Below are 243793 nucleotides of genomic sequence, written 5' to 3' on the forward strand. Positions count from 1 at the left end.
CTCATCTGTTGTATTAAAATACTTCTCTATAGTCCAATTCGCCCTGTATAAGTATTATCTGGGGACCTTGTGTGATTAGAAATTACCCCCCCCCCCCCCCCCCCCCACATCTGAATTTAGTGTGGCGCATTCGCACGGGATAAGCGAAGCCTGTGATTTTACTGACTTATCTCCCGGATATGATGTCAATAGGCTATTGCTTGGAAATGTCTTGTCGTTATTATTGGTTTAGCTGTATGATATATAATAAACAGAAGAATGTTCCTTACCGTATGCTGTAATACATGTCATCCATCTCCATCTAATCATTCTTTTTTTGTTTTTGCTCTTCTGATGATTTTCAGCTTTCTCTTTCTGCAAATTGTATAGTTGTATTGTATGGTGTATAGCGATATGATCCTACACCCAAAATACTATCAAAACACTCCAACACAGCCTCCATTCTTCACGAAAGATGGATAAAAAAGTGCACAGGAAACAAAAACCTCGAAAAAATTATAAACGACCAATCCAAATCACAGAGATTGCAAATTCGCACGGGACTAATATTATCACAGGACCTCGGTGTTCGACGAAATATGGTAGGTCATTTGCGAGGGAATTTTTACTATAAAAATTACAGACACGGCCGATTCGCACGGGATTAAGATCACAGACAACCTCCGCAATTATTACAAATGACTAGAGGTCACCAGATAATACTTATCCCGTGCGAATAGGGCTTATTTTGAACTACAGCTACTCTCTTCATCTTTTTCTGTGACAAATACTACTGCTGCTACTACAACTACATCTAAAAATAATCAGTGCATTCGTATTGTAGGCTAATTCATTCTATACCTCAATTCAAATGTACTTAGAATTCAGGACATAAATTTGAACTTGAAAGGCATTCTCAATTCAGTTCAGAATGGAGCAGAACTCTGTTACAAATTAAAAAAAATTTAACGAAAGCCATTTTTTTTTAAGCTGAAGCTCTACAACAGCCTAATGTTATTCACTCAGAAACCAAAGGTAAGAGTATTGCAATTCACAAAAAAAAAAAGGAGCTCAAGATCGAAAAATGACATGTAACCGTATATCCGCCTTGTCCCAGAACCCTATCTTATGTCGGAGAGGAGGGTAAGGTAAGACGGTTGTTCGTTCAGAAGCTTCTGTGATGTTGGCGAGGATGAGGTTGCGTCTGAATGAGCTTTGAAGTGAAGCAGCATTAGAGGTGGTAGGGGAATGCTTGTGTGTGTGTGTGTGTGTGTGTGTGTGTGTGTGTGTGTGGGTTGAGGTTCTCATTAAGACGGATAGATTCACAGGAAGCTGCTGAGCCTTGATTATAGGATTGGAGGAGTCATGTCTTTTGGGTGCTTAGTACTTCCCTTGCATCTCCAGGCAGCCGCCACACTTCAAATACAAATTCATTTGTGTGTCATCACCCACGTACCAGGCTTTCTTAGGACTCTGTGTTGCTAATCAAGCCAGTAACACACTGGTTATATGATGAAATGCTGGGAAAAGAGATTTGATTGGTAGCCTACTGTATGACGACAGAGTGATATTATTCGTAGTACGGTACTTGTGCGTCAAAGGTACAAAGACAACACAATCTCATGGCATCTGTATTTTGTTTTGTTGAATTGGTGGCTAATTCATTTGAATTATCTATTTTTTCACATATCATATTTTTTTTTAAATACGCTTTGTACAAATCACATCATATGAAGATACATATACCAAATCGCTAAATATTTGTTTTTTCAAGAGATTCAAGAGAATATGTAAGTCCCTCTAATGCATTTAATTTATATGAAAATATAATTATGTTAAATCATATTATATAAAAATATACTTTATAAAAATTTACTTTTAGGATTTCAAGTACGGTTACTATTCCGTGCACTCCTTTTACAAGTAGTCAAAGTAGCAGCAAAAAGGATCCAAAAAGCAAACAAACTGTATACACATGAAACAGCACAAAACAATTCCCAATTATCATGACAAGCATATCCTATTTCTTGTTAAATTCAAAGCAAACCAAACTGGGAGTGGGATTCATCAGAAAAGTATCGTCTTACACAGGAAACAAAACATCTTTGGACTGGAGGTTTGTGTTTACATGTCATGCAAAAAAAATGGATACGGTAAAGCTAGACAGGTGTGGCTTTATTGTTGAGAAAAGGGAAGGTATAGGATGTGAAAGAAGCTTTGTTCCAGTACATGTGAGCTGCCTAAAATGACGCATATGATTTGTGATGTAATAGCCTACATTTGGTATCCAAGGTTTTGTTTTCCATTTGTTTTCTCATAATGCTTGATAGAAAAGCTCAGTGAAAAAATAAATAAATACATAAATAAAAAAATCAATGTGAGAATAATATGAGGCAAATTACTGACTATAAATACACCAGCACTGAAAAATATCCATAAAAATCCATACAAATCTGATTATTATTGTATACAAAATATTATTGCAGTATTCTGTGTTAATATAAGATGTTATTTATTCATACAACAGCAAAATTTCCAGCAGCCATTACTCCAGTCTTTTGTGCCACATGATCTGATCACACTTTAGTTTAGGGTCCAATTCTGACTATTAACTAACTATTAACTATGACTTTTGCCTCAAACTCCTATTTACTACTTATTAATAGTCAGTAAGGTAGTCGTTAAGTTTAGGTATTGGGTAGGATTAAGGTATGAAGAAAATGGCCATGCAGAATATGGCGTTAATATGTGCTTTATAAGTAGGCCTACTAATAAACAGCAAATATCCTAGTGATATGCATGCTAATAAGCAACTAGTTATAAGTGAGAATTGGTCCCTAAACTAAAGTGTTACCCATGATCCTTCAGAAATCATTCTAAAATGTTGATTTGGTAAAATGTTGAAAATGTCTTATTATTATCAATGTTAAAAAAAGGTGTGCTGTTTAATATTTTTGTGGAAACTATGATAATATTTTTCAGGATTCTTTGATGAAGTTCAAAAGAACAGCATTTATTTGAAATAGAAATTATTTGCAACATTATAAATGTCCTTATGGTCATTTTTGGTCAATTTAATACATCCTTGCTGGACAAAAATATAAATTTTTAGCAGGTGACAGCTGACCACATTGTAAACAAAACTGCTTGACTGAAGTGAGATGCAATGTTTTTGATTTTGGCTAATTTATTTTCATAACTTGCATATGTTGTAAAAATAAATGAATGATCACGAGGCTCTTCTAAGCTCTTGCTTGTTGGAGATCAGAGCTCAGAGACAGCCTCCAATCAATATTTCAAAATGTCTGTTTCTCATAGGACTTTTGACAGATGTCTGTGAACTCGTGACCACAATGGGGCAGCATTGACTCATCTATTTTACTTTGTTGGCTATAGACTCTGAGCTTGTATAAATCTGAGCTTCTCATGCAGATGGATATTAGTGCCACAAATTTATGAATGTGCGAGGACAGGGAAGAAGCTTTTATCTTAAATATTATTAATTCATATTCACACACACACACACACACACACACACACACACACACACACACACACACACACACACACACACACACACACACACACACATAATGTACACTTATATACACTTTCTTAAAGCTGCAGTCCGTAACTTTTTTGGGTTAAAAATGATCCAAAATAAATTTGAGCAGGTACATAACCAGCCAGTGCTCAAAACTATCTGCTTGCCTTAGCTCGATTCAAAACGGTAAGCTTGTAATAATGTTTTTAATTCCAGTGGTACTGGTGGATTTCCACGGGAAATTCAAGCATATCTTTGTGTCATTACGTCACATCTGTCTGTACCCATAAAGAAGGTGTCCCGGCTAGTAGGCTATATTGCGTGTGAGGATGTTGGAGGTGGAGATTTATAGCCTTTTCTCACAGCACTTATAAGATATAAACTTATCAATTTGATGGCGGATCCAGAAAGGTTCAAACGACAATCACCAGTGACAACTGGAGATTCACCCGTTGTAAAAATGCAAAAGACTTCGGACTTCAGAGTGGCTACAGAAAAAAGGAGACTGGAACCGGGCCCGTGCGAAAACAAGGATAAATATCGGAAGGGCATTAAATGTAGTCGCGCAATGCTGATGTTGTTAATATTAACAATTTGAGAACAAAGTATAATTTGCACGGTTTGACGTGATATGATAAGCGATTGTTAGATTTAATCAGCGTGATTTACTGCAATGCTTTTTTTCCCTTAGTTGGTCAGAACAAAAGTGTACGTTACTTACTTGTTCAGATTGCATTTTCCGGTGAAAATTCTTATGTTGGTCATACTTCCAAAAAGTAGAATCTGTGATTCCGAATGACAGTATCCACACCGGCGCGGTGACTTACAGCCGGCAGCCGCACATTCTCCTCAAAACATTGGATTCATCCGCGCTGTGCCGAGGCACAACCCACGTGAAGTTGATAATTTCGCGAATAACTGCAATTGCAGATTTCGAACAGAGATGGCAACAAAGAGGAAAAACTACGGACTGCAGCTTTAAGATATTGAGGTAACTATGATTATTTTATCTACCAGTAAGATGAAAAGATATTTGAGATATCTGAGAATTCATCATAGCGCTGAAGCATGATTGTTCCTCTGTTACAAGGAGCTTTGTCTCTGTCACATCCACCAGCTCCCTAGTCTATTGCTACCATTTCATGAACTACATTTCCCATAACACATGTGCCCCTGTGACAACAAGCTTGGACCCCCTTGTGGCCCCCCTAAATGTGGAGTGTGAAATAATTTTTACAAAACAATTTTTTGCTATCGTTGTTTTTCACATGATCTGTTATTAGACAGTGGCAACACGGAACACAAATGTAACCCTAGAGGGACTGCTTAAATCGGATCTGCAGGTTTTTTTCTATTCAGAAGTTAGTGGACGTTTTGCGCAAATATTATAGTTAAAGCAAAAAAGGGAATATAGAGTTGAGTAAAGTTGTTAATATGTTGTATTTGTATTAAATGCATTACAGAAGTGTAACGTCGTTAGATCAGCTAATCTTAACCTGGCCGTTTGTTAGTTTGTGGCAGTTTGAAAAAGGATCAAATTATGATCAACAAACTCATGGTGCTGAGTATTTTTACTTAAACAGGGATGCAACAGCGCGCTTTTCTGCGCCTCTTTTTCACGTCAGTTTGGGTGACTTGGGTCTGATTATAATTTCACAAAGTCATCTGAAGCCATTCCATAGCTTAATGTGAGGGACAGAAGTCTATTTACATCATTAAATTAAAGTTGATGGAAACTCGTTTTCCCTCATCTGTCAATCATTCTCCATTCAGTATTCAAACAGCGCGGGCGCCTCGTCCGGTTACAGCAGGATGCACGGTAAAACTCTCTCCAATATGACATATTCACATTATAATGCTTGATCTGTAGATAAAAGGCTGTGGATTTGCATAAAATGACTTTATTTTGTATATTTGTATTTTATGTTTGTTGCTGTTTTAAAACGACTCGCTACCGTGTGCCTGTTCACACCACAAGGATGAATCGGCATCAAACGCACAATAACTGGAATTTAAAACTTCACTATGTGAAGAAACAAATGATCAAAAAATTGTTGGACAGATATAGGCTACACTAGGATTTGTGCGCTCGACATTTCTTCGCTTTGTGCCGTGAACTTTTAAATGCGCACGTTGTGCAGCGCTGCACACTGTGACTCCATGTTGCTTTGAGCACATCATTCTGCACCCGCGATGCGCATACGCGCTTTGTGCGCTCTGTTTTGAAGCGTTTCATATTATCATGGTTTTTCCTATATTTTTTATACTTAGCCTGCACAATACATTTAAAATAAGCATAATTTAATTGTATATTATATTGTATGCACTAAAGCTAGTGAAAACCTATCTCAGGTCCACAATGTCAGATGACAGATTAAGCAATTTAGGTGTTCTAAGTATTGAGTCAAGGAGGGCAAAGGCCTTAAATCTAGATGAATTTGCTGATCTTTTTGCAAAAAAACACAAAAATCGTAGAATACAGTTAATGTGACTGATTCTGAATATGTAATGCAAATCTAAAAAATATAATGGAAATGCAAATACATTGTTGAATGATTGGTAATCATGGTATTTTGCCTGTTAATGCCTATAGTGCAGTGCAGAAAATGATATGACAACAATAAGGTCTAAATGTAACAGGCCCCTCTAACAGTACAACTGGCCCCAGCTTGGCCCCCCTAGTTGAAATGGTCTAGAACCGCCACTGCAAATACCATAATATGTTTGCAGATATTTTGGAAACATGCTGAGGTCACATACTCGTTACTCTGAAAAACATTTCTACAGCCAGTTATTTTACTTTGAAATGTGTGTTCCGTGTTGGAATGTCTGTTTTTGTTTTGGTCTGTGTGATCTCGCCCACTACCAGTTCACATAATAGTATTTCAACACCCCGGGATGCCAGTTGGCAGGAAATACAGCGTATTGCAACCATTGCAGACAGCAAACAAACGGGATCAGAGATTGCAGATTCTATCCAACCTAAAAAGCATCGATATCCATCTAAAAATCTCTATGAACGAGAGCATATTAAAACACAGATAAATCAACTCATCAACTTACATGATTACATAATGTAAGGCCCAATCCCAATTCTATTTTATACCCCTTCACTTACCCCAACCCTTCGCCTACCCCTTACCCTTGCCCCTTGAAACAGAGTGGCAAGGCGTAGGGGTGAAAATATTCCCCTAAGAAATGGCTACTACACCGTTACACGTCATTATACGTCGTTGCTAGCGCCTACGTCACAGGAGATGCGCCAATGTTTATCACAAACTTCCAAGATGCCGTCGTCAGCTGTAGTCTTGCGTGAGTTACAGCTTTTTTTGGGGCATTTTTCTTGTGAAGTTCGCAGAAAACAACGGAGATGACGATATCTTCGACGCCTAATGCTGCGTTCACACCAAACGCGAATAGAGCGTCTGGCGCGAGTGATTTCAATGTTAAGGCGCGTTTACGCGCGTCTGGAGGTCTTGCGGCGCGAATGAGGTGTTTAGCGCTGCGCGGTGGACGCGAATTCGCCTCATTTGCGCGTCCACTTCGCTTCAAATTTTTGCTTTTTACACGCGTCATATTGTTAACGAACTTTAGCAAAGTCTCCTCGGCTTTCAATGTCAGTTACACACGTTGCTGTTACGTGTCCTCAAACTGGCAACCTGCGTGAGCGTCGAGTCTGAGGAAGAAGGTGTGGTGTGGAGAGGGTGTGGAAACAACGATTTCCGATATTTTGAATTTGGACTGAAGTACCTATTTCGACCACTAGTTGTCATTCTTACAGACTGCAACTTTAAAGGAGACCAGAAGAAGGTATTTTGCTACTTGTGTTAAGATGAAACTGGAAACTTGGCACTGAAGACAGAACAATATAAAAAGTCCAAGTTGGGGAGTGTCAAAAGAGCAGGTGACCAGTGAAGGAAAACACCCTGATCGAGCCAGCGGAGAAGACCACAGCAGAGCCAGTGGAGAAAGGGACCAAGGCTTAGCTGGAGAGCCCAATGGAAGAGCCGGGAAAAGGAAAAGACCATAGTCGAATCAGCAGAGTGGATGACCATGAGCTGGAGGGATGGAAGCCCATGGGAGAGCTTGCAAGACTGCTGATCATGTCAGTGCCAGTGGATCAGAAGACTGAGGTAGAACCAGAGGAGGTGGAGACCAAGGTGGAGCCAGAGGAATGGAGGATCACAGCAACATTGCAGGCTCACCAGACCAAGGAGGAGCTGGAGGTTCTAAGGGAAGAGAAGGAGCCGGTGGGAGTGAGGACCAAGGTGGAGCTGAGGGACTGACGAGCCACATTGGAGCCACAGGATCGGAGGGCCAAGGCAGAGTCATGTGCTCAGAGAGCTGAGGTGGAGCGGTCAGATGTTTCTGGCAGAAGTCCCAAATTCAAAGACCATGATGGAGTGGGTTGGCCAGGAGGCATGCCAGTGGAGCACAAGGATGAGGAGAAGACAAAGTCTTTACCACCAATGCCAGTAAAGACTCTGGTGGAGAGTAATTTCTCATTGGTGGAAAAAGAAGAGCCAGGGCCCTGGACGGGACCAGTGGAGGAGGAACCTTGTACCACGTAAGCTAAATCTAAAAACTTGCGTGTATAATTCTTGGGTTGATCTAAAAACTTGCGTGTATAATTCTTTCCTTGCCTGCACGGTTTGGTGCAGGCAAGGAGAGATGTGGTGAGGATCTAGATGCAAGTGAAAAACACTCTGGAACTAGGAAACAAAGGAAACTTAAGGAGCACAGACAACCAAACTATAGGCCTACATAAACAAGATTGGTCAAATAACAACTGAAACTGAGGGCTAGATGTACACACTAAATGAGGAACTAAACAAGACACATGTGAACATAATCAGTTGATACAGAAACAAATCATGACAAATGCTGCGTTCACGCCATGTCATCATCGTAATTACGATATTACAACCCGTGATGTTGTACTTGGAGCTCTTCACATCCTTGGACTCAGAATTATTCTTTTCTATGGCAACACTAACAACAGCAAAACGGTACAGTGGTCATGTAATACAAGTCAGAGCTTTCAGAACATTTTGAGTTGCAAAAAGTTGCAAACAAGTTCCATGAGGACATGGATGCTTTTTACAAATTGTAATGTCATAATTACAGTAACCCTGACATGGTATGAAGATACCTATATTAAGAAACCAAAGCAAATGAAACAGGAACAAAACACAGGAAACGAGGAAACAGGAACAACAGAACTGAATGTCAAAATAAGTGGAACATAATTGTGGAATTCATATTTTTTGTGGAGAACATAATTACTCTGGAACATAACACAGGAAATAGGTGACAAAGGACACAAACACACTGCAACTTAATACAATTATCAGCCCTATTCCAGCCTATTAATAGGGGTAAAAAAAAAAAAAGAAAAAAGGTTTTAGATGCATCGCGCTGCAGATGTGGACGATTCTGAATCAAATCACAAATGTCAAAAATCTATTTTCTAAATGTTAATTGATAATGTAATGTTGATGGAACGCAAAAGGCGCCTGGACAGTCTGTGGCGTGCAGCTGTGCACATAACAGAGACGCATGATGGTTGAGTGAGAAATCCGACCGGCACCCCATTAAAATCTAGCATAACTTTGTCTTCTATAAAGTTGAAGGGAAAAAGGACCTGGACAAGAGCCACACTTTATGCAAGTAGGGCTCCAGACTGCGACCAAATGGGCGATAAGAGGTTGCACTGGTGCGACCACCACGTTGTCCTATTGATAAGAGCTGCAACTTCTGTTACATACGAGAAATATCAAACGGCAAACAAAATGAAACCACACTATTCGTTTGAGCTGCGCAGCTCAGAACAGGTTTACTCGTGGGCCGATCTCAATCACAAGCCACTGTTATTACAGCTCTGGGAGATCCAGTGAGAAAGCGTTTGAATTCACAGCAGAACTAATAACATCGCAGCGAGATCTAATTGGAAGCATTCAAATTCGGCGCAGAATTCTGTTATAAACCACACGTCAGATCAAACAGCGCTGACGTGGAAACCAGGACAACCTTAAAAGCTTCCACCCAACTCAGAAAAGGGTTGTGAATTACAAACTCTATCGCAATATTTATTGCCAAATCACTTCTATTTGTTTAATTAATGAAATATATTGGAAGTAAATTCATTATGGATCGTTACAAATACTTTGCTTAAAAAGTACCAAGTAGTCACACAGTGAGAAAAAAGAAAATCTATATAGAAAAAAAGAAGCATCGATAATCGTTTCATCATTATCTTACTTTATTACACAACTGTCTGTAAAACTTCATTCTGACTGGTTAGACTGGGTAGCATTCAGTGATTAAATACTGTATGTTAGAGATAATGCAAAGTCAGTTATTTGCATTTAATTATTTATTTGTTATTTGCAATTAAAAGAAAATGCATTATTCCGAGTCCAAGGATGTGAACACCTCCAAGTAGAACATCAAGGGTTGTAATCTCGTAATTATGATAATTATGATAATGATGACATGACGTTAACGCAGCATATGTCATGATTTGTTTCTGTATCAACTGATTATGTTCACCTGTGTCTTATTTAGTTCCTCATTTAGTAAACTTATAATTTAACATTATAAGTGAACTTTTTAAAAGTGTGTTAAGAAACATACTCATGAAAGTATATTCTCTTTAAGTACACTTAAGTTGCGTTTTAATTCAATTATTATATCATCTGCAAGAACAGGTTTTTTTTTTATATACTGATTTGAAGTAGGCTATACAATACAAGTGCACATTCAATACAATTAAGTGCACTTATTTTTTCCAAGGGTAGACAACTCTGAGATTATATATATGTCAAACCAGCAATTAAAAAAATAAGTCACAAGACCTTGATCATATTAAAAATGATAGTGTTAAGAAAATTATTGATTTAATCTGTTAATATGGGAAAATAACATAATTCAAAGTCTCACCATATGAAATATGATGGCCGATTGTTGTTTTCCTGATCTCTACTGTATTTCATGCTGAATCTTCCCATACCATTTATTTAAAGTCGACATGAAATCAAAATTGACCCTATTTACTTTGTTAGCGCATATTACTAGTCTTTAGGTGAACAATTAATCCGTGCAAGTTACAGTAATACCCAGAAATTTTTTTTTGCCGGGGTAATCTTTAGATCAAAGTCTGAAAAGTTACTTCCGGTCTGAAATGGCATTCCTTTTCTGATGACATAGGCTTGACGGCTTGGGTTGAAAAACGCTTAACCACTCCCCTCAAATGCTATGAGCAGAGATGGAGAGGAGGAGCGTTAAAGTAAAACTCTGCCCTCTGTTCAATATTCCGTTTCACTCAGTGGTGTAGTGGTAAAAAAAGAGGTGGGTAAACTATAAATTCTGGTGGACCACAACTTGATCACCCGGTAAGGTGGGCCACTGCCTACTGGTGTATGTGTATCCTGATGACATCGCTATAGGCTATCATTTGATGGTACTACCAAGGGTATCACTGGTTGTTCCCTCATCATAGGTCACACAATCACTATTCAATTCATACATTAATCTAAGTTCTTGTTAAAGAGACTCAAAAAGGAATAATATGGTTGAAATCTATAAAGTTTACTAAATGACAAAACAGAGAGAACAAAAATATTTAAGAGAGATCGAGAGGGAGGCTTATATCCAGGGCTTCCAATGCAATGCACTTGTGCATAATGATAGGGATTTGGGATTATTTTCATAGTTGATTAATCTGTTGAATATTTCCTCGATTAATTGATTAGTTGTTTGGTCTATCAGAAAAATGTGGATCAGTGTTTCCCTGTAGAGGGAAAAGTCTTTAACCTGGTGCAGGCTTGATTCCCTCTGAATCTCTTGTACAGTTGGGTTTTGACATGCTCCCTACATTAAACCAGCTGCCTGTAATGAATTTTAAAAAAGCACTTTTTTTTGCATCGTTTTAATGATTTCCAGTTGCGGCTGCGATCAAGTTTCATTCTCGCGCAGCTTGTTTAGTAACTTCACGAGCGTGTGTTTTCTGCTACGTGTGTGCGCCGTTCTCTTTGTTCCGTGTGTGTGTGTATGTGTATGTGTGTGTCGGCACGCTGCGCTCTTTGCTCCGTGTTTGCGCGCTGCGCGTTCTGCTCTGTAGTTAACGGCCCAAATGCTCGAATCATGTGCCGATCGGCGATCACGCACTGGAAAAGCAAAGTCTGCTCAAATAACGTGAAATTTAGAGGTGGATAAACGCAATGTGGAGGTGGATAAGCGCACTTTGGAGGTGGGCAAACGCTATTTCCAAATTTTGGGAGGTGCGTAAACGGCGTTTACGCACGTTTAGCCTCCACTACATCCCTGGTTTCACTTGGAAATACGTCACAACACTGGAGAAAAGTCATTTGCAACTTCCGGTTCACGCGGACTTTAAACAATACTTATACCATGGTCTGGGTGAATACTCGATTCTGATTGGCTGCAGGGTGTCCGTTAAAAAGTGATAATGTACACCTAGGAAAGGCGTCCCGTCAATTTGCCTGATGACAGTTCTAAATGATTGCGCTGGCTCAAACACTAAATGGTAACCATGGCAACGGAGACTTAACGTTATTTCAGTTGACTCATCGCAACAGCAAAACAGACAAAACATGAGTGATTTTATCATTTCTTTTAATATATTTGGTGAGTTTGACAACTTTGAAGACTGGGATGCAGCACAAGAAAAAGAGAGAATTGAATATGAAAAGAAAAAGGAGAAGCGACACAAGGAGGTGACACCGGAAGAATTGAACGAATTAGAGGATGACAAGGACGAGATGAACACAAAGAAAAGCACGAAATGGGCAGTTAAAACGTTAAGAGACTTCCTGGCTGACAAAAACATGGACATCAACTTTAAAAGCTACACTGCTGCTACTCTCAACGACGTTTTGCGACTGTTTTATGCGTCTGTCCAGTCAACCAAAGAAGGAGGAGAATAAGTGTTGCCAGTTTGAGGAGTCTGAGAGCTCCTCAAACCGCCATTTAAGTGATGTCAACATCATTAGTGACACTGTGTTCAAGACCAGTAATGCGCTTTTTAAGGCGATACTGAAGCGTTATAGAAAGAGTGGGAAGGACACCAGCTTCCACCATCCTCGCATCACTGAGTCGGATCTTCAGACAATCAGATGTTCATCTGCGCTGTCTCCCGATACGCCCCTCGGCCTCGTCAGAAAGGTGTGGTTTGACATCCAGCTGTGTTTTGCTCGGCGTGGCAGGGAGGGGAGCCGAGAGCTGACCATGACATCTTTTGTAATCCAAAGAGACGAGCATGGCGTTGAATACATCAGTTTAGCTCATAATCCTCAGACAAAAAACCATAAAGATCCGAACGACCCGCACAAGGAAAACCTACGAGGCTTCATGTTCGCCAGGTCCTCTGTGTCCAGTAAAAAGTTTTAAAAGTTACATCTCCAAGTGTCCACCAGATGCAAAATCGTTTTATCTCCACCCGAAGTGCTCCATCACAGTGGCATCTGATGTGTGGTACTCCAGGGAGCCAATGGGTGTCCACTACCTGGGGAACATGCTGAAAAAAATCAGCGAGGAGGTCTGTACACTAGCTACATTCTAATAATAATGTAGCCGTATAACCCCTCTTCTGTCCTCACTAATATAGCCTGTTTATTCTTGTTTCTTTCAGGTAGGTCTGTCGCGGGTTTACACCAACCACAGCCTCCGGAGCACAGCTGTCGGTCATCTTTCTGACACCGGGCTGGAAACTCGCCAGATCATGTCGGTGACGGGGCATCGTTGTGAGAGCAGCCTGCAGGCTTACTGGGCTCCGTCAGTACATGACAGACGATTCATCTCCCAATGTCCCAAGCAGTGGTGATAGCGAGCCACAAACTTTAAATCTCCGTCCATCAAATGCCACGACGATGGACATTCCAATATCGCTATCAAATTTTACAATTAATGGAAATGTAGCATTTAATTTTAAATAGTGTGTAAGTTACGTCTGGCATAGGCCTACTGCCATTGCCTGTCTTTCTGTCTTGCTTGCTTTCCTTTCAACACGTGAGTGAATGGTTGACAATATTTGCTGTAGGCCTAATAAAAACGATTTAGGAAACTATCTGTGAGTTTTGACTCTTTGAAACAAAGTTTCGCATCGCTGCGGTTGGGTCGCTGTGGCCACGTTGCTTGGCAACGCCTGTATACGGGAGATATTAAATAGTGCGCTCGACTTAATAAATAAAAACCCTCACGATTTTTACTAATTATTAATTGATTAAATATTTCTTTCTTTCGTAAGTGACCATGGTATAAGCGGGTTAATGCCCTTCGAGGTGTCCATTGTCAGGTATTAATGGACTTCGGCGGAGGCAACCGTCCGACGCCTCGCCGTCGTCCATTAATACCTGATAATGGACACCTCGTCGGGCATTAACCCTTACTTGTCACATGTCTGTCTATTGAAATCACTCCCATCCACCAGAGGGCACTGTCTACTGAACAGTGAACTCTGTCCACTTCCTGTGCCATGACTTTTAATTACTACATAAAGTCTAAATCAAAGTTTGTTATATTAAATAGAATAGCAGAACCAGTAGGGTGGCAGTATTCGGCCTGAATATAATATAAGGAGTGCTGCCCTGCACAGATCTATGCTCCATTTCTCTCATCTAAATATTCCATATTCTACAAACTTAAAAGCACCAAACATACTAATAAGACATGTGCATTTGAAGTATTTCTGATGAAAATGCATCTTATTTACCAACCACTCGCAGCCCGGTTTAACCAAGTGCTCTAAATAGCACTGTGCTAAATCATTATTATTCTTTTCACTAGTTTACTTTTGGCTCATAGTGTTTTCTTTAAGCAACATCAGTGACTGAAGCCAAAGTGTATTTTAAATGGTCATTGCCTGAGAGTGGACATAACTTAATCACAACTCAATATAGATAGAATTTGTCATGTCTAGTTAGATGCCATATTCTGCAAAAAGGCACTGCAAAAAGCATTTTTGGCCCCAAATCATAGCCTTTTGGATGGACAACTATGTAATTACTCTTTATGAGTCTGCAGCGGCGATCACATGATCAAACAGGCCTGGCTAGTCTTTCATTTGCTGGGTTTCAAGGTCGGTGAGCATCTATGATTCAACTCTTGCCATTATTTCTAGAGATCTGACATGAAAAACAAAACCAAGTGTTCTATTAAAAGAGGAAATTTCAAGGTATTCGTAAGTATTTGTATCGTTCCATAAAAGAGTATAAGGCACATTCAATGAATAGGGTAGGCTACCAAACAGGGCCTAAAATGAGGTGCTTAACCTTCAGAGAATGTTGATTATCCACTTCGGGAGATCAGTCTAAATATTATGAGCTGTTTTAGTGTCCTTGTGGTTTGCAATTTTTCTCAAATCCTGGTACCAAAATGTGGGACATTAAATGAACATCAATATCAAATAGACCATAAAAATATGTCAGATTTGGTAACAGGATTGAAAATATAGCCTAAATCAAGCTAGTACATAGTAAAGGCTATAGGTTGGGACCAGAGGTCTATTATTTGAAGGCTTTTAGAATTGGTAAGAAATTCAAAAATTCCGTCGTAAATAATCGATTTACGTTTTTCGACTTTGTTCACATTTTCATTTTTATTCATTAACTTACAAGACAAGTAAGCCTAGGCTAGATTATTCATTTATTTATTTATGAAGAGAAAGTTGAACAGAGACTTTGGATCACTTTTCAGGTTTCATCATGAATGTCTGTCAAATAAATCGCAATAAGCTTTGTGCTTTGTTATTTTCGATTTGAAACAAAGTCTCAGCTTTCAAATTATGTCCATTATATCATAAAATTCTAACAATAAGCACCGTTTTGGCTCTCTTTAAAGTGGCGCGAGAGATCACAGTAGCGCCTCAGTTCAAGTGAGGCAGATCGCGAGTAGTGAACGCGATTAATTCCTTCCTCTTTACTACATTACAGAACGGAATAAACATGAATGAAAGCCAGGAAATTTGTTGATACAGTCCAACTTACCGAAATCCGTATCATGTCTCTCATCTCTCATGCTCAGTCAGTGTTTCAACCACAGAAAGATGTCAATAAAACAGCTTGTAAACAATGTAAACTAACTCAGAAAAGCCCTTCTTTGACCATTGACTTGATAGTCTGCAAGAGTGCACTCTCCACCAAGTGGACGGGAGTGAGAATTACAGTTAAAAATTACCATACAGCCTCAGTGTAATCTGTCAAAATGATGGACGGCTTTCAGATGTTTCCGTCACTGCTAAAAAAAATTCTGTCAATGACGAAACAGTTTTGGTTAAAGCGACCTCTGGTCGGGACCAAATGCTAGTTTGCATCTACTAACTTCTATTTCTTATAAGTTGCAAATATGCTGAAACATACAACAGAACATAGGCCTATGTCTAATCTTTTTTTCTTCTTCTTACAATAACTCCGGTAAACAGGGCTGAATGGTTGAGTTTGACGATAATTTGTCAAATTTGGGAAAATTCTAATTATTTACAGTATTTATTTGTCCATCATGCAATCCTAATAATCTTAATTCTATTGGGTGTCATAAAAAGAATCTTACTTTTTTTTTAAATAAGATTGTCAGCCCAAATTGTTACTCTTTCACAAAGGCAATAAACAAACAAATATACATCTAATTGTATATTATTTTTAAAAATACATCTAAAAGGTTGTGCCTCATTTGTTGGACCATAACATTCTATTGCATGTTATACTGAATTGTGTTTATTGATAAAATAACTCAGTACTGATTTTTTCTTGCTCAGTATTGCCAGTTTGAGTTTCATGCACTGCAACAAAAAACTTGTTATTTTTTTACTTTATATGGCAAACATTACTAATTACCATTGTTAATATACTTTTAGTTGCAATTTTGAACTTGTAGCATTATCACACTTGATCACTTTAAATCCTCCAGCTTGTTGAGATAAACAATCTTATGATTTAAAAAAGTGTCATTACTATAGACCCAGGTCATATCTATGGACCAGAATATCATAGAGACACGTGGCCGTGGGCTCTTTTGACTTGTTCTATAAGCAACTGATGTTTTCATTTTGATTTAACTGGGGACTCTTGAGCTGCAAGCCATCTATCAAATTATAATATTAAAATGAATACTTTCTGTACAGCCAACTTCTACAGTAACTCTTCTTGTGTTGATATGAGAAGAAAAAGACTGTATATGTAATATACAGTATGTGTTATACAAGAGACATCAAGTGATTGGCACTGGTGAAATATCTAGCACTCATTATAAAAATAATCAACCACTCAATGCTGCAATTGGCCAATCAGAAGGATGTATTCAGAGCCATGTGATATAAGGGCATATGTTGCAGTAATAATGTGTGCAATGTCATTTACACTGATAATAAGATGGCTTATAATGCTGGACCTTATTATCAACAGCAGCTGGTAGAGTCAGTGACTCAGCTCTGGAAGAAAACAGAAATGTAGCAGACTGCCTGACTCATATATTTAAGCTGTTAACAAGGAGCGGGAAAATAAACATTTTGTTGGGTCCGAGCCCACCTTGTTGAGTCCGAGTTGAGTCCAAATCCTTAATAAGTGGGAGATGTTTCTTAATGTCATGTCATATTAATTTTATGTTGTTACTTACTGTCCGAGACCATGTCAATTTTGAGTACAAGTCCACCCAAGACTGAATCCAAGGACACCAATTAATAAATAGAAAAAAAACAATACATTTTTTTTTCAGGTTTTCATTTTAAATGAACTTGTATATATAAATGACCTAAAAGGCCACTTAAAGAGATTATTCACCCAAAAACACAAAAGAAGAACACAAAAGAAGATATGTTAAAGATTGTCAGTAAAAAACAGTTTATGGGCCACATTGACTTCCATATATATATATATATATATTTTTTTTTTTTTTAAGGTACGTTACAAAATTTTAATTTTTGGGGTGAACATTCCCTTTAATTGTGCTAGAGTTCACTTTCAAGACTACATTTCTTAATGTAATGTGATGGATTTTTTAATGAATAAAATAGTAAACTGAATATCAAGCTAATCATAATTCTAACCGCTAACATTACTTCTCCTTTTGTCCTAAAATTCTACCACTTGAGCAAAATGTACTCTGAAAATTGTGTGGAAACCAGTGGAAAATTCTGAGATGCTGGCTAAACAATATAAAAAATATAACAGTCTATAGCCTCATGACATATTGAGTAATCAACTGAACTTCTAACCTTTTCCATTTTTTTTTTTTTTATGATTTTAGATCTATGTTTGCTTCTACCTAGTAACAGAAGGTTTGCATATGAAGAACCAATCAAATTGTAGGGAAATTATGTAATGTATCATGTCATTTTTTGCCATGCTTCTATTCTATAAAAACTGTTGTATTCTTTTTGCTGGTGGGATTCTCTCTGAAATTTGTCTAAGATCCCCCAGCCATGATTAAAGCATGTTCAAAGGCATTGTCTGGGAGTCTGTCTAGTTAATGCTTCGCAGCAAGCTAGTTAGTGGAACAAGTTACAGGTTATTGAGACATTAAAGACCTTATTCCCGAGTGATAGTGTCGAAAGGGGGTGAGACGTCGTTCGACTCTTTGTGAGGCTGTTAGGCGGGGTTAGATTGCGGTCAGGTAACTATAATTCTTAGCTATTTTATTTTATGCGGTAAGAATAGCTATTAGGCGTCAACCCATGCGTTCAGAGGTGTCAGGGACACATGGTTCAACCTAAATCAGGTGCGTATAGGGAAAAATCCACCACAGTAATTACAGTACAAGTACATTAAAAATATTACACTTATTTTGATGTGTTGACTAACATAGGCCTAAATGGGGGTGAACTTTCACTTTTTGGGTGAACTATCCCTTTAAGTATATTATTTTATATTTTTTCCAAGTAGTCTTTAAAAAATACGTTACTTCTTTTTCACAAGGGTATATTAAGGTAATGGGGACATGAAAATGCACTGCCCAGGTATAAAACTTTTAATGTGGAAAAACTTTCTTAGTGCGCCTTTAAATTGATGTCACTATTGGACAATGTGTACTGCATGCAAACACGCATGTCTGTGATTGGCCACAGCGTTGCCTCATCATCCTCCGCAGCTCCTCCCCCAATCTCTCCTGCTTCAGCACCATCATCACTCGCATCCTTAGAGCTTCTCTCCACAGCACTTTCTCTTCATCCAGAAGACTCCAGCTCCATCCTGATCTAGCAGGCTTGAAGCTCTGAGATTACAGTAATGGAGAGCTTGCTGGATAACCCAATGAAAGCCGTGCTTTACCTCAAAGAACTGACCACTATCGTACAAAACCAGCAGAGTCTCATTCAAACCCAGCGGCAGCGGATCGACGATCTGGAGAGGAAGGTTGAGGATCTGATCGGCGAGAATCGCCAGCTGAGAGATCCGCATCAATACCACCACCATCATCCGCACCACCACCACCCACCCCCGCGGACCAGCAGCCCTCAGCCGGCCGCTCACCCGCACCAGCATTCGGCGACTCACGGTCAAGCCCAGCCGCAGCAACCGCAACCGCAACAGCAGCATCCGTCCAAACAACCGCAGCATCCTCCGGTAGCTCCCATCCATCACCCGCAGCATCTGCAGCTGGTACCTACATCCCCACCGACTCTCAAAGCGACCCAGTCCAGCCCCGAGTCCGCGGAGGAGGAGAAGAGAAGCCCGTCCTGCAAATCTCTGGTTCCGCAGACACCTTCGACACTTTGCCGGTCCGTTGGACTCGCCAGGAAACCGGAGTGAGTAAAAATCACACCGAGAAACGCTCAGTTCATCACACACTCTATTACTCTGTGATCATGCGGCATATGTATGCTTTCAGAAATCGGTACATTACAGTGTCTACGCCAAAAAATAAATAAAAAAGGGAATGAAACGACATCCCTTTTTAAGGTCTGTAGCCTATAGACTATAAATATTGAGTTTAATTAATATTAGCCCTATAACTATTATAACCGCAGCTTCATGGATACACGCTAGAAAATGATAATTATAATAAATAATAATAATTTAATTTAATTTGTATAGCACGTTTCAAACATCGAATGCAGCTCAAAAGGCTTCAAGTATTAGAAAATAAAAACTGTAAACATTAAGAATTAAAATGTTGTTTTAATAAAAAAAACGAATTACAAACCATTAAAGTGTTATATGCAGTAAAGTATTAAGAATGACATCATATATACCTTTATGAAGCACTATATGCAGACTTGAATTAAAAAATAAAATAAATAAAAATATCAGACATGCAGTTGTTAAAGGAGCTATTTTTACCTGATCTGTCTTTTTGTTAGTGTAACCTCAGATTCATTCGTACTAATTCAATAATCAATATATTTAGATATTACCATATGAAGCATAAACATCAGCTATAGACCTGTCTGTCAGGTCTATAGCTGTCAGGCAGGAACAAGTTTCAACGGAACAAGTTTCCGCATCACGCACGGCAAAAACTAGAATTTTTTGAACTAATATGACAATTATGATCTCCAACAGCATTAAATATTCCTGTAGAACATCAAATTACATTTTAATCTTAAATTATTTCATCTTAATTGTAAAACTTCCATCCAAAACATACCTGTGATTTCCAGTAGGAGGGCAGTTTCTTTGGGTGGGGATGTAGAAGGGTTTTAAAGATTACTCCTAAATTCCTACAGGATTTATGACATAACACTAACAATATTTCATTATAAACCCTTCTACAAAATAATCCAATATTAAGCACATTGTGCTCATTATTATTCAGTGCTTATGTGCAATTACACAGTCAGACGGACACTTTAATGTACCCTAGAACAAAGACTTAGAAATCTTTAAATTGATTTGATTGCTTTATACACAAGCTTCTGCAGAATGATGAATATTAATGATACACTGACAAACAACTGGACGTGAGTGTACTCTATATAGATTTTCTGGATCTTTTAACACACTGACTGGCTGTCGTCAACCCAGCTCACAGAAAACCAACTCATGCTGATTGCCTCAGCAAATCCTCTTTAATATCAAAGGCTTATTTTAGGGCTCTTTCTATGAAATCTGCTGAACAAATAATATCCGGCTTTATCCTGCTGTGGTGTTGTGGTGTAACTGGACTGATGACACTTACAATCTGAAAGTGAGACAGTAAAATAATTGTCTTTAGGTATTAACGCGCAACCTGATTAAGATAAAATCTAGGACGAATGTAAATACTGTAGAAAGTTATTAAACCAAATCAGTTGAGAAGATATTAAAGGGATATTCCGAGTTCAGTATAAGCTGACAGCACTTGTTGTGGCATAATATTTATTGCCACGATAATTAATTTTAACTTGTTGCTCCTTTTCTTCTTCTTCAAAAATGCCTTACTGTGAGGCACTTGTTGAATGAGACCAGTCTATAAACTGTTTCAATATAGCCAGAAGATGTAAACAAAAAGCATTGCAACATGCAACAAAATTACTTACTAATTTTACTGTGTGAAGTTACATCCAACTTTGTTGCCTTGAAAACATAATACTAAAACCTAAAAACGATTGTAAAAATAATGATGTTCAGCAGAGCCCAGCACATGACATACAGAAAAAAAAAACAAGTATATCGTGGTCACGAATTAACAATTCGTTCCCATGGCTTACTAACATGTCAGCACGTTTTACAAACTCGTTCCCTCGTTCTAAGTAATCGAGTGCACGAAAAAATTTGTTCCTTCGATTTACTACATCGTGGCCACGTTGTCCTAATTCATTCCCATGTTTTACAGTAGTTAAATCAAACCAAGCAAAAAGCTTAGTTTCAAATTAGTACAAATATTGGGAACAAATTCTTAATTTGTTGCCATGATATATTTTTGTCCGCATGTCAAGTGTGGGGCTTCTTAGTACGCAACAAGAGCTTTTATATAGCTTTTATATATATAGATAAGCTTCCCTTTTTTAAATTGTCCTCTTCACTTCCATTCAAAATAGGCTCATTGACCTTGAATATGCACACTACTGTAATGTATCTGTTTGTTGTCTTTGAGGATAGTGTATGATGTCTTTGAACTGTAAGCTATGTGTTCAAGTTGAGTCGCACGAGGGAAATGAGGGAGTATTGTAGGATGTTTGTTATAATGTCTCTTTTTGTTGCAATTGTCTTTTTTTTTGTTGCATATTTTGTTATAAAAATGGTTATAAATAAAGTACTCAAAATAGGCTCATTGAAATTTTATTTCTGTCATGAAACTCTAGATGGTGCAGGCTGATAGGTATCGATCTGGGGTGAGTTTCCCAAAAGCATCGTTAGCCAACTTCGCAAGTTCCGTCGTTATCAGCATAGTTCAACAAGTCAGTGTTTCCCGAAACCATCGTTCTAACGAACATTCGCAAACAGCATCGCAAAGTTGTGTAGTTGGAACGACAGATCTCGACCTGTGGTTAGAAGTATAGTTTCTAGTTTACATGACATGTGGACTTAATAAATCCTCATCTTGACCAAAATAAGCAAGCTGACATTCAGTACAACTTGTGTCTTTTATGTAGAATACATACAAATGTAATTTACGTCTTTTAGTTTGTCAAGAGATTTAAAGCACCGTTTTTGAAGAGTGCGCATGTGCGAACGTGCTCTACTATGTAAGAACGAGCCTATGATTGAATCTGGAAATAAAGCAAAATAACTGAGAAAAATGAGAAATAGTCCTTAGATGTCATGTCTGTAATTTATAGCAAAACATCTAGCGTTAATTCAATCTCAAACAGATTCATTAAAATAAGTTATTACTCCACCACGTGCGTGACATCATAAACCAACATGGTTGAACGACCACTTTGCGACAATACAGTTTCGGGAAACAGTCGTGACTAGCTAGTTGATTTCTTCAACGAAGCATCGTACTATGGTAGTTAAGCAGCGAACTACGTCGTTGTTCGGGAAACGCACCCCAGCTTGCAATCACATCATTCTCTATAGGGCACAGCTGATTGGTTTCTGCTGTATCAGTGGCCAATGAGCTCGCTGCTCAACCTTTAAATACGTGATTAGCATTTGCCTTAGCAGTTTAGCGCACTTTCAGAAACCCTCCCCCTTCCCCAGCTCCACCTGTATAGATCTGCTACGGGTAACTCATGTACGCTATATTGTACAGCAGCAGCATGTCTTACTTGCTCACAGCAGTGTGTCATGTATGTATTGACAGTAGCAAGTCCTGTACTTGCTCTGCAGCAGCAGCAAAAACAGCAGCGTAGCAGATCTATTCCGCCAGTACCAAACATATCAACATTGTCACACCATCACCATGCCAAACACTCAGAGAGTTGTCATGACAGAATTCCCAAAACTTCTTTCCACACAAATTATGTTTACAGGAACAGATTATCAATGAATACAGTCGCAACAAAAGAGTTCAAAGACTTGTAAAAGCAAGCTTAAATGGTATAGTTGCTTCAATCTAGCTCCTTCTGCGGCACTGGGAATGGAACATGTACTTGCATTGCATTATTATTTGCGCTCTGACTGACACATTTGAGTTTATTTGAGTTAGGCTCTATCTCTGATTTGAGGCTTTATCTCCTTAAAACCATCCACTTAAGAAGGATATGGAATAAATTTGCATATACCAGATGACACAGTGAGTCACCACAGCTGGGATCTGAAAGGGCACAGGTCAGATGAACCTGCGTGCTGTGGAATTAATGTGCAGGCTAAGATTAATGGCAGTCATAAATCACACTCGAAGGTTAAAATGGAAGGATTAAATAAATAAGTCACCAGAATGTTGGTTTCCAGGGAACTGAATTTTGCACAACCTGTTTATATATACATCTTAATTTTACAGTTTCACTAATGGAAAGTACTATTACATGGAATTGTTGATATTATGATGTCATAATAAAGTTTTTTTTTTTTTTTTATAATGACATGTTTGAAATTAATCCTTAAGTTAATTATTATATTTACAAAACTGTCAAGGTCAACAAGTCTCTTAAAATCAGATAATTTGACCTTTTTATGACACGCAAGACATAGTTAGTTCAGGTAATTTTGTGCAACTCCTCAAAAACATAATGACACTTATGAATTAATCATTTATGACATTTAAAAGGAAACTTTTTAACTTTTAACACTTTCCCCCCCTTTGAAAAAAGATTAAGATGTGTACCCTCACATTATCCTAACTCTCTTATACATCATTGAAACATATTGATGAACAAATCTTCAAAAAGTCTTCAAGAAACCTGATGCTTGTCAAGATTTACTTGCATTTTGGCATCCAACGTCGACATGAAATCATTTTTAATGAGATGGCCAAACTAGTTCTCAATTTCTACCATCATCTTTGGCATCATCTGCTCTTCCATGACAAGTTAGACCTATTGAAGGCCAAAACAGTTTAAGATCTCAGTGAGAGTCTGGCGTAACTGCTGGGCAGATGTGATTTCCATGCGCTACACAGTAAATGACAGATGGCATACTTCAGAAAGATGTGATATTTCTGAATACATATCCAAAAAAACGAATATCCATATGTTCTCTTACATCTCTTGGCCATATTACCTTTTTATACGGTTGTGCGGTACGGTAATAGAGGCGTTTATAGAGGACTTGGATTAGATGAATACTTAATTTGAATAATGCATATGCTAATTGTTGAAAAAACAATTCGAGGTCTACATATCTGTAGGCCAATATTTTCAGCTCAGCGGCTTAATATATTTCTCAGTTGATGTCACAGACCTCGAAGCACACACACGCTGAGGTTTGAACGCCATCTGTTGTATTTGGCATCTGTGCTCGCTGAAATATCCAGAAACACAGAACGATTAGAATGCTAAGAATGTGCTACTAAGATTTTTTGCCATTGAATACCATGAAACTGAATCTAAAATCAGTAACCGCTCTAAACCGACAACTTCTGTGGCTATAACGCATTTTATTGAAACTTCTGTTGTCCTAAATAAGCATCACAAATTCATAATTTATGCATCTGTCTTTTGCTATGCAACGAGAGAAGACACTGTAATTACCTGTTATTAAACTGGTGATGTGAGATTGTTGTTCCGAGCCCACATTACTTTTCTTCCTTCTGCGGAATAGAAAAGATGTTAACCTTGGAAAAAATATCACATTTGAGCATTTTTAAAGAGTACCTTTTAGGGAAATAATATATTTTAAAAGAATATACTTAAGTGTGAACTGAATGTAATGATTTTAGACACTTACTTGCATAAGTACTGTAATTTTATTTAAATGAATATGTATTAGCCTATAGTTTTAAATTGATATTAAATGCAATTAGCTGAACTAAAGTGTTTTTTGATCAGTAGGACCTACGCACATCTTCATATGTTATTTCATACAGTAATTACTTTTATTGTACTGCTGAATACTGACAAGCATTTACAGTAAACTGAAATTAATGTCATTTCTATTTAAACTTGTGTCATGTATTGAAATATTTTTTGTAATCACACATATAGTTGCAATTTAGTACATTTAATATATACAATATATTAACCTTAAAATTAATATCACACTACAGCTAAGATTATAATGTTGAATTTTACACGTGTCAAATAATGTATCAAAATAAGTGTTCTTTAAAGTGTGACAAAATATCATTAAAACAATGATTTAAATGTACTTTAGGTGAAACTTTTAAATACGACATTATTATAAAGTGCACTTTTCAAAAATTAAGAAACTTAGCCATGAAAGTACACTTAAAAATATACTTTTAAGATTTGAAGTACTCTAGAAGTGCACATTAATACAGTTAAGTGCACTTCTGTTTCACAAGGGTTATCAGAATGATAGACACTTTCTTTGTATGGAAAAACAGAGACTGACAGAGGCTGACAGCCAACATTCAGAATTGTTTTGTTTTTTTCATCATTCATCATTATACTTATAATCTCATACTTAGTCATTATGTTCGCCATTTTGTTTGGTGTCACTAGTGGTGCTGAAATTACACTCTTCCCTTAAAAGTTTATGCAGGTAAAAAAAAAAAAAAAAAAAAAAAGCACAGTCATTTCCTCACTGAATATTTAAAGATGTCCTCAAAGTTTGTTCTCGTCTCTTTACGAGTGGCATCAGAGGATACAAGCTTTGAAAGCTGCATTTGAATCAACTCCAGACATGTTCTTGCCTTCGCTTTCTGCCTGGGACACAGGGTCACAACACCACTTTTGAGTTTGTCTCAAAGAAGTACAAGTTGTTCGTCTAATTTGGTTGTACTGCTCAGAACACATGTCCCTGCAGGGAGGGAGGAAAGGTTTCTATTTGAAATGTGATTGATGTGATGAAAAGATATAAGGGCATGAGAGCCAGGAGATAGAAGTTTGTACTAATTTGACTTAATTCAATCATTGGTGTGGTAATTTGATTTTATGGGACTCATTTCATTTTTACCCCATTTTTTATTGGCACATACAATATAGCAAAGGATGGAATGTCAAATTATTGGGAAGAAATAATTGAATAAGAACATGGTATGGGTTGGGATCAAACCTTCATCGTCCATATGAACAGTCAATGTTTTTAAACAAATATTGGGAAGACTTTACAATAAGGTTTCATTTGTTAACATTAGTTAACAGTATTAACATGAGCTAACATTGAAAAAAAGAACTTCTACAGCATGCAAAACAGTTGCAAGTGGCTTTTAGACAGGACACTGAACAAGTTCAAACTAGACATTTAAGGGATAAAGTTCAGTCATACCACTTATTACAAGGCTTTCAAGGATTTCATTTTCAATTAAATTGATTGATATAACTGGATAGCCGGAATGCTAGTCAGCGTTGCAATTGACAACGGTTGTTAACGGGGAATAACAAACCTAGTAATCTAGCGTCTGACCAATCAGAATCAAGGATTCTAAGGAGCCGTGTAATAAAATGAGTAACTATTAACTACAAATTTTGCCTCATTAAACTCCTAATTACTGCTTATTAATAGTCAGTAAGGTAGTTGTTATGTTTAGGTATTGAGTAAGATTAAGGGATGTAGAATATGGTAATTCAGAATAAGGCATTAATATGTGCTTTATAAGTACTAATAAACAGCCAATATCCTAGTAATATGCATGCTAATAAGCAACTAGTTAATAGTGAGAATTGGACCATAAACTAAAGTGTTACCATATATTTTCTTTCTTTTTACAAAAATAATAATATCATTATTTTTGTGGTAAAATATCACCTTGCCACAGTTCTAGACAGTCTATGTGGAAATAGATTTGGCCTATCCCATTTTGTAGATATACTTTTGTAAATTTGTAAAGTTCAACCTAATTTGTGACTTTACCCTCCATTTCTGTCCCTGCTTCCCATTGTAATTACCATTTTAATGTGTGTGTGGGTGGGTGTGTGGAGCGGGCTCTTGAGGGACAGGTTGCTTTCAGGCGTCCCTCTGGCTCTGAGGTGAGAGTTGGCGATGTTGTGGGCCGCACCTGAGGCAGCACTTCAATTAGAACACACAGGTGTTCACCCAAGTGATCTGACATACACTTATGAGCACACACATTGACATCTACTGCAAACATGAACACAAACACTCACATATTCTGCCTGGCATACACAAACTCCCTGTCTGCTCCTTGGCTCCTATATGTGGCTCCTTGTTTCTCTCCATATTTGTCTCCATATATGTAGTTGAGCGATTCAGATTCAACTTAACATTTCCAGTAACGATTCTTTAAGTTCTTTTGAGGAAGCACCAGATTATTAATCCTAACTATATTATACCATGTACGATGTGCCATGTTTGAGTCACATATGGTCAGAAATAAGACTTGAGGTTCACTGAGTCACATGGTAATTCAGTAACTACTCAGACTGATTCAGTGAGTGAGCTAATTTGTGATTCATATTGACTGGTTTGTTTGCGACACATAGCAATAGGAAGATGCAATCTTTTTCATTGTTTCGTGACACCCAGTCTTTCTCTCTCATCATTTGCAATTCATCCTGCAAGTTCACTTAGCCAAAACATGATTTATTTTGCCGCGGTGATGAACGTAGATTCAGTAGTGGTGTAGAAAAGACAGAGTGTTTTAGTACAGTGTTGTGTTCACACCAGCGGAAAAAATACAGACGCTCAAGAACCAAACGTGATGAAAATCATTCGGTTTCAGTATTTTTACCTCAAAATGGAGCTCGTTCTGAATAAGAATCAATTCTCGATTCAAAAACCCTATAGCGCTGGTGCTAGAATTGTCTCAGTGTGGATGCTAGGCACGTCTGTGTGGTTATGACAGGGTGACTGGCTCTGGCTTTTTGCATGGCAGAAACCCAAATCATGAATATCACATTTTCTATTGAGTGCTTTTAGATTGCTTCATTTTTCTTTTTCCTTTTTTTCTGTGTCTGTGCAGTCAGCATCAGCAGCATCAGAAAAAGATTTGCACATCATTAGTCAGGGCCGTACGTGCGCAGAGACGGGAATGTGGGGGGAAGGGTGTGAAAAGGTGACTGTGCAAAGGTGACTTTCAAACATTCGCAGCACTCCCTGCTGCACCCAGTGGACAGCGAGAAAGAGAGAGAGAGAGAGAGAGATGGCGATTGGGAAAGGTGCGATTGGGAAAGGTCGCACAGCAGCCGAATTCTAAGAGGCAGTGCGGCCAAATATTTGTACATTGTGATCACACTTTTTTACTCACAAATAAGAAGGATCACGTGACAGTGTGTGCTATTTCCATTTGGGATTCAAATAATCCCACATTAAACCTACCATGCAATATTAGTAATTTATATTGAATTTACTATTGGCTGTTATTCTCTGTTGTCAGTGGTCTTACACAACATTAAAGCTAAATAAAAAACAGCAAAATCTCTGACAGTAATGCTACTGACAGCTAAACCACTGACACCAATGTTACTGACAGCCACGTCACTGAGAACAATGCAATTTATAGAAACGCAATTGACAGGAATGCTACTGACAGCAATGCTACTGACAGTAATGCCACTAACAATATCAAAGTAACGCCACTGAAAGCAATGACCCTGACAGATGAGAGTAATGGTACTGAAAGCATTGCCACTGGCAGATTGACAGTTATGCCGTTGCTACCAACACCACTGACAAGAATTAGGTCTGAGAGAAAAAAAATCGATTCACCTAGGTATTGCGATTTTCTTTTAAACGATTTTAAAATCGATTTTTTTTATTATTACAGAATTGATATTAATTCAAATTAAATTGCTTTATTTTTGTCCTTGCTTATAGACGAGGTTGACAGAAGTTGGCCACTTCTGTCCAACAGAGGATGAAATGTGTCGTTATCTGTGTTGAGTGACGTAATATCCCAAGTGGACGCGTGGAAGAGACGTGAGACTGAATGCACTGAAAAGCCCTCGCGCTACTCATATGCTGAGAGAGAGATAAGACGATAGAGCTGCACGATTCATCTTTAAAAGACTGATCTCGATTCAAACACCCACGCGATCTTCTTCCTTTTCGTCTGTCTATTAAACTTTATGACAAAATCATATCGCAACATTCAAATGATCTGTGTTGGCGCTGCCGTTGACCCAGAGAGAGTAGTCATGAAACAGCTTCACAAACAGTCTTTTCAACCTCATAGTATCATTATTTCAGTGATACAATTGTTCAAATGATCACAGAAGTACTGGGATAAAAGTTTAAAGTTCAAATATAAACACTGATGTCTACGATAGCGATCAAAATAGAGCACATGTAAATCAGTTTTTGATAGAAATTTGGTGCTTAAAGGTGAACTAAGTAACTTTTTTACCTTAACCGAACAGCTTCGGAGTCATTGGAATGGTTATCTGACTTTTTTTCGGGTTGAATGGTGGTCGTCTCGCACCCCCCAAGCGCCTGTGAGCCGAAAATCCACCCTTGCAACTTTGGGCCGGCGGGCTCGCTCCCTCACGCTGTTCGAACCTGAATGAAGAAGACGTATTAAAGAATGTCCCATCTGCTTTGATGTCGTTGATCTACTAGCCTCTGGTATCTGAGAGTCGCCAACGAGTTTTTCGACAGTGTTGTCAAATATCTATTCCGAAGCTGTAGGGGGAGCTCTATAGAGAAACCTGCGAGCAAAAAGCGAGAATACAGCGAAGAAATTCCCGAAACTGCATAGCCCTGCTTTAAAATAACGCATTTATCGATACATTGTTTCGCCACTAGATGGCGACAAGTGACTGTTAAAATTTTTATTTATTATTGAATCATTTATTAAAGAGTACTGTATGATGCTTCTGAAATAAGTCAGAAAGATGTGATGAATTGTTTTTTGTAAATATGACTCATCTTATAACCATACAGTCTGTATAAGTGTATGATTTAACTTTCCCCCATGGTCTAGTGTAAAAAACAAACAAACAAAAAAAACGCAATATATTGCAATATTGAATCGCAATACTTGTAGAATCGCAATTCTTAAAAAAATTGCAATACATATCGTATCGGCACCCAAGTATTGTGATAGTATCGGATCGGGAGATAGGTGTATTGTCCCAGCCCTACTTAGAATACTGACAGTAATACCATTACTGACAAACACATAGGGCCCTATCTTGCACCCAGCACAATTGACTTTGTACAGCGACGCATGTATCATTCCTATGTTGCACCCGCGAACAGCGAACTTTTCCCTCCACAGACGAACGTCGGTTGACTAAGAAATATACTTGCGCTCCCGGGGGCGGTTCAGCACAAACGTTCCCTCATGCTATTTTGCAGGTTTAGAAAAAAATTCCGCCACTGACCGAAAAAATCTAGTTTAAAGTCATAGGCGCGTTGCGCATGTTATTCATATGCTATTTTAAGGGCGTTTGCTTGGCCATAATCAATGTAGCGTGTGCACAACGCGCATACACTTTGATTCTCTCATCTACACTGAAGCAGCAGTTTTCATTTTTGCAAATCATAAATTATTACGATAGATAGATAGATAGATAGACAGATATACAGTTTATGATAAAAGCATACATCTAGCTTACACATTTACCCAAATTATCAAGCGCGCCTGCTCTTAAAGGGAAGGTGAGATGACGCTCTGATTGGTTTATTTCACGTTACGCCCAAACCACACCTATGAATAATGAAGCTACTTCAGACCAACCCATTTTAGATTTGCGTCGGGCGCAAGAGTCATTTATCCCGCCGGTATAATAGCAACAGCGCCGAGACCCGCCCACAAAGTTACTTGCGTTTCGCGCTTGATACTTGTGTTTCAGATCATTAAAATAGGGCCCATACTGTCTCTCCCACCTAAAATTCATCGGTGGCTCCCCTACACATTGATTAATCTTGATATAGTATGTTAGAAGATCTAGTATGTTGGATCCAAGGACAAATTTTTAGCTAATTCTTTAACGACATGCAGATGATTATCTATGTTTCATAGAAATTAATATTCCTTTTCAAATAATGCTTCAGTGAAAGAAGATGAAATATATTTGCATTTAGCCAATGTTTCATGGAGATCTGAGAGCTCTCCATAATCACTGCTATGCCGGCATGTTGACAGCGCAATCATTTCCCAGCATGGGCACCAGGAAGTTGGCAGCAGCTTTTCACTTGTGGAATGGCTAATTAGTAAAAAATTATAGTTGTTTTGTCCAAATGACTGATTTGGTATGCCATATTCTTTATTATCATCTGAAAGGTCAAAGTAAAAAAATAAAATAAAAAATAAAAAGGTATTTACAGCATTATGCTGGGTTCAGACTACACTATATCTTTGTCTGTTACGATAGTCACAGATTATGCGGTTTTGACTCCTAAATTCCTGTCATGTCATAGACAAGAAACATGTCAGACTACAGTTACAGTTGACAATCTTCACATGATGTGTTAATAACAAGATTGGAACGAACACATTCAAATGATCTATCTAATCAGCACAAGTGGAGGCCTATATTTACTGTATATACGACTTACCTATGTTCCTCAACAGTTTTCAGAATCCCTCCTGTATACGTCTGTATACACATACTCTTTCACTCTATCTGATTATTTGTAAGTGTGAACTCGTGAATTGCCTTCTTTCTCGATGTGTGTGATGTCATAGAGAAGGTGGAACTAGCGACTGACTTCCAGAAACAAGAACGTATACTGAAGTAGCATGTTAGCTTAATGCTAATTCCTGTTATAGCCTCTGCTATCATTCCCCAGCACTCTGTTGTGGTATTCACTCGAATAAACATCCTAAAGAAAGGAGTATTGTTGTCGTAGCTCCACGAACCTTTCCTCCATTGCATATTTCCACCTAGCAGCACCAATACCATCATCTTTTCTCGTTTTGCCATGTTTGAAAGCTGTGTACGCTCCTATTGTTTCGAGTCACAGAGGGAAAAAAAGAAACATGCTATTTTTTCTGTCGTGACATTGGTTGTCATCCACTATGAAACATTATACGAGATGAAATGAACGATTCTTGCATCTCGATGGGCTGCCAAAATCAGGCTGATATCGTGTAGTCTCGACATGGCGCAAGTTAACCAGACTGACTTGTGAATGGTTTTGTTGTGTTTAAGCAAAATTTAATTTCTTAACATTAACTCTTCTATTATCTTATGAGAATGGAAATTAGTTTCTTAATTAAAGCAAAACATTTCTGTTGATTTCTGAGAGCATCTGCAGCTGTGGACTGCATGCACATGTGGTCAGTGCTGCAGTGCAGTTGTGCAGTGCTAATCGCTCTCAGCGCACTGACCTACGGAACTCTTTTTTTGTTACATCATCAGTTCATGTGGCGATGACTCAGGACTTAAACTGCAATGGTGCATGTGTGAACCTGTCCTTGCTGTAAAAGCACAAATAGTTTGCTATATGCAGGCATTTGAAGAAATTAGCACAGTTCTGAGAATGACAAATTATTAGTAATATGAAGGTGCCTAGTGAATCTATTAGTTATATAGTTTGACACACTCATAGGGGAGAGGCTCAACTTATTTTAAATGTAATTTTGGGCTCTTTATTTCAAGCCCTAGTGCTACCTATAGTTCAAAATGATTTAGCTTATTACTTTTGAACTGTGTGGCATTGAAGCAAAATATTTCAAATAAAATTTCGGATTCCTTTTGTTTTTCTTTCCGGTATATTCCTATTTGATACTCCCTTTAAATTCTTACATAATACTAGTGTTGGAAACCATTTTCAAGCAGAAAGCAGTTCATCCGACGTGCTTTTTCAGACTTGTCCTACAGCGTTCATCAAACCTTCTCCAAATATGTTGCAGGTGTAACCCTGAGATCATGATGGTGAAAAAGTTATGAATTGTTTTTAGATAAAACAAATCATTTGCATTTAACTTATCAACTTGACAGTGTCGTTAAACTTGCTCTATCTCGAAAATGTATTCATTTCTTCAAATGAAACGTTGAAAATAACCTTGGGACCATGAGATCAATATCCATTATTTTATGATTAGATTATCTGAATCAATTCTTTCTACATTTTTCTTAAACATTGCTGGTGGAATTATTCAACTTAGTACGGGTTAATAAAAAAAACCTTAGTCAACATAACAATTTTCATTAGCGTTTATCTTGTTACCACAATGTTCCAACTCCAACCTCTCTTGGCTGAAAGTTGTTGTTGTTGTTGTTTTGCACCAGAAAAGGCTGAATGCTCATAATCAGCCTGAATTCTGTAGTCTCACAGCTGTTAGCAGGAAAAAATAGAAGCGACAGACAAACGTAATGAGCTGTGTGCATCCCGCATGCTTGACAGAAGGGTGAACCAGTGGCATCAATAGGAAACCCACGCATCCACAACCATAACATCATAATTTGTCGATATTGCATGTGGGTGTTCTGGTCTTTTGTGAATGTAGTGCTTAGGGCTTAGTGTTATTTCGCCAAGTAGGACATGTGCATGGATCAACATCTTTGTGGGTCCTGGCGCAACATTCCCATCACCCGATCAGCTTAGTTTTAGGGATTTTGTGTTATTTTTGCATTTTAAAGATGCCAGTAGTTTGTTTTCAAACTGATTCATATGTGAATCGCTTTTGACCACCAGAGTAGTTGTAGATCTCAAGTATGAAAGTGTTAAGACAGGGAAGGTTTCTGGTAAAACATTACTTGTTGAATTTCTTATTCTAATTTAGAATAAGATAAATACTAAAAGAGGATGATTAATAAGGAAAAGACTGATTCATTTTTGTGAATCAGTTCTTTTATTTTGTACACTTTAATTCTCATAATTATGGCTTTATATTTCACATTTGCCACTTTATTTATTACAATTATGGCTTTTTCCTCATAATTGTAGCTTCATATCTCACGATCACAACTTTATCTTTTCACATTTGAGACTTTTCTCATAATTGTGGATTTTATATGACACATTTGCATCATTTTTGTCACATTTGCATCTTTTTTACTCAAGATTGTGGCTTCATATCTCATGATTGTGTCTTTATTTTTTTGCATTTGCTACTCAGAATCGCACCATTATATTGCACTTTATAGATTACAGTGTCAAATATGTTACGGTTATGTTTAGTTCTATGGACTCTTATTTTGATATGCCTTTCTGTTTCCCTTAGTTCCTGTTTCCCCGCTCTGTTTAGTTTTGGTTTCCTTGGTTTTTGATCATGTCCCTGTTAGTTCCTTTTTCTTATTCTTATTATTACTTATTATTATCATCTAGGGCTGTCGCGGTGAAGGATTTTCCCTTGCGGTAATTTTGAGTGGCTCAATAGCGCGGTATGCGGTATTACCGCCATTTATTTATTTATTTTGATTTATTTGTTGCTATATAAATAAGTGTTATGATGTGGTCAGCATGCACAAAAACAAGTAAATTTTCAGTAACCAATGTAGCCGAAACTAAACAGTGTCTCTGCGAATTGAAAGGCTGTCACTCAGCGCGCAGTTACATTGTTATGGCAACGGACTGTCTTTGAGTGAGTCATTAAACCGTTCATTCAACGAACACGTTCAAAAATGCTGATTCATTAAAAGATAGATGTAATGAAACAAGGTGTTAATTATTTTTAACTTTGAGCTCCACTTTTCAGGGCTCAGCTGACCAGCAATGCGTCACATGGGTAACGGTGAAGCTTCACTTAATAGAGACCAATGGCATTGATTCAATGCATGACTTGCTTATTTTTGTTTGCCGCGGCTTCCTTGCTGATGCTGACCAGCGCTGACACTGACGCCATTCATGGTAAATACCCTTAAACGCTGAAAGTATGACAAGACAAATATTTATTGTTTTATTGTTGTTTTAATACTTTCTTTGTTTTGTTTCAAAATTGGTCTTACTCTTATACTTAATATGCAATTAAAAAGTCTCAAATTTCATCCCCTTAAACCTCTTATTTACCTGCTGATTTTATTGGTAGAGTTGGGTTTAGAATTAGGGCCTATGTTTAGTTGATGGGAATGCTGTTTTAAAAGCAACAAAATATGATCTAGAAACATACAGGAAGAGTTTATGTGTTCGCCTTAAGAAGATGGTTTCCAAACTGTGCTTAGAAAACCTACGTCACTGCACAGTGTTGTAAAGGCACAAACTTTTGGTTTGCTGCTTAAAACATCTCCTGAATTCTTAAAGTATTAACGTCCCAACTCTTTCCGTTCCTTTCTCACCCCATGCCCTGTTTTGCTTGTGTTGTGGGGAGAATGCAGAACCTTGCGAGACTGCTTTAGCCTTCCTGCTGATGCAAACCTTTCAAGGAGGCTTAGTGCTTTAATACTGAATGAGTGTATGTGTTTGTACGTTTGTGAATTTGAGAGATGGGGCTAAGTCTATTTTTAAAAGCTGATCCCCACAGGACTATCCAGATGCTATTCTTGCCTATTTTTAACGATTAATCCACCTTATGGACAGAGTAACATGATTTATGCATCATATTCTGTTCAACAGGACAAATTCAGCTGAGAATGTGAGCTGCGGCAGATGGTACTTCAAGAATGTTTTCATGCTAGAGTCTGACGTCTATTTTTCTGTTTGTTTGTTTGGGCTGTTTTTCATGTGAAATCCAGTGGGTCACAAGTAGTATCCCCGCTAAATATATGTTCTAAGAACATTTTACTAACGTTCCCATTAAAGTCACCATGGAATAAAAATGGACTATTCTTGTTACAGTGACAAAATGATCTTTATCTGTATCTGTATTTGGATTATCCAGATGCTCACTAAAACTAACTGATAATTATAACTCTATTCTATTTATAGGCTCCATATAACAAATATGTTTTGTATAATTCATTCTCAATTTTTACATTTTATATGTATAAAAAAAAAAAAAGTTTTCCTGGAAATTATAATGACAACAGCATGACTGTCACAGCAAGCTGTGCTTTTTCTTTGCAGGTTACTGTGTTTGCTCTGTTTGAGAAAGAACTTGAGAAGTGAGTGAGATCCTAAAGCTTATTATTGTGTATCTCACTGGCATAGACACTGTAATATCTTTGTTTAAGGTTACTCTTGACAAGTTCCGATTTCTGACAACCATTTTCATTTATAAAGTTCACACTTTAGTAATCTTGGCTTCAGAGATTTCTCTTTGAGTTGTGGTGTAATTTTTGGATAAGTTCATTAAACTTATTGCTTTATCCTTGTGCTTGTTAGTCTAATCTTTTTTTTTCTATTATTTGGCAGAATTTGTTCTGAAGTCATTATCCAAGCCTATAAGGTATTGGTTTTGAGTACATCCCTAGAACCAAAGCTTACATTGTGTCAGAAGTGATACAAGATTTCATAAGAGTTTCTGTCTTCAAAATCTCATTGGTTCAGAATACTCTGTATTAAATATCAAATATATTCTTATTGGATGTCAATGTGTCCCTGTTCATTGTGCCGAGACAAATTACTTGTCACCCTGTGTCTGGTTAGGACACAATGTAAATGTCATCTTGATAGGTCTCACTTCTTTGGTGATCTGAAGCAACTTATGGCATAGCTTAATAATTGGATTCTTATTATAGTCAATCAAAGTGATGCCAAAAAAGAGTATTTTTCCACAACAGTGGAGACTGATTTGAAACAAGAGGCCTTCACAAATTGACTCTGTGATTTTCCATACTTGCCCAACATATAAATAGGACAGACTCAAATATAATGATGTTTTATTATGTTGTACCAATTTTTGTAGGTCTCTAATGGCTAATGCATAGAGTTGTCAAGGTATTATGGACCTCTTTGTCTTGGACATGCAAAACAACAATGGTTGTTTACTAGTGTTGGAAACCTAAATCATTTCTGAAAATTGGTTCTTTTTGAAAATTGTGTTTTAACTAGCCTACCAACACAAAATTAGTAACACAATTGTGTTATTACGAGATTACAATTATGCTATTACAATGTCATTACAAGACATTTCTCATGCTGTTAAGATGCTTTAATAATCATTTACATTGACAAATAGCTCTCAATATAACATTGGATAAATCATTTAAATATTAGTGGATGTTTTTGGGATAATTTTGAGTCCACTTTTTACCCTAGTTCACCTGGTTCATTGAAAAGAACCCAAGAAATCAAAAGAATGATTCGTTAGCAAAGAATGAATACATGAAGACATGACATATGGAGCTGTGGGAAGATGAAGGTTTTGAAGAATTTGTACTAACCAGCTGGAGCTTTATACATTTATTCTGGGAGGAAATAGATGTTTAACCTTTTGAAGGTGGGGCACAACGTTTTCGAGATCAGATATTGTGCTCTATGTGTACAATCTTGGTTCAACCTGGAATACTAATGTTTGCCTTTATGGTCATTATGTCTGCTGTATTGTGATGAGCTCACAGGGCGATGACCTCATCACAGAGATGCGTATGTCGAAAATGAGCTTTTAGAGTGAAAGCCTTTCTTAAAAGAGATATAGGAGAATATTTTATAGAAGTAATTTGGATGCTTTTAGTGCCTGACATCACCAAACGACTCATAATAAGTTGTATATTAATGCACTTTTATATTTTGTAAAGAAAACGAGTGGTAAATGCTGGTGCAAAACTGGGTGGGTGTTGCCAATGCATTACAATATGGTTGCTAAGGTGATCTCAGTGGTTGTAGCATGCTGCTATTTGGTTGTTTGGGTGTTACTGTTGTTTTCTTGGGCATTGTTAAGCATTTCCCTAACAAAAAAAGTATTATACTTTATCATATTACAAGTTAATTTTATAAACTTAAGTCCATGTATATTTTCCAAGTATATAAGTATACTCAAATCAATGTACTAGAAGTAAAAAGTATTTCAGTAATTCTTGTGACTTAATTGTTCCACTTTTTAGTTTGATAAAAGGATACTATTTAACTGTACTTAAGTATATAGTTTATACACTCCAGTACATACACTCAGTAATAGACTACTTTACATGATTAGAGGATATAATATTGGACATCAACCTAAGAATGAATGCTACTGTATATCAGATGCAGGTAATACACTCATTTAGTCGATCTCTCGCGATCTTTTTAAAGACACTCTGTTGTTGTTTCTAATTTATTTACTCACGTGTGCCATCGAACTGTTGTATAAATGCAATATCACACTCGTAGCCATATGGCTGTATATGAACAGCCACAGTAATTACCTTAAGTAATTACCCACGACACTGCCATATCGCACTGCTACTCGTGTGATATTGCTCTATATATATATATATATATATATATAGCCTCAAAATTAATAAAAAAAATCACATTTATGTTTTGTATTGAATTTCTAGCATTAAATACTATAATGTAATACTTTTTTGTTGTTGTAAATTTTTAGACAAGTAATTTTTAGACAGTTTTTTGTATTTAGTCCCTCAGACCATCAATTTAACGGACACGATATCATCAAAACAATAATTTAATGGGTGCCTTGTTAAAGTAATAAACCAAATGATTTACCCAAATGAACACTATTTATGTATTTACTATAAATACAAATGGGGGAAAAATAAGATTGCCTGGGGCACTTGAGGGACATTCAATGTTTTTGAAACATGAAAACATATTGCATTTTGCTCAAACAAACACAATTCAAACTTTAAAGTGATAAAACTTTTCTAATGTTGTGTTTATGCATTTTAAAATGATGCATTTCTTCCTCTGCTGTCAGAAGCATGACTTTCATCTTTTCATAGCCCTTGGGCAACGAATGAGTAAAGAGTCCTTTGAAATATATGTAATTTTATTCTGAATCAGATTACAGCGCTCTTGATCAATTCAAGCATGTCTTTACGTTTTGAACAGAATCATCCTGTCGAAAGTTAATGTTTATTTCTTTCAAGCATACCTTGGGTATCCTTTTGAATTTTAACATTTACTTTGGATTGTTAAATAACAGCCAGGTGTGTTTTTCAAGGTCATTGATTTTAATACTTGCTTAAGTTCCATTTACACAGCTTTTAATTCACTGAGCCTATTGACCAAATCCACGCTTTATGTCACCTCTATTCAAAAAGTCATTATCCGTGTCAACAGCAGTAAGTCTGGCTCTAGTAATCTGCTCCCTTTTGAGGCCTATAGTCCATAACCTATTAACAATCCAGTGTCAAGTCACACTTGTTAACAAAAACACAATTAGTAGGATCATTAACAATAGTAATTAATTAGCAGACACACTTTCATCCCCCATGCCACTTGGTAGCCACTGTGCTATATTTATTGTAATAATCATGCTGAATTACCATTGGCAGCCTTATGTATCATTATGCTTTTTCTTTGTACCCATAACCTTATAATGTACCAACATGAAAGGGACTGTACGGGAAGGGTCCTCTGTAGAGGAAGGTTACTTCCCAAGCTAAAAACTCATAATTTAAATGTCGGATTTTGAAATGTGGTTGTTATAAACCCAGGTGGCTGGTTTTATCAATCTCAATCACCTGAGTTGCAAATGTCATGTGACTAATTACGTATAGAAAGATTATGTTCCAACAACTCTGATTGGATTTTTGTACACCAACAAATACAAAGATTATTCATTTTGTGACACCAACTGTCAAAAATGGTGGAGAAAAGCGGGATGGTCTCTAGCTTTTGTTGGATCCAGAGTCAGCAAATTGCACAGAGTGAGTGGCAGCATGAAACAAAATCACTAGCATAGCATTTTGCAGTGCCATTTCTGACATAGTTGGTCCGGAGTTCATCCTGCAGCAAGATAATGACCCAAAACATACCTCCAGGCTATGGCAGAACTACTTCAGAAGACATGAAGGCCTCAAATCATAGAATGGTCAGTAGTCTTCAGACTTAAACCCCACGGAGCTGGATGAACTGGATAGAAGGGTAAAAGCAAAGCAACTTACAAGAGCAAAACAAAAAAACAAAACAAAAATGCTCTGATTTCAAAGTACATTGAGATACATTTCAATAGAGTTGTTCCAAATATATCACCCTTTGGGATAATAAGGTAACACTTAATTTTACAGCGTGCTTGTTACGCGTTACATGTAGTTACTATAGTAATAACGTCTCGGTTACTAATGTAACCCTCGTTCCCTGAAGGAGGGAACGGGAGACGTAACGTCGACGTGAAGACGTAATTCGGATCCCAGTTACGTCGTCACGTCGACGTTACATTGAACGTGAGCGACTGAAAGGGAACTATAAATTATGCATAATTACATGTGGTTAACCCTAAACCAAAACCTAATCCTAACCCTAATCTTATAATAGTGTATGTACATGTAGTTGATTACTCAGTACTTATGTAATTACACTGTAAAACAGACACCTTAATATAAAGGGTTACACTTTATTTTAAAGTGTCTTTATTACACTGTAATTATACATCTAAGTACTGAGTAATATTAAGTAAGTTTTTTAGTAAATATTAACTACACTACATGTAATTACTATAGGGTTATGATTAGGGTTTGGTTTGGTTTAGGGTTAGTTGCATGTAATTATGCATAATTTATAGTAATTACTATAGTAACTACAATGCAGTAACAAACAAACTGAATTATTAATCCAGGACTGAATGTAGGCTAATTGTTAAATAACAATTTGACAGTGATAATAATGTAGCTATCATTAACCTAAAGTTTAGCTAAAACTTCAGCCGGTAGGGTTGGGAAATAGCCAATTGCCAAATAAATCTGAATTTTTGGGCTAAATGGCGATGTATGGTATAATCTGAGTATTTAATTATAATTTTTCTATAAAAAAAAATAAAAAAATAAAATAAAAGTATTTAATTTTATTTTTTTATATTTAATATCCTGATCAATATTGTCCTACAAACAATGTTCATATTGAAGGTTATAAAAACAAACATAGTGTAACCTTGCTGTCTATCTGCAGTCTATCCAAAAAAGGGGTCAAATCACATTACATTCTAACATTGCAACCTTACAATCTAAAAACAAAATAATGCTTTTTAAAGAAGTAGTTAAATTTACTAAACTTAAAATAAAAATAAATAAATAATAAAAACAAAGCTAATATCATAAAAATACACATGTAGGTTTGAAATTCTCTAGCACATTTATGTTGACCAACAACAACAAATATTCAACAACAAATATTTTAGCTAAATATATTTATAATTTAGTGCTAATGTATATTTTAGTCAGAATAATTGCGCTACTATTCTATTGTGCTCCGTCTGTTCGGCGCGCATGCACGCGGCGGCGCTCGTTCACGGAAGTTTAGCTTGCAGAAAGCTCGCCCACTCATGACAGCAAACTGGAAATATTGACTTTCTAACATTTACAGATGGAGAAAATGTCCGTGAAATGTAAGTTATGCACTGAGGAAATTATTGGATGTCACTTCAGCTTATGGCTAAATATTATTAGAGGTATATTTGTTTCCACCAATCGCTGCACAAGTGAAGTTTACGTATGATGACGAAAGCACGTCAGTGCGAGCCCTCCCGGAACCCATAGAGAATGCATTGCAGTGCCTGCAGTTTTCGAAAAAAATAAATAAATCTTTGAATGTAAGTCTATGGGAACACTCTGGGCGATTCTCGGCCATAGTGAAATCGCCCAAAAAGAGGCGGTACTCCACGGAACGTGACTTGGCGCTGATTGGACTATATCCAGAGGCAGTGAGTTCTAGAACAGTGAGTGACTGCTATAGCGTAACTCTGTGGTTGAATGAGATTGTGAATGAAAAAGTCCCTTTCACACTTTGGTGGTGCGTCGCCCGATCGCCCTAATGAAGAAACCGCCGCTGCTACAATGTGTAACAATGGCTGTAAAATAAAGTGTTACCTAAAACGGCACTTAATATCAGAATAGTTTCTGGCGTCTAGTCTATGGTTCCTTTCCCTGAAGTCCTCCTGCTGCTATATCCTTTAGTTGACATTAAATCCAGTAGTACTTCTCCAACAGGGACACGAATGAATCACTCTGAATCACTCTTCAAGTAATTGCAGAGAAGAGTTAAAGGGTTGAAATAGAGGTTGAAGGAGGAAGAGAGATGATCTGTCTTAGCAAATGGGATTTCTGCCCCCTGCATGTCTAAAGTCCGTGAGCTAAAATAACAGCATAACTTTTATTAACTTAGCCATATGACATCCTGAGTAATACTACGTACCCTCTTTGTGCCAAATCCTCTTTTATCTGCTCTGACGGACTAGAGGACCAGCTGCACTAAAAGGGAAAAAAGGAGGCAGAGGCTTTGGTGTGGATGAGGTGGTGTTCATGGGCATGTTGTTTATGATGGCACACTCATATCTTGAGATTAAAGCAGTAAGCAGTCAGAGTGGGCACACAATGACACACAACGATGGTGTGAGCAATCAAAATATTGATTTTGAAGACGTTAAATGAGAATATTGTTGAGATGTCAAATGAAAGCCAGATGTTGGATGTACTGGGGAAATGAGCTCTGGCGATGACAGCAATGATGGTAAAAAGCATCTACTCAAATTTAACCCATCCAAGTTCCAAAATGTAATGACATATGCTTTATATTACTCTCTTGTAATTGCTATTAAAAATCGAGTTTTATACTATTGTGGTGGGTAGCGATCCATTCGTGTTAGATTGATCCGGGTCACTAAAGACCCGCATTGTAATAATGATTGGCGAAACATTCATGCATTGAGGGGTTAAAAGTCAATTTTTGAGACATGACTGTGAAATGGGAGAAGGACATGACGCAAGCCAGAATCGAACACAATTCTTCAGCATAGGCACCAGGGCACAGATTTAGGCATGATAACGGCCAAGCCAAGCCACCAGCCCTTTTTTCTTTCTTTCTTTCTTACTTTTTTTTAAAGAAACCTTTCTAGGATGATCTCAGACACCATCATTATGCAATCAATAATCAAAATAATAATTGTAGAGTGAAAACAGTTAATCAAATATCCATATTCACCCACCGTCGAAACTGTAAACTCCTGTTTTAACTCCGGTACTATTGAATGTTATGGCTGCATAATGACATTGCAAAGAAAGTATTTCAAAACTGGCAAAGAATGTTGTTATAGACAGTTCATAGACAAGTTTAAATAGTAATGCATATCAGTCAGGTTTCCAAAAAAAAAAAAGAAAAAAAAAAGAAACACATCCAAAAAATCACCATTTGCTATTGTGTTTTATAGACCCTCTCCACTATTATTTCGCTGCATTATTGCATATGTGTTTGCTCATTAAACTTTATTGTTGCCCATGATGTTTTATTGTAAAGATTCTATTGTGTGCAGAATTCAGGAAAATGACTCAAACAAACAGCAGTTAGCTCAGCAGATGGTGTTTAATGTTCTGGGAAACTTGTCACGAAAACTGGGGAATCACAATCTCAGGCCTCTTTCAGTTTCCTGTCTGTATGAACTACCTTTGTGATAATGCAAATTTAACACTATTATCTATATTTCAGGATCAACGTTACAGGAGAATGTCTACATTTTAAAGATGAACCCAGTCCTTTTAATGCAGAATAGTTTACACAGATTTACAGATAGAAATAAGTACTTTTGAAAAATGTTTAAAACCATGTATGTTCATTCACATGAGAAAACATGAGAGGACAGTCAAATTTGACAGTGTGAAGACTGATGCACTACTATCCTTGTGTGGAAAGCTGTTCTAGGTCAGCTTCAAGTCTATTTGTGTCGCACTACACCACTAATATGGTCTGCAATCAGATGATTACATTGTGTTTAATGTTCTACTTTGGAATATGACAATTTTGTACAAATTTTAATACTTACAATTATTTTCAAATTAACTCGAGCCTCTGATCATGTGTATCAGCTATATGTAACTTAGAGACAAAGTGACACAAAATATACAATGATATTTTGATTGTTGCAAAGCCCTACCCTAAACCGAACCTATAGTGTCAAAGAGAGCAAACATGAGATCCAGTATCCATGCCATTTTAGCTTGCTTCTACAAGTCTTTTATCATTATTAATAATATCACGCTTACAAATCATGCACTATGATAAAAAAGTATTTTAAGGACAGAACATAGTATTGTGCAAGGAACAAATAAGCAAAAATAAGTCTTTTATAATCAATAATCTGCCTATGTCACCATAATTTGTGTGAAATGGAATAAAAGTCTGTGTTTTTCTGCCACTAGTGTTTAATCAAGCCGGAATTGTAGTTAATTGTATATATAGGTATGTTTTTGGAGTCTTGCAAAAACTGTAGACAGAGGAACAAGCCTATGTTGATTCAAACGATATGTAGACCCACTTGAATTAGCATAACTAGCGGCTAAAGTATGATATTTAATGCAAATGTGGTAGACTTTCCCCTACGCACCTGACTTGAGTTTACCTGGGACGTCTCCTAATCTCGTCCCCAATGAACACTATATATCATTTGGGAAATAAGGTGCTCCACTAACTTGCTGTGCTGCAAAAAAAAAAAAAAAACAGACAGACAGACTCCAGCCAATGCCATTGAATATGCTTTAATCGACCAGGAGTTCTCACAACAATCACAGACAATCTCACCAGCAAAGAAGAATACAGCAGTTTATATAGGATAGAGATGCATACAGGGCCGGAGTGGGGCCACTTTTCAGCCCGGGAGTTTCAGGCCCAAGACCGGCCCACTTTTTCCATGGTGGAATTCCAAATGAGCACTTTTTCTAAATTGGATAAATGAAGCAACAGTTCAGCTATTGTGTAGTTTGTATTAATACCATGGTTCAACAAATAATGTAAAGGTTAAATAATAATTCACTTAGACTTTATAAGAAGCAATTGCGACTTTATCACACAATTCTTACTTTATATTTCGCAATTCTGACTTTATAACGCGACTTTATATCACACAATTCTGACTCTATATCTTGCAATTCTGACTTTATAAGCAACTGCAACTTTATTTCACGCAGTTCTGACTTTATATCTTGCCATTCTGACTTTATAAGAAGCAATTGCGACTTTATTTCACACAATTCTGACTTTATATCTCGCAATTCTGACTTTATAACATACAATTGCGACTTTATATCACAATTCTGACTCTATATCTTGCTGACTTTATAAGCAATTGCGACTTTATTTCACGCAGTTCTGACTTTAGGAGGCTCTTGCAATTCTGACTTTATAAGAAGCAATTGCGACTATTTCACACAATTCTGAATTTATATCTCACAATTCTGACTTTATAACACACAATTGCGCCTTTATATCACGCAATTCTGACTCTATCTCGCAATTCTGACTTTATAACACGCAATTGCGACTTTATTTCAGGCAATTCTGACTTTATAACACGCAATTGCGACTTTATTTCACACAATTTTGACTTTATATCTCGCAATTCTGAGAAATAAAGTCAGAATTGCGAGCTGTAAACTCGCAATTGTGAGATAAAAAGTCGCAATTATCTTTTAAAATGTTTTATTCTGTGCAGAAACAAAGCTTCCATACCTCGTGGCCTCTTCCTCCCTGACGCGTACCGTTACGGTAGGGCCGGCCCAGCTATCGGTAGGCACTGGCGGTGCCGCGGTAGCCTACCTGAGAAAACGTTTTGGAAAAGACGTGTTATGGACCCAACCAACTCTATAGGAGGGGAGGGGAGAACTCCCTCACATGGTACAACCCATGCAGAGGCTGCGCGCTGCGGTGTCAGAAGAATGCGGAACGTGTGTAGCCTAATGTAACTAACGTGACATTGAAATGTGAAAAAAAAAAATATATATATATATCCTCGACCGGCCCAAAAGTGAAGCGGCTCACCGGGAATTCTCCCGATTCTCCCGATTACCCACTCCGGGCCTGGATGCATAGCACAGTCAAAACAATTACTCATGATCATTACATCATTTTCCTCTAATAGGATTGGCTCAATTTGTGGAAAACAGCATCCACCTACTCTGTTACTAGCAAGGGACATTTAGATATCAAAATCAACAGAATCATGAAAATCATGGGGTTATTTGTATGCTGATTACTCATTATGTAATGAGGATATTATATTTGGATTACTGTCTTAAGTTTTTCCCCTATTTCGACACACCAACCTTGATAAACAGTGTTGGTACATTTTGTTCTCAAGTGTTAAATGTTAGGCCTGCAAGGAAAAAGAAACGTTAGTTATGGTTAGTTCCATCACACTAACTTTCAGCACCTCAACAATATATCATACAGTTTCCAATACACAATTTCCTTGTTGGGGATTGAGGTATTGGCAAAAGGTCTGGTAGTTCAGTCCCTCGCTGCTTCTGTATTGACCCACTTTCATTCTACTTTATAATGAACAAGAGCTAGTTTGGGGAAAAGCCTTTACTCTTTAGCGTGACCATTTTCCTATCTCTTTTCTTACAGAAACCAGACCGTTCTACACCAGTTCTGCTGTCCTGCTCCGGAAGCCCCTGAGTCTGAGTCTCAGGCCTGTGTACCCAGGTAGGTTGGTTGGTTGGTTGGTGCTTGCCACAGTAAAGACTGTGTTTCTGATGGTGCTAGGCAACACAGCTGCCCTAGTTATACCCGTCCTGAAGTGGTTGTGAGTCTTTTCATGCCTTGTCTCCCTACAGTAAATTCAGCCTCTATCATCACAGTTGACTGTGACCATGGCAAAGCAAACACTGATATGATTTCCCTCTAAATCAGGCCAAAAGAAAAACATGTGTATCTTATGTATAACTGCCATGTTTGTCGGGAGGCATAAGTTCCGCTCAGTTGACTTAGCTAGAGACTAAAAAAAAAAACCTCGGTCAGAGTAATTTCCCATTCTGTTGGCATTACACAAGTATCATGATAAGTATCTTGCTTTGTGATTATTGCTCAAATCAATCAACTGGAGATCCCCATCTCTGGCCTCTTCAGGCACTTAAAGTGTTTTAGGCAACAAGACTAAGAACAACAAAAACAAGTATAGACATGTTGGTGCTGTCTAGTATGTACCATTAATCATCAATGATTCAACATTGATCATCTACCACAGGTTTAAGTATTAAGACCATTGTCAGATTAATCAACATTATTTACTTATAATCTTATTATCTTGTAATATAACCCATTTATAAAACATTATAACCCCCAAAATTCCTGTTGTTGTGCAGCAAATTGGCGGGAAGGCATCAATAGTCATTAAGGAAAGCACTCCACAAACTGTAGATCCTGGGTGTTTGGAAAGGGAAGGGTCAAAGAAGAGATGAGCACAGCAACTAAAGCAAACTGGTATTGATGATGGTCTTTCTCTCCTGTAGCACTGGCCATTGTTAGTTTGGTTGGAACACTGCAGTCACCGACCGAGATGACTCTAAATCACACTGTAAACGCCACAGAGGGCACAAGTTATTGAATTAGACCCAGAAAGATTGCCAGAGTGGAGGATAGAAGAAAAATGCAATTGCACATCCCCCTTAGGTTTGTCTTGACAGTGTGCACTGCAGAGGTAGAAATAACATGGCATTTATCCATTGGGATGTGTTTGTACGAGTTTAAAATCATCTGCCACTCATGGGCTGAGAAAGAAGATTCAATAATTCCAACTGCACAAATGATTAGCTTAAGGATCTATTTCTACCTGATCTGAAACTTAGAAATTAATTTTGTTGTCAGAACTGAATTGCTTCATATTCAATTATAAAATAATGAACTTATAATAATATGGTTAAGGTAAGGGACAGGTTTGGTGGGATGGTTGGGTGGGTGGATTAAGATGTAAGGAAATGATCAACAGTGTAATTATAGATTTAATCATAGAAATTAATTATAGCTGTAATTACATGGAGGTATTTAAAAAAAATATAAGAACAATGTAAAAACATGTATGTGCACAACAAGTGCATTGCAAATTATTAATTTAAATGTTTTGTACATAGCAGTGAAAGACACCTAATATAAAGAGGGACCGAAATTCCTATGTGATATTGGCCGTTTTGAATAATAATAAAATGTAGCTAGACCCGATTAAGGAATGTTAATACTGTATTTAAAAAATAAATAAGAATAAACAGATTGTTCCTGCAATAAGAATGCTGAATGTCCAATAACACAGAATTCAAGGAGCTCTCAGGTACAGAGAAGCAAACCACTTCAGACAGGGCACCGACGGCAGTTTTTGAGTTGCTGGTTGTTTGCTTTGAGAGAAAATTAGTTCTTGTTTTCTGTTGTCTGTCACTTTTGACTGTTTGTCAATGAGTCAGTGTTCATGTTTCTCTCCTCATCACACCGCTGCATTGACAAGCACCAAATCATCCATGTCATGTCTTGCTTACTCATAGTTCACCGATTCACCATATGTGTTATAATGTTGTTATTACAATGTAATAACAGCACTAGTGTAAGATATAAAACAGAACAACTCAGAACTGCTTAAGAATTCTCTCCCAAGGCTCATTCTGATACAGCTTGTTAAACCTCAAGGGTGAAATAGATAGATAGATAGATAGATAGATAGATAGATAGATAGATAGATAGATAGATAGATAGATAGATAGATAGATAGATAGATAGATAGATAGATAGATATTTGATCAACTACAGGAAAACTACAGTCAGACATTTTGGTCTTGGATTAGGGATTTTAAAATGAAATTGCAATAACAGCAAATTGGCATAAAACATCTTTGATTTCCATTGAAGTCATTTTCCACGTCATAATATCATGTTTCATCATTCATAGTCAGCTTTGAGGGGAAACCAGCAGTGGTGTTGCTGCATGTTAATGGCGTAGATTAGCGGCTCCTTGTTGTGTTTGTGTGTCTGCTTTTTATACACACCCTTGAAATAGTCATTTGCTACACAATTTTAGTAAATAATCACCAATAAATAGGGCTGAACAATAATGGTTAAACTGATAATCACTGATATGTTGCTAAAAAAACTATAGGTGTGCCTGCAGGTGGCACATTGACTTCATTTAACCAACTCTGATAGCTCCATCACACGGGAAATCAATACAATTAGTTTTTGTTTTTTATTGATTACAATTGTATTGATAAGAGTAAATTGAACACTACTTACAATTAATAGGACTTCTGGTAATGCATGGTTTAAGTGAGTGCTTTGTAATTTTTGCTAAAGCAATTCAGTTGCAAATGAGACAAACCAGAGATTCAGATTGCTCCACAAATGCAATTTCGTACAGACAGACTGCAAAGAACGCTACTTTTTCTTAGCCATTTCTATATTTGAAAACACTGCAACTTTCAACTTCTTTACATTCTAAAAACTAGTAAAACCTTAAAGCCGCTTTTCCACCATTGTGGCGAACAGTTCTAAGAATGTTAATGAACGGTTAAAGTTATGTTTCCACTTCACTTGAGCCTGGTACGGCACGGCACGATTACAAACCGTTCTCTGCTGATAGAATGTGTGCAGTGATGTCGCCACTCATGATTGGTCGCTTGTCTGTTGCTTGGACAGCAGTTTCTTTGTAGCTGACTAATTGACCGACGTTAACACAAATTAATAATAAAATCCATAAGTCTGTCACTATTTATATCTTATATCATCAGTAAACCGTTACGTTACCAAAGCAACGACTGACACATTTGTACAACATTCCAAAGAGTGGCCGTTATCAGTCCCACAGTGGAAAATGAAACAAATAGGCACGGAATGGAAGAGTTAAAGCAAAGAGAACGGTTTGGCCCGACGGTGGAAAAGTGCCTTAAAAAACTTCTCTCAAAAGCTAAAACAGGAAAAATGCCTAATATTAATTCCAAATGATGTTAATTATTTTACTCTGTATTGTAGCACAGAGGTTGCACGGACCTCACCAACCATGATCGCAGACAATATGGTCAAGAATCATGTTTAGATTTATTACTGTTTCCACAGATTTAGCAGCAAATCGCACACACAGCCTTGTGAAAGAACACAGACTGGATGTATGACACTTTCATTCAAGCAGAATGTCACAATGAACATCACTAAACTCCAACATACATGTTTGTCGTGTTGTCAGATCTTTTATTCTTTTATTGCAGCGCAAAGAGAGCGAGTGCGCATGGTTGCCCGATTGAAAAGATTAAGTAAACACTTGGCAGAAAAATGTATCCTTTTAAGAGAAAATCTCTGTTTGGGGGATTTATTCTCTTGACGTCGGGCTAGCCCAATGAGGAACGAAAGGGCAGGCTTGTTAGCAATGCAAGATAACGGAAATGTATATAAAAAAGAGACTGTCTGCAGCTTTTCCCTTTGGCTTGGGATTGCTGGAAGAGATATTGTTAGTTTAATATCTGTCAGGACCAGGAAGAAAGGAATTGCTGAGAGAAAAATTGCTTCAAGAAAACGCAACATGACAAGCAGCAGCTGCGGCCCTCCCAAAAACACACAGCACAGCCATTACGGCATTCGAGGGGACATGAGTTGTAGTCTTTTATTTAGAGTTACTAGTGGCTTTTGTCTTTTAAGACAACAAATCACACACAGGTTGCTGATAAAATGTATACTCTGAATGCACAGTAGTTTGGATAAAAGTGTCCACCAAATCCATAAATGTAAACGCAAAAACTCACATAATTGAGTTTTGGAAAAACTAATCTTCAGATTTTTTTTCTCTAAATTTGGGTGAAAAATTCGGAAATATTTTTAAACAGTGTTCTCTTATCAGTAGCTAAATGCATCATAAAATAAGCCAATCAATTTAAAGAACGTGCAGTGAGGATCCCAGCTATGATGAAAGCATTAAACTTCTGGGCAATTTACACTAAAAACAACCAATAAACCTCAAAACACCATAATTCAAGTTTAAATTTAACCAACAACAGCATTTCACTAAATATTTTACAACAAAAAGAAAAAGAAAATTATGCACAGGGACATCTGTACTGAGACTATGTGCTAGAATACACTTTATGGATAGGACTCAAACTACCTACGGTTATTAGGTATTCATGAGATCATGTTTAAAATTTAAAATGTATTGCGTTTCAACTTGTAAATTAGGTACACTTTCTTTATGGAACTCCATTACTGTTGAGAAGCATGCCAGTATTCATATTCTTGACTTTCTCAATTGAATACCACTTCCTCTCGGTACTTAGGCACGCTTTAATGAGATGTGGTATGCTAATTAGTTTGCACATTCTAGCATAATGATCCAAGTAACTGAACAGATAATCAGTCATTCAACTCTCATTAACGTCACTGAATATTAAGAACAGGTGACAAAAACAATACAATAAGACTATTGAATATAGTCATTGATTAAAAAATAAAATGCAATATATTACAATATACATAAGTTGTTTGAGAGTGACAAACTACATCATTCACAATGCAAAAAATAAATAAATAGGAAGACACCGCTAAAGCTCTTGTTTATCGTTCCATGGATTCATCTGATTGGTTGATCTCTATTTAGTATATAGTCTTCACACATTTCAACAGATCTTTTCCTATGCAGGTGTACCTCCGTTTTAGTAGTGTTAATGGCAGAAGATACTCATTACATTCAGTGATTCATATCATCAAATGCTCCAGGTTTTAGCACAGACTAATCCCAACACATTTGTTCCTGCTGTCTATGACAGTTGGTTCACTTAATGTGCTGGGTTTGCAGAGTGTTGTTAATTAATGACAATTAATTAGTATAACCATGCTGGGTGCTAAAAAATGTACCCGGTTCGACTACTCTGCACAGAATTTTTGCTATTTTGGTTACAAAAGTCATGTGTTTGTAACACAGATCATTAACCCCTATTCTTAGCATGCCATCACAACATTTTACCAGGAATACGTGTTTTGAAATCACAATGAAATGGTTTGACAAGTGCTGTTTTCGTTGAAACAGTTAAGGAGGTACATACTGAATTGAAGAGAGAATCTTTCAAATGTAGTAGTAAATTAGCATATACAATAGATAAGTGGTTCTTAATTGGTGGGTCGTGACTAAGGTCCTGTTTGCACTTGGTATTAAGATGCGTTTTGGACGTTTGGATCACAAGTAGACGAGGGAGACACATTCCCATTTTGACATGGTGTTTTAACCAGTTGTCTCTTTTGTCCACTGTCAACCACTTCTCTCCTGATGTCTTCGAGGGGAGGGTCTATGGGCGGGTAAATGTATGGGCTTTCGATCTAATGGACGAAAATAAGCTCTCACAATTTACATATGAACACGGAGACGGAGACGACAGAAAAACATACAGAGAGCATAAGCTTTCATTTCTGCTCTGACAGCCGCAAGAGTGAGTGTTAGAAATCAGGAATGGTGAGAGAACATTGTGCTTGGGAAGTTTTTCATCTTCAAACCAAACTTGGGTCTTCAGCCGACAAAGTTTAAATCCCATCTGGCTAGCGCTTCCCATAATGTTTACACATTAGGTCAGTAGGTGGAGAGTAAGCGGTCTTTTGCGGCTGTTCAAATGCATTTTACCACATGAGCGTTTACACTGTAAAAGCAGTCCGGTCTAGGGTTGGGCGGTATTACGGTAATATCGGATACCGCGGGATCTTAAAATAGCACCGGTATCAGTTTCAATACCGTCATTACCGGCACTTATATAGCCTATAATATATATAATTTATTTATTGCCTAAAAACTGCTTATGTGTGGTTGCAGTTTGGCAATATTTCTGGTTCCAACCGCATGAGAAGGGAGAGGCGGTAAATACAAGAGATGTAAACACCTCTAACCTAATGTCGCATCTCCGAAACAACCGCCCACTCACTGCTGCCAGGATGCATTTTGTTCTCGAGTTCATTAAATAAGCGCATTAAGTTTCGTATTTGTTAAAATATTATAATGTTATTTTTTCCATCTTTGTTGATTATGAAAAGTGAACGGCACAAATAAGATGGGATGCATCGGGAGTCAGACGATTTGACCACTTCAATAAATTTCGTTTTGTAAAAGGCCTCTTTAAAACGAATTTCGTTTTGTATATATTGTTTCTTAATTTTAATACATTTTTCATCAACCAATTTCCTGGATAATCATGACATGATGGGCATGCCGCGGTCACTTGCATTGAAATCTCATAAATTAACCGAAACTCAGTGTAGGCTATGCCTCACAGACATGGCAAATATATATAAATAAAGCTTGAAATGTATTTAAACGAAACAATTCAAAACGAAAGAAATAGGCTACTCACTGATTAGGCTACGTAATCCATGATGTGCATTTCTCGCTAGGCGCGTTCATACGGAGATGCGATCGTCAATTTCATTAAACGAAACCATTCAAAACGAAAATAAATAGACTAGCCTAACGTACTCTCTGTAATCCATGATGTGCATGTCTCTCTATAGCGTTCAGATGCCGATCGTCAATTTCTTTAAACGAAACAATTCAAAACGAAAAAAAAAAAGGCCACTCTCTGATTGTGTAATGATGTGCATTTCTCTCTATAGGCGCGTTCACTACAGAGATGGCGATCGTCAACTTCCATCTTTGCAGAAAAGTTGTATTAATAAAAATCAATGGACACGTGTCACCGGATTACAGAGGCACTTTTTGCTTGTTGCACGCACACAGATATTATGTTGAATAATGGTGGGCTCCGGCTCATAATAACAGTTAATGCCGTCGGCCTGACTCAGACACAACGTGCAGGGGTTGGGCTTGATTTTTTATTTATTTTTTGCCCGATCTGGCATTCAGTTTCTGAACGGTGTAGGCACAAGCCAACAGTTTGGTGACGCCGTCTGAGCCCATTATGTCATAATTTTTAATTAGTCACGGTAATACCGTATACCCCGGTAAAATAGGGAGGAGGTTTGACGGTATCAAAATTCGAATACCGCCCAAGCCTAGTCCGGTCGAATGTGTTTTCGACTTCCTCTGGAAGTGCTCGAAAGTGGACAAGCTCAAAAACGCTTTAGACCCTGTTTACACCTGTATTTAGCGCCGTGATCCGATCGACCAAAACACATCTTAATAGCAGGTGTAAACAGGGCCTATGTTTGGGAACTGTGAACAAATTTGACAAATTAATCTTTTGAGCTGAAAAAACACACACACACACAAAAAAAAAACACCACTATCATAGTATACGATTCCTAAACAAATAACTCTCAAAAGCTGGTTAAATTAATAAATTAATGAAATGCGTAAGCACTTTTTTCTAAATATACAAATAGGGCCAGTTCATATATTGTATTTATGCCACTAGTAAAATAATTAAGATTTAAGTAATTTGTTGTTAATTGAGAATTGAGAACATTCTCGAGAATAAAATTAACTGCTATTTTCTTCTTATTTTCTAACTGAAGAATTTTTTGTATTCGCAAACACATTTCTTAACGTTTTACTTAAGATTGTCCTAAAAGCAAAACTTTAGAAGAAGAAACTGAATTCCTGAAAAGGTTGTAACAATTGTTACGGTGTAATTATATATTTAAGTACTTAGTAATATTAATGAACATCATACTTACTAAAGGGTCTAGGTAGGATTAGGATTTGTTTGAGGGTTAGTTACATGTAATTATGCATACAATTTTGTTATTACTGTGGTAATTACATGTAGCATATATAACAATGACACTGTAAAATAAAGTGTTACCAAAATATGTTTTTAAGAAAATGTTTGAGAACCTAAGAGTTTTTCAATGATTGCACTTAGAATTTATCTTAAGACTTTTCTTAACTTCATAAAAAAATTAAATAAAAAAAAGGAAAATACTTAAGTAATATGCACAATTAAATCGCAAAATTAACAATTTTCCCATTTGGCTTATATCATGTATATAATTCTGCATATTTTTAAACCAATGGGCCAATTCAGTCCATAGTAATAATGCATTTATACAGACATCCAACCATACAGTCTCCAATGCATTCTTAACGAGACCGTCTAGAAGTAAAACAGTTGTCTTTCGTAATGATACGGTCAGGTGTTAGACAGAAACAGAGCAATTACACTGAGTTAAAGGTCATCTTTCAGGTGCTGTGAAATGCCCACTCAAGACACAGAGGTTAACGAGCACACAAATGCACTAGTAATTAGAACCCCACGTGCTAATTTTTCTTAATCACTGTTTTTATAAACTTTAATTTCTATGTCTGACCTTCTTTCCTTTGGCACATAGTCTCAAAATGATTTCACGTGTTGCCGCTACCTGTGACCTTGCTGGATTGTCTTGCTGTTGTCATGGGAACAGAGGACACAGCAGGAGGATGTGCAGACATGCCTGCTTTCACAGGCAGGCTTTAAAAAGAAAAGACAATCTCAGGTGCGTGTGTGTGTGTGTGTGTGTGTGTGTGTGGCTGAATGTGTTTAGAAAGTGAGAAAAAGACTTCCTGAGTCATGCTTTGAAATGTGAAAACATCTGCCCACCTTTTCCTGGTTCAAGAGTCACCACAACCTGTTCATAAATGATTTGCCTTTCCACCTCGCTCTCTTGTGTATTGAAAAAAACATATATATGTGCACAAAGATTCATAGAAATATATACAGTACAGAATGATTTGTTTAACCCTTAAACACATACCTCGGGTCTTTAGTAACCCGTGACGTCATTCACTACCCTCCTCCTCATTCATATTTTTAAAGTTAGACATCAGCCTTCTTAGTATTCTTCGGTCAATTCATTATAAACAATTTAACGAGAAAAAAAATGATGACCCGAGGTGTGTAATGGTGAAAGTTAGAGTGCGGATCGGGCCAAATTTTTCTGTCCGAGCCCGGCCCGCGTCCGACAGAGCAGTAACTGAACCCGACCCGAGCCCGACAGGCATAAAGATATTTATGTCCGAGCCCGACCCGAGACCGACAGTTAAAATCCCATTTTTTTCTCATACTAATGACACATGTACGTTTGTTTGTGTGGAAAGCCCGCTTTTATTAAGCAACTGTAGGAAGGCATTCGGAAATGTCAACCGGATGAGTGCATCAGCGCGCACGGAGCAACAAGCGCACTTAACACAGGCGCGCATGCACGTGTTTCGTTGTCACGGCTACATAAACAAATTTTCGCACACAGGAAGACAGATGTTATGGTAATATTTTACATGTATTTTAATCACAAAAACGAACGTTTGCATCAAGTGAAAACATCAGGCACATTGGCTACCTACATAATAAGCTGTTTTAAATGAAAATGTTCAATGCCTTATCGCGCTGATGTGACCGAACCCGAACATAATTTGTAAATATCTGTCCGAACCCGGCCCGGCTCGTCGGGCTCGGGTCGGGTATCCATCCTCTACTGAAAGTATATTTTTTTTCTGCACAACAATAATTGAATCTTTAATGACTGAATAGGTGAAATTCACCTTTATTCCACAAGGTGTCAATGTCTGATACACAATGATGAAGTGAAGTTTCACTCATAGTTATCGCAAGCAGAAAACAAAAGAATAGGAAGAATAATCAGCAAAACTTGAAATGGCTCAGCGATTTACTGCAGAGCAAGTACTGAACGTAATCATATAGTGTCACTGTCACTTAATGGTTGATCTGGTGAAGAAGCTTTCAGCGATCAAAATATTGATTTTGAAGATGTTGAAAATTATAGTTTTATAGAGAATACGTTTGAGATCATGAATATGTGACCCTGGACCACAAAACTTATGGGTTTTATGGGTAATTTTTTTCAAATTGAGATGTATACATCATCTGAAAGCTGAATACATAATCTTTCCATTGATGTATGGTTTGTTAGGATAGGACAATATTTGGCCGAGATACAACTATTTGAAAATCTGGAATCTAAGGGTACAGAAAAATCGAAATATTGAGAAAATCGCCTTTAAAGTTGTCCATTTCTATTGGCGATAGTGCTGCATCCATTCACAAAAATAAATGTTTTATATATTTAAGGTGGGAAATTTACAAAATATCTTCATGGAACATGATCTTTACTTAATATCCTAATGATTTTTGGCATAAAAGAAAAATCTATCATTTTGACCCATACAATGTTTTGTTGGCTATTGCCACAAATATACCTGTGCAACATAAGACTGGTTTTGTGATCCAGGGTCACATATGAGCAGATTCTGAATGTACATGGGAAATGAACTTTGATGAGGACAGTGATGAATGTATAAAACATTTGCTCAAACTGAACCCTTCCAAGCTCCAAAAGGTAACAAAATATGATTTATTTTATTCTTCTGTAATTGCTGCTCTAATATCAAGAGATCAATCCGTGTTAGATATAGATCAGGGTCACTAAAGACCAGAATATGTAATAATAATTGGCGAAACATTCATGCATTTAAGGGTTAAGGGCGAGATTTCAGCCAAAATAGCCAGCAGCCAAAATGTAGTTATTTCGAGCTGGCTAGTGAGGCACGTATAATCTGTTCATAATCCGATCCGATTAAGCTTGATCGGAATAAAATTTCATTCTGATTGAAAGGGGGTGGTGTAGATCTTAGTCTGTTCAACAGAAAAATTTCAGCCAGATATACCCTTGAATCCGACCACTTTCTCAAACATATTCAAAAGTACTTTGTGCGAATGTGTAGTGCCATGATGACCGTGATTGATAACTATATTTCACAAGCTGGTGTAAAAATACAACACAGTGACAGGCAAACAAACAACACTTTCAGTTCAGGTAATCTGACCAAATCAAGATGATACAATCACTGTGGCCGCATTTATATTACATGGTTCAAGTGATCCAATTCCTATTTTTTTCCTCCCTTGTGGCTCAGATCGGACACGACCCACAAATGTGTAAGCAAGAAATAAGCACATGGATTCTGATTTTCTCTGAACGGATACGTGCATTTGCATCTGCATTTAAGTGGACAGATTGGATATTTCCCTGTCAATGCGAGTTGTACATCATTGAAAAAGCGATGGTGGCGAATGAAGTCAACTCAGGTGGACACCAACCGCGATCACATGACGCTTTTCAATGGCGCAATGGAGGATGAAGCCTCAACCCGATGTTTTGCTGACCTTTAAAGATGGTGCGGAAAGCAAAAGCTTGTATTATCATTTCATCTGTGTCCCCTGCATATCGCCCTGTTTTTACTTCCTTTTTGGCCAAAGCTTTTCCGGGTCAACTTGGGTTGTAAATGCAGATATTGGATATGGGTCACTTTTAAAAGAAGATATAAGTTGGTCGTCAAAAAAAATCAGATATGTTGGAATTGTTCATCAAGACCTGCAGTGTAAATGTGCCCTCTATGGCTATAGTTTGCATGCGTTCTGTATAGATTAATTACCATTTGGATGTAAATGTGATCCCCCTCCTCATATTAATTGGATTTCATAATGATCATTTATTTAATTATTTTGAATGGCACAGTGAAGTAACCCAGAACTCATTTAATTTTTCATATACACTTGCTAGTGCTTCTTACTTGGGTGCATTGTGAAACAGGCTCAAAGAAGGGGTGAACAATAGTGATGAAAAAGTAAAATAGGACTGTTTTTGACATTTAACATTATAATTGGTCCTCAGTGGGGGGAAACATTATGAAGTGACCTATTTAAAGCAATGTCAAAATGTTCTCTGTATTTTAACATCAATGCAGATGAAGAGTGTATGCAGATAAACAAACAATTATCATCTTGAACTTGAGAACATGCTATGTTATAATCTATCTAATCAAATAATGCACCCACTGACTTTCATTGTACGGACGAATACAGTTTGGGAACTTTCGTGATAAAAAAAAAAATTGTGTTCCGCAGAAAAAATAAAGTCACACAGGTTTGGAACGACATGAGGGTAAGTACATTCCATGAAAACACACTTTCATGAAAATGCGTAACTATTTTTGGTTTTGGTGAATTGGTATGAATTGAATTGATGAATTGAATACTTGCGTTTTCTAATGACATGCATGAGGTTCATAAAAGATGACACAATTTTCATTTTTGGGTGAACTATCCCTTGATTTACCCTAAAAAAAATGTCATGGATCATTATCAAATTCAAAAGTCCATAAAGACTTTGAATGTTGACTTGACAAATCATTGAAATTAACCCCCCCCCCCAAAAAAAAAGATACACTCAGAAATTTCTCACCATGCTGTCATATTAGTTTGATGTGTAATTGGACGACTCCCTCAAACACACTTATGGGCAAGGTTGTATGCAAAAAATAAGTTTGTTTACCAACATCCTTGTCTGAAGTGGTGAACCAATTCATATTAATGCTATGCATAAGCTTTCACTGATGGGAGAATGCACCTGGGAAGCAATAGCCATTTCAACTGAATAAATCTTTCATTCACATAGTGCCTAGAGATTTGGGAGCCAATTGAAAAGTGAATGACTGTTAAATAGAGAGAGGGCAGATGCTCACCTGCAATGCAGTGCAGTGTTTGGAAGCACTTCAACATCCATTTTGAAGCAGATGGTGTGTACAAAAGTATATGTGTTTATTGCAGCTGATGCGGCACATTCAAGATCACTTACTTGCCAACCTACAAGTCTCTATGATGTTCTAATCTCTAGATCTGGCTCAGGTTCTTCCTTTAATGTAAGTCAGTGGGGTTTTACATTAAAGAAAAAAGACTGACCTGAAATCATAATGAAAAATGTATCTAATTACATAGATTTGTTTTTCAAAAGAAACCTTTTGGTATTGAGCCAGGCAAACAAATTAATAAAAAATATATAAAAGACATCACGCAGCACTTCTCATACGTAGAAGTAAACATGGATAACATTAAAGTAACCGATTATGCCTTTGTTTTCAGTGTGATCTGCCGTCGAAGCCAGTGAATTTACGCACAGGCAATATAAAAAAACGGAGTTTTTAAGCATTTATGATACGAGCCCTCGTGTTTTGCTTGTATATAGAGCTCTCACTGTAATACTTATGAGATCTTGTAATACTTACAAATAACACATCACTGTCCTTCCACTGACTACCTTTCGCAATTGTCTTAATAACGTTGGGTATCTAAAATCTTTTAAGTGACTCCCTTGAGTGCAGAATTGTGATGAATGTTGCTCTAGAGTGACGTATAAGTCGCATGAATTCCGAAAATGAGGTCGCATTGCAAAACATCTGGGGCCTCATTTATAAACGTGGCGTACGCACAAAACGGGGCTGAAAATGTGCGTACGCCACTTCCGACGCATAAGTTGTGATTTATAAAAACAAACTTGACGGGAAAATGTGCGCACCTGCACGCAAACTCTGACCCATGCGTACGAACGTTTTGGAGATGGAGCAGTTTGGCGACACCGATGGTGAGCTGGAGTTAAGTGTCTTTTTGGTCACTTTTAGACAGAAAATCTAAAGAAAATTAAACATACAGTATACAGAAAGATAGTACAAATATAATTTCACTCACCAAGCCTGTCACTTGAAGCAAATATCCATCCCTTCTTAAATGTCCACGCCAGCGAGCGCGTTGGGCCGTTTAGTGAAACTGATGCAAATAACAGTTTAAATAAATAAAATAATGATTTAAACTATGTTTTAATTCTGATATAAACATTTAGATTAAATATGCCATTCAAATTAATGGAGTTAAACACTTAAACATGAAATCATTACTGAGAAGTTACAACATTTTTTTATATTCAAATTCAATCAATAGAAATATCCCACATGGAAAGAACCTATATAAACATATATGTTTTAATATATGTTTTGATATATGTTTTTAATATATGTGACATATATAAAATTGGCCGTTTTCCTATATTATATGTACATATATGCACATATATGCACCTACATGTTCACCTATATATGCTCACCTATATGTTCACATATATATGCACCTATATGTTCACATATATGCACCTATATGTTCACCTATATATGCACCTATATGTTTACCTACTATATATTAGTCAAATTATTAAAATCCATAGCTACTAGGCCTACACTGTAAAAAAAAAAAAAATCCCGTATACAAACGGTAAATCTCTGGCAGCAAAGTTTCCAGACGGATTCCGTTAAATTACAGCAAATAACCATTTCACAAAATTACAGGCAAAAACTGTGAAAATACAGAATTGACTTTACAGTCAAAATTTATTAAATTACAGTACATTACTGTTGATAATGGCTTATTAAACCGTGGAAAAACGGATAAATGATGTCAAATTACATTTAAAAAAAAACATTTAACTTTCAAGTTAAACTGTAAATTTAGGGTTTTATAAAGTTATTTTATAATAATCTACAGTAATTATCTTTTAATATATAGTTTTTCCTGTGTATAATAACTATGAAGTTATGTATAAAAATGCATTAAATACATAAATTCAAATTCAAAGTTTGTATATTTACAGTTAAGGCATTTCCAATTTCACAACTTTGACCAATCTCTAATTAAGTACTTAATAATAGCAAATGTACAGTCAATTTCTGTTAAATTAATTAAACGTATAAGTACAAAATACCTGCACATTTACAGTATTACTCATTAAACAAACACTGAACATCAAGATATGTGAATGATAGGAAATACAATCTTAGTATATAATTTAGAACATGTAAAAATATCTACATTAAAAGGCAATTGCTGTATGCCTTTATACTCTAATATAACTTATTTTACACATTTACAATTACATTTTATCCAAAGTGACTTAAAAATTAAGAGAACAATAGAAGCAACAAGTGCAGTGACAAGTCCCAGTTAGTGTAGCACAGTATACAAGTTTATTTATTTATTATTAAAACAAAGATTTAGTATTATTGGGTCAAGTGTTTATGAAAAGATGGATCTTTAGCAGTTTCTTGAAAATGTGTTAAGTTGGGCAGGTCATCCCACCAGCAGGGAACAGTCCAGGTAAAGGTCAGTGAAAGTGGTTTTGTGTCTCTTTGGGATGATGGCACCACAAGGCGACGTTCACTTGCAGAACACAAGCTTCTGGAGACACATAGATCTGAAGCAGTGAGTTTAGGTCTTGCTGCAGCATCTGGATCAGTTGCAGAGGTTTGACTGATGCTGGAAGGCCTGCCAGGAGAGCATTACAATAGTCCAGTCTGGATAGAACAAGAGCTTAGACAAGGAGTTGTGTGACTCCGACAGGAAGGGCCGGATCTTTCTGGTGTTGTATAAGGCAAATCAGCAGGATCGCATGGTTTGGCTGAAAGTGAAACCATAAGCAGTTTTGTCTTGGCAAGGTTGAATTGAAGGTGAAGGTCATTCATCCAGCAAGAATTTTCCATCAGGTAGGCTGAGATGCGAGCAGCAACCGTCAGATCCTCTGGCTGGAATGAAAGGTAGAGATATATGTCATTATAAGTGATAGGAAAACCCATGTTTCTAAATGACAGAGCCTAGTTACAATACAAAAAAATAATAATAATAGATGGGTGGAATCTAACACAATCGTGGTCTTACTGAAGCAAAACCAAACCTTGTGCAGCTACAGTGGCCTCACAAGGATCAAATGAATATTCACATGGGAAAATATAGTATAAAACAAATTACATTTTCTGCCACTTTTAGTGCAATCATATGGAATCAGAAGACTCGGCCATTACAATATTTTAAATTACTTCTTCCCATACCTTGTTTGCCATGATCATTCTGCTTTCCACTTGACCTGAAATCACAAATATATATATATATATATATATATTTTTTTACAACTCAGTATTACATTTGCATATGTCAGAATATGTTCCACTGGGACAATGCAAAACCTCAACTGACGTGTTGGCAAGCATGCAGCCAGAATATGGAATTTATCATGTGGTGTTCATATTCTAGCCTCATGTGTTTTCCTGTATCAACAACAAGTACAGTATTTGCTGAATTCGTTTTCTTAACGGTCTTGATAACCACATTAACCCTTATGAAAATTAACTATGGTTTAACCAAAAAAAAAAAACCTTGGTAACGTTAGGCCTATTTGTAGTATAACTGTGGTTATTAAAAATGGTAATAAAAATCCGCCAAAAACGTGGTTACTATTTTTTAAGAGAAGAGTTTTCAGCTTCCAGACAGTGTTTAAAAATGTCCCGCCATTTAAGAGATTGATTTACTGACAGATACTATCGCGTATTAACAAAGATTTTATACACAATTAAACGGACTTTATGTATAACAAGTCTAAGAAAGCTTGTTTTAGGTATTTTTTGAGGTGTGGGTTCAACTGATCTTTCTTAAAACAGATGGAAAATGTAAAGATGCATGCTACATTTTCAGTGTTTTGCCTCCAGCTCATCATTTAAAATGCTAATGTTAGCTTGAAAACTGTAACGTAAACTTAACACAAATGTAATATAAAATATCGTTCACATGCAGACTCTTACCTCAGCCGGTGATCGGTTGGCATGATGTCCGCTGTGACGAACCAGGCTCACTGAAAAGGGTGCTATTTCCGAAGAATCCAAACTGACAACAGCTAGGGCTCCTGCTCACGGCTGCTCTCGACGAACACGATTGCTTTGAATTATGAGGTGTCATATTGAACCCCTGTTAATCTCACAATCCACTTCAGGAGAGTAGACTGAATTCAAATCTCCCACTTGCACTTGATACAGATCCAAAGTCGACTGATCAGCTGACCGTTGTGGGCGCGACTAAACAGCGGAAACGTAATGGCGGCGAATTTGAATCTGCGTCATCGCGTGCGCGCGCGCGCACACACACACACACACACACACAAAGCCCTGAATGTGCAGCAACGGAGATTTAGAAAAATATTAATAAAATATACATGAAATTATGGGAGAATAAGACAATGAAATAATGATCAAAATGAGCATCTATTTGCAAGACAAGATTAAAAGACTATAGCCTAAAAACAATTCAATACAGGTCTACTGTAGCCTATAGGGTCGGCTGTATGTACAAATACTATTATTTAACCTTAAAAAAAACCTCACTTTAACCCCCACATGCTTAATAATCTGTAAGGACAACATATTGAATAGATGCAGATTTCTGCAGTTATACCTTCTTTTCTTTGTTTTCTAATTTCACAGAAAAAAATCTGTAAAATATTACTTTGTAAAAATACAGACAAGTTCCTTAAAAAACGTAAATTGATGTAAAACCAAAATACAAGCAATTACCTGTAAATTTAATAGTGGACCTTTAAATTACAGCAAATATCTGTAAAATAACAGGCATTCACTATAATGACAAAACGGTAAAATTCTGTTAAAAAAATACAGACCATTACCTGTAAAAGTACACTTTTTTTTACAGTGTAGGCAACATAAATAAAACCCCAAAATGTAGAAATTTACATTATTTATTTACTTAAGAACAATCAAATAGTACAAGAACAAAAATAAGACAAAAAACTGAACAGAATTTTTTTAATTTTTTTAATTTTTATCTTTTTGATCTCATTGATAGATAGAATTGATAGATGTGCCTATCTGAGCTAGGCATCATGTATGACAGTTTCCAAAGTGAGATATGAGCTACAAAATGACCATCCTGCCATGAGCTATAGGAGACATATCTTGTATGTACATATAGGGCTTATATGTATATATAAAGAAGCAATACAGGAGACCTATATGGCCTGTATATGCACATATATGCACCTCAATTATGCCTATATGTGGCATATATACGCATATATGCAGCATATATATTATCATATATGTGCATATATGCTGTATATATGCAGCATATATGTGCATATAAACTGCATATAGGTTTCATATATGCGCATATATCCTCATATAGATTCTTTCCATGTGGGATTGTTGTGGATGCGATGTTTTTGAACACTTCCTGTGGCGTGCTGTGTTTTAATGTTTTAACCACAGAGATAATTGCTTATCATGATAATACCAGATTGTCTGAGAAAATAGTTTCGTACAAATAATGCCCAAGGCCTATCTGTTTCCATAAAAAATATAAATCAATTAAAAATACAATTCGGCCAGTGGAAAAGATTGAGAAAACTTTCTCTGAAATGTATTTTACACTATTTGATTTATGTATTCAAAAACAAGGCAAGGATAGGAAACTACTTGATTTTTATTAATGTAATGTGTCTTGTACCGTTAAACGTTATCACGTGGATGAATAATAATATGCAAATGATATGCAGATGAGGATCTGCATAGTAAAACTAGGCGTTGTAAGCTCCATATATGGTTATTTCGGGGTGGAAACGCATGTGCGCACAATCTTCCGCTGACTGGGATTTATAAAGTGAATTCTGCGCAGGTTCTGGCGTACGAACGGTTTTATAAGTCTGAATATTTTTCAGCCATTTTTGCCTTTCGGGCGCACGTACACTTTTAGTAAGGTTCCTACGCACAGTTTTATAAATGAGACCCCTGACCTGTATCGGATTTAATACACATATGGAAGTGACACAAATCGGAATTGAAAAGATCAGATTCCATGTGGTTTGTGCTGTTCACACTGTCATGAGTAAAACAGATCTGAGTCACATGTGAGCAAAAAAAATTCGGATTTGGGCCACATTTACCTGCAGAATGTATAGCCTAAGAGCACTGGATTTACTTTTGGATGCAACCAACTCGAGTTTGAATCTGTCTTTTTCCAATCCCATTTTTTCTCCCTTTTCTCATCACATATCAGCTTGAAGAGTTGATTCTTTTAAATAAAAAAAATAAAAAAATGAAGAAAATGTCTGAAAATAACAATCTTATGGTAATTGAAAAAATAGATTTCGTATGATTCACATTGTACGGATTCAAAAAAAATAAATAAAATAAATAAATCATAAATCGCCTTCCTTAAAATAGTAACGTTTTCCAATGAGATTCGGTTGGTAGGGTCTATTCATGATTTTAATACATTCAATTAGATGTTATTATTCAATACTGTTTTATAATGTACTACAATACCCTAAGGGGTGCAAATTGTATCTTCCAATATTTACAATATTTAGCATGTAAAACTGTTTACACTTGTAACTAGCATCTAGCATTATTTGCACTTAGTGCAAATAGCCTCTGCCATAAAAGATTTACAAAACCAAACGAAATCAATATGAATACAAGTATTGCATGGCTAAGACTTGACACGTGCATTTTAAGCTATTTTCTTTTTTAAAGTTCTCCCTCCCCCCCTCCCTATTTCTTTTACCCTGGATACTCGTTGACCCTTGTATTGAGACTTCTGCAAGTATCTTCTGAGTTGGGTTCATTGTTTCTGAAAAACAAAACAAAAAAACAACTTGTTTTTACCACCATAACAAATGGATTTCTTCCAAAATGGATGTCTGGCTGAGCTATTTTAGCACTGAGCTATTTTAAGCTAAATTACTGTGGTATTTAAGTGCTAGTTTGTAAGAAGCCCAGATAGCCGATAAACAGTGGTGAGAAGTGAGAAAAAACTCTGTCTCAAATTGGGTCCCTTGAGAGTTCTCATGAGGGAAAGTGAAGTTAATGAGCAGGGCACTTTTAGCGCAGTGAAGTGTCCTCCAACTAAAGCTCAATCTCCCCAGTCACCAAGCTGCTTGTAAACTGCAGGTTTACACTTTATCTGGTGCACTTCCTTCTTTCTTACTAATGGCCTGTTGTGAGATAGCTCATGGCTAAAGGAGCAGAGAGGAAGCTGCGTGTCAATAAACCGTCCCACTGCTGTGTCTAATGGTTAATGTTAAACACCGAAGGGAGCAGTGGTGGTTTCGACACTCTGTGACCAAGCGCCTCACCAAGACTATATATCAATAAGAACTTGATGAAGATTGATTTGGTCGCTGATTTGGGATAAAGTTGAATTTGCAAGTGGTAGTGGAGCTGAAAGTAACTGCCCAAAAGGGGAAAAAAATATTGATCGGAAATTGTTTTTTGGCAGTTCCTTTAAAGGGATACTCCACCGTTTTTTCATATTAAACTATGTTATTCCCTTAACTAAGATGAGTTGATACATACCTCTCTCGTCTCAGTGCGTGCACTAAATCGCTCTGTCTTGCGGCGAAACTTTGTTAGCACTTAGCTTAGCCCAGTTCATTCAATATGGGCCAAGCAGAGAAGCTACCAAACACCTCCACGTTTTCCCTATTTAAATACAGTTACTCGCGTAGTGTAACTCGACCTAGGACGGTGACACAAAACAAAACGTTGCGCTTTTCTAAGCGTGTAAAATGGATAACTATATTGTATGGCGGAATACCATAGCAAGTGCTTGTAAGCACTTCGACTTGGCGCAGTAATATCTTCACTAGAGGGAGCGGGGGCCGGTGAGAGGATTTTTCACGAGTGAAGATATTACTGCGCCGAAGTCGAAGTGCTTCCAAGCACTTGCTATGGTATTCCGCCATACAATAATAGTTATCCATTTTACACGCTTAGAAAAGCGCAACGTTTTGTTTTGTGTCACCGTCCTAGGTCGAGTTACACTACGCGAGTAACTGTATTTAAATAGGGAAAACGTGGAGGTGTTTGGTAGCTTCTCTGCTTGGCCCATATTGAATGAACTGGGCTAAGCTAAGTGCTAACAAAGTTTCGCCGCAAGACAGAGGGATTTAGTGCACGCACTGAGACGAGAGAGGTATGTATCAACTCGTCTTAGTTAAGGGAATAACATAGTTTAATATGAAAAATCGGTTGAGTATCCCTTTAAGGATCAACTTTTCTTTAAAAATTCTATAGGGGAAATAAAAATAGAAAAAATTGCTAACATACATCAAGAGTATAGAGATGTAAAATACATGTAAACTGCACAATCAAATAATTTTAAATTGAAATCTCTTACTTTTGATTGCTATCTGTCTCAAAAAAAAAAAAAAAAAAAACTGAGACAGAGAATATTTCAATGTAGAAAGTCTCTATTTGTTCTCTAATTGCTGACTAGAAGAAACAACTTAGAGATCAAAGAGTTTCCTATGGATTTTTTCATAGTCCCAGCTGCCCACAGAGCATTCAAGTCTGATGCATACTGCACATGAAGCAATTCAATCTGAATGCAAATGATTGGTTGGTTGCCACACAATTTATGGATCAGTGGGGATTTCTTTAACACTGCAAGGGAAGCTCGGCTTCCCCTATAATGTCAAAACATTTATGGTCAAATATGTACTATTGTGTTGACATTTTATTAACTAAAAAATGCGTTAGAACACGTTCATCTCAAAGACGAGTTCGTCTTTCGTCTATTCGAGCTCAGTCCCATCGCGGATTTTTCAAAGACAAACTGCTGCAATCATTTCTAGGTATTTGCTAGCCAATTTTCATAATACATTTCACACAATTATACATTTATACCTTTATTATATTATTACTTATTATATTTTTTAATAATAATGATTAAAATAATTTAAAAAACATTATTATTAGTAGTATTATTATTATACTTTATTATATTATACCTTTATTATATTATTACATTCATTTTTCACAGAGCATTTTCTTGAAAAGGAACATAGAATTTACGTATAAATAAATGAATAATTTTTATGCTGTAACCGAAAATGAGCTTCCCCTCTTTGAAAGACCAGCAGCCGCCACTGTTATGGATGTACATGTTTTTACCAGAGCACAAAATAATGTTGTGTTTACCAGTTAAAAGGCTGCTTCAGTTAGTCTTTATAATTACTTTCATCTGTCCAAATTTGACAGGTTTGTGGCATCAGATCTTTGAAAGAAATTTATTTGAGGCTGTTAGCAGTACATCTGTGCTTTTGATTGTTTTCAGAGTTTGTCTTATGTAATTGCATAGTCATTTTGTAGTAATTTCTCATAGATTAAGAGTTTTGAGCTACACACATTTTTTTTTGTGTGTGTTATTTTTTGATGGATAATCAAAAGTCGGATTATTTGCTACATTTGCTACATTTTTAACTGTGATTTCAACCTATAGGCTCATTGGAAAAAGCCATGCTTACATTTGTGCAAAACTCCAAATACACTACATTCACTGCATTTTCCAGTTGAAAAGAACACTAAACACTAATACATTTTATTAGTTTTCATTATTATAAGGGCAGATAATCAAGTAATAAAGACTTATTTTCACATGGTATCCTTGCACAGGTCTATGTTATGAACTTAAAACACTTTTATCATAGTGCATGATTTGTATAATAATACATTGGGATACACACTTGGGATATGGAGCACTTTGGGACGAGTCCTGTAAAATACAAGTCATGATAAAAGAGCTCAGAGACTGCTGATTTTGTGATACAACTACCAACATAATAAAATAAAATGTTGCAAGATTCACAATCTGTTTAGGATAAAACTGTAAAACTGAGCATGCTTTTAGAACCACTCAATGGAACTCTCACTTTGAAAGTGTTGCAAAATATTGCAAGAAGCAATATTATATATTTAATATATATATATATATATATATATATATATATATATATATATATATATATATATATATATATATATATATATATATATGTATATATGTATATGTATATATGAAGAGTTCAGATGCAAAAGCCTCTAAATGCCATTTGAAATTTTCTTATAGAATGATCATTTTTATTAAGCTTGTATATTTAAGTTCAGTAATTTCACTTAAAATTATAATTAATAGGTAATCTTCATGGCCATTTAAGTGAAATTATTGAATTTAAATATACGAGCTTGATAAAAATGATCATTCTATAAGAAAATTTCAAATGGCATTTAGAGGCTTTTGCATCTGAACTCTTCATATATATATATATATATATATATATATATATATATATATATATATATATATATATATATATATATATTATTTTGTTGCAGAAATGTCGCCACAGGCGACATGAGCCTGATTTGGGTGTTTTATATTGCTGTATTGTGTGCTATTGCTTGTTGCAGCCTCTCAACTGCGAATGGCATATGTTAATAATAATTTGTCAGGCATGTTTGCCACCTGCCCCACAGTATGTGTGGCACATTTGCAAACTCTCTGGAGAAGTGCAGTGGTCCTTGCCCTTGTGTTTGCCAACTCAAGCCAGATTGTGCCACTCTAATACATGAGAAATGGATTCACTTGACTTGTCTGCACATTTCCTTTTAGGACAGGATCCAGAAACAGACAGTGAATGATGATTGAAATCCTCAAAGTCTCTTGCAAACAACAGAAGTCTGTAATCCAGCAGCAAGTATTGTAGGACCCTATGCAAATTCAAATTGAAAAGGAAATGGGAAAGTATCCTCAGAGGAGAAACTGACAGACAAGGAAGTAGTCTGACATGGATATTGTGTAAATGTGCCAGTCAAGAGCTGATATGGTCCCATCAATCAAAAAAGAGAAGTGGAAATGGCATAAGATACATTTCACCACACTGGAATACAATTGTAAAAGTGCTCTGCATGGCTGCAGTCTGCTTCATGTAACTCATTATTTTCATGTGCGGACAGAGTCAACCAAGGAGTTCTATTAGGAGAGAGCAATTCCCATTAATTTCAATGCCAGTTGCTTGGTTGACGCAGGACCCTGAAAGCACGTTAAATTTTCAATGAAACAGATGAACATGAACATGGCATCATTTTATTTTGTTGGTAGTTGTATGTATCGCAGCAGTCCAGAAATGAAATGTTCTGTGAGTCCCGCTAAAAGGTTAATGCTCTATCGCGTTTAAAAATAGCATACCAACACTAAACCGTGTTAACAAAAGCAAAGGTGAGATAAAAGTGCACTTGCTGAAGCAACAAGTCTACAAGTCTTTGAGCTGTTTTATGGAGGGTTGTGACTCTTGTTTCATGGGACTTGAGCGCTTAGCACTCCGTATCGCAAATGCATACCAGGTGAGCTATCAAGCAAGTTTACATCATCAGAAAAGCCATGCATATGGATCAGGAAATGTAATGCAAATATCAAAATGTATTAGTTTGTAATACATGCAGGAAAATGTTTTTAGGTCATAATAGTATTGTGCAATATAAAAAACAAGTTTTGAATAAATCTCTTCACGTCAGCTATTTTGTTGACTTGCTTACATCTCTTTGGAGGGTGGGATTTTGACTTTTCATTTGAGATAGTTAACACTATTTTATTTTATGAAACTCTAAGTTTGAGTAAGCAGAATTTTGTACACTTTTGTACACTGTAAAGAAAAAATTGCTGCCTTAAATTGTAAAAAGTGCAATCAACTTTGTTTGTCATTTCAACCGAAATTACATTAAACTGACTATAAAAAATATTTTAAAGCAATGTAATGTAAAATCATAAGTTGTCATAACTTATTGATCATATAATTTTCACTGTTTACTCATACATTTGATTTGCTCTTAACTTGAAATATTTGAGTAAGCTAATTTGTACATTTAAATTAAAATTGTCATGTAATCTCAATTTAAATATTTTTAGTAGTGGAAGCTATAACTTTAACTAGGTTATTCAGTAAATGCTAACTTAATGCGTTGATAGCATTAGCATAGCATAACATAACAATTGCTGAGTGAGTGTATAGCATTTTACATTTATCTGTTCTACTGCGGTAAAATATTATATAACACAATTTTTGCATTTACTCTCACTTTCCAGTCTTATTGGAAAATCATGCTGGATAATATAAAACCAAGCCCAGTTTGAGTTAAATTTAAGTTTGTCTAAATTAAAAGAAGCAAGTTCATAAAACTCAAAACAATGAAACTATTCAGATTACTTAAAATGTGTCTTTTTTATCGAGAGTTAATTTGATTGAACTGATTTGTTTAATTTAAGTTTACCCTACTCAAACAAATGAATTGATTTGCTCTTTCATATACATTTTTTTTTGTTTAAAAGACAATTTTTATGTCTAAAAAGGTAATTATGTATTCAACACTACATGGTCTGGTGCATTACACAAACTCATCAAATTGTATTTTAACTGCTTATTTTTTGGGTTAATATGATATATCCAGAATTACCATTGAAAATGAATAAATGGGAATGCTTACTGCTATCTCTCGTCAGATACCTCCTTGGTTGCAAAGATAAGCAGTTGAAATTTGTAACATAAATTTGGCAGTGCCAGGCCTGAGTAGATCATACTGTACATTCATATATAATTTAGATAGAGACAACAGCAATGCTAAGGATACTGTGAGTCACTGTACTGCTTTTTATGGTTGCTCAGCTCTAACAGATTTAGCATATTTCAAACCCACTAATAAATTGTTGAGTCACAGACTGCCAAACGCATCTGCTTCACTAGACACAGAGAGCAGCTGATTGTCAACTAAATCATGATTCAGTCTTCATCAAAGATGTTCCAACATGTGCTGATGTGATGTCACTTTCTCACTGGGCCATGCCTTTGTTGGATATTCATGTCAGTTGTTTAAACATGTCACTTCCTGTCCTGTCACAAGGAGACGGTTGTCAAGATGTGACAAGACGTTACAAGACTGAATGCGCCAGCTGAGAGACTTGAAATGTTTTTTATAAATATATTGTAGAAGTAGTGTTTGTTCAGAAAATAGCTCTGAATGCCTGCAAGTAAGAAGGCTGAATTAAGTAATTTACAGTATTGAAATGTTGTTTTTCAGAGAAGTTTTTTTTTTTACTGGCTAGGGATTTCATTTCACTTGTTTTTTTGTTGTTGGTTTAAACACATTCTGGCTAAGTATGCATGTAATTATTTTTTTGTCCTACTACATAGAAAAAGGCAGAAAACCTCCTGTGACCAAAAGCAACGTTTCCGGTAGAGCAATATTTAATTACGTCTATTAATTTATAGTCTATTTGTAATTTTATACAGTAAAGGGGGCCGCATACAAATTTTTGTTCTTGTGCGATTATTGTAAGTGGACAAATGTTCTAAAATGTTGTGGTAGACATAAACAAAACTTTTTTTCTTTTTTTTTTGCATTTCTTATCCTTTTCACTTCAATATTTGTAGCTTCCCTAATTCCCAGCTCTTTGCACTAGCTATATGGTTTGTGATTTCGCTATGGTATCTCGCTGTGATTTGTGGTTTGCAGCGATAGAGGCAGAGCTTGATTGGATTGTGTTTTATGTTCTCTCGGTTTGGTGTCCCACCTGTGCGTGTGGAGCGTGCTACCTGCCAGTGTATTTACTGTGACAGCAGACAGTCCTTACACACCTGATGGAACGTATTGGAATTGTGATGTAAAATGCAATCCTTTGACCTCGAAACTACTAAAAATATTAAATATACACTGATAATATTATAAATTATGTTGAATACAGCCTTTTCCATGCACGTAAAATGTCAAAATCCATCAAATTTAACAATCTCTTTTGTATTTAAGGAATATTTGCAACTTAGATTTACTAAATTACTAAAAAATTTGTTCTGAAAAGGCGTGGACAGGGTTATTTTTGCGGCTGACCTTATTACATATGGGGGAGACCGGGGACAGTTGGAACAGGGGATGGTTGCAACATGTCATTTTTCTCCAATCAGAAACAAGCTAGAGTGATGACACTCATACTGCACATGCACAGTTATACCCTCCCCCCACCAAGAAGACAGAAGACATATTCAACATCTGCTGCTGCATTTACTTGCAACTTGTTTTGGAGGTATGAAAGTAGTCTCGCGTAGCCAGACCTTCAGACTGACGGCAGAAGGTCTGGACTCTATCTGAGCTTTTCTTGGCCAAGGACCGCCCAAGAGGACGTTTGACTGACATGTAACCCAACCAATCACAGTTCGTTTTGTTCCGCGTCATGTTTAGGGGCGTGGCAATATAATGTCGATGTCCCTACAATAACAGACCGGTGTGTATCTAATAAATTATTCATTCATGAACGTTGTGCAAGTTTACTGCGACAATGGAGCCGCGAACTTCACATACTTTTTGAAAATCCAGCGTTTAATTGATCCTGGCAAGCGCTATTGTCGCAGTTGTAAACACAACGGCTTTCTTCTTCCACGAGGGGTTTTGGCATCACGGCATTTGTTTCCAGGCGGGCCGATAAAGAATGCGACACACACGTCTCCCGGACATCCTGTAGAATTCAACCAATCAGATCGCGACTTCGAAACTCCTGAAGTGTTTCCAGAAAAGTGTGCCATATGCATCATACGTTCAGCCAACGGTTTGTGAGCGTGACGTCTGAGGCTGAGACTAGTATGAAAGTAAAAATTTCCATGAGATGTATTTTTGTCATACTGTCCTGACACTTAGTTTGAATTATTGTTTTGTTGACTTCTAAGAAACATGGTTAGCATGTGTCAAAGTCAGTGTGTCTAGCAGGCACATGATGTTATGTCATGGCTGATAGGTTTGGGGATGGTTGCAAAGTTATAAATTGCATGTTTAATAAAGGTTTGTTGCATTGCAAATTGTTCAATTCTTCCTGTCTGACACTGAAATATGGAGAGATTAATAGCATTTGTAACACCTGCACACTGAATCTATGTAGGCCTATGTTCTACACATAAACAAAAAAAACCTCAATAACTGTTATTTGATAAATATGACTAAATAAATAAATAATAGGCTACAGTAATATTATTGTATAAATAAATAATACTATAATATTATGTAGGCCTAAAACAGTTAATATTTTCACAATTCTATGCTCATTGAGACAAAAAGCTAAAGAGAAAAAATAATTTTTTAACATGTTGCAAGCGTCCCATGGTTGTGTTGCAACTGTCCCCTGTGTTGGGGTCAGTTGCAACATCTGGCTTCTTCCATTCAAATAAATACTGTGAACGATATGTCATATGTAATCATCTTTAAAAGGTATGGGTAATTAGCAGACAGATGCAGGTTTAATATACAAATTTGGTTGGTCTAGTCCAAATAGTCTCTGAGTAACTGAGAAAACTGTCCCCGGTCTCCCCTACATTTGTAGGAGTTTCCCTTTCAGACGCAACATTTATGGGAGAAGAGTATTTCAATGAATCACACAAGGTTATTTAATAAGGTTGATTTAGTAAAGTCAATTTACTGGTTTTCGCACTGCTCCGGGTGTGTGTCACGGTTTGCAGTGTGTGTGTGTGTTCACTACTCACTACTCCTAATGTGTGTGCACTAACTTGGATAGGTTCAATTCAGAGGACAAATTCCAAGTATTGGCTACCATACTCTGCCTTCACGGCATGCCACTTTTTAAAGGGGTCATCGGATGCAAATTCACTTTTATATGGTGTTTGCATATAAATGTGTCTTTACAGTATGGGGACACAACCACCATACAATGAACACTAACCACTCTCAATAATCAAGCCGTTTGGATTTTCTTAGAAATATGATGTCATATTGCTCATGCTCCACCCACGACCACTGACGGACTGTCCCGGATTAGCATATTTCCTGTATTAGCACATTTCCTCCTTCAGCCATTTGTTTACTGTCTGCCAAGACAGCACTTTACGTGTCTTGTTTCGACACGCCCCATGGAAGAGAGGGGTGAGCGGTTGCTCATTATCAGTTAAAGAGACATGCACCAAAACGGGTCGCTGTGAACAGAGCTGTTTTTGAGGAGGTAACAAGGGTGTTGTTTAACACAACCATTGAGGGATTTACAAACTTTACATGAAGACACTAAAGAATCATACCAACTTGTGGAAAATGGGCATCCGATGACCCCTTTAAAAATTGTTTTGAGGTCACCGTGCAAAAATAAGTCTTTATTAATCGATCACATGCAAAATTCACTGGCAATTTCTGTGGGAAAATTGTTTTTAAAGTAAGTCCTACACCATTTTTGGAGTTTTGCGAAAAATGTAGGTAGCACATGTTGAATATTTGAGGTATAAACTGATGCTTTTCCTCCATCCTTTCTTCCTGACTTATAATCAGACTGTCAAATCACGTTTCCTGTCTTTTGCTCTCCCCCGCAGAAGCAGCCCATCCCCTCCCTTACTGTGAGGACAAGCAAAAATAGCCTAACGCAGATGTGTTTACTGAGATTTGAATTAACAAAGGCGGATTAATAATGGCTCTTCTTGAGTATTAGTTTCAAAGCAAGGCTCAATCTCTGTAATGCGATTAGTGATAGTTCACCCAAATATGTCAACATTTACTCACAATTTACTCACAAATCTTGATGGTTTTCAGTTCTGAGTAAACTCAAGAGTAGAGGTTGGATCGGCAATTATTTTTTGGATAAATTTTTTTTGCTCAGAACCCAGAAATAACCCCTTTAGCTGCACATCTTGTGTTATTTACAAATGAGCTCATGTAAATGATAAAGTAATAAGTCCCTGCTGTTCCATTGAGCCTGGACTGCACCTGCTCTGGCTCAACTCAACCGTCATTGTCCAAATCTGTCGAAACAGATTGAATGGCATGTGTTGGTCAGATTTTTTTCAGTTAAATGTTTTGGGTATATTGTTTTCTATTAAAATGTCTTCTCCTTAAAATACAGACTGCAAGAACATCTTGACAGACATGGTCACCATCATCTGGCAACCATTTCCTTTTGTATTTTACACATAGCGATATGGTTTAGAGTGACATCAGGGTGAGTAGAGCATGACAGAATTTTTGGTGAACTACTCTTGTGATGGACTGGACATTTGTCTAGGCCAGGTATTTCCCTGCCTCCAGCCCGAGACGCTGAGATTTGGAAAATGGATGTATTCCTTTAATATGGCACCTGGAAAGAATTGATTGATTGATTGATTGACATTTTATAAGGCAGTTTCTGATTAGGACCAAAACTTATATTGTATGAAAGAAAATGCTGTTAATGTTTTCACAGCATTTTAACCAATAAGATGTTTTAACATAACTTCACTGAAAGTTGAATGCACCTTGAATGCAATGTAAGTCACATTGTACAAAAGCATTTACCAATTGCATAAATGTAAACGTGAAATCTAAATGTACAATATTGTAAAATTGCAAAAATGTTCCTAGTTTCTAGTTGCTTTGAATGCTTTACAACCTGTTAGATGCCTCCCCCCATTATTGTACCAATCGGACATTCATTTTTTACCTTTTTAGTAATTTAGTACCTTTTTTCAGAAGTACTAGATGCAGACTATTGGTGTGAAAAAATAAATCAGTGCTATTTATAAGAGAGCAGAAGTGGCTATAAAAAGAAGAAAAAATTAGACTTTGCAGCATTGCTCCATTTGTGGAGCCCAACGCTTTTGTGTGAGAGTGCTGATATGAAGTATTGTATGAGTTTTTTAAGAAAAGTGTATTTTTATATGTATACACTGTATGTAATGTGTCTGCATATAGTAAATGATCTGTTTATGTGTGTGTAGAACATAAATAACGTGTAATGTACTCCAGTGAAATGTCACTAGTCTGTAAATAACAGCATCCTGGTCTTGCTTTTATGAAGAGAGGTTATTTATTTTCTTCTCCTCAATCCTTTATTGCTGTTTTTGGCCCTGGCAGCTTGCCGTAGCCATCCATTACCATTACCATCGTTTGGTGAACATGTTAATTGAAAAGAGCTACTAGTTACCTCAAAAGAACGGATTTCTTTTGAGGTAAGCAGAGCATGTACACTACTAATGTATTTTATAACACAATCTAATGGCAATCTCATCACTTTTAATGTGGACTAGTATGGCCTCTAAATTGCACATACTGTATATAAACTGAGACTAAATGCTTTCCATCAGATGACTCTTCCTGTCTAAGTACAGTGCCCTCCACAATTATTGAACCCCCTGGTAAATATGATCAAAATTGGCTGTAAAAAAATAAATCTGCATCGATTATCCTTGTGATCTTTCATTCAAAAAATGTGCAAAATTCTAACTTTTCATTGAAGTAAAAGAATTGAAAGTGGGGGGAAATCACATTATGAAATAAATGTTTTTCTCCAAAACACGTTGGCCACAATTATTGAAACCCCTAGAATTTTTTACGAGTAAAATATCTCTGAAGTATATTCCCATTAATATTTACCTTTTTTAGTACACCAGGGTGACTAGGAACATGAAACTGTCCAGCTATGACTTCGTGTTTCACAGGAGTTTAAATATGAGGAAACACAAAGGCCAAATCCCCTTAATCATCCATCACAATGAGTAAAACCACAGAATATAGTTCTGATGCGTAGCAAAAGATTGTTGAGCATCACAAACTAGAAAGTGGCTGTAAGACAGTAGCTAAAGAATTGAAAATCCCAATTTTGACCATCAGGGCAATAATTAAGAAGTTATAACCAACTAAAGATGTTATGAATCTGCCAGGAAAAGGACGTGTGTCTATACTGTCTTAATGCATGGCGAGTATGAAAGTTTGAGTGGCCAAAGACTCTTCAAGGATCACAGATGGAGAATTGCAGAGATTAGTTGAGTCTTGGGGGTCAGAAAGCCTAAAAAAAAAATTATCAAACAACCCCTACATCCCCACATGTTGTTTGGGAGGCTTTAAAAAAAAAACTCCTCGCTCATCCAAAAACAAATTCCAGCAAATTGAATTGTCAGACACGACTGGATCTTCAAACAACACAGGGTTCTGTGGTCAGATGAGACTAAAACAGAGCTTTTTGGCAGCAAACACACTAGATGGGTTTGGTGAACACAAGGATAAAAAGTACCCCATGTGTACAATTTAATATACCATTGGATCTTTAATGTTGTGGGCATATTTTTCTGCTGGAGGTCCTGGACTTCTTGTTCAGATACATGGCATTGTGGATTCTATCAAATATCAACAGATAAAAAATCAAAACCTGATGCTTTCTGCTAGAAATCTTATAATGGGCCGTGGTTGGATCTTCCTTCAGGACAACGATCCAAAACAAACATCAAAATCAACACAAAAATTTGTTGTGGAGCACAAAATGAAGCTTCTGCCATGACCGTCCCAGTTCCCTGACCTGATGAGTGGAGTGAACTGAAGAGGAGAAGCACCAACATGGATCTGGGAATCTGAAGGATCTGGAGAGATTCTGTGTGGAGGAATGATCTCTGATCTCTTGTCAGGTGTTCTCCAAACTCATCAGGCATTATAGAAGAAGACTCAGAGCTGTTATCTTGGCAAAAGGAGATTGCAAAAAGTATTTAATAAAAGGGTTTCAATAATTGTGGCCAACGTGTTTTGGAGAAAAACATTTATTTCATAATGTGATTTCCCCCCACTTTCAATTCTTTTACTTCAATGAAAGGTTAGAATTTTGCACATTTTTTGAATGAAAGATCACAAGGATAATCGATGCAGATTTATTTTTTGCAGCCAATTTTGATCATATTTACCAGGGGGTTCAATAATTGTGGAGGGCACTGTATGTCAGAAAAAGCTATGTACCACACTTTGCAGTCTAGTCAAAAGTCTGGTTATTTTATATTTTATTACATAGACAGAATTCACTTTGTTGATGGATTTATCAAACATGAGCTACTGCAGATGTGCTATAACCATGCCAGATCTTCACTCATGATGAATAGTTGTTCAAAGGATTAGAGAATTACAGAGAATTACAAATATTGTGATGGTACTGGATACAGGATCTGAAAGCACGTGTAGCATAATAAAGAATCAATGCTTATAGAAACACTTTCCACATTTCCATTTCAACAGATTTCTTTCAGGGATGGTTGGTGAATCAATTCACTTTGAGCCATGTTATCGCTTAGTCAGTGTTCATCCCATTGGGTCATGGCTTTAAAAAATGTATCTGTTGCCTAGATGTAGTGATGATGTTCAAAAGTAATCTATCTAAAAGATGAATTGCTGATGACACTAATCACTAACAGCACTTAGAAATCACTTTATGGATGTCACTTTTGGAGGAAGGATGTCAACATGTTAATCCTTCTGCAGTCTTTTCTTTATGTTTCTTTATGTTTTTAGGTTATAGAAATTATATTGCGAACCAACACCCGTGTCAGATTAAAGATATACACTATAGGATCGAAAATACAGTATGTATGCAGAGTTGCATAACGCAAGTCAATAATGTGACACTCATTATTTGGTTTTATCTAACAATTTAATAAAAAAAAAAAAAAAAATTCAAACATACAGTGTCTTGAATGCACCTACAATGCTTTTTTTTAATTGTTATTCATTTATTTGTTGTTGGTTATAGTTTGGCATAATCTTAGAGAATTTTTTTTTTTTTTAACAAACTACTTTGCTGCAAATTAATTTTAGAAAAGATTTTGAGTTGTCTACCAACTTAAAGGTATAGGGTGAGACCAGAATGCAGAATATATATAACAGGAAATAATAATTGACTGTCCCAAGAACTAAAACAAATCATGTGGACACATTTGATACTCAATTTGGTGCACAAATATGTTCTAGCAAATGGTAGCAACAGTTTTAGGGTGATTGGCACTTATTCAGCAAACCCAAACTTGTGGGAGTAGCAGTTCTTGCCCAGAATAAGCTGAAGATCTTTGGCTATTAATCGGTGAGGATGAATAGCTTTGAGAAAGATGCACAAGGTCATGCAAGTTTGTAGAGAAATAAGTAGGTTATAGTAATGACAGGGAATTAGGGGAAATAAAAGAACAAGAAATCTCCAGATTTTGGAACATCCCAAGCAAACAGTAAAAGCCTATCTAATAAATTGAAAATTTTAACAATAGAACCAATAGCAGCCAACTACAGTATCCTGTCGACCAAATGGTTATAGATTGTGTCAGGTTATTATGAACTCAATTTAACTATAAGCGGCAGTTCACTATGGAAACCCACTATTATTTCTTACCGCAAGAGTCTCTTTTGCAGTTTAATAATTGCACAAGGCCGTATCACGATTTTGCAGTGCAGTGCAAACATGTAACCTTTGTGCAAATATTTAGACCTTCATTGAATTTACCTCTCTGTAAAGGGTGATTTTTAAAACAATGGATGTTAAAAGGCCCTTGTTATTGACATTCTGGATTATGGGGCCCCCCCCCATAGCATATTGTTGAGAAAGGACCCTCCATTCCAGGCCCCATGGGCCCCAGAAGTAGTTCCTACCTTTCCCTCCTAAACAACGCTTCTGCTCCAGATAAAATAAAATAAACACCCTTGTCCCAGAGGGTGGCTTTTAATTGAGGCCCCTGGGAGTTCAGAGGCCCCAGGCCATGTGCCACAAATTGCAACATTTTCAGAAATATATGGGGCCGATAACTGAAATCAGATTTCCCTCCCTCAGGGAAAAAAAAAATGGCAGCTGAAAATTGCAACAAAAGCCTTAAATGTATTGTTCACCTATAATAATAATAATAATATTTATTGGCCCCAGGCCATGTGCCACAAATTGCAACATTTTCGGAAAAAACAATAACTTTTTTTTGGATAAATTTGACTTTGTTGAAAGTGCATGAGACAGATTCAGAAATGATGTGTCATTCACATGTTACAAATTGTCTCGCAAAATTACACTCTTTTGTTTGGATTTGTAAGGAATCACACATTAGATGAGTTGGTGCCTGTTTTGGCAAATAACAATTCCTTCCAACACCCTAAGTTTCATTATACATCTTTTTTTTAAAGGCTGCCAAGAGTGCTGTAGTTTGAGTCATACATATTGTGTGTGGATAGGGGATTGTAAAAAAAAGAAAAAAGAAAAAAAGAAGAAGCTCTTTCTCTCCGCAGGCACTTGAGCTGATTCTGTGACAGTGCGGGGGCCGGAGCAGCAGGGAGTCACATACGCACAGCAATACACACACAAGCAAAACACACGCTCACCCCGCAGAACTACAGGAGCACGGATTCATCCCCCACATGCTCACTAATGCCTGCACTGTGTCGCAGTAGTAAAGCCAGCTGTAGTTGGTGCAGTGTGCACCCTATCTATCACAGTGCCGAGTCGCTGCTACAGTCTTTGTTGTGTACTGAGCAAACAGAGACAATTCTGGGTTCTTTGACAGTTTTAAACTTTAGTTTGTGTCTCTCCTCGAAGTTAATCTGCTCCGCTGTTGTTCTCAGTAAATGGTGCCATTTCAGCTAGAAAATGTTACTTTTTTCTTATTTATTGTTTTATTGTACCAATTATTAGTTGCATACTTATATAATTCTATTTTATTATTTATTTTTAACCGTTTATCATTAATTTAGAAAATGTATACTCGGATAGTATTTCCTCTCCATTTGCAAGGCAAGGCAAGGCAAGGCAAGGCAAGTTTATTTATATAGCACATTTCATACACAATGGCAATTCAAAGTGCTTTACATAGAAGAAATTAAAATAATGAAAAGAAATAAGAATAATTAAAACAGTTTAGAAAAATAGAGTAAAATACAGTACAGTACAAACAGTCGGACGAACAGTGGCACAGTGCTCATTCAGTAAATGCACAGCTAAACAGATGTGTTTTGAGTCTGGATTTGAATGTGACTACAGTAGGAGCACATCTGATCTCTTCTGGAAGCTGGTTCCAGCTGTGGCTGGCATAATAGCTAAAAGCAGACTCACCATGTTTAGAGTGAACCCTTGGTATTTCTAGCTGATATGATCCTAATGATCTGAGTGATCTGTTGGGTTTATATTCAGTGAGCATATCTGCAATGTATTGAGGTCCTAGGCCATTGAATGATTTATATACCAGTAATAATACTTTAAAATCAATCCTAAATCTAACTGGGAGCCAGTGTAAAGACCTGAGGACTGGTGTGATATGTTCATATTTTCTGGTTCTGCTCAGAATCCTGGCGGCAGCATTGCAACAAAAGAAAACATTTAATAAACGCAATATACCCCGTGAAGTCATCGTTTACAGTGGAGAGTGCCAAAAAATCCTCATGCCATTCTAAATCTGCTTTTTTTTGTTCTTTTTTTTGTGCGAACACAAAATACTTCATCTAAGTATTTATAAGTTTACCCAAAGCTTCAACTTATTAAAACCATGCCCCAAGAAGCCCTGGTTTAAAGTGAATTTAGAACGGCCAAAGGCTTTTTAGGCACTCTCCACTGTAAACGATGGCTTCACAGGGTATATTGTGTTTATTAAATATTTAGTCCATACAAATATTTATTTTAATATTTATTTGGTGTATGTTTAGACTAGTGTAGACTAATTTACAATGGCTTCAAGCATGGAATCAAGGACCAGAAGTATCTGTTTTATAAATATAAGTATACAGTACTTCAATGGCTTTTACTGTCATTGTACACACAAACTCACATGCACTTTGTCTATAGAATTGTGTTAGTAGATGTTTGGCATGGCACCAGCCTTTCTTTATGGTCTCACTTGGAATGTGTGTTTGTGTGTTGTGTAGTTTACTCACTTTGTGTTTTGATGTCCCAGCAGCACTTGCCTCTGTATACCTGCTTTTACATCCTCTCACCCTTTTATTTTGTTTGTTCTCAGTCTGTCCTCAAGAAAACAGTGTGCATTCAATGAAAAAAAAAAAGAAGCATTATTAAGCAGTTGTTCAAGCTGTTCTATTTACAAGTTGCAAACATTAGAACCGTCAAGAAAAAAATAATGAAAAAAATAATGAGCACTCTGTGTTTTTAGCACTGTCTATTTTTGCTCCCTAGCTGTGCCACCTGCTGAGAGGAAGCTTTATTTCAACATCTATTATTCACAGCTACCACTTCTTTGGAACTTTCAGATTGAATGGATTCAACTTACTTAATTCTTCTTCAGTCCACTGGACTGACTCTAAGTGCCTATGAATCGTGAAATATGGAGCACGGTTTCTCTTTTAACAAAGACACCCTATGTTTAAAGAGAAACCGTGCTCCATATTTACGATTCATATGGTTTACACTTGGCAGGTTTGGTTCGATTAAAACTAATTCTGGTGCGATTGCTCTGTTAGTGATGTTCGATTCAATAAGTGTGAACGTTGCCATTAAAATCCTAGTGTGCACCAAAGGGTCTTGGTCCACTTCCAAACTAACTCTGGTACAGTTCAAATAAAATATGAACGCAACACGGACCAAAGACATCTAAATGAACCAAAAACAGGACGCAATGTCACAAGATGCGACCCTAAAATGGATAGAATGCTCAAGCATACCCTGTTTTTCTCATCATAGGAGCTACATTGTCCATTACAGTTCGATACAGGAATTCATGCCACTATTTTGACTCCTTTACATATTTTATAAGCTCTTTATGAGGTCTCAGCTGGTAAAAATACTATTTGTACTCACATGCAATGAGCCCAGTGCATTCTTTTGGATGTTCGGTAAGTTCCGTTGCAAAATACACGTCATAAAAGCCCTTTTTTTGGTTTGTTGAAAATGACAGTGTGGACGCTAATTGAACCAGGACTAAATGTTCATTTTCTTTTTTGGTCAGAACCAAAAGAACCAAGAGAACCGAACTACAAGTGTGAACACACCCTACGCATGTTTCTGTGCCTCCATGTGGAACCAAACAGAATTGCAAAATGTCATTATTTGGACAAACATGTAGCCCTGCCCCAAACTTATGGCAGATAAAAATTGAGATAATATTGGCGTGTTTGGCTGGTTGGGATGCTCAAACAAAAAGAATAATGTTTTGAAAGTGCCACATATACTTTTTGCAGGACTAACGTAGCCTTATAGTCTGCAAATGAATCTGGGATAAGATTACATAGTTCCGCTTTTACACAGTTCACAAATGACAATAAATAAACCTAGTATTTTTGTGCGTGATTTGTTGATGTTGTACACTTTAAAACCTTTAAACCTAACAAAATGACAAGCAATACATCCTGTGTCCTCCATGTCAGTCTAAGATTTTGCCCTAAATAAGATCACTAAAAGTGACACTCTACACCAAATTTGTTGGCCACTTTTGTATTTCTGTGACACTGGGTATCCCCACCAGCATTAAAATCGTATTAGTCCGGAATCCTACTGTTACTACACCCTTATGCGGGCAAGAGGCATGTTCATCCATCGATTGCCATTCCAAAGTAACTGAGTGCTATTTAATATGTTTTAAACGGGATCTAACAGACTTGTGCTGTCTGTGTTATAAGCCTACATATTCTAATATGTAACTTATATGCAGAATTATCCATTGCTGAGCCTGAACAAGTGTTTTTTTTTCTCGTATTCAGAGGATGAATGGATTAGCAGTATTTTCTCCCTGAACAAGCTCTCCACTTTTCACTTTTATTCCTCCAATCCTTTCCCCCCTTGGGGATATCCTGTGTGTGTGTGTGTGTGTGCCATGCTGCATACGCCGCCTGTAATGTTCTGATTTCGTGCTCACTGACTCCTGTCTTATCGCCTTAGCCATTTCTGGAAGGAGTTGATCCTTATCGCCCCTTTCAATCCCGCCAGCGACGCTACAAACGCATGTTGAAATAAGATACAGGCACTGTACTCCGCGAACCATTTCCAACATATGTCTTGTGAGTCTTACTTTCCCAATATTCCTAGCTTAATTCCTGGATACAAGCTTTTAAACCACTTTCATGTTTGAATATGTTGGTTTGTTAGTTAGAGGGAGGTTTTAGTTTGGATTTCCTTTTACTGTAAATGCACTGGTGTCCACCAGACCAGCAAGGAAATGTATCACATTTTGAAATAGTGACAACTCAGTTCTGTTTTGCTGAAAAAATCCATCTCTGCTCTAAAACCTAGTAAGCTGCATTGGTTTCTATCTACAGTACCACATAGACAGCTACCTTTGAAGTCAGCATCCTAATCACAATGGTACCTCATAAGTTTTCAAACACTCTATTTGGCAGCATCTCTGGGCATCAGACAACTACTGTAGCATGCTAGCATCTTGACTCTAATAGCAGCACTCTAATACGCTTAAAAATCCATGCTGCCCACAAATATTGGTTAACATAGTCATGTTTGGTTAATATTCATTTGGTATCAAATGGCAAAGGGTAAGTAGATTTAAAATGTCAAAATGTCTCTCTAGTTTCTGCCAACTTTTACTTTTATTTCCCCCCAGTACTCATTCCAATGCATTCTGGGATTGGCCTTTCATGCATGCAGTGCTGCCTTAGATTTTGGCCAAACAAAAGTATCTTAGAAGATCATACCTTTGGCCTTCATGTCAGCAGTGGGTTCATGATACCTTAAAATATTGTCTAGGTAGGCATCTCGCTAGGTTTTTGAGGGTTTGGCCATTTTTAATTCATTATAAATTCTTTTCAGTTCGCTCCCTTCCAAACTATGTGGGGGGCACATATCCCCCCTCCCTCAAATCTCTGTGCCATCCTTGCTTGCTGTTCTTTAGGAAAGCATTGCCTATCAAACATCAAATCCAAATCCATTTACAATCAGCAGATTTTTCTTTTTTCTTTTTTTTTTTGCTTTGTCGCCCCAATTTCCGTGTCATGGATGGAAAGATAATTGAGTTTTGCTGCTTCATGCATACATTGATGCCAGCAGAGCCTTTTAAAAGCTTGCCTGTGTGCAGAACTCTGACTATGACCTGTCCTGGACCACTAGCACTCTGTGATATTAGACTGTGCTTAGACAAATGCATACAGGCCCTGAGTGCTCCTAATGTCTCTCAGTGCTTCACACACCACACATACGCAGTCACACTCGCCCATGCTTAAAGAAAGAAACATGTGAGTGGGTAGAGGGCGCAAGGGACTGAAAGGGTAGAACCTAGAAAGAAAAACAGGGGTGGATATAAATGGAGAGAGTGATCTAATGTGACATGGAGAAAGAGGGGAGTTAAAACAGAGAGGGTGATGAGAGCCGAGAGATCCACGGTCACATTACAAAAGCAAAATAAAAGCCCCTACTGTCATCTGCATCCCAAAAGGCTTGTAGAGACTTAACTCCAGGGCTAAAGGTAGGCCACTGAATTATGGGACAACCTCACAGCCCTTCATGGGATAATTAGCCCATTAAATTCTGGTACAATTTGTCATCTTTACACTGCAAATGAAGCTACATCTTAACTGGTGGTGGTTGAGGAGATTTCCCCCTTCCATATGTAAAGCGCTTTGAGTTCCCAGAAAAGCACTATATAAATGTAACACATTATTATTATTATTAACTGGCATGACACCACAAAAAGGTCCACTTAGTCTTTTAATGCATTTACAGTATCTACATTAACATGCAGCCTAATGATTTGAAAGCTTTCTTGGCATATTTTTAGATATGCGACAATTTTGAGGTGTCATGCTGAGTTGCCTAACATCTGTAGTCAGCTGACTGTTGCTTTCTCTGACAGGACCCTTCCGAGGACTCAAAAGCTTCTCACTGTTATTGTAAAGTTGACTCTAAATTGACACTGGTTTGTGGGTAGGGCTCCATCTCATAGGGGTCCATAAGATTTGTGGGATGCCGCTGAGTTAGCCTGAAAAATTCCATAGCTACCATAGGTCACAGAACAACACCACAGAAGAGCAGTAAATTTACCACACTGATAGCTGCATGACTGTGTCTGTCATGTCTGTGTGTGTCATGTTGGGTGTTGCAAAGTCACTGTGTGTCCCATCCTCCCCCTCTGGTTGTCTGGTAACTCTCGAGTCCATCCTGGAATGGACAGTAGGGGCTACAACCCCAAGACAATCGCTTCATCTCTTTCTCTTTGCCCCGAAGGGCACAGTTGATGAGAGAAAAGGGAGGGAGAGATTGGCATTGACCCATCCAGGCCACGCCCCTCCCCCCCCCTGAGCTGGAGGACAAGGTCAAATGGTGCCTGGGCTGCAGGCTGACTCTTCGTTTTCTCCTCCTTTCCGCAGTGAAGAGCCACCCTCCCCTTCTCCCATTGCAACCCCATCACCTGCCGCATCGCCATCACCCGAGGTGACCACCACCAGTGCCTCCCAGCCCGAGGTCCAGGTGGAACCTCAGGTTGCAGGGAGCACTGTGACATCTGTCGATGCAGGAGGGGGAGATGAGGATCGAGATGGAGATGGAGATGGAGATGGAGGTGAACCTCAAGAGAGAGAGAGTGCAGAAGTGGAGAAGGAAGAGGTGATGGCACAAGAGATAGAGCAGGAAGAAGAAAAACCTCAGGAGCAACTGCATCAACCAATACAGGAGGAGCTGAAAAAGGAGCCAGAGGAGCAGGAGAGGGAAGCAGCAAGTACGGGAGGCACTGGAAGGAGGCCAAGCTTACATCACACTGCTTCACCAATCAGAGTGCAGAGGAATGGAGCATGCAGCCACTCCACCACCTCCGACTATGAACTCTCGCTCGACCTCAAAAACAAGCAGGTAGGGAGCAAGGCACTGTGGGATTGCGGTCTTGAGGACGTGTGAATGTATGCTTCAGGCTCTTGAGGATTGGCTGCTGTGCGTCCGATGGTTGCTTTTTAGTGGCTGAGTGTGTTGGAGTGTGTTGAAGCTGGTACAGGGTGCTGGGCCTTATTGAAGTTGGATGTTTACAGGTTGATCATCCATCCTCATCTCATACGCATCCATTACTATCTCCATCAGCTTTCTAACTTATCTCAAAGCCCTCATGGAATCTGCTCTGAATTATGTGGAAATTTGGTAAAATGTGTTTAACTGAACTAAAGAGTATCGGAGGCCATTCATCTCAAGATGTGTTCTTGCATTAAACGAAATTAAACAGAAGGTGCGTATATAGCCACATTTACAACAATACACTCTTAAAATAATCCAATACATTAAAGGTTATTAAAACGATTCATTATTTCAACTTTTAATTTGACCATTTAGAAGCATGACACTCATGACCAAACACGTACCTCCAGCAAATGTTTACATTAGTCAACAATGAAGAAAAAAGCAGATGAAATGCAAGAACACATTCTTTGTAAATGGCTCCATACACTTCAAATTAGCTATCAATATTTTATAAGCACAAGTGAGAGAATTCTGTGGGGCTTTCTGCAAGATTCACAGATTCCATGCAGGCCTACCTGTCATTCTTTTTTAATTGTTTGGGGACAGAGTAGATAAAACATCTTTAGTTCTGATACAAAACCCAGTGAACTGCCTACCTAAACAGCATTTTAAGAAATCATAGGTGTGCACGATACGCAACAGCTGTACCACAAGGTAGGAAGCATGATTATAAAGCTATGATATGAAGCTATGATAACCTCATTTGGCTGAATACCAAAACCATTGCAACAAGCAAGATGGTGGATGAGTCGAGTAAAATGCTGATTACAAATGTCTTTCATTCAGTAATCAAACGTTTTTATATTAATAGTATGATCTAATTAAATAATCACTATTTTCCCCAATTTTTATGTTGTCTCTGCATTTTTACGCTTATTAGAGTATCACATTGTTAGCTTTGCAACATGCTAATGTCAACATTTATTGGAATCAATTGTGAGTTTAGTCTCCTATACCGATTACGGAAACTATACTTTTTGAATAGTGTGTGAAATTGCTGCCTATGTAGAATGTTCCAAAATAGACATGGTTAGGATACAGCCTATGTAGACAGTAGACTTCATGACAGCTTGCTATGTTTTGGAACAGAGTTATACCTATACTGTGGCTTAATTAGAGCACAGATATGTTTCTTTACAGTACTTTAAAGACTGAACAGAAAAGACCAAGGCAGCCTTATTCAGGGACTACCAGAGCCTCTTGGGACATGGGAGAGAAGTAGATTGAGATGACAGAGATAGAGAGGGCAAAAGCGACAGCAAGGGAGATGGATGGGAGAGAAAGGATGAGAAGGTTGTGTTGTCATGGTAACACAGAGGTGCCCTTAAAAAAACCATTCCTCATTTGTTGTAATTTTCTTGCTGAGTGTTCATAATGTGAATTGCATTCCCCATCCCCCATTGTTTTTTGCTGAGAATTATCTAATAGAATTATGTTTGCATCACAAAATGCCTGACAGTGATTCATTCTGCTTTTACAGTACAAAATCAAATCAAATTATATCTAAATATAAATAAATTCTGAAAGGGTAGTGTTACAGATAATTTAGCATAAAAATAAACAAGATTACATATAGCTAATGCTGGGGCTAGTTGTGCCACTGGAAGTCACAAGAGCTATATCTCAGTATTGCTAAGGTTTTGCAAAGTATATTTTTAATATATATGTTCATTCATTCATTTATTCATTCTTTCATTCATTCATTTTTTCATTCATTCATTCTAAAATTCCAGGTTGAAATGTATTTTTGTATTTTTGTATTTTTTACTATTAAATTGTGTGCAAAATATTACATTTAATTGATAGGTAGGCATTCATTCATTCATCATTCATCATTCATTCATTCATTCATTCATTCATTCATTCATTCATTCATTCATTCATTCATTCATTCATTCATTCATTCATTCATTCAATTAAAGGTTGTTTAATGGCAGGGTTAACCCATGCAGTGTGGCAATAAACTCAGCTAATGGATGCAAAAAACAATTTTGTAATTTGGCAGGTTTTTATTAATTTATACATTTTTACAACAGAAAGATTTGTTCCTGCATGTTCCGTGACACCTCAGCCTACCTGAAAAATGCATTTAGCCTTTTCAGGTTGATAAAGTGTTCAGACATGTGAAGTAACATATCAATATCCAATGTAAAATTGGTTAAACCATCCACACTGCATCCGCTGCTTTCTTGCACTGTCATATATAGCACATACAGATTTATATGCATGCTATTAAAACCCCTTACCTGTCAGGGATCACTGGTGATCCCGGATTATTGTAGTTCAAAATATGTTTGAGCTTATATATCTCAATATTAATAACAGTCTGGCTAATTTTGAGTCTTGAACTATAAACTCTCAAGTGTTGGCTTTCTAAATGTATGTGTGTTATGTTTCTATTCAGAATTACTTATGAGCAGTAACCTTTTTATTTTGGGTATGTCATGTATGCAGCACTTGCCAAAATTGGGGGTGATGAGGAAGGGGTTAAGTTAAATAATTTGGTTTCTGAGTACCTCACTAATGCATTATTTAATATACAGTATATTAACATGTTATTGATGTATAGTTACAATTTGGGCATTATACACATCACTATATTATATATTGTAAGTCATAGGTTCAAATCATAGAGAAGCAGCTGGCTTTGTCTGTTGAATGAGCCGACAACCGTCTACAGTCGTAGCAGTAGCCATAGTACAGTAGCCATGGTAATGCAATGACTATATGTTTAAGCGGGAAGGAAGATGTTGTGGTGATGAAGTTCTTTGTCATGGCAGTAAGCTGATTAAGTAAGCTGATTATAAGTAAAATGATGATACAATTTCATGTAATAGCAAAGAGGGCATGGCAATATAGTCATAATGAGTGGCATGTACAGGGCAGGACTGGGGCTAAAATCCTGGCCCACGAGTTCCCCTGTGAATGTTTTTGGTTGGGTTAGGTCCTTAAATTTGAGTGAATAAATGAATAAATAAAACTATGAAAGGGACAAATAATGATAGATATTATTGAATTCACTGCAAATGCAGTTAACACATTTAATATTGCACTTTTGTCACATAGAAATGCACTTGGCAGTAAAACACTGATTTTGAGATAGGATGCCGTAAAAGTATATTTACTGCTATTAAATGCTACTCGCCCTCATGTCAGTACAAACCTGTGTGACTTTCTTTCTTCTGTGAAACACAAAAGAAGATATTTTGAAGAATGTTGGCAGCCAAATCATTATGGTTAGGTTGCCCTTGACTTCTATTTTATGGACAAAACAAAACAGACTCAAATGATTTTCCTTTATGTTCCACGAAAAGAAAGTCATTCAGGTTTGGAATGACATTAGGGTGAGTAAATGATGACATTTTGGGTTGAAATATCCCTTTAAAAACAATAACATTTGTGAAGATTTAACACCTAATTTATGTAATACACTGATATCTATCTTTCATGAATAAACTCATTGAATAAACCTTTTACTTCAATTAAAATTCATTAGAACTATAATTCATAAAACAAAAGCTTGTCCTTAATTCATGGGACCTAGGCTTTAAAGATATTTTGTTAAATTGTACTTCAATTGCCCTAATGTAATTTACCATGGTTCCAGAGTTTAACTGTAGTTTTATTTAACTGTTAGATCATGGTAGACACAGGTAAAACCATACTCATTACAATGGGTGGCTAATACGAAAATATGAAAACCGCATTATTTTCCGCAATATTTTCCGCAAGTAATATTAGCAACATTTTTAATAAATACTTTTTTGCCAAAACAGTAACACTTTAGTTTAGGGTCCAATTCTCACTATTAACTAGTTGTTTTTTAGCATGCATATTACTTGGATATTGGCTGTTTATTAGTACTTATAAAGCTCATATTAATGCCTTATTCTTCATGATCATATTCTACATCCTTTAATCCTACCCAACACCTAAATTTACTACCTTACTAACTATTAATAAGCAGTAATTAGGAGTTAATTGAGGCAAAAGTCATAGTTAATAATTAGTTAATAGTGAGAATTGGACCCTAATCTAAGTGACCGCCAAAACACATTATTTCTTCACTGTTATAGCTACAAGGTAAATTACTATAAAGGTAGTGGTGCTGGATTGACAAGCTTGTAGTTGTGTCTATTGGTGATTTCCAATTTACCTCATCATGTATTTACATGGTCGCGGCTAAATTCTGAGTCAAATCTGAATTAAGCCACTTGCACTGTTTATCACTTCATAGAAAGTGTCAGCCCACAGGGAAAATGCCCGGTATGCCAGATTACCAATCCAGCCGTGGTCATGAGGTTGTACTGAAATCAATGTGTTGATATGAATGTGGCTGCAGTGTAAGACACGGTGCTATGAAAAGACGTGTGTGTGTGTGTGTGTGTGTGTGTGTGTGTGTGTGTGTGTGTGTGTGTGTGTGTGTGTGTGTGTGTGTGCTAGCATTTGAGCTTGAGAAGTAGAGTATATGCATTCACTTTTACGGTTCTTTGTGTGTCGGCATTATGCTATTGATCTTCTGTCTGTAGAGGTGTGAAATCTCTCCTGAAGGCAGATAAGGGTGCAGAGTCTGACACTGTGGATTAGTACTAGAGAATACTAGCATCTCTCTCTCTCTCTCTCTCTCTCTCTCTCTCTCTCTCTCACACACACAAACACACACATGTACACAGATTTATCTGAAACACAAATGAAATGCACCTTTATCTTGTTTTGTGTCAGCAGTGGTTGCAGGAATGAAGAGCTGAGGCAGGATCTAAGCACAGCAGTAACTTTTAATAACAAAAATCAAACCACTAAACAACTTACGAAAATGGACAAAGAACAACTAAAACTGAGGACTATATAGCCTATAGTCAAGCTAACCGAGGAAGTGGTGAGGCTAATCAATCAAAGAATGAGTAACTATGACAGCAAATTAACATACTTCCAAACCTTGACAACCAAGGAGACAGACAGGAAAAACGGAAAAACGAAAAGTCATCTTCAACCGTCGAAGTTCAATTCCAATACTCAAGAACGCAAGTACAGAGGACACATGGAAGTACCTGGATGTGTTCTTGACATCGCGTATGCATCGAATGCAGACTTTAGAGAATCTAACCATTAGAAATCCCAGAAGACGATGCAGGCGGACGACGCACTGTAAGCTATACAATTTTTGTTCTCACTTAAAGGTGGTATCAGTGATTTCAGGCCCAAAAATATTTGTATCACATTCATCTAATCTTTCCCAACGATCCGCTAGCTGCCCGCCCCCTGTCGGTGATTGGTTGGAACACTATTTGTTTTGGTTTTGAGTGTTTGGCTAAACCATTTGTTTTTGTGTGCAGATCTCAGAGCCTAGGCTGCCTACAGAGACGCGGTTTTTTGACGGCATGCTTATGGGGCGGGCAGCTAGCGGATCGTTAGGAAAGATTAGATGAATGTGATAAAAATATTTTTGGGCCTGAAATCACTGATACCACCTTTAAGAGATTCCCGCTGCAAGCTCGCAAATACGTGACGGCTTGTGGAAGTAAACATGAGTCGTTTTGTTTTGCTTAAATTTAATAAAAAGAATGTTAGGTTAGGGTTAGGGCTGGTAGAATAAGTTGACATATTTGCAAAGGTGCTTATAGTCAGTAGAATATCTGTTGGGGAGCATCAAAATAAAATGTGACCAGATATTAAGCAGACAGTCTACTAATACTCTAATGACTGGTAGTTGACATGTAGTTGCAAAGTTACTTCTAGTTAGTAGAATGTCTAATGTGAACTAGCGAAATAAAGTGTTACCAGCAAATTTTAAGCTATATTGCGAATATTGGAGTCAGAAAGCCACAGCTGTGCTTAATACATTGCTATTCACACTTCACCACCAATATGTCATCCGGGAGAAATTACTTAACCAGCAGAATCAGCTCGGATATTCTCAATCTTTTGGCATTACACTTGTATCTGAGTGTCCTGTGCTTGCACAAGCTCAAAGTGTTACTCTTAAAGCTTTGTTCACACATAAAATGACCAACTCCCAGCGCTGACAAATTATCAGAGCTGGGACTGCTGGCATTTTGATGCATAGGCTTATACAGATATATGCTGAAAAATGCTGATAAAATTACAACAGTAGATCTGTAAGTGCCCATTAGTTAGCGATTATATGCATTACCATTAAATCTAAATGCATTTAATTTTTCATGTCATGTATTTATGAATACAATCAGCTGGCTGTTAAACAAGTTTATTCAGTAGAGTGCTTTACTCCAGGTCTTCATTGACACATATTAGTCAGCTTGCTAGAACTTATGTCCAATGCCACTCAGGATTAGGACATTACTGACTGATCATGTTCACAACCCTTTCTAGAGAATTCCTGTCTTCTCTTATAGTAATTGGTTTTCACAAGTGCTCCAGAGACTTCCACGAAGGCCAGGGCATCGGTCTTGGAGTAGAAATCAAACACTGTTTATCTTTTTCTTTTTTTTCCCCCAGCATTGCAGATAATCTTTAGCATGCGATGCATTAGTTTGAACTTCCTCTTACTATAATCACTCAGAGAAACCCATGCTAATGAAAAATGGGTATTCATGAGAAATTTGTCCATATCTCAGCCTGCCGTTTTATAAATAGAACTAATCCGAATCCCCTCTGCAAAACTTTCTGACAGACTTTCCAAGCAGCGACACAGAAAAGTTTGATGTGTTTACGTGCACTCGCGTCCCTGAACTGCTGATGTTTCAAAAAACTAAAATGGTGGATTAGCAAATTTGATGACATGGGTGCTGAGAACAGTGAAAATAGATCTTATCCTGTGTTCCCTCTCCTGTCTTGGTTACAGTGTTTTCTGAAAAAATGTTTAACCAGTCTGAGATTAATATTTTGAGAAGTGGGCACAGTAAAGCCCTTTTGGGATCATCTTTAGTCATTTTTGGTATGTGTGTAATTTTCATGACACGCATCTGAAGCTATTACTTTTTTTCCCCTCAGATCCAAATCTATTACTAGAGGAATATCTCAGACTTTATTTTTAAAAAAAGACAAGAAATAAACAAATAACAATAATACAAGTAATTGAGAAGTCTTTTAGAATATTTATTGATATGAAATTTCTCATTCTAGCATATATATATATATATATACACACACTGTATATTGTCACATTTTGACATCTCTCACAATGATTTTTAGATATAATACCCCCAAAATCTACAATTAATATAAGTATAAAAATATATAATCGCTAAAAGTATATATACCAAGTTCTGTCATAAAACTCAAGATGGCGCAGACTGATGGGTCCTTGATGCAACCTAATGACATTTACATCGCTTACTACTTGGCACAAGCTGATTGGTTCCTGTCACATCTGCAGCCAATGAGCTTGACATTTATATAGCTGTTTAGCATTTGAAAAACAACATTTATATAGCTGTTTAGCATTTGCTATAGCAGTTTGCAGCACACTTTAAAAGTTCCTCTGAAACCCTCCACCTTCCCCAGCTCCACCTGTATAGATCTGCTACAGGTAATGTTATGCTATTTGTGCAGCATATCAGTGTTTGTATTAGCAGTAGGAAGTCCCTGTACTTGCTCTGCAGCAGCAGCAGCAGAAATAAATCTTCGACAACAGCAGTAATGCTGGAATGTGGATGCTTTTAAAAAAAAGATCTTGTAATTATGGTAATTCCAACAAGCTATGTGGGAACATCTATTAGGAATTCCAGTGCGGTCACAGGTGTGTGCATTTATTGCTATTTTACAATGGCTTTCTATCCTTTAAGAACTATCCTGACTGACAAGGCTGAAATGCTCAGCTAAATGCTTTGAGCCATGATCCACTGTCAGCAAAGTCAGCTCCCTCAGAGGGTGTCTGAGTGCTGATAATCTGGCTTTAGTTACTCTAGACACGATCTCTCAGAGGCTGATGGTTCCATAGATAACTACTACAGCACCTCTTCTGTGTGATTGCCTCTTTATGCTAATGAAGGTATGCCTAACTTCCCAATGAGACCTTTGATTATCCTGTCTTATGCTGATGGCCTCATAAATATACATGTATCCTTGAGACACAAATCAATGCAAATGAGAAACTAATGTCAAGCACCAAAATATGAACAGATATGTGACAGAAAGCAGCTAAGATCAATTGAGCCTTTTCTAGTGGGTGCCCTTTGATTTCAATATTACATTATCAATATCTTGCTTAGGGTATGCTAGATTAGCCGGCTAACTTGTCGGATTTCTAAATGGAAGCTATAATCAAAACAAATTGACAAGGTGTTTAATTTCACACATTTTTAGCATTGATGAATTACTGGTATATTTTAGGATTTCTAACAAGAAAACAAATGGAATACCCCAAAAAGTTCTTTCAGCCAGGGGAATCACATATGGGTCTAGGGTAGGATTTTAACGTTATCGTAGGATTTCTGTTTAACACCTGCCTCTATCACCTTTGTTGTGTAGTTTATGTAGGCCTGTCTTATTTGGATATGTATGATATGTCATTTTCTGCTGGGATAGTGAAAAAGTGAGCGTGGACAGAGTGCTGATCCAGCTGTCAAGTCTGATTTGCCTGGGCTGAGTTGATAGGGAGCAGTGTCATTGCTATACCTCCATCCTTTACGGCTGCAGTGGTTTCGGAATGATCTCTCTCCCCGGCGCCGCTTAGTGAAGTGATCGGGAACGGACCTGACAGCTGGTTAATGGGTGGATTTGCAGCAGGACTGCATTCGTTACACGCTTTCTTGTCTCTTTGTCTTATGCTCTCACCCTCTTTCATGCCCCTGCTCTGTTACGGACTTGTTTTTCCATGGTGTTCTTTCCACACCTTAGGGTTATGGCGATCAGTGTTTTTTTGTGATCCCAGCAATCAAATTTGTCTCTGTTTCCTCTCACTCTCTTTGTCATCTCATTGCGTTTCCACTATTCTGTCATTTCTTTTACTTTACTTTCCAAGAGCTCTAAAAAATGAATAGCACTGATGATCAGATATATCTGGTCTGTGAAACAGTGGCACCAATTTTGATTTATACACCATCATATTTCAAAGCACATAAAAAAATAAAAATAAAAAAAAACATTGGAAATGGTGGCATCCTTTTTGAAACCCCATCGTGTGTCCAAGGCCACAACTGCTATTTCCTCCCTTGCTTTCAATAAAGTTCCAGGTCTGAAGCGTTTTGCTCGAATACAGCCTGATTTGTTGCAACAAGTCTTTCTTTTAAGGTTGAAATTTACTTATGAAGAGAGGGTCCATTGTTGTACATCTGCACCAATGGAACATTTAATAATGAATATTAAAGGCAGGTTATGAACTACCTAGGAGGGTTTAAGGCAGTAGAGTTCCCAGCTCATAGCTTTTTCTGAAAATAAACTCAGGCCCTATTCAGAACTTAATATTCCCCAGACATATCTCTCCTTTCTAACCTAGTCTGAGACAAATGTAGATTGCTAAGATAAGATGGCTTTCTGGTGTTATTCAAACTTCTCTCAGGGAGTTTGAATCCATAACAGTGACTGATTGCATCAGTCTGTCTTATCAGAACGTTTTGAAACGGTAGGACTTGAATGACCTCTAATCTGAGCTCACCCAGGAAAGGACAAGACCACTGACAGCTGATGGAAACACAAAAGGAGACTAGCTGGTGAACTCCAGCTTCAGATATCAGTTAGAGTCTTGAATTCACTTTCAAACCATTCTAGAAAGAATCCAAAGATTGTTTGTACAAATGAATACTCTTACCCTCAGCATAGAAAGTAATATTGGGACTACAAATGGAATCTTATGAAATCAGAGTTGCTGTCTGGTTATACCGTAATGCCCAAATCTTGCTGTGATGAACAAAAGTGACATTTTAATCTAGTTTAGGAGCCAAAACCAAAGCTCCAATGCCAACTTCACTTTTAGGGCCCTATCTTGCACTTATAGCCGGGTCCACAACACGCGTACACTCTGCTTATTAAACACACAGGGAGGCACAGCAGCACACAAACATGCTAAATATTTAAAATAAAAGGATTACAATGTAAAAAATTGTGTACATAAAAATATTGTGGAATCCGGTTTGTCCCGTAGATGGTCTGCTTGCGCACTTTTACCTCGCACATGAGCAGTTCCGTTTGTGCTCTGGAGATGCGTTCAGTATTTCCACTATCAAGTTCCGTCATATAAATAGCGAATCTGCCATGGCGCGAGTGCAACTGCCATTTAAAGGGAATGGGAGATGAGACTATGATTGGTTTAACGCACGTTAATCCCAAAACACACCCATTACTCATTATGAGAATAGGAACAATCATTTAAGACCATGCGCCTGGCGCACCGACCATTTTTCCCGTCGTTAAACTAGCAAAAGTGGATTCGGACACGCCCTAAGTGAACTTGCGCTCTTCGCTTTAGACCATGCGCTTAGGTCGTTAAAATAAGGCCCTTAATGTTGTAGCTTTTACTGGTCCATCACTCCCCTTCTGCGACATTTAAAGTGAAATCTATGAAAGGCTGGAGCATGCAGCACAAATCTGTCAATCTTAATAATAATAAAAAAAAGGTGACAAACAAGATCATTTAATTTCTTCTCAAAATAAAGCCATTTATCATCTTATTTTTAACTGAAATGTGCTTTAGATGCCACAGTCTATTAGACAATGATTAGAGGCAGAGAGAACCAAATGATTGGAGATGACAGTGGATAATATGCCCCTAATGGCAGGAAATGTCTTGTGCGTAAATGGCACGTTGCATGCCGCACTCATTTCAGCTAAATAAGCCGCGTGATTGACTGGCCACTGCCTATGGTGTTTCACTGCCTATGGCCCGAGACAATGGGATGAGCTCCAGTATCCTCTTGACCCTACATAGGACAAGCGATTTGGAAAATAGATGGATGGTGGCAGGCAAAGCCAAACTGTTCTGACCACATTGGTCCTCAAAATCGAATAATTTCTGAAAGTGCTTGTTCATTTTCAGCCAAACAGCTCCCATTTTTCAAGGGACACAAGCTGGAAAAATAATCTCAAGAATGAGTGTAGCTATATCAAAGTTTTGGCTGTGTAAATGTCTAGACAAAATTATCATGTACTACACAACAAGTTCTTCTTGTCCTGCAAGGTCAAATCACAGTTTGACTGTATTATCTACGCTTTCACCTCCACAAATTATTTAATCAAATGTTTATTCAAAATTAATGTTGGAGTGAGTGAAGCAGTTTTTAATGCCCAAAGCATATAATGTAGTCTAGTTAACCCAACTGGAAATGCACCGCTTCAAGACTTTTATTCATGGTGAGGTAATTGCTTTGGTTGTTGTATACAGTGTATTGGCATATATTGGCATATTTCAAGAATTTTTGCATGAATGACAAGTCGAAGACTGGAAAATTGGTTTGTCTCAGCATGTCATGATATTTAGCAATCTGTAGTCAGTCTTGTTATTGATTTAATTTCACGCTGTCATCTCTTACTGTGGGTATTTTTCTGTGATTGTCATAATGTTGCCTTATCTGACATCATTTCTCATCTCTTTCTTTTCAGATCGAAATGTTAGAGCACAAATATGGGGGCCACCTCATCTCACGGCGCGCCGCTTGCAAGATTCAGACAGCCTTTCGCCAGTATCAGCTCAGCAAAAACTTTGAGAAGATCCGAAACTCCCTCCTTGAAAGTCGTTTGCCACGCCGTATCTCCCTGCGAAAAGTGCGGGTGCAAAATACAGAGGGTATCTCAGCTGAACGGGCGCTGGCTGAAGGCTGCAATTTAGCAAGTATCCCCCTTGTCCGGTCCCCATCCCTGCCCACCACAGTAGGTGGCTCCCTCACTGATCTTGAAGATTCTTTCAATGAGCAAGTCCAGTCTCTTGCTAAATCCATCGATGATGCACTTAGCAACTGGAGCATGAAGACCATGTGTTCACTCCAAGAAGGTGGCACCTACCAGTTTAGCTCAGAGGCATTTAGTACAACTGGTGATAAATCTGGGTTGGCAGGGACAGTCAGAGAAGGTGGCCTCACAGACCCTGCCACATTCCATTGCGGAACTGGCCAAGTAGACAACTCTGAGAATATGGCCCGGAGTGCCAGCAAGCTGATGATGGCCTTCCGGGATGTAACAGTTCAAATTGATAGCCAGAACTTTCGCATGTCCTCTTCCGTTATGGAGTCCTCCACTTCTGTTTCTCTTGGTAATTGTGTCCAGCAGGGGACCATAATTACTGAGAGTCCACAGCAACCTCTGTTTAATTATGCAAATGAACAACCTCAACAAGGACAGCCACCACCATCTCCCCAGGATCCAGCTCCTCCACCTCCAGAGCTGGATGTTGAGGAAATACCAGATGGGGACTTCCCAGCCCCTCCACCAAGTGAGGAGGAACTTGGGGAGGATCTACCACCTCTGGTGCTGGACAAACAGGAACTTCCAGAACCAGCAATTCCAGCACAGACAGCAATAACCTCTGAAACCTTGTCTCCACCAGAGGTTGCAGAGAAAACAGTCACCCCAATTGTAGAAGTTTTGGAAGCTAAACGTATTGAGTCAGATACAGCGGACAACAGCTCAGAGCAGATGAGTAGCAGCAGTACATCCACGTCGGCCCGGTCAACTTCAGAGGTCTCGTCCAAAGAAGCTTTGCAGGCCATGATTCTTAGCTTGCCCAGGTACCACTGCGAAAACCCAACCAGTTGCAAATCTCCTACCCTTTCCACTGACGTCATGCGAAAACGCCTATATCGTATTGGTCTCAACCTCTTCAACATGTGAGTACCATGAGAACCTTTTATCTCCAATCATAAGGGTCCTTGACTCTTTACATCACATTTGCTTAAAGTGACTAATGCCAGAAATTTTAGGCTATAAAACCATTTTCTCTCTCCATGTATCAAGTTGTCCTCTCCTATCACTAATATAGCTTCTTTTCAAAACTCACTACACCCCAGTCTTTCTCTGTCTCACTTCCCTGTCTCACTCCTGTCATCCAATTCTGTCTCCAGCTGTGGCTAACACCCCCTCCCTGATGCCTGTCACCTTGGGTTTGTCTGACGCTATTAATAGCACTGCTTTTATTCAAAGTGCTGTCTCACTCCCTTTTCCCTAATCTCATCTAACTCCATTGAAAACATGAAGACATTTTAAAAGTTAGACTTTGTCTAATAATTGTATAGCACTTTACAAAAACTAGACTATGGTGTTTATCTGGGTTATAGTTTTTTTGTGTGCATGAGGAAGAGATAGGAAAATGACGAGCAAATGTGGGGAAAAATAATTAGCGGCCAAGCTCTGTAGGTGTAGGTACCTGGGATGCTCATATTGACCGTTTAACCGTTAACCGAAAGTAAAAAAATTGACAGATTAATACTATCAGTTAAACGTTTTTTTTTTACATTTTAACCCAGAAAGGGCTACGAAGTTACTTGCAAAATATGCTACGCGGTATTAAAATGCAGCAGTAGTACAAGTACAATGCAATATCACTTGCGAAGCAAACATCCACAAGCATCGAGTGTTGAAGGGCAACAAACTTTCAGGGAGAAGATGCAATGCATGACGATCTGAGGAGATAATGCAGATAATCTGTTCAATGAAATAAAATACACTTTGCCCATCAGTGTCGTCTGTGGTGAAGGTTTTCAAGAGCCACTGGGCTATATTTAGTCCAATTACGAAATCCCATCAAGATGTACTATTACCCGTAGAATTGAAGCCCGTTTTTAGCAGAAAAAAAAAATAGCTTGAATCACAACTTTCAAAGCACAAAGTTCGTGGCCCTTACGACAGAAAGCAAATGAAAGGTGCTTCCCGAAGCTGGCCACTCTAAGCGAGACGTTATCTCTGTATTCTCGGGACATCTGTGCCATCGGAGAGGGTGTTTTCTGCCACGGGTCTAACTGGCTGCGCTCCAGACTAACCCCACATCATGTAGACATGTTACTTTAAAAAAATATATATATGGTGTGGATTGAGGTAGGTCTGCTATTTTTATTTGACGAAAAAACGTACTCTGATGGAATTTTTTTTTCTTTAAACGGATTCAGTGTTTTCTTTTTGTCACCTTAATTTGTTAATTATTTAAGTAAAAAAATTAGTGTAGGCCTATTTTTATTTATATTATTTGATTCTGTTTTTCTCTGTTGTCACTGTCAGAAATGCTGCAGGTATGTGCATTTTTTTGTATGCTGCTGTTTGCACGTTAACCCTCTGAGGTCTGAGGGGTTTTTGGGGTCCTTGAGATGTTCTGACATGCCCTGACATTTGTGCTTTTTTCAGTTGCTTATAAACATATTAATGGCAAAGGTTAATATGATTAATCTTTCATTTGTCTGTAAAATAGGTCTTTCGTTTTTATTATAAGGAATATAAATGTTAATTTGCAGTTTAATACGTTGCTTATACAAATACATTTTATTTCAACATATTTCAATCGATTTTACTCAGTATAGCAAAATAGTTTGCTAAAAGCAGATCATTCATTCACACAGAAACGCGATTTACTTGAGAATGAAAAAAAAAAACGTACTACATTATTCCATCCGTTGCTCCTCGAAATACCAGCACTTCTGAGTACAAGTACACTGATCATCTGAATAAACTTGATGTGTTTTCTCGAGCTGATATGTGGGCGTTCACAGTTTGTATGGGATCGCCTCAGTCATTTGCGTTTGAATAGCGCGCGCTCTCCGTGGGCGGGGCCGATTAAAACGTAATGAGATGAGATGAGCTCGACTGGAATCGCTCTCTTTTAATACAGATGAGTATTGAGTATTGTCACAAGATGAGAATATTTTTTATATAAATTACTTCATTTAAAAGAAGAGAATTCAAGCTTCATGCCTGTGTGTCTGTATGCCTGTTTGACTGAGTATTCGCTGAGTTATTGTTCATTTTCGGACGCGTTTCAGAATGGACTTCACTGGCAGAGAGAAGGCAGAACTCGCTTCGTGTTTATATTTCTTTATTTGGCAAAAAGCACAACACTTTGTTTTTATTGTGAGTATACACAAAAATAATACACATTTAACAGAATCGATTGATGTATGAAACTCCTATGGAAAATCAAAGTCAACAGAGTATTTATGAGTTTCTTTTACATTGATAAAAAAAAAGCGAGCTGGTATCGCCGGCGATACCGTAGACCTCAGGGGGTTAAAATAAATTGGTTTGTATTTTTAATGGGTCACAGACACTCGTCAGTTCCCTTTCGAAGGGAACTCGACACTACGTCATTGACGCAGTGTCTCGTTCCCTGTTCTCAGGGAACATAGGTTACAGTCGTAACCTGAGACGTTTTATTTTTATTTAATGCCAATTCAATATTATAATCTTATCAGTTAATGGTTAATACTTGGATAACGATCGCCGGTTGTCGGTCGGGAAAATTAACCGAAATGACCATCCCTAGTAGGCACATATTGTTTATAAGTTTTCTACTTCCGTTTTCACCATTTCTGGAAGGGAGTCTATGGCAGCCCCTAGAACTGTAACTGTATGGATTTCTTCTATATTTTGCCTTATAGGGCCCTATCTTGCACCCAGCGCAATTGACTTTGTACACCGACGCATGTATCATTCCTATTTTGCACCCGCGCAAAGCGCGCTTTTCCCTCCACAGAAGCACGTCGCTAAAGTAGGGAATGAACTTGCGCTCCCTGGGCGGTTCAGCGCAAAAAAGGAGGCGTGTTCCGGCGCAAACGTTCCTTCATGCTATTTTGATGGTTTAGAAAACAATTGCGCCACTAACCAGGAAAAAATTGTTTAAAGTCAAAAAATAAAGTCAGTGGCGCGTTGCGCATGTTATTCCAGCCCGATCTCATCCCAAGTCGTCATATACTGACGCTTTTGACATTTCGTCTACATCGAACGCACATGGCACCCTTTAGCGTCAATATGAGACGCAGATACAGTAGATATGGGCCAGAAGGCGCCTCCTAGCGGTCTAACCCTAACCCTACCCCAGACCTAAACCTACCCATAACCGAACAAAGCTCTGTGCGTCTCATATTGACGCTAAAGGGTGCCATGTGCGTTCGATGTAGACGAAATGTCAAAAGCGTCAGTATATGATGACTTGGGATGAGAATGCGTTGGTTATTCATATGCTTTTTTAAGGGCGCATGCTTGGCCATAATCAATGTAGCGTGTGCACAACGCACATACACTTTGATTCTCTCATCTACACAGAAGCAGCAGTTTTCATTTTTGCAAATCATACATTATTACGATAGATAGATAGATAGATAGATAGATAGATAGATAGATAGATAGATAGATAGATAGATAGATAGATAGATAGACAATTTATTATAAAAGCATACATCTATTTAATCTAATTTTATCAATCAATAAATTCCTCTTGAAACAAACTTTGTTGTATTATTTTAATTTAATACTGTGAAGCTGCTTTGATACAATCTGTATTGTGAAAAGCGCTATACAAATAAACTTGACTTGACTTGACATCTAGCTTACACATTTACCCAAATTATCATACGCCTGTTTAACCGAAGTTAATTTGGGTGGGTTTCTCCATTTCAATGTAACTTCTCTCTTTTACGGCCGTGACAAGAGCGTTGCTCCCCTTGGCTGTGAACCTCTCCTGGCGCGCGCCTGGCAAATCCGCCGTTACAATAGCAATGCGCTATGGAAAAAGCGCGTCTGCTCTTAAAGGAAATGTGAGATGACGCTCTGATTGGTTTATTTCACGTTACGCCCAAACCACACCTATGAATAATGAAGCTACTTCAGACCAACCCATTTTAGATTTGCGCCTGGCGCAAGAGTCATTTATCCCGCCGGGAAAATAGCAACAGCGCCCAAGACCCTCCCACAAAGTTACTTGCGCTTTGCGCTTGACACTTGCGTTTCAGATCGTTAAAATAGGGCCCTTAGTGTTCAATGTTACTTTTCAGATATACCTTAATGAAGTCATTGGCGTAAACACCATGTCAACAATGTTTTCGCATCCTGACACTGAACTTTATAGCAGTGCCTCCATCCTAGAGGCCCCAATTTGGATATCTTCATTTTCAGGCGCACCCAATTTAGGTCTTGCACTCGCTTCTTATGAGCTGATGAGTTGAATCAGGTGTGTCAGATGAGGGTGACAAACAAAATGTATTGTGGTTGGGGGTCCAACAAGTTTGGGAAACATTGCTTTATTCAGTAGGTATCATTGTCATAATGTCCACATAAATATTGACCACCAACTATTCAAAAGTTATAAAATGTAATTGCTGCTGGCATCTATGTTTAATATTCTATTATTTTACTATTAATAGCAAAGATCTTTATAGCAGGGTAAGATCTCATCTCTATCCTGTCTCCTGCATTCCTTATTGTTATACCTAATTACATATAGCAATTATCTCCATTCTGTATGTATTTTTTGATCCAAATAACTTCTGGCTAATTTCCTCAAGCTCATTTCACCGAAACCTAATTTTAACATGTTTTGTTCAGATTTTATTTTTTAGTACAGGACCAGTTTGTTCTTTTATTCATACATAATGGATTTTATAAGGATTAGATAACATCAAGATTATGTCAGTTTACTAGCAAGGAACATAATTTCAAAAATTCATGCATGACTGCAATATGGCAATCTCCCTCAAGGCATTCAGACATTATTTTGCTGCAGTGCCAGAAATCAGATGCTACAATAAGTGTCTGATTAGAAATTGTAAAGCTTGTATAGAGAGTAAATTCAAGTAAAATGGCACAGTTTCTAAGATGAATGTGATAGGTAAACATATATATATATATATATATATATATATATATATATATATTTTTTTTTTTGTGAATATTTTCACAACAATTCGTATATAAATATAAATTAATTTAATGTGTATTAAATTTTGTGTATTTTGTGTATCATATTGAGTTGGTAGTTCAATTAGTTTTATAGCTGTTTATTAATTTTGTTTTGTTTTACTTCATTATCTACTAATTTGAGTTTTCAAAAGAGATGTCTCTCTTTCTTTTTCTGTTTACCTCTTGTATTAATTTCAGTAATATTAACATGCAGAGTAACTGTCAGCTCTTGTAACTGTCATATCCTCCACATACACCATTCCAACAAGGACATCTGTAATTCAAAGCTGGAGAAATGCAGCTCCACTTTACAAATCTTATTGGCTTTATTTCTGCAGTGTCACATCGCTACCAATTAAAATTCTGCTCCCGCATGTGTATTGTCTATGTTCAGCCAAGAGTGACTGAGGCAGAGTTTGATAAGAGCTCTCTGTACGCAAAACATCACAGAGGAGCATGATGGGAAAGGTTGAATCAGGACTGTGCTGAACTATGTGCAGTGCTTGAAGTGGAAAAAAATAAAGCGCTGGTACTCACCAAAGGGTATGGGGCATTGTTGGCGGGGAGGGGGCGAGGGGGTCATAGGGGGATTGGTTGTCTCCCTATGTAGGGAGGGGGGGGGGGGGGGGGGGGGGGGGGGGGGGGGGGGGGGAGGGGGGTCGAAGTATAAAGTAGCCATATTGGCCAAAAGTGCAATGGGAAGTCAAACTATATTTACTTATAATATATTTTCCCTAATATCTGTATTAGCGGAACACATTTTACATATGGGGGAAACCAATTGTTTAGTCGATAATTCAAGAAGGTCCATATTCTCCATAGCTCTTTCTAACTTGTGCTCGGCCTTAAAACTAACATAGTACTTGTAATTGTTTAACTATAGCATTTGTTACTATAAGGATTTAATTACAAGTAAGAATATTGTTGGCTCCTTATTACTATTGCTTAGGCCAATATTAACTTTTTTCTTTCTTTTTTTATCTGTAGCATTTGTTATGAAAAATAGCAACCTACGCATTTAGAAACTATAGCTACAACATTCCACAGTTGTAATATAAATCTTTTAGTAAAAAATCTATTCCCTTAACAATTATCTACTATAAATTCTACAACTACTCAACATTTACCACAATAAATTCAATTAAAAAAGCTTTCTGATTTATGTTGGTACAGGATGATGTTTTCCCTTTTTTTCTTTTTAGTGGCTGTTTTAGATCATGTTCTTTGTAGCGTTTTACTACATTCTCAATAAAATTCAAATGGGTTGCACATTTTATCATCAGTATCACGATAGGAACAGTTTGCACAAGTTTTATCATTCTTGGAGTGCGCTGGTGAACGCACCTTTGGTGATTCGCACGCCACTAATGCAAAATTAAACAATTGGTCTTCAGTCACAGTCATATTGCGCAGATAATTGATCCTTTCAGTTCGTACTACTTATAAAAGCCCAGAACGCACGATGTGTACAATGAATTAATTGCCTGAAAAAGTGAGGGTACGCTTCTGATAAAAATATATAATTAAAATATATGCTTACCGGTCCACTTCGAGCACTGACTATGTGTCATAAATGTAAAACATTAAGGTCAGAAATGTTTCTATTCAAATGCAGATGTGAATGCTGACATATTGTATGCACTTGGTCCCTTTGTACATGGTAGCAGCAAACCTTAGCACATAGCTACAGGATAAACATGTTGACAGTTTATAGGAATGTGATTCAGCAAAATTATTCTCCCAGGACCCCTCAAGGTTGTGTAGTTTGTGTGCACTAACATTGAAGAGGTTGTAACAGACAAGTCTGTTACATAGTCTTTTTACTGCAGTCTTTCTTCCACACCACTAGGGGTGCTATTGTGCCTGAATGTTTTCTTAAATAAAGGGGGGTTTGTAGAGGAAGAGGGTAGTAAAGCAGCAGTAGAAAGCATGGCTTAACTGCATTGGTGCTATGTCCTGGTTGGGAAATGTTACATTTCAAGCTCAGCTTAAAAAGGACTCTTTATCAGTGACTTTAACCCTCCATGATGCACTTTAAATATGGATTTAAAGTCCAGAGGAATGTAAGCTTGAGAGTTTGGCTTACTCATGACTGCTCCTGATTTGGAAGAGTCTGATGCCTGAGAACTGTTGTCTTTCGGAGTAAATTCATCGCAGATGGTTGGATTATTCATCTACTAAAGGACTGCTTCAACTTTGGACATTGTTTGATGAACTATGCCTTGTCTGATACAAGGCTTGCACAGATTGATGTTCACTTTATTGAATTGTGCAACCTATTGATCATTTTTTGTGTAGCTGCTTTTTCTTGTATTTGTATTTGTTTTTGTTGTTGTTGACAATTATTTTTATTTGCATAAGGATATAAAAAAGATAAAAAAAGGAATATATTGTTTTGTCATTTGGGAAGTATCTTTATTTTTCTTGAGCAACTATTAGGCAAACTGAATCCCCCATTATTGCGTTATATAACTTTGGTTTTGAATTAAAAAAAATACGAGACGGTTATAAGGTCTCAGACATGAACTTGGGATGTCGACTCAAGGACATGTTAGCCCGGAGTAGCATGAACATCCAAACTATAAAACATACATCACAAGACACATTGCAAGAGAGTGCCTTTTGCCAAAGCCCTGGAGGATGCAACCCCCCTGGTAGAATGAGCCCTAAGTCCTAGAGGCGAAGCTTGTCCATGCCTCATAGGCTAGTGCAATGGCATCCCTCACCCAATGTGACATTGTTTGCTTGTGCCGTTGTACATTGTGTCGCTGTCCCCCCCGGTTGCAGTCCCCATAGCAAATGATAAGTTGTTCTGAATTATGCCGCTGGCTAGTGCGGTGGACGTAAGACTGGAGAGCACAAACTGGAAACAGTAAATGGAGTTTCTCCTGCTCTGGCATTGTGGACGGCAGAGGACAGAAGTCTTCAATAATGACCGGATGCACAGTAGAAAATTTAACTTTAGGAAGGTGGAAGGCAAAAAGCCTTCACCAATCCAGGGGCAAAGTCTAAGCTTGGTGGCTAGATCGGCAGAGCCTGCAAATCCCCAATCTTTAGCTCGACAGGAGCTGACTCTAGTGGCTCAAAAGGGGTCTCAACCTGCTTCACTTTGATGGGAAGCTTCAGCTGCCTAGCTCCACAAATGAAGCGGGCGATCAGAGGGTGTTTCCCCATTGCAGCCCCGTCGATCAGGACGTGACAAGCTGATATGGTGGCGACCAATACCCTGAGAGTAGCAGGACATGTGCCTGTTGACAACTTTTCCTGCAGAAACACCAGCACTGAAACAATCTGGCAGTACACTACCTTTCAAAGACACAACATTTAAGGGCATAAATTATTCTAGTGGATTGGGCCATGGCACAATAGTCTGTACTACATCAACTGGAAGCCCAGCATCTCTTAGCTGGTCCCCTTCAGAGGCTAAACGTGAAGGTTCCAAAGCTCATGCCGGGGATGAAATATTGTCCCCTGGGCCTGAGACAGAAGGTCCCTCCTGATTGGAATCGCCCAAGATGAGCCATTGAGGAAGGATATTAGATCTCAGAACCAAACTCTAGTCGGCCAACAAGTTGCTACCAATAAAAGGGAAGACCCTTGTTGACAGACCTTGGCCAGGACTCCCGGGAGCAGTGCGATCGGTGGAAACATAAGATGCATTCTTAGCCATCCATGGGTCATGGCGTCCAGACCCAGGGGGGCTGGGTGATTCAGAGAGAAGTTGAGGGGGCATTGTGCCCACCTCTGGCTACCTCAGGGTGGAGTTCAACATTCATATGCCCAGGAATGTAAATCGCCCTGAGGGATAGGAACTTGTCCTGAGCCCAAAGCAGATCCTGCCGCGCTAGCCTGATGCCACGAACGCAGTCCGCCTTGGCGATTTATGTAGATGACCACCGTAGTATTGTCCACCCGCACAAGGCCATGGTAGCCCCTTAGCTGCTGGAGGAAGTACTTCAGGGCTAAAATACAGCTATCAATTTGAGGCAATTGATGTACCAATCGAGATGATGACCTCTCTAGATCTCTTGGGCTGAATGGCCATCTAAGACCACACCCCAGTCTGTACGGAAAGCGTCTGTCATTAGCATCTTGCGACAACAACACACGCCTAGAGCGGGGTCCAAGGTGAGGATTCGGGGTCTGAGCCACATAGAAAGGGTACAAAGCCTTCGGCGCATAGACCTTTGCCTCTGGGGAAAGGCCCTTGGATTAAATCCCCTGGCTCTAAGCCCCAACGGAAATGGTCTCATGTGTAGAAGGCCCAAAGGTATCACCGTGGAGCAGGGATGGAACAACGGTGTCGTGAGGATGTTGGGAAGGAGCTACTTGATTTATTATTACGCACCCATTCCCGAGGGGGCACACCACCATGGACTTGGGTGCAAAAGCCAAGTCCATTCTCTGCGGAGATGATGGTCCTTAAATCTGGCCTCCTCACACACCTCACCACACTCTGCTTCTGGGCCTCCCTCCGCAAGTAGAAACACTTTGTCCCTGTCCTTGATGCCCATGAGGTTTAGCCACAGATGCCTCTCCATGGCAACCAAAGCCGACATAGAATGGCTGATAGCACGGGCCGTCTGCGTAGTCTGCATGGCTTGGTGGGGAGTCTGGCTTATTCAATGACGTTGAGCTCCCAGGGGAGAGATAGCCCGCGGGCTTTTCTTCCACCTGAGGCATCATCATATAAGCATGTGCCCATGCGCTCACGATAGTCGAATAAGTCGACATCGAGAACACAAAGACACGCAATGAATATGGTTTCCCTCATGAACAATTTACCTCCTCATGGAGGTCCTCGAAAAAGGTGAGAGACTGTCGCTCTGGCCTGTCCCCTTGGCCACTGGACAGAAATCTGTCTTCTAAATTTGAGCGCTTCTGGGTCTCTTGTTCTTGTGGCCAGTCTAGCTGTAACCTGGCCACTGCACGATTCACCACCTCAATTAAGGGACAGACGTTGAGCAGTGAGAACAGCTCGCAGTGCTCACACTCGCCATGCTCGTATGCAAGGGCAGCATGCTTTTCCCCCAAGCACCCCAAAGCAGAACTCATGTGTATTGTAATCAGGGATGGGACGTGAACACGGAGGTAAGGATCTCCTGATTGTTTGCAACATGATGTTCTCTTTACTTTTTTTTGCACAAAATGGTGCCCCTTGTGGCAATGCTGAGAATGCAACATGTTGAATGGTGTTTTGACACATACTATTCAATGTACTTATTGTGTACAAGTTGTAATGGAAAACACTTTTGCTGCTATTAGGGTGGGATGTGGGTAAGGTTAGGGACAAGTTTCATGGTATGTTTGGGTTTAAGGCTGGGTTAAGGTGTAAGGTAAGGGTCAATAGTGTATTTATAGATGTAATTACAGAAATTGTAATTACATTGAATGTAATTAAAGGACTTAATATAAAGTTGGTTTGCTGTTCTGTGTCCTCTTTTCTATTTTACCATACATTTTAAAAGAAAATTGAAGATCCCACCCCAATAATTGAAGAAATAGATGCCTTTTACCCTTACTTCTGCATTTATTTCCCCATGACCTTGCAGTGGCACTTCAGGGTAATTTGTAGTTCCTTTAAAGCATTGCCATACTCTGAAGATAGAGAGCCTAATTAAAAGTTCTTCATTAGCTATAAAAATCCACTGGTGGAATATGGCTTTAAAAAGTTAAAAGCTCATTCAGATGAAGTACTGCTTTTCTTTATTACACCATAAAAGATCTCCATGATTTCCCTTTCATTGTTGTCTCAGCGTCAATGGTGAAACGCATTGTTTTTACCTTTTAATGAATGCATTTTGTACTGAAAGTAATTATGTGCATGTAATAGCACAGGCAAATAAAGGAGTAGATCTGAGTCATGAGTGCAACAAATTTTTTTCTTTAAATTCACATTTCCAGACAGCATCTAACAGTGTGTTCCTGACGTGGTAGCTTACATAACTTGCAAAGAGGCTTGCATCTACGCACAACGGCTCTTTGTCCATCTTGCAAAAGGAAAGGTGCAAAATCTACAAATTTGACCATTTGACCATATTTCACCATATGAAACCTTCTTTGCCCTGCATTGATGGTGGCAATATACACGGTAGAAAGTAACAGAGGGAATACATCTGCTTTGTTGGTGAGTGAATGAATGTGTGCACTTGATTATGAATCTTGATTATAGCTGGGAGGGCTATATACTGCCTGCCAAGTTGAGTGGGAGGCTGTTTATTTTCCACCCGCTCATCAGATTTCTTTTAAATAAAGAAAAGTACTGTGATCATTTTGAACATATGGCTATATCCCTCAAATAACTCAGCTTCAACTGTCATTCAAGAAATAGTTTGCCCAAAAATGAAAATTTGATGATCATTTCTCTCATGATGTCATTTACTCTCATCTACCCTCTTGTTGTTCAAAACCCATATAATTGATTTCTTCTTTGGAACAGTTTTGTCAATGAATAAATAATGTTTTACATTTTCAAAAAAAAATTGGTGGTCAATTTTTAATAACATTTTGTGGGAAAAAGTGTTCATTTGAGGGTATGTTTACACAGCAACGATGTAAAAAAAAAAAAAAAAATTCCTTTGCTTTTTTTAAAAAGTTTCATGTACAGATGACAACGTTGTCAAAATAATCCCCATTCACATGGATCTGCAAAAAAGACTAATAAAACGCTGTATTATTCATGCCAGGCCAGTAGTTGGCGATGTCACTTTGTAAAGAAACACTTACCACCTATAGACTGCACTGAACACGTAATACGCATGCGCATGACATGACCAATTTCACAAATTCACTTTTTTGTAGATTACACAGAGGCGATAATGCTATATTTTTCAAAAACGTGCACTTTCAAACCTGTTTTCAGAATGGCCAAAGCGCATGTTGAAATCGGTGTCATGTAAAAGCCCCCCTAAAATGAAGCTATTGTTTTACTTTTGAATCTGTTCAGATTTGTCCACTGACACTTTCTAGAGGTTACATCTTTAGGGCTCGATGGTGTTTTAAGCCCCCAATGGCTCCTTCCAGGCAGCTAACCCTAACCTCAACCTTAAACCTACCCATCCCCTCGCTGCCTGGAAGGCGCCGTTGGGGGCTAAAAACCATCTTTAGGCCAGTAGTTGGTGACAACTGACTGAGAGTCATTTGAATTATTCACTTAACCAATTTGTTAAGCAAACAACAACAACAGCATAACCACTGAGTAATTCATGACTTTATTCAAGTTTTTATACAATTTAATAAAATGTGTGTACATACATTTCATCTTCATAGGGACTCCAAAGATAGTGTTTAAGCATCCTGCAAAAAAAAAAAAAAAAATGTTCACAAACAAGACTGTTACTTTATGCAGCCTGCATAAATGGCATACACCATATCTCGCTCAGAAGCTTTACAACATTATTATGGACATTTTATACATGCATGATATAGTATCTTAGTTTAATATTATTCTACTTTGGATTTATGTGATATGCAAAATACAATAGTTTGATTAAATCTGTTAATCGATCAACTTTCATCACTATCAAAGAAAGCAAAATAAAAATAAACAAGTCTCTCCCTTACCCTCACGTCATCACCTCAAACACCCCGACAGATAAGGATAAGCCAATTTTTAATCAAATGGAGGTTTTGCTCCAAGAGAGTGAGTGAAAAGAGAGAGGGGTTGTCATTAGTTCCAGCAGTTCATTTTCTGCAGGGTAGCCTAATACATGTGACAGCTCAGACTGAATCTAAAGCAGGTAGGTGTGTGTGTGCTCTGGGACGAGACACTGAAATCGGAGTTTGGATTAACAGAGAGATTTGGGGACTGGAAAGTGCTTTCCCTAAACAGATAATTAGGAGAAGGATTATGGGGGCAGTGCAGTGTGTGTGTATATGTTGGAAAGAGCATGTAAAGGACATATAGAGGACGTTGATGTGTGAACAGGAGGCGCTGGTAAGCGGAGTGAGTATACCGCCCTAAATTGAGTTTTCACCTGCCTCGTGAATGGAATGGGAATGTTTCTTTTCCTCAAAAGAGAGGAAAACAGCAGGAGAGCGGAGAAAGGAAAACATGGAGTGTGTGGGTTTGAACATAGATGTCTGATTCTGTCTGTGTGGGTTTGTGTCTAAAGTAAGGAGACTGGCCATGATCGCCTCAAAAAGCTGCACTCTTCCTGTCTTGTAAGTGTCATGTTTTATGAAGGGCTTGTGCCAGCAGTTCACCTGCCCCCTTTTTTCTTAAAATGCCAGAATAGAATCAGATCACAGATGTTAGTTGAGTGTTAGGTGAATGTAGCTTGTGTAGCTCTTTCTGTCTCTCTGGATGTGAAGATATGTAGACATTTCTTCAAATGGAAGCACCTTTGGCCCTGTGCACTTTTAGATAATTCACTCCCCAAAACACACTTTTTACACTCTCACTAGTTTATTTAATTCACACTAAAGTGAAAGGCAGTTTTCTATTCACACCGTCTTTGCTCAGACAGTTCACCCTTAAAGGGATAGTTCACCCAAAAATTTATATTAGCCCATGATTTACTTACCCTGAAGCCATCCTAGGTGTATATGACATTCATGAGTTATATTAAAAAATGTCCTGTCTTCTCCAAGCTTTATAAAGGGAGTGAAAAGCTGCTGAAAATCTGAAGCCCAAAAAAGTGCATATAAAGTAATCCATATGGTTTCAATAAAGGCCTTCTGAAGTGAAGCCATGTGTTTGTGTAAGGAACTTTATAAACTATAATCACTGGCTTCTGACAGACAGCTGTACGGTGGAAGACTAACCCCTGACCCCCACGCACGGTTTCTTTGGCTTGTAACAATAGCATAACCCTTTTTGGTGCTAAATAGAACCCTTTTAATAAGGTTTCATAAAGAACTATGCTTTGAAAGTGCTATATAGAACCTTAATTGTGTTAAAAATAACCTTTTCAACAATATTTATATCTTGTTGCCTCTATTTGGGTTTTACATAAAAAAAAAAAAACAAAAAAAAAAAAAACAGCATGTTCTTGTTCATGTACTTTAATTTTTTATTGACATGGCAGATTGTAGCAAAAATGACAGTGCTCTAATAACAGTTTTTTGCTTAATACATTAATAAATAACAATTGACATTGAACGTGATAGATGTAATAAAAACCAAGTCAGAGTGAAATATCTTCACAATCCCCTGATGTCTTTAAGTCCTCCATTATGTGTGTATTCTGAGTGGCAGTTTCTCTCTGCAGATGATGAGGTTATGTGTGATGACGAGGCAGAGACGTTTGGATCCATGTGCAGATAGAACACACAAGTAAACAGAGTAGAACAGACACGGTAATGTAGAAGCACTCAGGGGAAGTCCAGAACTCGTTAGTAGATACCAGGCAAGGGTCGGGGCAGGCAGCAAACGTTCATATAAATGTCCTTGGAAACGGGCCAGGATCGAGAAACCGGGAACACTAGGAAATAGCAGTGGAATGCTCAGAGTTGTACGCCGTGGCAGAAACAAGACTTCGCAGGGAACAGAGGGAAGCGAGGTCCTGATAAAGGGAGGTTGAGTGAGAACAGGTGGCAGTGATAATGAGGATAAGACAGGGATGGAAGGTGATGAGTGTGATGAGTCCTAGAATTCAGGGGAGAGTGATCTAGCGAAACCAGGAGGAGGCGTCGTTGAGTGCACCGTGACAGAGCCCCCTCCCTGCGAGCGGCTCCGGAAGCGAGGACCTGAATGACGACGGGGTCTCCCACGGGGCCTGGGAGCTGGACGATCAGGGTGATCCTGGTGGAAGGTGGTAAGCAGAGCCGGGTCCAGAATGTCTTGGGACCTCACCTAGGAGCGCTCCTCAGGGCCGTACCCCTCCCAGTCGATCAGATACTGAAGAACCCCGCCGCGGCGCCTGGAATCCAGGATCTCTCGCACCCGATAAACCTCCTCGCCTCCGATGTCTGTGGGGGGAGCACTCCTTGCCGCAACTTCCTCCCGGTTGTCCTCTCTCCTGGGTGTAGCAGCGGGTCTGAGAAGGGAGACATGGAAAGTGGGTGAGATGCGGTATGAGGAAGGGAGTGCTAACCTGTATGAGACAGGAGTGATCTGTCTCAGGATTCGGAAGGGTCCAATGAAACGGGGAGACAGCTTCTTGCAAGGGAGACGGAGACGCAGATCTCGGGTGGACAACCATGCCCACTGGCCTGGCCTGAAGATGGGGCCGCCTCTTCTGCGTCGGTCAGCCTGCAGCCTGAACTGACGCACTGCACGTTGGAGATGAACATGGGCGGTGTTCCAGGTCTCCTCACTCCTCCGTAACCACGCGTCCACCGCTGGGAGATCCGTGGGCTCACCTGACCAGGGGAACAGAGGAGGTTGGCCTGCGGGTGATAACCAGAAGTCAGACTGACATTAATGTTTAGTTGACTGCAGAGAGCTTTCCAGACCCGGGAGGTGAACTGGGATCCTCTGTCCGAGACGATATCCTCCGGTAAACCATACAAACGGAAAACATGATGGAGGAGGGCTTCAGCGGTTTGAAGAGCTGTGGGCAGACCGGCCAAGGGGATAAACCTGCATGCCTTGGAGAATCGATCAACTACTGAGAGGATGGTGGTAAAACCCTGAGAAAGAGGCAGATCAGTGACAAAATCCACTGCAATGTGGGACCATGGCCGCTGAGGAACAGGAAGTGGCTGAAGAAGTCCGGCCGGCCTTAAGTGGGAAGCCTTTACGACATTGCATGTGGTACACTGATGAACGAACTTGACTACGTCTGCGTGGAGAGTGGGCCACCAGAAACGGTTAGTGACTAGTTGTAATGTGGCTGAAATCCCAGGATGACCAGCACTAGGTGTGCAATGCACCCACTGAAGAACACGAGTGCGGAGGTTCAAAGGTACAAAGGTTCGGTCAGGAGGGCATTCAGGAGGAGTCGGAAGATCTCTTTGAGCGGCTGAAATCTCAGACATGATGTCCCACTGGACAGGAGCTACGATGAGGGTTGATGGCAGAATGGACTCAGGCTTGGCATGATCAGAGGTACCATCAAATTGGCGAGACAGAGCGTCAGCCTTTCCGTTCTTGGATCCTGGGCGATACGTGATCTTGAAGTTAAACCTTGAGAAGAAAAGAGACCACCTGGCTTGTCGGGCATTCAAACGTTTAGCTGACTTGATGTACTCGAGGTTGCGATGATCAGTGAGAACCGTAAAGGACTGACGAGCACCCTCCAACCAATGCCTCCACTCCTCAAAGGCAGCCTTCATGGCCAGAAGCTCCCTGTCACCCACGTCGTAGTTGCGTTCGGCAGGAGTGAGCTTACGATAATGGAAGGCGCAGGGAAACATTTTAGCAGGATTACCGTGTCGCTGCGACAGAATGGCCCCAATTCCTGAATTAGAAGCATCCACCTCCACGATGAACTCACACTCGGGGTCCGGATGATGAAGGATGGGGGCCGTAGTGAACTTCTCCTTGAGCCGTTCGAACGCAGAAGTGCACTCCGGTGACCACTTCAAATGCTTCTGCCCCCCCCCCGTAGGAGGGATGTTAGAGGAGCGGCCGTGATGCTGAAATTCCGAATGAACCTTCGATAAAAATTGGCAAAGCCCAGGAAACGCTGCAACTCCTTCACGGTGGCGGGTCGAAGCCAGTTCACTACTGCTCTCACTTTACTGTCGTCCATGATGACTCCCTCAGCACTGATGACATACCCCAGGAACGCGATCCGAGTCTGGTGAAACTCACACTTCTGGACCTTGGCGTACAACTGATTGTCAATGAGCCGCTGAAGTACGACTCGCACATCCCGGACGTGTGCTTCGAGGGTATCAGAATAAATCAGAATGTCGTCAATGTAGACAATGACTCTCAGGTTCAGCATGTCACGGAAGATCTCATTTACGAAGGCCTGGAAGACAGAAGGACTGTTGGAAAGGCCGAAAGGCATCACCCGGTATTCATAGTGACCAGTAGTCGTGGAGAAAGCCGTCTTCCACTCGTCACCCTCTCGAATACGAATTAAGTTGTAGGCGTTCCGCAGGTCCAGCTTGGTGAAATATTTGGCGGTGCGGAGCATCTCCAGAGCAGCGGGAACCAGTGGCAGAGGATAGCGGTACTTGACAGTGATCTCGTTAAGACTGCGATAGTCTATACAGGGGCGGAGACCTCCATCTTTTTTCTTCACGAAGAAGAACCCAGCAGAAGCAGGAGAAGTGGAAGGAGTGATGAAGCCCTTTGAGAGTTGTTCATCAATGTAAGATCTCATAGCGTCGGTCTCAGGCTGGGATAACGGATAGACTCTCCCGCGGGACGGTACAGCTCCAGGAAGAAGGTCAATGGCACAATCCCCAGGTCTGTGTGGTGGAAGTTGAGACGCCTCTTTTTCACTGAAAGCCTGAGCGAGATCATGATAGACTGTAGGTACACCCAGGAGATCGGGATTTTCGGGACGGCTGGAACCAGATTCAGGACCAAAGACAGCGGGCTGACAGTTAGTTAAACAGAGAGAGGACCACTGGATTACCTTCCTCTCGGACCACGAAATGTAGGGGTTGTGTTTCTCCAGCCAGGGAAAACCCAGAATCACAGGGTGTTGTGGTGAATTTATGGTGAACAATTGAATGGTTTCAGAGTGCTGAGTGCCAGTATTGAGGGTTAACTGCTGAGTGATATATTGAATCTTACCCGTTTTCAAGGGTCGTCCATCTAGTGCTGCCACTGCCACCCGGGATTCACATGAAATGAGAGAAAAGTGAGCTTTAGCAAAAGTGAGATCAATAAAGTTTCCTGCTGCCCCTGAGTCAATCAATGCGTTAATATTAACAGTCCCTTTATCAGAACTGAGAGAAACCTCTAAAGTGAGAGAATTGGAAGAGCGAACACAGGAACTCACCGCAGCAGAGTCTCTTGAAGTGGGTCTCACAGGGCATGTCGCCCTCAAGTGGCCAGGTTGAGCACAGTATAGACAGAGGTTGTTGCGTCTTCTTCTCTCTCGCTCCTCTGTAGTTAAGCGCGTAAAGCCGATCTGCATGGGCTCTGGTTCAGAACTGGCGGATGGATATTCGCCCACTCGGGGTTTGGGCGGTGTGCGGCGCGCACGCATGAGGTTATCCAGACGAATAGCAAGATCAATTAGTTGACTGAGAGATTTTCCGTCATCCCGGCAAGCAAGTTCTCCTTGCAGATCTGAATTGAGCCCCTTGCGATAGAGTAATCTCAGCGGATCATCCTTCCAGCCTGTCTGTGCCGCGAGAGTGCGGAAGGTGAGAGTGTAATCCGCCGCGGAGGATCCTCCCTGACGTAAAGCCAGTAACAGCTCGCCCGGGTCCTTTCCACCAGCGGGATGTTCAAAAACCTCTCTGAATTGGGCGAGAAAGTTGTCATAAGAGGGAAAAGCAAGGTTTCCTCCTGCCCAAAGCGCTGTCGCCCACTCCAGGGCTTTTCCAGTCAGCAACGAACATATGAGAGACACACGGGCGTCGTCATTGTTAGAAAAGAGGTTGGGTTGTTGATTAATATACAAAGTGCATTGTAGCAGAAACCCTTTACACGTTGCTGATGAGCCATCGTATTTATCAGGAAGGGATAGGCGAGGATTATTGGAAGAAGCACTTGCACTGGGAGACGGTTGCACAGGGGGTGCAGCGGTTTGAGCAGCAGCGGCGAATTGAGTTGAGAGATCCTGCATGGATCTCACCAAATCCTCGGTAAGTGAAGTTAATTTCTCAAGCTGTTGTTGATGGACCAACAGAACTGAAGCTTGATTGGAGACTTCTGTGGTTAGTTGATGCATGGCTGCTGGATCCTGTGCTGGCGAAGTCTTCTGTGATGACGAGGCAGAGACGTTTGGATCCATGTGCAGATACTTTATTAGAACACACAAGTAAACAGAGTAGAACAGACACGGTAATGTAGAAGCACTCAGGGGAAGTCCAGAACTCGTTAATAGATACCAGGCAAGGGTCGGGGCAGGCAGCAAACGTTCATATAAATGTCCTTGGAAACGGGCCAGGATCGAGAAACCGGGAACACTAGGAAATAGCAGTGGAATGCTCAGAGTTGTACGCCGTGGCAGAAACAAGACTTTGCAGGGAACAGAGGGAAGCGAGGTCCTGATAAAGGGAGGTTGAGTGAGAACAGGTGGCAGTGATAATGAGGATAAGACAGGGATGGAAGGTGATGAGTGTGATGAGTCCTAGAATTCAGGGGAGAGTGATCTAGCGAAACCAGGAGGAGGCGTCGTTGAGTGCACCGTGACATTATGGTACGGGACAGCATCTAAAATAAACAATTTAGTTTAGAGTTACATTGTGTCTCTTCCATTTGATTATGTAAAAACAATTATGTTCATGAAGGCCAAAATGAGCTGAAATGGACAGAATGAGCCCTTTACCATGTTAACACCCCCTGAGGTCTACGGTATCGCCGGCGATACCAGCTCGCTTTTTTTTTATCAATGTAAAAGAAACTCATAAATACTCTGTTGACTTTGATTTTCCATAGGAGTTTCATACATCAATCGATTCTGTTAAATGTGTATTATTTTTGTGTATACTCACAATAAAAACAAAGTGTTGTGCTTTTTGCCAAATAAAGAAAAATAAACACGAAGCGAGTTCTGCCTTCTCTCTGCCAGTGAAGTCCATTCTGAAACGCGTCCGAAAATGAACAATAACTGAGCGAATACTCAGTCAAACAGGCATACAGACACACAGGCATGAAGCTTGAATTATCTTCTTTTAAATGAAGTAATTTATATAAAAAACAAATATTCTCATCTTGTGAAATCTGTATTAAAAGAGAGCGATTCCAGTCGAGCTCATCTCATCTCATTACGTTATAATCGGCCACGCTATTCAAACGCAAATGACTGAGACGATCCCATACAAACTGTGAACGCCCACATATCAGCTCGAGAAAACACATCAAGTTTATTCAGATAAGTGTAGTTGTCTATACTGTCTCGCAGCGCTGTGAGGAATAATAATAATGGAAAACTTACCTCAGAAGTGCTGGTATTTCGAGGAGCAACGGATGGAATAATGTAGTACGTTTTTTTTTTTCATGCTCAAGTAAATCGCGTTTCTGTGTGAATGAATGAACGCAGAGATGCGCTGTTTACCACAACTCGCAAAAAGACGGTTTAAATTTGAATTGCTTTTCTGTGTGTGAATAAATGATCTGCTTTTAGCAAACTATTTTGCTATACTGAGTAAAATCGATTGAAATATGTTGAAATAAAATGTATTTGTATAAGCAACGTATTAAACTGCAAATTAACATTTATATTCCTTATAATAAAAACGAAAGACCTATGTTACAAACATATGAAAGACAACATTTCGTTGATTAGTTTTGGATAGATTACACATTTTTACTGTAAAATATCTGCCACCTCAAATAAGCTTTTGTTTGCCAATTTTTGCTAATATGTTAAATATAGTATGTTTTGTCAATGTAGGCTATATTCGAAGTTTGAAATATGTATGATAAAATGTATACTTTAGTTTTTACAAAGAAAGATTACACTTCAATTGTTGTTGTAATTGTAACCTTTTTAATAAAAAAATATATATTTACAAGGTAGATGTAAACAAATTTTAAAAGGTAAATATAAGCATTTTCTTTAAATAATTGTTATTGTGTTTTATTATTGACAAATTTGGGGAGAGGATACATATTCCAAAACTGAAAATACAGTATGAGAATTAACTGCACAATTAATAGACATGTTTTCCTTGGATATTATACAATTTGCAAGCAAAATTTGTGAAAAAAAAAAAAAAAAATTGACATGCTTCCAACTGTGAACCAATTTGGTAGAATATATATATATATATATATATATATATATATATATATATATATATATATATACTGTATATATATTGCTCTTGCATTCTTTCTTGTGGCTATAGGTGACACACCTGAATGAATGGCTCATTAAGTATGCGGGCCCCATTGTCTCCTGAGGTGTGAACCACTACATATGCATGATGCTGTTGAATGGTTGACGCCCCTTGCGCATATTGCCTTTACAAACAAAAAGTGTTTTACAAGATTTAAATCAATGTATTGTGTTATGTGAATGATAAGGGCAGGATGATTTTCACATCATTTTGAAGAAAAAACTCTAGGCAAAGACATCAATTAGTCAAAAGTCTTATTGACACGTATTTAGTATGTGTTTTGTGGCCTTATTTCAGAAACTTTAGTTTTTAGTTTTTTCAATAACCATGCATAAACATTATTCTCTCAAAAATACAAACATGTACATGCATGTTGCTCACATATTATGGTAGCCCTGTTTGTGCTAAATAGAGTGTAATTATACCTTTGCCATTAATATGTTTATAAGCAACTGAAAAAAGCACTAATGTCAGGGCATGTCAGAACATCTCAAGGACCCCAAAAACCCCTCAGACCTCAGAGGGTTAAAAGGAAAAAGTGATATAAAGTCATGGTATAGCTTTAATGTTTTTTTGTTTTTTTTTGTGATTGGGTATGTTTAGCCATAAAGTCATAATAAAAATAAATAAAAGGATCATACATTCCATATCTCTGTTACTTACTTTGTGGAGAAGAGAAGATGAGTATCCTTAACTGAACAGGGGTGCGTTTCCCGAAAGCATCGTTGGCCAACTATGGTCGCAAGTTCATCGCAATGTCCATTGAACTCTATTGGCAACGAAGGAACTTGCGACCATAGTTGGCTAACGATGCTTTCGGGAAACGCACCCCAGAGCTGCTCACACTACATGTTCTGTTAAACTAAAAGAGAAAAAAAACAAACATGATTGTTAGGAAATGATTGTTACAATTTTTAAAGTTATAATTTATAGACATTTTAATAAAGAAATAATTTACCTGTTGAGAGTATGTTGACAGTCTGTGTAGTAACTGTAGTTCCAGAAAATCAGTAATAACCCAGCAAACACATTAATGTTGTGGCTAAGTCTGTGGCGTTTTGCAACTACTATGGCAACATTGCTGTCTACGTGCTCGCAACATTGTAACAACGTGGAATTGTAAGACATTACAATTGGGCTGTAGCAACGTTGTTGCGCGACATTCAGCAACTGAGAGACGACATTCTGACAATAATTTTTTTTTTATGCTAGATATAGATATCCCACATTTAGAAAGTTTTGTTTTGTGGTTAATTTTTAATTAGTCATATGTTAGATAATTATATACTTTTTAAATATTGTTTATCCTTATTATTATTTATGAGCCTAACAGTAGATTAATTATAATCAACACCTGCAAGTGATGTTTAAATAAATGTCACATTAGACAAGGAAGTTGTAGGTTGTGTTTGAATAATTACGGAAATTAGGTAAATTAAACGCGATTCTCACGTATCATTGTTCGATGAAGAATGAGACGGGCCAACGGTCGGTTGAATTTTAAAAGGCAAATTTTTGCGCTTCAGGGCAGTGACGAGTACACATGTCGTCCAGTGATTGTCCAGACACCCTAGGCACAACCTTAAGCAATGTCCCTGAACGGTGGTTCAATGTCAACATTGTGACAATGCTGTAACAACCTTCACCACACAACGTAGTTATAGCAACCTTTTGGCCATGTTGTTAAAACGTTAGAAGGTTGGGTATGTTGTGCCAACGTCCTGGGTTATATTTCACAGATGCACTTTATGATTATGTAAATCTGTGTTTTTCTTACACAACCTCATTGAAAATTCCAGGGCAAGTTACCTACTGTTTTTCGTCGAACTTTGAGAAATCTAATCCATGTGCGAATGTCTGTGATTGCTGATATTGTATTATACTAATGCTTCTCCTCATGTGTGTGTTTTAAAAAAAAAATGTTACCTATACCTGAGCTACCGTTTCACGTTTCACATGCACACATCTTTCACACGTTTTCATTACATTTCAACATGGATGGTATCTGATGAAACATTTTTATAATTACAACATTGATAAATAAAGCCAAATCGTGGAAACTGTAAATACTGCCCATTTTAATATCAGTGTCAGGTAAGAAACTTGTCTAGATGTCTTTGCTCTATTTGAAGTTTATTTAATTAGGGGTTTAATAATATATAAAAGTTTAATAGGGCTTTTGTCTGATCTTGTCTGTGTATCCCACTTAGTTACCCTGAGAAGTGTTATTTTGAGATTGATTTAATTAAAAAGAACTGCTTGCAATTATTATCCAACTCATTTATTTCCATCCTTGCTGCAACCGCCACATACACGTTATTATTAAATGAATTAATGAATCTGCATTTTAAACACAGGACACTTCCTCTCTAATGGAAGGAGCTAAACTTTCCAAATGAAATTCATGCATCTAATGTAATATAATTTTAACATACAGTTAACCTATTAAGTTTTTACTATTTGATATACGTTTTCTGCAAAAATTACAACCATTTTTACTTGATAGAAAGTTTAAATGAACAGACGCACTCTAGAGATGTATGGGCCATTTAACTTGTTTAACAAATACATTTTTTTTTTCTGTTTTCTCCATCACAATAAACAGACAAAAGAAAAACAGCATAACCCTTCCAGAATCTAATATCATTCAGTTGCATATCATTCCAATACCCTTACAGTAAAACATAGTAACAGGCTTTTTATTGTAACTGACAAACAGGCTGTTCATAATATCATGCTCCCCTCAGTAAAGCTAGACTGTGTCAGCAAGAGTCGTGCATTTATTATAAGGAGTAAATCAGTGTAATGAATAGGGAAGAAGCTGTGAAATAGGGATATTGTAGAATGCAGTCAGAGAACGTGGTTTTCTCAGCATGTGGGTGAATGAAAGTTTATTGGACCCTCTATAAATCCATGTACTTTTTTTCCCCCCAGGGCAAAGACTTAGCAATGAGAATGCTGACCAGAGGAATAAAGCAACTCTATAAAGTGCAGCCGAGAAGCTTCTTTCTGTCCCTCGTTGTCACTTTTATTGTCTGAAGGCAGGAAAGCGTTGACATTCTGGTTATTGATAAGGCACTGAATGGAAAAATAGAGGTTATTAATGCGCACTTGGCTTCTGTGGAATGTGAAAGTGTCTCTCCTTTCAAGAGAGCCTAACAGACCTGTTTCATCATGGCATGTACATATTTCAAAATTTTTGTATCTGAAAGGCTGCTGGTTTCATCCACTTCCACTTATTTCAGCTGTACAAAAACTGTCCATTATGTTGCTTGATATTGCAAACTGTTGTTTGTTATCGTAATCATAAACACACTGGTTCGAAGTGCAAATAATTTGATAATTTACTACCTTTTGTTATTCTTCCAGTTATTAACTATAGGCTAATGAATCGGAAGTGTCCACACAATCACAGAAAATTACTTCTGTGTTGCTAAATAAGGTGAATAAGTGCACTGTAGGACATCATAAAATTAGTCCATACAACTGTTGATATCTTCTGAAGTCATAAAATAGCTTTGTGTGGGGAATAGATTCATTTTTTAATTGCTGTTCACTAATAATCTTGTGTTAACTAATAATGTGTTAACAATGCTAATATGTTTATCTCTCTCTCTCTTTGTCCCAACTCCCAACTCCCATCTGCTATCTACCTCTTTTTCTTTGAATCGAACAGAAATCCAGACAAGGGCCTTCAGTTTCTCATCTCTCGTGGTTTCATTCCGGATACACCCATAGGTGTGGCGCACTTCCTGCTCCAGAGGAAGGGGCTGAGCCGACAGATGATCGGCGAGTTTCTTGGCAACAGCAAGAAGCCGTTTAACAGAGATGTGTTAGAGTGAGTATATGAAAATCCTACCATAATCCATAGCTCAAGAAAAAGATCAATGAGAATCTGTAGCTGTGTGCAAAATATATCGTAAAAGAGAGAATATTTACACTTTTAAATGGAAGCAATTGTTTTTTTTTCTCTGTGGATTTTGGAGAGTTGTGGCATTTTTTTAATGAGATCTCCCTTGGCTGCTGAGCTCCCACAGTCAAACTGCAGAGCTTTGCACTTGGAAATTATGCTCTCTTGAGACCTCTTAGCAGATTCTCTCTCTCTCTCTCTCTCTCTCTCTCTCTCTCTCTCTCTCTCTCTCTCTCTCTCTCTCTCTCTCTCTCTCTCTCTCTCTCTCTCTCTCTCTCTCTCTCTGTGTGTGTGTGCAGTGCAGTATATATGAGGTTTCTGAAGTGATGATCTTCTAGCCCCCAATTAGTAAATACATCTTTTCTTATATTAGGCCCTGTGTAAACTTAAAGGTGCTGTATGTACGTTTTTGACTGTACTAAAGCATACAAATACCATAATATGTTTGCAGATATTTAGGAAACATGCTGAGTGCACATACTTGCTTCAAAAAATTATTTTCTTTGAAATGTGCGTTCTGTGTTGGAATGTTTGTTTTTGTTTTGGTCTGTGTGATCTCACCCACTGCCAGTTCACCCAATAGTATTTCGACACCCAGGGATGCCAATTGGCGGAAAACACAGCATATTGCCGCCATGGAAGCCAGCTAACAAACTGGGTCAGAGATCGCAGATTCTACCCGACCTAAAAAGCCTCCGCATCTAAAAATCTCTATGAACGGGAGCATATTAAAACGTGATATCAACATAGTTCATGAACTCGTTCATATTTTGGGCGAACGTGAACTGAACGTACTGTATTACTGCCTGATGAACGTTACTGTGAACTCGTTCATTCTGGTGTCTGTGAACGGCACGCTCTCTCAGTTTAACTTCGTTCAATAGGATGCCAGATTTCTATAGAGCCTTCCAGGCAAAAACCCGGCTAAAACACACCGTAAACAGGCCTTAATATGTAGCGGAAAAAACACCCAATCTGGCAACACCAGCCACCAGTGTCGCACCGCCGCATGCGTAATCAAAACAAAAAGCAGCATGTAGGCGACATCGCGGCGTCCCGACGGGCTTGCAGACCTCTATTGGGGGGTCAGGAGGCTTTTGTCTAGGCACTGGAAGGTGGCAGCACTAGTGCCGTTTTAATAGGGATCCCAATCAGTTGACACGTCGACTACGCAGAACGTGAGCGACAGAAAGGGAACGTCTCGGTTACGTATGTAACCCTCATTCCCTGAAGGAGGAAGCGGAGACGTAGTCCCGTCGCCACTACTGCTGGTCCACCACTGACTCCGGGCTCTGCTCGACTCCTCAGCGAAAAACAAGTGGTGCGTGCATCCGCTTCCGTGTTTATACCCGCGCTGCTGGGCGGAGCTCGAGATGCAAATCTCGCACCCCAAGGTCCATTGGCTCGTTTTATCAATACTCAAAGATGACAGGCTTCCTAAGCGTGATCCCAATCAGTCAACACGTCGATTTCGTCTCCGTTCCCTTCTTCAGGGAACGAGGGTTACATACGTAACTGAGACGTTTCCCTTTCAGATGCTAAATTTATGGGAGGAGAGTATTTAAATGAAATAATACTTAATCAGTGACCATTAAAATACCTGTAATGTAAAATACTAGATCATAATATTGAATTTAATTCAAGAAGTCAATAAGAATGTTACATTTGGAAGTAAAGAAATAACTTCACCTTGATAGATTTTTGGAGCATTTTGGAGCTTTATTATTTTCCCATAGAACCCTGGAAAGGTCTTTTTCAAATACTCCCCAGAAAGCTTTGCAATGCTCTGGTAATCCATCAATCCCTGGTTCTTATAATCTTTTTTTTCTTTTCTTGCCCAACATCTCCACGAAAGCTTGATTTTTTTTATTTTTTTTTCAAAGGTCAAGGTAGGCTTAGTATTAAAATGTCAGTAGAAGAAAATTGTTTTATTTTTTATTTTTTACTGTGCAGTGATGATCAGAGAAAAAAAGATTATTTTCACATTATGAAATAAATGTTTTTCTTCAAAACACATTGGGAACAATTATTTGCCCCCTTTTATTAAATACTTTTTGCAACCTCCTTTTTCCAAGATAACAGCTCTGAGTCTTCTCCTATAAAGTCTGATGCGTTTGACACCTGACAAGAGATCAGAGACCATTCCTCCATACAGAATCTCTCCAAATCCTTCAGATTCCCAGATCCATGTTGACGCTTCTTCTCTTCAGTTCAGCCCACTAATTTTCCAACCCCATATTAAGTGTTTGCTGCCAAAAAGCTCTTTTTATATTTCTTTCATCTGACCATAGAACGTTTGAAAAGTAACTGACAGTACTGGAACTTCAAACGGGACAGGTTCTATGGTCAGATGAAACAAAAAAAAATATCATTTTTGGCAGCAAACACTTAAGATGGGTTTGGTTCATACAGGGATAAAAAAAGTACCCCATGTGTAAAATGAAATACTCTGCTGTATCTTTAATGCTGTGGGCCTAATTTTCTGCCAGAGGTCCTGGACATCTTGTTCAGATACATGGCATCATGGATTCAATCAAATACCAACAGTTAAAAAATCTAAACCTGACAACCTCTTCTAGAAATCGTATAACGGGCCATGTTTGGATCTTCCAACAGGACAGTGATCCAAAAACAAACATCTAAATCAAAACAAAAATGGGTCACTGAGCACAAATCCAAGCATCTGCAATGGCCATCCCAGTCCCTGACCTGAACCCTATAGAAAATGAGGGGGCTGAACTGAAGAGAAGAAGCACCAACATGGATCTGAGAATCTGAAGGATCTGGAGAGATTCTGTATGGAGGAATACTCTCTGATCTCTTGTCAGGTGTTCTCCAAACTCATGAGGCATTATAGGAGAAGACTCAGAGCTGTTATCTTGGAAAAAGGAGATTGCAAAAAGTAATAATACAAAAAAATAAAATAAAAGGGGGCAAATAATTGTTCCCAATGTGTTTTGGAGAAAAATATTTATTTCATAATGTGATATTCCCCCCACTTTCAATTCTTTAACTTCAATGAAAGGTTATATATATATATACATATATATATATATATGTGTGTGTGTGTGTGTGTGTGTGTGTGTGTGTGTGTGTGTGTGTGTATGTATACCACACATCGAATGTATTTTGTATACCTCATTGCTTTCATAGCTGAATAGTGCACATTCTTCCACTACAAACCTACAGGATTTACCTATTTTTAATTAATTTAAATAAATGTAATACATTCCATCTCAATACACATTTACACGTAAGTACCCCGGGAACCGGGACATACTAAGTAAAACAGGGTGTTTGAAAAATACATTGGTATTAGAAAACAGCAGAGAAAAAGCCAGATCCAAGTGAGCACTTATTTTAAATTACATCTTGTAGACTAGCGTTTTAACTTGACAGTTTTTGCTCCTTATCTAATCGCTGTGTATATTTCTTCAGTCCATGTATTTGCTGTGGCAGCAGTTTCAGGCTGCTTTCCCAATGTGTGTTTTTTTGCAAACTCCTTTGGGTCTGGGGCAAATCTCCCTAATTCCCTAGCAGTCTTTTTCTTTGTTGTATCTTAAAAAAAAAAAAAAGTATCACCTTCGGTAGCCTGCAATAGGCAAAATTTGATAAAAGTGCAGGCTAATTATAACTAATTATAACATGCACAACAAAAAATAATTCTAGAGTTAATAAAGCCTAAAATCGAAGTTCTGCTGTGTTACTAACTAATTTGGTGGTAAAATAAAATGGAGCACTTGGTATTTACTAATACAAAATCGGTAATTAGAGAGTACAGTATTAACAACAATACGGGTTTCATGCACTGCCCTTGGCTGGACAACATTAGTATCTCTAATAATCCATCTTCAACCAGACATTAATGTATAGTTAGGCATAAACAAGTAATGTTTCAGCTCATTTTAATCAGAGATCTGCTATACCTACCACTTTAAGATATGAGATAATGACATGCAACACAACAAATCAAAGACTTCTGCTAGAATATGATGAATATTTCATGCTGATATTATAAATGGACATTCATATTTTCATTTCCCTCAGTCCAGTGCAAGCTTATTGAGAGTTCTGCATAGAAGCTGTCGTGCTGTTTGTTTGCGGTGTAGACATGCTGCCGTTGCATATTAAAACAAATGCCTTTGCTATTAAAATGGCCTCAGAACACATACAAAAGGGAAAGAAAAACACCTAATGCTTTCAAAGAAGCATGAAATAAACCATCAATTTGGATTCCTTCTTGGGATCTCCTGACTGACCTGTCCTTTAACCCCTACCATTTTCCAGCAGACAAGCTTTGTTCTTCTGTGGCTCACTCTTTATTTGGACTGGCAGAGCAATTATTCGCAATATCCCCACATTAAAACAGAGCAAACACTCTCTCTAGAGGGAGAGAAACAATATTGAGAGTAGATGCCGTAGCTCATTTACAAGGTCATGCAAAGCAAGGCTCATTCCCTTTATTACTACAGTAAGTTATTTAAGTGCCTATATGAAAAGATGAGAGTTGTGCACAAAAAAAGTTAAAAACTTTAAATGTTTATTTAAGTTTTAGGTTATTTGGGGGGATGTGAGATAAATGTGAAGGAATGGTCAACAGTGTAACTACAGAGTATTTGCAGATTTTAAATAATGTTTTAACAGTGCGGTGTGATCCAGTGAGAGGCGTTCCAGTTTGGCGCAGATGTCTTCCATACAAACTGGCCTTATTTAAAGCCAGATGAAACCGAGCGGACATTCTCAACAACACTGACTCGGAAAACAAAACTTTGTGCAACAACAATTCTTTTTCTTTCTTTTTTTTATTGAAAAACAATTCAATTCTTTTCAATCCACAAATCACCAACATTTACCATGGATTTACTTTAGTAACACTTATATAAAATTTTATTATATGTCGACATGTATTAAATGTATTAAAGGAGTAATGAAACATATACATTTGAGACCCCTGATGTACACAATAAGTGCACTGGGTGTCCTTGTTACATTTGTTACATGTACTTACCATAATAATAACAGTAAATTAGGCATAATTACATGCAACAAACCTTCAACCAATTCTAACCCTACCCTAACCCTATAGTAAGTACATGTAGTTAATTAATATTACTCAGTACTTAAATATATAAGTACACTGTAACAACAACACTTTAAATAAAGTGTAACCGTGCACTCTATCAAATGATTCATTTAAAAGTTAGCACATAATAGTTAAAGACACTTCAAATAAAATGGGAACAGCAGGATTTTCACAGTGATTTTGTATATAGTCCTGTTCTACAAGTATGTAATGTGCTGTTCTTACTATAACTAGGAGGTACAGTATTAACCCTGAACCTAACCCTAAACCTAAACTTAACCCATATTGTCCAAATGGCTCCTTATATTACTCAGTACATTCTTGTGTAAGTACGCTGTAATTACACTGTAATTGCAAATTCTGTAAAAAAAATGCAACTATAAAAGTGTATGGTGATCAGGTGCGGTCAAGCTAAAAAATGTATCATGAAAGTAGTCTATACAACTAACGTCTTCAAAAGCTATAAAAAAACAAAAAATAAATAAATAAAAACTTTGCACGAGCTGCAGAGTGGAATTTAAGTGGAAGCTGGGACATTCTGCTACTGTAAAATTCAACATGAAAGTGAATAATTTTCATTTAAAAACTTTTCCTATCTCACTTTGTTTAGATAGTGGATTTTGGAGAAATACACAAAGAGACCAAACAAAAAGTCTCAGCTAATTGGGAATTGAGAGAAGGAAAAAAACTATTTTCTATTGATTATAAGCAATGCCCCTTTCAAGGCAAATCTGTTCACTTGGCGGCCATGTTTGCAACACTTTCGGGCGTCCTAGACCAAGCCCTATCTATTTGAATGGGGGGGATTCTGAAATCTCATAAACTTAGCATATTTCAAATCAGCAGCAAAATCTGACATGACCAGTCCCATAAATATTGTTTCTTATACTCAAATAGCATTAAAAAAGCATATTTTTCAGGCTAGACCAGCCAATGCGCGTATGCAGTTCTAAGCGTGAGTCTCAGGTTTCTATGGGAACCAGAGCTTCTAACGGCAGCTGCAGTGACGCAATGACTTTACCAATCAGAGATTGGCTCTTTTATGTAGAAGGCGGGACATATTCCATCATATTGTGTGTTGCAGTTTCTCATATTCATAAGTAGTAGGAGTGCACCGTCTTTGTATATCTATAGTCTTTGTTATAAGTTTGCCTTGGTAGCTATGTGACTTCCTGCTGCAACAGCTCCCCAAGTGTTTTGTTTTTGTATAAAATAATTAGATTGTAGATGGGGATTTTCTTGCTTTTTCTGGACTTTGGAATACCTGTTTTGACAATGGACTGCAAGGCCTGCATGGAATAATTTATTGAGTATATCGGAAAGCAAATTGTAATCAGGTACAGCACACTGTTGGTTAGGTTACTAGAATAGGTGGGCTTTTCAAGTAGATTTCAAGTTATCTTGTCTACTTTCTAGAAAGATAGTTCCCAGAAATACACCTGACGCAGTTGACAGATTTCATATACCCTGTCCAAAAAGAAGCTCCACCGAGAGCAGCAAGACAATTTATGATTGATGCTTGTCATGTTATATAAAAATGACCCCAGTGAGATCTTGGGTAGAAGCCAAGGCAGACTGTGCAACCTCAACAATCTTTTGTCAAAGATGTCACTGTGTCAAACTGGGTTGCGTTTCCCAAAAGCATTGTAAGCCTAAGTAGATCGTAAAATGATTGCACGAATCATTTTAGACTTCCGGGCCATTTCCCCAAAACCATCTTAATTTAAGTAGCAATTGAAAATCTTTGTCTTACTACGAGTTCTCTGAAGTAATCGTAAATCCCTAAGTGCATCGTAAGGAGACTGTCACGGGAATTCAAAAGGTGAAGCGAGGATTCAAGTGCAGAAAAGGAATTTTAATGAATAACAAACAAAACAGACTAAAAACCAAAACTCCCTCGTGGGGGGAAAAACAAGGCAGGCAAACACTCAAAACATAACACAGGGGGAAACAGAGACAACGATCCACCCAGACTGCAAACAAGAGGGAACTAATAAAGGGAAACTAATCAGGGGGAACAGGTGGGAGAACTCAAACAATAATCAGATAACAAGTAGGGCGGGGCTAACAATAACACAAGCACATGGCTCAACATAACAGACACCCAAGTGCAGAACAAGACAGGACAGACATGTGACATAACCCCCTCCTTAAGGAGTGGCTTCCAGACACTCCACTAGAACGGGGGGGACAGACCAGGGCGGGACGGAGGGGACAGACCAGGACGGGAGGGACAGGCCAGGGCGGGACTGGAGGAACAGACCAGGGCGGGACTGGAGGAACAGACCAGGGCGGGACTGGAGGAACAGACCAGGGCGGGACGGAAGAGACAAACCAGGGCGGGACGGGAGAAACAAACTGTCCATCAGGCGGCCAGGGTGGAGCAGATTGTCCATCGGGCGGCCAGGTCGGAGACTCTCCCTCGGGTTGCCAGGGCGGAGACTTTCCCTCGGGCGGCCAGGGCGGAGACTTTCCCTCGGGCGGCCAGGGCGGAGAAGACCCCTCGGGCGGCCAGGGCGGAGAAGACCCCTCGGGCGGCCAGGGCGGAGAAGACCCCTCGGGCGGCCAGGGCGGAGAAGACCCCTCGGGCGGCCACGGCGGTGAAGACCCCTCGGGCGGCCAGGGCGGTGAAGACCCCTCGGGCGGCCAGGGCGGAGAAGACCCCTCGGGCGGCCAGGGCGGAGAAGACCCCTCGGGCGGCCAGGGCGGAGAAGACCCCTCGGGCGGCCACGGCGCAGGAACTGGAACAAACACCACCGGCTCAGGCACTGGGACTGGCACCACCGGCTCAGGCCCTGGAACTGGCACCACCGGCTCAGGCACTGGAACTGGCACCACCGGCTCAGGCACTGGAACTAGTCCCACCGGCTCAGACTCAGACACCACCGGCCCAGGAACAGACATAGACACAGGAACAGGCACAGGAACAGACACAAGAACAGGCACAGGAACAGACACAGGCACAGGAACAGACACAGGCACAGGAACAGACACAGGCACAGGAACAGACACAGGCACAGGAACAGACACAGGCACAGGAACAGACACAGGCACAGGAACAGACACTGGAACAGACACTGGAACAGACACTGGAACAGACACTGGAACAGACACTGGAACAGACACTGGAACAGACACTGGAACAGACACTGGAACAGACACTGGAACAGACACTGGAACAGACACTGGAACAGACACTGGAACAGACACTGGAACAGACACTGGCTCCTGTTCAGGAACAGACACTGGCTCCGGCTCAGGAACAGACACTGGCTCCGGCTCAGGAACAGACACAGGCTCCGGCTCAGGAACAGACACAGGCTCCGGCTCAGGAACAGACACAGGCTCCGGCTCAGGAACAGACACAGGCTCCGGCTCAGGAACAGACACAGGCTCCGGCTCAGGAACAGACACAGGCTCCGGCTCAGGGACAGACACGGGCTCCGGCTCAGGGACAGACACTGGCTCCGGCTCAGGGACAGACACAGGCTCCGGCTCAGGAACAGACACGGCCTCCGGCTCAGGGACAGACACGGGCTCCGGCTCAGGGACAGACACTGGCTCTGGCTCAGGAACAGACACTGGCTCCGGCTCAGAAACAGGAACAGACATCACCGGCTCAGGAACAGACACCACCGGCTCAGGAACAGACACCACCGGCTCAAGTGTGTGTGTAGCCCACACACACCACATGGCTGTGGCCATAATGGCCAGTGTCGCAGTCACTGAGGGCTCAGGCTCAGGAACAGACACAGGCTCCGACTCAGGGACAGACACGGGCTCCGGCTCAGGGACATACACTGGCTCTGGCTCAGGAACAGACACTGGCTCCGGCTCAGGAATAGGAACAGACATCACCGGCTCAGGAACAGACACCACCGGCTCAGGAACAGACGCCACCGGCTCAAGCGTGTGTGTAGCCCACACACACCACATGGCTGTGGCTATAATGGCCAGTGTCGCGGTCACTGAGGGCTCAGGCTCAGGAACAGACACCACCGGCCCAGACACAGGCTCGACGGCGGCCACCTTGTCCGAAGACCCAGTCTTGGTAGTGACCTTCTTGTCCGAAGACACAGGCTTGACAGGCGTAACGTGAACAGGTTCAGTGGTGGCCATCTTGTCCGAAGACACAGGCTTGGCAGACGTGACGGGAACACTCTCGGCGGCGGCCGTCTTGTCCGAAGACACCGGCTCGGCAGATTTGACATGAACAGTCTCTGACTGGGCAGACGTGACATGAACAGTCTCTGACTGGGCAGACGTGACGTGAACAGTCTCTGGCTGGGCAGACGTGACGTGAACAGTCTCTGGCTGGGCAGACGTGACGTGAACAGTCTCTGGCTGGGCAGACGAGACGTGAACCGTCTCTGGCTGGGCAGACGTGACGTGAACCGTCTCTGGCTGGGCAGACGTGACGTGAACCGTCTCTGGCTGGGCAGACGTGACGTGAACAGTCTCTGGCTGGCCAGACGTGACGTGAACCGTCTCTGGCTGGGCAGACGTGACGTGAACAGTCTCTGGCTGGGCAGACGTGACGTGAACAGTCTCTGGCTCCTCCACAACGGAATCCTCCGGGACATTGGGGAGGCCGGAGGTCTTCCTCCTCCTCCGCCGTCTTCGATGGTGAGGTGCATGTTCAGGTCTGGACGGAATTAATGGTGGATGGAGCTCTGGGCTAGGCAGCGGCGATGCATTCTCTGGGCTGGGCAGCGGCAATGCATTCTCTGGGCTGGGCAGCGGCGATGCATTCTCTGGGCTGGGCAGCGGCGATGCATTCTCTGGGCTGGGCAGCGGCGATGCATTCTCTGGGCTGGGCAGCGGCGATGCATTCTCTGGGCTGGGCAGCGGCGATGCATTCTCTGGGCTGGGCAGTGGCGATGCATTCTCTGGGCTGGGCAGCGGCGATGCATTCTCTGGGCTGGGCAGCGGCGATGCATTCTCTGGGCTGGGCAGCGGGGATGCAGGCGGGTCCGATGTATCCCACCGAGCACGATGGTGGAGATACTTAGTGAAACCCGGAAAGTCTAAAATTTCCAGCCCCTTCATCTCCCACTGAGGCAAGGGAACATCCAAACAAATATTAAATACGTCCTTAAGGACTATATCCCCAAGCCCGAGTCCCTCTGCTGCTGCGCTGAATCTCCGGGCGAAATCCTTCACCCTGGTCCCCTGCTGTCGGAGGGAAACCAAACTGCTGAGTCTCATGATTCGCTCCAGGTGAGGGCAGGAATCCTTCTGCTGAATCCTCATTCTGGTGGATCGTTCTGTCACGGGAATTCAAAAGGTGAAGCGAGGATTCAAGTGCAGAAAAGGAATTTTAATGAATAACAAACAAATCAGACTAAAAACCAAAACTCCCTCGTGGGGGGAAAAACAAGGCAGGCAAACACTCAAAACATAACACAGGGGGAAACAGAGACAACGATCCACCCAGACTGCAAACAAGAGGGAACTAATAAAGGGAAACTAATCAGGGGGAACAGGTGGGAGAACTCAAACAATAATCAGATAACAAGTAGGGCGGGGCTAACAATAACACAAGCACATGGCTCAACATAACAGACACCCAAGTGCAGAACAAGACAGGACAGACATGTGACAGAGACAGAGTAATGAGGTCACATGCAGGACAACCGGCAAATTGCACCTAAACTTTACTCCTGTCCAATTTGACTTCAAAGGGCACCTATTATGCAAAATTTACTTTTACATGGTGTTTGAACATAAATGTGTGTTGGCAGAGTGTGTACACAACCATCCTATGATGATAAAAATCCACCCAGTGCTTTTTGCAGTGTCTCAGAACAAGCTGTTTTCAGATTCTGGGCAGTGTGACGTACTTTTGCACAAGCCCTTCCCACTACTGTTGACTGAAACTGCAGTTTTAGCATAGACCCGTCCTGAGTGAGCTGTACACAGTCCGCCATTGTTTCGAAGCCGGAGCAGCTGTAGACAAGAATGTCTTCTAAGCGATTGAGGTGTTTTGTTATAAGATGCAAGAATAATCATAGCAGTCGTCTTTTACTCTCGTTGTTACTCGATGATGGATCTGTACGAACTGTTCGTGATCCAGCTTACAGTCTCCGGATCGATACTGGTCATGGCAGTAATGAAAGGGAGAGCACGCACTTTATTACATTTTATAGGAGTTGTTTTACGGATACAAAGTTTACCAGTTTATTAAGCACCCCCTGAAAAGGTGTGTGCATGTATTTGTGTTTTGTGTAATTCGCTGTCTATGTTGATGATGATGAAAGGGAGAGAGTGAGTTTATGGATAAGACTTTAATGCACACTTCTTATACTGTGTTTATTCAGCTCTTACCATGATTTTCTGGAGTAAAACTGACGATTAAACTCATCAGAATATTTTTGGCCATCATTCGGACGGGGTCCGCTACAGCAAGCTTGTATTAATAGTGGATAAAAGCAGATGACAAATAAGTTATAACCGTAATTAAACTAAACTGTAACTGTTCTATCTCCATACAGCATATATTCTCTGCCTCTGCAGGCATTATTGTCCGACTCCGGGTCTAAATGAACACCGCTACTGAGAATTTCTGTTTTGATATTATCATTCCGTGAGATGAGATTGTCCTGCCACTGAGCGCGAGCTTGTGAGGCTCTGGCCTCTGTGCCGGCAGTAGCAGCTCATTTGCATTTAAATGGATACACACTAAAACGCTGTGTTTTTCTCAGCCCCAAAAAGTGACAATTTAAACATGCTGTAAAAAATTATCTGTTGCATATTTTGAGCTAAAACTTCACATACACACTCTGGGGACATCAGAGACTTATTTTACATCTTGTGAAAAGGGAATATTTTAATACTTTAATATCGTTTTTGTTTATTTGTTTATTCGTTTTTTAACTTGTTTTTTGTTTGCTTAAATTAATTTAACATAATTCAATAAAGAAATAATAATGAATAAAAAAGTAAAAAATATTACTGCATAAATAAATTAAGGAATGCAAAAGTACACTGCTGTATATGGACATTTCAAGGAGAGTAGGCCTACAAATGTTATATTTCACAGGGAAATGGCTAGTGTGCTTTAAAGGTGCATTGCGCAAGTCTCTGAGTTTTTGCAGAACTATGCCCCCTCTGGCGGCAAGCGAAACTGCAGCCAGAAGTGTGCACGCTCACGGACAAAAGTTTTCTTTTTTTTTATCTTACGTGGAGTTTGCGTTGGTGTTTGAAATGAACTACAAGCCGGTCTCTTAGAATCCATCTTCTACGGAGAATGGCGGCGAATACACAAACCTGCCAGACAGCCAGGTGAGTGTGTCGTGAACGCGCATGACGTCACGCCCAGTCTCAAATTCCGGCCCGAATCCCTCTTATTTATTTTACTTTACAGGATTATAGAGACAATCTCAGTGATCAGAGAAGGGCTCATTCAGCCCATCAGGCAATTGTTTAGGCATGTATGGGCTAGAAAACGGGTATTTTTAACATGAAAAAGTTGCTTAATGCACCTTTAAAGACTGGGGAAAAATAAAGGAGGAAATAAAAAATGTGTCAATGACATGTTGGCATGCACGAAACTCAGCCATCTATTGAACATGTGTTGGTTGTTCATCACAATGTATCCTGCCATCTCCGTTCTCTTCCTCCACCTCTTCGTCTTCCTCCCTGACGCCCAAGGGCACTCTCGCACGTACTGCAATGTTGTGCAACAATGATATTACAGCACAGCACTTTTGTGGCGCACAGAGAAGACACCCACTGGACTTCTGAAAAGCCAGAAAACGTAGCTCCCACCTCCCTAAAGTGCGCTTCACAATACTTTGGGCAATACGGTGAGCCTCATTGAAATCTGCTTCCCTGTTATTGGCAGGATTATACAGGGGTGAACAGATCCTGATCCGCTGTCCCCAAGCAGCCTCCACTGTCCCTGCGAGTTTTGGGCCTCTTGACCCACAGTTGAGTTGGTAAAGATAAAGGAGTCATGCATGCTTGCTTCTAGGCCACCTTGCCACAATGTCTGTTATCAAATATATATATATATATATCAAATATATATAAGTCCATCACCAAGTACCTGAAGGAAACTGCCTGTTGCAAAAATCAGCTGAGGCCCAATGACATTGAACAGTTGGACTATTTCTCCTTGTGGCAGACGTATCCGTCAATGACAGCCATATCATCAAGCACATCCAGAGGATTTTGATGCTGCCAAATGAAGGCATTTATAGTAGACTGTATACTCCGTGGTCATCTCTGTCTTTCTCTTTGCCTTTTTCTTTCTCTCACTCTCAATTGAAGAACATGGTGTAGTGCCGACATTATTTCCTCTGCAAGACTACTGAAGTGTGAACTTTATTTACTATCCCACAATTGCTCATAGGAACCATATGATTAAAGGTTTTCAGGCTGTGATAATATTCACATATCATACACTGCCTATCATCTATTCCACTAATTGCAAAAGGCCCTACTTGAAGAAACTAAATCCCTGATTTGAGAAATTGTATTGATTAGCTCTTTCCTAAATGTATTCTCTAATTGTAAGGTTTATAATGGCCAAAGATTGTACTTTTATAAATGTATATACATTTATATAAAGAACAGTGAAGAGCGTGTGCGTAGGCAGACTGATGAAGACAAAGACGGATAAAGCTCCAATACAAGGTTTAGTATAATAATCCAAACATGTATAAATCCAGTTTGGAGGCGGACGAGGAGATGGAGAAGGGATGGTAAGAGGAGGAGAAGGGACAGTAAGAGGAGGCGAAGGGATGGTAAACACAGGCAGAGGAAATCAGGGTGGAGTTGATGGTGGCAGCAGCCAGAGAGGAGATGAAGGGGTGAGTGTCTGGGTGCTGCTGACCCAGAGCGCTCCCAGGATGATAGCCAGCGATGAAGGTAGGAGCTAGGGTGGCGATTTGGGGGGCGACGTCCTGGCGACGATCAACGGCAAGGTCACATGTTACATGCCACTGAGAGGAGGATGAGGTGACACCACAGGACTGTTGGGAGATGATGACAATTGGGTGGTAAGGGTGGCTGAGGACTGGAGGGAAGATAGGAGTTTAGCGAAAAACCCGACAAAAAACAGAGCATTTTCCATGGTAGTTTGGAGAGGTGGCGGGAGAGGGAGGCTGGGCGGGGCTAACAGGACTGAAGACGACAATATACCTTATGGTAAAATTAAGGGATACAGGGAATTCGTATCTCCACACCATAACTATCACCATAAGGTTTAGTGTGCTGGAAAGGAATGTCTTGCTGTTCAAGTCCGCTTCCACTTTAGATGGTGTGGCACAGGGGCTAAAACTTAGGAGCACGTATATAAGGAACTATCCATGATTTGGAGTATTCCCTTAGTACACTTGAACAAGGCATTTATCCCAAGGTTGCTCCAATTGTATTGTCTCTGTAATAAGTGAATGCTGCAGCCATGGCTCCAGAGTCTTTTGTAATCGGCCACCGGGAGCTCAGAAATTGTACTAACCAGCTCTTTGGTGATGTTCACTACCTCTTCTCTCTCTCCCCAAACCTGATGATCCCCCAGCTCTGCAAAATCTGTTGCAGTTGTTGTACCTAAGTAAGGGCAGCGCAACACCCATAAGGACCTTCATTTACCTTCATTTATATAGCGCTTTTAACAATATGAATTGTTTCAAAGCAGCTTTACATTCAACTTCTGCAACCGCTGCGATCTTCTTCTCCTGGTTCAGGGATCTTAAGTACTTGAAATTTTTCACTTGTTTGATTTTAATCCTCTGGAGGTGAACGTTCACCGGTGATCCCTTGTTGGTGAGTGCCTTGGTCTTATCGATGTTGATCTTCAGGCTGAGTGGTTCAGCGAATCTGGCAACATCGTATAAGGTGTCGGTTGCCTCGGCTTCCATCCTGGCCAATATGGTGCTGTCATCTACAAACGCCAGGTCATTTGTGTAGCCGTCGATGCCTTATTGGACTCCTCACTTGTCCTTGAATGTTTTTCTCATGATCGAGTCGATCACTGAGTTGAACAAGATTGGGGAGGTGACATCTCCTTGACGCACCCCAGTCGAAATCTACTAACTCTACCAACTAGCTCAAGAGTTGAATCACTCATTCACTTTTCTCTTTATTAGTCTACTTATGAGTGAAACTAATGAGTCAGATCATTTCAGACACTGAGTGCACCAGAAGCCAGAGCTGCAGATTCCATCTTCTGCTGAGACATGGGAATTAATTTGGTGTGACCATCACAGTGCTTGGATATTTTCTAGCTGAATGTATATATTGGTTGTATAATCGTGAATTTGATATTGTCCACTATGGTTTTGGACACCACTACAACCGGTAATCCCATCAAATAGAGCACTATATAAGGGTATAGGGGGCTATTTCGGACACAGCCATACACAGTGTTGGGGGGCTCTAGGACCAGTGTTGGAAATCACTTGTGTTAGACCAACTGGGTTTGCTAACAGGTTGCAGTTTATAAAGATTACTGGGTTTCCTGCGGAAACTGGATTCACTCCCTCTTTATTTTTTTTCTGATTGATATCATATTGCATACCATAGAGAGTTAACCTGTTGATGTCAAGTTGTACTTCATGATAGTAGATACAGTAATTTGTATGGTGGTTTGAAAAAATAATCTATACATGAAAAGCCAGAAAAGGCTTGTACAAGTGCTATTTAAGTCAACCAGAAACATGGTCAACTAGTAGGCCACAGCTTTAGTTGTCTTCAGCTGTTTCTAATAATTACAACACTTTGTTGACTGAAAATACAAAAGTGATGAAAACAGTCCTCTGGGCATCACTTGATTGGTAGCAGCGACATTTGCATTAATTTCATATGCAAACACATAAAAGCAGATCATCTTAGATGTCTTCAGCTCCAAGTTCATGTTATTTTCACTTTCACATAATTCCAACATCAATGAAGAGAGGAACTTTCCTCCTGCTGGTCTCCTTACTGTAGAAATGCAACTTCAGTCATGATTCACAATGTTCAGCAAGTGGCTAATCTGTTAATCCCAAAACTCACCATCCATCCAGGGTGTTTCCTTGATTTCCACCTAAGACGCTGGGATAGGCTTCATCATCCCCGCTATCCAACATAGGACAGCATTTTGGAAAATGGATGGATGTCTGATCTCTGTACAATAGTAATATTTTTGTATCTAAAACTATGCATACTCTACATTCATACTTCTGCAATGCAGTATCCGAGTACATTTTGACCATTCTGAAGCTGCATGCTGAAAAGCAAAAATGTGTTCTGCTTTTGATGCAGAAACAGTAGATTTGGGTTTCAATTTCTATTTTTACTACGTCAAAACAGATGGGGGAGATTAAATTAGTATTAATGTTTAATGCAGTCCTTAGTATACAAAGCATCATTGTGAACAAGCTTTTAGAGAAGATTTTCCAGTGTTTTTCTGCTAGTAATTTTTCATGAATTTTTGTACTCTGCTAGAGCAACAACACAAACTCAAGTGAGACCAAGCACTTGTTTTTTCACATTTTCCAAACTGAGTCTCACAGGCATATTTCGCTGTAGTGAAGAACCACATTTCAGAAAACTCTTTTTATCCAAAAGGTAATCGATGGGAATATTTTCTGATTCTTTTATGATCTGAGTCCCATCAGTGGAAAGATAACAGGTTAGACGGGATGGACGTTACTTTAAAGTCTTTCTCTCCTGTTCTTTGTTTTTCCATCTCTCTGAGGAGAAATATAAGGAACACATGGTCTGTGAGTGGAAAACAATTGAAAAACTTTTAGATAAAAAAAACAAAAAAAACATAGCCTAATGCAGTGTTATTTTTTTGCTCCCTTTTTGCATTTTATTGTTAAACAGCATTTATGTTGTCTGATGTTTAAATTGTATCTGCTGTTCATGAGATATCATTTTTAATTTCTCTGAACTTGTGTTCACAAAAAAATAAACTGATAAAAGCATAACTGTGATACAAACCCATGGTCTGAATTGGATTTGCCCCAGTGTGTTTGGTAAATTGGTAAAGTGGGTTTGATACGTAGATATGCTTTTTAGCTACATTGTGAGGGAGAACGCTTGGGCTTTTTACATAATAGGGAGTGTTATATATTTGTCATTAAGTAGTATGAGTGTTCTTCATACTACTTAATATTTCTTCATACTGAAAAAATGGCTGCTGAAAATTCACTCAACCATTCATATATTTGTTTGCATCTGTTCGGTGCTGAGGGAACTGACTAGCAGTGACTTCCTGTGGGTCTTAAGCTTAGGGTATACAGCATCGAGGGCAAATACATTTTTTTCTTCACAAAGTAGGGTGGAATGGAGTAAAAAAGTGACTTTATGTACATATGAACATATACATGCACATTAAAGAGATGTTAATTATGGACTTTATTAGAAATACAAGTATATTTAAATGTAAATAATGGTATGTGCCTGTTTAAAATGTTTATGCTTTTCAGATATGTGATCTTTGCGTGTGTAAATACACTATTGTCCATTCCATTTCAGCTTTGTTTCTCATTTTGAAAGGATATTCTTCAGCAGCATTATAGAGAGAGAGAGAGAGAGAGAGAGAGAGAGAGAGAGAGAGAGAGAGAGAGAGAGAGGTGAACAGATTGTCTTACTGTTCTTGGATATTTATTTCCCGGTAGAAATGTGTTACTCTCTCTCTCTGTCTCCCTGTGCACCCGCTCTAAAATTGACAGCCGTTTCTCTTTCTGAAACCTCCAGCTGGCAGCTCAGCATTATAAACATGCAAACATGGGTGGAAGTAAAAATAATTCTCGTTTATATTTCGCTTTCGTACAGACCACTTAAATTGCATGTAATAAACATTTCCGTGGTTCCGAATTAGTCAATCCAGAGTGAGGCTTCAGTTGTTTCTGAGGCTGGGAACGGAAACATTTTTGCCATTAAATGTATATTTTGAACCCAAAAAAAGAACATTCTGTCATCATTTACATTTACAAACATGTTCATGTCATTGCAAACATTTACGAAACAGAAATATTACCAATATCCAAAAAACAAACAAAAAAAAGCATCCGAAAAGTCTCATAAAAGTAGTCCACTCATAAAGTTGACCGTTGAGTCACCCCTTGGTCCATAAGCTTTCGCATGTCTGCTTAATACCTTGTTTTTCCTTACACTATCTCTCCCTCTCTCAAATTCTGTCTGTTCCTTCATTTTGATAGCTGTGTGGTGGATGAGATGGATTTCTCTGGGATGGAGTTGGATGAGGCTCTGAGGAAGTTTCAGGCTCATATCCGTGTGCAGGGTGAAGCGCAGAAAGTGGAGAGACTGATAGAGGCATTCAGGTGAGACTCCAGACACTGTTACACTCTCTTGCACACACACACATAAATGCTCTAGCCACCTTCATGTGTGAGGGGAAGATAAGAGTAGAGGCTGATGGGATATCTGTGCTTATGAACTTTTTTCATCCCTGTAGCACTAAAGGATAAAAATGCTGAACGCTCTCCCTAAATCAATCGCATTTTCAAGGAATATGGCGCTGTGTTACATAAAAGTAGAAGCTGTTGCACTGCTGCACTGCTGCAATAGTTACTTTCTGTTTAGATTGGAAAGCAATTGAGTAGTTGACATGAAACATTTTTGGAAGTTTATGCAGTGTAACATTGTTTTGAATAGTGTTTTGCTAATTATGCAAAAATTATTAAGGTTACACTTAAAATATTAATTTCCCTTAAAAAAATATATATAATTAACCTTAACCCATGTTTCAAATTAGCTTTTATTTTAAATAGCTTCAATTTGATTTGTTTAATTTTACTTTAGTTTTAGTCATTTTGCTATGTGCCTTTGCCATTCTTACTAGTTTAGTCATTTTATTACTTCAATTTAAACTTTTTTTTTAGTAAGTTGCCAATGCAACATTAATTAATATTTTTTTTTAATCTAATAAAAATATATTTTATTTCATCTGTATTTCAATTAAAACAATGTTTAATAGTTTTAGTTGTAGTTAGTTTAACAATAACAATACTGCATATGTGATATCACTTTAATCTGTGCAAGTGTAGAACGTTTCTCCTTTGAGACAGATGGGAGCGTGGGTTTCCTTGACAATGATGATCTGATAATCCAAATAATCATCTTGCTAGAACAATTACTTTCCATTCATACGCAGCAGAGGCTCTTATTGCGATTTTGAATCATATTGCAGTTGCAGCTATCATCGCTTCTGGGGTGATAGCCAAATATGCTTTTGTTTCCAGCACTGGAAATAACAAGTCTGCTGATGATCCTTATGCTGTGTGTGCGAGAGTGTTGCACACGTCTGCATCTGTCTGCGAGACACTGGTTTATAAATAACTGTGGTTGCATAACACAATCCAGCCTGTTCCCGGCTGTCTCTCCTGCATCGCCTTTGATATTTCCCAAATCTATAAAAAGAATGAGAGAAGGGGTAAATGGATGTAAAATATAACATTTACAAAAAACAATACGACTTTTTAATGAATAAAAGGCATTCCTCATTACTGTAGTTCACTAAGTATCACTACAATTGCTAAGACTTAGGGTTAGGGATTCTAACAGACCTTCCATTTTAAACTTCAGTGCATAAATACAATATAGGAAAATTGGAAACATTGGAAAAACGTGCGTATACTTACATTTTTACAAAACTTCTACAAAAACGTGCTTGCAATTCACTACAGTTTCCAGCTGAAATGAACACTAGAGGCTGTAAAACACCAGCAACTTGTATTCGTTTTCACTCAAATCATGATTACAGGAGCAGATAATGGATTACTAAAGACTTATTTTCGCCATGTTCCTTTTGACGCTTGTGTCACATTACCAGCTCAATTTGTATGGATTTTCAAATATAGTAAACTTGCTCGGAAGCAAGTTGTGGGATTTTAACACTATTTGTTATTGTTAAAATCCCACATTGACTTACACTGAAGGAGAGAGACAAGTCATATTAGGAGAATATTGTAGAATATCAGTCATAGAATAGTGGAACCTATTGACTCTATGCCAAAAGCAACTATCTAGCAACACCCTACCCAGAGAGCAATATAGTGTCCGAATGACGTATGGAATCCACGTGTACCAGATGTAGGCCGGATCTGGGCCGATTCTATGTTGCTGACTGGTTAGCATCCAACCCCAGCACTCCAGCAAGCACTTAACAAATCCCTGATCCATCCATTGATACCCTGATGATGTTGTGGGAAGTTTTGCAAAATTTTTTTTTAGTTTTTTATTCTACAATTTTAAGGCACAATACAATATACATATATCATGTAATGACTGTATATTTGAATTACATTTCATGGTTCTTCCATCTTGTCGGGTTTAAGCATGTAATAACACAAGTTATTACATGATTATAGATGATACAATCTAAAAGTAACACATTATATGAGGTATGAGGCATTTGCAATAAATTAGTTAATTGACTAATTAACTACCACAATTGTTGGTAGTAGGGACTTTTACATCTCAACTCAATACATTTTGTTTCTTTTTTACATAGGCTTTTTGGAGTTTTACTCCAAAGTTTTACAGTGTATATGATATTCAAAAAAAGTAATAAATAAACATACAAATAAATAAAAAATAACACACAGTACAACGCTTTTAATAACCTGTTGTTACACATGGACAATCACAGATGCAAATGATTTATGACTACAAAAGCTAAGCAGCAGAATGGTCTATTTACAAAAAATGTATAAAATAAACTTAGCTGTTGTTTGTCTGTTTATTGTTTCCTGTTGTTCTCAGTCAGCGTTACTGTATGTGTAACCCAGACGTGGTGCAGCAGTTCCACAATCCTGACACAATCTTCATCCTTGCATTTGCCATCATCCTCCTGAACACGGACATGTACAGTCCCAACATCAAACCTGACCGTAAGATGATGCTGGAAGACTTCATCCGCAACCTAAGAGGTGAGACATAAGGAAGATGTCTTAAAACTAGCGAATTCATTAAAATGTATCAAGGGTTGACCAAATATAAAACTTATAGTCTATTCTTAAAAGTATATAAAAAAAACTGCACTTGAAGATATTATAGTATTAATTAAGGCCACTTAAGTGTACACTCTAAAATTAAGCGAAATACAGTTAATACAAATTTTGACTATAATGCATGTCCAATTAATTACAATTGACAATGAAGTATAAGAAAGTATGAAATTCAGTTCACTCTTAATGTCAAGGTTTATGTTCTGTGTTATTGCGTTTTTGTTTCTGTCTTTTGTTTCCTATCTTTTGTTTCAGTTCAGTTTTACCTTTGTCCTGAGTATTTGGGTTTTGTGGATTAAACAGTAATTTGTGTTGGATTGTACCAAAATAGTGACAGTTGAACCCACCATCACAACAAATATAGTAAAATGGATTGCCCATCGCAACATGCATGATCTCTGGAGGAATATGCAGAGGAGGTCCTGGACTTGTACCATGAAGCGTGCTGGGATGACGAATCTCTCAAGTACATCTTTTGGAGCTGAATGGACAGCATCTTAGGCCAGATGCTGCTTCTGGAGGAGGACCACTTTCTCCTTGTTGACTTCATCAGCTATGCTTTGTGACTGTGTGGATCCTCACAGAGGCAGTCGTTGAGGAAGAGAATCAACTCCGACTCCCTAGAGCCTGTACCATCGCCAGCAGCCATCTCCCTGCTTGCTCCAGACCAGAAGCCTCATCTTCCCAGCCCAGAAAGCCCTGGAACTACTGGAAGACCTTCCTCCAAGGATACAGTGATGACACCTGAGCCTGCCACAGAACCAGAGACTGAGCCCGCCAAGGACTACAAGCTTGAGCCACCTCCAGCCACAGAGCAAGAGCTGGCCACCACATCCATCCCGGAGCTATAGCCATTTGCCACATCCATTCCAAGGCTGGAAGCCACCGTTAGGTCCATCCCAGAGTCGATGTCATTGGGACAATCCACACCTCATTGACTTTGAGATAGAGCCAGCTTCCACCCTTATCCCTGCTCCTGAACTTGATATTCCTCAGCCGTCCCCTAGAAATTTCATCTGGACTCACCTGCACCCGCTGGTGCCTCGCAGCTCCTCAGCTTCACCTGCACAGCTGTCACTCCAGCTCTCCAGCTCTGCCTCGGGTCCCTTCACCACCAGCATGCTCTGTGAGGCGGATCCCCAGGCTACACCTCCGTACTTCAAGCCCATATCTCCACCTCGACCTGTCAGCCCTTCTGCTCAGCCTTAGCTCTGCGCTCCCTCAGCTCAGCAATGGTCAGCCATCTTTCGGGCTCCACTGGGCTCCCACATCCCTCCAGCTCTGCCTTGGTCAATTGTCCTGGTTTCGCCAAAGACTTTTTGGCCTCCAGCTGTGCCTCAGCCATCCACCCCTTCGACTTCACCTTCCTTGCGACTCCTCCACTGTCCTCACTCCCTTCAGTGTCACCCCATTCTGCCAGGCCATCATCTCCGCCTCGGTCCCTCAAGCAGACGGCTCCACCTCGGAGCCCGAGGCCCTCATCCTCACATTTTCACTGGGCTCTCCACCCTATCCAGCTCCTCCTCAATCGGTCGGCCCCCAGGCTACGCTCAGGAGGTCCATCTGGTCTCCACCTTGGCTCTATCCTCCGTCGGCTCTGGCGTTCCTTTCTGCAAACTCCCCCAGTTCCCTTTCCATCACCAGTTCTTTGGCCTCCACCTGAACCCCCTCCCTCCCTTCCTTTTTTTGGGGGATTAAAGACTATTTATGTTGTGATTCTGAATCATTCATGTTGTATTGCACCATAACAGTGACACTTAGTATATTATTTTAAAGTATATTAATTCCGTAATAAGTACTCTTTTTAAAAGTATGTACTTTTCCCACAAGTGTCATTTCTCATGCTTTGCATTTTTCCTGCCTTTCCTTTTGTAAATGCAAATTGTTGTTTTCCAATTGGTATAAAGCATATACACACATACGCTTACACTTTCATTTCATCATAAGTTGGGTCAGGATCATTTCACATGACTAACTGAGTGGGCGAAACCTAATTAAGCATCAAAATATAATGCTATTGAAAGTGCCCTATGGCACATTAATTTAATGAAAACCGCCCAGTGACATCAGCGCTCTGTTAATCTCACAGTGTAGACTTTAATTTTCCATTACTCTGTGACACAAAAAAAATATCTGTACATTAGCAGATCTCACTTGGTCTGCCTGTATTGCTTTTTTTTCCTATAAACTCCAAAAACTCCTACCACTTGATCCACTCTGCTGCCAATCCCACAATCCCACACATCACTCAGCCCTCGCCCGTAGGGTAAAAAAAAAAAAAAAAAAAATTATTTCGAATTTCCACCTCTTCATCTATCTCCTCATCTGATTTTGCATAACATTCCCTAATGTTTTCGTGACTCCTCAAGTCTCCCTATAATTTCATTAGGCAAATCTGTTTTGCTGCAAATTATGTTCATAATGCAGATCTAGGCTAGTAGTTAGATAAACCACTTTCTCTTCAGACAAATTCATACAATGGAAAATACATATTCATTTTTACGCAGTTTGCAAAAAAACCTTGACTATTCTTTTAGACTCAGTAGAACGTAAACTCTGTTGACAGAACATGTGGCACATAATGCAGATAAGGCGATGAAAAACACCACAGGAATGTTGTGGACAAAGAACCGTGGAATTTTATTTATTTGTCGCAATGGTATATAACACAATTAGATGTGCCTACAAGATGTGTTTATTTTGTTGTGTGTTAAAGGCTGTTGCCTAATGGCAGGATATATAATATTATTATAAAAATTAAATTTTTTCTGTTCATTTATACTATTCCATACTTTTTGTGTTTTATATAATCAAATTTTATATACTTTGTGTGTTTTTACTTAGGGGTTGATGACGGTGCAGATATTCCACGGGACATGGTAGTGGGAATATATGAGCGTATTCAGCTGAGGGAATTGCGATCGAATGAAGACCACGTCACTTATGTCACCAAGGTGGAGCAAAGCATTGTGGGAATGAAAACGGTAGGTTTTCATTTTGGGCTTTTCTTTGCAGGTAATATCCGTATCAGACTGCATCCAAATATTTTCTACCTGACACTTGAATTTTTCACCATTCCTCCAACATAACTGAATATTACAAGTTATTATTTTGACATGCATTCAGTATACCACCCTGGGATCATATTAAAATACGATAGGTGTCCTGCTGTTTCACCTCTACCATCTCTAAATGCTGCATGCATGGAGTGGCTTAATATAATAATTCATTGGGCAGCTGGTGATTCATTGCAGCTCATGCCTGTAGCATTGCTGCCATTCCTCATTACTGCAACAGAATAACTGTGGCATTGAATAACCTCACTGGCCTTTTTTCTTCATTACCTTACTTCACATTCACCCCTCACTGTAAGCTGTTTCCCACACTATAACTATGCGACATGTGAAAATTAACCAATATATTTTTGCCAGTAAAAACATCTTAATCATGCAAATTTTACTTGAGAAGGAAAATGATATATTATGATTGAAGAGCATACTTTGATATTTTAGAGTAAATTATTCGCCTGTTTTTACTTTTTCGTTCTAAAATGTGTTTGAGTTATGCTTAAAAACAAGAATTTAATGCAAGATATTATTTGCTAATGGGGTAAGAAAAAATAAACTATTCTCTGAAAACACTTCTTAAGATCTTATACAGCTTTGCCCCTCAAGTGAATGTATGTTGTTTAAGGATATTTTCCTCCCGGAGGAGGGAGGAGCCAGGGTGGGGACGAAGGCGAGAGTAGCTAGGGCAGATACGTAGGCAGGATTAACCATGGCGGAGACGAAGGTGGGAGGAGCCAAGGAGTAACCCTCAGCAGGAGAATCAGGATGCAGGCCCACATAGAGGAAGTACCAGGTGGGACCAGAGGGACAACTTACTGAGATTGAGCTGGTGGTGTTGGAGACCCAGGCGGAGCCGAAGGGGCCGGAGAGACCAGGCGACATCAAAGGATCTTGAGAACAGGGCGAAGCCGCAGCAACGAGCGGCCGAGATGGAGCCAAAGTTACCGCTGACTAAGGTGAAGCTGGAGGGAAGAAGGAGCCTGACCCAGCCAAAGGGGTGGAGGGACGAATCGCAGATGAAGGGCGACGACTGACCAAGGTGGAGCCGAGGGGGAAAGGAGCCAAGGTGGAGCTGATGGGGTGAGGTAAATTGATGGGTTTGGAGGTTCTAGGCGGTGCCAGAGGGTTGACACTCCAGGGCGTAGCTGGCGAACTGGAAGCCCCGGGCTGATCCAGGATATTAGATACAGACAGTTTAGGTGGAGCCGAAGGGCTGGAAGGAGCCAGCAAAGACAGGGACAAAGAACTGGGTAGCCCAGACAGGGGTTTACAAAACAGCCTCCTTGACCAATACAGGGCAGGAAGAGTTTTAAAGCGGGCTCCTTGGTCGACACGGGACAGACAGATACTTCAGGAATGGCCCTCTTGGCCGACACGGGACAGGCAGATAATTCAGCCTGGGCTCATGCTCGGCTCATGTGATCCTCCTCCATCTCACCAATGGTAAAGGGGAATCCGCAATGAAACCGGACCTAGTCCATGGCCGTCTCTGGGCAAGCGTGCTTTAGTCCGTGGATTCAAACCTGCCCAGAAAAGAGGCTGACGTCATCATAGTGGATGAGATGTTGCAGATCCAAAAACCTCCATATGTGTTCCATGAAGGACAGAGCCCCCTGTGAGAGGAGGAGGATCTTTACTGCTGCTAGATCCATTGTGCTGAGTCTTTTCTTCTGTCACACTCACAATTGATGCAAATAAATAAAAGAGCTGGATCTAAACACAGGCAATTGATTTTAATTCGATTGATACTAAGACTTGGCAGAACAACAGACAATAAACTGAAAGAAACACAGGGCTTAAATATCCAAACAAGCTAATCAACTAAACCATCAACAGGTGTTCAGTGTGATCAATCAAATGAAAAAACAATGGAAACAAACTCAACCACATGAAACGGAACCAAAACACGGTATAAACCCACACAAAACAAACACAAGAACAGATCATCCGTGATAATCATCCTCATTATTTCTGCCCTATTCATCAGAACTGGCTCAAAGATAAAAAGCTATTTCTCTATAGGTCATTTAAATCACTCTGTCTCTCTGTTCAGATTTATCTTCTTTTTTTTTCCCCCACACAGATTTATGAGCACACCTGTCGCTGTCATTAAAAAGCCTTTTAATGGTTTTATTGTTTCGTTCTCATAATGTCTGGTAGAGGACAATGCCTTAATCCAGAAATGGGTGCAGTAATGCAGTGTGTGTAGTAAGATTAAGTGATCAACTATAGGATTTTGTTCTCAGAAAACAGTAAATGCTGCAATTGTAGATCTTTCTCTTTGTTTTGAATCAGTAACATGTATGGCACTTTACCACATGTGTGTTTTAAATATGTTTAGTTATTTACTGGGTTTGCTGCTGATGTTGCTCAGGGCTGCATTTCCCAGAAGCATTGTAAATCTAAGTAGATTGTAAAGACTGTTCTGGACCATTGGTTTTCCAAAACATAGTGAGCAGCCTACCTGGGCTGCAATTTTAGGCATCATATGTGCCATTGCAACAAAAATAAAATAAAATAAATAACTAAAATTCAAAATGGTGACTGCTCGAGAGAAATGTTGACTATAAAATACTTTTTAACTATGCTCGGTTTTAAAAATCGATTGTACATCATGCCCTAATGCTCATTATCATAGTCATTGTATGGCAACTTATCATTTGAAACCTTTTTACTAGATATGTTTTTAATTCTGGCAAACATATTCCTATAGTATTTAAGCAAAGGCAATGTAGAATGAAATATTCTGTTGCTAGTCAGTCTCTCTCAAGGTTCTGCTATTGAAGATATTCTCCATTTGCTGCAATGCAGTCTTTCTCTAGTGCTTAGCAACTTAGCGATCATAGAAATCAGGGACTTTTATTTATTGAAATCCTTTCACATTCACCAACAGCACAACTCTAACTGACTTACAAAAATGTTTCATTCTCTCATAGCCGGTAGTCATATTTATTCACCTTACACTTAAAAGCAAACAGAAAACAAAAACTGATTTAAATAAGTCATTTTCATTTCATAGGCATGGATGGATTATAAGAATACATTTGGTAGTATCATTTTTTATAGTATAATTGACAATATATTATTATTATTTGTATTTATTTTTTTGAGAATGTGTGCATAGATGACAATTCTTCATTAAAGAATAAGCAAATAAACCAACCCTAAATAATAAATAAACCCAATTTTGGGCTTAAAATCCTTATGGAGAAGCACTACTGCTCAATATAATATATAATTAATTGTGAATGATTTAATCCTGCAGCCCTCCAAGAAATATGGAATAATTAAATTGCCACCAGCAGCTTTTATTTTATATATAAGCTAAATATATATATATATTTTTTTTTATAATATATATATATATATATAAATAATTAATTAATTATATATATATATATATATATATATATATATATATATATATATATATATATATATATATATATATATTATGGCAAGCCGTTCAGGAAATAATTATATTTATAATATGAAGTCTGAATATATAGAATGAAAGTCTGAATATATATATATAGAATGAAAGTCTGAATATATATAGAATGAATGTCTGAATATATAGAATGAAAGTCTGAATATATATATATAGAATGAAAGTCTGAATATATATAGAATGAATGTCTGAATATATAGAATGAAAGTCTGAATATATATATATATAGAATGAAAGTCTGAATATATATAGAATGAATGTCTGAATATATAGAATGAAAGTCTGAATATATATATATATAGAATGAAAATCTGAATATATATATAGAATGAATGTCTGAATATATATATATAGAATGAAAATCTGAATATATATATAGAATGAATGTCTGAATATATAAAATGAAAGTCTGAATATATATAGAATGAAAGTCTGAATATATATATATATAGAATGAAAGTCTGAATATATATATAGAATGAAAGTCTGAATATATATATAGAATGAAAGTCTGAATATATATATATATATATAATGAAAGTCTGAATATATATATAGAATGAAAGTCTGAATATATGGAATGAAAATCTGATGTTATCAGCGCCATCTTGTGTTATTCATCTACAATTTTTTTTACACATTTTGAACAATGAGCGAGTCTGCACGAAATTTTGTAGCAGCAATTTTAAGTAACGATCATCTAATTAACACCCTGGCGAATGCGTGTACGGGCCAAAATACTGGCAACCGTACTCAACATCGTTCTACTGATGAAGAAATATATTCGCTATTTCATCGCGGAAGAGCGAATGCGGTGAACTTCACAGCCCAGGAAGTTCCTGCTTATCAGGCAAACATTACAGAAAGAAACACGCCTTCTACCTCACAGGGACAACCCACAGCTATCTACAATCTTCGCCCGTTCACTCGAAAGGGCCCGAGACATTCATTCTATATATATTAAGACTTTCATTCTATATATTCAGACATTCATTCTATATATATTCAGACTTTCATTCTATATATATTCAGACTTTCATTCTATATATATTCAGACTTTCATTATATATATTCAGACTTTCATTCTATATATATTCAGACTTTCATTCTATATAGTCAGACTTTCATTCTATATATATTAAGACATTCATTCTATATATATTCAGACTTTCATTCTATATATATTCAGACTTTCATTCTATATATTCAGACTTTCATTCTATATATATTCAGACTTTCATTCTATATATTCAGACTTTCATTCTATATATATTCAGACTTTCATTCCATATATATTCAGACATTCGTTTTATATATTCAGACATTCATTCTATATATATTCAGACTTTCATTCTATATATATATATATATATATATATATATATATATATATATATATATATTCAGACTTTCATTCTATATATTCAGACTTCATATTATAAATATAATTATTTCCTGAATGGCTTGCCATAATATATATATATATATATATATATATATATATATATATATATATATATATATATATATATGGGCTCTGCAGTGAAAGTATCAGTATCCATAAAATATTCATATAAAATATGAAATATTACCTTATTCAGAGTAGCACCATGACAGGTTTGAAAGCGAGGCGGTGAGGGATAGACTTACCATGTTTTCAATGGCAGCCGCTGTAAAAAGCTCATAGATCTCTTATAATTCTCCACAGCTCATTTTGTCTGGAGTTTTTTGTATACTGAAATTCCCTGGAACGATATTTTTCCAGTGTTTCGACAGCAAAACAATCCAAAAACACATAAAATAACAGTACAGCCCACTGAAGAGATGTTTGTTTGTCGCTTTCATTCCCGTTGAAAATCAAAGATGGCGCTGATGTGAATAAGGTCTATAAAATGTCAATGTCTTAAATATGAAACCTTTGCATTTTCATGAAAGTCTCCTTATACTTTCTATTAATGTTGCAATCTCCTGATTTCACAAGTGTGATTTCTGTATCAAATAGCTTGTGATAATCTTCTTATATGTCATACATTTATACTTCACTAGGCTTTTTTATTGTATTGTCGTAACTAATTTGATTTCTGCCGCAGTTTGCGCAGAATTCAACTGACCCAAATGACGTGTGGAAATCGAGTTCTGTACTGTAATCATACCCTTACTTCTTCTTAGAGTCGATAAAGATGTTGCTGACGCTCTCTGGTCTCTCTCTTCCCCTCACATCTCATTCATCACCTCTCTCTTCTTTTCCCAACCTCTCCATGGTTGGGCTTTTCTGGTTTTGCTGCCATCAGGGTTTTTGCAGGTCATGTCCCAAGTTTGCAGAAGGGCAAATGTGGAGCAGACCTGCTGATTCTGATGTTGTCCTAGAACTTTTTTGCTTGCTATGATGTGAAAGTGCATCAAATGCAATGTCACTGTTTTCGCCAGGAGGTCCTAAATAACATTTATATAATAGTCATGATTAACGTGGTCGACATTTACACAGAATAACAAACTCTGTTAAAAAAAAAAAACCCTGCCTACCAAGACATCACTGGCATATTCCCACCATTCCAGAAAGTTGCAAAAAAATAAATAAACAAATAATGCTCCTTTATAAAATATTATATCCATTTATTTTTTATTTTTTATTTTTTTTACGCAGGGTCTGTTTGCTCTTTACTTTTATGCCCGTTAGACCAATATATTTTGTTGTTAGCTTAGCATAATGCTAATCACTTGATAATCAAGCCCCCCACTTGAGGTGCTGAATGTTTGTTTTGTTTTTTTATTACTTTATTTGTTTGATTGTTTGTTTGTTTCAGACTTTAGGTGCTGTGATGTAGCAAGATAGTAAGGCAGCTCATTGGAACACAGCTATTGGAAAACAGATAATATGTTTGCTAAAATACAAAGTTCTGTCATGAAACTCTAGATGGCGCAGGCTGATAGGTCATTATCTCAATTACATCATTCTCTATAGGGCAGAGCTGATTTGTTCCTGCTGTATCAGTAGCCAATGAGCTCGCTACTCAACCTTCAAATACTTGGTTAGCATTTGCCAGTAGAAACCCTCCTCCTTCCCCAGCTCCACCTGTATAGATCTGCTACGGGTAATTCATGTGCACTATATTGTACAGCAGCAGCATGTCTTACTGGCTCACAGCAAGTAATTATGTATGTTGTTGGCACGCCTTATGTATGTTGGCGGTAGCAAGTCCATACTTGCTCTGCAGCTGCAGCATCATAGCAGATCTATTCCACCAAGACCAAACATTTCAACATATCCATTACCATGCCAAAACACAGAGTGTTGACATGACAGAAATACAATTAACTAAATAATGTACTATGACTGTTCATGAAACTTCAATACGGAGTGTCTATGTACACTAAGAGCAAATAGCCAGCCTTGTTGGCAGAGGCTATTCACACTAACTCTGCCCACTGACGTTTGGTTGGGCCAGACAAAATTACGGAAGATGCGGGATTCTCGGCAGCAGCAATAGTGTAGAAGTAAGTTGTGTGGCATCCATTTAATAATTTTAATAAATATAATAATTTACACTGTTATTATTGCATACTGTTTAATGTACAACAACACTGAGGTGCAAATAGTATATGCCACTATTTATAAGTATAAATAGCATCTAACCACTATTTCTACTTATTGCAAAGAAAATGCTGCTATTTATAGTGTAAATTGAATATATCTCTATTTTCACTTAGTGTAAATAGCATATTGCTAAGAAATTGCTGCTATTTTCACTTTGTTTTCACTTTAATGCCGCTGCCATTAAAATATTGTGTGCTGAGAAATAGATATCAGCATTATTTAATATCAGTGGTTCTTAATGAGGGAAACACCAGCATGGTTTAAGAGTACTTAAATTAATTCGTTATTATTAATTATAATAATAATAATTATAGTTATTATTAATTATATATATAGAGAGAGTCTTTGAGTCAAAAAGGCTGAGATTAAGAACCGCTGATTTAGATGTATTTTGATATAACAAATGAAGAAATTTCACTCATGTATCTTCTCTTTTAGTGAAGTCATTTTACATGTGTCCACTCTCAGGTGCTGTCAGTGCCACACAGAAGACTGGTGTGCTGCAGTCGGCTGTTTGAAGTGACTGACATCAACAAAGCCCAAAAGCAAGCTGCTCACCAGAGAGAGGTCTTCCTCTTCAACGACCTACTTGTGGTAACAACAAGACACGTTTCATTATGTTGAATTTTTCATGTAGTCACTTCTTGTCCTTTATTGATTGATTGCTGTTAATCATGACAAGGAAAAAGAGAAGATGACAAAATATAAGACATGCATTTTCCATGTATTTATGGTCTACTACATTTTATTCACAATTACAGTGGAATTCTATATCCAACTATATGCAATGTACTCAACTTGATCTTCCATCAACTCTCCCACAACTCCTCAAATAATTTAGTCAAAGCCACAAAGTACAGCCCTTGAAATTAATCAAAGATTAAATGTCTGTTATAATTAATGGAGGGCATTAGGACTGAAAGGCTATCACAGCCATGTATTAAACTATTCTCATAATTACAAGTGCTCATTTTAATCTGGCCATAAAAAAGGGAAGAGAAAACCACAAAACACATTTTCCCATTACAATCATTGGTGAAACTGGGGGAAATCAGGCTTTTTCAAAAATACAGATGACCTTTGCAAAATGAAACTCTCTCTATACATTGTGTGTAAATTGGAAAACTGAACAATATAAAAGGATATATATATATATAAAATCCAAAAATATCAGGCCATTATATATTATTAAGTTTTGTGGCAATATTGATTGTGTCATATCTGCTTTTCCAACTTTGCTCAGAGAAGCTTTGGCATTAATTGTGTTGAGAAATGAGTTGGCTCAGTGATTATTCTTCTCCTTCAAGAGGATCTCCTGCCACCCATAGATTTGTGGCAGAATGAAATATAGGTTCAATATTGTGGTATTGTGAGTAAACCAGTAGGGAGTCTGGTAAGTAGACTCTTAACACCACACTAATCTGAGTGGCCTTCTATTTCTCACATGCACTCAAACACTTACAATCTTAACACTGACTTTGATTTTGATAGATAGCAGGGTTGATGACTATTCAGAATTGAAGAGAGTCAGTTGAGAATACTAGGAAATTGGCTGTTTATTATTACTTATAAAGCTCATATAAGGGGCTTTTCACATCTGGTAGTTCTAGGAACTTAGTTCTAGGAACTAGCCACCAGGGTGGTTCCCTGAGAACTAATGGATCCCTTAGGAATGTTTTCCTGGTTGCATTCGCACCGCCAGTAGGAACTCTGCAGTGAAGTAAGGCTATTGGGCGGTTGTTGTTATGACTTTTATTTTGACGGCGCGGCAGACTTTTATTTTGACGATGCTGAAAACGCCAGAACCTGAGCACACAGTCTCCATGTTCATTCGTTTACGATCTGTCCAACAGTCCTGTCTAATACGTTATTGGATAGAACTGTTATACATAGAAAGTAGACAGTATGAAAAGGCATTAGCGTATGCCGCGTGGTTAATGTCCAGTGTTGCTAGCTGAGCAGAAATACATAATCATGTTTCTCTTGGTCCCCTCAAAGTTGCGTTGGATTTTCTCTTTAGCTTAAAGGTTAAGAGGCCCATCTATCACTGTTTTCCATGTCCATAGAATTAAATATATAGGCTATAATCTGTGTGTTTACATAGCTTTTTTAAAAATGGCTGTTGCTGGTGTTTCGTGTGTGTTCAGCCAATCAGCGTACACTAAAGTCACTGGTAGTTCCTATTGTGCTGGGTTAGACACTAATCTGAAGTAGGAGCTAAATTAGTTCCTCCAAAAGGAGTTCCTAGAACTAGAATCGTTCCTAGTTCCTACAGTACCAACACTAATTAACATCTCCATCTCTTTCCTTCACAGATATTGAAATTGTGTCCAAAGAAGAAGAGTTCTGCTGCCTACACCTTCTGCAAGGCCACAGGGTTACTGGGCATGCAGTTCCACCTGTTTGAGAATGAATGTAAGATCCTACAGCTCATGTGGTTAATCCAGCCAGGCTCATTGGTAAAACGTGCCTCTACCTACATTTTTGCAAAACTTCAAAAATGTATCTATACATTAAATTCACTGCAGTTTCCATCTGAAATTAGCACTAGTGACAGTAAAACAACAATTTTTATTCCTTTTCACATAAATTATGGTTACAGGGCAGATTACTGATTAATTAAGACTTATTTTCGTGTGGTTCCCACTATACTATATGACATCGAAACACTTTTACCATAGTGCAGGAATATATTCTGACATTTGCATAAAAAAACAGCTCCACACAGTATGAATGGCTTTTCCGATGTAGTAAACTTGCTCGAATGCTCACCTGGTACAGCATTAAAAGTGTTTAAGTCGCTTTAAAAAAAAAATCACAATAAAACAGCTGAAAGACTTGTAGAAGCAAGCTAAATGGCATTGCTGCTTCAGCAAATGTGTTTTTTAATCTCACATTTGCTTATGTGAACAGTAACGGTAAGGTTTAGGGCAGGGTTTAATGTACATGGTACGTTATTTTCAAATGTTATAGAGCATTTACCTTTTGGTGTCACTCACCTTACATTTCATTTCCGAACTGCCATGGTATGTACAACAACCAACATAATAAAAGGTTGTCAGATTAATGTTCATCTGTTTCATATAAAGCTAAATACAATTTTAGTGACACTCACTGGACATTCATTTCAACTTTCACTCAAAATGTTACACTAATAACACAATGTATTATATTATACTATATCATTATAATATAGTAGATTATGTCATATGTAGTAAGTATAATATATCAAAAGATATGGAAAAAATTACAAACTCACCGGAACGCTCAGACTTTTGGACCCCATTTGGACCCTTTGTGTTTTAGAATTGTGTTGGGACTGTTTTTTTTTTTTTTTTTGTTTTTTTTATAGCTATGTAGGGCAGTGTAAGTAACCTGGTCACTATGGAGTCAAGAAAAACTTCATGCAAGATCCAGACAATGATGTGCTTTTCAAACGCCCACTTCACTGATTTACTTCCAACAAAAAGAATACCACATGATAAATGAAGATGACAGGCACCCTCTCATTTTCCAATTAAGGTGGCCACAAGCATTTCTGTCTTCCTCCCACTCTTTTGCTTTCTCTCACACACACACAAACATTCATGGCAGCTGGGCTATAATTAAGCGAGATGTGAGTGTTATGGCTCACGCTCATATTTCGCCCCTCTCGAATCTGTAATGATTGACTGAAGAGACTGGATGTGATAGGAGAGACACAAATGAGTAAATCAACAAGTAAACAAACATGTTTTCAGCCACAACCTCAGACAATAAAAGACACAGAATGATTGCTTAGTGGCCAGTCACTGTATTGATGGAGTTTATAAGGGTTATAAGTGCTAAAAGTGCAAGAAATCAGAAATGGTATTATAAAAGTGTTATTAATGTGTTATAAATGCATTATAATGGTATTTCTTAACCTGCAATGACATAATAAGTTTCCAAGCCAGTCAGAACATATCTGATGCTTAACAAAACATCATCCTGGCATCTTTAATCAACTGATGGTTATGCTAAAATCACTTGGCTATTGGGCTATTTGTGAATATTATCTAATATAGCCAAACTAACTATTTAGGCAGTGTTTTAAATTACTGTTGTAGGTAATTCTTTCTAAAATCTTGCCAATTTAATGATGAAGGTTATGGAAATGATTAAAATAACCAATAACAATTGATTTAAAAAATAAGCATTACCCCCATGCACTAAAAAAAAAAAAAAAAAAGTTGCTGCCTTAAATTTTTAAGTACAATCAACTTGGATGTTTAAGTCATTTCAACTTAAATTGCATTAAACTGACTTAAAACTTTAGTTGAATCTTGTATAACTTATAAAGAAAAGTTGGAAATTACTTAACTTATTTTGATGAGTTAAAGCAATGTAAAACCTATTATATTATAACTTATTGATGATATATATATATATTTGAAGAGTTCAGATGCAAAAGCCTCTAAATGCCATCTGAAATTTTTATCAAGCTCGTATATTTAAATTCAATCATTTCACTTAAATGGCAATGAAGATTACTATGGAAGCTTGTTTCCGCCACAGAATAAAACATTTTAAAAGATAATTGCGACTTTATATCTCACAATTGCGAGTTTACAGAATTGTGAGATATAAAGTCAGAATTGCGTGTTATAAAGTCAGAATTGCGTGTTATAAAGTCAGAATTGTGAGATATAAAGTCAGAATTGCGTGTTATAAAGTCAGAATTGCGAGATATAAAGTCAGATTTGCGTGAAATAAAGTCGCAATTGCATGTTATAAAGTCAGAATTGCGTCTTATAAAGTCAGAATTCGGACTTTTTTTCTCGCAATTGCGACTTTATATCACGCAATTCTGACTTTATATCTCGCAATTCTGACTTTATAACACGCAATTGGGAGATATAAAGTCAGAATTGCATGATATAAAGTCGCAATTGCGTGTTATAAAGTCAGAATTGTGAGATATAAACTATTCTGAGGTAAAAAAAAAAAAAAAAAGTCCGTCTTTTTCCCCCTTAGAATTGGACTTTATATCTCACAATTCTGAGAAAAGATGTCAGAATTGCGAGATATAAACTCGCAATTATGTGTTATAAAGTCAGAATTGCATGATATAAAGTCGCAATTGCGAGAAAAAAAGTCTGAATTCTGACTTTATATCTCGCAATTCTGACTTTATAACACGCAATTCTGACTTTATAACACGCAATTGCGACTTTATTTCACGCAATTCTGACTTTATATCTCGCAATTCTGACTTTATATCTCGCAATTCTGACTTTATAACACGCAATTGCGACTTTATTTCACGCAATTCTGACTTTATATCTCGCAATTCTGACTTTATATCTCGCAATTCTGACTTTATAACACGCAATTGCGACCTTATTTCACGCAATTCTGACTTTATATCTCGCAATTCTGAGAAAAGAAAGTCAGAATTGTGAGATGTAAACTCGCAATTGTGAGATAAAAAGTCGCAATTATCTTTTAAAATGTTTTGTTCTGTGGCAGAAACAATGCCACAGATTACCTATTAATTGTCATTTAAGTGAAATTACTGAACTTAAATATACAAGCTTCATAAAAATGATCATTCTAGAAGAAAATTTCAGATGGCATTTAGAGGCTTTTGCATCTGAACTCTTCATTTACAGTGTGAATATGTTGAGTTGCTCACTTGCTCTCAAGGGTAAACGTCACCAGCCTCCAAATCCTGGTAAAAAAAAAAAAAAAAAAACTCCACAAAAGTGAAGTTCTATGGCTAAAAGTTTTTTTGTTTTGGTTCTCAGATGATTAAGGAATAGTTCAATTCTGTCATTATTCACTCACCTTCTTGTCATTTTAAAATTATAAAATGTATGACTTTCTTTCTTGCGTGAGACATAAAAGTAGATTTTTTTTTAAGAATCTTCAAACTGTTCTTTAGTACCAGTTTGTGACCATATCTTTTTTAACGCTCCAAAAAGTGTAAAAACACACCAAAATGTATCCTTAAAGGATAAAACACATGAGATCTATTTACATTTTGTTGTTTTCATTGACATTGATGAAGCATTTTTGAATCTGGATGTAAACACGTTCTAGATGTGACCTTTATCAGAGACTAAGATTGTCAGTGAATAACAGCCTACATTTTTGCTAATATAATGCCTCTTTTTTCTCTCATTGTTTTTCAGTCTATCCTCACGCCATCACTATTGTGTCTCCGTGTTCGGGTTCTGATAAGAAGCAGGTGTTGAATTTCTGTGCTCAGAGCGCAGAGGAGCTCCTCAAGTTCGTAGAGGACCTGAAGGAGTCCATCGCCGAGGTGTCAGAGATGGAACAGATACGTATTGAATGTGAGTGGGCTGTGTGTCAAAATATCAAGTGCATGTGTGCGAGAGAATTTGAATGTGTACCTCATTCCACATCATTTTGGGCTTGTTTAGGAAAAGTCGTTACATTTCTAAGCAAAGGGTTTCCCTCGGACTGACAAAACTCTTGTCTTTATAGACAGACTTACCTTGAAGGAAGGACCTGAGCTATAGGCCTCGTGCCTATAGCTCAGGTCCTTCCTTCAAGGTAAGTCTGTCTTGTGTCATAGACTTGTGGGTGGGCTCTTTTGACTGGGGCTATTAATCAATCAAGTCAATAAATACTTTTCATTTTTTCTTGCTTCGTGATGTGAATCAGCAGTCTTCTCTTGAATACTGCACAGTGTTCCCATGGTAACACTGGATAATGCTGCCCATTTGCTGGGTTAACAGAAGAAACCCAGTTGTTTGCAGCCAGCAGCAGTGAGACAGATGCTGAGACACTTATGATTAATAAAACTAAATGTCCGGAAGAAAATGTGAGTGACTCTTACCCATGCAAATCTCTCCACCACAATGCTAGGGTGTTGTAAGTGGTTTCCAGGGCGTTTTCATTTACGTTTTTTCTTTTGACACACCCTTTTATCTAAAGCAACTTGAAATGCATTTAAAGCATGCCTTCCCAGGGAATCAAACCCATTACCTTGGTGTTGCTAATGCCATGCACTACTGTTTGAGCTACAGGAAAGTTGCAAAGCATGCAACAATTTATGCACTTTCAAATATTTTAGCATTACACTATTAAACTTGAAATTAACTATATATTACATTAAGGAGCTTATGTTTTACCTGACAAACTTAAGTAATTTAAACATACAGAACTGTTACGATCTGGCTGTGTAGACACATCGCACGACGAAGGAGAATAAACACAACAGTCTTTATTAAGAATCCACTGGCAAAATGACTTTGATACACACATTTATATTTTAAGTAAGAGTGCCTCATTACTTCTGTATGTTTCAACACAAAAATATATATAAATTGTATATACATAAAAAATGTATATTATTTTAGTTTTAAATATTATTCCATATTAAAAAAGCTCTAATATTAAATATTATTTTACATATAGTTCCGTAATAAATATTTACATACACTACCATTCAAAGTTTGGTATAAACTTAATATTACAAGTTTTAGCACTTAATATTTTAAGTTTTAAGTTGCAAAAAGAGTTGCAGCAGGTGAAATAAAGAGATGGATTTAAGGCAGCAGTACAGATATAATAACAAAATTCAACAATAATAAAATACTCAGGATTTCTCACAAATAACTTATGAACAGAACCATCAAACACACAGATGGGAACGGACCAAGAACTGAACAAATACATGGCTTAAGTACAAACTCAAACCAATCAAGGGAACAAGCAACAGGTGTGACTGATAATCAAACAATGAGCAAAGCAAAGAAACTCCAGAGACCAACAAAGGAAACCGAACTAAAGATAGACAAAACCCAGCCATAAACAGAAACAAACACAGAAGATAACCGTAACAGCGACAAATTTATATATTTATTTATTTATCCTCATTTTGCGGTCTTGGCTCTTCTACTTTTTATTTGTGCTACATTTTTGAAAAAAATATGTGTATATATTTGCTTTCCCTGTGCGTTTGTCCTTTAGGAATCTCGCTGTTTTGATATTCCATAATAAATGAAAAAATTTCGTTTGTACATTGCATTCAGGCTTTCAAATATTATCTGAAGGAATTGAGGAGGAAAGATAGGGAAGCAGGAACAGAGAAATGTCTTTTGATTTCCATGAGGTAGAAAGACAAAAAGAGAAAGAGAGAGAAAGAGAAAGGGGCTGAGTGCCACTGGACATCAAAGCATGTATTCTGCTGAGGCCAGTTGGTTTTCATTACATCCTGTGCTAGAGAGAGCAAGGGTCCATGGAAAGTCTTGTGCTGTTTTGTATCCGTGTCAGCAGTTTCACTGAGAACAGAGAGATAAGCACCTTTACTCTCTTTCAGGAATACAGCTGTAGTTGAACTGAGAGCTGTCATCTACACAGCTACACACCTTTTCTTTTCCACATAAAAGGAACTTCTCTTTACAACCAAAGCATGAATAAATCCACTTGTGCATTGATACTTTTACTTGTATTTCATGTCTTTGTCTTTATTTTAGTGCAGCACATAAAGGCAACCTTTTGAGGCAGGTAATCTGTTATCCAAATGGGGCTTCATTCTAGAGCTCTTGCTATGCAATAGTTTCTCTCAATCTAACTTTAAAATTACAGAAAATTACAAAAATAAACCGAGGTTTCAAGGAGAACATCTCAAAGAATAGTAAAGGGATAAATAATAAATAACTCAGAAGATCACTAAAGATACTTTGGAGATAAACAAACCACACAAATATGGGGGTTTACACGACACCCTTTTTCAAATAAAAACGGAAAACTTTTTATGTGTTTTGGCCATTCATTTACACGACAGCGGCGTTTTGGGGGCCTGAAAAACACAAACTTTTGAAACCGGGTTTCAAAGTGCAAGTTTTTGTAAACGATACGTAGTCGTCTCCATTAAACTACAAAAATGCGAATTTGTGAAAATTGTGACGTCATGCGCATGCGTATTACGTGTTCAGTCTATAGGCACGTAGTGTTTCTGTACAAAGTGACATCGCCAACTACTGGCCTGGAATGAATAATACAGCATTTTTTGTTGTTTTCGCAGATCCATGAGAACGGAAATCATTTTGACAACGTTGTCGTCTGTTCATCTAAATTTTATACAAGTGATACTAATTGGTAACCAAGGTAACTAAGGGTACGTTTACACAACAACGATATGCTTAAAACTGAGACGTTTTTCCTTTGAGTTTTCCGCGTACAGACGACACCATTAACGAAACGATCCCCATTTATACAGATCCGCGAAAACGACTAAAAACGCTGTATTCTGCTTCCAGGCGAAAACGACCAAACGACAGATGGCGATGAAACACTATAGACTGAACACGTAATATGCATGTGCATGACATCATCGTCTTCAGAGATTCGCGTTTTTGTTGTTTACATGGAGACCGTTTTCAAAATATTCCACTTTGAAACCCGTTTTCAAAAGTTTGCATTATCAGGCACCCAAAGCGCCGTTGTCGTGTAAACGAATGGCCAAAACGCATAAAAAGTTTTACGTTTTTCGTTGAAAATGTTGTCGTGTAAACAGCCCCTTAGAAGGGGAACACAAATCTAGACAGAAAGAAACAGAGAAACAGAAGAACGAGAAAATAACTAAACCGAACATACAGTAGGCTAACCCCTGACAGTTGAACTGAGAGTTTAATTTTGAGTTTCAAAAACACATAGATCAACCTGAAAAAATACAATAATTTTTATAGCCATACTTATATTACTTTGACTCTCTGTTTACACAATCATTAAAATTACATGAATCCTTTTGTTGAAAATGGTATAAAAAAATTTTATAAACCCACTCAAATCAACATAAAACCTAAACTAGATTTTTTTTTAAATCATCATCATTGTTATTATTATTATTATTATTATTATTAATTGTCATATACAGTATTTCTTTCAATTGCTGTCTGCATACCTTCTCTATTCTCAGGAATCTCTCTATTCTCCTTTTATCCTTCAACATATTATGGTAATAAATATGTTTAACTATGTAGCATACTCCGTACATAGTATCCAGATGATTTGTTGTCAGCTATTCTTTGTGCACTCACAGGTTTTATCGAGGCTTATTCCTTTCTAATGGCTTCATTAAATCAGAGGGCATATTTCCCTTTAAAAAGTCCTAATGTAGAGCCAGAGCTTTCTTACAATTCTGTCGGAGAAGGGAAAAACTCTTTTGTAGCCTGATTAGAAATGACAGGCAATTATCATCAAGCCCTGGGTGTAAGTATGGTGAATTGGAGCTCTGCTGTTTAGGGCCAGACGGCTCAAGGTTTAGAGCATGTGAGCAAATTGTTGTATGTGTTTTGTGCCTGTTTGTTGGTCCGTATAGAGAGTGTGTGTATGTATGTGTTTCTGGCATGGACTTACAACTCGCCTTGTCTCTTTTCACTGTCTTTTTAGGGGAGTTGGAGAAACAACAGGGAGCCAAAACTCACTCCATCAAAAACAACGGGACTCAACTTGAGTTGAAGGGAAGACAAGGTTCTCCAGGTAATTTACAACAAACAACACTCAGACACACATTGATCTGCTGTATTTCTTACCATTTGCATTCAACATCTGTTCAGGTATTACCAGGATTCACAGTGTGTGCTATAAATTTAAAATCTCATCAAAACATCAAAAAAAAAATTCAGTTCCAGATAATATTGTTCCCCCCAGGCATCACAGAGACCAGAAATATGCAGCTTTCTGAGATACCCTATTTTGGTGTAATTTTAAATCAGAATCAAATGTATTCTCTGCAGATAAAGCAATCCCAGAAACCACTGCGATAAGATAGCGGATAAAATCATTAAATATGCATGAAGGATTAAATGAATATACTAGCATTTCATCCCAAACTCAAATTAGCTCAGAAATTGAATATTTTACCCAATATTTGTGTGCATTGTTTGATATGCTTACAAGGCTTCATTAGCCTAGCAACTTGCTGACGGCAAACTCTTGTGCACACACTATTTGTTTGCTGTACAAAGTTGCTGTCTGTTTACAGTGTTTCAGATTAGTCACTTAAAAGTTCCATTAGTTAGCTTAATGCTTTAGACGCTAGCTTACTTAGACACAGGCCCGGCACCACGGAGGGACATTGCCCCTCAGATCTGATTTGTGCCCCCTCAGTTTTAATTTGACCCCCACCTCCGAAACATGATCGATTTAACGATTTAACACGTACGATCACAACAGTGTGATTAGAAAATTCAGTGTCACGTGATCAACTGCAAAATTCAAATGTGTTTTCGCGCTCAACACTTTTCATATATCACAACCATTCAGGGTTTTCAACCACATAATGTTTATTTTATGTTTCAGACATTACCAGCAAATAAATATATATATATATATATATATATAGTTTGTTAAATACACACTGAAATCTATGAAAGCAGCAACAATAATCCTTTCAATTATAATTTGTGTGTTATTTATATCAGATACACATTGTGTTGGTAACTATAAAGTTCACTCTATTCTTCATCCGGTTCTCCGGGCACTTACTTTTATGTATTTCGGGAGCAGTGGATGAATTAACGTGATGTAAATCTGACAGATCCGATTGAATTGCAGCGCAGTCTAACATGGCGGACGCCCATCGCACGTTATAGACCAACATGGTCATTATAAAACAAAACACATTCACTTACCTGTTTTTGACAATCTGAATTATATCAGATAGTTCATGATATAATTCACAAGTTTGTGAATATTTTAAATAAAAAATGAAAACAAAATAAAAGCAATACATCTGTCAGCGCTATTGTGGAAGCGGTTCCTTCCTCCCCTCCGACATGCACCCCTGGAACGTGATTTTAACCGAGGTGGACCCAGCTGAACAACCACCCCCCAAGATGGCGCCCTTAAGAATTATGAATGCCCCAGTTCGGCTCTGCCTAGACAGTAGATGAGGTAAAAGTGAGTTAGTTAGGTTATGGAACAGAGTTCGAGAGTTTTTTTGAGATGTACACAGGATGATTACATGCAATAGAGAGACAGTGTGATTTTGTCTAGGGTTGTATTATTGATGTGAGTTTCAATACAGTAGTGTATTGAAACCTAAAACACCCCCTCAAAAGTCAAACAAAAATATAGTCTACTGAACCAGCATCCAGACTTAAGTCCAGTAGACCAATGTTTGGGTGAATCTAAAAAACACCAGGTATAATTCACTACAAAAATCAACATAAAGAAATTATATTTATCTTAATATTATTGATTTGACTGCGATGACACTATTGGATGAGGACTGAACTGAGCTTGATGATGACATCACTGTTTTCTGAGGAACTGCTCTATAGGTGAAATGAACAAATTTAATATTTGATGATCTTTTCAATGGAACTAATTCAACACTGAACTGACTTCAAATTAACAATTACACATTTTTCTTTTAGAGCTACTGTACAGCCAAAATTACCTGTTTGAATCATTGAATAATTGTCCTGTTATCACTGTAAAGCTGCTTTGAAACAATCTGTACTGTATAAAGCACTGTATAAATAAAGGTGACTTGATTTGACATAATATTAAAAAAAGAAAAATGAAAAAGAAGCCTATTCTTGAGACAATAAAGTACTTATTCCATTTTTGTGTGTGATTTAAATATAGATATTTAAATTGCAAAGTACTTAGAACTACTTGTAGTATTTGTTTCATTTATACTTATTTAAATAATTGTATTTTTTTTTTTTTTTGACTGTATTACAGTAATGAGAATCATAGTTTAGAAGATTTAATAAGAATTCCAAAACAAAAACGAAAAACTCAACTAACGATTTATTAATTATAATAATTTGGGGCAGAATATTAAGTGGCACAGTGAACCACCACTGATAAATATAGCATTTGTCTGTTAAATTCATGCTGCTTTAAATTGTATTTTAAATAATTCAAACAACAATGTTGTTGAAGAATAAGAAAAAATATCCAGACGAACATTTCGTTGTAGTGATTAAACCTAATTCCAAGCATATTTACTCAACCTATCATCTTGTACTGTATGTATCCAACCATTCCTTAATCTTTAGTCTGACCTGGATTTCTTTTCTCACAGGCAAACAGGAATTGAACACATCACAGAGCGGACACAATGCAGTAGAGGTAAGAGCTCAGTGTTCTCGCAGGTAAGTCTCTACAGACCCCTAGAAGCATCCGTCAAACAGCGTCAGTAGCTCACAGCGCATAGAACACATTAAGTTAGTGAACAGGAATTAACAAGCTACAACAGCCATATGTTCCTGCTGGAGTGAAAATGCAGTGTCCTCAACCAGACGACCTTCCACTTCCCCTCAAGCCAATCTAAACGTTATCGCCGCCAAACCCAAAATCATCAAAAGCCCCCTGGAGGTAAAACTCATCTGTGCACTGCTGCCCCCTCCTGTTAAATTAACACTGCAGTGTGGAGGAGACTTTCAAGAGCATTGCCAACAGAGGCACAGCTTTATTCAAGTATGAAGAAAACAGTTCAGCAGAATCAAACTGTTCAGGGGAAAATGGAGAATGGAGTTTCAATGAACGTTATGAAAGCTTTCCGTCATTGTGGTAGCGCTTAGAAAGGGAGTGCAAAACTACGCAAACAAGCATGACTTAACTCTCACTCAGACATGACTATATGTCTGTTTTTTTTTTATTATATGGAAAAATCCAGCTGCGATAATTGTTAGTCTATGTACATAAGCTTGCTGTGCTGTGAGTGGTGTGTTTTTAAGTCACCATATTAAGTTTAAAAGTAGTTAAAAAAAAAAAAATGTCTTGAAACTCAAACTGCGTCATATCAAGTTATTATTGATTGAACCTAAATAAAATAGTTTAAAAAAAGTGTCTAAATAGTTTTCTAAAAATAGTCTTAAAAATATACTTTGAGGATTGGAAGACTTCGTTTTCACAATTGACCGTTCGCAAAGACCCGCCCCCTTTAGTTACTGTTGCTATGTCCGACAAGCCATGCCGCTCTCACGCCACACATCAGAGACGACACTGACAACGAGCCAACAGACAGGAAAGACCAGGTTACTTTTAGTATGAAACAAAGTCTCAACTTTCAAATTTGGTCAATTAAAGAAATGTAAATAAATACCGTTTTGTGGCTCTTCAATGTGTTGTGACAGATCGCTGTAGCGCCTCAGTTAAAGCTGTACGTGAACTGATCATCTCTTCCTTCTAGTTAAGTTATAGCATCAAATAAACATGAATGAACATCAGAAGTAATGTTATTTCAACAGTGGAAATATGTCAATCAAACTCCCTGCGAAGGGTGAATTGACGACATGTAATTCATTCATTCATTACATTTATATAGCGCTTTTCTCGGCACTCAAAGCGCTTTACATAGAAGGGGGGAATCTCCTCAACCACCACCAATGTGCAGCATCCACTTGGATGATGCGACGGCAGCCATATTGCGCCAGAACGCCCACCACACACCAGCTTACTGGTGGAGAGGAGACAGTGATGAAGCCAATCAGTATATGAGGATGATTAGGAGGCCATGATGGACAGAGGCCACTGGGCAAATTTGGCCAGGATGCCGTGGTTACACCCCTACTCTTTCGAAAGACATCCTGGGATTTTTAATGACCACAGAGAGTCAGGACCTCGGTTTTACGTCTCATCCGAAGGACGGTGCTCTTTGACAGTATAGTGTCCCCATCACTATACTGGGGCGTTAGGACCCACACAGACCACAGGGTGAGCACCCCCTGCTGGCCTCACTAACACCTCTACCAGCAGCAACCTGGTTTTCCCAGGAGGTCTCCCATCCAGGTACTAACCAGGCTCAGCCCTGCTTAGCTTCAGTGGGCAACCGGTCTTGGGCTACAGGGTGACATGTATTAAGGCTGTGACATACCAAGCCGACATAAATTAACTAGCGGCGAGGAAAGTACTAGCGGACAAAAAGCTGCGCTTGAACACACCAAAAGAAGAGAACTAAAAGCGACTGTCAACTAGAACATGCGTTCTGTGCCTGCGTGTAAGTAAATATCTGTCTATATCAGCAGGTATCAATTCATCATTCAAAAAGGGAAACCGAAACTAGGACTGCAGATATACAAACTGTAAACAAAGCAGCCCTCATTACCATTTTGAATATCAATCATGCTCATGCTGATGGCTCATGCTGTTATGAAAAATATTCGCACATTTGAATGTTCAGTTAAGATGACATTAAATTAGAACAGCCTTCTGTCTGTGTTGTCTTAACTTCTTTGCTCGCTTCTTTTCTCATGCACTCGTTCACTAAGATGAACAGCCAATCAGAGTTCTCTCTCAGACGGCCGCCGATTCAACATGCTCAATCGGCAAAAAAAAAAAAAAAAAACCCAAAGGGGGTGCGGAACACACAGCAAAAATGGTGTGACCGTCGGCTTGGTGTATCAACGGCTAAACAGATTCAGTTTGTATTCGCAAACTCACACTCAATGCTAACCAGGTAGTAGACGTTCAACATTTCAAACAAGCCCCAGTTAACTCTAACATAAATCTGCTGTAGCATCCTCTCTGCAGGGTTATTAAAGACACTGTAGCAGACAAACTCTGCATAAAATACATTACCCAGAGGGCCATGTGATTAGCATCATGATGTAGCACCATCTTCTGTGCACATGAGGGAACTCAAGGACACAATGGCAAACAAGCACTGGGCAAAGACCAGTAAATGAGATAGAGCAAACTGGCCGGTGACCTTTTTAGGAATAACAGTGTGTGGTCTAAATGGCAATGCATGTAGAATAATAATAAATAATAAAATAAATAAAAAATGTCAAAAATATCGGTCACTGTTGAAATAGAAAGTTTGTATGTATAGGGGTGGGCGGGGGTAATAAAAACGGTAAAAGCACATAACAAAAACAAAAACAAAAAACACACAAAAAAAATGGTTTATACACTTGATATTAAATTTCATTAACAAACATTATATAATGCTTAACTGATCATTAGTTAATATATATTCACGAAGCTAGAACTATATTAACGTGCTTGTTAATGTTTACTAATGAACTTATTAAACATTGCCATGTGTTGATTGATTACAATATCATTATTTAATGTAAATTAAAATGCAGCAGACTTTAAGTATACCAATTTAGTGTACCAACAGTACAATTGCGGGGTATTTATATTAAGCACATAAATATGTACATTTATTTGTAGTATACTTAGCATAAAATAAATGTATTTCAAATACATTTTGGTATATTTATTTTTAGGGTGAATTGAAATGACTGACCATAAAGATATTACATTATTAGTAAATAATGAATAGTTTCAACTTTAGTGGGTTTAGTTGGGTACTGCAAAAACATGAACAAATAATTAATAAATGATTTATATTTTATTTATTTTTTTAAATACACACTACAACAAACAAAGACCAAATGTATGACCTTTAAGACTGTGGTTGAGTTAATTAATAATATATTATCATGAATATAGAGTGTGTGAAGTGCCTAAAATGACTAATTAAACTATTTTTATCAACATTTGAAAAGTGGATTAGGTAATATATTATGAACTTTAATGAACTAATGGAGAGTTGCTGAGCTTCAGCATAGTCACATTTATACAGAATTCAATGTTATTTCATCATTTATCAGCAGTTTGCAGTATGACACTTTTTTTATGAGATTTGTTAGCATTTTATCAGATGTAACCATCTGCTACTCATTATGTAACCTTTAATAATGTTTATATAAACATTAACACGCACATTATCTAACAGCTATTTGAGTATATATGAACGAATGGCCCGTTAAGCATTATTTAATGTTTGTTAATGATTTATCTTTCAATCATTGTAAAACATCTGTCAAAATAATTTGTAGATTTTTTTTTAAAAGTGCATGATCATATGAATTGAAAGTTTAATGGCATTTGTAAGCATTTCAGTTCACATTAAATAACAATCTGTTAATCATTATGTAATGTTCATAATGTAAAGTTCATTAGTAAACATTAACAAGCTCATTATCTCATATTTCTAGCTATGTGAATATATATTAACTAATGGTCTGTTAAGCATTATATAATGTTTGTTAATTATTTATTTCTGAATGTTAATATAAAGTGTTACCAAAAAAAGATAACTCAAATACTCTCTTTACAAACAGGAAATATGAATAACAACTGGTCTCGGCATTTCAAGATTCTGATCAGAATCATAAGGATCCTAAAGAAATTGCTTAAGAAAACATAGACCATTTTTGGTCACACTTTAGATTAGGGTCCAATTCTCACTATTAACTATTAACTACTACTTTTGTCTCAATAAACTTATAATTACTGCTTATTAATAGTCAGTAAGGTAGTTGTTAAGTTTAGGTATTGGGTAGGATTAAGGGATGTAGAATATGGTCATGCAGAATAAGGCATTAATATGTGCTTTATAAGTACTAACACTCTGAGAAAAAAAGGTACGAAAGCTGTCACTGTGGCGGTACATTTTCAAAAGTTACACCTTTGTACCTAAAGACTGCATATTAGTCCCTCAAAGGTACATATTGGTTCCAAAAGTGTACATATTAGTACCTAAATGGTACATATTAGAACCCTTTTGAAGGGTACTGTCCCAGTGACAACTTTTGTACCTTTTTTTCTGAGAGTGAATAAACAGCCAATATGCTAACAAGCAACTAGTTAATAGAGAGAATTGGACTCTTCATTAAAGTGTTGCCCAATTTTTTATTAGAATTAAAAAAATAAATAATGTTTTATAATAATAATAACAATTCTAAATCCACCAGCCCTGTCTGCATGTTTTGTTTAGCAGTCATATTTCCATTTCTGCTACCATTAGATGTAACATACTAGTAGCCTGAACATGATCAGAGTGGCAGCGACTTCCTGTCTGGCACTGAAAACCCTCACCTTAATCATGCCACATGTAAATGTCAGCACCCCACGAACCCCTGAAGGGCACCGGCTGTCAGAACACATCGCAGGCAGTAGAGGGGTCAGAGGAAACGCCAGCCATATCCTGGAGGAGAGGGCGAAAGAGAGAAAGAGAGAGAGAGAAACAAGGTGTCCAACCACTATTGACTAGTTGAGCCACCTGCCAATTTACACATGGTAGTACCGCCGTCACATTTAATAAAACATGCTCTAGCTGATATGGATGGCAGTGATTGACACATGATAGCTGGACAGGTATGTAAGGTTGAGATGGACTTGACCTGAAAAGTGCAGACAAAAATGGAAGCTGAAGTGTGTTGGAGGGTTGCTGAGCTTCAGCATTGTCACATTTATGCAGAATGCATTGTTATTTCATAATTTATCAGCAGTTTGCAGTATGACACTTTTATTTTTTTATTTTTTTCACTTTATGTATTCATGAAGTCAGATTTGGAATATTCAGATTTGAAAAAACAAAAACATTTCAAATCCATTTAACTAAAATAATAATAATAATAATAATAATAAAATAAAATAAACATTTTTAATGTTTTAGTGCAGAACAAAGGCAACCCTAACATTCTAAAACTAAAATACCAACGCTATCTCACGACCAATTCGTACGAATTCGTACGATTTGTCTAAACCCCAGTGATGGGTAGGTTTAGGGGCGGGGTCAGGGGTAGGTGATGCGTACAAATTCATACGAATTTGTCAACTCGTAAAATATCTAGGATTTTAGCAACAATCGTACAAATTTGTGCAAGTGAGGTCATATGAATTTGTACGAATTAGCCACCTCGTAAATTACGTACGAATTGCCGTAAGATTGGCTTGAAAATACCTACAACTACGAAATCATCATACTAGAAACTTCTGTTCAACAACACAGTTTTTTACCTCACCTGAAACCCCCCACACTCTCTGTTCTCAGACAAAGTGGTGCACTGCCAGTCAATTCGTGCCCTAACTCCAACAGTCAGGAAGATTGATTCACAAGATGAAGATGTCCTCACTTTAGCCCTCAAGCTAAACCTTGAGAGCCACCATCTATCCTGAGACCAAGCTAGACTAACTCACTTTTTCACTGTGAACTATGTTCATCACTCCTCAAAGTCATCAATCCCAGAAGCGTGTCTGTATCCCACAGACAATCGTGGAGACATTTCATTAGAGCCCAGGAGATGGTTAGAAAGAATGAGAGAGTTGTTTGCAAGTCCTGGCAAACTCTTGTTTAAGCCCCGAACCTTAAGTGTTAGAAATAGTGATGGCATGCGTTCAGATGTGTGTCGTCTGTAGTTGTCCAACTACACCCTTCCCATTGTTTAACCTGTCCCACCCTTTCTTGTCCCCCTTCTTCCCTGAATCGTTCTTCATTCTCTATTCCTAAAATGCTCAAGTGGTTTCCAAGGGAGACACAGGGGCCCTCAGTGTCCTCTTAATAACCACCACGCACCTTAGAGACACAAACACACGGCCCCCGAAACCCTCCACATCTGCATCCCCAATTCCAGCTTCCCACCCTCTGTCCGAGTTGCAAGACACCGAGCAAACCCCTTGTGCCACCCAACACTTTACGCATGTCTTTTGTGATGTGTGTTCACCGGAGGGCTGATGGCGGTAGAAGGAGAACAGTCTTATAACATATGATGCTATCTCTGACTGTTTTCTAAACTAGGTGTCAATTCACAACAGGCTTCAGACGTACCAGCTCAACACGGCACCGTCGAGCCCTGAGAGCGCCGCTCTTCTCAACCACCAGAGGGAGCTCTTCCAGCAGCCTCCATTGCAGCACGCCAGCCCCACACCCTCGCACTCCTACCAGCCCGTGGCACTGACCGAGATACGACCAGACACGCTCATCCAGTGCCAGCAAATCGTCAAGGTCATCGTCTTGGACAAAGGCGGTCACGGCCGCATGGAGGCGTTCCTCAGCCAGAGCCCCACTCATCACCAGCTCATCCAGTCTGTGCTCTCCACACCAGTGCGTTCACCCGACAGCGGAGGCAACCAGGGGGGGAACGACGGCTCACAACCTCCATTGCCTCCACCACCACCACCATATAACCACCCTCACCAGTATATACCCCCAGATCCCCGCCTTGCACTGCAGAGGACCCCAAGTGGCTCTCGTAGCCTAATGTAGAGTTAAAACCGACAAAACTGCAGGCGCACTTTTACAGTATTTATCTACATATGTATATATATGAAAGAAATATAATGAAAAAAGTTATCTATATACATATATTTAAGGTAACAGACATGAAGATATGAAGACTTTATTGACTTTGCAGATATGTGTAAACAACTAATAAGAAAATACGATTTACTTAATCGCGGTGTATTTTGAAACGTTATGTAGTTTTAAAAAATTTCTTAACGGTTTTCGTCTTTCTGGACACTCTCTGAGATTATATTGCTGAGTACATGTCCTCGACAGGATTTCTCTGGTGCATTTTGTTATAGACAAAATGATTTCACGAAAGAAATGTGATACCCGACAACATTCGTTTCAATTCCACTGACACTTGCTTTTGTGTGGGAGCTGGTTTTAAGTGTAAAATCACCCTTTTGGCTTTTATTATCCTACTGATGTCTATTTAGTGTGTATGTGTGTGTATGCTTTTGACTGGAAAATGATGTGCGTGCCAAAACGAGGATACCCTCCACAGTGGACTTTTTGCACTCTTGAACGCTTAGGGCTAGAGAAAACATTTGTGCTTATATCGATCATTTAGATTCCCTACAGGTATACAAACATTTGAAAAAAATAAATAATAAAATATATATATATATATATATATATATATATATATGTATATATATATATATATATATATATATATATATATATATATATATATATATATATATAATATAATATAATATACATTTAAGCAGTACCATTTGCCACAAACTGTTTCTTCCCCCACTTATGTGGCTGATGTTGTATCCCTGTGAAATGTGATTTACTTCCTTATCACCTATCTTTGAAAATGTCTTTTATGTCACTTCTTTTAACTGATATACTGTATGTGTGTAAATTAAGAATGTAGAAAGTAATAAGGCTCTTTCACATGACTTGTACCATTGTTCCCAAGTGTGTTGAGGCTTGGGTCAAACGTTGGAAAACGACTCTCAAAATTAAGACAATTTCAACTTTGACCTCATTTTCTGCTGATCTTTTGAAATATAATATAATTACCAGAAAATTTGCATGACTTATCATCACGTGAGCAGTGCCGATGCAACAAATGAAAACATGTTTTCAATATTCAAGGGGAATTTGATGAATTGCACCCACCTGTAGCACAATTAATTTGCATGTTCTTGTTTTAGCACCTGATTTGCAAATCTTGACACAAACATTGCCAAAAATCATATTAAATACATTATTTCGTCACAATCCCAGCGGACTACCACAATCTGGCATGCTTTACAAGGAAAGTACACCTTTACCCCGGTGGACTGAAGCTGCATTAAAGCTGCATTAAAGCTGCCATCCCTGACATCAACGTGTCAGGGATGACACGCAGATAGTGTCGGCCCAGATCTGGGCCACATCTGGATTCCACGCTTACCAGATGTGGGCTGGATCTGGGCCGACTCTATGTTGCTGTCTGGGATCTCTAAAAATATGTACAATTGCAAACAATTAACATGGACCTTTTGTGAATTACTCAATTTCTATAATAAATTTTATTTGGGTAGAAAAATAGAGATCAGTTCATACAGTGTTTTTAATCTGGTTGGTGGATAAGATGCAGGTTTTTAGGCTGAAATATTAGAACAAATACTTTTTTCCTGTTTTGACTTTGCCTGCTAGCATTGTTTTTTATTTTATTTTTTTAGTTGCCAGTCACCGCCAGTGTTTTTGATTATTTTGACAAAAATGTGATGGACTCAAAAATATTTTGTTGTATGAATATCTGAACATGCAAAAGAAAGAATAGAGCATCTGCTTTAAAAAAAAAAAAAGAAAGAAATGTTATATTCTAGCTACATGCATTCTTTCTTTATCCACACTTGACTGTGGGTAAGTTTCATAAAAAAGGCAAATTGTAAAGAAAATCATGTTTTTTCCCCAAAGACTACAACATGCATAAGCAATGTTTTTATTGCTTGTTTCTGTTCATTTTTCACCTGTGTTCTGATCCAGAGATTCAGTACTCTTTCAGAAGATGTGTAATAGCACCCACTACCGTATAACAGTAAAAACACAGAAAGCCAGAAAATTCCGTCAATGGCGGGGAAGCGTTGTCTCATAAATGATGGAAAATTCCGTCAATGGCGGGGAAAGAGTTAATCTCAAATACATGTCACCTCTTCCGTTGGCTTTCACTATGTTCACTGTTTACTTCCAAGAAACTTTGTAAAATAGCCTTTGTGAAGGTCAAAGCGTGCAGAGGGCTGTGTTAAAGCCCTGACACGAGTCATGTGAAAGGGCTTTTAGTATGTGGCAATGTATCCCGGCTCAACAATAGAAAAAAGAGCCAATCACAGCCAGCGAACCCTGTTTGCAACGGCTATAGTTCTCACGCTCAGGAATTTCAGAGAGTACCTGAAAGAAGACTGAGATCTTTTAATGCTTGTACTTGAACTTTATGTAGCAACTTGGAACGTATAAGGCCATTGTGAAAAGGCCATTCGATCCCAGCAACCATCTTTGGACACGTTGTATGTTTGTCTGACATTCTGTGAAAAGATGACAGAATGCTGCATTACTGTCGTCACATGACTCAGACAATGTAACATGGTTTCATTGTGATATTCCTTCATCAATACTCACAACTACATAAAACGCCCAAGAGACACATCGTCAGCATTATCTCTGCTGTTTCACTCCTAAAACTCTTGTTTGAAGATTTTCGAGGGCCAAGTAACACTTGGAACATCAACTGAGATGCACATTGTTGGCACAAAACACTTTATCCTAAATGTTTGTCTGGCTTTATCTAGTTGTTTTTCCCCAGCTGAATGGAAAACATTTCAATGGTTTATTTTTGTTTTGCTTGTATGTAGCTCATATATCAGCATATAAAGCAGTAAAGAATTAGCTCTGATAAATGTTAACTACCCACAATCCAACCATTTCTGATAAAAGCTGTCATTGAAACATTGAAGTCAACATGAAACAGAATTCATCACCTATTTTGCTTCCACTGTGTAATGTGTTAAGGATGTGTAAAGTGACTCATGATATTTAGTGACAATTTCGATTGGACCATGAAAAATGGGTTGTTACCATAATGGAGCCAGACATAAATTTATGGTAAGAAACGTAAAGGTGAAAATCATGCTCGATGACCCACATTGGTGATTCTTTTTTTTTTCTTTTTTTTTTCTATTATTGTCGTAATTTTTATTAAATTAATGTACTGTAATGTACTGTAAACATTGCCTAAATAGCTGTTTGCAATATCACATTAGAGAAACTAATTTATTTTAGAGGCACAGAAACCAGGAATGTGTATTCATTTGATTTCATGTTGACTTTAAGCTGTAGGATTTGTAATCGTAACACCATTGATATGCCATAGTTAGCAGTGTGTCCTATTTCCTCTGTTTTCTTATGATTGGGCATTTGTTTCATAATTATATTGCTGCTGTTTGGAGCTCCGAATCTAATTTTTGTTTCCTCTTCTCATTGTGTCTTTATTTCCATGTACAATGACGATTTGTACACTAGGTGTTTCATATATATAGAAACTCAATTGTACAACCTGGACATTAGCGAATTGTCTATTCCTCTGAATGAATGCTGCATCATTTTGTTTCTCACACATTTTCATTCAAAAACAGAATTTCTGTCATTATTTAATCTTCTTCATATCAAAGCCTGTTTTTGTGTCAGCGTAAAAAAAGAAGAAAAAAAGAAAAGTTAATTGTGACTTTATGTCACAGAATTATGATTTCATATCTCATAACTGCAATATTTGTGACTTTATTATGCATTCATCAACTCAGACTCATTGGAAAAAAATGCATTTGGTGACTTATCTGCAAAATGATATGATGTTCTTGCACGTCGCTGCACAATGAAAGTGAAATGTTCAGTGGATGGCACTAAAAGCGGCGCGTTCAATTTTCTCTGAAACCGATGGTTATGAATGTGGCAAGACATGCATGTATTTCTGCAGTTTGGAAATGAAATGTCCAGTGAGTGGCAATAAAAGGTTAATGCACTATAGAGTTTTAAAATAATGTACCGCTTACATTAAACCATACCCTAAACCTAACCGATAGTGTTAACAGAAGCAAACGTGAGATAAAAAAGCGTTTCCTGAAATAATCCATTGCCATTTTATCTTGCTTCTACAATTCTTTGAGCTCTTTTGTCGAGTGTCATGACTTGTGTTTCACGCATCGCAAGTGTACAACCCTGTACCTGCTGAGCAAACAAGCAAGTTTTTTGTGAAAAAGGAATAAAAGTTGTGTTTTATTGCCACCAGTGGTCATTTCAACATGCAAGCATACATTTCCAATGAGCCTTTGTTGGATTCATAGATGTCACTATTGTATCGGAAAAAGCGATGTGAATATTCTTCAAAATATTTCCTGGCTACAAAATAATAGTTTGGAACAACATGAGGGTGTGTAAATAATGACAGAATACTTCACAGATCCAGCCTTAGAGTAACAGACAGCTGTCATGCAGATTGATCAAAAAAATTCAACAGCAACTTAGTTTGGAAAATAAGTGTGTTGGAGAATGGCACAACCTGCTTGAAAAATGGTGAATGGTTTCCTTTCTAAGTAATACTGAGTGACAGGAGTTCACTTTTTGTCTTTCTCTCTTCGTAGCCTTGCATTTCGCCCCTGAGGGAGTTGGCGTGGAGGTGATGGAAACAGGGAGCCAGATGAATTGTGCATGACCCTGGTTTTGAGGAGTTTATTATGCTTGAGCGAATGTGCCCTGGCTAGCAAATAAGATGTGATCTAACCCAACACATGAGTTTTGAATTAAAGTCTTCACACAACCAAAGGCCATGATGCTAATGCTAACCTTGGTTTAGCCTGCAGAAGGGCTATTGCACTAGTGTGCAATACAGCCTTCAAGTCATACCAGAATAATGGTATTTTTCAGATGACTGCACTCAAGAGACACCATGATGTTGTAATCATCATTAGCTCTTATGTTAACTACTCATTTAGCTGTTTTATTATTATTATTATTATTATTGAAGAGACATTCTTGTGTGATAAAACAATGTTTCTCATCATTCTTTGGGGCAGCACAAGAATAATAAAATACATAGATGAGGCTTTAACTATACACTAATGTGCATACTTTTGTTTTGTAGCAGTAGAGCTAAAAAGCTAACTGTTTTTGTTCGGAAGTAAAGACAGGAAGAAAAAAAATGCTTAAAGCGCACATTTTATTCGAAACAAGATCACTTGAACACACATGTTTTACTGATGATTTCACAACTCATTAAAACATCCCTGGAGAACTTGAAGACAGCATAGCATCAACGTTTATTAGCATTACTTTTGACAGCAAGTTATTGTGAATTAGCAAGTTATTTAAAAGTGTATTTGAAAGGCCCATTATACAATTGTTTATTTTACTCGGTCTATATGATAGATTTACATTCTATTAAACATGTTTTCTGTCCATTCCAGGCCTACATGTGTGGTCTGGTTATTTCTTTACTGTCCATTTCAGACTGACATAAGTGGTTTGTTGTATCAGTAAATTATGGCGCCTTTTTGCAACTGTAATGCAGAGCCATGGATCAACACAGGTCAGAGGTCAGCAAACTAATAATATCTATTTTTCCTGTCAGAACTGCTGCTAAAAAGGAAGGCAGTAATAAAATATCACTGTGCATATTGGTTTTGGCTTCAATACTGCTGCTTTGCTCTACTGGATTGTTAGTGTATGTCAAAGTATGCGAGAAATAAAGACCATAGTTCCTCTCAAGACATTCTTATTGTTTAATTTTCTAATGTTTTTTTTATTTATTTATTATTAATCACTAACTGTTTTTGCCTTTATAGAATTTGAAACTAATCAACAAATTATTTTGTGAGGATAAAAACAAATACAATCATCACAATAAAAGTTCTCTTTGTAGCTTTGGTAACACTACACATAGACCTTGATCAGAGCACATGGCATAGGCCAATTTAATTTGACGTAAAATGAAAAAGAGACTATATTGAATAAATTCAATATGCTGTACGATGTTAAAGACTCCATGAAATCAATGTTTTAGTTCATGTCTATGAAACCTTGAGCCCTTCGATATGTCCCACCCAAACTTCATGTTTCAGCAGGAAATACGTCAGGACCGCATGCTAAGGACCGCAGTGTCTAGCATCAGTTGCTAGCACGCCTCTTAAGGCCTGGGGAGTGAGGTTTACTCGCACAGCTCTTACTAGTTTGCTTCTGTTACACTCAACAGACCCTACACACCTCAAAAATACCCTAAACATCACTCCCATCCGGGTCACGGCACCAAATGTAACCGGTCCTACTCGACCCACTCCGATCGGGATTTGAACCGGTGCCTCCTGTATGGGAAGTGGGCGCGCTAACAAGGACGCTAAAGACCAGTCTCTAGTTTCAGTCACTAGTGCGCCTCTTGAGGCCAGGAGAGTGAGGTTTACATGCACAACTATTAGCTTGCTTCTGTTACACACGCATAATATAGCGTGTTTAGTTGTTTTTGTGGATCTGTGTGAACGGGGATTGTTTTGACAACGTTGTCGGCTGCAAAGGCAAACTTTTCCGTTTTTAGTACATTATTGTCGTGTAAACGTAGCTTAAATGATTAACAGTTAAATTTCTAGATAGGATTCTCATAGCCTTATTTTTTCATTATTTCCAATTGAATGTTGTCTACTTTTAAAATATTGTCTATTACAGTGTACATTACACATATTATATGTAAATAGAATTATTTACAATACTAATAATCCTGACGTATTTACAAGCATACTCAGAAAAAAAGTTATATGAAGTGTTCATTAGCATGACTTAGTTCTTACTACAGTTTATGAATGCTGTAATGTAAATGCTGAAATGAATGAAAACAATGCATGGTTTACATATTTTTTTTTGTTTTTCGTTTGATTAAAACAATATTGCCAAATAACAAATTATGCTCAGAAAAAAAAGGAAAAAAAAAACAGAAACCCAGAAAGTCTTCGAGGTTCACAGAGAATATATTTTATGATGTAAAACCTGTTTAAGGAGCAGTTTTAATTTAACTTTTTCACATGAACAAATTAATATGTTGCAAACAAAACTAATTTACACAACTTTTTTGCGTTAAGTTTTTCGAGATAGTAGATTTTCAGTCTGTTTTATATGATATCTCATATAGGTTTCATTAGATCTTAACCTTATACTTTTGTGAAGTTTACATTTCTTGCAGTATGACATACAAACCTCCATCTGAATCTATTTGACTAGTTTGCTAATGCTTTTTTAATTATTATGCATGCAGCCTTTATTACCTCATATTAATTGAGGGACTAAATGTACTGCAAAATTTGGCACACCATATAAAAGGCCATATAAAATGAGCTTGTAAATGTAAAAAGTGATTGAAATGGTGAAAAATAAATGGTGGAGAGTTACTGGACCTAAGACACTCTCCCTTACACATTCAATTTTGAACCTAAAATCTTAATGTTGATTAAAAAAAAAAACACAAAAAAACCAGTTAGTGTACATGTGTTGTGTCAACTACCTTATGTCAATTTCATTCTGTCATTCCAGTTCTCTCAAAAATACAAATGTATGTCCTGTAATTTAGTTCAATACATTGTAACAAGAATAATCATACATGACCTTTTGAGCCACTATAATATTACCATATATGCTGAAACCAAGAGAAACAGAGCACTAAACACATGCATTCACTCACCAACTTGAGGTACAGTAAATACTATGAGAAATTGTATATTACACAGGAATGCAACGGTTACATCGGCCTTCCAATGGCCTATCAACTGCCTGGATTATTTCTAGCTTTATACTGAGAGTCACTGAAATGTATTTCTCCTCTCAAGACAGACCATATTCTGACTGATATTCTGAATGTTCTGATCCAATCTGACTTCTGACCTGTAATGCTGCCTGAATCATAATCATACACTGTTCGTTCGTTGGCCAGAGGAGAACTGGCCCCCGACTGAGCCTGGGTTCTCCCAAGGTTTTTTCTCCATTCTGTCACCTGATGGAATTTTGGTTCCTTGCCACTGTTGCCTTGGCTTTTGGCTTGCTTAGTTGGGGACATTTAATATTCAACAATATTATTGATCTGCCTTACTTAAGGTGGACGATGACTCAATTTTCTTCTAGAAAACAAACTTAATTGTATTATTTTCATGTTATCACAGTGAAGCTGCTTTGATGCAAACTGTATTGTAAAAAGCGCTATATAAATAAAGGTGACTTGACTTGACAGACTGCAGCCCCCTCATATTACGTGATGCAACATCAGAGAGGGATGTAGAGAAAGAAATACAAGAAAACAGATGAACGTGTGTAATCCACTTCAATCTGCTGTAGATTCTCCAACAGAAAAAAAAAAAAATGGAATGGAGGAATAGTTATTTTGCCATTGGTTTAATGGCCATTGTACAGGAAAGAGGAAATGATGTCAGACTGAGGCTTCATCCATACTTCCTGTCCGTGAGGATTGTTGTGTGAGATCATTGGCATCCGAAATTGTGATCTCTCTGGGTTTGGTCATCTTGTGCCAGCGCTGAGAGGGAAAAAACAATAACCAATGGCAATTTTTGTACTTTACTACAGAATAAAAGAGAGAGAGAGAGAGAGAGAGAGAGACAGAGACAGAGACAGAGACAGAGACAGAGACAGAGAGAGAGAGAGAGAGAGAGAGAGAGAGAGAGAGAGAGAGGAGAGAGAGAGAGAGAGAGAGAGAGAGAGAGAGAGAGAGAGAGAGAGAGAGAGAGAGAGAGAGAGAGATTGATTGTTGGAATTTCCAAATGAAGGAAATATGCAAGTTTGGAAAAAATACATCCAAAGTGAAGTAAGTTTGTTTGCAAGTTTGTTCAGGAAGAAGAATGAAGGAAGGGAGGAATGAGGTTTAGTTGAAAGGAAGTTCATGTGGGAGTATATTTGGAAGTTCAGAAGTTTGTTTGTTCAGAAGGGAAGTTTGAAAGGAAAGGACTTTCAAAGTATTGACTGCAAGTTTATTCTGAAGAAAGGAAGAACAGAAGGAAGGATGTATTTTTAATTATTCAGAGGTTTGTTTGCTTGGAACGAAGGAAGGACGATTTGAAGGAAGTAGGGAAAGGAGTTTATATGAAAGAAAGTACATTTGGAAGTTCAGAACTTGTTACCCTGTTTGAAAGGAAGGAAGTTTGTGAGATCAAAATGAAGGATGTTTTGAATTCAGAAGGAAGTTGGGAAGGAAGGGGGTTTATAGGGAAGGAAGTACATTTGGAAGCCGTTGGCAAAGAGGCAACTGTGACAAAAGGTGAAAATTGTTAGGCCAGAAACAATCTGTCAGAAAAATTCTTAAACAACTTTTAGGGGTGCAGCAGTTTGTCACTGGGGCAGTTCCCTTAAAAGGACAACTTTGTACCTTATCAACCCCTAAAAATACTGTATGTAGCCTTAAGGCACTACAATTAACTTGTATGGCTAAATAACGTACAAAGATGTCCCTTTATGGGTACTACCCAAGTGACAGGCTGTTGTACCCCAAAAGGTACAAGTTTTATAATATTTATCTGAGAGGTCTTGCCTGTCGGATGCTGCCTTTGGTAGTGATGAACATATAGATGATATATCCGGGTATAAGAATCATGGAAGAAAGCGACATTAGCCAGCCGATGCCCTGACCCCAGGCCGGGTACACATACTTCCCTAATGTCAGAGGAGTCATTTCTATGGCACTGAATGTGAAAACACCCTACAATCAGGAAACACATAAGACAAATCACTCCTCAGTTCATTGAGGACATAAGTGTTTAACTAGATAACCAATTACTTAATTCACCATACAGTTGAATGAAAGGATAAAAGTGATTTTATTCATAGGATGTGTTCACACTTGGCATGTTTGGTTCGATTAAAAAGAGCCATGGTCCGATTGCTCTGTTAATGTGGTTCAAGTGTGAACGCTACCATCCGAAACCTGGTGCGCACCAAACAAGTGAACCCAGATTTCTAAAAAGATTAGTCTCGGTCCGCTTTTAAATGAACTCTGGTGTGGTTCAAATGAAATATCAATGCAACACGAACCAAAGACAGGTCAACAAACCAAAAACAGGACATGAAGTCACAAGATGCAACTCTAAAAAGTAGAGGTCAACTGATTATTCGGTTTTGCCGATTAACAGATAACGATTACCGATTACACTCGATTACGGCACAGATAACCGATTGCTGGTGCAATCAGTTATCAGAAAAAAATATATACCGATACTTTTTCCGGGTTGCATCTGTTGCTGGATCAGATGAGAAGGGCCCAATATCATTATACAGTACGAGAGCGGCCTCTAGAGGCAAAATAAAAACTAGTACTGATGCTTTGAGGAGTTTGTTTTGACGTGAGGCAGCACAATGCATAGAGCGGGACATTTCAGATGTGGATTTAAAACAGAATCGAAACGGTATGTATATATATATACACTACACTACAGTACGTTTTCATATCATTATGAAGTAATTAATTTGTTGACTAGATGCTGTATTAGTGTAGAACAGCAGCATGTTTGTCGTCGAGGCTGAGAGGACGCTAACATTAGTATCATAAGCGGTTAAAACAATGTGACAAAAACACACAAGTCCAACCCAAATGTTTAATGTCATGGTTGTTAGCATCTATTTGAATTAATTTACATCCTGCTGGTCGCTTTTATGCATTCATTCTCCAGCGAAGTTGCATATTTAAAGCTAGTGACATAAGAAAGCAAATATATATGTTCATGCAGGCAACAGAAACATATCAGAAACAAATCAGAAACGCATCCAATTTCAGTTCTTTTTTTTATCTTCTCTGTAATAGATAATTTGTTATTTTGATTAGATAATCATCAAGTGTTCTAAAATAGAAGCAAGTAAAGTGTGATATATACTTACAATACACATGTGTATCTAATTGCAATGCTATGGCCTTTGTGTAGATATATAAAGAACCCCATCTTTAAGCATAACTGTTTGGATTTATATGAAATGATAACAATAAGAGTCCATTTGTAACGTTGACTAAGGTTAATAAAAGTATTTTCATTGATAATTGCAACATTTACATTTTTACATTTTAAAGTTGTCTCTTAACATTTGGTAATGCACTATTAATTAACATGAATGATCAAGGTATAAATAATACATTTGTATTATTTATATTTAGAAAAGTACAGTATATGTTCATGGTCCATTACTGTTGTTTTATTTCTATAATAAAGTTCAGCACTATTTTATATGTTATGTTGGTTTTATTCATTATCCATTTAAAAAAATAATTGGTTGATTAATCGGTTATCGGCATTGGTAAAATCCATTATTGCTCGACCTCTACTAAAAAGGACAGAATGCTCAAGCATACTTGTTTTTTACAAGTTGTCAGCTCCACCATATACCATCATACAGTATGTACGCACATACAACGAACACATTTAGCCCAGTGCACAATATTGTTTTGGTTATATTGTTATATACGTTCGACAAGCAACATGTTTGTGTGCGTAGTTTTAGATATTTCGGTGTTAAAAATTATAGTGCAAACCAGGACTAAATTTTTTTAAAATTTTTTTTTTTGGTCCAGACCAAAAGAACCAAGTGAACCGAACTACAAGTGTGAACGCATCTTTCAATTGCAACCCTGTCTAGTTTAAAGTAGTTCAACTTTGAAAACATATCAAAGATGTTGCAAGTTGCAAGTGATATACTTACCAAACAAATTGTTGGAGTAAAGTACATCCAGCATTGTTTCCAAAAGCCACAAGGCCGATAACCAATCATGTCTTCAATATTTTTATAAAATTTCTCTGCGCCTAGAGAGCGAGAAGAGATGCACACACACACACACACACACACACACACACACACACACACACACACACACACACACACACACACACACACACACACACACAAGGGTTCAGGGACCTACGTGTAGCCTATTAACTTTCATATGACTCCCTCATATTTAAACACAGTATTTACAATAATGCACTTCCAATGGAAATCAATATATCAAAATATATAACTTCATGCAGAACAATTTAACAATTAATGTACACATACTGTATCTTTAAAGACTTTCTCATACCTTTTTATTCCAAACTGAAGGTGTGGTCAAATTAGCAGAATTTTTATGAAATTTTGCGGGCACAAAAAGTCCATTGTCTATTGTTATTAGTGCAAATGATGTTTGAAGCACTGCTCACACAGAAGCCACTTTCAAATCAAGTCAGTGTGGCAAATCTGCATGACCAACTTTAACAAATGCAAAATCTACATAGGGAAATCTTTTGCCCTCAAGTGAAATTCACAATCGCTATTGAAAAGCCCGTGAAAATTCACCAAATAAAAGGTAAATGTGTCCGCACCTTGAGCTTAAACTGTATTTAACCCATAATATTCCTTTAACATAATTGTACAGAGGTTAGCTTGAACTGTTCATTTTTAAGAAACTTTCAATCACATTCACATCTATATACAGACCCTTTCCAAAAAATTTGAATATCATGGAAAAGTTGATTTATTTCCATAATTCCATTCAAAACGTTAAACTTCCATAGATTATAGATTCAGGGCCCACAACTTAAACGATTTCAAGTATTTAGTTGTTTATTTGTACATAATTTGGGCTTCCAGCTCATAAAACCCATGAAAACAGGATTTCAAAAAATTTGAATATTACATGAAATCACACAGTAATTACACAGTAATACCATGGTCATTGAACCAGGTTTTGGTTCTTTTGGCAGTGTGGGCAGGTGCAAATCCTGCTGGAAAATGAAGTCAGCATCTCCATAAAGCTTGTCTGCTGAAGGAAGCATGAAGTGCTCTGAAAATGTCCTGGTAGACGGCTGCGTTGAGTGGACAGCACAGTGGACCAACACCAGCCGATGACATGGCTCCCCAAACCAACACAGACTGTGGAAACTTCACACTGGACTTCAAGCATCTTGGATTGTGTGCCTCTCCATTCTTCCTCCAGACTCTGGGACCTTGGTTTCCAAATGAGATGCAAAATTTGCTCTCATCAGAAAAGAGGACTTTGGTCCACTGTGCTTTATTAAATCCAGACTACCATTGTCAGAGCACTTCATGCTTCCTTCATTTTCCAGCAGGATTTGCACCTGCCCACACTGCCAAAATAACCAAAACCTGGTTCAATGACCATGGTATTACTGTGTAATTACTGTGTGATTTCATGTAATATTCTAATTTTTTGAAATCCTGTTTTCGTGGGTTTTATGAGCTGGAAGCCCAAATTATGTACAAATAAACAACTAAATATTTGAAATTGTTTAAGTTGTGGGCCCTGAATCTATAATCTATGGAAGTTTAACGTTTTGAATGGAATTATGGAAATAAATCAACTTTTCCATGATATTCTAATTTTTTGGAAAGGGTCTGTATATATATATATATATATATATACTGTATATTCACATATATTTGTCAAACTAAAAATGTCTCAACCCTGTGTATTCTAGTCTAAGTTTATATTAGGAGATGTACCGTAAAACCAAGAAATGGAGGTTGTCTCAAAGAAGATCAAGAACAGAAGACACATTCCACTGGCCGAGTAGTAGTCAAACAATTTGAACACGTATAAGCCGCCCTAAAAAAGAGCACACACATTACTATAAGATCATAACTTACTGTCTGACGCTGAAGAGAACAGACAGTTATAAAACTAATAAAACAGAAGTCATCTTTACCTGGGTGATGTTGGAGAAGCCGATGATGAAGGATACAATGCAGACAATGAGGATGAAGACTTTCTTTCTCTTCCTCAGGACTGTGGGATATTCGTCCATTAGAGCGGTTATGAAGCCTTCCACTGTACAAAACTGTCACAGACAAGTGTGCATGTACACATTATTATACTCACGTCATTCACTGAAACAGTGCTTTCATGACGGTTGACCGCTGGACACTTTTATAAAAACGTATTGGAAACCATTTTTGAGCATTTCCACACATCAACATAATATATTAAATTATTAGCATTTTTAGTAGTTAGTTGTTTTAAAACTACACTGTAAACAAAAGTTGCTGCCTTCAATTTTTCAGTACAATCACCTTGGATGTTTAAGTCATTTCAACTGACAATTTTTTTTTTTAATTAATAACTTAAAAACTTATTTTGATGAGTTAAAGCAATGTAAAAAAAACATATTTTATCACTACTTATTGATCATATAATATGTTACAGTGTAGGAAATAGAAACAAGTATAGTATACATTACAGACTGAATTTCTGCAGCAAAGCTTTGGAGTAACTTTAAAATTGTATGCTTTTTGTTACCTTTTTCTTTTCTTTTTTTTTAAGTAAATGAATGAGTTTCAAAATTGGGGCCAAAATAACTCTAAAACAAAATATTTATTAATTATTTATTATTAATATTTTCAAGTAAGATTTGTATGATAAAATTATTTAAGTTTGTTTTTAAGTTTCAAAGAGTCAATGCTTATGGTGTTACAGCAGTTACTTATTAATAGAAAGTAAACATTAAAAAATTACTGTTGCTATATTTTATGTTTCTATATGTTCTCTAACAATAGCTAAAATGGCTATGTGAAGAGACTACATTGTATGTGCTGAATTCTCTTGTGATCAGTTCTGTCACTGGCATAACTGTCACACACCTAACACAACACAACAAAAATAACACCGCATGAATTATATGTAAATTTTTTAATTTGAATAATTAAAAAATCATTTAGCTCTGAAATCTATAGAATAATAATGGTGCGTGCGATGCTGCTAAATGTAGTACCATTAGAGGAGTATTGTGAGTTCAGTAAATCTCAGGCTCTAGCGATATAGCATTAAAGTAATGCCATATATAGTGTCTGTGGAATAATGTTGACTACTGCAAATAATAAATTATTTTGATTTGTCAAATAGATTGCAAATAGAATACATGTGTGTGTGTCTAGTACCTGACTGTCCAATCCCAGCATCATGAGCATTGAGAAGAAGAGAATAGACCAGAGTGAAGACATGGGAAGCTGTGTGACTGCTTGCGGATAGGCCAGAAATGCCAAACCAGGACCTGCACATCATAAGTGTAAATATGAGTCTAATTTCCCCATTTCAAACTTTACAACAACAAATAAAAGCATGTCATGTTCATGCCAAATCATCAAGTCATGATTGCTTTAAATGCGATGTTCTGTAATAACTACTCTTTTTAAAAATATGCCATAGTTAGGTTGAGTTAAGTTGCTAAAGTTTGCAATAATAGAATTTGTAAATGTATAAGAGACATAATGACCTGAAGCAGCCAGTTCTTCAATGGGTCTCTTTGTGATGTGCGACATAAAGCCCACAATGGAAAATATGACGATCCCAGCAAACATACTGGTGCAGGAGTTTATACAGCACACAATGATAGAATCTCTACAGATGGAACAACAATCAGGTCAATTGAATCAAAAGTGAAAAAATGGTACACCACAAACTGAATATAATTTCAGAGAAAAGGTAATTCTGCACATCAGATTGCATGACAAGTACACACCACATGTACATAATGTCTGAACATCTGGACAGAGACTAGTATTTCTTACTTGTAGACATTATTGTTGTAAGAGTTGTAACTTCCCAGAGCAATAAGAGAACCTAAACCCAGACCATACGAGAAGAAGATCTGAGTGGCAGCATCCAACCACACCTGAGAAGAAATGCAAAATGAGAAATTTTGATAGGATCAGAACTGTCAGTGCATATTACCATGTTTGCTAGTTACATGCATTTGATTTATGATTTAGCCAACCTGAAGATTTCTGTAAACTACTTAAGCTCTTCTTAAAGTAAAGCTTGTCATGTTGCAAGATAAGAGAGGACAGAAATATTGAGGATACCATATCTTTGAATAATAATGTCTGTAAAATACTGAAGCTTTCAATAAACTCTAAAATGGCATCCTCCGTGGACATAGAAAAGAGTAAAAGCTTGTCTGTGAAATTTACGGACAGCAACAGTGAAAGTCTCAGTAATATTTTAAGGGGGGCTTAGAGTATGGTCAGTTAAAACATTTTGGTTTTGCTCACTTACTCAGAAAAATGCTTGTCCTAAAGCTTCAAATATGTCTCAAATATTAACAGTAATTATGTTAAAAAATTTAAAACATCATTGAATTAATCTAGAAATACAAAAAGGCTGATTACCTTCATTACACCAGCACTGTAGTGGTTACAGTAAATGAAAAATAGTAAGGTTCGCAAACTATTGATAGTCAAAATAAACACATTCTCAAATACTGTATCAGCTTATTATGAAGTGCAGGCTATATTAGTCTATCTAATAGTTAATCATAAAAGATTCATTCTATCACACATGGTTATTGGCTCAGGATCTCTGTGTATTGGAAAATGAATATGTACTTGTAACTTCATAATATTAAGGCCATTTAAGTGTAAAGAGGGTACAGTTTCATGGATATGTTTCTTTGCAAATTCACTTTTGTTATAATGTTAAGATGCGTATCACATTTTAAATCATTATATTTTAATAATCTTGTGTTGTGCTTTAAAAATAAGTTCACTTATTTTGATATGTTGATGAACATACTAAAGCACATGCAAAGTACTTTAACAGTGTTATCCAATATTACATTTAAAGTTTATATATTTTAAATGTACTAAATTGCAAATTTATCATTTCAAATGTAACTACAAAAATATTTTGTATAGTTGAATAGTAATGACATTATATTTCAGTTTACCATAAATGCTTGTTAGTACATTCAGCAGAACACTATATTTAACTATATTTAAAAGACAATGGACATAATTATGAAATCACAACAAAAGCACTTTAGCTACAGTAATTGCATTTAATATAAATTTAAATAGAATATGTTTTCATTTAATTACAACTAACATACAATTAACATTACATTCAGTTCACATTTAGGTAATGTTCTTTTAAATATACTATTTAAAATATATAATTTAAATAAACTACTCTTCTCTAATATTTCATATCATTTCCATAATTATTTATTGTATTATCATACTCAAAAGTGTTTTCCAAAAGGGTGTGAAAACACAAAGGGGTTTATGTTTTAGATTACCTTAATGTCAATATTGTACAACTTAGTGTCTATCATTGATGAAAAATGTGAATATCTACGAATTTGAGCGTGGTCCTGTGAAATCAGCTGTCAATCCGCTGAAAAATTTGACCCTGGATCACAAAACCAGTCACATGTCACACGGGTATATTTGTGGCAATAGCCAACAATACATTGTATGGGTCAAAATGATCGATTTTTCTTTTATGGCAAAAATCATTAGGATATTAATTAAAGATCATGTTCCATGAAGATATTTTCTAAATTTCCTACCGTAAATATATAAAACATTTATTTTTGTGAGTGAATGCAGCACAATCACGTACATAAATGGACAACTTTAAAGGCGATTTTCTCAATGTTTCGATTTTTTTGCACCCTCAGATTCCAGATTTTCAATTGTTGTTTCTCGGCCAAATATTGTCATATCCTAACAAACCATACATCAATGGAAAGCTTATTTATTCAGCTTTCAGATGATGTATAAATGATGTGACTAGTTTTGTGGTCCAGGGTCACAAATGATTTCCCAGCACTTTCAAACATGAATGTTCTGAAATGATGTACATGTGTTTTAAGTTCTCAAATTCAAGATTTCATACTTTAATATATCAAATATCATTCAAAATATAAAATATAAAATACATTTCAGGATTTTTACCTCAGATTTTAAAAGCTTTTTGAAGTCTGGAGTGATATAAAAGCGAACGCCATCTATCGCCCCAGGGAGAGTGACTCCACGGAAAAACAGAATAAAGAGCATGAAGTAGGGATATGTGGCTGAGAAATACACCACCTGAGGAGGCCGAGAGATAAACGAAAAGAGAGAGAGAGTTACAGTGTGAATCATTTTAAAGTAGGTGTAGAGGACAACATTATTAATATGTTAGTGTAATGCTTTCTCTGGCTTCTGTTTGATGATTGGTAGGAATGTGTTTTTGCTGTGTAGGATAATGATTGTCCTTAATTAGTGATGTCCATCAAGGTTATAGAGTGTCGGAAAACGTATGTCTTCCCCAGAGCAGAGATCACATTAAAATTCAATTATCCTCAGAGAAAGAGCAGATAAAGAGAGCCATTTTCCCTTCTCTCCAGGAAAATAAATAAATAAATAAATCATTAAAATGGCTTACAATTTAAGACATGTCCGTTGGCTACTCATCATAGTGCTTAAACTGTGCAATTTCTGCAACGCTTATGTCAAAAAATGGACTTGGACAACGAGAATGTATAATATGCTAAATAAATACATTATGTATATCTAGAAAGTAATGAGATCGAACTGAGCTTCCACAGTTGAGTTTCCTGCTTCTTTTTCCTAAGGGGAAAAACAGTTCTGAAGAGATCGCAAAACTGTGCTCAGACTTGCCAAAGTCTGCAATTTAAAGTTAAAGATCTGAACTCAAAGGTTTCTCATCAAATGCTTCCAAGATTCTTCTTTTGTTTCTTTTTTTTTTTTTTTCTATGGATTTGTAGAAAGAAACAACACAATACATAAAACATGATTTATAACTTCATGAAGTCAACTGGGCTTTGAAAAATCAACCTCTGATCAATAAAGCTTGCCCTGAAATGGAAAAAACAAGAAGAAACCAAAAGCAAGAGTGTGAATAAATGAGATAAAAGAGAAGGCAAGTATGCACAAAGGGGGTGAGGATAGGTAAGAGGTAGGAAATACAACATTCTGGGTTGTTGTATGAGGAACAGAAATAATATCACACCTTCCCAGTCCACTCCACTCCTTTCCAGATTGAGAAATAAACAAGAATCCAAGACAACGCCAAAGTTCCAACCAACGGCCAGCGCAATTCCCCTGGTTCCTCCAAACCATTTGTTAACTGATGCATGTTCCTCCTATAGAGTTATCATATATCTGTTAGTTAGGCATTAAACATGATTTGCTTTTGTTGGTCAATGTTTTGAACAGGAAAGAAAGAAATAGTTAAAAAAAACAGTATAACCAATGCTATCTCACGACCAATTCGTACGAATTTGTACAAGTGAGTATGAGGTGGCTAATTTGTACGAATTCGTACAACCTCACTTTGACAATTTGTCTAAACCCCAGTGATGGGTAGGTTTAGGGGCGGGGTCAGGGATAGGTCATTCGTACGAATTCATACGAATTGGACAACTCGTAAAATATGAAAGATTTAGAAAAAATCATACAAATTCATACGAGTGAGGTCATATGCATTCATACGAATTAGCCACCTCGTAAAATGCGTACGAATTGCCGTGAGATTGGGTTGGTAACACATTTGCACATTCAAACATACATGTCAGGGTTTGATGTTAATGATTCCAAACTTGATTTTAATCTTGTGCATGACATAACTGATCAAATTTGCGCAAAGGCCTTCTTGTACAAGACCAAATTTGAGATTATGAGTGCGGTGGTCAAGACTTATTCATAATGTAGAAAAGGGCAGTGTGAACATTGTTCCAACTATTGTGCTCCACAGATGAATGTAAATGATAACAAAACAAGAAAATTATTCTTGAAGGAATCAGAAAAAGTCTAACCACGTGTGCTAACCACTAAGCACAGCTCAGACAGGGAAATATCTATTTGATCAGTGCAACAGGAATTTATCTTACAATACAACTGTTTTTTTTTGTTGTTTTTTTTTTAAGACCAAAGTGTTAAAATCACAATTGTGTTGACTCACTCCCAGAACTCAGTGACAGCACTGGTCAGGTTGGTGGTGTCCATCAAACTGTAGTTGGAAAAGCAGCGATCAGTGTTCCAAGGGTGATCACAAGTTTGCCATGGTAACTCCTAAGGAGAGAGAGAGAGTATTAAAATGTAAGATTTGAAATACCCTTGTGAAAGGAAAGTGTGCTTCATTGCTGTCATATGTATGTTCTATTATGTTCCTGTGTTTTCCCTGAGTTTGCAGTTATCGTCAGTTTTCCTGGTTGTTAATTAGTTCCTGAACCTGTTCTGTTCACACTTGTAGTGTGCTTCAATAATTAAAAGAATATTTAACAAACTGTACTTGCAGATAATATAATATTTAAGAAATAAAATAAGAATATTTAAGGAGAGTACACTTTCATGCCTATGTTTCTTAACCTATTTATGTAATTTTTTTTTTAATGTGCACTTTGTAATAATGTCAAACTAAAAGTTTACCATAAATGTTTGTCAGTACATTTGACATCACACTTTAACCATATTTCAAAGATAACAGATGTAATTATGAAATTACATTAAAAAAATTAATTATCCTATAAGTGGTTCAGCTAATTGCATTTAATACAAAACCTTAATTAAACGATGATTACATTTCCATTTAGTTGCAATTAACATGCAAATAAGTGTATGAAAATATTGCATTGAGATTTCACTTTAGTATATTATTTTAAAGTAGCCTATATTATTTGTGTTATAAGATAATAATCTTTTGAAAAGTATGCTAAGTAAGTGTTCTTCTTTGAAGTTGTTTTTTATTTGGTTCCTATGCAGTTGCTAGGGTTTAAGGTGGTTACCAGGGCGTTGCTATGCTTAGTAGTTTATTATCGTCACATGCCATTTTGGTCATTTAGGTGTTCTTGGTTGTTGCTATGGAATGTGTTCTGACTGGTTACGGTCCCTCCTCCAATGTAAGCCTACAAGATTTTTCTCCACTCCATTTCAGTCCATCAGACAAATGTTTTAAAAATGATTTGTTCAAATATATATATATGAAAATTAAAAAGCATTGAAAAATAACAGCACAATGCATTCACAAAACAAAGGCCTTTTTTGTTTCAGATTCCCTCCTGCTTTCGAGACAAGCTCTTATTCCCATGGCAGAAACTGCACTTCGATTTCCACAAAACAGAGGCAGTTATTATTTCTGTGGAGCCTTTAAAACACTCTCTAGAGCAAAGACAGAGCCACAGAAAGCTTAAGGGGGTAAAGGAGGCGGAGAGGGATACAGAGAAAAGGGAGGAAGAGAGAACTTGAAAGAAGGAACAATTCTGAGAAGACTTTCAAGAAATTCCAGGCAAGTGTAGCTGAATTCACTAGAGCAGATAAAGACACGGATGGTGAGAATTAACACCACAAAACCTATTTGACCAATGCATGCAATTAAAAAAATCATTGTGATAGCCTAACATTTTTTTCATTAAGTAATCAAATGATTATTTAGAGATCAAAGGATAACATATGACAAACAAAACCCCCACATTCTCATGCAAAAAGTTGATGAGTCTTTTTTTTTTATTATAGTAGACAAAATACATTTTGAGAGAGAGAGAGAGAGAGAGAGAGAGAGAGAGAGAGAGAGAGAGAGAGGGAGAGAGAGAGAGAGAGAGAGAGAGAGAGAGAGAGAGAGAGAGAGGGTAGAATGCACATTGGTGACTTTGTGCTTTTTGATAGACACTCACCGCTTTGAAAGAGCTGAAGAGGTAGTAGAGAGCCCAGGCAATGATGATGATGTAATAGATGTTGAGCCAGAAGGACAGAACCACAGCAGCCAGACCCACACCTGACACAAGAAGAGCTTATGAGTGAAACCTCAGGTGATGAAGCACAAATAACCACACACACACACACAAAAAGTTTATGCTAAGACACATAGATTGTAGAAGCCTTGCAGGATAAACAAAGTGAATGAATGTTGCATGTGACTTTCAGAGAACATTCTAGACACAACTGAAAATAGTAGCCACTATCTTTAAATGAAATGTCACTGCTGTTTGCAGAAATGGTAAGATTAGTATGCTATTCAAAATTTAGCCAGTGGCTGTTTCTCAATATGCGTTCTCATGTGATCTTGTGTCCTTGTGTTCTTGTACCATTGATGTTCAATTCTAATACTGAAGAACGCAAGAACAGAGGATGCGTGGAAGTACCTGGATGTGTTCTTGATATCAAAGATGCATTGAGTGCAGACTTGAACTTGACTAGAGAATCAAACCTTTAGAAATCCCACAAGTTCTTTCGTTCCTAAAATTGACAACAGATAGGTCCTATGCAATCTGCTAGCAATCACATAATTTACCACATGACAAAAGCTGATTGGTCTTTGCAGATTCTGCAGCCAATGAGCTTGCTTTTTCAACATTTAAATAGTCTGGTTCAGTGTTTGCTGTAAGCTGGTCCTGGAGTGCGCTATCAGATATCCTCTGTGAACCTTCTACCTCCCCCAGCTCCACATGCCTAGATCTGCTTCAGGATTTATATATGCCTATTCATGCTGCAGCAGCATATCTTAAATGTACACTGCAGCTTGTCTGTGTATCATTGGCATACCTGCTCAGCAACAGCCTGCTCATCCGATCTAGTCGCCAATACCAAATACATTTACATTATCATATCCATTAACATGCTAAAACTATTGTGAGAGTGAATTTTCCGAAACACTCTTGAAACTGTTGACCAATCACAACTGGTCCATTCGATTCAGAACTAAAGAGAGCGTTACAGGGAAGAGAGGAGCTGCAATAATGTAAAATATGTAAACATATAATAAAAAATGTAATTAAATGAATGCATGAAAACCTATTCTAGTAGAAAACAAAACCAAAATCAAGACTGAAAAAGTTCATAATAGGTCCTCTCTGCGCTGTTAGAGTCACCAAATAGAACTACAAAACTATTGACTCAAAAAAGTTTCAAACACACCCCATCTGCCATTGGTTGAAAAAACAAGTAGTTCCACCACTAGACATTGGTTTAATGTTATTATGTATAACAAATTCTGGCTTCTAAAACAGATTGTAATTTGATGACGGTACAAAACATACAGTGAGGCAATGATACTCAGTAAGAACTCCCCAAATAGCTAATGTGTATGTAAATATTTCTCACCTTTCATCATGGGTATTAATTTCCATACTCCCAGTCCCCCTACTGATGTGTACTGTCCTAATGATGTCTCTAGCAGAAAGAGCGGGATACCAGCAAATACCAGAGTAGTGAAGTATGGGATGAGAAAAGCTCCTAAAGACAAAGTAATACAAAATTCACTTGTAAAGGTAAGACAAGAGGCCATTTTTTAATGGAAGTGGATGTTTCAGTACGCTAAATAAACTGCTTTTGAGAGGAAGCAGCTTATCACTTAATGAATCGACAATTATCTCTTAATCACATCAAATGTGTCCTCACTAGAGTTTCTATATGCAAAATTAGCATCTAGAAGAAAAGAAAAATAATTGAAGCATGATTCTGCGTGCTATTTGGTCAATCACCTTTTGGATAGCTGAAATGTATTTTGGTGTTTGGTAGAGTAGTCAATGGGTTATATCCTCTACAGTAGAAACTTGTGAAATCATTTCACTTGGAATGGCTGGTTGTCTTGCCGGTCAAGCTGGTTAAGAAATCTGATAAGAACCAAGGCACACCAACATCCCATGGTACAGACCAGCACCATAACTGTAATATATGCTAGTGTTCATCCATGCAGTCATGACTGTTTCCTAAAACCATTAGTGACTTTGTCTCACATCCAATAGTTCAGGCCACATTGGTTCAACAATATATAACTGGCATTAATGGCATTATCACACAAGCAGTGGAGTAATAACTTATGCTAATGTATCTGTTTGAAATCAAGTAAATGTCAGATTATTGCTTTAACGAATATGGCATCTGAGGGCTATTCCTACTACAGAATTTTACTAGATATATGCACTACAAACTATAGATTGTACTGCATATTAGCTGTCTTACTTTGCTCAAGAGCATGATCTAAGTCCATGTCATACTAACAAGAAACTGTGTTTATAATACATTTTCCATGTTTGTGAATGTTTGTTGGAACTATGATTTTGGGAAACACATTCAACTAACAACGGAACTTGCAACCATAGTTGGTATGCTTTTGGGAAACACACCACTGGTCTTTTCCGTAGTAAAAACTGGGTTGATATTCTACAATATAACATGCCAATCTTGCTTCTTCAAACTGTTTCTGGGTCATGGGAACAACATTTCTTGGCCCTGGCACAATATTCTTGTCAAACTAAGTCCTATTCATATCCCACACCTAAACTAACCATTAACTACACCTAAAATCAGAGGCAAATGTTTGATTAAATGGCAAGAATGTTATTCAAACCCCAACCCTAAACCTACTCCCAAAACTTGGAAAGCGTATTGATCCAACCAGGCATATCTTCTCAGCAGCTTATAGGAACACGCCGACGTTTTGGGACTTTAGCTTATTCACCGTATCCCCCAGAGTTAGATAAGTCCATTCATACCCTTTTCATCTCTGTGCGTGCCGTAACTCTGTCTGACGCACCCACCGCTAGCCTAGCTTAGCACAAAGACTGGAGGTAAACGGCTCCAGCTAACATATTGCTCCCAATAAATGTCAAAATAACGCCAACATTTTGCTATTGACATGTTGTGATTTGTATAGTCACAGCGTATACAAATAACAAGGTCACATGAGACACAGCCATCTTCTAACCGTATACATAATGGGAACTATATTCTCAGAAGGCGAAGCACTGCTACTTGGGCGGAGTGATTTACTCCAACTCTGAGCGAACTCTCTGCTCCTCACCACGGGGCTTCTCAGGTGCTGCGAGCATCTCACTCCGCAGAAGTAGCAGTGCTTCGCCTTCTGAGAATATATTTCCCAGTATGTATACGGTTAGAAGATGGCTGTGTCTCATCTAACCTTGTTATTTGTACACGCTGTGACTATACAAATCACAACATGTCAAAAGCAAAATGTTGGTGTTATTTTGTCACTTAATGGGAGCAGTATGCTAGCTGGAGCCGTTTACCTCCAGTCTTTGTGCCAAGCTAGGCTAGCAGTGGGTGCGTCAGACAGAGTTATGGCACGCACGGAGATGAGAAGGGTATGCATGGACTGATCTAACTCTGGGGGATACGGTGAATAAGCTAAAGTCCCAGAAAGTCAGCGTGTTCCTTTAACAGTAATAGCTTTGTCAGTTTTCTCTTACCTCCACCATTCTTTCCGCAAAGATATGGGAACCTCCACACATTTCCAAGCCCAATGGCATATCCAACGCAGGACAGCAGAAAGTCAAATTTTCCCTTCCACGCTCCTCTGTCCGGTACTTTATTCTCCTTCTCCTCTTCTACAGGAACACTGTTGTGACGAAGGTCCTCAAACGGGATAGCCTGCTTCACGTCTGAGGGTGAGTTGAGGTCCACCGTGCTCTGGCCAGTCTTCCCCATCACAGGAACACCGTCACACCACCGTCAGATAATAATCCACCTCAGACCAGTAATGTATTATTGAGTTGTCAAGTGCAGGGCAACTGACTGTGAATGTTTGCTCATTCAAACACAACACTTTGAATGGGATTTCTGGGAAAAACATTATGTCACAGTGTAAAAAAGCAAAGATTAAAAAAAATATATTTAACAGTAATATATTGCTGTAAATAATGCATTTAGAATTTTACTGTGAAATCAATGCAGGTTAGATATTTGTTTCTGCAGTAAACCATTGATCAGAACTGGAAGTGGTAATGTTGTACTAAATTATAGTATAGAACTTGATAAACAACTGGGGTTATAACATAGTTATGTTATCACACTATTAATGTGTAAATACACAGTATGAGATAATTGCAATGTAGACATGGATTATCATTGTGATTCCACAGCACAATTGTGCTACATCAATCATCATGTCCTGCTATACTTCACTGTGATGACAGTATGGGAAATATTTTTCACAAATATACTGTAAAGTAGTGTAAAAGTGTAGAAAAATGTTATGTTTTTATGTAAACAATAAAATAAAGGCTCATAATTTTGTACAAGGATTACATAGGCCTTGTCCCAAATGGCTCCCTAAACACTTGTGGTCTTCCTACGAGTCCGCACTTTCGTGACGTAACGCTGCTTTCACTGTCGGGAAGAAGTCTGCTGCGGAGCTCGCTTCAAACTTCAGAACTCAAACCCTACGGTTTCATGGACTTAACGGACACGTGGCAGCCATTTTAAGTCCACAAGACTGTATAAAGTATGTGACAGGGCCATTGTGGTGTATAGGTTAATATTTACAATGTCTTATACTGTCAACTTATGCTTTGTGATCAATATACAGTAAGATACAGAATCTGTTTGTTTTTTGCATATGTTTTACTTATATAGTATCTGTATAAATTGTCCTAGCTCTACTCAACCTTGTAATTTCACTTTAAATCCAATTAAACCACCTTCATTCTACAGACGGGGCAGTTCAAGAGAATCATTAACTTTCCTGACAGACGTGCTGATTATCAGATTGACTTAATGAAGACACTAATTCTTGTCCATGTCGTACTGATGTGTTGAATTCATCAACTTTTATTTGTGATTAACTAAAACCTTGAAAGTCTCCAACCTGCATGCCAATGCATAACAAAATCACCCTCAGATTCCTCATTGTTTTCATTTAAAGAACAGTCATTATACATCTGGAAACAGTATCATTAAACCATGGTAGTTCACAGTAAGCAATTCAATGTGAATCAAGTTGGCTTCAGGCTCACAGAGTATTTGAAAAATCTCCAACATTTCCTCTGCATCCTTTAACAGCTTTTAAGTGACTACAAACTTCAGAGGAAATTGAATACAGACGTATTGATCAAGGTTTGCATCAATAGACAATAGAGTTCCCACCGCATTACATTTTTACCACACTATAAGAGAAGGAAATAACTGTACCTCTGAGACGTCTTTATTCGGCAGTCAGGTGAGTTGAGATGCCACCAGCTAGAGGTGAACTCAAACGTATCCACAAGTGACTTAACAGATCTTAACTGTTGGACTATACCAACTACCCAGCGCCTTCATTCACAACAGAACCAAAAGAAACTGACCCAATGTCCCAGCTAGGGCAAAAAGTTTCCCTTTCTCTCTCTCGCTCTATGTATCTGGAGGGGCCCTCTATGCCCTGGTGTTCCTGTGGCTGGTATTGAGCTGCAGATAATAAACTTCGACCTGTTGTTTGATAGAATTATCGCTTTACCACACTGAGAGCCCGAGGCTACCAAATAAGAGTCGATTGCCGTGATCCAATATTTTGTGTGCGTGTGTGTGTGCGTATTAGTTGTGTATCAGTGTGTGCTTTTGTGTGCAACGACTCTTGTGCCAGTCTGGTTGCCATGGGATATCCCCTTAGAAAAGTGCTCCGTTCTAACATTGAAAGAGCTTGTAAGGATTTGAAAATGAAGCAGGCATAGTGCCTAAAATACAGACAGCATGATGTCTCCCAAAAATGACCTCAAAGGCATGACTTTATCAGTATACCAGGCTCCTATTTATGACTGATACATTTATAATTGGCTTGTAAAGATATTGAGGTGAATAAAATAGATTTGAAAATCAATAAATGCTTGATAGGCCTATACTGTTAAGACAGTTAGACAGTTAAACTGACCATATGTGTGGTTTACAAAAACTTATTAGATGAGGATACGTTTACTTAAAGATGTGAAATAAAATATTAATGAAGACAATAATGTGAAATTCTGTTGCCAAGACTTTATGTACTGTTGTAGTAATAACATAGTAATTACATAGCAATACATTGAGTTATAAGGCGCATCTACATCTACTATATCTCACATGATTACAGAGTACAAATGATAATGAACTCTTTTATTTGAAAGTAAGATGATGAGTCTTTGAGTAAGATGTGAAAGTATAGTTTGCTGTAGCAACACATCTGTCCCAATTAGTCTCTACTATAGCCAGGGACACACCAAGCTGATGGTCGGCCGTTGGGTAACGTCAGGCCATTATATAGTGTCGTCCGACTTAGTTTTTTCAGTGTGTTCTGCACCGTTGGCTGTAGTTTGACGTTGTCTGTTTTTTTATTTATTTTTTGGTCTATTTAACACGTAGAATCGGTGTTGGCCCATTGGTGAGAGAGAGAACTCTGATTGGCTGTTCAAGTTTAGCAAACGAGCCACCTTGATGCACACTGCAGCCCAAATGTTCTCCAAAGCATCTGCCTGGAAGATTGCAGTAATGCCAATAGATTGAAAAGTAATTCAGAGAGGTTGACTAGCTGTTCAAGTGTATTTATCAACCCAGGCTCATTTGAAAAAACATACAGTGGCAACATTTTTGCCAAACGCAAAATACGTTGCGTCAAGCACATTTCTCAACAGTTTCAAAGTAAAATGTCCAGTGAGTGGCGCTAAAAACATATTCATTTTTTTCCGGAAAAGATGAGCGTGAATATGGCAATGTTTTATTACGTCAGAGTTTGTACGTATCACTGCAGTTCTGAATTGAAATGACAGGTGTGTGGCGCTAAAAGATTAATGTTCCATCACATTTCATAATAACATACACCAACACTATATTATTATACCCTAAACCTTCCCGATAGTGTTAACAAAAGCAAATGCGACATAAAAATGTAATCGTAACCATGGTATTTAAACTTGTTTTTTAACTTTGAGCTCTTATATCGTGACTCGTCTTTTACAGGATTCGTACCCGAGCTCTTCGCATCATAAGTACAATTCTGTACCAACTGAGCTACTGAGCAAGCTTAATAAGTCAGTAAAACTGAACATATGGAGCTGGTTAGGTGATGCAAACTCCAAAATATATTAGTTTACAAATCATGCACTATGGTAAAAAGTGTTTTGAGGTCCATAATTGTGCAAGGAGCCGTGTGAAAACAAGTCTCTATTAATCCATAATCTGCCCCTGTAATCATAATCATTAATCATCGTAATCATTTGTGAAAACGATTAAAAGTGTTTCCTGTTTTACTGCCTCTAGTGTTCATTTCTTTTAGAAACTGCAGGGAGATGTACGTATTGGTACGTATTTTGCGTTTTGCAAAAATGTTGCCACAGGAATGTTTTTCCAATGAGTATGGCATTTGTTTAGGACTGGAGCTAAACTCTGTAGGAAAGGGAATTTAGAGCATCCTCTAAAGAAAATAACAATGTGCCTCCATGCAGGAATGACAAAGATCACGGCCAAGAGTATCCAGATACCCAAACACCACATTTTTATTTGCTTGTTGCACATTTAATTATAAAATCATGGACATGAATGGAAAGTTTGTCCTCCCTTTGCTGCCACAACAGTTTTCCACTACAGTAGATGGTGGAACATGGCTCCGGGGATTTGATCCCATTCAGACACAAGAGCATCCAGTGAGGTCATACACTGATGCTGGGTGATGGGCAAAAAAAAATAATCCCACAAACATGACGGCACAAAGGGGGTGAGATAAGTTAACGCCAAAGTTTAAAACTAGAGTTAGAGCTTTGTTGAGCAATAGTCTTGCTCATTTAAAATGTGTGAAAATCTGGGGAAACTGCCCAGAACTGTCTGTCCATACAGGTATCTGATCTATTTCTAGCAAGAGAGGTCATAATAGCAACTGATTTACAGTTTTATTTCTGCCAAGATATGAAATTTGAAAATGTGTGAGATAACAACAGTATGCACACCTCATAAATCTGGCTGGGTGGAAAGAAGAAACATCCAACATTCCAGTTGGAGTTTGCCTGAAGTCATGTTATAATACTCTTATCCTTACTCTTTACAGACAATGTAATTTATAGATTCTCCCAAAAAGTCACTAGCTATGTTTCCATCCACATATTTGTATGCAAATTTTGGGATATAAAACCTATCCGCTCAATTGACAGGAATTTATTTTATCCAATAAGAAGACATGCACATAAACTATGCTGGAAACACAAACATTTGGATGGGACTTTGCCTCAACAGATAATGTGATTGGATAATTGTTTCAGAAAAATTGCTCAGAAAACTGGTTTTGCTGAAGCCAAATGTCTCCCCCACAACTCTGGATTTGGCGCATGTGGCTAACTTATACGGTGCAATGACAATGCATTTTTTTTCTGCCAGAACTGGGACGGTGGAACGGCATAACTGGACTAACCAGCAGACTAATCTCATTACACACCATCTCAAATGTTGTTTTAATCATTCTGAAATGCCTGAACCAAAGTCTGTCATCAAAATGATTTGGTATAATTACCTCCTAGAACTGTCTCACACGATTGCACTCCCAAACATCAGGCATCCGCCTCCAAACGCTGTCATGTTATATTGAGTTTCATCTGTTTGCTCTGAAGCGCAAGTAATTTATTATGTTGGAATAAAGAGCCACATTGGCTTCCCCGTTTGCAGCAACCTCCACTTTTATTATTGATACTTTGCGCCAGTTTCCCAGGAAGTGACACATGGGATGGAATCAGTGCTTTATTCACAGATGTTTTTTGCATACGTTAAATTTTAAACAAAACATTGACACGGCAACAATGATTCAACCAAAAACTTTGGTAACACTTTATTTTGATGGTCCTTTTTGAACATTCTGTTAACTATAAGTAACTATGCAACTACATGTCAACTAACTCTCATTAGAGTATTAGTATACTGTCTGCTTAATATCTGATAACTCTGTGATGGTCCTCCAACAGACACTCTACTGACTATAAGTAACTTTGCAACTATATGTCAACTTATTCTAACCATATACCAGTCTACCAATACTCTACTAATACTCTAATGAGAGTTAGTAGGCATGTAGGTGCAATGTTACTTATAGACAACAACATGTGTTAAAGGGACCATCAAAATAAGGTGAAACCATAACTTCAGTTTGCAGTATGCTTGACTATCTGTTCGCTGACCAGTGGCAGATGGGGTCAATGTTTGGGGTAATCCACTGCCAAAGCAATCTCTTTAAAGTCTCAATCAAATGCTGGGTGAGTAACCTCAGAATTCCATGTGTCCTGTTAACAGAATTGGACAGCTCTCATAAAAGAAGTCAGCTTTACAAAAGCACCTCTCCTATGAGTAATATTTGGGAAACTGACCAAGAACACTGGTATGAATCCCATCCATTTCATGTTGTGTGAAGCACAACACTCTACCACTCACTGGGCAAATGGCATATGGGTTTGGAATGTGTAAAAATATGTTCCAACGGCAAATTCTGTCAATGGATTAAAGGCCTAGTGCTTTTAATTAATTGAATCATTAAAATGAAAAGGTAATGTGTGTTTTGAACTGTAAAAGAACTGCAGGAGTCAATCTGAAATCTTTTGGTGTGGTATTTTTTATTTAATTTTTTTCTATTAGCCCTTTATTACATTATTAGATTGAATTATATAATATACGCCAAGCAATGACACAACTTCAATGTCAATGTCTATTGCCAACCACTATAATTTTACTTCAAACTGACTGCATGTGAACATTAAATCTTTAAAGGTTAAAGAGGCTCTTCTGGTTGGCTTAAAAGGTGGGAGCCTGATGCATTGTATGACGACAAGGGAAAGCTATTAAGAGTGTTACATCAATGTATATGTAATTGAATATTCATATATCATGGGGCTAGCCAAGACACTGAGTTACTTCAAGGGCATATTTTAGTAGTTTCTGTGTCTCTATCAAAACTGGCACTTTTCGTCACTTTTCTTGGGAATAAAAAGACATATATCCAAATGCAGCCACAATGTCAACAACTCTTTGTCACTTTTCTTGGGAATGAAAAGACTTATATCCAAATCCAGCCAGCCACAATGTCAACAGCAAATCAGAGGTTACTCACATTAGGTTTGTCATTGCCTGCAATCGTTAAGCGACAGGCACAGAATTGGAGTTGTCAGAGTTGGTTTTCATCACTTTGTTGTACGCTGCCCTCAAATCAATAGAGGCTAATTACACCCCACAATGAACCTGCGAGGCTCATGGTGACAACAAAACGTGATTACATAGGGGGAAACTGTTAACATACAACCAAAAATGGTGCACTACCCATTCAGTTTGCTTGTTCACATATTGTAATGCATGAACAGCCAATGTGAACGTTCATTTAATTAACGTACCACCTATACTAAGCCCTGTCGTTAACCTAACCGATGCCTTTAACAAAACCAAACGTGAGATAGAAACGAGTTTACTGAAGCAACCATGCTATTTCCGCTCTCTTCTACAAGTCTTTGAGCTCTTTTTGTATAATCATAATTTGTCTGAAAAAAAAAAAAGCAAAAGCAAAAGTTTTTGGTGTTTTACTTGCACTAGTTTTCATTTTAGCTGGAAACTGCAGTGAATTGTATATAGGAACGTACCTAAGTAGAGGAATGTTTTTTTTTTCAAATTGATCTGTGTTGCTTGTCTAGTATATTCATCTCGTTTTAAGGATTTTAAAACATTTTAACTGCGTAATTAGACACAAATACTCATTGGGAAGACAATTTGTTTGCAGTGTTAGAGGTTGTGCACAGCTTCTCATTGTGCACGTGTGGCCTGCAGATGCGTTAAATCAATGCAGAGGTTATTGAGCTGCATGGGTCCCTGGCATGCACAGATAGCAGGACAACTTTGAGGAATTTCATCTTTTAATACTGTGACAGGGGACATAAATCTACATCACAGGACTTGCAAAGAGAAGGAGAGCGTGTGTATTTGAGAGACAAGAGGGAGGGAATGAGAGATGCTCAGATGACAGTGTTGTGTGATTTGCCACTAACCCTGCAGCAATTTTGCACCTTCAGCAAATCGTCCCTTCTAAGAGCCTCATTGAGTGGAATTCCAATTTCTTGCTGCACTTTGAGATCAGGTCTCTTGTAGAAAATGTATGCTGTCTGGAAAGCGAATGATGCCCCCAAGTGTAGTTAATATGAATTTTTCACTGCAGATTGCGGTCATAAAAGTTGCATTAGGCATACAATACACAGAGATTACAGAGGATTCGGACAAAGATCCAGAGCGGTCAGTGCATTTTATAGTCTTATCTTTCCTGTATATTACGTAAGGAATAATTGACGACAGGCCGTTGAATTATTAGAAAAAATAATGCACATCCGAGGTGGTAATGGGATCACGACACGAAGCGAAGTGTTAAATGTCTTTAACTATTGTGCACACTGTAAAATGGTAAACGACTGTAAAATGGTAAACGACTGTAAAAATGCTATCAGTAAAACACTTTACAATTCTCTTACTTATAGTTTCCAAACGCTATATGGTGATCTAACCATAGATCTAATGGGACATTTCATAATGGGACAGTAAAATAATGTTAAATGTATAGTCATGTATTTTTGTAACAGTAATAACATTGCAAGCACTATGGCATTACTAAAATAATTGCCTCAAAAACTATTGCCACATTGTTACACTATAATGTTATAATAAAAAATTATATTTTACAGAGTCATTGTTACATGTTACTTGTATACTAATAAATTATGCATAATTACATGCAACAAACCTAAACCAAACCCTAATCCTAACCCTATAGCAAGTACATGTAGTTTATTAATATTACTCAGCAATTAAATGTATGATCACAGTGTCACGGTTGTTTTTGTTTCATGTTCATGTTTCACCTTAAAATAAAAAGTAACCATTTTTTACAGTCCTGTTCTACATGTGTGTACTATGTATTCAATAACTATGTACTAAACCTGATCATACCCCTAAATCTTAACCCATATTAAGTTCAAGTAGTAATATCAACTACATTGTTTTATAAAGTTACATCAACTAGTTATACTATCTTAAGTACAATGAAGTTAAAGCCCTCTGCACAGATACTGTAAAATAATCCATCATTTATTTGAAAGAAAGATAGCACAAGCACACTTTTTAAGTGATTTATTCTAAAAGAATAAAGAACACATTTAACAAATAGTGTCAAAATCTAGGGCTAATAATTAACCATAAGAACTTGGTTAACTTGCAATGTCCAGAAACCATCCTAGACGCTCCACCCTTTGAGAGCCGCCTCCTATTGGTCCCCCAGAGTAAATTCCTCCATTAAGCCCCTCCCTTGTGCTATGACAGGCAGTGATACACCCCTAAGCCATCATATGACATTATCTGTTAATTGAATGTCCCTTCAGATTACATGGATGAGAGGCTCAAATGAGGAAAGCTAATGACTAACTGGAAGAACTCCCAGTACAGGAAATATGATTAACAAATATTCAAGCATTATCTTGATTGAGCACCTGTATTAAAAACTGTTCTTATCAGTTAGTTAGTTGGAGTATTTGGAGGGGGTGTCCACTTATATAGTGTAATAATACAGTAGCAACAAAGAATATATGGGAAAAAGTCCAAAATCAAACAAATTATTTATCCAGTTGAAGTAAAAAATAAAATAATTATAATAATTATATATATATATAATATAAAGAATAATATGTTTTAATGCAACAGGATGAAATACATTTGAATTAAAGGAAACATTTCAAATATGTCAGATATTATATTACTTATAGAAATGGTATATGAAATGTTATAGTGCTTCAGTCACCAATATAATTCATATACAAATATAACAAGATAACAATGTAAACAGATAAATTAGAACAAGATAAATTAACATATCTAGAATCTATGAACATGCAATTATGTAAATATAAAGTTGCCAATAACTAAAAAGTTGTGTACTGTATAAAATGGTCATTTTAAAACTTGAAATATATCAATAAATACATAACCCCAAACTTAGAATACTATGGAAATATTTATTTTTGGCACAGTATTTTTTAGCACTTTATTTACCAAACTATGGTAATATCTCCACTTCAATCTTGTATACTGAGGCTGAACATTATTTTTCAGAATAAGTGTTTTCTTTCTCAAAACATATATTTAATTGTTTTAAATTGCCTTGGCTGCAGTAACCCTCAATTTGAACTCATGGAAACAGCTCTAGTTCTCCTAAAAACATCACCTTGAATAATAATAATAATAATAACATCAATACCCATAATTATGCATATTATCACAGTCAAATTTTCAGCTGAACCTGATTTTGTTCATTTGACATCCTGAGTGATATTTCATATGAAAAATCTATGCAATAGACTTTATTTTCAGGTAATCTAATTTATAGTTTACCTAGTTTATATTTAAATTAACAAATCATATTAAAGTCAAAAATATTATTTAATATGAATAAAATGTTATGGCTTTTTATATAATCCTATCTGTAAATAAAATCATCGTTCTGCCTTCTCAAACTCCACTGGTGTGTTCTGTGTTTGCTTTCTCTGCTCCATCTTCCTGAATGTGTCGAGATCTCTGTGCTTTAATGATTACACGATTAAACAGTGTGAGGCGTGGACTGTTTGGTCGGAGCTGCTTCAGGTCACCAGAGGGGGTGATGATGTCACGACCCTGAGGAGATGGAAAGGAGATTGAACATTAATTTCCTTTAAAGGGCACTATTATGCTTTTTCATTTTTTCAACTTTAGCTAGTGTGTGATGTTGCTGTTTGAGCATAAAAAAGATCTGCAAGGTCTTTAAAGCTCAAAGTCCACTCCAAAGAGAGATATTTTATTTAACAGAATCCACTTTCCAAGAACTACAATGAACAATGTTTGGATTACAACGCGATTTTTCCGGGCTTTAATACGCAGTATGATAACTGTGCTCGTTAAAATTTCTTTTCAAGAAATTTCTTTCTTTTTTCAAATTCAAAATCTAAGTCAAATCTCCCGTCAATCCTTACTTCCCAGGGTATGAAAATTGAATGTGTTTCTAAGTATAGATATCTTGGTATTTTAATTGATGAATCTCTTTCTTTTAGCCTTCATATTCAGCAGCTAGCAAAAAGATTAAAACTTAAATTAGGATTTTACTTTAGAATCAAATCCTGCCTTTCGTTCAAATCTAGAAAGAGGCTGGTCGCTGCCACGTTTATGTCTGTAGTTGACTATGGTGATGTTTTATATATGCATGCGTCATCTCAAAGTTTACATGCACTGGACACTGTATACCATGGATCTCTGAGGTTCATCACTGGTATGAAGGCCCTCACTCACCATTGTGAATTGTGTGAACGTGTTGGATGGCCCTCTCTATCAACACGTAGACTTCAACACTGGCTTATCTTCATCTACAAGGCTATTTTACGTCTCCTCCCACCCTACCTTCTGACCTATATCAGTATAAATAGTACCGGGTCCTATAATCTTCGTTCCCAGGATCTTTTCCTGCTATCTGTCCCAAAGGTCAGAACTGAGCTAGGAAAAAAGGCTTTTAAGTTTGCGGCTCCCTCTGCTTGGAACAATTTACAGAAATCCATGAAACTTACTGAGCTCGTCTCATTGGTCGCTTTTAAGAGGTTGTTGATTGACATGGAGGCAGCCACATCTGGCTGCAGATGTTTTACCTAGCGTGTTTTTAGGATTGTAGTTGACTTTGAAAGATTTGCTGTGTTAGTTGTTTTATGTTTTTAGTGTTTTTGTATATTTTGTATGTACTGTATGTGTGGTATAGTACTGCTGCCTGTCTTGGCCAGGACACTCATTTAATCTCAATGAGTCTCTTCCTGGTTAAATAAAGGTTTAATAAATAAAATAATAATAATAATAATAATAAAATTACAAATTACTTACTTTTAGCTTCTGACCAAGGCTGTATCTCAATACTACTTTTACTTGATCTTAGTGCTGCGTTCAATACTATAGATCATAAAATACTCTTAGATCGACTACAAAATTACACTGGTATTCAGGAACAGGCATTAAGGTGGTTTAGATTGTACCTATGAGACTGTTACTATTTTGCCTTTTTAAAAGGGAAAAACCTTAGATAACGTCAGTAAATTATGGAGTGCCGTAAGGATCTGTGTTAGGCCCTCTGCTATTTTCAATATGCTGCCACTTGTTAATATTATAAGAAAACATGGAATTAGTTTCCATGTTTATAATCCAGTAGTTCATAATACTCATATGCCGATAATACATCTCATCTTATCTCATCACAACCAGATGAAATCTCTAAATTATCCAAGTTGACAGAGTGTGTAAAAGATATCAAATATTGAACGACCTGTCATGTTCTTCTATTCAGATAAGACTGAGGTATTACTTATTGGATCAAAAACCTGTACACAGAATCTCTTAGAATACAATTTGCATTTAGAAGGGTGTCCTGTAACTTTATCCTCTACAGTTAAAGACCTGGGCCGGGTTTCCCGATAACGATGTATCTTAGCTCTTCAGAGCGCTCTCTACGTGCAAGGTTACGAACGCTCGCAGCAATTCCACTAGCGTTTCCCAAAAATGCACTTAACATGAACGCGCGAGAACGCGTTTTACGTGCTACTTAAGAGTCGCTGTCCATTCGCGAAGTGCTGAAATATAACCGTATACGGAATCGTATTCTGAACGTTTAGCCTTAATTATTAGATTTAACCTAATAATCATCATCTGTGGATTAGCAATCAAGATAAGTCTAAAGTCTACATTCAGGCGGAGATAGCCTACTGACAAAATTTATAAAAAAAAAAAAGAAAAAAAAAAAGAAAAGATACCTTTCAAAAAAGATTAAATTAATGTAGGCCTAATTTTACAGGAGATAGAGCGAAACAAAGATGTTATTTTTAACAGATTTAAAGGACACCATACAAATAAGGAAAAACAAAACATCTGGGTGGACATTGCAAACTAACCGCAACCCGGGGTGTTCAAAGATCAGGGAAGGTGGTCTGCAAGAAATGCCCAATATGGCTGTTTTTCGTGCAAGTCATTGACAGTTTTTTTTTTTTTTTTTATCCATATTTTGCCCAGTCTTTGAAGCATATTTCCCACATTACTTCGTTATTTTATGATTTTTTTGTTTTTGTTCATTCATTTAATTTAGATGTGTATTTTTTCTTCCTTTTTGTATTATTTAATTTATACATTCATTTAAACAAAAAACAAGTACAATAAAGTGTACAATAAAAAAGTACAATCAAAATCTTATATTTGTACTCACTTTGCAGTGTAATCTATTAAATCTAGATAAAAGTGTAATCTGCCGTTTTTCCTGCAGGTGACCTCATAACTCTGTCTTCTTACGATGCACTTGGGGATTTACGATTACTTCAGAGCACTCGTAGATCTACGATGATTTTTAAGTGCTACTTAAGTTACGATGCTTTTGGGAAACAGACCGTAATATTAAGATCAGTCGTACGATCGTTTTTACGAACTACTTAGGCTTACGATGCTTTTGGGAAACGCAGCCCTGGGTGTTATATTAGACAGCAACTTGTTTTTTGAAAATCATATTTCAGTCTTCTTCCACCTCAGAAACATCGCTAAACTCTGGAACATGCTATCTGTTTCTGATGCAGAAAAGTTAAGTTAATGCATTCATGACCTCGAGACTAGATTACTGTAATGCATTACTAGCTGGATGTCCTGCATCCTCAATAAACAAGCTACAATTAGTCCAAAACGAAGTAGCAAGAGTTCTTACTAGGTCAAGAAAATATGATCATATAACACCAGTTTTATCATCTCTACACTGGTTACCTATTTAGCTCCGTATCAATTACAAAGTATTGCTACTGACCTATAAGGCCCTAAATGGTTTAGCTTCTTCTATCTTCTGGGCATCTTCTATCACCCTACTATCCATCACACTCTTTAAGATCACAAAACTCTGATCTTTTGGTTGTACATCAGAACCTCGATCAGGTCGAGATGTGAGCAATCTCACATTTGGCTCCTAAACTCTGGAATAGCCTTACTGATAATGTTCGGGGCTTAGACTTACTCTCCCAGTTTAAATCTAGATTAAAGATGCATCTCATAACCTTATATTTCAGATATCGCAGATCAAATGCACATGATTATCTTTGCTTAATGTTATGAACAGCAGCTACGCTAATTATATTCCATTTGCTTTTCTGTTTTATCTCGGGATGCCCATCCTGAGGTAACTAGAGAGCATGTCAGCTCCAGTTTGGATCTCAACACCTGTGAAGAGACTGCGCCAACTCCTGCGAAGACTTTAGATGAAGCAAGCTATGAATCAACATGCACCAATGCTACATTTTTCTATGTTAATTTGTTAACAAACATGTATTCATTACTTCAATGAGCTCATTGTTTCAATTAATACATTAGTGCAAACTGTGTGATTTGTATATGCACATTTCTAAAATGCATAACTTGGACATAGTCACCCTTTGATAACAGATCACTCTAAATTGTAATGTAGACTCATGCATTTTCTGTAACGCTGCTTTGAAATGATATGTATTGTGAAAAGCGCTATACAAATAAGTGTAAAATGAAATGTGAATTGTATGACAACTGAACTGAGCTGGACTATGACATCATTGTTTTCTCCAGAGCGGCTGTATAGATAAATGAACTAAATGAATAACATTTTACAACAGAAATGAACCATCACTAAGCTTACTTGAGCTGGACTATTTTAGTGAAAATTGACGCTAAAGGGGTACCCTATGCGTTAAAAAGTGACATCAAGATGTCCTAACCTAGCATCCATATGTGATGAGCTGGGAGTGAGAATGAATCAATATCAGTACTTAAGAATAGAGAACAGATGCTGTGACAGATGGATTTAAATGAGATACATGAAAAAGGAGGAATGAATGAATGAATGAATGAATGAATGAATGCATGACTGAATTATGAACGGATGGGTTGGATTGATTAATGGCTTTCTCTTACCCTTCTTAAAGAGATGAACAGGAAGATTGGGATGCAGACCATAGGAATGACTGTGAGTAGAGGTGCAAACTTGTAACTCCAGTGTTGATCAAATTGATCAACTGAAGACACAGATAGGCTATACAGCAGGGTAGACTGAGGGCAAAAAAGAAACACATTCCTGTACTTTCAAAATGTATACTGGATTCGATAAAGAATTTAATTCACAATGGTTAATCAACTATGTTGTATATGAATGTGCATATTATAAACTAAATACATGTAACTTCCTGAACATACTATATAGTTAATGTACCTTAAAAAGCCTGCATGAGCTCTGCAAAACCAGCCTCAAAAAGACCACTGAATATATTTTTTTCATTTGAAAATAGCTTTGGATAAAAGTGTCAGCTAAATGGGTAAATCTAAATGTATCTAGTTATAGATTGCCACTAGTCGTTTTTAAAAGAGTGTAAAAAAATCAATAAAAATAAGAGACAGAAGACCAAAAAAAAAAAATCATCAAACAATGAAATGTGAAATAGTCAATGAAACGTGAAAAAATCAATGGTAAAATAATGAGAAAACTATACAGATTTCGGGACAGTAAACAAAAAATGTTACCGAAGAGTGAGACAGTGCTAGAGACAAAATGTGAACTCACGGCACAGATGAGAGGGGTAATGAAGAGCCAGCAGTACTTCAGCACAGGGAATGGTGCGTATCCTATCATATCTTCAATGTTGTCGTAGAAACGGTTTGCACCTGCAAACCAGTCATTTTTGTGAATTTTTTTTTTTCTTGTTTATTTTACACTCATTTCAAAAATGTATTTCTTATTGCAGTTATTACACAGTTTTAGTTTTGTGTGTGTGTTGTCCTTTTAAACCCATGTTAAGGGGACAAAATGTCCATTTGGACATTTTTGGTCCCCATGAAGAAAACAGATTATAAATTATACTAAGTGATGTTTTTTGAAAATGTAAAAATGCTGAAAGTTTTCTGTGATGGGTAGGTTTAAGGGTAGGAGTAAGGTTAGCGGATAGAATATACAGTTTGAACAGGATAAACATCATTGTGTCTATGGAAAGTGCCTATTAAACATGGAAACCCAACATGTGTGTGTGGGTTAAAAAATAAATACTCACTCAACTTAAACTACTCTGTAAAATTGTTTAAGAATGTTCAATAAACACTAACAATTGTAACACATTATGAATAGTCATAATACAATGCAATTGCATAGTAATAATTATATAGTACATTATAATTGTATGTATTTGATATATACTGTAAAGAATGTAGTTCAATAAGAATGTTCAATAAAAGATTTTCATACTTTACAGAGTATTGTACCCTATGTCAAATAGGTATTTCACAGGAAAGTGTTAATGTCTCCTACCATAGACCCATGCGACAACAATCGTTTCAAAGCAGGCGATAAAGAGCAAGTTAATTCCACTCAGGCCATAGGTGTTCATCACAGTGAACAAATGGATTCCTCCCTACAATATGGCACAAATAAAAGTTAGAGAATATCTATCTATCTATCTATCTATCGATCTATCGATCTATCTTCTTCTTCATACCTTTGTGATGAATGGCAGCCCTAGTAAGAAGAAGATGACGGCGATTCCCAACACCAAAAGCTTTCGCCGCTTCCTTAGAACTCCAGGAAACAGGTCTATGAGAGCTGTGGCTAAACTCTCCACACACACAAACTTTAAAAGACATAAATATAACACTTTACACTTGTGGTCAACCCTAAAGTCTAAAAAATGATATACTATATGTGCATAAGTGATGTTGAATAACTGTACCTGGCTGTCAAGGCCCAGCAGGAGGACCATAAGAAAGAAAAGAACAGACCAGAACTGAGGTCCGGGTAACAGAGAGAGGGCTCGAGGATATGCTATGAAAGTTAATTCAGCACCTGCAAGAAAAGAATAAAATTAAAAATTAAAAATATATATATATTTCATATATTTCAAATGTATTTATTTTTTTATCTGATTTTTTAAATCTAATTTTATCAAGAAATTACATCAATATGTTGTGTCCAAAATAACATTCAGACTATGCAAGCCACAAGTGTTGGTCTGAGATGCTCTCTAGTGGTCATCACCAACATAGCAAGAGACTAATAATACACTACAGGTCTGGCTCACAATTGGATTTCCAATTCATCCCAAAAGCGTTCAGTGAGGTTCCGATCTGGGATTTGTGCAAACCAGTCATTCTTGTGACATTTTTTTTTTGTTACACACATTTTTTTTGTTGACATTCCATTTACACACACACACAACACACACAACACACACAACACACACATATATATATATGATATATATACTTCAAATCCATTAACATATTTATTGACATAGTGATATGTCAATAAATATGTTAATGGATTTGAAGTATACTTAGTAAATGTATTTTAAGTAGATTTTGGTGTAGTTTGTTTTTTTTTTTTTTTTATGTTAAAAAAATATACATACTAGGGTAATGCAGTGTATACCTGATGATACTACATCTTCTATGGGTAGACCTTGCTGATGGGCCATGAACCCCAGAATAGAAAAGACCACAAACCCAGCAAAGATGCTAGTGCCGCTATTCAGAAAAAATAGTGCTATACAGTCCCTGTGAAACATAGAATATACATTAATAAATGATGACTGTTATATGAATCAGGGAGTGAAATGGGCGGGGTGCTGAACATTAATGCAGGAGGTTACTGACTTGTAGCAGTCATTGTTGTATTTGTTATAACTGCCCAGTGCTGTGAGGACTCCTTGACACATGGCATATGAGAAAAACACCTGAGTGCCTGCATCACACCATACCTACAGAAAAAGAGATGAAGAATGCATGTAAGAGCAAATCTTGCAGTTTTAACACTGAAAAAAATGCTTTATATGTACATGATTTATGCACACATCAACATTTTTTTCTCCCAGTTAAGTTTCCCTTGAAAAAGTAGTACACTTTAGAATACTTGAAACAAGTACTTATTACTACGGTGGCCGAGAGAGCTCAACGCGCTGCAACTGAAGAAAACACATGCAAATAGAAAAAAACACCCGCAAATTAAGAAAACATCTTCATCAGTTTCACAACACATGTGTGCTCCAAATACTCACAACACAACCAAATACAGAAACGCGCTGCAAAAGTTCACAACACAACCAAATACAGAAATGCGCTGCAAAAGTTCACAACACAACCAAATACAGAAACGCGCTGAAAAAAGTTCACAACACAACCAAATACAGAAACGCGCTGCAAAAGTTCACAACACAACCAAATACAGAAACGCGCTGAAAAAAGTTCACAACACAACCAAATACAGAAACGCTCTGCAAAAGTTCACAACACAACCAAATACAGAAACGCTCTGCAAAAGTTCACAACACAACCAAATACAGAAACGCTCTGCAAAAGTTCACAACACAACCAAATACAGAAACGCGCTGCAAAAGTTCACAACACAACCAAATACAGAAACGCGCTGAAAAAAGTTCACAACACAACCAAATACAGAAACGCGCTGCAAAAGTTCACAACACAACCAAATACAGAAACGCTCTGCAAAAGTTCACAACACAACCAAATACAGAAACGCTCTGCAAAAGTTCACAACACAACCAAATACAGAAACGCGCTGAAAAAAGTTCACAACACAACCAAATACAGAAACGCTCTGCAAAAGTTCACAACACAACCAAATACAGAAACGAGCTGCAAATAGGACAGAACACAACGGAAATGTTTCCGGGGAACCCAATAAGTGACGGACGGACGGCTGGGACGTGCTTATTGCTCGTGAGCTTTACCTATGCCCTACTCTCTTAAAAGGGCAGACGGCAGAGCCCTTGAATTGGGCACTTTGGAGGGAGCGGGGCACTTGTGTGCCATTATGTTGATGAAGGGAGCAACGAAAGACAACGTAATATTTTCCTCATTATTTTCACCTGGGATGTTCCCATGACAACGCAGCGCGTGTCCATCAGCTGAATAGCTGTTCTTATCAGAAATATAGTATTATTGCTGTTAACATAACTGTTGCAAATAAATATACATTTTATACAACAACGTTTTTAAAATATGCGTTATATCTGTGTGTGAGTGTCTCAACTTTAAAACTTGCTGTCTCATATTTGGACCCTAGCTGCATTCTAACATTTCTTATGAAACTTAACATGACAAAATGTGTACAATGTAACTGATGTATAGATTAATGTCTTTCCCTCATGTTCCTTTTCTCTCTCTTTTTTTATTTATTTATTTTAGTCTTCAGCTCATTGTTCTTTTTAGTATTCTTATGACATTGAACATATTGTAAATACATTTTGTATATTGTATACAAAGTTGTATGTCATAAACGTGTCATCTCTGTATGTTTTGCAAAAAAATTAAATAATAATAAAAGTAGACAGCTGTAAGCACGTCCCAGCCGGGTCCGTCACTTATTGGGTTCCCCGGAAACATTTCCGTTGTGTTCTGTCCTATTTGCAGCGCGTTTCTGTATTTGGTTGTGTTGTGAACTTTTGCAGCGCGTTTCTGTATTTGTTTGTGTTGTGAACTTTTGCAGCGCGTTTCTGTATTTGGTTGTGTTGTGAGTATTTGGAGCACACATGTGTTGTGAAACTGATGAATATGTTTTCTTAATTGGCAGGTGTTTTTCTATTTGCATGTGTTTTCTTCAGTTGCAGCGCGTTGAGCTCTCTCGGCCACCGTATATTACACTTATTACTTATAACTTATAAGTAGCTAGAATTACATGTTAGCATGCTAATAATCACACACACACACACACACACACACGCACGCACGCACGCACGCACACACACGCACACGCACACACACACACATTATAATACAAAGAAAAAATATACCATTGCGGTAGTATTGTTAGGGTATGTTTGTAATCAGGATATTCATTGTTCCTGATAATTTTTTTTCCATTTTCCCATTCATTCATTTTTGATAATTGGAATTATATTTTTTGTTCCTTTTTTTGCATTATACGAATGAGAATGTGGATGGTGGGGGGTGTACTTGATAAATAGGCTTAATTTGATGTATGCAAAATATATTTTATTGTTTTTAATTTAGATTTTGGAGTGAAATTTGCCCCAGGCATTTCTTTCTAAGATTCACATCAGATATTTACTGTAGACTGTTTTGTTTGCACCAGTTTGAGCAAGGCACTCCTTATTGGGCCTCTAGTCTGCTGCACATCTGGTTACTATAAGCAAGGTTACAGGGTTGACATCCTTCAATTCGGTTTCGTAATGCAAGTGTTTATTAACTTTTCCAAGATTGTATATACATGATACCCTATCTGCCTATATATTTATGCACACTTCCTGTGAGCACATTGTCTCTGACGAGTCAAGGGGGACAAAAGAAGGAAAATAAATCAACAGAACAAAAATAAAACAAATATTGCTAAATATTCATTTTCACAACATTATAATGTTTTACAGCAACACCAGTCGATGAAGTTTCATAGGAAGACATCTTTTTTATTGCTTCCTTTAAGCTTATTGTGTTCTCATTGAGGTCCCAAACAGGGGTGAGATTGTGATTTCGAATGTAAACTCTGAAATCTGGCTGTGATTCTGGTGTATCCCGATCTTCTTCCAAAACAATGCTTTGAAGTGGCACTCCGTTCTAAAAACCGCTTTTTACTTTTTCAGTGAGTACAATTGCAAAATGTCTGTACTGGGTCAAACAAAAGACAAACTAGAACATACATATTTTTTAGGTGTTGTTGTTAATTAATAATTTGTGGAAAAAAAATGATCTTCTACAAAATATTCTTGGTTAAACTTTATTTTAAGGTGTCCTTGTTACAGTGTAATTATACATTTAAGTGCTGAGTAATATCAATTAATAACATGTACTTACCAGGGCTGGGTATTGACACAAATTTCACAATTCGATTCGATTTCGATTCACAAGCTTGCAATTCGATTCTATTTCGATTCGATTCGTTTCAATATTGATTATTTTGGATATCAGGTACAATACATGGCAAATTTTCTCAAGGAAAACAAATCTCTTAACTAATGCTGTAAACTATGGGAGTCAGTTGCAGCCTAGGCTTCATTAGCCTACTATAAAATTGAAGGTAAAAATGAACTGATTTGTATACAAACACTTAAATTACACTTTTATTTATTTTTTGAATAAAGATATATGAAATATAAACATTTAAATGGTGGCTGTCATAAAAACCTGCCAGATTTATTCAAACATGCATTAAAAATTGAAGAACATTAAAAATTACAATGAATATGTAATATAGTGCATATATTTAGCAAAATGCTCCTCTCTAGAGTTAATTTTTCTAGCTGACTAACGAGTTTATGGTCACTGGATATGTTTTTTCTGAGGTAAATGTGACGTTACATGACGTTGTTTACAAGCTGCTTTACTGACGTCTTTCCACGGTTGAAACACTGATTGAGCGATTCCATGTCACATGATACGGATTTCGATAACCTTTAACACGCATTAAAATAAACAACAAAACGAAAGTAAAGTGGCAGCCTCTCATGAACGACTGCTGCACAAACATAAACAACATTTCTGGATGAACTGATAATTTAATGTGGCTTATCAATCACTGCGTATCGAATGTGTTCTGACACAAAAATTGCTTTGCAATTCCTCATAATCCTTGATCAGTCTGATCCAATATGACATCAATGTCTTTCAGTCTGAAAATGACCAGCGATTGAAATCAACGCTCTTGAGCGATTCCCTGTCACATGATACGGATTTCGATAAGTTGTACTCTACCTTTTAACATATTTTCAGATGTTCATGCATGTTTATTTTGCGTGGTAACTGGTATTATTAAGGCGGAAGAGAAGATCACGTGCGCTCCGTGCTGCTGCTGCGCCAGAGCGATCTCACGTCACAGCGCCAACGGTACTTATGTTTTTGAATTTCGTAAGAAAATGAAAGTAATTTGAAATCTGAGACTTTGTTTCATATCAATAGTAACAAAGCACAAAGATTATTGTGATTTATTGGATGGGATGCATGCTACAAATGTTACATTCATTCATCAACTGAAAAAAGGATGACCAATCGATTCTTGGGATTTAAGAATCGATATCGTTTCGTAAAAATGAGAATCGATTAAAATCGAGAAATTTATATTTTTTACCCAGCCCTAGTACTTACTGTAGGGTTAGGATTATGGTTAATTGCATGCAATTATGCATATTTTGGTTAGCATGTAACCTGTAACAAAGACACTGTAAAATAAAGTGTTCTTATTCTTTCATTGTCACAGTCATTCATTCATTGTGCTATTCTGTTTAATTTCTAGTCATGGTTTTCTTTGTCTCTGTTAGTTAATTATTAGTTGTCATGGTTTCTATTTACCGTCTCACCTGTTCCCTGTTCTGTTAATGATCTTCCTTTGCGTATTTAAGCCCTTAGTCTACCACAATTTTATTATTCTGCACTAACATTTATGGTTTATGTTCATTGTTGTTACCCTTTGTGTTTTATTAAAGTATATTTTATCGAGTGTGTGTCTATGGAAAGTCCCCATAAAACATGAAAACGCAACGTGTGTGTGTGTTCTAATTCTATTCCTATTCCCAAAATAATATTTTATGCCCATCTTCTAAACATCAAATAGCATAAACATATATTCATATTAGACTCAAAAACGAGTATGAACTCTGCTTCTTCATTTCCGAAGTCCATCAGGCACAACTGTTGTGAGTGGCATGAGGAATACTGAACGGCAGACACCCTAAAACAACAATTTGACTGTTACATAACCCAGAATCGAAGATTTGTTATCTGCTTCTTCCCAACCTTATTTTTTTCAGATGCCTTGTTGAATACAACAAACTTCCCTACTGTAATGCATATCCAGAACAAACCCCACGGGACAACCATGGCTCCCCTCCAAAACCAAAAGCACACCTCCCATGCATTCCATCGCCTTTTTGCTCCATTTTCTCATCAAACTTTATTTTGTTTGCAGTAAAAGCGAAGAAAATCCCTCTCTAAGATAATAACTATTTATAATGAGAATGTTGTCACTTGCATTGTGAAAAGAATTCCTGTAGATACTTTCCAAAAACAAAAGATATTTTATATCTTTATAAGAGATATGCATATTTTGGTCTCCATGCACATCTGTTTTCCCTTCTAGTTCTACAGACCCAGTGATAGCAGCTATGCCTGAGGATCACAGAAACAAACCTCCCTGTATGAAACCATTACAAAATCATCACAGTCAACAACTTCTTAAGACCATTAATAGGTCATTTTCATGGAATCAATTACATGGATTCCGATCCAACCAAACCACCATCATAAGCCAGATTTACACATTTGGACCTTTCTACACATGCTACATCAATGAAACAGAATATATACTTACAAGTCAACATAACAGTGTACTGTTCCATGTGTACTGAAAGTGTACTGAAAGGCACATGACAGCTAATGACAAATCCAACCATAAAATTTCACTTATGCTTTTTTTTTTGGGGGGGGGGGGGGGGGGGGGTATTTGGTGTCAGGGTTCTGTCACTTCTGTCTGTTTATTCTTGGTTTGGTGACACAGACACTCCTATTGTTTTGTCATGGTGAGCCTGCGGTTCTGAGTTCACTCAGGCCATGCATGGGGTTCGGATTCCTGCACTTCAGTCTAATTTGGTTTTGGTTCTGTGAGCATTCGCTTACTCTCCATGTGCTCTGGTCTCATTGTGTGCCAGTTCGTCTTTGAATGTACCACTCAAGTCCTGTCTTGCACTGCCTGATCCTGTTTGCATTGCCCAGTCCTGCCTTGGGTTAGGGTTAGGGTAGTTAGGGTAAGCCCATTATGACCTTTGATGTGAAAGTGATGTGAACTTTCCCTTTTGTCAATTACATTTTTCAACCCCTTCTCCCATCCATAGTTTCACAGCTGGTACATTTACTTAAAAATTTTAATAAATAAAAACAACGGTGCAAATAAGTTATTCTTATGTATACAGTTTCATTCTTAAATCAGCACATTGCAGATGTAAATCTGGGTTGTAAGTCGGGCTTGCACAGACTAGTCAAGTAGTTGAGAGATCATTTTCGAGAGGCACATTTTCGAGTTGCCTTTTAATGTGGCCAGCCTAAGGCACACCTGTGCAATAATCATGCTGTCTAATCAGCATCTTGATATGCCAGGTGGATGGATTATCTCGGCAAAGGAGAAGTGCTCACTAACACAGATTAAGACAGATTTGTGAACAATATTTGAGAGAAATAGGCCTTTTGTGTGTATAGAAAAAGTCTTAGATCTTTGAGTTCAGCTCATGAAAAATGGGGGCAAAAACAAAAGTGTTGCGTTTATAATTTTGTTCAATGTACTTTGAACTCACTTCTTCATCCAAGAAACTTCCTGACATCAGAATATAGTTCATAAAAACACTTTTCACGTGATTTGTTTCGCGTTTCAGAACTTCTGTTAAGGAAACATAATGAGCATTGATGCTCCCTGGTTTTCAAGGTGCACTGTGGGACTTTTTGGGGAGCGAATGTTTCAGTGCACTGTTAGGATTTTAAGATTGAGACAGCCCATAAAATGGCAGGCTCCCTGATCAGTACCCTGACTTACTGAACTGGGGAGCTGATTGAGACACACCCAGGGTAACACTTTATTTCGATTTAAAACGGAGAAGTTGAGTTTTCCGCGTACAGATGACACAATTATCAAAATGATCCCCATTCACGGATCCGTGAAAAAGACTAAAAACTCTGTATTCTGCTGCCAGGCCATTAGATGGCGATGAAACAATACAGACATAACAGTAATACACATGTGCATGACGACATCATCTTCAGAGATTCACGTTTTTGTTGTTTACATGGAGACCATTTTCAAAAACTTGCACTTTGAAACCCATTTTCAGAACTTTCAAAATGTGTTTTCAGGCACCCAATGCTGTTGTCATGCAAAATGAATGGCCAAAACACATAAAAGTTTTCCGTTTTTATTTGAAAGCGGTGTCGTGTAAACAGCCCCTAATTCTCAATAGAGTAGTAGGCACTCTACTTAATATTTGCTAAGACTTTATTTTGATACTCCCCCAACATTCTACTGACTATATGTAACTTTTCAACAACGTCAACCCGAACCATAACACCTAACCTAACAGTCTACTAACAGTCTACTAATACTCTAGTGCAAGTTAGATGACATGTAGATGCAAAGTTAATTAGTAAGTGGAGTGTCTAAAGTGGACCATCAAAAAAAACAAAAAAAAAACAAAGGGAGATCTCCAGGAACAGTGATGAGTACCCATGACATATTCTACCCAGAACCACACATTTGCTATTTCCAATTTTCCCTACTTACTCTATACCAACAATCATTTGTCAAACTCCACTCCAATAGGGCCACTTTCCTGCAGAGTTTAGCTCCAACCAGCTCCAAAAACACCTGCCTGGAACTTCTTTGTAATCCTGAAGACCTTGATTAGCTGGTTCAGGTGTGTTTAATTCATATTGGAGCTAAATTCTGCAAGTGTATATATAAATTGTATATAAATGTATATATGTGATGCGATCTGGGAAAACCCGTCGGATGTCGCGCTGGGCCGTTCCCTTTCAAGGGAACTCGAGCTGCGTTTGAGACGCGGTGGGAACGCTCTGCGGGATTGCGTCGTGAAGCACGTGTATAATCAGCCCAATGGAACGAAGGAACGTCATCAGTGACGTCACCGACCAGGAAGGTATAAATCACCCTTGAGATCAGACCAAACTAGCTTCTGTTGTCTTCAGCAAGCGCTCTCTGTATATCTGTCCCTGTCATATTTATTGTTGTCTGTCAACTCAATATATATATATATAAAATGGCGAATAAGCAAGAATACAAGCGTTGTGTTGTGCCCTACCCTCGTTTTATCACGGGTGGGGACACACATCTGCTTTGTGTTTTTTTGTTTGGGAGTGGAGCATGCCCAGTCAGTTCTCGAGGGAGCTGACTGTGAGCATTGTGTTAAGCTGTCCTTGCGGACGCTCCGCTCTCGCCGGGCGTTCTTTGAGGAGGACGGTTCGGTTCGCGTTCCCCGAGGTGCGGGTCCCACTGCTGCCGAGGCACAGCGGAGGCTTTCATCTTGGGGTTCGCATATGGATTTAGTAGCGGGGTTTGAGACGGGCCCCGCCCTTTCTCAACCCTTACCTGCTGAATCCGGTGCTTCAGCCCAGGAAGGAGCCCGCTCTGCGGCTTCTCCTCCCCAGGCTGAGGCACCAATGTTGCGGCTATCCAGTTCTGAGGAACTGGATGTCGTGGAGGTTGAACATAATATTGAAGACGAGTGTTCGCCAGCTCGTATTTCGGGGGATGAGGAGCTTATGGAGGTTTTAACTCGTGCTGTTGCCAAGTTAAATATTGAATGGCCATCTGATAATGTTGAAACTGTTTAAAAAAAAGAGTCTTTTAGATGAACGTTTTTTGCCATCAAAAACACGACCTCCTCGTCGGGAACTGCCGTTTTTTCCCAATCTCCACACTGAGGTGTGGAGATCGTGGATTAAACCAGCATCTTTCAGAGTGCATAGTCCACAAACACTGAACTATAGTAACATTAAAGATATTTCCCACTATGGTTATTTGACGATGCCTCCGGCGGAAGAGACGCTTGCGAGCCATCTCTCTCCCGAGTCATCGTCATCACTGAAAGCCCCGACGTTACCCACCAAGCCATTAAAAGCCACATCTATGATGGTGGGTAAAGCATATGCGGCAGCAGGTCAGGCAGCAGGTTGCTTACACACTATGTCAATATTACAAGCGTATCAGGCTGACCTGCTGAGGGACATGGATGATTGTGAGGAAGTTAGTGCTGACGCAATTCGAGAATTGCGTCGGGCGACAGATCTATCTCTCCGGGCCACCAAGGAGACGGCTAAATCTGTGGGCCGTTCTATGGCAGCCCTGGTGGCCACGGAGCGCCATTTGTGGTTAAATTTGTCTGATATAAAGGATAAAGATAGATCTGTTCTTCTGGATGCCCCGCTTTCGCCTTCGAGTTTGTTCGGCGATGCTATAAATTGTGTTGTCGATAGATTTACTGAATCTAAGAAACAAGCGGCGGCATTCCAGAGGTTTCTTCCTCGCCGATCCAGTGTCCCAGGGACTGCTAATGTTAAAGCAGAGCAGTCCCGACCGTCTACGAGCTCCTCACAACAGCAACAGCATAGAGTTCAACAGAAACAAAGCGTCACCTCTCGGGCTCCTCCACAGTCTGGGGAGCCCAGGGGGCGGCCGCAGTTTAAGTCAGTTAGAGGTAGACAAGATCTGAGGACTGTCCTCTCTAATAAGGCTTGGGACAAGAAAAAGTCCTGACGCCCTAGGTGTCAAAATGTTGAGGGTGGTCCCCTCGGGGGAGGGACGATTCAGAGGAATCGTTTCTCCTCCGCGCCTTCTGGGGGGCGGTTCTCTGAGGAGAGCCGCAGCGCTGCCACATCGGTTGTTCCCTGCCGGTTCGCCGTTTCAGGGCACCGAGGTGTCAGCGTCCCTGTGCGATCCTCCGAGGAGGGTCGTAGAACGGTCAGTTCGGTTGTTCCCTGCCGGTTCGCCGCTTCAGGGCACCGAAATGTCTGTTCGACTAAATCCAGAGGTCAGTCTCGAGAGGCTGGTTCCCTTAGCAGAATTTCTGGTAGCGTGGAAACTTCTACCAAATATTTCTCAATGGGTCCTGCATATAGTGGAAAAGGGTTACAGAATTCAGTTCGGTTTGTGTCCGCCCAGATTCCAAGGGGTTCTGCCCACAGTGGTGGACTCCGAGCAGGCTCTGGTTATGGAGCAGGAAGTAATGACGCTTCTTCGAAAAGGAGCTATAGAAAAGGTCTCTCCTCCCAGCAGAGAGTCAGGGTTCTACAGCCGTTATTTCATTGTTCCAAAGAGGGATGGGGGGTTGCGTCCTATTCTAGATCTGCGTCAACTAAACCGCAGGGTTCAGAAACTCAAGTTCAAGATGCTTACGCTCAAACAGATTGTATCACAGATTCAGTCCGAGGATTGTGACAATAGACTTGAAGGACGCATACTTCCATGTATCGATTCATCCTCATCACAGGAAGTTCCTGAGGTTTGCTTTCGGGGGCGAAGCATACCAATATCGGGTTCTTCCCTTCGGCCAAGGTTTATCACCCCGCACTTTTACAAAATGTGTGGATGCAGCGCTGGCTCCTCTGAGACTCCAGGGCATTCACATATTAAACTATCTAGACGATTGGTTGATTCTTGCTCAGTCAGAGCAGGTGGCAGTTCGGCATCGAGGTGTCGTTCTGGCTCATATAGAAAAGTTGGGGTTACGGCTCAACTCCAAAAAGAGTGTGCTCCTCCCAGCACAGAGGACCACTTTTCTAGGAGTAATTTGGGATTCAACAACAATGCAGGCACGTCTGTCTCCTGCACGAATATCAGCGATTCTCACAGCCGTAAAAGGGGTAAAACTAGGCCAGTCACTCACTGTCAAACAATTTCAAAGATTGTTGGGGCTCATGGCAGCTGCGTCCAACGTAATTACTTTTGGCCTTCTGTACATGAGACCTCTGCAGTGGTGGCTCAGGACCAAGGGGTTTTCCCCGAGGGGAAATCCGTTTCGCATGATCAAGGTCACGCGGCGATGCCTTCGTGCTTTGGTCATGTGGAAGAAACCTTGGTTCCTCACCCAGGGCCCAGTGTTGGGGGCTTCTTGTCGACGCGTAACGCTTTCGACAGACGCTTCCCTCACGGGGTGGGGCGCAGTCATGAGCGGACGCTCAGTGTCAGGTCTTTGGCAGGACCATCAACTGTCTTGGCACATAAATTGTTTAGAAATGATGGCCGTATTTTATGCTCTGAAATACTTCCTGCCAGACCTGAGAGGCCACCACGTGTTGGTCCGCACGGACAACACGTCAGTGGTCTCATACATCAACCATCAGGGGGGTCTGAGGTCTCGACTACTGTGCAATCTGGCTCATCAGATCCTCCTATGGGCCCAGGGGAAATTACTGTCCCTCAGGGCAGTATATATTCCGGGGCATCTGAATGTAGAAGCGGATATTCTGTCAAGGCAGGGGCTGAGGCCCGGGGAGTGGAGGCTTCACCCCGAGGTGGTGGAGCTTCTATGGAAGAAATATGGGCGAGCCCGAGTCGACCTTTTCGCATCATCAGACTCAACCCATTGTCCCCTTTGGTTCTCCCTCACACATCCAGCCCCTCTCGGACTGGATGCAATGGTGCAGGTGTGGCCGAGGCTACATCTGTACGGGTTTCCCCCAGTATCTATGCTCCCGGGAGTTCTGGAGAGAGTTCGCCAGGAAGGGGCTCATCTACTATTAATAGCTCCGTACTGGCCGACCCGAGTTTGGTTCTCGGATCTGGTGTCACTTCTGGACGGCTCTCCGATGGAGATTCCCGTCAGGAGGGACCTGCTGTCCCAAGCAAGGGGGGACAAGGAGATATTTCACCCTCGCCCAGAGTTGTGGAAGTTGTGGGCTTGGCCTCTGAGGGGGCCCAGCTCATAGAATCTGGTCTCTCGACTGAGGTCGTTGAGACCATCCTTCAATCCAGAGCTCCTTCCACGAGGAAACTTTATGCTTTGAAATGGAAATTATTTTCTACATGGTGTAGAGATCGTAATTTGAATCCTGTTAACTGCCCTATTGGTACAGTTCTCGATTTTCTACAAGACCGTTTCTCTGCTGGATTATCTCCTTCCACCTTAAAGGTGTACGTAGCGGCTATATCTGCATATCATACCCCTCTGGCGGGTACTTCAGTTGGGAGAGATCCTCTAATTATTCGTTTTCTCCATGGCACTTTGAGGTTGAGACCTGTTTTGCACTCTAGAGCATGGGATTTGGCCATTGTACTGGAGGGTCTGGCGTTGGCTCCCTTCGAGCCCATTGAGGAGGTTTCAGAAAAGTTCCTTACTCTAAAAACTTTATTTCTTCTTGCTATTTCCTCTATCAAGAGAATTGGTGACTTACAAGCCTTGTCAGTGGCTCCAGCATGTCTGGAATTTGCACCTGGTATGGTGAAAGCATTTCTTCACCCTAGACTGGGTTACATTCCTAAGGTCCCTACTAATGTTGGGGGCCCTATAGTGCTGCAGGCCTTTTATCCTCCACCATTTAATACCCCAGACCAGGAAAACCTGAATCTGTTATGCCCTGTGCGGGCGTTGGATGCTTACGTCCACAGAGCTTCCCTGTGGCGTAAATCGGAAAAATTATTTGTCTGCTTCGGAGCACCTAAGAGAGGTTGCCCTGCATCAAAACAGATAATGAGCAAGTAGATAGTTGAGGCTATTTCACTGGCATATGAAGCGGCCGGACAGCCTTCACCTTTGACTGTTCGGGCCCATTCTACGAGGAGTATGGCTGCCTCTACGGCTTTAATTTCGGGAGTTTCCCTTCTAGACATTTGTAATGCGGCAGGATGGTCCTCTCCGCATACATTTGTGAGATTTTATGACTTGGACCTCTCCACTCCTGGGGTCAGGTTGCTTGCTTCTTAGTATGCTCATGGTACTTCATACAGAACAGGCACATCGTCATTATGGTTGAGTGGGAATGGGGTTCCCACCGCGTCTCAAACGCAGCTCGAGTTCCCTTGAAAGGGAACGTCTCAGGTTACGTATGTAACCCTGGTTCCCTGATAGGGAACGAGACGCTGCGTTCGCCTGCCATACTTCCTGCTTGCCTTGATCGACTTGCTTCAGGCTTATCAGAAGCTAGTTTGGTCTGATCTCAAGGGTGATTTATACCTTCCTGGTCGGTGACGTCACTGATGACGTTCCTTCGTTCCACTGGGCTGATTATACACGTGCTTCATGACGCAATCACGCAGAGTGTTCCCACCGCGTCTCAAACGCAGCGTCTCGTTCCCTATCAGGGAACCAGGGTTACATACGTAACCTGAGACGTTTTCAGTAAATTCCAAAATAGTTTGAATTACAGTTTTTTGTAATTTTTTTTTTTTTTTCATTAAATTATTATTCTATAACATCTTTTCTCTTATCTCTGAAAATATCTTGGCAAAATTCCCTTGTTTAGTGCAGCGATAGTGTCAAGCTGAAAATACTCTCTTTCTCTAATGCATTCTATGCGACCATTTTCTCTAACGCCCGGCAGAGGTGAAAAAACAAAAAAACAAACGCCGTATATCCCATACACCTGTCCGTCTCTTAACACTACAAAGATAGTTTACCTATAAAAATAAACCACATAACATGTACAGTGAATGTGTATTAGTGCGCATTTCGCGCCAATCCTGTTTAAAAAAAAAGAGTGCCAAGCGTCCCGACGGTGACAGTTATTAAACCTGTTTTTCTCAAAATTCCGTTCCAGAAAATCATAGCGATCGGCCGACTTCAGATAAACATAACTTTGGCTACCAACAAGCTATGCTAAAAATAAAAACAGATTTGGAAAGGGCTTGATACCAGCTTCCATATGATATCAAAACCTGTAATAGGTCAAATTTCACCATGTGGTGGGTTTTCCCAGATCGCATATATCGATATATATATTTTTTATTTTTTTTTATTTTTTTGTGAAGCAAAAGGACATGTTAAATTGAAAGCAATTTAGCACCACTTACTGGACATTTAACTTTTAAAGAGGAGTGAAATGTACAAGAACCAACGTAATATCATTTTGCAGAAATGCCGCCACAGCCAAACTTTTCCAATGAGCATTGTAACTGTGTGTAGCAGAAGAGAAGGCAAGTGTAGGCAAATTTTGGGACATACTAAACGTCATAAAATTGGAACTACCTTGTTGCATAGCGTCCATCCAGCCTGTCAGTCAACTTGTCACAGTTAAAATCCTCATACAGACTCCTCATTTCATGTACACTACTTAATTTATTCCAACCAAATATGAAAATGTGGGTCTTTCATGCAGAGAATTGTTCCTGTTTATTTTGCATAATGATGCATTTAACAGTTAATGGCCAAATGTTTCTCTCAGTGCTGAAGTTGAGACCAGCTCGCTCAAGACCGAGACTAGAAGAGGGTCTGAATAATTCAGAGAGTGCAAATATGCTTTCATGTGGTAGGGAATGAGACCTGATTTCACGCTGATGTTACAGGAACCTGCAGTACATAAACAGTGTGGTCCCATCCAGAGACACAATAGCACAGAGCAGATTATCTACGCAAGTCTGCATAAACTACAAAATGTATCCACAGTGTTGCTTCCGAGTCCATGACAAGACCAAGAGCATGAAAATATGCTCTTGGATTTGAGAGGTTAACTCTGACCCTCAAAATCAATTTAGCTCCAACCCTAATCAAACACACCTGAACAAGCTAATCAAGTTCTTCAGGATTCCTGAGCTGCGTTCCAGTCCACTTTTAGACACGCACTTGTGAACTTCCCTAAGCAGTTCCCCTCGGGGGAATCCCTGCCGCCATTTTGAAGTGCGTTCCACTTCGTGAAGCGGACGAGGGAAGTTTATATGGACAGACCCTCGCTCCCTCGATTTTGACAGAGGGAGCGAGTCTACTTCATATGTACACTTCAGGCAGCTCCATATACCACAATGCAACATGATTTTGATGTCAACGCATAATGGGTCTCATTCATGAAACACGAGCAGAACTAATTTTTGTGTAAATCGTGTGTAAAGTGGTTCTGGCGTAAATTTTCGGATTCATTAAAATGTTCGTATTTTCCAAATGTTAGTTGGTACGAAATAAATCTACACCTGCTACCAGCCACGCGTAAATAGTGCGTTTAACATCCGAACGTTTTTCTCATTAATAAGGCTGCATTTTAATTCACCTTAATCGGGTACATATTTACACAGCATTTTGAAAAAATATTATATATAGTAATTACATATGGTTTTTCTTTTTACTTTTATTATGAGAGCCAGTAATAGCATCTGCAAACGGAACACAAGTCCACAAGTCACAAGTGTTGCAGTCAAGCTTCATGTCGAACCATTTTCTTTTCACTTCTGGGACTGTTCGATTAACAGATGAAACTCCATTAACTGCATCTGTAATAAGCTGCCAAGCTTCCTTTTTTTTAGGACCTGATACGCCACTATGTAAGCTTGAAAATAAAATGTGGCGTTTTGAATGAACTTCTGATAATAAAACTTCAATTTCTGCATCTAAGAAATTTCTCTTTTTCATTCGCTTTTGAGAAGACATGTTGAAATCCTTCGTTTGGTGTCATAATATGATGCCCATATATAGTTGTCAGTTGGATTTAATGGGCGGGATTTATGGTAATTGAGAATGAGCGTGCACGCGCGTCCCATTTACGACTGATTGGAATTCATTAACACACACACACACATTTCACATCTGACGTTTACAAAGTATTTGTGAATCAGGAGAAGAGTTTTCACTCACATATTTATTCGTATATATTTACGAATGTTTCATGAATGAGACCCATTGCGTTTAATTTACCCCACCACAAACAACTCTATGATATATATATATATATATATATATATATATTTTTTTTTTTTAAGAAACAACTCAAACACACCTACATACATATAGAAGGCAATCTATATGCAATCTATACAATCTCGTAAGGGGAAAAAAAATAAAAATAAATCAATCCCATAGTGGATTCTAAGTGATCAAGAGCTTAGCACGTTTCAATTCAGCCTATTGCAAAGGTTTCGCCAGTAGTGGGCACTCATGCAACGTAAGCAATGACATACATCCAAGTGAACGAGACGGAGGGAAGTTAGCGAGTGAAGGGCATGACAATTTTGGACAGGAACGCAGCCCTAGAAAGCTACAGACAGGTGAGTTTGATTAGGCAAACCCTGCAGGAACATTGATTTTGAGGGCCAGAGTTGCCCTCTGAGAGGGCTTTGGGATACTCATTTCAACATACCATGATTTGTGACTTACTAATTCTAATCTCGGACACTATTTAGGGTGGATAGCATGCGGATTGGGATGCAGGAATTGTGTTCCACTTACATCAGGACTGGAGAGTTTACTGATGTCAGGATACAGGTAATACGAAATTCCAGTTGCAGCCCCTGGCAGAGTCACTCCTCTGATGCAAAGGATGAACAGCATTAAGTAGGGGAACGTAGCAGTGAAGTACACAACCTGTGAAACATTGACACACATATCACAATAATTAAGTCCTATTTTATGATCTTCTAGAGATCTTTCTGCAGTGTTACATACATAAAAAGATCAGCTATGATGCTAACACCGTGTCTACACTTGGCGCGACCGTTGTTGCGTTATGTCGCACAGCAACAGATAGAGGCAGCATTTGTGGGTGGTTGTCATTTCTTTGCCATTTCTAAGGTATATTTAGTGGTTTTAGCATCCCTGATAGCAAACCAACATTGCAGAGGCATGTTTTATTTGGAAAATGAATTTTTCACAGCATTTGCTCATCTCTAAAATCTTTCCTCTCAGATGTTTTTTTTTTGTTTTTTTTGTAATTTAGAAAATGTATGATTTTAAAATGTATGTAAAGCAGCTTACTACTTGTGATTATTATTTTAATCAGATGTTTGTCCACAACAGAGGCTTTCCAGATGAAGCGCACTCTTTAACAGACATCTTGGAATGTCACACACAGTACATCTATCTACAGCTATCTAGAATGTTGCTATAGTATGTGCTCGCTAAGATATTTGGTGGTTGCTAGTTGTTTGCTAAGGTGTTTTGTTTTAGCATGCTGCTATACTGCAGGTTGTTCTGAGAGGTTTCTATGGTATGTCTATGTGATTTCTGAGGTGTTCTGGGCTGTTTTTAGTTTGATAGTACATTTGTTGGGTGGTTTGAGTGGTTACTATGCTGTTGCTAAAATGACTGTTAGCATGATACAGTACTATTCGGTCTCAGCTCCTTCAAGGTAAGTCTATGGGGTTTCATAGCTAGTTTTTGTTTATGATGAGTACAAAATATGACATGGTTTTCTCTTGATTATTTCATTAGCAAACAGTTGTACAAGCATGAGCATCAGCTGACCTTGCCTATGGTCTTCACTCCTTTAAAGATGCAGAAATAAGAGATGACCCAAGCCAACAGAAGACACATGGAAAGATCAGCATTTACGCTCCCCAGACCACCGCTGTTTGTCCCCCGCAACATACGATGGCTGAGGGTACACACACACACACACACACACACACACACACACACACACACACACACACACACACACACACACACACACACACACACATTATGAACAATTTTCATTTTACTTCCATGCATGTCAGAACTCAAAGTTTTAGATTTATATGATACAGATTTATTTTTTCCGTGATTTAGTTTTGTGGGGGGTTAGTTTAGGAAACTGCACAAACTATAAACACATTGTTTTCATCATGTTCTCTGGCTCAGTTCTTCAGCCCAGATTTCTCAATACCCCTGGTCTGCATGGTGAAACTTTAAAGGTCTTTGTCTCACAGATGTTGGATGTTTTTCATTTTGTCCCACCCTTTATTAGGGTAGGGGTTATCTCACTCATAGTCCAGGGCTTGGGAGAGAATTATGTGAATTTTCTGACATTACCAAAAATGTTCTAAAGTAGCTGACTTACACTAAAGCAAGTTCAACATAGTTAAAATGGAAAATGTGCAGTTTCCTCCTTATATAGATACTATATCATTACAATAAATATGTAGTATATTATTATGCACTATAAATGTAGGATTTTAATTTAATTAATAAATGTTTACATGCATGAATCCAGAAGATAGATTTAGGTTGCTGAGAACCAAAGAAATGTGAGTACAGTATTTGATATGTTTAGGAAATTATGTATCTTACAACCAGTACTCTTGTTCGGAGGAGGTCACTGTAAAAGTTGGCCATTCTGATTCATTTTGGAAACTGATGAAAGAAAGACAAAAAGAGAGTGAGTTCACCAAAGCCTTTCAATGGCATTCTTTTCAAACAAAAGCAACATTGTATCTGTTTCTGAATTATGATAAGTTACACTAAAATCTCTTTCTATGAAAAGAAAAGAAAAAAAAGAAAGAGAAAAAAGAAAATTTGGTTTTCTGTTCTTAGCTGGTATAAGATGGTCTAGTTGGTCTCCAAATAATGTTTCAAGCTACTTTCTTTAATCAGCACATTAACAGAAAAACACAAAGATCTATATATTATCACGTATAGAACATACAATATTGGATTTCAGTGAAATGTCAAATACACCTGCATCTACTGTATATGTGGGTTCTTTTCATTTTCCTGTTATGCAAGTCCAAACAAAGAATAAATAATTATTTCTAAATGCATTACAAAAGGGAATTTGTTTAGGAAACTTTTCCTACATGTTTGTTTGTAATCATCTAAAGCCTGAACTCAAAGAACATCTTCCATGACCATGTAAACATCTGGGAGAACCAGACAGTGCACGTGTTTTTATCAACCCGATCTCACAGCAATTCGTACAAATTTTACGAGGTGGCTAATTTGTACAAATTCAAACGACCTCACTCGTACGAATTCGTACGATTTTTGCTAAATCTTACATATTTTACGAGTTGCCCAATTCGTATGAATTCGTACCAATGATCTACCCCTGACCCCACCCCAAACCCATCACTGGGGTGTAGACAAATCTTACAAATTCGTACAAATTGGTTGTGAGATAGCATTGGTTTTTATTTTGTACTCTGTTGTTAAGTGAGGTTACCTCATGCTGTAGTTGTCACCAAATCTATACGTCTCATTGTACAGGAAAGACCAGTCAGCATCAGGTCTGTGCACACCTGTGTATGTAGCACTTATGTTTTGGCAGTACACTGTTGATAAAATGGGAGATCAAAGTTAACTCAAAATTGATATGGGGATGAAAATCTGTATTACGTAATTGTGACTTTATTTCATGAAAATTTTATCTTTGGTTCTTGTAATAGCGACTTTGTCTCAGAATTGTACATTTATTTCTTCTGACTGCGGCTTTACTTACAATTACGACTATTTCTTGTAATTGTAACTATATGTCTTATATTTCAACTTTACTTACAAATTGTGACTCCTTGAGACAATTTTTTTGTAATTGCAACTTTTTATCTCACAATTACAACTTTATTTTACGTAATTTATATTTTCTCTCAATTGTGAATTTATTGTAATTAAAATTTTTTGTGACATCACATATCACAACTACCCTGGTAAACCAGAGTTCTTGCGAGAGCACAAGTTGAATTTGCTCAGCGAGTTACTCTGGTGTCGAGTAACAATGCTCATTAAATATGCCCCTCGATCTGAGCTGCACCAATCACATCGGGTTATCTGATATAGGCGGGCCAGAGGCGAGCTAAACAGATGACGACAGCGCTGTGACGTCGAAGTCATTAATAAACATTGCAAGATGGCTATGGATGAACACCAGTTGTTTAAAACGGCTTTGGCCGCTACAATAGACTTTGCTTTTTATCTAAAACAGGAACAGAAGACGCTGCTCGAATCGTTCCTTTGCAAGAAGGACGTTTTTGCTGTTTTGCCGACCAGATACGGTAAGAGTATAATCTACCAGTTAGCTCCGCAGGTAGCTAAGCGTATGGGGCTTATTGTTGTGATTGGTTGTAGTGTTATCCTATTGCGTGCAGTGAGATTTTCAAATGCATGTTTGGTGCCGCCCCTCGAGCTGGGCGATTTTCATTAGTCGACGCCAGACCATTAATCTTTTAGAGTTAGGTCTGGATTTCCAGGCTATATCACAACTGCAATTCTATAACAATGTGACTTCATATTTCATTTATTTTTTTCTCATAATTGCAACCTTAGTTCTTGTAATTGTAACGTTATTTATTGTAACTGTGACTTTATATCTCAAAGACAAATGTTTTCTCATAATAGCAACTTTATTACTCTTTGCGATTTTATTTCTTGTAATTGTGACTATATGTCTTACATTTGCAACTTTTTGCAACTTTGTCTTAAGATTCAGTGTCTTAAGCCCGTATGAATAAAGTTTAGAAATGCATTACATAACACACCTGTGTTCCAATAGTTGTCACAGGAAGTCCAAGGTAGAGTACTCCAGAAACAGTTGAATAGATAAAACAAAGCCCAGGCCAGGATCACAATGTAATATATATTTAGATAAATCACTATAACTTGGGACGCAACACCTACGCCTGTGAACAAAAAATAGTTTGTGTGAGAAAATCCACATGTGCAAAATAATAATCAGTCATCACCATAAATTACAGCAATTAAAGACATGGGGCCTTATTTTAACGATCTAAGCACATGGTCTAAAGCGCACGGCGCAAGTGCACTTAGGTTGTGTACGAATCCACTTTTGCTAGTTAAACGATGGGAAAAATGGTCAGCCCTTTTGGCGCATGGTCTAAAAGGGTTGTCCCTATTCTCTTAATGAGTAATGGGTGTGTTTAGGGCGTAGCGTGCAATAAACCAATCAGAGTGTAATTTCCCATTCCCTTTAAAGTCCGCGTGAACCGGAAGTTGCAAACGACTTTTCTTCAGTGCTGTGACGTATTTCCCAGTAAAACGGAATATTGAACAGAGGGCAGGGTTTTACTCTAGCGCTCCTCCTCTCCATCTCTCGCTCATTACAGACTAACGATTTGAAGGGAGTGGTTAAGCATTTCCCAACCCAAATCCTCAAACCTACGTCATCAGAGAAGGGACGGGACGCCATTCCAGACCGGAAGTAACTTTTCAGATTTTGATTAAAGATTACAACGGCAACAATTTTTTTCTGTGTTTTAACTTGCACATTCACCACAAGACTAGTAATATGCGCTAACAAAGTAAATAGGGTCAATTTTGATTTCAGTTGGACTTTAAAAGCCAGTTGTGCTCGCGCCATGGCAGATTCACTATTTACATGGCGGAGTTTGTAAGTGGAAAGACTGAATGCTTCACCAGAGAGCAAACGGATCTGCTCGTGTGCAAGGTTAAAGCTGTGCGTGTGTGTGTGTGTGTGTGAGGTTAAAGTGTGCAAGCAGACCATCTACGGGACAAGCCGGATTCCACCATATCTTTATGTACACAAAAACAATCTTTTACATTGTAATCCTTTTATTTTAAATATTTGGCATGTTTGTGTGCTGCTGCGCATCCTTGTGTGTGTAATAAGCAGAGTGTACGTGCGTTGTGCACCCGCCTATAGGCGCACATTACTAATGCGCTCTTTTTTTTTTTTTTTTTTTAAACACTGCCCCATTGACTTTAGACCAGGTTTCAGTTGGTCAATGGCACAGTCTATTTCTGTTGCCTCAAAATAGCAACGTGCCAACAATGCGCCAGAACACACCTCGTTTTCAGACCATGGGCACACAAATGGGCGCAAATGCATTTGCTATTTAAACAACGTGGCGCAGGACATGAAAATGATAACTGCGTCGGACTGAAACTAGCAAAACACACTTACGCCTGACGCTGCATTGCACCGGGTGTATGATAGTGCCCATGGACTTTATTGTGTAGATCCATTTATGAAAGCATAAGTCACCTTCAAACATGGGGCAGATTTTTCTCCAAGCAGTGATGCCCCCTTCACTGGTGTATTGACCTAACGCTGTCTCAAGGAAAAATATTGGGAGTCCACAAAAGAAGAGAAAGATGAAATAAGGAATGAAGAAAACACCTGGAGAGACCAAAAATGAGTTAGTTATTTACCTTATATAGGCTCAAAAGTCTTGTTGCCAGTTGCCATTATCTTTAAGGGGTGTAACATCCCAATAACATATCATTAAATAAAACCATGCTCCCCATACTGCAGCTTCTCTGGATCATATGTGAAAAAGGAGCTTAAGGGTAAATGGTAGAAAACGTTGACATACTTTGTTTCTCAAGATCTTAAAAACCATTTAATTGATGGATAGATACTTTGTTAATCCTTCTCAGGAGATTATATTTGTTACAATTGCAGCAACCACATTCAATCCTCGCACACAGACAACATCAATCTATCTACCTTACTACATTAATAAAACAAAAACTTTCACTAAAGCATTCTATACCCTATAATATATTAACTAAAAAACATGCTATATCCTATAATGATAATTCTAAAAATAAATACACAAACAAAATGAACTAAAGCATAAAACCCCTATTTTAATAATAAAAAATTTTTTTTTAAAAAAGGTAATAAAATGTTAATCTAAAGGATTCAGTTTTTTAACAAATATAACTTGTGCCTATACTTTTTTTTTCTTTTTTTTTACAAAATAATTGTTATTAATGAGATAGTATTAATGTGTGTTTGTTAATTTTTTTATGAATTAGTTGAGAGAAGCCCAGAATGTGCAGAGCTGCAATCTAGGTGGCTAAAATATAAGTATGAACATATAAATATAATAACATTCGTAGCACAATTTTTGTTAATTTATTGAGTTAATGATTTGAATACAATTCAGTGGTAAGAGTGATGTTTTGTTTGCTAGCCCCAATAAAAAGCAAAAAATGGTCGTATCAGAATGTGCTCGGGGACACAGTCCATGATGTGTAACAAAAATTAGTTCTGAGCATTGCTGAAGAACATAGAGCTCTATTGATTATGTTATAAAGCATGGGCTTCTGCTGGAATTTAAGGTCAAATCCATCTCATGCAGAGGATCAAAACGCTGCAGGCTTAATGCCTCTTTTTTATTTCTTTATTTCTATCATGCACTTCTTCAAAAGCCCAAATTTCCAAACTTCTCTCTCACACAAACTTTCTCTTACCGCCTCCATTTTTGTAGCACAGGTAAGGGAAGCGCACCACGTTCTCCAGGCCGATAATCCCTCCAGCCACGGACAGCAGGAACTCAGTCTTGTTGGCCCATTTCTCCCTGGCCTGGGGTCTGCTTTCTGCACCCCCTTTCTGAGCCTCAGGCTCCATAGCTTCCCCATCAGCAATGCCTCCGTCTCTAGTCTCCTCCATGGACCTTTTCTATATTTATCTCTCTGTGAGCATTCAGTTTATATTACAAGGTATTAAAAGTCCATCAGCATGCAGAAAAGTGAGTTTTTTTTGTTTGTTTTTTCTTTGAACTAATGAATCATAGATGCTTAAATTCTGTAGTGGAACAAACATTTACAACTTAATATATTTTATTTTGTACCTACAAACTGTTTGTCAGGAAATGAACAAACAGTGAAGGAATGTTTACATGGAATTATTAAATAAATCTCACTCTACAAAGAGAAATGATACATGAACAGTTTTAAATTAATAATAGGCCTAATTAAAAATCCGGACAAGAAAAAAAAATAAAAGTCCTTGAACTTACCAAAGTTTGTGAACAGCTCCCTATCAGGCATGCACACAGAACGTCAGTGGAGAGTTCAGTATTCTTGAGTCATGCACGCGATAAAGAAGTGGGAGAGGGCGGGACGAAATGGTCAATGGGTGCACAAGCCATGTGAAAACACGCTTCTTGCCAAAATGCTGTGCTATGTCTATATCAATAAACGGATAGATAGATAGATAGATAGATAGATAGATAGATAGATAGATAGATAGATAGATAGATAGATAGATAGATAGATAGATAGATAGATAGATAGATAGATAGATAGATAGATAGATAGATAGATAGATAGATAGATAGATAGATCACTCTTCTTGCAGCAACACGTGACTAGTAGGCTGTTCTCACGGCAATTCGTATTCAATTCATACGACCTCACTCGTACGAATTTAGCTAAATCGTACATATTTTACGAGTTACCCAATTCGTATGATTTCGTACGAATTACCTACCCTTGATAGTCCAGTCATTTTAAACCAAAATGGGGGTCAACCTTGAACAAATGGCAACAGAAGCAAACTCAACTGATTTTGTATCCTCAATATGTCATGAGTAAAAATAAATAAATTAAAAAGCCCCGAAGAATCCCATTAGGGGAAAGTTTCGAAAAAGACCCAAATAGGCCTATAGGCTACCCTATACGCCTATTAATTATTTTTCTCACGTATATAAAGTAAAAAAAATGTAACCTTTAGATATCACCATGAAAATAAATTCATAAAATGACTGGCCTATGACCCCGCCACTAAACCTACCCATCACTGGGATTAAGACAAATCGAATTGTGCGAATTACAGCCACCTTTTACTCACTCGTACGAATTCGTAGGCTACGATTTGGTCGTGAGTAGCCTATAGCTTTGAATTCCCTGTTCCCTTCAACTTTAGTTTAAACACTGACCAGCTGAATGCGCAATTAATTATGGTAATGGTGTTTGGTTTAAAACTTTAAAATACAGAAGTTAAAATGAATTAATGTTTTATTACTGCTGCTTGTTGGCAAACAAAAAGGTCACGATTAGGACAAATGAAATGTGTAGCAAATAAATAAAAATTACGATATTTGATTTTGGTGTATTTTTTTATAGTTTAATGGAGTAGGCTAATAATAAAATGAAATGAAGGACGTGGGTGGTTTTGAAAACAATGTTTGAACTGCCGAGGACGTTTTGAGTTCTGAAACTTAAAGAAAAATGTGTTTCCTCATGACATAATCCCTCTAAAGCAGGGGTGGGCAAACTACGGCTGTCTAGGCTGTTTAATCCGGCCCGTCGAGTATTTAAAAAATTGTCTCAAGATCGCATTCATTTTGCCTTTTTCTTGCAATACTTTGCGTTATATATATATATATATATATATATATATATATATATATATATATATATATATATATATATATATAGGCCTATATTGCGTTGCATATATTTGACAATCGGAATATCAGATTTTTCATGCCATAGCTAACAAATGTAAAAAAGGAAAAATGACATAAAAGCAGATCATCATTCATTCAGCGCTGTTGTGGCTGCGGTCACGTAAAAAGCAATGACGCGTCACCATGGAAACCAAACAGACGTTTTTTTTTCCTTTTTTGGAAACTCACAGAGAAAAAACAT

The 243793-nt window shown here is 38.0% G+C and overlaps 2 protein-coding genes and 2 long non-coding RNA genes across 5 annotated transcripts; 1 reads left to right on the forward strand and 3 right to left on the reverse strand.

Moving 5' to 3' along the window:
• The first annotated feature begins 18654 nt into the window (after nt 1–18654).
• Nucleotides 18655–177039, forward strand: iqsec3a (IQ motif and Sec7 domain ArfGEF 3a). Of its 2 annotated transcripts, none has more exons than XM_082167376.1 (14): nt 18655–19277; nt 46186–46263; nt 87053–87530; nt 99201–100420; nt 125011–125172; nt 143482–143604; nt 146048–146214; nt 149137–149276; nt 156875–157000; nt 158722–158821; nt 162562–162723; nt 166793–166882; nt 169443–169489; nt 175956–177039. In XM_082167376.1, the coding sequence occupies exons 1-14, from the start codon at nt 18760–18762 to the stop codon at nt 176421–176423; spliced, it is 3879 nt and encodes a 1292-aa protein (XP_082023502.1). In that variant the 5' UTR covers nt 18655–18759; the 3' UTR covers nt 176424–177039. The 2 variants fall into 2 exon arrangements, with proteins under 2 accessions (XP_082023502.1, XP_082023503.1); XM_082167377.1 differs by having other exon boundaries at nt 175973–176146.
• Nucleotides 39626–112763, reverse strand: LOC309497237. The gene is made up of 3 exons (XR_014205460.1): nt 112725–112763; nt 82664–82747; nt 39626–39711 (listed from the first exon to the last, which is right to left on the reverse strand). It is a non-coding gene; the product is annotated as an uncharacterized lncRNA (long non-coding RNA).
• LOC309497227 lies at nt 60912–63213 on the reverse strand. Its single transcript, XR_014205451.1, has 3 exons — nt 62966–63213; nt 62219–62253; nt 60912–61915 (listed from the first exon to the last, which is right to left on the reverse strand). It is a non-coding gene; the product is annotated as an uncharacterized lncRNA (long non-coding RNA).
• Nucleotides 177040–177190: 151 nt separating the features above from the next.
• slc6a1l (solute carrier family 6 member 1, like) lies at nt 177191–242226 on the reverse strand. Its single transcript, XM_082167470.1, has 30 exons — nt 242158–242226; nt 241610–241831; nt 240393–240527; nt 238909–239049; nt 237600–237708; nt 236729–236791; nt 235922–236051; nt 234908–235042; nt 218670–218773; nt 218446–218570; nt 217748–217860; nt 217517–217648; nt 217330–217432; nt 216592–216692; nt 215949–216083; nt 211491–211646; nt 201446–201701; nt 199338–199469; nt 197912–198012; nt 196204–196313; nt 195253–195385; nt 194193–194327; nt 192024–192127; nt 191729–191853; nt 191394–191506; nt 190166–190297; nt 189963–190065; nt 188163–188263; nt 186010–186177; nt 177191–185001 (listed from the first exon to the last, which is right to left on the reverse strand). The coding sequence occupies exons 2-30, from the start codon at nt 241806–241808 to the stop codon at nt 184897–184899; spliced, it is 3699 nt and encodes a 1232-aa protein (XP_082023596.1). The 5' UTR covers nt 241809–241831; nt 242158–242226; the 3' UTR covers nt 177191–184896.
• Between the last annotated feature and the right edge of the window lie 1567 nt (nt 242227–243793).

The sequence above is a fragment of the Leuciscus leuciscus genome (genome assembly GCF_965113295.1).
Source record: "Leuciscus leuciscus genome assembly, chromosome: 4".
Taxonomy (NCBI): domain Eukaryota; kingdom Metazoa; phylum Chordata; class Actinopteri; order Cypriniformes; family Leuciscidae; genus Leuciscus; species Leuciscus leuciscus.

Bases quoted from the DNA above. Each gene is read 5' to 3' on its own strand.
- slc6a1l (XM_082167470.1), bottom strand. From the start codon at position 241,808: ATGGAGGAGACTAGAGACGGAGGCATTGCTGATGGGGAAGCTATGGAG. The intron at 217,861-218,445 runs GTATACACTGCA...CTTTTCTTGCAG, and splicing joins AGAAGATGTAGTATCATCAG to GTGCTGAATTAACTTTCATA. The intron at 216,693-217,329 runs GTAGGAGACATT...ACTGGTTTGCAG, and splicing joins TGTTGTCGCATGGGTCTATG to GTGCAAACCGTTTCTACGAC.
- iqsec3a (XM_082167376.1), top strand. From the start codon at position 18,760: ATGGAGAGCTTGCTGGATAACCCAATGAAAGCCGTGCTTTACCTCAAA. The intron at 166,883-169,442 runs GTAATTTACAAC...CTTTTCTCACAG, and splicing joins GGGAAGACAAGGTTCTCCAG to GCAAACAGGAATTGAACACA. The intron at 169,490-175,955 runs GTAAGAGCTCAG...TTTCTAAACTAG, and splicing joins GCGGACACAATGCAGTAGAG to GTGTCAATTCACAACAGGCT.